The 288,358-nt window shown below is 42.0% G+C and overlaps 3 protein-coding genes across 3 annotated transcripts; 2 read left to right on the top strand and 1 right to left on the bottom strand.

Annotated features, from left to right (window-relative positions):
- Window positions 1-5,386: 5,386 nt before the first annotated feature.
- On the bottom strand, window positions 5,387-21,842 carry VTCN1 (V-set domain containing T cell activation inhibitor 1). The gene is made up of 6 exons (XM_045816975.1): window positions 21,832-21,842; window positions 21,408-21,472; window positions 14,628-14,975; window positions 11,531-11,809; window positions 5,865-6,028; window positions 5,387-5,563 (listed from the first exon to the last, which is right to left on the bottom strand). Exons 1-5 carry the CDS (start codon window positions 21,840-21,842, stop codon window positions 5,910-5,912), a joined length of 822 nt encoding a protein of 273 aa, XP_045672931.1. The 3' UTR covers window positions 5,387-5,563; window positions 5,865-5,909.
- A 12,372-nt stretch (window positions 21,843-34,214) lies between these two features.
- On the top strand, window positions 34,215-34,802 carry LOC123804851 (rRNA-processing protein FCF1 homolog). The gene has a single exon (XM_045817345.1). It carries the CDS (start codon window positions 34,215-34,217, stop codon window positions 34,800-34,802), a length of 588 nt encoding a protein of 195 aa, XP_045673301.1.
- Window positions 34,803-160,576: 125,774 nt separating this feature from the next.
- Window positions 160,577-284,746, top strand: MAN1A2 (mannosidase alpha class 1A member 2). The gene is made up of 13 exons (XM_045861689.1): window positions 160,577-160,894; window positions 184,221-184,476; window positions 193,364-193,460; window positions 204,526-204,644; window positions 210,844-210,924; window positions 228,496-228,590; window positions 237,926-238,049; window positions 239,670-239,763; window positions 253,763-253,878; window positions 256,655-256,871; window positions 262,584-262,756; window positions 266,213-266,328; window positions 278,999-284,746. The coding sequence occupies exons 1-13, from the start codon at window positions 160,593-160,595 to the stop codon at window positions 279,129-279,131; spliced, it is 1,923 nt and encodes a 640-aa protein (XP_045717645.1). The 5' UTR covers window positions 160,577-160,592; the 3' UTR covers window positions 279,132-284,746.
- The last annotated feature ends 3,612 nt before the right edge of the window (window positions 284,747-288,358 follow it).

Raw genomic sequence — 288,358 nt, 5'->3', positions numbered from 1 at the left:
GTGTGTCTGTTCCCTTCTGCATGACTTTGGTCAACTGCAGATGTGTGCTGTCTTCAAGAGCTGTGAAAAGGATTTTAGTGAGAAAGGAAAAAAAAAGAAAAGGAAAAAGTCATTTTCTATTCTGAGAGTCCCAGGACAGAAAAGACAGTAATCTTCCTCTAGCCCAGGGACGACCTCAGCACTCGGCCATCCAGCTTAGTCACACAGAGGCAGTCACAACTGTCCCTATCACTGATTCTCCTCCTTTGAAGACTGGACTCACACTGGTTTTGTTTTTCATCTTCCACTGTTCTATGGTATTTTGTAACATTGAAAATAGCAACCTCCCGTTTGGGAGGCCATTAGCCAATTCACTTCCCTTGACAGCATCAACCTGCTGAGCCACTGTGCTCTAGTTTTCAAGTGTCCTCTGATGGCCTGGCTTCAATGAGTGGCTCTCTGGACAAAGCTTTCACTGTATGCCAGCTATTGAAACCTTAAACACTCTGGGTCAAAGGGGGGGTGTAAAAAAGCAAAGTTGTTCCTCTTCTCTGTCTGGTGGCCTTGATGTTCATTTGCCCTGCCCAGCACATGTACTTAATAATAGCTCATTTTTATTAGTTTCTTCGTACATGCCAGTGTTGTCCTAACCTGCAGTATCCCTCAGAATGTGACTGCAGGGTCCTTAAAGAGCCAATGAAGGTGAAATGGAGTAATATGGGCGGACACCCTTTTAAGAAGGGGGATGCCAGAGATGCAGGCGCACAAAGAAACACAACAAGCAGGTGGCCGATGGGCGTGGCCTCAGAAGAAACCAAACTTACTGATGCTTTGATCTTGGGTTTCCATCCCAGAACTGTTCTGTTGTTTAAGCCAACCAGTCTACGGTATTTCATTATGGCAGTCCTAGCAGACTATTAAGCCAGGCAATGTGATAACTGCTTTTTATGAACGATCTCTTTAATCATCATAGTTATCAGATAAGGCAGGTGCTACTGGACAGGGACTGTGAATAACGTTTCGGCACACAGCAGGAGCTCTCTTCGGTGTGCTCGGACCTGTCCCTGAGAGTAGGCAAGCAGATGGCTCTGGCTCGTAAGTGGACGAGGTGGGGAGAGACTTAAATGGAGCCAAGTGTTTTCCTGACGTGCACACCTCTATCAGGACTGTGTTTGCACTACTCTTTGTTCATTAAGTTAAGAGAGAATAGTAATACCCCAATTTCCATCAGTATGAATTCTTATAAGCATTTATTGATTGAACTGATAAGCCCCTCCTGATCATTCGCTATTCATTTCTAATTTTTTCCTCTGTTTTGGTCTCTCTTGCTAGGAATCACTGGCCAGTACCTTGATACCCCAAGTAGCTCTCACTGGATTGATGTTTTTGTTTGATATTTTCACTTATAGCTCCTTTCAATGAGATAAGGATTTGCTTCTGTGGGAGAGCAATACCTTAAGCTATTGAAAAGGTAGTCAATAAACTACCTTCCCAGGTGGAGCTAGATGCCAGGGAGCACTTTTTACAGGGCAGAGCTTGTTGGAAAGGATGGTAGAAACACTGAGAATAATCGGGGCCCAGGGGAGGGTTGTACAGGCCACATGGGAGAAAACGGGTAAAAGGAAAGTTGAGAGGAACTGAAGACAGTAGTCACTTAGCAGGATGTGACGTGGCTTCTTCCGGGGGCACCTGCTGCCTCTCCCTAGAAACTACTCTCTGTTTGTTGTCACCCTGGGGCCCTTCCAGCCTCACCTACCCAGGTGTGAGACCTGGACCTGCCACTTGAGTCATGGGTGGCTACCTGAACCATCTCGTCAAAGTCACACCAAGTACCCTAGTCCTGGAATCTTATCCGTCAAAACCTAAATAGTTCCCCTACAATAATAACACATGAATGGTTGCAAATGAAGCTTGAGCACTGCACATGTGGAAGGCAAAGAGAAAGAAAGCGCTCTCAGTCTGCTATCGCTCACGTTCTGGGTTAACTGAGCATCACTTTTGTCTTGCTCTGAAGAAGGAATATGGGACCCAGTTATCCATAAAGTTCTTATCTGAAGTATTGTTTAGAGTTTCGGGTAAGGGACTTTACAGTTGAAAATGCTAAAAATACCTCTTAGGCCAGGCAGTTTGATTTGAACGGAAGAGATAACATAAGGCTGAGGGTCAAGTTATGACTTTGAGAAGACACAGGTACTCACTCTGTTGGGGAGCCGTGATTTTCAGTAGACCCAGGGGCTCCTGTGGTGCTAACTACAGACCCCTTTTCTAGGCTGTGACTTACCCGCTGTGGCCCGGCAGACAACATCAGTAAACAGGGCTTCCTTGGAATACCTGCCTGACCCTTTCTGAAGAACAAACTTCCAAGGACTGCCTCAGCTCCCATCCTTATTGTGTCATCATCTTCGAGGGAGTCCAAGTACACAGCGGTGAAGATCTGACTGTAAGGAAGTGTGTGATTCTGGGCTAAATGGCATGTGTAGATGAAAGAACAGTGAAATCATGGTGAACAGGACAGCTCAGGGACAGCTTCATGGGGAAAGATGGATTTTTGCTTAAGGATAGGTAGAAAAGAGAGGGTGCAGCTACGGTTCTGTTTTTGTGCCTGCTAATTTTCACTTCTGGCTGCCCTACTGAAACCCCCGAAGATAACTGATATGAAAGAGGGAAAAAACAAGGTTAAAAGGAGCAAGGAGCTCAGACACATAGAAGTCTGAATTAGCCCTGGCTGGTGTGGCTCAGTGAATGGGGCGTGGGCCTGCGAACCAAAGGGTCATGGCTCAATTCCCAGTCAGGTTGCAGGCCAGGTCCCCAGTAGAGGGTGTGTGAGAGGCAACCACACATTGAGCTTTCTCTCCCTCTCTTTCTCTTTCCCTTCCCCTCTCTCTAAAAAATAAATAAAATCCTTAAAAAAAAGTCTGAATTAGAGCAGCCAGTTGGATCTGTGGAGACTTCACCAGCTGGAAGGAGGTTGGGAATTATGTGTTTCAGCAATGGAACCAAAGCGCATCACATATGTCATTGGGCAGAAGCCTTATTATGCAATAATACCCCCTGTCCACTTCCTCCCCCAATTAACAATGCACAGACTGAGGTCACTGTGCCATTAAAATAAATGTTCATACACCCTGGGTATAGCTGGTAGTCGATTCTTCGATTCTTCACTTTGAAGTTTGAATTGTTTGTTCCTTCAAGTGTGTTAATACTTCTGAAATGTTTTAGCTTTTGGCATCTAAGTTTGAACTTCCCCAGATGTTCGTGGTGTACATGATATTCTGGTCCTGGCACTGTAGCTGATATGATGCATCTGCTCTGTGCTCATGGACAAGGCCAAAGAATGAACCTGGATTGGGAGTGTCGATGCTTTGTTTGCTTTCTTGATTGGGTTCTGCAATGTTTTCTTCTCGCAAAGGGCCAATTGGGAACAAGCTGAGAACACAGCAGGGAAGAGTTGTTCCAAAAGTCCTCTGGGAATTACAAAATTAAATTTTCTATAGATTGTATTCCTCTAGCAATTACCAGTATGATTTTGGGCAAGTTATATAGCCGGAAGATACCAATTACCCACACTTCACCTCTGGGTCTTCATCTGAAAAGTGAGAGGCCTAGGAATGATGATTTTGAAGTTCTTCTTCTGAGATTTGAGAATTTAATAATCCCTGAGTAGTGAAAGTTAGGCTTTTTGACACTGGAGCGATGGGTTTGTCCACCTGGATGTGTTGCCCCACATTTATCGGCCTCGAGTCCACTGTCACCACTTACGTCCCCAGATGGGGCCATGCCAAGTTGGTAAAGCCTAGCGGAGTTTCTCTAAGAAACCAGACCCAGCCACTTGGCCCACACTCAGTCTCCTCTCATGTCCTCCCATTCATTTATCCATTCATTCAACAGCCTACCAACAGTCAACGGCCTACCATATGCTGGGTACTAGTCTTTAGAACCCGACCTATGACTTTTTATCCATCTTCCCTCACACTCACTTTGTTTGACAAGCCAGGTAGACAACAGTGTAGGAAATGTGCATTTAATCATTCTCTTGAGTGATCAGAACTATAAAATCAAGTTTTCTATAACAAAATGTAATACAGTCGTGGTGGGTGCAGAGAGCCAGGGAAGCAGTGGTCAACACGTGAAAGGTGTGGGAGGGGGCTGGAGGGAAAACACTCTTTCCTATCACAGCTGCGTTCCTCGGGGCCTCGTTCCAAAGGTTTATTGTCCCTGCCGCCAGACTCCTCTGCGTGCTTCAAGGAAGGTGTTGCCTTAATTTGAATTTTGACTAGGCGAGGTTCTGAGGTCTAACTTCAGAGTGAGAGGACTTGAGGTGGAGCCCAAGCAGTTCTCTCACATATCCCTATTTGCAGAGAAAACTTAAGGGAAGGGAACTCAGAAGTGCAGCCACTGTGGATAACCCCGTCAGAAATTCCCGGTTGCCCCACACTGAGTTCTGGCTCTCAGGGCTGAGACAGCAGCCAAAGAGACAGAGGCTAAGGCCTGTGTTAAAGATCCTTTCTAGTCTGCCTCAGGGTCTCCTGGCCTCAGCATGGCTCACGTGTTAGGCTGGATAGTTCTTTGTCGTGGGTGGACGTCCTGTCCTGTCCATTGTGGGGTGTTGAGCCGCGTCCCTGGGTTCTATTCCCTAAAGGCCAATAGCACCCTTCCCCTACAAACTGGGGCAACTAAAATTGCCTTCAAATACTTCTAAACGTCTCTGCGGGTTTGCAGAGTTGCCCTCGCTGAGTGAGTCTCCCGGCTCCAGACGCTGTCGAAAGCTAAGGCCATCACAGTCCGTGAAGGCTAGAGAGGAGAGGCCTCAGCCCTCACGATGACTCAGCGAGTGCCACATGCAGTCAGGAGGAGGGGCCTTTCTGAGACCGCTCAAGGATAAACGTCATCTGACAAATAAAATGGCCTTTGTTTTTAAAAAGAAGGTACTCAGATCATTTAGGAAACGTGCCACCCCTCTACATGTTTTATGTTAAAATAACAATCATATCCCACATTTCTTTAGTATTCGTTAGGTGGGAGGAGATGCCGAGACACTTGGAAACAGCATGATGAAAAGTGAGTCATTGGACCTGTGGCTGAGGTGCAGCCACCTCTGAACTGTGAAGGGGCAGCTCATTAGCAGCTGCTTCCTGTTTCCACAGAAGTTTAGATGTGGGTATATTGCAGCAGAGACTTTCTGGGAACCTCCTCAGAGCAACGACACAGCAGGATGACTACAGATTCCCAGGCGAGGGGCTGCGCTCTCCCACACTCTCACTCCCCGCATGAGGATGGGTAAGGGGCGGTCCCTGAGGTATGGGTGGGGGGGGCGGCACTTGTCTCCACGTGCGTTTTATTAATACTCAGAAGTCTTAACACACTTCTCCAGTTCAGATGAACTGTTTTCCCAACTTTTAATATGTGTCTTTGAGGGTAGATTTATCTTGCTCATATTGAGTCTTCTGTGGTTTGCTTTTGGCTTCTTTTTGCTTCTTGATCTTTTATGTTCACTCCAGTCTTTTAGACATGAATTCATTTCCCCCAAGAAATATCAAACTAGGTCATATCTTGTGGTGAAACAGTTCTGCAGGTTCCTGGGATTCTGGAAATAAGAGCGATAAGACACAATTACAGCCACTCAGCAAACATTTACGGAGAGCTGAAAGTCTGCCTGCCACTGTGTGAGTGTATTTCTTATTCAGGAATGGCCTCGTTCTCTGTGCTTTGATGGTGTTTATCAAGGCCACATGGTACCCTGTGATGCTAAGGGAAAGGAGGCGGGACTTGAGTGTCCCCTTCAGGGCGGGGGTCATCCTCAGAGCAGATGCTGGGGTCTGCCTGGCGCTCGTGAGGAACACAGGCTCGCACAGAGCTGATCCCCCACCATCCATGATGCTCCTCACCTGTGGCACCAGTGCCGTCGCATGTCCCTGTGGGGCCAAGGCACGTTATTTTAGGTACAAGGAGAGAGACAGGAGTGCCCAGCTGACGGCAAAGGAAGAAGAGACACCCAGGGAAGCCTTTGAGTCCAGCAGCTCTAGGTGACTCCGCCTTTTAATCTCAGAGTCTGCAAAGGGAGAGAGAAGTTCAGGGTCGTAGGAGAGAGGCTAGATGGCTTCAACTGTACCCAATTTGGGGGCAGTTTTGTACCACAGTGTCTTCTTTTCTGTCACTGGCGTAAAAGCCAAGCTTCCCCCTTTTTCAAAGGCAGCTCTATTCTGCGGTCCAGTCCCGTTAGCACTCAGCCAAAGGAAAAACTATACCAATGAAGAGATCATTATTGGCTTCCAAACAAAGAATAGGCTGAACACACAGCCTCAGCCAGTCCTTGGTTTCAGACGCTTTTTTCCTCTAGGCAGTGACCTTTACAGGTTCTGTGTTATTGACTTTTTTGACATCACTACGCAGTGATGAGAAAGTATTGTTCTCATTTTGAAGTAGAGAAAAGAAGTGAAGAAATTAAATTACTCTTTACTCTATTTTCTCCCTAGACAGTCCAATCCCATTTAGCTCATTTTGTCTCTGACACTCCCTCGCTGTGTGACTTTAGTTGCTCAATCTATACATGTTTCAGCTTCTTTATCTTTAAAGTAGGACTAAAATAATAATCAGCCCTGGCTGGTAGGGCTCAGTGGATTGAGTGCTGGCCTGCAAACTGGAAGGTCACCGCCGATCAGGGCAAGTGCCTGGGTTGCTGGCCCAGTCCCCAGTTGGGGGCATGCAAGAGGCAACTGACCCAAGTATCTCTTACACATCGATGTTTCTCTCTCTCTTTTTCCCCCTCCCTTCCCCTCTCTCTAAAAATAAATAAATAAAATCTTATTTAAAAAGGAGTCTTTAAAAAATAATAATAACAATCTGCACTCCAGGATTCTTATGCGGATTAATGAGTTAATACAAGTTAAGCACTTAGAGTATGTCTGGCACATAGTAAGTGCTCAATAAGTGTTAGCTGTGAAAACAACAGTAACAGTGACCCTACTCAGGTCTAATAAGCATTGCTTCCATTAGGCTAATCATTTCCAAATCACCTCCTTATTGTGAACCCAGAGTTCCACATCTGGGTTTACAGTTGCTACAGTTGCCACTATATGCGTCAGTTAAAAAACATAATTATTCAGTAAATATTTTTGAACATCTATTATTGGGGTTCAAAGGAGTTTAATAAAACCCCATGTTCTGGCTGAGTTCTGAATCAATGAAAGAGTAGGACAAAAACAGTGAGGCAACTGGGAGACCAGAATATCACCTTTACTACCAATAAACCTGGTAAAGGGTGCAGCTTTGTGTGCAGGGACGTGAGCTGCAGCCCAGTGTCTCCAGGGACCAGCAGCACCAGACTGGTGCAGGCTGCCTCCTGCAGGGCCCATTCTGCCCCTGAAACATGGATGGCTTGGAGGAGCAGAGGGGAAATTATACTTCCTGAGGGTAGCCATAGAGACAAGAAAAATAGGGAGCTCAGCCTCTTATGTCTGGCTTCTTCTAATAAACTCACCAGTCAGACAAATTAGTAATTCCTCCTTCTCTGGTGAGGCTTAAAAGAGGGGAGACCAGAGAGGCTAGAAGGGTTGCACTGGTGGGAGTCTCTTCTCACAGAAGGGAGTAGGTGGAACAGGGACGGAGTGTTCTCCCCAAAGCCTGCCACATGCTGGGTGATGTCTAACCATTGCACAGCTCTACCTAGGTAAGCAGCAGCCACATTCAAACACCTCTAAAACCCTCATCTGTTCTCTAAACACGTTGCCCCTGATTTTGATTATTTGTTGGTAGCGTTACCAACCTCCTAAGCAACCTGGGTAGAAATATCACACCCATTTGACTTGCTCTTTCTCTTGTCCTTCCCCTTTGTGTCACTAAGTCCTGTAGATTCTTTTCTTTTTGATTTTATGTATTGATGTGAGAAAGAGAAGGTGAGAGGAAGGGGTGGGCAGGGGGAGAGAGAGAGAGAACTCTTGATTTGTTGTTCCATTCATTTATGCATTCATTGGTTGTTTCTTTGGTTCTTGTATGTGCCCCAACCAGGGATCAAACTTGCAAACTTGCCATAGTGAGGATGACAGCAACCAGCTGAGCTGCAAGGCCAGGGCTTGTAGATTATTTTCTCCATTAACTTTTGATTCTTCCCCCTTTCTTTCCCCTGGCCGCTGCCCCCACTAAGGCCCTCATAATTCCTCCCCTGGACATTGACATAGGCTCCTGACTACATGCCTTCCTATTCCATCAAAACCATTCTTCTGCTATGAACCCAGGCCTGAACGCTGCCTCATCTACTGAGCCACTGGAGTCATAATGAACAACACTTTGCCCCGGGCACCATAGCTACACTGTGATTAACTTCTCTTATGACAGCAGTGCTATTTATCTCAGTATTTATTGGGACTTAAATATTGCTTTTTACATATTTGGCACACAGATACTTGTTGAATGGATGACCTGAACTACCCACATAGTCAAAGAACACAGGATGTAAACCCTATGGCCGCATCTACTTGTTTAAAAACATGTTTGTTGATACCAACGATATGATTATACATTGGATATCACAGTAGAATATTAATTTCCTCATTTAAAAAAGAATTAAAAACATGTTTGGAGCCCTGGCCTGTGTGGCTAACTTGGTTGGAGCATTGTCCCTTGCACCAAAAAGGTGGAGGGTTCAATGCAGAGTCAGGGCACATGCCGGAGTTGAGGGTTCAGTCCCCAGTTGGGGTGTGTAGGAGAGGTCCCTGGTGAGGTTGCATATGAAAGGCAATCAGTCGATGTTTCTCTCTCACATCAATGTTTCTCTCCCTCTCTCTCTAAAATCAATAAGCATGCCCTCAGGTAAGGATGAAAAATAACAAATAAAAACATGTATGGAGTATGTACTTTGTGTGTGACAAGAAGGAATTATGTTATTTATTCTTAAACTTTGGCTATGTCATGCTACCAAAAGTTGTATTTAGTCTTAGTGCTGATACACGGAACACTTGTTCTGATGTATCCAGTAAACACGTATGGACAAATAATCTGCTCGCTGAGTAAAAGTTGTGCTCCATCTCTGTGGTTTATTCAGTTCTTGCCTTTTCTATCAGAAGGCATTAGTTATAGAGTGTGGAGCCTTTCATTGAGGTCTAAATTTAAATACTGTGGTTAACACTCATTATTTCAAATGCCCAGTGCTTCATTCCACCCTTCTCTACTGGGAAGGCCTTTCATCAGGTACCGAATGCCTCGTTGGCCTAGGTGTGGGCCGCTGACCCCAGGTGAGTCTTTCTGGAGATGTAGAATAGGACTGAGGGGCTGAGGTCCAGCCTGGTTACTCTCTTGAGGGAAAAAGACTTTTAAAGCTAGGAGCTGTTGGCAACTACAACAAGATAGAGTAAATTAGAGAGTAAAGAGAGAATAAAATCGAAACAAATAAAATGTACCTTGGTTCCATGAGACATCCTAATACCCTTTTAATAACTTACCCTTTTAGCTTAGGTTTGAGCTGGTTTTCTGTTATAGGCAGCTAACAGCATTCTAACCAGTACAGTCACCCATATGTTCCACAGGACAGTGGAAGAGCTCTCTAATTTTGTTTTAAAGATTTTATTTATTTACTTTTAGAGAGAGGAGGAGGGAGGGAGAAGGAAAAGGAGAGAAACATCAGTGTGTGAGAGATACATGGATCTGTTGCCTCTTCCACGCCCCCAACCAGGGAACTGGCCTACAACCCAGGCATGTGCCCTGATTAGGAATCAAACCGGCAACCTTTCAGTCTGTAGTCCAGTGCTCAGTCCACTGAGCCACCCCAGCCAGGGCTCCACTTTTTTAATTAAATATTTTTATTGCATTAAAAATAAACACCGTAAGACAAAATTTGCAATCTTAACTATTTTTAGGTCCACTGTTCAGTAGTGTTAAGTATACTCATATTGTGAAACTGATCTCCTAAACTTTTTCATCTTGCAAATCTGAGACTCTGTATCCATTAAGTGACAACCCCCCTTCCTTTTCTGTTTCCCTCAGCTCCCGGTAACCATCATTCCACTTTCTGTCTCTATGAATTTGACTACTCTAGGCACCTCACGTAAGTGGAATCACACAGTATTTGTTCTTCTGTGACTGGCTTTTAGCATAATGTCCTGAAAATGTATCCATGTTGTAGCATGTTGAACGGGCTTCCTTCCTTCCTAAGATTGAATAATATTCCATTTTATGCACACACCACATTTTGTGTAGTTGTCCACCTGCTGATGGACATCTCGGGCCGCTTCCTCCTCTCGGCTGTTGCGAATAATGCTGCTGTGAACGTGGGTGTGCGAGTATCCCTTGGAGACCCTACTTTCAGCCTTGTGAATATACACATAGAAGTGGGACTGTTAGGTCATGTGGCAACTCTATTTTTAATTTTTTGAGGAACCTTCATACTGTTTTCTAGTGGCCGCATCATTTTAGAATCTCATCTGACACGTACAACGGTTCTAATTTCTCCTCGCCCTCACCAACACCTGGGGCTTCCATTTGCATTTCTCTGATGATTAGTGGTGGTGAGCATCTTTTCATCTGCCTATTGGCCATTTGTATATCTTTTTTGGAGAAATGTCTATTCAAGTCCTTTGCTCATTTTTTAATCAAATTATTTGATTTTTGTTGTTGTTTAGTTGTAGGAGTTGTTATGTATTCTGCATATTAACCATTTATCAGATGTATGATTTGCAGATATTTTATCTCATTCCATAGGTTTTCATGTATATAATTTTAAATAAAATATAACCTGATGAAAATATGGTTTATTTAGTTAAACCCAGCAAACATTTATGGGGAACTTACGATGTGCAAGGTGTTCAGTATGGTACTGTGCTTGATACAAGACAGCAGTTCTCCTGACCTACTCCTTCCACTACAGTCTGAATTCAATGTAGCCCCAGACGGGTGGTTTTAAAAGTCATAATTCAGTCTATGCACTTCCTGGGTGCTAGCTCAGCCCTAGGTTTTGTATGCACTAGAGCACTGCAGGGACACTAGAGTGCTGGGCCTCCCCGGGTCCCGGTCTTCTCAGCCTGGGAGGCCAGTTCAAACTAGAGCGTTCAGGCGAACCCTGGGCTGATATCAGTGGGAGCATGAGCCAGTCCTAGGAGAGCTGAGAGGACTAAGGCAGACCCTAAGACCTTTAGTCTTCAGACTGAAAGCCTTCTCAAAGGCAGGCTAGAACCAAACCAGTGTCGGAGGACTTCTCATATAGATATTAACTGAATATATCAGAGATGTCAAATAATCATCGCTTACACACTGCTTCACCAAGCCAGTCCTACTAGGTGAGGCAGGCCTCAGAACCCTAAATAAACACTGCTCTCCAGGCAGTAAGGGGCGTATACAATGAAGCTTAATTGCCATCTTTGAACTATTATGCCAGAAATATTGTTTTGTATTAGTCTTCTTGTGTAGTGTAATCCCAACTGGAACTGTGATCAGGGTCTCTGTGAAGAAAACTCTAGAGCTTTCCGTGCCCTGGTACATAATATATCTGTTATAGAAATTAGATTTTAATTGGGGTTTGATTCTCACCCCAATACACCCATACAAAAAGCACGAAGGAACCCACCTGTCACCTTAATATCCCCCGTGGCTTTGGCAATGCTGTTCTCGATCATACAGGAGTATGTGTGGTTGACTGTGACATTGTAGAGAACAGATACAACCTTCATGGTCACGTTCTCAGAGTTCAGCTCGAAGCTGGTATTGGAGACTCCCGAGAAGTTGGTTCTCGGGTCAACCTGGGATGTCCAGACCACTGTGGGCTGCGGGAACCACCGGGGAGCCTCACACCGAAAGCTCTCAGAGCTGGCATTATAGTCCACGTTGATCTCTGGGATGCTGAAGGCTGCAGGGTTGAAGGTCAGAAAGAGCAGATGTTAAAGGTCAGAGAGATAAGGCAATATAGGCTTTGAAGTACTAGGTTTTAAAAACACAGCAATCTCTATCACTGAAGTTTCGCACTAGTTCACTTCCCCAGCGGATTCTCTGTGTATGGCCTATTGTACTCGAGGTGCAAATAATGATTTGCTCACCGTATTGCTGTGCATCACAACCCTTTGGCCAATATCACAAACTCCAGAGACTGAAGTTCTAGGTATAACTGTCACAACAGATAAATTTCTCTAAGCAAGAGGAGTTCCAGGGATTACAAAAAATAGGTTCATTCATTAGGGAAATTGGGTATTTTCCCAGGCACCTGTGAAGCTCCCTGGACTTTACGTATTGTTCTGCGTGGAGAAAATAGTTAGGGCGGGAGGGAGAGGGAGAAGGAAGAAACAAATAGCATTCGCCCGTCAGCCTGGGCAATCCCATACGCAGGCCGTGTCCTCACGGGAGTCTGGAGCTTGCCTGGGCCGAGCCTGTCCTGCTGTGGGATCCAGAGTGAGAGGCAGGTGTTTGTTTTCTCCCAAGATAAAGTGCTCCTCACTGGGGAGGTTACTGCATTTTGAAATTAAGACTAGCTTCCCCGTCTATCTGGGCAGACATACACTTGTAGAAAATGTTAAGGCCTGGACTTTTGGCTCCAAACTGGCAAGATACAGTTTATGGACTTCTTTAGCATCTTCCTTTGCCCAGGACTGTGCTGGTGCTGAGTATTGAAAGGAACGCCCTTGTGTTACCCTTAAAGAGCCTGCTGTCTGCGAAGGGGAGGAGACTCACAGGCAGGGAACACGCTTGTAGGAGGTGATACGGGAACCTGAATGTTCCAGGCAATGAATGAAATTTATTGAGGGTGTGCCCTGTGCTGGGTGCCAAATTCCAGACATTATTTCATTTGATCCTCATAACAGTCCTAGGGATATTTATTATTGTTCCCATTGAAAGAAAAACAAGTTTTTAACTTTGGAATAATTTTAGATTTATAGAAAAGTTGCAACGATGATGCAGTGTTAATATGACTTCTCATCCAGTTTCCCTAGTGCTAGCATCTGAAATAGCCATGGTGCATTTGTCAAAACTGAGACACCGTCGCTGGTACTTTACATTAATTAAGCTCCAGGCTTTATTTGGATTTTACCAGTTTTTCCACTAATGTCCTTTTTCTGTCCCAGGATCCCAGCCAGAATACCACACTGCATTTATTTGTCATTTGCTCTTAGGTTCCTCTGGCCTATGGTAGTTTCTCAGTCTTTCCATGTTCCCCGTGATCGTGACCGTTTTGAGCACTGCTCAGGTACTTTGTAGGATAACCCTCTATTGTAATTTGCCTGGTGTTTTCCTCGTGATCAGACTGAGGTCATGGGGTCTGGAAGGGAGACTGTAGGAGGTGAAGCGCCCTTCTCATCACTTCACCTCAGAGGGCACGTGCGGACAGCATGTCTTATCATTGGTGATGTTACCTTCCATTGCCTGGCTGAGACAGCGCTTGCCAGGTTTCTTTGGAAGCGGGACCTCACTAAGCCTCAGGGGGAGGGAGAGGGGGAGGGAAAAGTACTATAAGCTCCACTTTCTGAAAGGGGAGAGATCGAAACACATTGTTTGGAATTCATCTGTAGAGATTTGTTTCATCTGTCTTGTATTTATATGTAGGTATGGGCTCATCTGTATGTTATACTTATAGTTACAATTCAATACCATATTGTTTATTTTGTTGTTCAAGTTGTTCCAGTTTTGCCACTGAAAGTCCTTTCAGTCAGCTCCACTGTCCCTTTGACATGACCATGCTGGTCCCCAATTCAAAATAAAGACGCTGAGGCCCAGGGAGGTTGCCTTGCCCAGGCCACTGTATCTGCCCAACTCTGGCTCTAGATCGATGCTTCACACCATTACACGCACATGTCAGGAGGTGTCTGAAAAGGCCTGTGCAGGCTAGCTTAGGCAAGGAAGCCTCAGGATACTATCTACCTGTCCTTCAAGATGCCTCCCAAATTCTCTCCATGGGGGCTTTCCTATCCCTTCCATCCCTATGTGTTGGGTATGATTTCTTTCTTCTTCTGAATCTTCAAATCACTTCATTTATACTTCTCCTAAAGCATTTTATACATTCTACCAAACATTACAGGTATTTGCATATTTTCCTCATCTCTGCCCCAATGCTCAACTCTATAAGCTCCACACTATGAGCTCTGGAAGAGGAAGGACAAACCATCTTTTTACTCCTTATCTGAGTATCTGAGTCCCCTATACATACATACATTCAGAAAACATGTGTTAAATGCAGTTGGTGAGAAAGAGTGGATTTCATTGAGGGAAGGGCTCATGAGTTTAAAGGACAATGTCGTTTTGTTTAATCACTGTTGGACTTCTCAGTAATGAGTTCCACTGTCGTGTGTCCCTGGTGGCACTGATTCCAGCCTTGGGCTAGGGCCTACTCAGCACAGAAAAGTCCCAGCCCAGGCAAGAGGCTTCTCTTCCTCGTAATAGTGGAAGCTGCAATGAAAGAGACTCTATTTATTTTGGCAAAATATTTTAGGGAATATACGAGAAAATTCAGAAGAAGCTGGAGTCTGGAACAGAAGCTTTGAAGACCTAGCATTCTAGCAGGCTACTTCTGGAGTGGGTGTGGGTCCTGGACAGCAAACACAGCTGCTAACAGACTCGGAGGGTCTTGTCTGCCATCAGTCGCTCCTGAGCACAGGAGCATGATATTTCTCGGCTCACCGTGCTCTGTAGACTCAAATGCCTTTTGGCACTTTCTTTCCCTCTGTCTAAAAATAACTTACCTCCCGTTTTGTACTCAAGGTTAGCATTCCCCTTGCCTTTAGAAGTGATGATGTAACATTTATAGGTGCCAGCATCTGTGAGTTGCACATTTTTCAGCCTCAGAGAGGCATTGCCCACTCTCACTTGATCAGCAAACACTGCTGTCCGGCCTCTGAACACTTCGTTCTGCTCTGACAGGTCATCCTTGCCGTCTTTGAACTCGTGGACCAAGCCCATAACACCTTCCTTTAGCCACTGTATCACGATATCAGAAAGTTTGATGTCAGGTTCAAAAGTGCAGCTCAGGATTCCATCCTCCCCGATGTTCCCGGTTGAGGTGAAAGTCGTCACTGTGATGGAGTGTGTCCCTGCAATTCAGGAAGCAAGGGTCAATGCCAAGGGAAGCTCCAGAATGTCTATGACTGAACCCTTCATTACTAAAAGCCAAACAGAGACTCCTGTAATAAATTCAAAATATAGAAGAACAGGAGAGGCATAGCAAAGAAGACATAAGAAAAATGAAAAGGGCAGGAAGACAATGGTTTTGATAGGGACAGCGGATCTGCCACAACAGCTTTTTGAGATCAATCAACCCAATCCTTGAGAGGTAACAAGAGGGGAACGTGTTGGACTTGGGGTTTGAAGATGAGAATTTAAGTCCTGACTTTGCCACTTAGTATCTGTGTGACCTTGAATGAATCATGTAACCTCTCTGGATCTCAGAAAAATGGAGGCAGTATCTGTCTTACCTAACTCTACGGTTCCTGTGAGGATCAAATCAAATGATTATGAACTTGATTTGTAAACTGTAATTACACAGATAAGGTATTGTTCTTAGTTAACAAAACATGAAACCTAGTGTTAACTAAATATGACTAAGAATTCTAAAGAATGTTAAGTTCTAAAGTGCTGTTACTTTTTTTTAAAGACTTATTTATTTTTAGAGAGGGGAAGGGAAGGAGAAAGGGAAACATCAATGTGTGATTGCCTCTTGTGCACCCCCTACTGGGGACCTGGCCCACACCCAGGAATGTGCCTTGACTGCGAATCGAACCAGCAACACTTTGGTTCGCAGGCTGGCATTCAATCCACTGAGCCACACCAGCCAGGGCTAAAGTACTGTTACTTTTATCTCTATTTAAATGATGAAAACACTAAGGCATAGAGGAGATAAGTGACTCAGTCAAGGTTACAGTGCTAGCCACGGCATAATAAAGAACTTAACAGTACTTAATAGCACGGCATTTAATAGTACTTAAATTGTGTTTTTGGCCTAAGATAGAAGACATGCCCTCCTCTGCCAACATACCACCAGCAGAATATTATCACGGTGCCAGCCATGTCCACTGCCTCTGCCCCACTTGCCCAGCCAACAGCCCACTCAGTCTTTGAAGGACTGATCAGTTGTTTTTTCTGTAACTGAGGGCTGTTGACTGGGGACACCTCTAAGGCTGATTTAATTAGCTGAACCTTCTTGAGAGGCTCCTTTTGGGGCTTGGATGTGAAGCCAAGGAGAGGATGAGTCTTTGAGCTTGAGAGGAGAGTGGGCCAGACACAAAAAACTGTGTGTGTGTGCTGGGGGAGTCTGTGAAAGAAAGGTGAAGAGAGCCCCCGCATCCTCAGGGCTGTCTTAGATCCCGAGGGTTTTCAGGTCTAGGTCTCATCCAATCTCTGAGTATCCTTTAAGAAAATACCTTGTATTAAAAAGGTCTCCACTAACCTGTCTTCCTTACTACCAAACAAATGGGTGCTGAGCACTTCTTAGCTTCCTTATTGGCATTCCTTCCTCTCATCTTTGCCTCCATCCAGTATATTTCACATGCATTAAAATTACAGGTAGAGCTTAAAGAACAATCTGAACACTTTACTTTTCTAACCGTTAGTCTTCTATGGCTCCCAAGTGCTGTGGAGTAAAGTTCCCACTACCCCGCATGGCCTTCAGACCTAAATACTGCATGGCGCACAGGAAATGCCCATGAATTGCTCCCCTTACAGCCTCCTTTCCTACTATGTTCTTTCATAGTCTTACTGTCTATTCATATCAAGTGATTTATTGATTTTCTGCTTTCAGTGGAAAAGTACATACACAGAGCTACTTGGTGTTTTTCAAATATTAGAGGTACCACATTATGAACATGAGGATATTACCGCTCTCCTCTTGTAGCCCGTAGGGGGTCGGAATGGTCTAATTGGGTCCTAGGCCTTTATAAAGTAGACGAAGGTGATGGATGATGGACAGACCTACAGGAGCAAGCCAGGTGGGTTTATAGTGGGAAGAGCAGAGAGCTTCTAGTGGGAGAAGAATTGTAAGTGAAAAGGCAGAGGAAACACGTGTGCACAGGCGGGTTGGGAGGATGCCTGCAAGCTTTGGCGTGCGGAGCAGCTGCCACGCGCGGGCCTTCATGTGGGAGGTTGGGAGAGAGGCTATGTGAGGATGGTATGGAGTTTGGGGGTGTGATGTGAATGCCGTGCACCCCATACCCTGCCTCGGCATTTTCTTGAACACTGCATTAAAGGTCTAATTTGTTTTCAGTTGTTCTTTATTTGACAGACTGATACCCAAGACATCCCAGGCTACTACTGGGAATACAATCATACTATTATTTTCACAACCCTGTTTATCTTGCTCTTACAATTTGTAGTTCCCTTCTCTCCTTTATCACCAGCTATCCAAATTCTTCTTATGTTCAAGGCTATTTAGATGGCATCCCCTCCTGAAACCCCCATTTGATCTACCAAGACAAAATGAATAGATTCTCTCTTTACTCTCCCTGGCCACCTTCCTTTGCCTTTACTACGGCAGCTGCCTCCCTCTACCTTGTCTCCAGTCCTTCTCCGGCACTAAGCTTCTCAAGGGCAGAAACTGTTAAGATCATATTTGTAATTCCTACAATGCTGTGGTGGTTATTTTATGTGCGGATGACGCTGGGTGCTGAAATGTATTGGCAGATATTTTGGGTGTCTCTGTGAGGATGCTTCTGGATGAGATTATATTTGAATGGGCAAATGGACTCAAGCAGATTGATCACCCTCCTTCTGATGGAAGCCTTAGAGATGGGGCCGCCTGGGCCTGAGGGGCCTTCCCAGCCTCTAGAGCTGTGAGAGGACACATTTCTGTCGTTTAAACCACCAGGCCTAGGGGATTTAGTTATGACAGCCTGAGAGAACTCAGACAAGTGCCTAGTGCTGTGTTTCTACAGAGGAAAATAGTATTTGTTGAGTAAGTGAATAAATGAATGAATGAATGGAAGTCAGTAGAAATCAAAGGACTCTATATTAGTTCTATCCAGAAATGACCATAGGAGTGAGGAACACTTGGCAGGATTTCCACATCTAAATTTGGGGGAAATGTGAGCCAGTGAAAAAGAAGACAAAACACAAGGAGATTCTCAGTAAAATCATGGAGCAAATATAACTACATCACAATGATGGTATATTTGATTGTGGTTTATAAAGTGCCATTAAAGTTGACTTGAAAAATTACTTTTTAGGAAAAATGCATAATTAGCACAGTTTATGGAGAGAATGAAATAATAATGGCATATCTTAGTTTGGTAATTGTGCTACCGAATTAATTGTAATGTGTTGGCCTGGAGCCCACAGGTGGAGGATTTGTTGAAATACCTCTTAGGGAACTTAAAGAATGAAAGTCGGGAGCTGTGGAGTGCCCCAGGGACCCGCTGCAGGCTCTAGTCTAGACTGTTTCAGGTCACATTAAAGATGTGGCAGATGGAATGTACGTGACGTCGATTAAACCCCACCCTCCCTGTATCAAATCGAGAGGAAGAACAAAGGCCAGTGAGATCTAACAAAGCCCAAGGACCAAGCTGTTGCTTTGTACCCAGAAAGCAGTCAATAAGTACTTATTAGGTGAATAGATGATGATTAAAAGTGATAAGTTAAAATTTAATAGTGCAAGTAACAGCATATATGTAAATATTGCTTCTCTTGAAAAGAAATCTATATACAAACTTGCAAGCAAATAGTGGCTCAAGGAGCTATGTTCTAGGAAGCACAGACTGGTCTGAGGTGGCCCTCCAGGCCTCTTAACCATCAGGGGCTCTTGTGTGACTCGGGGAGCCAAAGGGCTCTAGGAGATGAGTCAAAGCGGCTATCTATTAATAGAGAATTCTGTTCCTTTAAATGAGCAGAGATGTTAAGGATGCCATTGGCCTCTAAGATTCCACCAAACACCTTTAAAGCTGGAAGACCCAATCACTTACTGAAAACTAATTTTCTAGCTTGTGAGAGCTGTTCCCATCACAGCTGTGGTCTGTGGGGGAAAGAGGAGCTGGCAAAGGAGAGCAGGTAAAATCGGAGCCGTTCTCTGTTTGCCCAGGGCCAGCCCATTCAGTTGCCCTCTGAAATGGGTCTCTTAAAAAGTGAGGTTACAGGTAACACAGGGCAAGGATTCTTTACAGAAACTATGATTCTGGGATGCCCAACACCATGGATAAACTGGAACAGTAACTTTTCTTTGAAACGACTCGATAAGACGAGTTCTATAGATTTCAGGAGCATAGAGAGCGTACTGGAAGCCTTCAGCTGACGGCCACTCAGCATCTGCTGGAAGCAGCTGTCCAGGTGGACACCAGAGCACATGGCTCAAAGGTGGAAACACACGGGCTTAAGCCTGCCCCAGTGCAGCCTGGGGTGGCCCCTGCCTCTGGCCTCTTGCCAGAGAAGAGGGCAGGGTTGGTGGTAGTAGCTGCGTCAGTGAGAAGAAATTAGAAAGGATGCTGGGCCAGGCTAGATAAAGGAACAAGGTCCGGGAAGGAGCAGCAGAGCACCGTGTTTGAGAACAAGGCACAGGTATCAGGCTGTCTGGGTTCAAGTCCCAGCTCTGCCACTAACTGGATATGTGACCTTGGGGAACTTTATCAACTTCTTCATTCCGTAGCCTTTTCGTCTACAAAATGGGGATATTTAATACTAGTAGTTCCCTCAGAGGGTCCCTGAATGGTCTGTAGGATGCAACACAGGTAAAGGGCTTAATATAGTACCTGACTTGCCACATGTCAAACCTTCAATCAATAGTATTGGTAACCATTACTAACTAGGATCATGTGGAAAGACTGCAGATCAGAGCACCGGGCGGAAAGAAACAATTTATAACTGCTTTACTTATAGTGACTCATTTTAAACCCGATAAGAACCGTGGGAGATAGGAATTATCGTCTTACCTTTTGTGAATGAGGATAAAGAGGCTCCACGGGATTAAATGGCTTTCCTAAAGCCCTTTATCTAGTAACTGGTGGAGCAGTAAACTCACTCCTATCGGGCACTAATCCTGTACTCTCTATCCTGTTTTGCTGATATCCAGGGCCACACTGAGATATGCAGAAAGCCTACCCACTAAAACAGTATCCCCACCTTTTATGAAAATGAAAGCAATTAAAAACTGTAAAGTAAGTGTAAGAAAGGCTAATAACTGTTTTTTCTCAGATGACTACATTTTTAAAAATATTATTTTTTTTCCAAACAATTTGCACAGTGCTCCTGTTTGGTGCCATAAACACATGCCTGTTTGGCTTTCTGAGGGGACTGTGACTTTTACCCAGTGTCCAGAGATGGAGAATTTCTTAGGAGGCTGTGTCCTGTGGTTTCCTGCTCTGGCCTCCGTAACTTCAGAGGAGGCCTGCCCTGGTGTGTCCAGGAACGTGTACAAGTTTTAGGAGGTGCTGTATGAATGCATTAATAACAGCAAATTATTAATAGCACTAATGGCATCGATATAAATGTCAGTGGTGGCCATTTAATACACACACATGTCAGGCACTTTACAAGCACTTTGTCATTTAATCCCCACAGCTCCTCTGGCCACTTTACACGTGAGGGCACTGTTTCTGGGAAGTTAAGTTATACCCCAGTGGGCACGTCCAGTTAGTATCAGACCGGAGAGGAGAACAGCTCTTTCTGATCCCTTCACTCTCCCACTGCACAGAACTGTTCAAAGCCATCCAGTGGGTGACTGACAGCACCGGGACCAGACAGGGTCGGGGCCTTCCCACTGTGTCTCCCTCCTCTTCAAGGGTCATCCAGGACGTCAGCACACCCGCACCGGAGGAGCGTGGCAGGGGAAAGGCAGCTGAAACTATAAAACTAAAGTTATGAAGTGACAGCTTTGGCCACAGACTAGGTTAAAATAAATGTGTCGGCCTGTGGCAGACAGCTCAAGGGAAGTGGAGCAAAACACTTGCCCCGCAGAAGACAGCGGCCGGCTCAGCTCACTCGGTGTCTTCATTAACGCGCCATCCATAACAGACGCTTTTGGGACAGAAGAGGAACCAGAAGACTGTTCCTCGCAACTGCCATCAGTTAGCTGGCACCTGCGCCGCAGTGGCCTCTGTTTCCTCCGTGGGACAACAGCCACAGCCAGTGTTCTCTGTGTCTAAGGCTCCTGCGCACAAAGACTCGCTCTTCTCTAGCGCTTCTGCTGAAGCTTCATCGCAGAGGGGTCGTCTGCCCAGGCCAACCACTGATGGAGCGGCTCGGCCACAGCACGTTACCTGTGACCCCAGAATTTCTGCAGCACTCGGGACACTCTGATCAGCATTCTGTTTGATTCTCTCAGCTACCTGGTGATACAGTGTTTCCTCCCCTCTGTGAATGAGGAAACTGAGGCCCGAAGAGTTGGGTGACTAGTGAGAGGAGAGCGCAGTCCATAAGCAGGAGAACCCGCGCTCTGCTCTGAGGCTTTCTGGATCCGCTGCCCGTGCGCCTTTGCTCCTGCCGCACCGAGGGACCAGGGGCTCATGGGTGAGAGGGGGTGGATTGGGGTAATGCAAGAAGTCACACACCTGAAATGCCAAAACCGATGATGAGTACAATTGCTCCAGCCAAAATAATGATGACGCTAATAATGCTGTGGAGAGACAGAGAAACAGGAGATTACTTCATTCCATCGGGCAGGGTGATTTCCAGCCCGGGCTCAGATGTGTCATTGGTAAGAGGTGCCGCATGAAGCACCTCAACTTTCTCTTCAATGTAGGCTGTTTCCTGGAAACAGCCTCCTCAGAAGGGAATCAACAGTTCCACCCCCACCCCCTGGGGCAGGAGTGGCCCTTTTATTTGACTGTGTGTTGTTTTCCTTTCCTGGTTCCAGACCAGGCAGGACCACACACAGAGGCTGCTGGGGCAAAACTAATGGGATTCCTGTACCTCCGGGTGCCCCTTGAGGGGCACTGGCTCCATACTCAGCCCACCCTGAGCGTTACTGCCCACCCCTCGTACATCATTAACCTACCTGTTCGGTCTCCTCGCACAGACTCCAAACTCCACGAAGGACAACGGTTGTGTTTGCCTTGTACCCACTCATCCCCAGTCCACTGCACCCCATAGGTCCTCAACAGGAGTTTATTTTTTCTTATTAGAAAGGTAATATGCATATGCATTTATTACATAAAGTTTAGACAATACAAATAAGCAAGTATTCCATCCACCAGACATAACCACTGTCAACATCTTAATGTGTATCCTGCTAGTTTTCAATGGACAGATTAACTAATGACATTAGGGAAATAAACAAGGAAGTGTCGCTTACATTTCCCGAGTGTTAGAATTATGTGGCAGATGTGTCCGAGGCACCATCTATGGACCATATCATTTGTCCAGGCGATGACCTTGTGAGGCAAACAAAGTTACCGTCCCCATTTCTCAGATGAGAAGATGACAGGGAGGTTAAGCTCCTTCCCTGAACTCACTCAGTCGGTAGGGGGCGCAGCTGGGGTTGGAATCTGTCTCTGGAATCTGCACTTGACTACTTCTGCTGCTGCCTCCCAAGGGAGGGGTGCTCACTAGTGGGGTGCGTCTCTCCCCTCTGTCCAGGGGAGCCCGGGGATGCCGGCTTGAGCTTGTGAGAGTGGCTAAGGCAGAGCAGAAGGGGCAGGTCCGAGCTGGTGTGCTGGCAGAGCAGCTCCCGGGAAGCTCGCCCCCTGCCGCCTGCCCCGGTGCACAAGTCATCGGGCCTGTGTCCTCGGCCACCCTGGACACCCTGTGTCCTCGTTGTTGGCAAGCCACACACTGCCCACACCCACACCGATGTTACTCAATAGGCAGGACAAAAGAAAGGCACAGGGAGCAAAGAACGATGCTATAGAGAGAAAGGGAAGCGCGAGCATGTTACTTTCTGCCCTGAATAGGTTCTTTGTGCCCGGCTCCCGTGGGACTCACAAGGAGCAGTTTGAGTCAACGGTTCCCCTGGAGGCCACGCCTCATGAGGTGCAGCCATAGGGGCAGCAGCTGAATAACAGAATGAACCTTTTAATAATAGGGCAGCCGCAGTTGATTCCAAGAGACCACATCTGACCACTTCTCTATTTACCCACCTCACTGCAGCCTCAGTTCTTACTGGCCCAAGTGTGTGGGAACAGCTAGACAAACTCCCAGCAAGAGGCACTGTGCGGCTCTCTCAGAGCACTGAGTCAGACTGCAGGTTTGCCTTTGTGACCCAGGGATTCGCTCACCTGGGGGAGATCGCTTCAACTCTCTGAGACTCAGTGTCTTTATCTTTGAAATGGGAGTGAGAATAATTCCTGCTTTACCTGCAATAAAGGGTTGAAGTTTGTCCCCTCAAAATTCATATTTTGATGTCCTAACCCCCAGTACCTCAAAAAGGGGCTTTAGGTTTGCTGCCAAAGATTGCCGGCAAGCACCCAGCAGGCAGGGGACAGGCATGGAACAGATTCTCCCTCATGACCCCGAGATGGAGCCACGCCTGCTGACCCCTGGACCAGCCTGTCGACCCCTGCAACGCTGGTCTCCAGACTTCTGTCACTCCAGCCACCCAGGCTGTGCTGCTTTGTTATGGCAGCCTCAGCAAATCTGATACAAAAGGGCTGTTTTAAGATCAAGTGAATTATTTCACAATGAATATTGCATAATCCATAAAGGGCTATTTATATATTGCTTTTTACTCTAAAAAAGCTTAGTTGCAGCTATGTGCTGTAAAATTTATTAGTAAAAGCTAATGACTTAGACCTGGAGAATAATCCAACTGGCAATAAAAATATCACAGTGTTTTGATCATTGGAATACCATGTACCAGCCTTGGTGCTAAGCGTTCCATGTGCATGTGCACATTTGTTGGAACTATCAAGTCCTGTTACCCGCTTAATTCTCTCGCATCCTTCCACTGCTCCTGGTTACCAGCATTACGACAACACTCTCCTCTCAGTCCCCTTGCTTCCAGTCTGGGCCTCCAACCCACTGCTAATCACACTGCTAGAATCAGTGGTGGCTTCAGAATTTCTATGTAACAGTGGCTTAGGGGAGACGACGTGGTCGGAAGTGGGGGATGAGGTGATCACCGAGGCAGTGCAATGCTGTGATCACGAGCATGCTGTCGGGACCCAGCCTGCATAGGTGCAAGTCCCAGCACCAGCGCTTACTAACTGTGCGACCTCAACTTCCTATGTTGTGAAGAATGAGTTAGCACATTTTTGCAAAAGTCACTTAGAATAGTGCATAACACGTAGGAAGCTTCTGTGATTATTAGCTCTTCTCACTCTTGTTTTTCTGCTATGCTTACATAACAAGCACATGCTTCCAACTTAGAGTGTGTGTTTCATTGGTGGTATTGATAGGTATTGTTGTGGCTACTGAGCTATTGGCAAGAATGGTTACAAAGCTGATCGTAGCCATCCTTATAGTAGCCCGAAAACTTCCAGTGCCTTTCTGTCGTCCTCGCAATAAGAATCCACTCTGTGATGTAGCATATAGGGCCTTTCAAAGGGGTTCTCATCCTCTCTCCAGCCTTGTCTGTCCCACAGTTCCCCTGGGTCCCTGCACTCCAGCCACACAGAATCATCATAGACCCCACCCCCACCACAGATATGCCGCCCCTGCCCCCTCTCAGTAGGGAGCTGGACAGCAAAGACTGGGAACAGATGCCCACACGCTCACCGACAGAACCTGGACTATGGACAGTGGGTGTTTCAGCCAGAGCAGCGAGCCCATCTCCCTCACCTCCCGGCCCACGTGTTCTCTTTCGCAGGCAAGGGCCCTGTCTAAGCCGGAGTCACCTTGAGGCTTGTTCTGAGCTGGTATTCCCTCGGGAAACAGCTCAACTTCCAGAGCCTTGGACAGCGAAGCAGGAACTTTCAGAGGAGCCAAATTAAATAATTCCTGTCTGCTGCATATTAATTATTTAAAAAGATGAATAAAATATTCCACATAAGATGTTCTTACGTTGCTTTTTGGTTTTTACTTCCCCAGCATAATTTCCAATAACTATGCTACAGCAAAATTTTAATGCAAAACTATGTCTTGTAACCACTGCATTGGAATTCACCGCGCACAGTTGTTACTTCTTACAGAAGGGCCTGGATACAAGCCAGTGCTTTTGGAGGATTTGTTCATTTAGCAAATGTTTATTAAGTACTTACTATGAGAAAGACACTGTGCTGGGCAAAATGGAGGAAACACAGAGAAGAAGTGAGCACAGTGCCTGCCCTCAAGCATGACAGTGTCATTGAGGTCACGCACACACATACGTGCACAGAGAGCACACGCAGACATGCATGCGCATGCACACACACACGCCACTCAAACACACAAGACGGAATGTGGTCAGGGCTTCAGTAAGGAGAGGAGCGAATTCTCACAGGAATTCTAGGTTGGCAGCAAGAATTTAGACCTGAGAGAATTAAGGAGACTCAAAGTGCATTTCCGTGAACAAGTTTCAAAGAAAGTAAAGCAAGAGGCTTTATTCAGGAATATATTTAGTTAATTCATGCTGCTACACACACTCTCTCCAGAGCCAAAACAGAGAAAAGTGGCTGTTTCTGCTGCACTGGATGGGGCCGGGACCCAAGCATCGCACGTTAGTGCTCTGGGCTGGGAAAGCTGCTCTCGGGGCCACAGGACTCCAAACCGTCCAGGGAGGGGCCGGCCTGCAGCCTGGGACTCGGCCAAACCCATCCAAACTACTCACACGCGGCCTTGCTTTCTTCCTTACATGTCTGCGCTTTTGCTGTGGCTGCTTTCTGCAGCACTTGACAGAAATCCGGCATTTCTGTTAGGAAATGATATGTTGTGCTCCTGAAAAACGTCAGGTAACGGGACTTATGAGGAAAAGGAAGGTTAAGAGCAGACCACTTTGTCATGAGTCTCTAACAGAAACAATGTTTGGCACCTCGGGAGATAATTGGACGGCCAAAGCAGGCAGCTCAGAGGGCCAGAAGCTGCTTCACGGGATGTCGCAAATGCGCAGGAATGGGGGAGCAGCACCTGCATCGTCAGGGCGCTGCGAGCTGGCGAGGCTGCCGGGAAGGTGGGTGCAGAAAGCAGCACAGCCTGGGATGTGCAAGGCCAGGATGCGCTGCTCTGCGGAGAGCTCTCCAAACGCAGGTGTTCACTTAAAATGTAAACGAAAAAAAGAACTGAAAGCCACAGTGAACCCTTCCCACTGAAGCTGTCGCCCTCCTCCGCTGTTTCAGCTCCGCTAGTCCTGGGAAAGTGCGTGTGAGTGAACATCACTTCCACGGCAGAACCGCCAGCGGTCCCCTCCTCCCCAGCCGCGCGCGCGCGCGCTGACCGGTGCTGCGGGAGCACACACTGCCGCAGACGGACTGCATTACCGAGGTCGAGGAAGTAAACTAGGGCAGAGACTCCCGTCTTTCACAGGCACACTTCAATGTGTCGGAGGGCCAGGAGGGTGATAAAATGAAAAACGCTAATGCTTATCAGGCACGTTCTGTGTGCCCACGCTATACACAGAGTGCCTCGTCCATTCCTTACAACAATGCTGAGAGGTAAGAAGTGTCGCTGTCGCTGTCTGTTTACAGGTGAGGAAACTGAGACTTTGCTTAAGGGACTGACCAGGCTCTCACAGGTGAAAAGTGGGGGAGCCAGTCTCAAACCCAGCAGTCTGATTCGCCAGCCTGTGCTCCTAAGATCCAACCTTCTAGAAAAAGTCCTGCATGGCAGGCAGGAGGCGACAAATTCAGAAGCTCCCCTCATGGCCACCCCTGCGTGTGTCCTGTGGCTGCACTTCAGAAAATGAGGGCTTTCCGGGCCTGCTCCAGGATGAAGCACCCTCATTCTGGAGGACCCAAGGCTCTCGTTTCACTCAAACATTAATGGTTTCTGTGTCCCCTAGTTTCTGCCTCCATCTCAAACACGCGCAGGACCGAGAGAGGCCACATTCCTTGTAGGTGGTCAGCTGACTTCCACTTGTGTGACTGGCAAGTGGGTAAAGCTCTGAAAACTGGATGGAGTTAGCGAACGTGCGATTAATCGGAATGAATTCTACTTTTAAAGTAAATATATATACCTTGTAGAATATTTGAGCAAATCAAGTCAATGTTTGAATAAATCAAACATGTTCCTTTGTTCATAAACTAACAAAGTGACCAGGTTTGTAAAGGAATGCTGAAACTGAAACCATTTACTTAAGCCTATCCAAAAAGTTTCTCTCTTTATATTTTTCCCCAAACAAGGAGAAAAAGAAGTATTTTGAAACACTATGTGGAAGAGAGCGTGTGTTCTGTAACCACTTTTTAAGATATTGGTTAGTATGGGTTGTAGGTTCGTGAGAAGCTTAGATTGTTGTCTACTCATTTTTTCCCCTGAAGAATCCACGGTGTAGCGGGTGTTTTGCCATCTCCACATTCCTCTCCTTTACATCTCTGTGTTGGAAAGATCAAGGCCAGCTTTGGCCGGGGGAACCGAGAGCATCAAAACTAGTGACTGGAGGGTCAGGAAGAAGCTGATAAGGCGCGGGGCTGCTGCAAGGAGCTGAGGCGTGTGTGTGGGAGACAGGGCCTCCTTCCTGGGTGGCCCCACTCTGCCCCCACTGCTTTAATGACAGTGGACCCCAAGGCTTTGTGTGCGGGAAAGGGAGTGCCTCTGAGTGCCGGGCTGAGGCATCCTCTCTTCTTTCAAGCTGCCACTGAGGACGGTGACCCAGTATTGTGGGGGTCCTTCCGGGAGACATGCCCAGCAAATAAAGTTTATCTCGCATCACAATTTCTTTTGAATGATTGAGGGTGGTGGTCCGGAGTACTGTGTTGGAAGAGTTGCAAGCCTGCCTCCGGCTCAACAGGAGAGAGTGCCAGCCCTGAGCAGTGATTTCTAAGTGAGTGTGCAGCCCTGTGCGTGCCATCCCTGGGCTGGCAGCAACACGTGAAAGGGGCTTTCACTGACCACCAGCTACGAACTGCTGTAGTTGTAGGCTAATTTAGTAGAAAAGTACTGACAGTGCGATGGTGGGTGAGCTGGCACTCCTCTATGGCCCATACCTTAAGAACAGCACTGGTTAACATGTGTATTTCCAAGAGGGTCTCTCAAGCTCAGCACTGCTGAGTATGTGGGTCAGATAATTCTTTGCTGTTGGGGGCAGTCCTGTGTGTTGTAGGATGTTTGGCAGCATCCCTGGCCTCTACCTTCTAGGTACCACTAGCACCTGTCCCTCTTGTGACAATCTGTAATGTCTCTAGATGTGTCACCCGGTTGAGCAGCATTGATGTAGGAGAAGTAGAACTAGGGCGGCAATGTGATGGAAAGATATGTCTTCTGAAGAACAGTTGAAGAAACTGGGGTAGTTTATGATTCAGAGAAGTCTAAATGTAGCAATGAGTATTTCAAAATCTGAAAGGTGACACAGAGGCCTCTTGTCCATCACTCCGGAAGAAAGGAGGCCAGTCGGCGTAAGTCCTTGGAGGTGCAGTGCACAGAGAAGCTTCCCAGCAGAGCTCCTGGCGCTTGCCTGAGACCACAGAGTGTCCTTCCCCGACGGGGTGTGTGTGTGCAAACAAGGGCTGAGGAACCACACAAGGAGAGATGTGGGCAGGGGAGAGGTTCTGGCACCAGCTATGGGTTGGGGTGATTTTGAGAGTCCCTTTCAAATACAGTTCATTATATGGTTCTGTAATCTGATTTTCCCTGGGACTCGCTCTGGCCTTGCCCTTGCCACAGTCAGGTATTCAGATTTGCCTCCTGAAACCTCGGTTAATAACCTAACGGCAGCTGACACTGACTGGCCGCATGACCTCGTTTACCTCACTGAATCCGCACAACAACCCCATGTGGTGGGTGCTGTTATCTCTGCTTTATGGATGGGGAACCGAGGCCTAATGTTCAGTCACTTATCCAGGGGCCCACCCCCAGAGAAAGTAGAGCAGGATGAGACTCAGGCCCAAGACTCCCTCGTCCATGGCTTTAATTATTATCCTGTATTTTCTACGAATCCAAAGTTCTGTAGCTCCAGGATTCAGATCAGTTTCCAGGCTCATGCCCTGTACAGGTGTAACCTATGGCAGGACAACCTGCCCAGTTTGACATTGATTGGAGAAGTCCACCTGTCAGGAGGTGTCCCTGTCTGAGACTGGGGGGAAAACTGGAAGGGGAATCTCAGCTGGGAAAAAACAGAATGTTAATAAATAGATACCTTTCCCTAAACAATATCTGAGTTTGTGGCAAAGCCATTCTACTTTGTTCTCGAGCCTGCTCTATTTATAACCGCCCCCGATTGCCCGTGAAGCACCCATGAGTGTTCATCAGCCTCGTGCACCCTGTTTTCCAGGGGCGCAAGCAAAGCGGGACAAATATCAATACAAGTTTGGTTACTAGTCCTTTTCTTAATTGTACCTGTATTTCCCCTTCCTCCGTATTCTCACTGAAGAGAAAAGGCATTTCCAGAAGATTCCTTCTGCCGTATAACATCGCACTGTATTTAACAACAAACACACGTTTAGACCCCTTAGGAACCTCCCACGAAGCGTCTGTACGGGTGGAAGGGCCCGGTATCCCCTAAGCTGTCTGTGTGGTCTGAACTGAAACAGCCTAATTGTCAATCTCTCGAACCGGAGCTTAGGAGAGATTTCCAGGGGTGCTCACAGCACCCGGAGGGAGGTTCGGCTGCTAATATGCACTTCCTTTTCATGACTGGCTGCTGTTGTTCGGGCTGCTGTCTCCCCGCCCCCTTCCACCTGTCCCAGCACCTTGCCCCTCACCCTTCACCCCCTCCTCCTCTGGCCAGCAGGAGCACTGCTCAGCGACAGCCTGGTCATTTCTGGAATGGATGGTACAAAGAGAAGGCACTGCTATCCCCACCCCCACCCGCCGACCTGACATTCTGTGAAGCCTCCTAATGAAGCCCCAGTGGGAGCAGGGGCCTGCAAGATTGAGGAAGGTGCAATTGGCCCTGTACCTGTTTCCAGATCAAACACTCCTGCCTCTACAGGGCTGTGGTGAGGGTCCAGAGAAACAAACTATGCTTTGTAAAGTGTACATATTAGCTATTATTTTGACTTATAAAGGTTTATCCTTATTTTTACCCCTTCTAGTTAATCCCAAATTTAAATGACTTCTTGCTGTGTATAGATTAAAATTCAAACTAAGCCTAGAATTTGAGACCATTCCCAGACATTGCAAGCTGTCTACCTAATGCTTCTGCGGCCCTGTGTTCTGGTCAAATTGGTCTGTGTTGTCCCCTCTTGCTCTCTGCCTAGAATATCCTTCCACCTCCTGTTTGGCCATCAAAAGGGGGCCCCATTCGAAGTCTGCCTCGGCTCCGACTTGCCCCCGATACTTTTCCTGAAGCTACATTCTAGATCATGCTCCCTTTGTCGTTCATTAGTGGATTCGAGGGAGGGGGGGAGGAAGGTGACTCTCCGGAGGCTGGGCTCCACTGAGGGAGGAGGAGAGCCAGGCGCTGGGGTCTGGGGTGGGAGCTGGGAGGCAGGAGCTGGAACTAGAAGCTCTGATGGGGAAAGACAGGCAGGCCCCCTCTGGGGAGAGTGCGCTTCCGCTAACTCTTCCTCCCCATCAGTCACCGTGATCTGGGCCTCCGGCAGACGAATGGCCCAGGGAGCTCCAGTGATCTATAATCTAGATTACCTGTGCAGCACCCTAAAGCCACAGCGACTGACTTTTCATCCTTTCCGTGCCTACGGAAGACAGGCGCTGTCACTGAAGACATTCACAGATGTGCTCAAGCTGCCTCCTCTCAGAAGGCCTAGCCCTGGGTTCAGTTCCTTGTTTATTCATTAATAAAGCTGGAAACAAGTACATCTGTCACCCTCAGAGCTTTTTCCGACCAAAGCACACGTAGCTGTCTCAGGCAGCCTGATGCCTGTGTGTTCTGAAACGGGATGCAGTGTCTGTCTGTATGCTCCCAGGCCCCTGCCGTTCACTCTCTTCACTTCAGTAACACCGGCAAATCGCTCTGGTGAAAAGCAGACCACTGCATCTCGAAACCAATGGGGACGTGTTTGCCGCCCTCCAAAGTCCTACCAGGAGTTCCATGGCACATGCTCCTCTGCTGGGACCCACATTCTCGTCTTTGAGAAGCGGGCACTGTTCTGCAGGTGTGGCCAAGTATAACTTGTGAGGACAGAGGGCTGGAAGTCAGGCTGGAAACAAGTCAGGCTGCCAGCCCGTCCCTCCAGGGCCCTCATCCACTGACCCTGGGGCCATCCCATGTACGTGACATGCCTTGGCTCCCCACACCAAGAAGGGTTCTGAAACCCAAGACAGGGGAGATAGCCCCTGGCCTAAGATCCACAGTCGTCCTAGAGTTGAACTCCTCTGTGGACCTGTCCATCTGTAACTGACACAGAGAGGTTCCCCTGGCCTTTCTAGAATCTGCAACCCGCTCTGCCCTGGAGTGAGCTTGGACCTGGGGCCTTCTTGTGATTTCACCCTCTGCTGCTTGGCCTTTTCCCTCTGGCCCCGCCTGAGTTCCAGAGCCCTGGTCTCAACTTTCTCCTGTAGACTCATGGTTCCCGCATTCTCCCTCAGAGGGACCCCCAGCCTGCCACCATATGCAAAAAGGCCCTGCTGTGATCTTCTGCACCGACCCCAACTCCTGGACGCCGGACCCTGTCCTGGACCCTGTGGGCCACCCTAACCCACTGTGGCCCGGAGCCGGGCAGTACCTAGGGACTGGTTATGGAGCTGCTGTAAAACATGGAAGCCCGTTGTCCTGATGAAGATTTCTGTACATTTCTGTTCTGATGAAGCCATGTGTTAGTAAAAGCTCAAGATTTAAATCTAAAGTCTTGAGCAAAAAAATTGAAGAATGCATACTAATTCTAAAAGTTTAAAGAGTTTGAACACAAATATAAGGAGTTTACATAAATTTATAATTGCTCTATCCCATTTCTGGCCCAATTTCTGCCCCCCCCCCCACGCTCCATCTATGTGAAACTACTTTGGGCCCCTGCAGGTGTCGGGCTGCTTCTTGCCTCTATGCTCTTTGTGCTGTTTTTCCAGTTTTCATAACATGGTAGGAACTTAATAAATGTTTGTTGAATAAATGTTCAACAAACCCTAGAGAATGCTTCCCTCAGAATGTCTAATAGATAGTATTTAAAACTTGTAAAATTAATGAATAAATTAAATATCCATATTGTGTCACTAAGGGAAACTAACACATTCTTAACTTTTGAGCAGCCATTTATGGAGAAACTCCCATTTATCTTTCTCCCTGAAGGAAAATCATCTTTTATGAAGTTGTGGCATGTAACATCTTGCTGACACTATGAATTATTACAAATGCCCCGAAGCGCCGGGAATGGGAGAGGACCCGGTTGGCCGGGGGTCAGGAAGGAAACCTGGAGGAGGAATGAATCGATAACAGCTGTGCTTGAGTTCTCGCTCAACTTTGGTCATTTCAGTCATTTCTCTCCACAAACGACTCTCTTAGAGGCATCCCTCTAAGTTAAGAAAAAAGGAGCTCTGCAGGGAACGAACATTTAAATTTTTAGCAATAGTGCCTAGAAATATCCTTAAAAGAAATAATAATCTTACTAACAATGCTTGAAATACTGAATAAAGAAAACAAAACCACACACACGTTTTTGAACACTTGATTTTGCTAGCAAGAACGTTAGGGAGATTGGCAGAGGCTCAAAAATTAAGCAAAAATGTGACTAGAGACAGGTAAGAGAGTGCTGAACACAGGGGCTTTCTGTGACTTCCAGTGACAAAAGCTTCTGTGTTAAGAGACATACAGATGATCAGAGATAAAGCTAAGGGGCCACACAAGGCGGAGAATCTGGTTGGAGACTCACAGAGGCTAGAGCCCCCTAGCCCCTGAAAGAAAGGGCAGCTTCATTTTGTCTCACTTCTGGGTGAAGAGAAAACCACTCCCTGAGGTTTGAGGTCTGAATGTACAATACCTCCAGTCCTGAACAACCCCAAGCCAAGAATTAAATTTAAAGGGTTCCTAGTTGGTAAAGTTCAAATACTTTCTGAGGAAATGCACTCTCCACCCAGGCCTCAAAGAATTTCACCGGATAAAACTCCCTCAAATAGCCCTGGCTGGTGTAGCACAGTGGACTGAGCATGGCCTGCAAACCCAAGGGCTGTTGGTTTGATTCCCAGTCTAGTGCACATGCCTGGGTTGTGGGCCAGGCCCCCAGTAGGGGGCGTGCAAGAGGCAACCACACAATGATGTTTCCTCTCCTTCCCTTTCCCTCTCTCTAAAAATAAATTAATAAAAATTTAAAAATTCCAATTAAAAAATAACTTCTCAAAATATAAGTTCATAATAAAGAAAATAACTAAGTACACAGGGAAAAATGCAATATGAACAGAAGAAACAAGCAATAAATTTGAAATGAAAGTTTTCAGATACTGAAGCCATCAGATACAGATTATAAATTAAGCCTTTTTAATGTGTTAAAGTAAACAAATAAGGGAATGGAAAGCTCAAGTAAGGAATAAAAGACTAAAAAAACTGACCAGATAAAGATCTGAAAAAGAACCAAACAGAACATCTAAGGAATGAAAAATAAATAATTGAAATGTAAAATGTACTAGACACATTAAGTACTAGATTGGACACAGCTGAAAGAAAGCATCAATTAAGCCAAAGAGTTGAAATATTAAAGAGGATAAGACACACAAAGACCAAAATGGGAACTGTTAATATTTATATCTAATCAGTAGTCCAGAAAGACAGAATACAGAGTGAGAGTGAGGCAACAAATGAAAAGAAAAAGACTGGGTATTTTTTTAGTATTAATGAAAGATCCCCAGTCTTCAGATTCAGGTATCTCAATGAATCATAAGTAGGGTAAATAAAAAGAAAACTACAAGACACTTCGCAGTGAAACTGAAGAAGAACAAAGCAAAAATCTTAAAAGCAGTGAGAGGAAAAGACAGATTACCTAGAAAGGACTGGCAATTAGACTAATAGCTTACTTTTCAAAGCAACACGGAAAGCCAGAAAAATGATGGAATTATATTTTCAAAGTGCTAAGAGAAAAGGAAACGGGGGAGAGAGAGTACACCTGCAGAACGCAGCAGGTGTCACAGACACTGATGTGTTGCGGAGAGAATACAGCCCCCACCGTGAAGGCTTGGTGCCCAGTGGACTACTGCCTGATGCTATAAAAACCTAGAAGTGATGCCTCGGCGGGTGTGGCTCAGCGGATTGAGCACTGGCCTGCAAACCAAAGGGCCACCAGTTCAGTTCCCTGTCAGGGCATGTGCCTGGTTTGCAGGCCAGGTCCTCAGCAGGGGGTGTGAGAGTGGCAACCACACATTGATGTTTCCCTCTCTTTCTCCCTCCCTTCCCCTCTCTCTAAAAATAAATAAATAAAATCTTAAAAAATATTATTTAAGAATTCTGGAAGAAACAAGAGTGCGGTGTGATCATGGGAAAGCAAAAGAAAACAAGGAAATATGTGACCATGAAGCGAATGCCTGGTCTGAGAGATCAGAGGCTTAAAGGAAAGGATAGATTAAAACCTAAAAAGAAAGAAAAGAAAGATCCTAGTGCACTCAAGGAAAGAGAAGTCCCCCAGTACTCTTCCTGCTTATTCTCCCAATATAGCACACTGCTGGGCCCACCTTACCACATCCTGGTTGATACCAGCTTTTCCATGCAGGCTGAACTGGACTTAGTGCAGTCAATGATGGACTGTCTCTATGCCAAGTGGATACCTTGTATAACCAACTGTGTAATGGCTGAAACTGAGAAATTGGGGCAGAAATATCGAGTGGCTCTAAGGATCACCAAGGATCCAAGATTTGAACGATTTCCATGCACACACAAAGGAACCTATGCAGATGACTGCTTAGCACAGAGAGAAACTCAGCACAAGTGTTACATTGTGGCCACAGGTGACCGGGACTTTAAACGAAGAGTCAGGAAGATCCCCAGAGTTCCCGTCATGTACATTTCTAACCACAGGTACAACACTGAGCGGATGCCAGATGACTATGGAGCCCCTCGGTTCTAATGCTTAAAGGATGAAGTTCCTCTGCTTTCCTTCAACTAACTTTCTCCGTTGTCAGTTGGTTCAACATGCTACAGAGTGAGTTGTCATTGCCGCACTCACCCACTTGCTCTGTTATGGGCTAAGCATGGTTAGATACACTCACTTTTTGATGTTGCTTTGAAAATGATATTTTCTATCATTTTAATATTTGTTACATCTTTTTATAAATCAGATGACTGCTCACAGCTTTAAAAAACAATATTACTTAAAAAAAGTTAAAAGTGAGATGTGTAATTCCACTGTAGGGGAGAATCATCCAGAGAATTTGTTTTGGGCTTATTAAACAACTTGGAGAAACAAGTCACAGATAAAGCTTTGCTGTCCATGGGTCCAAGCTCTCAGGAACTTTAAGAGATGAACCAAGGAAAGCTTCCCTGGGCCAACACAGGGTGACCTGAAGCCCAGGCAGCACTGGGCCATCCTATGTCCCTATGGCCTTAAAAAAGCAGGGGTTGCAACCTGTCATTCCCACCCCCAACCAATAGAGATCAAAGTTAAGGGTCAATGAACTTAATATGACATTTACAATCAGGATAACTAGAAAGGTTTTCTATTTTGACTTGTGTCTACCTTTTTGTTCTGTTTATGGTTTTGTATTCTTTCTACTTTGAATTACATGCTCACTGCCAGGGACATTGCTGGGCACCACTATCATCTTTTTACTGCTCAGGGCATTGTTTCTGAGCCCAAGGTCAGAAATATTTGAGGGCGGGGGACAGAACTGCCCTCTTCACTCTGATGTGCCTTTCTTCATGATGTATGTTTAATGTCTGTTAGATATGCCTGGCAAATGCACTAAAAATGTTAGTTCCTGTTCCTGTTACTACCAGGCAAAGGACCTCGTCAGGAGCCGGGGGAGTGGGGGTACAAAGTGGGATTCATGTCAAGGCCAAAGGGATGGAGGGTGGAGTGAGGGGAAGGTCTCCTCCAGAGACACCGAGAGGCGGGTTGTGGTAGAGACTGAGATCCTTAACTAGGCCTGGGAGCAGGGTCTCCCTGGTGTTCTGTTGTTGTGGAAACCGACCAGCTCCGCCTCTCCTTGTCAAGGCAGAGATGAAAAAAGGAACCAAAGCCGGTGCCCTCCCAGCTGCACCAGCCAAGTCAAATCCTGGCTTAGATGTAAGAAGTTGGGGTAAGAAACTTTGTTAGTCTGGTATACACAATGTTTCTTAGCATCCTCCCCCTTTCTAGGTGTATTTTACTCAAAACCAAGTCAGAAACAGTGTTTCACATTTCAGTCAAATACAATAGTTCCAGTGGCCACTGGGGCTGAGAGACCCAGGAAAGACGGGGAGGTTGTGGTGCACAGACAGGAGGCTGGAAGAAAGAGGCAAGAATGACAGGGGACGTTGTCCTTTTTCATCCGGGCCATTTTCCCGCTGCCCAGTGAAAGCAGCCACAGTATCCCAGATGAGGTTTCTGAGGGCTGCCATCGGAGCGGTCAGGAGAAACCCTGGGCAGGGCCGAAGCGGCATTTCCCACACGAAACGCTGCTGCATTGCTCTGGAATGGCCTCTGGTTATAGGGTGCTATCTCCAAACGTGGGAAGCGTGGCCTGACAGTGGCCACGTGTGTAACTCCCAGGCGTGAGAGGCCTGACAAGAATACTTTGGGTTCTAACTATTTGAACTCCTGGGATATTTCAATGGCTTGGTGGGAGAATTGGTAAAATTACTGAAATTACAATGGTCCTGTGGACTCTGAGGCATGCAGCCGTGGTATGGCTCTGTCAGTGTGTACAGTGGTTGCACCTCTTCAGCCGGCGGATGGGACATCTCTAGGGTTCTGGGGCTCAGCAGCATAAACTGGGGTCGAGGCCTTCACTGGCCACAGCTCCTTTCTTCTCTACCTGAGCAGCATTAGAGGAGCAAGTCCACTACCAGTCTTTGTCAGTGTTTCCCTTGCAATTTTATAATGCCATGTTTCATGCTGGCATTGGGGGTTGGGAGAGCACAAAGTATTTATTGCAAAGGAGAAGAAAGGCTTGGGTAGGAGACAGAATACAGAGAATGAGAAGGGCCCCTTCCTCTCCTCCACGTCTAGCATCCAGGTCTGTGTCTGTCCACACGTCCTCTCTACCTCACTGGTGCCGTCGTGGGCTGAGAGCACAGCAATGAGACAACAGGTCTGAGTGGCCCAGCCCCTGGACAGCCCTGTTTCGACGACACCTCACGGCAGGTTCAGGGAGGATGACCACTTTCCCATGTGGCTGCCAGGATTTCTGGGCCTCCTTTCAAACCCTTAAAAAAGGATTCTTTTCCTACTTACTTTAACCAGTTATATTGTATTACCAAGACTTATAATTTAGTTATCCCTCTAGGCATTTGAGTCACTGGGAGACAGTCACTAGCATTTGTTCCAAAGCACGAAGTTCCCAAGAAGCTATCGCATGCTTTCCGCTCCCTTTGTCACTTTGTAAGCCACGTGGATGCTTTGTTCTTTCAGGGACGGCCTTGCTCTAGGTAATTTTCGAGGGAGCACAGCGGCAGTCTGTGTCAGGAGCTGTCTCCCAGTCCTCGTCGTCCCCTGCGCATTTCTCTGTCACTGCTCTTGTCACATCGTATTGAAATGATCTGTTTACACATTTGCATCTCCTTTCATCTGCTCTAAATTTCTCAAGAACACGGTCCTGTATTTTTTTTATTTTTGTGTAATGGGATATTAAATTTAAAGTTTTAACTGAAGTTCTAGTCTACAATAGCTGCTGTCTACTAAAGCAAGATACCACAGTACTGGGTAGACTTTCGAAAGGGAATCTCTGACATCCAGTTCCATGACTCGTAGCCGCCTCCACCAGATGAAGGGTACAAAACAGGGCTCCAAGCAGGGAGAGAAGATTTGTGAGGCGATTTCTTCGGAGAAAAATATTTCTTTTCTGTGTTATCAGGACATATTCCTTCCCCTCCCCAATGCACAAATACAAAGCACAAAGTCAGGGTGCAGTGGGGACACCCTGGTGCAGTGCCTAAGTCATGCTTGAGAAATTCAGTGTGGTCTAGAACAGGTGAGGGAGGGGCGCACAGAACTGCACTTGGAGGTCACTCCTCTTGTAGCAGGGAAGGCATATGTGAGCTTGCCCAACAGGCCAGATATCCTAGACCTGTGGCGAGGCCTAACCACAGGGCTGCCTGGGAGAGGGGCCTGAGTGTTGGGAGTCGTGCCTGAAGTGCCCCTTCCAGGAACCAGGGGCTGAGGGGACATCCATCAGCTGAAGGAGAGGCCCAGTTTTCATCAGAGGCTTCAGAAGTGTCACCATGCATTTCCCTACTGGGTGCCCTTTAAAAGGTTAGAGGAAGATGAGAATAAAATTTCACTGTTGGTCATGCTGGATCAATATATCTGTCACAGTTACTCCCCTAGGTGTCAGACATAGTGCCTGGCTCATCCTAGACATTTGATATATGCTGAACCAGGTTCATCTGATTCTGGAACATCTTCTACTAAACCAAAATATATTCATGAGGCAGCCCATGTTTTTATTTCAGGGCTATGCCTCCTTAAATTACTCTTGGGGAAGATTTTGTGTGAACAATTAAAATAGCAACTAAATATAATGCATGTTTAGAAATTAGCTCTTAATTATTACACATAAGTCACATCTAGCTTCAGAGACATGATCTTATAACCTATATAAAGCCAAAACATCTTGTGGTCCAATTTTTGACATTGTCACGGTCAAAGAAATATCAATTCGACTTCTGGCCAAGATGGAGGCATAGGTAGATACACTTTGCCTCCTTGCACAACCAAAAGAAGGACAACAAAGAACAACAAAGAACAACCAGAAATGCCAGAAAATCAAACTGTATGGAAGTCCAACAACCAAGGAGTTAAAGAAGAAATATTCATCCAGACTGGTAGGAGGTACGGAGATGAGCAGCCAGGCCAGGGCAGAGAGGATGCACAGCATGGCAGCAGCTGGAGGACCAGACAGCCCCACATTTGCATACAGATAAACCAGGAGGAACAACTAGGGAGCAAGACTGACCACACAACCCAGGGTTCCAGCATGGGAAACTAAAGCCTCAAAATCTCTGGTTATAAAAATCTATGGGAGTTGCGGCAGTGGAAGAAACTTTTAGTCTCACAGGAGAGTCTGTTGGTGGGGCCCATGGGGTCCTAGAATGTACACAAACCCACCCACCCAGGAATCAGCACCGGCAGGGCCCAATTTGCTTGTGGTAGCAGGGGAAGTGACTGAAAGTGGGGTGAGAGCCGAGCAAGTGGCATTGTTCCCTCTCAGACTCCTCCCCGACATACAGTGCCACAACAACAATGTGGGTTGCCCTGCCCTGGAGAATACCTAAGGTTCAGCCCCTTACAATGTAACAGGTGCACTGAGACAAAGAAATATGGCCCAAATAAAAGAACAGATGGAAACTTCAGAAAAACAACTAAGTGACAAAGAGATAGCCAACCTATCAGATGCAGAGTTCAAACCACTGGTAATCAGGATGCTCACAGAAATGATTGAGTATGGTTGCAAAATAGAGGAAAAACTGAAGGCTATATAAAGTGAAATAAAGAAAAATATACAGGGAACCAACAGTGAAGGGAAGGAAGCCAGGACTTAAATCAATGATTTGGAGCAGAAGGAAGAAATAAACATTCAACTAAAACAGAATGAAGAAACAAGAATTCAACACGATCAGGAGAGTCTTAGGAACCTCCAGGACAACTTTAAACGTTTCAACATCCGAATCATAAGGGTGCCAGAAGGAGAAGAGGAAGAACAAGACATTGAAAACTTATTTGAAAAAATAATGGAGAACTTCCCTAACCTGACAAAGGAAATAGATTTCCAGGAAGTCCAGGAAGCTCCAAGAATCCCAAAGAAATTGGACCCAAGGAAGCACATACCAAGGCACATCATAATTATATTACCCAAGGTTAAAGATAAGAAGAGAATCTTAAAAACAGCAAAAGGAGTCAGTTACCTACAAAGGAATTTCCATAAGACTATCAGCTGATTTCTCAAAAGAAACCTTGCAGGCAAGAAGGGACTGGAAAGAAGTATTTAAAGTCATGAAAGAAGGACCTACATCCAAGATGACTCTATCCAGCAAAGCTATCATGTAGAATGGAAGGGCAGATAAAGTACTTCCCAGATAAGGTCAAGTTAAATGAGTTCCTCATCAGCAAGCCCTTATTATATGAAATGTTAAAGGGACTTATCTAAGAAAAAGATGATCAAAACTATGAACAGTAAAATGACAACAAACTCACAATGATCAACAACTGAATCTGAAAAACAACAAAAAAAAATCCTAAAACAAAAACAAACTAAGCAAACAACTAGAACAGGAACAGAATCACAGAAATGGAGATCACATGGAGGGTTATCAGCAGGGAGGGGGTTGGGGGAGAATGGGGTTAAAGGTACATGGAATAAAAAGCATAAATCATGGGTACAAAATAGACAGGGGGAGGTTAAGAATAGTACAGGAAATGGAGAGGCCAAAGAACTTATATGTACAACCCATGGACATGAACTAAGGTGGGGTTGGGAATGCAGGTGGGAGGGGGCGTGCAAGGTGGAGGGGAATAAAGAGGAGAAAAAAATGGGACAACTGTAATAGCATAATCAATAAAATATACTTAAAAAAATAACCCAACAGAAAATTTTAACTAAAACCAATGGATATCTAGGAAGGCTTCAAAAGACATTACATGGATAGTGTACAACAAAACCTTTTTTTCTAAATCCTCTTTCCCAACTTCCATACTTCTTATTAGCTCCCCAGACCTTTTCCTTCTTGCGATTTCCTCAAAACTCTCCCAGAAACCCGCTCCCTAGTCTCTTCTCCCCCAAACCCGGAAATCTGCTACCAAATCCAACGGCCCTCTCTTCTCTCTCTTCCATCCTTTCGGTCTTGTCTGCATGGCTTACTCCACTGAACTCGTAATTGTGAGTGGGGGTGGAGAGACTTAGCAGAAGCCACGAAGACTTTCCTGAGAAGCTGGGTGGAGGAAGAAGGAGGTGTGACTGTCTCACTGTTTTTCCCTGTCACTCCAGAAAGGGGAGCCTTGGCAAAAGGCAGCTCTAGGCGCAGGAGGAAAGACTGGCCTCTGTTTTACCACCTCTGAGGCTTCCTCCACTTCAGGTACCCTCACCTTTAGCTTGACAGTAAGCGAAACTCTGTAAATAATAACTGAATTCCTTTGATTTTGTTCCCACTTAAAATGTATAGTGTAATATTTTATGTTGTTAGTCATTGATACCTGGTATAAATGAGCCCATTAGTTACTTTACTGAGGGTAGTGTTGGACAGTAAAGTAATAAGAAGGAGGCTAAGACAGTAGAAAGAAAACCTCAAAAATGGGAAAAAGTGGGAGGATTAGGTACAAAATATGCCATCTCCCACCCACATCTTGGCAGGAGCTGGTGCGGGTCCTGGAAGCAGGCTTGCACAGACACGAGTACTGCGGGGAGCTTAGATGGCCGGTAGCAGAGGGAGCTGGTGCGGCTCCAGGGCGGGGAGAGGGGAACTGTCCTGAGGTGGCACCCTGCGTGCCGCGCTGTGCTCGTGTGTTCACTTGGCCGTCCCCCCTTCTAGTCCACACTGCAAGTGACCGTAGGCCCAGTGACTTGTGTGGGACTCTAACCCTAAGATCTGTGGTGTCAGGGGCACAGTAGGTGTTTGATAGATATTTGTCAAATGAACAGTAACTTGCAGAAGTATAATGGCACGTGGGAGGGACCCAGCACCAGGGACCACGGTTAGGTTATGCTGTTGAGGGACTGGTGAGGTGATCCCACAAGAGGCCAACCCCAGCACTGACGTAAGGTATTGGCTGAGAGAGCCAGAACGTCAGCCGACATCAATGCTGTATGAGACTCTGGAAGCGGCACCCAAGGGAAATGAGCAATGGGCACATAAGACCATGACTTTCAATACTTCTGTTTTAAAGTCCAGGGTGTATGGGGCTTGGTGCATTTTTAAAGCTGCCTTACTCCAGCGGGCAGGGCAGCTGCTCCGTGAGAGATGTAGGCACGGCAGCTAGTGCACGAGAGCTCTGGTGCCGTCAGTGTCCCCGGCATGATCATCTTTTGCACCTTGTCAGTCACCGTGGTCCTCGAGGCATGCTGGGAGGTCCCTTCATTGTCCTTGCTTAATGTGACTGGCATGGGGTCGTGCACAGATGTGGAGAGGAAAGCCAAGGGTGCTGCTGAAAAGAAGTAGCGGCCAGTGTCCAAGTCCCTTCCCTTTCCACTGCTCTCGGGGTGGGCAACGGCAGGTTTCCAGATGTGCATGTGCAAAATAGAGTTAATAAAGCTACCGTAATAATCACAACCTGCAGTCTTTTCCCACACGAACAACTGTACACCCACATCTGCCCACCCCTGTATTTCTAAGATAAATATTTGACTTTCATGGATAGAGGACAAATGAGACGGGAGGACCTGAGAGATGGCATGGCCTGTTCAAGGCTTATCAATGTTTACTCTCTCAGCAAGCCTGAGTGAAAGGCTTTATTTCCACTGATATCAAGAGAAATCTAAAAGGGCTTGTTCTTACCCTTCCTGGTAATTGCATGTGTGTAGTGATGCATCTGAGAGGTCAAGGGTGTCTTTTGTTGGCATGCTCACCCTGGACGCTGCCTTCTGCCGCAGGGTGCAAAACTGCCAGGGTCCCACTTAGGGTCATTTAAACTCCACCCAGTTTTAACGAACAACTTTAATTAAGTCAGCTCTGTGCTGTCCTGGGAAGCAACACTCTACCTTTCAACTCCAATCTTCTGCTTCCCCAGAGTATCGGATAATTCCTGCCTACACCTAAGACCTGCTAGAACGATGGGAGGTGCTGAGTGATGCTGAAATGCCTAGCTACTCCACAGGGAGTCAGTTACACTGGTGGCCGTTACGTGGCATGTGAGTGACACACACCCCTGTGCTAGGCTCTGACAGGGGAAGGATCCCAGAGAGTGGAGGGCAGTGTGTGTGTGGTGGGACAGGGTCGAGGAGGGGAAGCACCGAGGATGTAGTCCTGGTCCAGACACTGTCTCGCTGTACTCCACCCCAATCTACCCTGTCTGACAATTCCAGTGTCGGTCTTGGACGTTTGGCTGTGGTGCCTGGAGAACAACAGATTTGAACCTGGCTCTGTGTCCATGTTCCTTATGGAACACGTGAGACACTCCCTCAGGCACCAGCAGCCAGGGCGTGTCTCCTCCCTGCATCCAGACTCGCTTAACTTGCCTCGCAGTTATAAGCAAATTAGATGAACACCTATGAACTAGGATGATAATAATACCCTGAAAAGATGAACTAATTAATAATTATAATAGTGAGAGGGCAGGGGTAATACTACCCATGTTATTTAGTACCTGTCATTTGAGGAATATGGGGTTAGCTGTTGATGTCACCTTGTGAACCCTCCCGACACTTTCCTAAGAGAGAGAAGGGCAGAGGTCAGTTACAAAAGAGCCTGTTTGCAGGCAGGTTGATCGTGGAGGAATTACTGCAGAAGGGGAAACTGAAACATAGGACCCCTTTGGGTATCAAAGATGAGCGGGCATTGCTGCAAGGGAAAGGGCTAGCCTGCCTTTTCTCTGCTGGGCCTCCGCTCAGCCCCAGGTGCTGCCCTGGGCTCCCACATGGATGCGCCTTTTATCTGTTCACGACTTCTGTTCTTTCATTATTACTCCAGCCCCTAGTTTTCAAAAGCGTGTCCTGACATATATTAATAAATATTTTTTTAAGGAGTACATTTTCGTAACACCGGGGCAATCACAACCACATAAATCTCTTTAACTTTAGGACTTTACTCTGCTCGTTGCATAATGAACGTCCCATAGGAGTATAGACTAAGTTGAACTGTGTGAAACATTCATTTTTGTAGGTTAGAATCAACTGAATGTCGGAAGTTTCATATGGTCCCGTCTAGTACTATTCAGGACTGCCAGCCTTGCTGACGACAGAACTCTGCTGGAGGAAATGCTGTTGCAGTGGCAGTGTCTGCCAAGCTCACCATCTTAAATGCTTAAACACAAACTGTTAGGTGCTTGAAATGATTCAAGCACCATGTAGCTTGGAGCCCACGATATTCAGAGAAACGGGATAATGGGAGGCAGGCAGGTGGAGGAGCTCTGCCAGGTCACGGGGCTTAGATTCCAGGTGGCATGGCCCAATATGGAGTAAAAGTATGGAGAGGCACGTTATAGTATTAACTGTATTGCAGTATTAAGATACAAGGATTTTTTTTAGCTATAAAATTGCTTTCAAACATTTAGTTTAGTACACCTAAGTTCAATGACAAAAGCAAAATATGAAAGGATACACACTCTATTAGTACCTATATAAAAATCATTTGCAGTTGGCTTTGAAAAGGGCAAAAATAAAAAGAAAACAGTTATTTGCTTGTTTCAAAATTTCCTTAGATGTTCTTATATTGTCTCACAGTGAAAAAAAAATACCTGCTTCTCCTTAAGCTTTGAGTCCCTACCAGAATATCCTCTGGGAAAATCCAGCATACCCCTGCTAATTCTTCGCAGGTAGGATGATAGTGTCAAGGGGCAGATGACCTCCCAGCCAGGACTTTGGTAAATTGTGTTGCTCTGGCCACCTCGGTGAGCTGGGCGGGGTCAAATACCTAAATGATGCGTAAAGCATTACCTCTTGCGTGGTCCCTCTACCTGCCCTTTCAGATGAAGCACCAGTCACCCATTTAGATCCCCAAATCTACAGGCATTTCCAGTCCCTGGTGAATATTTTCTAAAGCCTGCATTTAAGTTGGTTATGTGAAGAGGATCCTACAGCAATGCTATTTATAAATGATGACTTGATTTTCAGCAAGGCTTCAAAAACCCCAATGTTGGAGAAATAGTGTACATTTATGATGGGAAAGGAAAGCAGCAGAAAACATTGCTATTATAAGCACGCCATACCTGCTGAGTATGAACTACATAGACTTTTGTGGGCTAACCTGGGAAGCTAGCTCTCACTTATACAGCTGTGTCCGTGGGAAAGTGTCTCGCTAGTCTCGCTGAAGATGTTGCCCCCATAGCCCCTCAGCAGCTAGAGGGAGAGGGTCAGGCTGTCATTTTCAGGGAGTTCTTCAGGTGGAACCTGGCCAGCAGGAGAGACTCCCAGGCCAGCAGATTTGTGGAGCTGCTACTGCTCCCCCCAGGGCTTGGTGGGGAGTCCCTCTGAAGTCCTGCTTCTTCCTTACCGAGGAGTAGGGAGGGGAAAATCGGGACAGTGTTGTGTCATGGAAACCAAGAGAAGACAGTGTTTCAAGAAGGAGGTAGTGGGACATCTGTGTTGAATGCTATTTTGAAAATAAGAACGGAGAATTTGACATTGACAGGAGCAATATCTCAGTATAGTGGGGACAACATCCAACTAGAGTAATTGGAGGAGAGAATCACAGCAGAAGAATACAGGGCTTACAATAAATGTTGGATCAAGTCCCTTATAGGTATTAACCCACATAATTCTTGTACTCTTATGATGGAGATGCTAAGGTCATCCCCACTGTACAGGTGAGAAACACTGGATAGAAAGTGGCAGAGCTGAGCCTGCACCCAGGCAGTGGGGCCCCAATTGGTGCTGGGAACCCCATCACCTTCCCTCTACCATGCCCCACAAGGTCAGGACTCCAGACAGCTGTCAACAAGTTTGCTGAGAAAGGAAAAGAGTGATGGAGAGGGGGCTGGAGAGGTTGTGGGGCTGAGAGAGGGTTTTCCTTTGAAGACAGAAAACATTGACATGTGGGCTGCGCGCTGACCAGCATCACAGGGCAGCAGAGAGAGACCGAGGACGCTGGCTGCTGGGGGAGGTGAGCTGGGGCGGACCCAGGGCGCAGAGGGGCTGCCCTGTGGTAGGAGCGAGGTGCGTCCTCTGGTGCCGGGGTGGGGGGCAAAGGGGGGGGGGCAGAGAAAAAGGGGGCTGATGACAGTAGCAGGTAGTTTTGGGAAAAGATGGGGGGCCCCGTCTGCAGGCTCCCATTTTCTCAGCAAAGGGTAAAGCAAGGTAGTCATCCGGGACCGAAGAGAAGAGAGGTGTGACACAGCCCACGGGAAGCCCAAAGGGACAATTCAAGTCCCCTGAGTTTTATGGATCCTGTCTCTGTTTCTGAAATATTTCATGCTTCTTTTCTCCGAAAGTTTTCACTCTAAATCTGCAGAAGAAGAAAGAGGGGGAGGGCCTGCCACTTCTCCTGTGCTGGGAGCAGAGGGAAGGCGTCTGGAAGGGATCTGAAAGGTCCCGTCAGGCAGATGGTGGGACTGGGGAAAGCTAATGTAGAGAGAAACACAACCTGCATTCCTTACCTGCAGGAACCCCATGTTTTTCCCTCTGTTTTCATCAAGGCCCATCTGTTCCCTCTTTAGCACGTTCCGTGAGAAATGCGGAATGATGAATGATCCGGGTGAAACTTTCCTCTGTGAGGATGAAATCCTCGTGATTCCCCTGAGGAGTCAAGGAGCCCGGAGAGATCGCTGATCGCTAACGCAGTTGACCCCGCGCCCCCAGTTTCCCGTTCAGTGGGTCTGGAGGGTGGGCCTGGGAATTTGCATTTCTAACAGGCTCAGATGGTGCTCCTGCTGCTGGTCAGGAGACTGCACTTTGAGCTTGTTTGTTTGTTTGTTTGTTTGTTTGTTTGTTTTTCCAGCTTCAACTCACTTTGGTTTGCAGGAACACAAAGCACTTGGAGTTTTGAGTGAGCATTGCCACCTCAGTCAGCCAAGGATCTTCCCATCTCTCACAGAACAAGGACTAGAAAAGTCCACTGAAACCCCTGAATTTGGACACCCAGGTCCCTTAAACCCAGCTGCCCCTGTTGGACTTGCCATTCCTCCCCCTCCCACCGAGTCACTTTGTTATTCTGTCAACACAGGGGAAGGGAACGACTGGATGAGAATAACTAACACGTAAAGGCAAACGATGTACGTGTGCGGCGCTGCTCTGAACTCTTTACGTGTATGAACTCCTTTAGCCTTCACGACAACTCTGTGAGGCGGGCACTGCCACTAGCCACAGCTGACCATGGAGGAAATGAGGACACAGAGAGGTTAAGTGACCTCTTCAAGGCTCGGCCGCTGGGAAGGGAGAGCTGGGATGTGAACACAGGTCACTCTAACTCCAGTGTCCACGTTATTCCCCTTCTTCCTATGTCAAAGGTGAATGTGGATGAAGCTTTGGTCGCTCAGATTTAGGGATCCTTCATGTTTGGATAATTCATGGCCAGCTGGGGCCCAACACAGTTTTTTGCTGGGATCATGGGCAACGTAAGATCATTGAAAGGGCTCTGTTCTACCCATTTTTAACGGATGGCCCTTGAGCAAGCTGTACAACTTATTATTTATTATCCCAGTGATGAGTAGGTGTACTGACTTTCTGAATTTTTAAGCTCTGAAAACATAAAATTTTCACTGAGTTTCAGTGACCTCTTACTCCTACACTCACTCATCCAGAGCAGCTGCCTGAAACAGCGGACAGGCTGGTAACTCAGGGGCTCAGCCCCTGCTTGGCCCTGGCAGCCAGTGGTCCCGGAGGAAGGGAGTTTTGCCAGTGATGAGATGGGTCCTACTTTAAGGGGCAGGAGGTGAAGCAGAGCTGATTGGAAAGATAATGTTCTCACGCAAGTCAGTTCGAGACCTAGGTAGGAACCTGTTGGTGCCTGCCTTTGGCTGGCTACTCAGCCTTTGCATCTGTGAAATGGGGATAATTAGGGGCATGAGGCAGTTGAGCTAATTAACTATTACGCAGTGGTTGGTCATAGCTGCACAGCTCTTGCTGCCCCTTGCTGCCTGACTGTGGCTCTTGATGTCGGCGAGGCCCCATCAGGAAGACGTGGACACTGAGCTCGTATATGCAAGGACCTGGCAGGCTCACTCGCCAGGCTTAATGCGCCAAGCTGGCAGAGCCAGACCTTTGTTCTGGCCCCAGCCATCGGCAGGTTTAGAGGACTGTCTGAGACGCATACACAACAAAAGGTAGGGTGGGCTTGATTTTGTTTCCAAACAAGAATCTGGAGAGCTCTATGAATATTCTCCAGGGAGCTGTTAAGGGTTCACTCCCTTGAAGGGACCCCAGTGGCACTTTATCCAGACCATATCCTTACTAAAACATCTGTCTCAGGGACTGCACAGTCCATGGAGTCATGGAGTTGAAGTTAACACATTCCTATGAAGAACCAGCCATGAATCAGGCCTTGTTGAGGGAGTTGCAAATAAAGACTCTAGCAATAGCTCTAAGGGCGTGCCAAGCACATAATCGCCACAGCTCGTTCACAAGACCCTAGGATCAGGTTCTGTTATGAGACTCATCTTATTGGCAGGGAAATTGAGGCTCATAGAGGTTGAGTGTTCGAGGTGACATGAGGATCTGAACCTCTGATGCAGTCTGGTTCCAGGTCCCAGATACACAGCCCTGGTGCTACACTGTCTCCCTACAACAAGGAACACGACAGAGGCCAGACCCTCCCCACCCCCCTGAGGGAAAAGGCACCAGGCACAGATCGATATCCATCAACCTGGCCAACTGCAAACACAAAAGGAGCAATTAATGGCAACTAGAAATATCCGGGAAGACTTCCAAGTGGAAGTGGCATTTGGGCGAATGATGAAAGAAATGAGTAGAATTGCAACAGGTGAAGGTGGGGAAAGGGAACCATGCTCGGAAGATAGTATACTCCTGATGGGACAGGGACACAGTGCCACCTGATTAAGTGTTGCTTCCAATGTGCAGTTTATCTCATTGCCCAGCTTTCTGTCCTATTCATGGGAATGGGCTCCAAAGGCCCCGAAGCCTCAGATTTTCTAAGTTTAGAGAGTAAACACTGAGCCCGACTTCTTATATCTCAATGGCGCTTCAAGTGTCAACATGGCCTGTGCTGAGATCTCCCTTTGGAGATAAGGTTTTCTCACCAAGTGAACTTTTACTGGGTTGCCAAGAACCCTTGTCTCTGGCCACCAAGGTCTGGTATGACTGGTCCAGGCACCAGCTTGAAAGCTTGGGGCAACGGGACACCAAGATTCCCAAGTGAACAAAGCTCCCTGAGCCTCCCTTGTTCCAGCCTTCCTCATTCTCTTCTATCCACCTTTCTCTGGTAGCAGGATTCCTGCTCACTCTCCACCCTGTGGCTTTCTTCCTTTGACATGTCTTCATCAATCCCATTGTCATGGGTCGTTTCCCCCAATTTTAAATGCTCCAAAGAGCTCTCTTCAGACAGAAGAGCCAGCATGGGACAGAGGAAGAATCCAGGGAAAAGGAAGGGAGGAAGGAAGTAAGGCAGGGGGAGATGGGAGGAAGGAAGGATGGCAGAATAGCAATTTGAAATCCATGCCAACTGGGCCTCACATCTGCTTTAACTTGTAGCTCTGCTTTCTGGAAGGAGACCTACCAGATGTTACAGCTACCTGGTATTTTCTGCAACTGTGTGTGCTCAATGTAACCATGAGCCCTCCGTCAGCCTAGACTTAGAGGATCTTTGCTCCTTCTAGGCCTCATTTGGGTGCAGGGACTTCTTGGTAGCATGTCTTTCTCCCTTTGTGGGCAAAGCCACATGAGTTCTGCTTAAATGCTGCCTAGGCCGTAGTTTTGTCTGGATTGGATCTCCCCATCCACGCCCGGATGGACTGGGCCTGTATTACACCCCCACCAGCTCTGTGAGCTCCATGAAACTCTGCTCTATTTATGTCCATGAGACTTTTCTTGATCTCTTCTTACCTCTCCCACCATTTACTCCCAGCTCTTTCTTTGGCCCTTCTTCGTCTGCCCACCATTAAATGTTAGTGTTCTTTAGTTTCCCATCCCATGCCCCTCTCCTTTCCTTAGAAGACACCCCAGGTCATCGACTCTCAGACTGGTGTCTCCAGGCCTGACCTCTCCTTGTTTCATCCTCAAACCTTCCCATGCCTACTGCGCACCTCCTCCAGGAAGTCCCGGGGGAACCTCAAAGTCAGCATGTGCCAAAGTTAACTCTCATCTCTCTTCTTCCCCAACTCACTCTGTCCGATCCAGAAACATGGGGGTCTTCCAGGTTCCACCCTCCACCTCATTCTCTGCTACCTGCCACTCCATTCATGTATCAGATATCACCAATATCTCTTCCATTCATTTTATCAAATATCAACATTTATCCTAAATGTTTCTTAAATAGGTTGTCTCCCCCTGGATCCCTGCTAGCATTCTCAACCTCGGGTCCTTCTCATTCCTTCTGTTTGTGACTGCAGCTGTTTTCCTGCTGTTCTCCGTGCTCCCTGGCTCCCTGTCCTCACAGCCGTCCTCCATGCCGCCCTGGGCTGGCCCACCAAAGAGGAGAACTGGAAGGATTCCCCTGCTTGAGAGCCTTCGGTCGTTCCTCGTCACCCATAAGTCTGGTCAGTAAGCACCAGCACCACCTGGCTCGGCTTCTTCAGCCTCGTTTCAGCGCCCCCCTCTCCCCCGCCAAACTTCATGCTCTGATGATGACAGAGTAGCTCGTAGCTGTCCAACCCCTGGTGGTAGTTCATGAATTTATTCTATTATCCCAGCCTACCCTATTCTATCCAGTGCTACCTTACTCTATCCAATTCCTTTGCCTAGAGTGTCCTTCCCACCCTTCTTTACCTGGATCATGCCAACTCAATCTTCAGGACTTAGTACTTCCTCCCCCCCGCCCCCCGCAAAGGCTTAGTCCAGCTCTTACCTGGCTCAGGAGACTTTCCCCAAAGCCTCCAGTTAGGGAAATGCATCCTGCCCTGATTGTCTCATGGTTTATGAATGGCTATGGAATTACTGTTCCATAGCCTACTGTTTGGTAGTCTTTCTCCCTGCTGGTCTGTAATCTTGTCAGTGTCTGAGTCATCTTTGCCACAGTACCTGGTGCAGTGCCCAGCACATAGTAAGTGCCCAGTTAGTGTTGTTGACCAGAACATAACCGTTACAGAGCAGGGATCCTGACTTTTCCATCCCTGGACTCCTAGCAGACACTCCACAAATGTTCCATGGGTGAGGGCTGTGCCCACTGACTGCCATGGTGGGAAAGGGAAGTGGAGTTTTGACCACACAGCTTGTAAATGTCCCACAAAGGTCAGGCACAGTGAACCTGCACTTCAGCCTTCTCTCCCTTTGGGGCATGCATTTGAGCATGAGATTTGAAGGTTGTAAGCTCTCTAGTACTTATTTAGGAGAGTAATCCACTGGGTCCACAGAGCACGGCAGGCCCTCCCACGAGCTCTCCTACTCCACTGATGGCCACGATTACTTCAACTACAGTATTGTTATTGAATTAAGGAACTATGGCAAAGACAGAGGTTTCCCCCAGGCTCCTCGAAGACACCAGGTTCCCCCAGGTGGCTCCACCTGCTTCCCTGGGGTGCACTCTTCAGACCCTGCTTCCCGGCAAGCCTGCCCATCAACCCTCTTCCTGGTGCCCCCTTAATCCACAGAGGATCTGCTGCCCCTGTGGATTATCACTGCGTTGGCAACTGTAGGGCATGAAGAGCTAATCTGAGGCCGAGAACAGGAGCCTCTGTGAACTCCAATGGGTCTCTGAAGCACAGGGGATCCACATTTTGAACACCCACCTGCTGCTAATCCTCCTGCAAAACCAGCCAGGCTGGTTGTAATGTATCGTCAGAAGCCCACATATCGGCCCTTGGGACAACAGAGCCACTTGTTACATGGGGTCTGTTTCACATCTGTGGGACCCAGGTATGGAGGAGTGGGCTGCAGGAGCTGGGGTGGGCAGGGAGCGGGGTGAGTCAGCGTGCCAGGGAGAGAGTCAGGCAGAGTGTTTGTGAATGCTGCCCTGCTTCTTTCAGGCTGCGTGGCCTTGAGCGCTTGACCTCACTTCTCCGAGGTGATAATGAACCCTCGCAGGCTGCTGGGAGGATTAAAGGAGGCCACTGTAAAGCACCTAGCCCCGGCAGGGAGGTGGAAGGTACTGGCAAAGCACCAGTCCCACTGACGTAGGTGTTTTGGGGGACATTCTTGCAGGGTGGAAGAGTCCAAATGAAAGCCACCACCACCCCCCTCACCCACACACACCTGCTGCCTTTCCAGTGGCAGAGCGTCGTGCGGGCACAGGAGGCAGAGCGCTGCCGGCCAGCCCTGCGCGTCCCACAGCACCGCACCCACCCCCATCCCCGGTGCCTGCTGCAGGCCGGGCCGTTGCAGGCGGACACGGGCGGGGGGGGCTGGTGTTTTGTTTTAGGAAGAGAATTTCCTAGGCTGTTGCTGGGAAGTAATGTTCCCTCAGTCTCTTCACAGACTATTCCCTGTTAAGCTGAGGTTTTCTCTCCTCTCTCTTTTCTTCTTCCTTTCACTGGAAGAGACACAAACCACTCAGTCTTCCTACATCCTGTCAGGAGTTGTGACGACATCAGATCACCAACCATTCCTTCACTTTCCATCTCTTTCCTTCCAGAAAGGTAAGTGATGTCCCGAAGGAAAAGAGGCGACTAGAGGAAGCTCAGTGAGAGGAGCAGTGGGCGGGGTGGGGCTTCCTTGTTCTCTGTCTCTGGGGAGTCTGGCTGGTCCCATCAACACTCCTCCTGTTGGCAGAGCTCCCCATCTCTCAGCTCTGCCGATTCGCCTGCTCAACAGCATTGCATGCAGCCCCTCCTGCTGTTTCTTCATCCGTCTCCCCCAACCCCATCCAGCCCCAGGGCAGGCTGCCTCTGGCCTCCTACAAAGGTCTGTTTTCTCAGCTGCAGAAGCAGCAGGAGTCTCCTCCCCAAGGAGCCCCAGGAAGACTAGACACCCCATCCTGGGGCTGGGGGGTGGGGCAGGGGTTACCCAGCAGTGCAGAGACATGGCACCCACAGAGAAGCGTCAGAGCAAACATAGCCTCCTCCTTCCTCCTGGGGCTATGTACAGTGCTCCCCTGCATCCTGCCCGTCCTCAGTCACTGGTGCCCTTCCCCCTACCAAGCATCCATGCCACCCTACACAGTGCCCCCACAGGAGCCTTGGTGGCTAAGTGCAGCCCCCAAGGAGTCAGGCACCTTCACTCCTTGGTCCAGAGCTGTCCCAGCGGGTGTCAGCCCTCCACAACAGGAAGCCAACCTAACCCTGAACAGGTGCCCCAAGCGGCTGGGGCATGATGTTAAGTGAAGTTCAGTTAGGTTCTTGTCCAGCCAGGCTCCTGCCAGCCCAATGCTGGATCAAATTAGAGTCCAGCTGGGGGGCGATGAGCCAGCCCAGCAGGCTCAGCACCCCCAAGACCCACCCTGTGCCCTTCACCTGCAAGGAGAGAGAAGTGTGCACTACCTCCAGAAGATGATCTGCCCCAGGGACGCCATGGCGAGGGGAGGGGTCCCTTCCCACGTGCGCGGGGAGCCGGGTGAGCGGCGCTGCCTCTGCCCTGCCAGTGCTGGTGCCGTGACTCACAGCCAGCTCCTCCGGTGCGCTGGTCTTAAGTAATGAGCCTGGCCGGGAGTGGTGCGTGCGGCTGTGGACGGCTCAGGTATGAGGAAACGCACGGCTGTGCAGACGTCCCTGCAGGCACAGGGGAGGCCTGCGCCCAGCCAGCCAGGGACCGGGGCACGCAGAGCCGCCTTTCCAAGCCTTGACCTGGTGAGAGAGTGACACCGAGAAGCTTCCCAGGCCCCTGCTTCAGGGCTGGTATTCAGTACCCCTCTGGCCCCCCTGATCCTGTGGCAGGGGCACCAGGGATGCAGATCTCATGTCCAAATAAGAAGGGACTGGGACAGCTCAAAGTGTCAGGGCTGTGCCAAGAAGCAGGAGGCTGGGAGTCCCCTTGCCTGCCGGCTGCTGATGCTCAGAGGCCGGCTCAGCACTAGTGGTGTCTCCCATGGGGGGGAGTCGTGCTGAGGGACCGCAGAAAGGCTGAGGGAGTCTCAGAAGTGAGCCTGTCACTCAAGATGGCCCTCGCCTCAGGCGCTGAGACTGCCCAGCTGGGTGGGCACACCTCTTCTGTTTCATTTCAGTGACGGGGAGAGGGCCTGCCCTGACCACCTCACAGTTATTTTGAGACTCCAAAAAGACACTGAATGTGCATTCCATAGGCTATTGCTGTCCGGTGAGTGGGTTAGAGAGAAAAGCTCATCTGTGACATTTCACCCAGGGCTCAGGTTCCCAACAGGACAGGGAGTTCTTAAGGCATAAAGCTCACTCTCTTCACAGTTTCTGGCATTCCCTCCATATCCTGGAGGAGAGGACCCCAGATAGTGAACCCCCGCTGTTGGGCTGACCGGTTCACGGGGTGCCGGCTGAATGACTACTTATTTCGGGGTAAAGGACTAAGGTAGGATGAGTCCAGGGTCAGTGCACGCACTGCTGGCATCAGCATGGCGCGCAGCTGGGGAAGGACGGGACGGGAGGATTGGGTGCTGGGAGAAGACAGCAGTAGAGAGGGTCACGCAACAGCGGCAGCATCTTGAGTCAGCCAGAGCCAGGTCCAGGGCCTTGGTTCTTCGTTCCTCACGTGACTCCGGGGAGAGGACCTTTCTTCATGGCATCTCTTCCTGAGTTGGACAGGAGTAGATGGCAGGGGTCCATGTGCCTTCCCTTTCCCCACAGTAAGTAAAGGGGTGGCACCTGGAACCCACAAAGCGCCCATGCTAACCGGATCCTCTCCAGTCTGGGTGGCTGGGGAAAGGAGAGCAAGTGATTTCAGTAACTTCTGTACAGGGCGGCACCTCCCTACAGACACAGGGTTTCTGCCCAGCTCCTCAATGCACCCTAACAGAGCAGCCTGTCCGTCCTCACACACCCCAGAGCCGAGTCACTGAGCCTCCTCCACTTACTCATGGTCATCAGGGATAGGCTAAGGGGAGCCCTGGGGGATAGACAAGACAACCCACCAAGATGCCCCTGAGTGAGTGCTAAAGGGACCCACTGGCAGCTTCTATCCAGAGGATGGCTGGAGGAGCCCACCCACCAGGAGGGCAGGCGCTATCAGGTGGGGACATGGAGCTACCTCTGGAGAAGGAAAGGGACATTGCTCTGGTCCTGACCCCAAAATCTGAAAATTAGTGAACATGAAGTAATGGGAAAATTCATTGCAAAGGACCAACCAACACTGCAAATGGTATAGTAACATAAATGTGTGTGTGTGTGTGTGTGTGAGAGAGAGAGAGAGAGACAGAGAGACAGAGACTTTGAAACATTGATCTCTCCAGGTTTTGAGAACATCTCTTTTTGTTCTTTTCTTTTTATTTTTTATGCAATTACAGTTGTTCCTGCTTTTTTCCCCTTTCCCCACCTCCACCCAGCCCCACCCTTTCCCCTCCCTAAATCAATCCCTGAAAACTTGTCTTGGTCCAGCGGTGGTGCACAAATGTTCTTTAGTTAATCCCTTCCCCATCTTTTGTCCAGTCCCCTTCCTCCCCAGCTAGACACGTTCTTCTCTGAAAAACTCCTAATGCTTCCCACTGCGCCCTGTGCTAGGCATCTTCTTTCGCCTCTCCCGCAGGTAATGGGGTCCTCAGGGGTTCAGCCCTCCACCTTCTCACAGCGCCGATGTCCTCAGTGACCGTGCCCACTCCTCTGCTTCAAATGCCCCTGTGTCTGGAGATCTCGATATCTCCGGGCCACGCCTCCTGACTGAGCCCCACCCGACGCGTCCAGCTGGTCAGTGGGCATCTCCACTTGTGGTCCTACAGGGACCCAGAACTGAACCTGTCCGAGCTACAGCACACCACCTTTCATCGGTGACTCCCCCCACCACCCCACCACCCACTCTCCCTGGGCCAACCCTCTCGGAAAACGGCTGCATCCCATGCCAGATTGCCCAAGTCAGAAACCTGAACGTCACCCTCTGCTCCCTCTTCCCCATGCTCCCCAAGCCTCCTGATTCGTCCTCCTTGTACTAGTTTGCTCTGGTTCCCATAGCAGAGTTCCGAAGATTCGGTGTCTTAAGTGACAGAAACTTATTTCCTCACAATTCTGGAAGCTGGAAGTCCAAGATCACAGCATCGGCAGGGTCAGTTTCTTCTGAGGCCCCTCTCCTTGGCTTGTAGATGGTCATCTTCTCCCTGTGTCGTCACATGGCCTTCCTCTGCCTGTCTCTGTGTCCAAGTCTTAGAAGCAAAGCAGTCCTATGGGATTAGAGCCCACCCTACTGACCTTTACCGTAATCACCTCTTTAAAGACTCTGTCTCCAAACACAGCTGCATTCCAAGGCATGGGGGGGGGGGCGTGGCTGAGGACTTCGACATAACATTTTTCCAGGGGAGGATACAAGGCACTCCTTTATGCCTTCCAAGGCCTTCTCCTCTCTATCCTCAATAATATCACCTGAATTTGACCCCTCATGATTTCCCATTTGAAGAGAACTATCACACAGTCTCCAATCTCACTGTCCTGCTTCCAGTGTGCCCCTATGTGTGCCAATTCACCCACTGCTGCTGGAATGATCTTTCTGAAATGCAGACCCGATCAGACCACCTCCCCAGTTAGAGCGACCCTGGTTCCCCAGCGCCTGCGGTCTGGCCTCTGCCTGCTGCTGCAGACTGTGCTTTCACTTGCCCCCTCACTTGTATACCAGGCATGCTGAGCTGCTTTGGGTTTCTCGAAGATGTCAGGCTCTCTCAAGCCACTGTGCCTTTGTACATGTTTCTCTGTCTGCCTGAAACCATCGCTCACCTTCCTCGTGTTTTATATACTTTCTGGGGGAAGCTTCCCACCACCACTTCAGTCTAACAGGAGCCATACTCTCGGCCCCCCTGTGAACCTCATGCCTACCTCTGTGTCCTAAATTGTGATTGCTAACCTATCCACCTCATTCTCTAGAGACTTCTTAAAAATAGAAAGACATCTGGTCCTGGCCAGGTGGCTCAGTTGGTTGGAGCACCGTCTCATACACCACCTAAAGGTTGCTGGTTCAACTCTCAGTCAGTGCACCAAGGTTGTGGGTTTGATCCCCAGTCAGGGCACGTGTATGGGAGGAGGATGACTGATGTTTCTCTCTCACATTGATGTCCCTCTCTCTCTCTCTCTCCCTTCCACTCTTTCTAAAAATTAGTAAACATATCCTTGGATGAGGATTAATTAAAAAAAATAGAAAGACATTTTATTCATTTTTGTATTTCACCAGCATAAGACATGCACAGAGTAAGGGATCATTAACATGTCTGTTGAATAGATGCACATTTTTCACAGCACCCAATAATAGTACCATTTCCTGTTTATGCATCTATCTCATCACTAGTTATGAGTTCTTAGAGGATAAAAACTATGCCTCATTCATCTTTGTGTCACCAGGCTCTAGCACCACACCAGATACATAAAAATGACTGGGTAACATTTGATGGATGGGGGAGCTGGGATCAACCCGGAGTGTAATCCATTAAATACTCGTAAGCTGAGACATCTTAAAGTGGTTGAGGCTATTAGAAGCAAGAGAGAACAGGTTGCATATGAGATAGAGAAACCATTTAGGGTTAGAACAAAACGTAAAGCAGATGTGTGAAACAAATACAAAATCTGTTTTTCTCTTTGCTGGTCTTGCGGAGAGAGAGAAACAGAGACCGAGGCTAACTTCAAGTTATCTGGAACCAAAAGATCGTCTCATGATTTTTTAAAAAAATGATTTAAACAGCACTAGCCAGATGGCTCAGCTGGTTGGAGAGTCGTCCCAAACACCAACGAGGTTGCAGGTTCAGTCTCCCGTCAGGGCACTTACCCAGGTGTGGGTTCGATCCCTGGTCGGGGCATGTACCGGAGGCAACCGACCAATGTTTCTCTCTGGCATCGATGTTTCTCTCTCTTCCTTCCTTCTTCTCAAAAACCAATAAAAATATATCCCTGTGTGAGGATTTTAAAAATAATAAATAATAAATAAATAATAAATAAACGAACTCCTGTATTTAGAAAAAGAGTTGAACAGCCTGCTCACCGGGAACTGTACTTTCCCATTGACTGTCTGTACATTTCCCTGGCCACCAGCGTGAGGTCTGCCCCGTGGCTTATCCCGGCCGACGGAAGAGCATCTGTTTCTGTGTGCAACTTGGTGCTTTCCACAAAAGGCTGGGGGGGCTCACGTGATCCTTACCATAACCCCCCGGGAAACTGAGTCTCAGAGTTCAAGGTTAATAATGTGAGTTTCCTCAGGCCGACTTGGCTGTATGTGCAGGTGGGATCAAGTAGTGAAAGTACCGAAGGCTTCGCTTGGCTCCTGAACCTACCTCCAAAGGAAGCACTTCAGCTGTTCGCCAGTTTCACCTGGGAGAGTCTCAGAGCAGGTTACAGAGGTTCTCAGAAGGGCGGACTGTGGGAGATTCTTACACTGAAGGCCCCCAAAGAATCATGCCTTTGTGTGTCTGAGCCTCTGTGCAGTCCCCTCCCACACTGACTCTGGGCTTGGCCTCGGGACGTTAGCAAGGGGGACGTAAACAGAGGCCTGAAAAGTGCTTGTGCATCTGGGCTAGCCTCCACCTCACCCCCAGCTGCTGAGGACTCTCCCACCACCTTGTGATAAAGCCTGTGGGACAGAGATGGGTCATCCCAGCCAAGGTTCCCTGCATCAGCCAGGCCCTCGGCCGCCTGACAGCTGTCTGCAACCACCTGGATGACCTCGGGTGGATGGAAGAATCACCCCGCTGAGCCCAGCCCAAATTACGGACCCACAGAATCATAGACAAATGAAATCATTGTTGTTTTGAGCCACTACTTTTGGGATGTTGGTTACATGGACAATAGATACACTGTCTTTTCATTTCACTCTGCTCTGAGGTTCCTGCTGAAGGTCACAGCCTCTGAAGTCACTTTGGATGGCATCTCACCATTGCTACTACTGCGGGGAGCCTGCTAAGTTAACCCCAATACCTACAGCAGAGGTAGCTATCCTGCTTCCAAATTGGAATGGTGTTCTATGGAGCACCCAGCATGCTAAAACATTTACACAAACACACATACACACACACTAGAGTTTATAATGAAAAAGTTTGTTGTTGAATCTGCCAGCAGGAAGGAAATAAAGAGAGGCCCTCACCTGCCAAAAGCAATGACCACACCCACACCTCTGCACCTTTTCATCACTATTTCAGGCTTTGTCTTATACACTAACGCACTCTGAGACCTGCTCTGGGAAATGCCTCGTGGTTAGCAAGGCTTTGGAATCTTATGATACTCTGCTACAGGTGAGGAAATCTCACAATACTCAGCCTAGCTGGGGAGAGCAGACCCGTGGTCTTAATGCAGCAAACCTCAAAAAGGCTAATTGAAAGGGAAGTTGACATCTAGTAAAATATTAAGGAGCTGCCATTCTGTTTGAGACTTGGGCATTCCTTTAGCAGTTGCTAGTGGTCTGTTCTTAGGGAGGGGCTGGCTGCTTTGTCACCAGCTCTCCATTCTGCCCTCCGTCCTTGTTCTCCATTCCCCTCCCCGCATCCTTCGGCACGTCCCTCAGGCATGGACTCCTGGCAGCCCCGACCATCAGTTCACCAGTTCACAAGTTTGTGTGACCCCTGCTCCCCTCGTGAAGCCACAATGTGCTGGAGCCTGGGTGCATGATCTGGTCGGCTGACTCTAAATTTAATGCTGTTCTGCACCCCACATTCATGGAAGACCTTATCAGCTGATCATGGGTCTCTTTCCTGCTGGCCTGGTATGGCTCTAGAGACCCTTTCAAAAGAGCATCCAAACAGTTCCTAGTAAGCAACTGGAGATGTCTGTTGTGCTAGTTTGCTAGGTAAGCACGGCAGTAACAAAGTGCCACAGACTGGGTGCCTTAGGCAAAGGCATTCACTGTCTCACAGTTCTGGAGGCTGGGAGTCGGCCATCAGAGTGTCGGCAGGGTTAGTTTCTTCTGAGGCTGTGAGGGAGGGTCTGTCTCACACCTCCCTCGCTGGCCTATAGATGGCTGTCTTTCCCTGTGTCTCCTTATCATCTTCCCTGTGAATGTGTCTGTGTTCAACTGTCCCCTTTTTATAAGAGTACCAGTCATATTGGATCAGAACTCATCCTAATGACCTCATTTTAACCTAATTACCTCTGTAAAGACCCTGTCTCCAAGCCAGGTAACTTTCTGAGGTACCAGGGGCCAGGGCTACAGTATGTCTTTTTGGGAAGACACGATTCAACCCATAACAGTGTGCAGATAAGGCCCATGTTCCTTCCTTTCTGTACTCTGCTTCTCCGCACTACACGCATGCCTCCTGCTCAGAGCAGCATGCACGCAAGGTCTGGGGAGAAAGGCCGGGTGTGGGCTGTTGGGCTCCGGGTATGGTGTCCCAGGCCTGCCTGGTGAGACGAGTCCCCAGCCTGCTTCGGGCTCCACGGGCGTCCTTTCCCAAAGCTGCACGTGAACAGAAAGGACAATGGCGGAATATTGAAATGTTGGTACCAAGTATTTGTTGTTCCTCCTCGGAGGAGGATTATACTTCTCTGTCCCACTGGAGGTGAGTACCCTCCACTACCTCCACTGACAGCCAGTCGACCACCTATGACTGAGGCCACCAACCACCCGCTGACTTTAACATTTATTGTCAGAGTCTCGGGCCTTCCTCTCTTACTTCCTCTGCCTGCTTTTGAGTGTGTTCAGACCTCTGATCAGACTCTGTACAGTTTCACACATGGGCTTGTTGTCTCTCTCTAATCACATCATTTCCCATAAAGTTTCTGACTGCAGGGGCTCAAACACTGCTGCGACCAGTGTTGGCGCCCAGTCCCAGCTTTGTCCCCGGTCTGGCCACAAGATATCCCACGCATTCCAACCTGAAGACTGAGATTGCCGTGGAACAGAGGGATCGAGTTACATGAGAAATAGTGGATCCATTTATAGTATTAGGAGGGCGAGGGAAGACTGTTTTAGAAGCATATAGAAGCATACGAGGAAGTTGCTATTCAGGTTGTGATTAGGTTATGCAAACAGAAATTGGTTAGCTGTCGGGAAAACACGAGGGCAAGTTGGAATCTCAAGCTGAAACCATGGTTTCAAGTGACTGTTTTTGGTCTCTGAAATCATGACCTTGTTTTCTTCACTCCATCAGAGCCAAGGCCAGTGATCCCTGCCGTGGCCTTGTGAAACATTCCCTCACCCAACAGTACAACCCCCAGTCTGGTTCTCAGCGTGCCATTCATGAACTGCAGGAACACAGACTCCAAGCTAGCTGAGCCGATGTCTGTCATTCTTCTTTGCAGTGGTCGCAGTTAGGTGAGAACTGCCACTTGACTAAGCAGATGGGTTGGCCAGTGGCTCCTATTGCTGTTAACTAAATAAGGGGGAAGCAGGCATCATGTGAGGGGCTCTGGCCAAAGATCTCAGTGGTCATTTAAGGGGCCCAGGACTGTGAGTTCACTGTTGGGATTTACCTCTGACGCTGGTCTGTTGTGTGACCGTGGGGAGGGCTCTTCATCCTTCTGAGCTCAGTTTCCTCATCCGTAAGGTTACACTAGTGAAGGTCTTTACACCTATTTATTTGATTCTAAACTTTTTGAAACCAGAGCCTCAGCTACCCGCCCCACTGGTTTCTCTTTGGAAGGGTGTGGTTTTTCCTTTCTATAGTCCACTCTGTTTCCCAAACACAATGGGCAGTGTAGTGGTTCGCATGATTGGTCTATTACAGTTCTAAAAATAGAACCAGTCACTTGGATCTCCTACTAATTGCCCCCCTAAGGCTGATAGACTCAGTGGGCAAGGAGGCAACACTTTCTCCTCTTTTAGAGTTAACTTGAAATGCACACATTGTGCGGCATCTGAGGGATCCCTGAGCAAGGAAGCTGGAGGATTTAGAGGCGAGAGGACTGTTGACCCTGCGGCTCAGGATTTCTTACATCCCAGCCCTTGAGCTATTCCTGTTAGCTTGCCAGCTGCCTTCCACCTGCTTGGCTCAGCAAAACCTCGTTGCTCTTTCAAGGCTTCTGAAGCCTCTCCCACGTGGCCTTCCTCTATCCTTCTCCTCATTCCCCTAGAGAAGGGGTCCCTTCCTCTTCTCTCTCTATAAGCACCACTTTGCTGTGACACACTGCTCTGCACCACGGGTGTTTGTGCCTGTGCTCTGTTACATGGTCTGAACATCATGTCCCATAGAGCGCCCACACATAGCAGGTGAATGGAGGATTCACTCAGCTGGGTCTCATTTCCTTCCTCTGTTGCATGTCACGAACCCTCACCCCATCTGTTCTGTTCTTTAGTCTCAGTAAGTCCATTTCTCAGCCATTTTCTTAAGTGCTGTGGTGGGCACTGTGAGGGGCCTCCCTGATCTCCCTTCAGAAATGGAGGAGTTGTTTCCCTGGCTCCCGGGAGTGCAGTGAGGGCTCGCTCAGTGATCAGCGCACTGCACAACTGCCTAGCTAAAGGGAACCCCTCCTTCAAGGTCATGCCCCTGTCCTACAGCTACCCCCTTAAATGACTGAACTATAGGAGTTTGTACGGGCTTCCCACCCCAATTTGATACAACTGCAAAAGGCCCTCCCAGCCTCAGAGATTCCTGTGGGATTGGCTGAGGCCTTCATTAAGACTGTATCACCACCCAAGTTCTCTGCTCTTCCCTGTTATTGCTATTGACCCCAAGGGCACCCCAATAGAGGTCATGCACACCAACTCCATCTCAGAGCCTGCTTCCCGAGTACCTGCTGTGCACCAGATACTATTCTAGGTTGTGGGGTTAGAGTGGTGAACAAGAGCAGGTCCCCGCCCCGGTAGAACATTGTTCTCTTGGGAGGAGATGGACAAAAAACAAATGCACATATCAGACAAATAAGTGAGTGAGAAAGTGACTCAGGAAGTAGAAGAGAAATGATATATACCGTATTTTGCATTGTATAATGTGCTTTTTTTTGCCCAAATTTTTGAGGGAAAAATAAGGATACATGGTATGTATACACAGATATAATAATGATTACATACCATGGGCATAATAATGAGCATAATAATTCCATGTATAATGCACACAGAAATGCACACATATACATGGCAAAGTCTGGTATATATTTTTTAACATTAGCCAGTTTGTGCTTTATTGACTGCGTACTTCTGCAGTGGGTATAGCTGCTCCTTCCATTGCTACTTCTTGGTCTTCAGGTTCCTCTTCGTGCTTGTTGAGTCAGTGGTACATAGCACGTGTTTTCTTGGACCTCATACCCAGGGGCATGTGCTTCTTGCCTTTGTGGATTTCCTGAGGTTCTCTTTCTGAGTCTGGTTAATGACGTCGAGAACATGGTCAATGAATGTGCAAACAGCGTGGATCTTGGAGAGCTGGGAGACACCACCTGTCACTTTGGTGACGCACAGCTGGGACACTTCACCTTCAGGTCATCCAGCTATTCCAGCAGCCACTCCTTGCCACAAAGGCCTCCAGCCTTACTGAGTGTTGGTCAATTGCTTGAGGGCAATGTTGAGTGGTCAGTGTAGGGAAAGAAAAACTTTTCCTCTATCCTCTTAGGTTTAGTTCCAGGATACTGTGAATTAAGCTGACAAAAGACAGTTTAACAGGAGCAAGTTTTATTTTGCATGCATGTGAGACTTCCCTGAAAATAAGTGAAAACTCAAAGAGGGGGTTAGACCCAGGGGACTATATACCACTTTAACAAAGAGTGATACAATTACAGAGAAGTGACTAGACAATGGAAATACAGGGGTGGTTTGAGCTTTTAGGGCCATTAAATTGTGGGAAAGTGACTGGGAAATGTATGGTAAACAAAGGATGCTCACTAAGGTTTATTGTGCAGACTCAAGTTAATGCTGTCTTCAGGGGTAAGAGTCATCTCCTTTGATTAAAAGCTTCTCTGCTTTCAGTACTGGAGAGGGAGATGCCTTTACAAATGGAAATTCATGCTACCTTTACAAGGGAAATGTATGCCCTGCTTTTAGGTGGTAAGAGGGAGGACAGACAGTTCTTCCTGTGCATATTTCTTAATTGCCTTCAGCTCAAAGTAATCCTTAAGCTCAAGTGGCATATTTTGGAGTAACCTATCCTGATCCCCTCTGTCAGCTAAGGAGGACCTGATTTCCAACAGAGTAGTGTCTAGAAAATATGAAGTAGAAATAGTAAATTAGAAAAACCACCCCTTTATAATGCTTGTCTAAAACGAAAGAAAACCCAACTTTATTTATGATTCTACCTCCTACCTCCTACCTGCCCTTTATAGACCCCGTTGCCACTGCTCCAGTTCAGGCTCTCAGTTCTCGGCTGGCCTGTCCCATTAGCCTCCGAGCTTAGTTCTCTTTTCCGTTATTTTTCTCTGTAAGCCAGTCTGTAAACCCGGTTAGATTATGTATTTGTAATGATGACAGTCAGTGTGTCACTGGCCCACTCAGAATCCCAGTTTTTCAGTCCCTGCAAGACAAAGTCTAAACCAATTTGTATTTTCAGCACTTTTCAGTCTGGCTCTAGTTTACCCATGCCACTCGTGTATCCCCATCTTCCCTTACCCGGATATCCTGCTCCACCTAGACTCATTCACATGACGGTCCTTAACCTTCACATGCCCTTGGACCACCGCATCCTGCTCTGTACTTGGAACCTGCAGCCTGCCTGCCTGCCTGAGGTACTTCACGTGGATCGCTCAGGGAGCACCTCTTCTTGCCCCGTCTCCACCCGCCAATACCACCAGTTGTTTATGTTACTCCTTTAGCTCTTACACATTCCTAAATTGATAACGATCTTTTATGTGTCTATTTCTTACCTCCCCAGCTAGATTTTAAGCTTTTCCCAAGCAAAAGTTATGCCTTTTACTTTGTCTGACCCTCAGCAGTTTTGCACTTGGAAAGTGAACCCTTTTTCAGCATTTAATGCTGTGTGCTGACTTAGAGACAAAAACCATTCCACTAGGGAGCCCTCATGCGACACTGACTGGTGGTTCCAATTACAGGAGGCACACATGGGAAGCCACCTCCCATTTGTTTTCACTCCATTAGGAAATTCTTTGTGTTAATTCAACATTTTGTCCTGTGACCCATTAAGTAAAGCTTCTTTGAAAGCAATTCAATTAAAACTCCGTGATTTTTTCAAAATTGCCAGCAATTCTAGACTCCTAAGTCAAAACTATGGCTTATAAAAAGCACATTTTAGACATCACCGTAGCAGTGGAGGGGCACTGCAGCCCAGGTGTGTTTGAGGGTGAAGTTCTGACAAGTTCCTCCCACACTGCTGAGGTCACTTGGCTGGTAAATAGATTTTGTAAATGTAGCTTACTGTCCAAAAGCTGCAGCGATGGCCAGTGGGAGCGGGGAGAGGTTGGGGTGGAGGGATTGGGCGAACAAGAAAAAGGACTCATGGACAACAGTGTGGTGATTGCTGGGGACAAGGGGGGCATAAGGGGACTAAAAGGTAATGTAAAAAAATACAACAATGATTTCAAAAAAAGCTGCAGCATAGGCCCTGGCCAGGTAGCACAGTTGGTTGGAGCGTTGTCCTGATACATCGAAGTCATGGGTTTGATCCCTGGTCAGGGCACGAAGAAGGACAATGAGTACAGTGAGTACGTGAGGACAGTTATGTGCAATGAGTACATAAGTAAGTGGAGCAACAAATCAATCTCTCTCTCTCTCTTTCTCCTGTCTTTGCTCTCTCTCAGATCATTTTTTTAAAACTGCAGGATAAGAAATACAAACTGTTCTAGTTCGGTTTGAACCCAAAACAAACACATATATACACACAAATATGTACATGTATATTCTTTCTTTGCCTAAATAAGTATACTAGCAACCTGGGTGTGCTGACACAGCCCCAGCCACCAAAGTTAAAAAACAGCAGTCACCACTTTATAGTATCTAAAGTTCTTCATTCCCCAAATGAAAAGTCACCCTCTTTGAAACAGTCTTTTCTACACCGAGAACTGTTATTTTCCCAGCAAAGATTTAGTGATAGCTTACAATCCACCAAATTGCAGTAAACAATACAAAGAAAAATAATGCCTGAGTTCTTTCCTCGAGTTAACAATCTACTAACAGGTGGCAGGTAATATAAGGTTGTTAAGTTCAAGTTCAGGTGCCAGGAGAGATGTATACATTGGAAAGGGTGATAATACATAGAAGGAGGGATACCTTGGGTGGAAGGGAAAGGACAGGTCAAATCAGACTTCAGAAAGGATGTCTTAAAAGATGCTCACTTGCTTGGCAGTTCCTCAATAAGCTAAACATAAAATAAACATATGACTCAGCAATTCCACTCCTGGGTATATACTCCCCAAAACTGAAACAGGTGCGAATAAGAACTTTGTCCACAAATATTCATAGCAGCACTATTTAGGATAGCAAAAAAGTTGAAACAACCCAAACATTTATCAATGGATAAACGGATAAGCAAAATAAAGTATATCCATACCATGGAATATTATTTATCCATAATATACTGGTAAAATGATGTGCTAATATGCTACAACATGGATGAATCTTGAAAATATTATGCTAAGTGAATGAAGCCAGACACAAAGGCCATAGATTGCATGATTCTGTCTATATAAAATATCTAGAATAAACAAATTCCTAAGACAGAAAGCAGATTAGTCATTGCCAGAAGATTAGGGGAGGTGGTGGACATGGGGAGTAACTGCTTAATGGTTACAGGGTTTCCTTTTGGGACGATGAAAATGTTCTGGAATGAGGTATGTTGACAGTGAAGACAGCACCAGGTGTTAGACCAGAGGAGTCAGACTGGACCTTGTTGGATCAGCAACCTCAGTACTTGAATTCTGGCTAAGAAAGAATTCAGATCCAAGTGCAAACTATAAGAGGAAGTTTATTTAGAAAGTCACAGAGGTAGCGGAAGTGACTTTTGGTCAGAGTTGTAGGAGAAGTGGGCTCAGGAAACGAGGTAAAGGGGCCAAAGAGCAGTGCTTGGAACTGAGGAGAAAGAGAGAGGTAAGGAGAATGTACCTTGGGGGAGGGGGTGGGGAAAGGCGCTGGCATGCTCCGTAGAGAGAGCCACGGCTCTGGGTCCCCTATCTTGAGGACTTTTATCTTGAAGTCTCTGAGGAGGATCCCAATAGAATAGTCATCAGCTTTCCAAGTGTGTCCTTTCAGAGTTGTGGTCTCTGCTGATTGGTCGGTGCCAGAGCAGGGGGTCATTCGTCAGTGCAGCTGGCCCTGAGGTCAGCCACAGCGTCCCTTGTCTGGTTTTGTTGCTTTTCTGGGCCTGGAGCTGAAACCCACCTGAGGCCTGGGTGTACTGGGTGCGAGTCAGAACCTCACTGTCCCGGGGGCTCCATGCTTCAGGGCTCTTCTCCAGCCCTCCCGCCCTTTCCCTGTCTGAGGGGTCTAACCCGCATGACTAGCGATGACCATGACTATGGAGGAAAGGTCAGGGGAGGGTCTGAGCTGCATGACCAGGGTATGAAAGGTAAGAGGGTCTACACTGCATGCACAGTGATATACTAGGGAAGGAAAGGAAAGGTCATCCTGGGTCTAGGTCACCCAGTTTTGCCCTTTGCCAGGCACTCACGGCTTTCTGCCCTGGTGACCTTCTGTGCCTGCTCCATCATCCTTGCTCTGATCCCGTCTGTCTAACCACCCACCACAGGTGGTGATAGTGTTGCACAGTCAGTGAATGTACTGTGTGTCACTGAATTGCTGAATTGTACCCTTTTAAAAAGTTAAAATGGTAAATTTTATGTTATGTGTATATTACAATAATAATAATAATAATAATAATAATATTAATAACTATAATAAAAACACATACACAATTGACATGGGGGACAGAATGTTGTGGGAAGAGGGAACAAATACATGTGGACCTGAAACTACCCAGTGGGTGGCTTTAAGAGATTTGATGTGATTGGTGCCAATAGCATCTCCTAGTCACTGTGGCAACTGAAAAGGCCCCCCTAACCCCACACATTTCCAAACACCCCCAAGAAGTAGTGTCCATAGCCAAGAACTGCTGACTTAGACATTGAGCACTTTCCACATTCAATGTAAACATGCCCTTCATGATTACCAGCATATTTAAATTAGAACTCATTTCCAAGGGAGGATGTTAGCTCATCAATTCGAGGTCATCGACACAGGTGAGGCACTACTCTGGCATGGCATTATTGTGATATTGTAAATCTCCATAGAATAGGCAGGTTGTTTGATTAATTATAAATTATTGCTCCATTAGGTATGACATGTACTGAAATTCAGGAAATTGTATTAAAATATGGGCAGGAAGATAGTTTTATGTCAAGACAAAAAGTCTTTATGATATTTTATTTAAAGGTGATTTTATGGCAACACAGACTTGGAATGTGGCCTTATTTTATGAGACACTTAAAACTAATGTGGTGGGCCACTCCAAAAAAGATCAAATGTTATAGATATTGAACTGCCTCTTTAGGATTCTGTCCATTAAGTGATATTGGATGCTATCGATTGGGTTGGGGAAAGCCTTTTGAGACCACATTTTCTCATCGAAATAGTTTAAAGGGGAACCAATGGAAGGGAAACCCAAGTTTACTTTCGCTTTGAAACACCCTTCCAAGAAGAGCAGTCTGCTAGCACGTCCATTGAGAAGTAGATTTATTACCAATTCAGCTTGAAAACAACACCCACCCCCATTGGCCCCGGGGCCTTAGTCAGGTATGGCCTTGGTCAGAAGTCCTTTGTTCCCTCCTTGATTGCCAGGATATCTAAATGGGAACCTTGTTACAGGGGGTATCTTAGCCTATGGAATCAAGGTCTCTAAAAATGGGTGGCAAAGAATGGAATGGAGGGAAGGAGAGAAGAAAGAACAGAGGCAAAAAGTTTAAGCGACTACAATTCACTCGCACAAATATATATCCCAGTAGATATAAACAGTATTTCTTTTTAACAGATTCTCCTCTCATGGACCCAAACCCCCACAGATGTGTAAGCACAAACACTTATGTACACATATACACTCACACACACGTCCCTGGAAGCGATCGAAAAAGAATAACGTAGCACATAGTTACGGTGCTTCGTTTAGGTGTCCGCCCTTATTCAGTTGTCTTAATGCCACCGGGACACCAGCCCCTCCCTTCCACCACCTGTGTCAGCGCAGCCACACCGCAGTCCATTCTCCTGACCTTCCCCATTGCCTCTGCACCCCGTTACCTTCTGACACAAACACAGAACGTCCTTTACGTCCCTGACCTGGGCGGTAACACCACCCTCCACCTCACCTCCCAGCAATCTCTTCATTGTACCGTTGAATGGCTCTTCCCGCTCCTCAACTTCTTAGATATTTGGCAGCACTGAGTCTTTCAATAATTCACCTGAGAAATGTTTGCTGTGAGCTTACTACGTGCCATCCCGGTTCCAGGCGGTAGGAATACAGATAAGACGGATAAGATCCTGAAACCCTCTTTTCCTTAGTCTCCAGTGTGGGGAGGGAAGAGTTTTCCCTCTTTCCACTCTTAGTTCTTCTGGCTGGCCTCAGAAATTAACAGGAGACAATAAGCAACCTTATTATGTATGCACATAATAAGGGTTCTGTAAGAATGTGGGACCCTGAGGACAAATTGGGCAGTTGATGCATATGTGCCATCAGAGAGAGGGGTGGTGGTCTGGACTTCAAAGGGGAGGAAGGCAATTCACAGGTAGCTGAAAAAGAGCAGACATGTAGTGAGCAAATTCTTGCTGGGCCACCAGAAACCATGGGATGCAGAGGGTAGTTTACCCAACAGGCTTTGCGGGCTATTTCCCTGCCTGCCACTTAATTCGTATAGCCAAGGTGATTATGCTAAGGGGAATTGCTAAGATGAATAGTTCCTTTCCTTAAGAAGGTGTTTCTATCTGAATTCCTTCAGGGAGGTAAAGGGGAGGGCCAAAGGTTCTGAGTCTTTTGTTTCTTAAAAGTAACCAGCTTAAAATAATCAATATCCCAAAAGGCATATTTTGGTGTAGCAAAACTCTGATCCCCCTCACGGTTTACAACAGTCTCATACGTTTCAAGCATCTCAATTTCATTTGAATCAATACAATTGTTATTGAGCTAGTATCTGTCTGCTGTCTAAATCACTCAGCTAACCCCTGTCACTTTTCCTAAAGTCATTGTTACTAGACTAAAGGTGTTCATTTGCCTGCATGCATCAAAGCAAAGTCAAACTCGAACAGGAGTTTGCAGCCAAGAATGTAAGGTTTTATTATTTCAGGAAATGATGCTAAACCTGGCGTTGCAGGTAAGCTAGTGTGCTTCAAGACCTGGCTTGCTGGAGCTCCTAGGGGATGGGTTTTATAGGGGGCAAGGGTGTTAGGGTCATGGTGAGGATCGTGGCCTCCACCGATTGGTCAGTGCAAGGGTAGGGGGTGGTTGATCTTTGCAGCTGGTCCTCATGTCAGCCATGGCATCACCTCATCCTGTTTTCTAAGGGTGGGGCTGTGGGGTCGTTCTGGAGCTGAAGCACAATTGAAGCCTCGATGTTGTTCTAGTTTGACTGAAACTCTGGCTCTGTGGTGAACAGACCCAAGCCTTTGTTCCTAAGATTATTTGATACCATCCAGAACCTCATTGTCCCGAGGGCTTCACAATGAACGGAGTGGACAGGAAAGGGAAGGGGGGGCAGGTAAGTCAGGGTGCTCTTAGTGTGGGCAAGGCCAGCTTGAATCAAAAGGAAAGAAGGAGGTCACATTAAAGAAAGGAAGTTTCTGCTTGGTTACACCATCAGTGGTTTTCCACCCCCTTCCATCACTTTAGATCTGCCTCTGGAACAGGGATCAGTGTAGGCACAAATTTCTCAGGAAACTTCTCTTGTCTCAACTAAAGGTCCTCTCTTCCTCTTTTGTTGCCCAAGGAACTCTCATCTCTCTCAGCACTTATTCATTTTACCTTGAGTAGAGTTATTTATTTGTATGTTTTATTTCCTGTAACCCATGACTTCCATGAGTGCAGGAAATGTGATTTATTCATCTTTGTGTACTCCATGGGACGCAGCCGAGTAGTTGGTACTCAATAAATGTTTGTTGAGTGAATGATTAAGCTCGTGTTTGGTTCAAAATGCACTTTATCATTCTGCATTTCTTTTTTCTCTCCCAGTAGTTCAAAACAAAACCCACAAGACATTAATTCAAAAAATGTGGACCATTTATTTCTGCTAAAAGGCAAAATACAGCCAAGTACTGACATCTATTTGTGATAATGATCGATTTAGAGATTATACTGAAATTTGAAAACAAATTAATTATAATCGAGAAACATAGAACCATTCACTAATTATAGCAAACAGTAAAATAACCTTTGAGTCCTCAATCATGGTCAAAAAACAGGATTCTAAATTAATGCAAAAGTAGGCAATCCTTTGTGAATGTTTGATTTATAGAACAACTTAAACAAGAACGGGAAAGTTGACGTTCAGAACTCCACTGTTCAAGGCAGCGCTTCCTTGCTCCCCAGCTGGGAGCAATTTTGCCTTCTCTTGGGCAGACACACAGCTGGTGTGGAGAGCAGGTAGCTGGGAACCTCTGCCCCAACTGTCCCCAGCACCACAGGTCTGTGTCTGTCACTGGGCTGAGGGAGGTATGTTCATGGCATCGCAGCAGGAAACTCGAAATGGATTTTTTATCCAAAAAAGAGATGCTATAAATTAGGCTAAATATATAAAAATAAAGCTCTTAATGGTCCTCTTATATTATATTTTGAGTTAAATGGCTCTTGGAATCAGGCCTGGTAGCCTAACCATAAAACCTTAATGGTTTGGGCAATTGCATTTTGAATTCCTACCAGCAAACCAGCTTTTGAAACCCCCTCTTTTGGCACCTTGTTTTAGCAGCTGGGAGAGTTCTCTTTTGTTCCTCTGTAGTCCTGTTGACCTTGTAACAGGACTCTAGGTCCCGTGGCCTCTGTCTGGGGTCTGGAAGGCTTCACACGCATTTGTTGAATCACAGTTGAAACCCCATGCCAGTGGCATCTCTTAGAAAGTAAGAAAAATAACACAAAAATGAAACTGTACAAGAAATGAGGCATTGAAGGTGATTCTTGAAATGCTCTTTCTGAGATTTATTGCCATTAGATTTTATTCATTTGTGCAAAGAACAATTTATTTTCTCATATAATTCACCTGAAACCTATGATATGTTCTCATCTGCTCTGAAATCATAAACTCACGAGGTCGGAGAAGCCCTTGGAGATCATTTGGTCCAGTGCCCTCATTTTTTCTGCAAATACAGTGAAATCGCTTCCGTTTTATCTTTATCATAAATTCTACGTGCCACAAACGGTGTGAATACTTCCTCTGGGTTCCCAGCGTAGCCGACTGGGTTTTATATTTATAAAACTGTGGAGAGAATGAATGCAAGATGGAAGAAAACAATATCAGAATCAAGTCTATAAAGTGAAACTCTGGAAAAAGATCACAGAGTCAAAATTTTAAACGCAGACTCTGCACACAGGAAGAAGAAAAGGAAGAAGCACCCACCAGCAGTGGTTTATGTAACTCCCTGACTCCTCAGCACCTAGGAGATGCGCTTATTCTTTCATCTGACCTTTGGGAAACCAGCTTGGTCATTTGAGCAAATAGCCGGAGGCCCCTTTATAAGGATGGCCTTCATGGGCGGGGATGTCTTTGTCCAAAAACTTTTTTCTGTCACAATTGGGTCTTTCTTAGGACACAGGAAAGCCATGAGCAGGGATGCCTGGTAAAACAGGGGCGTTGTCTTTTTGGGTCTTTTGTGATCCAGGAGGATTACGGATACTTGTAGAGAGAGTGAGTGGCGTCTTTGTCAGGTGGTGGAGAAGACCAGGAAATGGAGGAAGGTGGCATAAAAGCACATCCCTTAAACCCAGGTGCAGGTGGAAAGAAAACTGTTGCAAACCAGAATAAAATAGTCTCTGGATCAAACTCTTTTACTCTTCAGCTGGATCAGTTCCACCTTCATCTGCATTATATACTGAGATTTCTTGTGACATTTTCTTTTATTAAGGGGTGTTCAAAAAAGACTTAACAACTATTGATCGATTTTGATTCCCCTCGATTTAAATCAATGAAAAGACATTAATTAAGTGCCTGCTACGTTTTATGAGTTATGGTGTTTCTGGGTTTATAAAATTGAATTAAGACACATTTCCTGCTATTCAGAAGTTTATCATCTTATGGGAAAGACAGACTCATCTATCACCACAACAGAGATGATAAGAGCTATGGGAACACAGATGAAGGAGCAATTAATTCAGCCTGAGACAGCCAAATAAAGCTATAAAAAGGTAACATGTGAGTTAGATTTAAATGTGTTAGAAGTGTGTCAGGCGGACAAATAGGACAGGTTTACTGAGGAGCAAGCAAGCCTGGTGTGGGCGGAGTTAGGTGCATACCAGGGTCGTGGGGGATGTTGGAGGGCTCTGCAGAGGGGTGCTGGGGCCAGGCTGCGAGGTGCAATGAGGGGCGTGGGGAGCGGTCACTGGTTGTTGGTATTACTGTTTTGAGAAAGGGGATGGAAGGATCAGATCTATACTTGAAGTAGGTAACCTTGGAAACAATGTGGAGGGCGGAAGAGGGAGGAGAGCCCGCGTGGGAGGCCTGAAAAGAGTCTAGCTGGAGGAGGATGAGCAGCTGGACTGCCAGCAGGTCTGGCTGGGGGGGAACACATGCTAGATATGTTTGCGGGTGGGATTGGTTTATTTGTGGATAAACTGCATGTGAAAGGCAAACAAGAGAAGGAGCCAAATGGAGTCCTAGGGCTATATCTTGGGAAGAGGGTGGATATGGTTCTATTACTGTCTCCAGAAGATAGACTCTCAGCTTGGGCAAAGTGGTAAATATATCATCACGAGAATCCAAGTTTGGGTTAAGAAAGCAAACTGGAGAGTCAGCTGAGCATCTAGACACTATCTAAAATCATTCTTTTTCTAGATAGTGTCTAGAACAAGAGATCTAGACACTCTGTAAAATCATTCTTCTTCTTGTTCCCCCCTCCTAAACATACACTTCTCATTTCAGCTTCTTTCTGTGTTAATTTTCCCCCTCACATTTGCTTTTTAAAAAAAAAACAGCTTCATTGAGGTATTGATGACATAAAATGAACTTTACCTATTTAAAGTGTACATTTTGTTGGGTTTTGAAATGGAACTGTCATTACAGTCAGGATAGTGGACGTATCTGTCACACCCAGATTCTCCCTGTGCCTGTTCGTAATTCGTCTCTCCTGGCCCGCGCTGCCTCTCCTGGTCCTTCTCTTCCGAGCGTTGCCGATTTGCTTCCTGTCACTGTTGAGTAGTTTGCGTTTTCAAGAGTTCTGTGTAAATGGAATCACATAATAAGTATTTATTTTGGTCTAGATTCTTTCACTCAGCTTGATTCATGTCGCTGTGTGTATCAGTCCTTCATTCCTGTTGACTGCCGAGTAGTTCCATCACTCTGCCTTTTTCTGGGTTAGTTTCCTCCTTTCTTTGCTGCCCAGCTGCTTCCTGTGGAGGGAAGTCTGGCCCCTGGATGTCCCACAATTTACTTTTTATGGCTGCCTGCACCAAGAACTGATTCTCAACCTGATCCAAAGGTCAAAAATTCCTGAGACGGGATCTGAGTGACCTGCTGTGGGTCAGACACCCATGCCTGGGCCACAGGACTGCGGTTGGGTGGGCAGCGACTCGAGAGCGTGGCAGAGCCATGAGAATCTTACACCGAGTTTGACTCCGCCATCAGCCCGCACGGAACGTCCCTCTGACCTTGCCCCGCTCTTCAGCTTCACCCCAAAGTGGTGAAGTGCATCATTCTAGGGTGCATTCCAAACGTATCACATGTTAGATGTAAAAAGTAAATCCTAAAAGGCAAGTTTCTCTATAAATTCAGAGTAGAGAAGACCTTTCTAACTATGATACAAAATCTAGAAGTCATAAAGTAAAAGATTTAAAATTAAATTCCATAAAAATAAAAATCTTTGCTTGGCAAAAAAGCTCCTTGAGCAAAGTGAGAAGACAAATGGCAAATTCGGAGCAAATTGTTGGTAACTCATTTCACACTCAAAGTTTAATGTCCTTAATGTTTTAAGAGCTCCTAGAGATCAATAAGAAAAAGTTCCATTACCCAGAAGAAAATTGGGCAAAAGTGTAAAGAGACAGTTGACAGAAAAAAAAATACAAGCAGTTCTTAAATACATGAAGAGGCAACCTCCCTTATAGTAAGAGAAACACAAATTCAAACTATAATGAGATACCGTTTTCCTATCAAATTCGTAAAAACCTACGTGTATGAATGCACACAGTGTTGGTAAGGAAGGGAGAAATGGGCGTTGTCCTACACTGCTGTTACCAGTGTCAACTGGTGCCTCTTTCGGAGAAAAATTTAGCAATGACCATGAGAACAGGTTATCCCGTGCAGCAGTGTTCGCTGTGGCAGGAAACGGCAACGACTCAAGCGTCCACCGTCAGGGAACTGTGGAATGCCATCCGGGGCATCCACGCCGCAGGACACTGGAAGCTGCACAGGGAGAACCAGGGCACTTCAGCGAATCAGTGTTGAAGATTCCTGAGATGGAGCATGAAGTGAAGATAAAAGCAAGATGCAGAATGACAGGCAAAGAGTGCTCTCCTTTGTGTAGAGAGGAAGAGACTGCATTTTAAATTTGTATCTGTTGGTCTGTGTGGAAGGATTGACAGGAAATATCAACACGGTTACCAGATTGGGACGGTGAAGTGAAAAGTGAACACAGTGGAGGACAGGGGTAGAAAACAGACATTTATGTCTGCTTAATTAATTAATTAATTAAATTTTCAATCATGTAAATGTATCTACTTAAAAATCTAATGACTTTTTTAAAGATTTTATTTTATTTATTTTTAGAGAAGGAAGAGAGGGAGAGAGAGAGAGAAACATCAAAGTGTGGTTGCTGGGGGCTGTGGCCTGCAACCCAGGTATGTACCCTGACTGGGAATTAAACCTGCGACACTTTGGTTTGCAGCCCGAGCTCAATCCACTGAGCTACACCAGCCAAGGCTAAAATCTAATGACTTTTAAAAATGTATATCACTTGCCTTAGATCCAACCAAGCCATTTTCTTGTAAGCGCTGATTCAGATTTTCAGGTTTGCCTTAGCCAGGCCAGCATGCTTCCTCTCAGTGTGGCTTCATGATTTGGTTTCAGCGTCTGACGCCTACGAATCCAGATCACACAACACACATATTCACACCCACACTGGGGAAAGCACACAGACGTGTGCGGACACTCACCTAAGTCAGCACGAGCTGTACATCAAGGGCTAGGTGTGCACACAACCCAGAAGTAGAGTGGAGTGAGTGGGCATCTCTCTGGAGGAGGAGTGTGGGGTGTGAGGAAGTGTGATTTGGGACTGTGACTGGAGGGGAAAAGAGAAAGTGAATGAGGGGAATGGAGGTGGGGTCAACAGGAAGAGAAAGTTCTTTTGCTGCAAGTGCTACAGGTCCCCGCAAGGAGACAACCATCTCTGACTCAGCAGATCTCAGAGCTGAGTCACCGTATCCTGCAGCACCACGTGGGCTGGCCCCGTGCCTCTGATTCCGTCTTCCGCATCCCTTCAGTTTTAGGTAACCCCAAAAGTTTGAGGGCAACCAAGAGCCCTCTGGGCACATCAAGAAGCTATCGTGATCTTTCTTCCCAATAACCGGAGATAAGACCAGAAGACAATGTCCACTTTTAATGGCCCCATTTAGGGAGGTGAAGGAAATTGCTGTGTCACTGTGCCAGATTCAAATGCAATTCTCCCTCGAGAGCAGGGGGGTCAAACTCATTTTCACCAGGGGCCACATTAGCCTTGCGGTTGCCTTCAAAGAGCCGAAATAATTTTGTGACTATATAAATGTAACTACTCCTTAACTGTTAAGGAGTTGAAATTACATTCAGTCCTTTGAAGGCAACTGTGAGGCTGATGCGGCCCCCGGGGAAATGAGTTTGACCCCCCTGCTCTAGAGGGAAGGGTTTGCTGGCCTGAAGGCCTTTCAGGATAGGATTCTCTTTCCTGGCTCAGGTACAGGGTGTATCTCCTTGACCAACTCATGTTCTGAAACAGCTCCCTGATGTCACTGCTGGGAAGTGTCCTCAGCCAGCTGTTCTGTTTGCCCGGGAGTGTAATCTGGAATGCCTACAGCTGACATGAAAATCTCTAACGTGCAGGCCTCTGAGTCTTCGGTTCCTCATAACAGAGCTCTTAGGTGAAGTAGGGTATTAATCATTGCGAGCATTTATTCAGCACTTAGTGTTTGCTAAAAAGGTCACATACATTACTTATTTCTCACAACTACCTTATACACTTAACTGTTATCAGTCCATTTTACAGGTGAAGAAACTGAGCTTTGAGGTTAACTGCCTCCTCGTGTTTGCAAAGTTGGTGAGAAGCAAGCCAGTATTTGAACTAGGATTTGAATGAGCCTGGAAATCTGACTCTTAAGGACAGGACTTCTCTCCCGGAATGTGCTTGTAAAAGCCCTTTGTGAAGTAAGGTTCTGCACACATCACTTGTTGTTACTGTAGAACATGGGAATAGCTAGCAGTTACTGAGCAATTATGATGTGCCACAGATGGCATGTGTATCATCTCATTTAATCTTAACAATAACCTTTTGAGTATGTTGCTGTCCACGTAAGAGTCCTTGTCCAGGGCAGCATGGCTGATGAATTGGGAACACTGGCAGTCTGACCCCAGTGCTTCCCCCATGCTGTGCTGTCTTCCCAAAGACTCAAAGGTTCACGACAGGCATTCAATGAGGTGTTAATGTTTCTGATTGGAAACAACTGAGAATTCCGATGTCTCTGGTATATGGCAGCGTGGAATTCTACTCAGATCCACTTTGAGAAAGACAGAGTGTGAGTGGTCCAAATTCCATCCAAGTACCTTTCTAACTCCACCACAGTTTCATGTCTCTGTGACTGAGTGCTCCGTGCCCTTTCTGTTAAGATCATTAAGGATCAAGTAGCCAGCACAGTTGTTAATTTAAGCTCTCCTCTCCTTTCTCCCTCTTTCAAATAGATCATTTGTCTTGTCAAATAGGCTATATCTTTTTCTTGGGGGATTTTTATCTGATTTCCCATGAAAGAGTGCTTATCTGCAAACCTACCCTTAACTCTGCACAGATAAACTGAACCACTCTCTGCTAGGAAACCACATTTAGTTGTCCCCGGGGAGCGATTCTCTTTGTTTTCCAAGTACTGCTAAAATTCAGTTTAGGCAGGCATGTATGAGGTCTGTCCAGAAAGTATCCAGCCATGTCCTTTTTCATTTTTCAATAAATGAAAAATAGAGACATTTATTGAAGAAAATACAATGTACATAGGACACTGACACCTCAGTCTCCTTCCTAGTGGGTACCTTGGAACCTCACACAGTTCTCCCTAACACCATCAGCTGTCCCATCATATTTTCCTGAATCTCATCAATTGTCTGAAATCTCCTCCCTTTCAAAGGTGATTTTAGCTTTAGGAAAAGCCAGAAGTCATAGGGTGCCAAATCTGAGCTGTAGGGGAGCTGATTCACCTGGGTGGTTTGATGTTTCACCAGAGAACTCTGCACAAGACGTGATGCATGAGTGGGGGTGTTGTGATGAAGCTGCCAATCACCAGTTGCCGTAGCTGCATCTGTTTTCATTGTATTGCATCTCTCAACCAACAAAGAACATTGAGGTGGTATCCTTATTAATTGTTTGGCCTGGAGGGGCATACTCATGATGCACAACACCTTCCCAATCAAAAAACACAGTTAACATGGTCTTGATCTTGCTGCAACTTTGCAGCACCTTCTTTGGGCATGGAGAACCAGGTAACTTCCATTGGGACGACTGGGCCTTCATTTCCAGATCATGCCCATAGACCCACCATTCATCCTTGGTTACAACCTTCTTGGGGAAATCTGGTTCGTTGGTAGCAGTTTGAATCAAGTCATTAGCAGCTGCAGCACAATGTTCCTTGTGCTCTGATAGCACAAGCCACTGAACAAATTTCGCAATGACACATTTGATGCCAAGATCCTGCGTCAAAATCTCAGACACAGTAGTTTTTGGAATCCCCAGATCAGCTTCTAGTTCTCACACTGTGAGTCGCCAGTCTTTGTTGATCTCAGCCCGTATACATTGAGCATTCTCAGTTGTTCTGGTTGCAGGCCTTCCAGAACATGGATCATTTTCAGCAGATTCTTGACCGTCTTTGAAGCCTTTGTGCCACACTTTTATTTGCGCTGCACTCATTGTATCATCCTTGAAAGCCTTCTGAGTCATCCAAATAGTTTCCTCAGAGAAATGTTCAACCTTAATACAAAGTTTGATGTGCTCTACTTGCTCAGTCATTTTGAATGGGACAGACACACAGTGCACATGCTCACTCAATGGCGTCTACCACCCCCACTGACTGGTACAGTGAAGTCATCGTTGTTCACACATGTGCATTCCAGCCCACTCTCCTTGGCTGCCAGGTTACATTAATGTTATGCAAACCATTCTCATGATATTAAAGATGGCTGAACTTTTTCTGGACAGAACTTGTGTATTTCATAAACCCCCAAAATCACTCCTAAGCAATCTTTAAGATTACAAAAAAGAGAAAGATGCTGCTTTTTCTTGACTTCAAATTTATAAAATTCTTTTCCTCCTTCTAAAGACACAGTGCCAACATAGTGTGTATGTGTCTCAGATTCCACTGTAAGCTTCTTTTTTTTTAAAGATTTTATTTATTATTTTTATAGAGGGAAGGGAGGGAGAAAGAGAGAGAGAGAGAAACATCAATGTGTGGTTGCTGGGGGCTGTGGCCTGCAACCTAGGCATGTGCCCTGACTGGGAATCGAACCTGTGACACTTTGGTTCGCAGCCCGCGCTCAATCCACTGAGCTACGCCAGCCAGGCCACTGTAAGCTTCTTGAAGGCTGGAACTATTTTGTACTAACCTGTATCTCTCAGTGCCTCATACATAGTATGCACTTAGTGTCTATTTGCTGAGTGTTATTTGTAGATTCAGAAAGCGCTATTTCAATCAAGGAGTATTTATTATTTATTCTTATTTATTATTTTTCTTAGCCTCTTTACCATCACGATTTCTATTGATCTGACTGTGCTGATGCACAGTTCTATGTAAAGCTCCTACTATGTGCCAGGCAGTCTGCCAGATCCTGAGGATACAAAGAGGATGAAATCTACTTTCTCCACTTCAGGAACTCATGTCTACACTTCAGCCTTTTTTCCTGAGAGGAGAGTGCCATCAGTCCCTTAAGGGATAGAGATGTTTCTAGAATACAGAAATTTTCCTACATCCCCAGATGTAAGCACAAGCTGCAAAACGAGGCAGCTTGGAGAGGAAAAGACAGCCCGTCACGCTTGTGCTCACGGCGCCCTTGTTATTGTTCCAGGTGGAAGGCAGAAGACAGAGGAGCAGAGAAATGGCAGATGAAGCCTTTTAATTTGCTGGCAATTAATTCTTTCACTTATTTTAAATTAAAATGTTCAGCCCTTTCCCCGTCACTCATCGACAACTGTTAACATCAGTGTCTTTTCAGCATTTGGAAGGCTCTGAGTATAAATAGCCCATTACCTTGCAATGAAAGATAAATTGTGGAATCTTGATTAAACAGAATCCTCTGGGAACTAGCTTTATCGGTCCATTGATTCTTCTACTTATTGGAGATTTAGCAAGAAAAGTTTATTAGCATTTGTTCATTCCATCAATTAATCAACACAACATGGTGTGGTGGTTAAGAGCGGTCTCTGGAGCCAAGCCGCCTGGATTCAATCACAGTTCCATCACTCTGTTACCTTGGGCAGCTTACCTCTCTATGCCTCTGTCTCCTCTTCTGTGAAATGGAGCTGACAGTGGTCTTTATTTTATAGCATATTTATGAAAAATTATATAGATTAACACACATAAAATCCAAAGGACAGTCCTAGAATGTGGTAGGTGCTACATAACTTACTGTTATTATTGTTGCTCCCTCTTATAGTCTATCCATGAAAAGACAATGAGCAGGATGAGCATGATCCCTCCTCCCAGTGAATTCCTACTGTTATAAAAATGCTCAAACAACACAGAATCATATAGAGTAAAATATGAAAACATACTCCATCTCTGAATTCTACTCCTCAGAGGTAACCATTAATAATAATTTTTTGTGTGTTCTTCCAAACTGTTTTTTTCTAGGCATATGAAAATATATACATAGATATCAGTTGTTCATTTTTAGAAGAAATATAATAATGCTGCTACAAATGTATCAGCACATTCTTGCAGGTTGGTCCATACACATCTATCTCCTTTGATGTGGCTGCCTTTGCCTTCTATGATAAACCAAATTTTTAAATTTAATCTTCTTATTTTTTAAAAAATCCTCACCCAGAGATATGTTTTTTGATCTGAGGGGCGGGGGGAGAGACATCGATGTATCCTCTGTACGCAGCCCAACTAGGGATTGAACCTGCAACCTTTCAGTGTAGGCGCAGTGCTCCAACTAACTGAGCCACCCGGCCGGGGCTAATCTTCCTTTTGATGCATGTTAGTTTGTTTCAGATTTTTAAATAGTGCAAACAATGCCAAAATGAACATCCTGTACAGTTACCTTTGCACAGTTGTAGACTGCTTTTTAGCAGAGGTTCCCTAAAATGGACACTGTTTTTCACAATGGACAGTCCATAGCATTTTAGCATTGTCTCTTAAAGTGGACATTCTGTTTATATGTTTATATGAACATGCTCGGTTGACAAAGCAGGACTGAGACAGCATTGGAAAGACAGCCTCACGGCCGTTATGACAACCCCCGTCCCATCACAGCAGGCTGTGGAGAGGAGTCAACTGGGTTGAAACAGCTCGTTTTGTTGCAGTTTTCTTCCTTTTAAAGATGTGGTAGGAACATTCTCATTATGAGCTGTGATTAACCGAGTTCCAGGTAATTAAGGCTTTCATCTCCGTCTCAGAATCTCATTTATATCCCCTTTCTCTTCTAGTCCACTCTCCCCAAGACATTGTGACCTGGCAAAAAAAACAAACACACACATGAATCCATGACTTTTGTTCTTCTCCAAATTTTTAAAGCATCTGGACAGTGAAAGAAGGAGCAAGTGAGCAGAGAAAGAGAGAGGAAGAGGTAAAAGAAATGACAGCCAGATGGGGACCATGATGTGTTTATACTGGAAAATCGCTCAAGAGCATCCTCATGCTGTAACTACACACAGGTTATGACAAATTGGGTCAATGCTTCTGTGATCCTGAACTAAGCCAAAGACAGGCCAAAAAGTGGCCCCTGTATGCATGAATTAGGGTACAGGCTCAACAGTCCTGCAAAGAGGCCAGAAGGTTCAGTGGCTCAAGACAAAAGCTTATTTCTCCCTTTTGGAAGGTTAGGCTGCAGGTCCAGAGCAGACATGCAGGCTGTTCCCTAAGGTTGTCTGAGAGTCAGGCACGGGGGCAGCTCTTCCTCCCTCAGTGGGGGCGCCCCCCTCGGTCTAAGGCGGCTGCGCGGTTGCTGCCATTTCCCACACAGCAGGAAACAGAAGACAGAGCACAAGCCCCTTCCTCTGTCAATAACGAGGTACTGATGTTCACATCACTTCTGCTCACGTTCCGATGGCGGGAACTTAGCCACATGTCCCTCCTAGTTGCCATAACAAAGTACCACAAACTGAGCAGCTTAAAATAACAAAAATTTATTGACGCACAGTTCTGGAGGCCAGAAGTTCAAAATCAAGGTGTTGGCAGTGCCGTGCTCCCTGTAAACCATGTAGAAAACAATCCTGCTTTGCCTCTTATAGCTTTTGTTTTTTTCTGGCCATCTTGGCATTCCTTGGCTTATCCATGCATCCAATCTCTGCCACCGTCGTCACATGCCATCTTCTCCCTGTGTATCTTGTTGTCTTCACAAGGTCGTCATTTGATAAAGACTTTTGTCATATTGGACTAGGGCCCACCCTAATGATTTCATTTTTTTTTATGATTTCATCTTAATGTGATTAAATCCACAGAGACTATTTCCAAATAAGGTCACATTCACAGGTATGTGACTAGGACTTCAGTGTATCTTTTTTTGGGGGGACACAATTCAATCAATAATAACGATGTATGTTAACTATGGCTTTCCGACTCTAGCGTGTACCAGAATCATCTAGCAGATTTGTTAGTATACAGATTGCTGGGCCACATTTCCAGATTTTGTGATTCAGTAGGTCTAGGGTGGGGCCTAAGAGTTGCATTTCTCTTTTTTCTTTTTCTTTTTTAAAAATCCTCATTCAAGGATATAGTTATTGATTTTAGCGAGAGAGGAAGGGAGGGACAGAAAGAAAGAGGCATTGATGTGAGAGAAAAACATTGATCAGTTGCCTCCCCTTTGCATCCCAACCGGGGATGGAACCTGTAACCTAGGTATGTTTCCTGACTGAGGATTGAACCTGCAGCCTTTTGGTGTACAGGACAATGCTCCAATCAACTAACCCACCCAGCCAGGGCAGATTTGCATTTCTAATAAGTCCCCAGGGGATGCTGTAGCTGCTGTCACTGATGGAATACTTTAAGAACCACTAGCATAGGGCCTTGCAACTCATAGTGCAATCCCCAGACCAGCAGCACCGGCATCATCATCCCTGTTAGAAACGCAGACTATCTTTTGGCCTATGTCCCAGACCTACTGAATCAAAATCTTCATTTAGTAGGTGATGTGTATGCATATTAAAGTTTGAGAAGCCTATTCTAGGAGACCCACTCTTCCAGCACAAGCTGGGAAGTCAGCTACCTCCAGATACAGATGCAAGGTTTTATAAGATCAATCCAGTAGGCTCAGGCCAGGTCACGCTGGCCTCCTCATAGAGGCCTCTAAGAGCCTCAGGTGGTGTCTGGCTCTCAGAAGCCACATCTCTCCCAGAGGTCCCCATACCCACCTTCACACCTGCGCATGCTTGGGGGATCCTGGGAAATAATACCTGAGATCAAGTTTTCAGACAAGTGACTGAACCTCATATGCAAATATCACATTTGCCAAAGAGAAAAAAGGGCTGCTCTAAGAAGTCAGTGAAACTTAGAGTCACCGATGGTGCTAGGCCACAGGGAAGTGGGAGACCCACACAGGGATGAAAGAGCATGTAAGGAAAACAGTTATGAGGGTTTTTTCACGGACCTGTGCTTGATCTCTTGACTTACCTTGATTCTTTCAGTGCAGTCTTGGGTATAACTATTTACCAGTACGATACAGTTTGCGCTGTAAAGGGAGCACAGGAGACAGCACGGCCCCTGTGAGTTCCTCTGAATGCACTGAGAGTTGTGCAATTCTCTCTGATATGGTTCCTGGTGATATTGTTTGCAGTGAGGTGTTTGCTCTGGCAAGACATGTTTCCAGTGGTCATTATTATGGTTTTCTAAATAAGGAACCTGGCCAGACCTGACCTTGCACTAAAGCAAAGAAAAGCTTTGGCATCCGAGACTGCTGCAGTGACTCAGGCCACACCTCTGCTCGCTGGGCTGGGTCTGGGGCCTCTCTGCTTCTCTGAACTTGAGACAGCCAAAGTCATTTGCTCCTTGCCTGTTCATTTGTACCCACTGAAGGCAATTTACAGAATTGCCCACCTCTGGAAGATATGGTCCCAAAGGTGGTCCCCCTCCTGTGAAAATCTGACTCAGAAGCAGTAGCATAGAAGAGTTTGAGCTGATAATCTGCCTCAATCTCTTCACCAACTTCAACCTCTGCCTTCTGTAGGTGCCGAGAGGAAAAATGACTCAATGTGGCTCCCACAACTAGCCCAAGGCAGAGCCTGGAGTAAATTCCCAGTGCTTGCCATGTCGCCCCTTCACCATGCTGTTCCCCTGGGAAGTGAACTGACTCCGGTGTCAACCATAAACTTATTATCTGCCCTGTTGCTCCAAACCGTCACCAGTTCACACTTGCATTCTCAGCTCCTAACCAGCCAGATATATGAGTGTTAGTCCAGAATTCTGTTTCCGGGGCAGTACAGGTCAGGGATATACCTACCACCCAAAAGCCGTGGGATGGTAGGCTGTGTAGTAGGACGGGCCGTTCAGGAGCACATGGGAGTCACGCAGGCAGTGAGCAGAACCAGCCTGCTCCACTAGGTTCTGTGGAAACCGGGATGACAGGCCTGTCTAATGAGGCATCTAACACCCACCTCCAGTAGACAGAAGTCTCTGGGATTGGAGATCAGATGATGGCAGACACATCCATTTTTTGAGAGATCCTAGAATTTTGTATGTGTTCATAAGGGAAATCTCTTGCATTTTAAACATTGGCTCACATTTTTAAATGTCTTTTAAAACACTGGCAGGCTAAGCACAATCCAGCCCATGGGCTGCCAATACAGCGTCTGCAGCACAGCGCTGGGTCTAGAAAAAAAAGGGACGCCAGGCATTGCATAAATATTAAACCCTTCTTCATCTGTTGGCTTCCATGCCCATGAGAAGAACTGGAAATAGACCAAGAAACATTTCTCAATATTCGAATACGCCTGGAATTTACAAAATATTCAGGACAGTAGGGTCCGCAGAAAATAGGCCTTATCTATTGCTCAGAAGGGAGGGGTCTGTTTGTAATTTCAATACCCTCTTTGTTTTATACAGACAGTGTTAAGCAAAAAAACCTTGAGTGTATCATTTTTTTTAAAACCTGTTAAAAAAGAAGTAATTCTCTCAAGGCCATTTTCGATGTTTCAGTCCCTTCTGCGCAACCCCACTTGCTTCCACAGCTATTCAATCTGCTGAAGAAATCCACTTCTGACCCTTCAGTAAGTGAAGCAAATTCGCCTGCATTTCAACAAGAGCACAGGGACCCCTTACCCCTTGGGTAAGCACCATGGTCAGGTTCGCACCTCTCATTCTCAATTCCTTTCCATCCTCGCTGGGAATTTAAGACCCAAAGCACCAGTTGGGCAGCATTCCAAAGAGTTTCAACCACATGTTAACACTCACGTCCCCCTATCAGGCACTGCAGGCCAGATCCCAATCTCAGCCACTCATTCATCTATGCCTGACTTAGCTCAGACAGAACAGAGCAAAACTCTTGGGTCACAGGCCACATTCTTTTATCAGATCATCTGAGCTGTTGCTGAAGGGTGTTCATTGCCTAGACCAGACACCCTGGGCCTCGTGACGGAAGCCATGCCTTCTTCTGCGTATGCTCACAGCTCCCCACCAGGCCCTGGCACTCCGAGACTCTCCAGAGTGGTTTGCACAGCCTGCCGTGTTTGCTCCCTCCATCTGTCCAGCCCCACAGAGAGAGACCACGGGGAATGACCTGCCAGGGTGCTGTGCTGACACAGAATGCTCAGCAGGGACTGGGGGCCACGGGACAATGTTCCAGAAGGTGGCTGCAAGGACTGATGAGAGCTGGCTCTTCTTTAGAGAGCTTTTTGGGGGTGGGGCGTGAGGGCAGGCTCTAGGACCTTCAGGTCTTCATGATGCGGTGTTGTAATCACAGCAGGGCTAACTTTTATTGGGTATTGATTATGTGCCTGGCAGCATTCTAAATGCTTCACCTGCATAATGTCACTTAATCTTCCCAAGAATGTTCTGAGAAGACCAATATTATCTTCATTTTGTGGGTGAGGAAACTGAAGGTTAGAGAGTTTCCTTGTTCAAGGTCGCAGAGAGGGGCTCAGCCAGGATTCACACCGGTCTGTCTGGGTTAGTGCGCACTCATGTTTTGGGAGAATCCAGATCTCTTCTCAGTGCTCACGTGAATCAGTTGTTTACCGGAATCGCAGGGAAGCACGCTGCAGCACGGTTTTCAGAGGTGGCGTGGTGTTGTTGTTCATGTGTTGGAGTCAGACGGAATTGAATTTCAGATTTTACTGCCCCACCCCGCTCGCCACTTCCTAGATGTGAACTTGGGCAAATTACTTAACCTTCCTAACCTTAGTTTCCCACAGCTACAGAGTGAAACGAAATTAGTACCTATCTACCTCAGAAGAGAATTCTCAGAAACAAATGAGCTAATGGATATAAAGCACTCACTAGGATCTGACACATATTAAGTGCTAAATTGATTGTAGCTGTTGTTAAAATGTCCCTTCAATTTTAGCTCTTTAAGAAATCCATATTTTCAAGAACGGTGGTTCCCTTAAGTGAGGTCTATGTATTACTAAGATGCTCCTGAGATGGAGAATGAACGTTGAAGAAATACGTAATCCCCTCTCTGCCCCCAGCTCGTGGCGCAGGCAGGCTCCCCCGGGGCAGTCTGGGCTGTCTCCGCGAAGGCCCCAGCAGGCTCTGCCAGGAGCTCTGGGCCTAGCTGGCCTTCAGGGCACCCTGAACTGGAACAGAATGACAAGACCTCTAGACCTTCTACTGATCAGTCACTGGGCGTGAGCCTCGCCAGCCCAGGCGGGAGGCTCCCTGCGGCTGAGGGCCATCAGCCAACAGCTCTCCGCAGCCGGGACAGCCAACCCTTGACAGACAGGGAAGGGGCATCTGGTGGCAGATCACAGTTTTCACTGCAGTTCAGTTGAACTGTTTTGTCTTTTTTCATTTTTAACTGCATTTTTCTTCCTAATACTCCCAACACTTCATGAGTGAGCACGTTTTTCTCATGCGCTTGCAGAAGGCCGTTAGGCGGTGAGGTGCTCCCCTGAGTGTCTGCTCCTGCCCATTTTTCACACAATGAAAAGTGACAAACGGCAAGTCAGTGACAGTGACAGGGGATCACACCAGGTCTTCTGCCATCCAGGCCGGGCTCTGCCTCTACAATATTGCTTACTTCTTCTTTTGCCGCCATCTCCAGGTTCCTTGAAGCCAGACCTGAACATTGTGTTTGGTTTTGTTTCATGGAGAATGCTGACTTCTCAGGGCCCTGCCCCGTCACGAGAGCATCGTGAGCTCTCTCAGTTGTATTCAGCTCCACACCTCAGGACCAGGACCAGGGCTGGGTAGGAGTGGCTGAGGACGTCCCAGTCCACTGCTAGCCACACCAAGCAGAGGAGCCTGGGGAGACAGCACCCTCGTTGTATAGCACTCAGGCCTTCCTGCTCCTTGCGCCGCATTCCGGCTCGCTTCCTAAGCACAGCTCTCTAAAAGCAAGGAAGCCTGCCTTAAATCATGGTCGGCGCCAGGGACTTCTCCAAAGAAGAGCCAGTTACATAGTCCAGGGTGAACCCCAACTGCGGCCACTCTGGTGACAGTCTTGATGGGCATCGTAGGACATTTCAAAGCTTGTTGCCAGGTATGCAATTTCTGGCTCCAGTAAAGTTGTAATTTCAGCACTCCTGAAGGATTCACCAATAAATTCTCTTTTATTTCCTGTAAGAGAAGCATTTGAAATATACAGTGTATTAAATCCCCCTTTGTATTCACCTGGCCCTCCGGGTATCGTTTTAACCGTTTGCTGTCCATCTGGACAGGGGCTCCCGGACCCATCGGAGCTCTAGGCCAGAGGGCCCCAGATTCTCTCTTCAGACAAACACGCATGCGCACACATGCCGGAGAGCTGCGGGGTGGCCCATTTCAGACACATAGAATTCATGTTAAGAAGGTTAAATGGATCAAAGAAAAACATTTTATACCGAACAAAGGCATACTCCACAATACAGACCTAACAGCTGGAACTTTCTGTGACAATAACAGCTATGTTAGAAATGTAAGAAAAAGAATGCTTGAAATACAATATTTGTAAGAGACTCAAACACACATTCCAAACTTTGACAGCTAAAATAAACAAAAATTGTCAAAAATACAGAAAGTCTGAATCATAAATAGAATTCTTCTTTTACAAAGAGAACAAATGCCATCTTTTTCAGCTTCAGTGGAACATTTACAAAAGGTGATCTTATGATAAGATACAAAGATGAACTCTAAGTTTTAAAACATAAAATTTATATGAGCCATTTTATCATATCACAGAGTAATAAAACTGGAAATTAAACAAACAAATAGACCATCCACTTGAGGTGAAGGGCAAACTTCCGGCTAGTTATTATGACAAAATGAAATAAAAATTGTATAGTTTATTTTTATGTTATCCTCACCCGAGGACATCTTTGTCCTTGCTTTAGAGAGAGACGAGGGGAGAGAAAGAAACATCGATGCTAGACAAGAGCCTCGACTGGTTGCCTCCCATACGCACCTGGACCAGGGGATCATATGGGCAGGACCAGGGATTCAACCCTCAGCTTTTCAATTATGGGATGCCGCTCCAAGCAACTGAGCCACACCCGCCAGGACAGGCTGTTTTTAAAACAAGGAAATTGAATACACTTCTCATGTATTTGTGTAATAAACACTTACTGATGACTGCCAGGTGACAGCCATTGTTCTAAAAGCAAGACATACAGCACTGAAAAGATCAAGTCCATTCTCGTGGGCTTATGTTCCTACTAGATTGGGAGGAGATAGCTAGTAAAGAAGGATAGGAGTAAAACAAGAAAATATCAGGAGTGATACTCATTTTAATAAAAATAAAACAGGCCCTGACTGGTGTAACTCTTGGCTGGGCATTGCCCCACAAACCAAAAGGTAGTTGATTTGACACCTGGTCAGAGCACATGCCTGGGTTGTGGGCCAGGTCCCCAGTAGGGGGCACATGAGAGACAACCCATCGATGTTTCTCTCCCCTCTTTCTCCCTCCCTTCCCCTCTGTGTAAAAATAAATAAATACAATATTTAACAAAATAAAATAAAACACAATGATGTGACTGAGAGTTACTGGCGTGGGGGCGGTACTACTCTTGGTGGGAAGGCCTCTCCGAGGGCACGTGAGCTGAGCTCTGCACGGAAGGAAGAGCCCGCCGTCGGAGGACCTGGGAATGCACACTGCAGCAAGAGGACGTGCGGCACGTGTCGGAGTCAGAGGCTGCGCACGGCACGTGGGGAACTTAGGGGCTCACGTTTCCTCATTACTGAAGAAAGCGTGAAAATAATTGAATTGTTCATTTAATTCAACAACCTATAATAAGGATTAAAAAGTCTTTAAAAAGAAGAAAGGAACAGTAAAGTAAACAACCAAAATAAACTGATGCAAAAACAAAAACAAAAAGAGAACAGGATTGATTTGAAAATCCAGGTTTAGTTGTTTGGGAGGAAAGGTATATAGAATAAGCATTTAATCAAACATTTAAAAAAAACATATAAAAATAAATGTGGAAGGCAACTGAATTTTTTTTAACAGAACGTAGATAATTCTAGCACCAAATCTGACACACACACAAAGAAAGAGAGAAAAAGCATGTCAAACTTTAAATCAATCTTATTTACGCCTCTGGACTCATAAACTTACTAAATTGAACCCATAGTACATGAAATGACTCGTGGTTCACACCCAAGAAAGATTCATTCCAGAAATGCCAGGATAACTTAAAATTCAAGAAAAAAAATTACATGATTTTTTCCAGTAAGATCTATTTTATAATCACAATGGATGAATAAACACTTTTGATAAAATTCAGCCCTTTTTTCAATTCAGAGTTACTCTGGCAACTTGGAAGACTAAGCTAAGTTGGACCCTTTGCTTCATGCGACACAGAGAAATGGTAGATAACATACGATACACACAATTTAAATAATAGCTGGGCTCCTAAGAAAGAAAGAAAAAACTAGTTATATAAACAATGAAGAAATTTAAAGCCAGAATTAAAAGCTGATGTAATGATGACTTAGGGAATGAGGGTGGGGGTATCAAACCCCAGTACTGGCTCTAATAGCCAAAAATCAGCTTGATTTTTTTGGGGGGGTGGCTCATTAAAGGGTAGGATATTTGGTTTGGGGCCTGTATAGAGTGGGAGGCTGTGACTAAGATTGTTTTATAAAATGGGGATGCCAGGAACTGAACTGGGAACAAGAAACATGCCATTCCCTGGAACAGCAGAGAGATGAGGAAACTTGAATCTTAGAGTTTTCTCTAGTTAGAGAAAAAACTCTTCCTGTAGAAACCAAAACCTCGAGCTTGCGCTCTGCATGAGTGTGGAGGCCGAATGTCCACTACATAGGTGGTGAAGGCGTCTCCAAGTAAAAAAATCCAAGTAGAACTGGTTCGGCACTAGCCACTCCCACCGTCTGTTTTGCACAACCTGTGTTCAGAATGGTTTTTTCGTTTTCGGAGGGTGGTAGGAGAGGCAGCAGAGAAGAATAAGAAGGGACAGAGGCTGGTTGACTGGGTGTGGCCTGAAAAGACTGAAATACTTATCACGTGGCTTTGTGGAGACAGAGAAGCTTGCTGACGCTGAGTAAGAGCACAGCAAAGCCCAGAGGATGAGAAGATCGCCTGTCAGGGAGCACCTCACAAGCAGAAATTACTGTGTGATGGAATAATCCACTGGTTAGGATTCACGATCTGAAGAAACTGTAAAAATAAGTATTTTTTAAATGACTATGTGATAAAAGGAGGTAGATGATAAAAAGACTGAAATTAAAATTCAAAGGGAAAATTAAATGGCAGATTTAAACACCATTTAAGAAGGTATATCTGAGAAAACTAGAATATAACAACAAAGTGTAAAGGGGTAAAAAGTATGACAAAGAAACTAAGAGTCAGAAAGATGGACTGAGAAGGAACAAGAAGTTTTAGTTCCAGCAGAAAAGATGAAAGAAAATAACAGATAGAATATTTTTAAATTATTATATTTTCAGAATTGATAAAAACATAAATCCTTAGGTTCAAGAAACACACTAAGTCTTCAGTAGGATCAAAAATGAACTCTACCCTGGCTGGCGTAGCTCAGTGGATTGAGCTCGGGCTGAGAACCAAAGCATCGCAGGTTGGATTCCCAGTCAGGGCACATGCCTGGGTTGCAGGCCATGGCCCCCAGCAACCGCACATTGATGTTCCTCTCTCTCTCTCTATCTCTCCCTCCCTTCCCTCTCTAAAAATAAATTAATTAATTAAAAAAATTAACTGTACAGCTAGATAGATTTTGGTAAGTTAAAACACACTCAGACAGAAGAAAGAAAATTAAAAGTAGAGAGAAAACACAAATTCCATTGCTGCAAAGGTTGTTATATGTCCCCCTAATATAGTCTAAATCTTCTGGAGAAATACAGTTTTAATTGGGCATATGGATGCTAATCATAGAATTCTATAAATAAAGCATGACTTCCAGATTTGACTTTAGAATCCTGTAATATTTTACATAATTATGAAAAATTAAAATTTTAAAAAGCAACTCCTAAAACTAAAAAGTAAAAGGAAACAACCCTAACTTGTATTTAAATGGTGGCATAACCACGTGGAAAGAAACTAGTCAAAGTGACTTCAACACACAGTAATTTGACTATATATCTGTTAGTATATACTCTTAAGAACAAAATTAATTACAGAATTTTAAAAAAACTATTCATAGTAATCATATCATTAGTGGGTAGCAGTGGTATTACCGTGTGTGCATTTGGAACAAAGCAAATGCGTAGCTATGGCACGACATTAGTCTGCTGGGGCTGCCATGACAAACTACCGCAGACTGGGTGACGGAACAGCAGAAATTTATTTTCCCACAGTTCCGAGGCTACAAAGTCCAAGATCAAGGTGCCATGAGGGTTGGATTCTGGTGAGGCGCCTATTCCTCGCTCACAGACAGCTGCCGGGCCCTCCACGGCCTTTCCTCTGTGTGTCTCACACACACACACACACACACACACACACACACACACACACATCTCTCGTGTCTCTCATTCTTAAGCACACCAGTCCTATCAGATTAGGGTGCCACCTTATGACCTCTTCTAACTGTAACTATCTCCCTGAAGGTCCTATCTTCCAGTACAGTCCCACTGGGTGAGAGCTTCTTACATAAATTTGGGCAGACACGTTTCAGTGAGAATTGTCAGGTGTCGGCTCAGCTATTGAGTCTCATTTGCTGCTGCCCCTTGCCTTGCACAGAACCCCCTTGGGAAGCTAATGGCAAGAAAGTGCACTTGACAGAGCAGAGCTCAGGTATTCCTGGGTTCCCTGGGTGGAGGGAGAAGAGAGACACACCATCTAGTAACACTCAAACCCCCCATTCTTATAGAAACACCAAGAGGTAACAGGCAGAAAGTACAAGAGAACACAGTGTGGGAGCTGAGGTTTCAACACAGTGACCCTCAAGCTTATTACTAGGGGCTCTGACAGGTGAGAAATAGGATAGAAAGGAGAGGAGGGGGCAGGTGGGAGGGGAAAGATGGAGGAGGAAGAAAATGGCCTCCTCTATGTTCTCCACTACATTTTCCTTAACTCACCCCCCTTTAGTCCCCACCTACACATCTAAGAAAGAGAGAGATAAAAAGGGCAATGAGGATGAGTCAAGTTCAAAGGGATTTGATTTGCCACAGCGTTCTCGTGGATGTACTTGTCTGGGGAATGTCTCTTTCATACCTCCGGCATGCTAAGCAGGGTTGCAGTCAGTGGCTTACACCATCTCTGTTCCGGAGAAGTTCATTCTCTCTCCTTTCCTTAGCATGCTTGGATCATCTCTTCTTGCCATCAGAAAGTTAAAATATAGAAGCCCAAGAAAGAGGTATAACTTATGGGAGAAGGTGTCAAGGAGGTTACTTGGTCTACATATAATGTTGAGTTTTGCCTTCAAGTGTGAGGAAAAAACTCCTTCGTTGGTTACTCCAGCCTCTCAATGACCTAGAGTAGTGTCTGGGGCCAAAGTACCATAATAGAATACATGCATTTGTTTGGCCCTGTGCTCTGAGCGTGGTGTCTCTCTTGTGGTCCTCACGGGCAAAGGCATAGCTCTGGCAAGAAGGGCTCTGGTGTCCAGAACCCTGGGCCCAAGCCCAGCGTCACCCCAAAAGGATAACATCTCACCCCAAACGAGCAACATAGATGATCAGATCTTCTGTGCTAATACCTCTGTGGCTAATGCCTTGGCAAGGAACCGCTCTGCTCTGAGCCTAGCTGAGCAGTGGCTGCCCATAGGGACCAGAGGGACAAAACGCACAACTGTGAGGAAGACCCAGTTCTTGAGAAACGGTTGCTGTGCCTTCCGTGTCTGCTCCTTTGCTGGCCGTGCCTCACGGTTTTCTGCTGTCTCCCTCAGCTCTTCCTGATGGATCTCACGATGCTCCCCAACCACAGGGAAACCCATTTCTCATAGTAGCTCTAGGAAATACATAATGGTGTGAGGTGATGGTCTCCAGCAATGGGGCCTCACTTCTTGCAGATGATGTGGTTGATTTGTGAATGGCTCACTCTGAGTGGGAGATGAACAGCAGTCAAGGCAAGTTCAGAGACTGTTGCTACCTTATTTTAGGTTTATTCCCAAGTTGCGACAGGGGCCTCAGATGCCATCCCAGATCCTCTGCTTCCCTCTTCTGGTCAGTGAGGAGACTCTTCATAACCACCAGTGTTCAGGGAAAGGAGTAATACGATGCTACCTAGTCATAAAACAAAAGCATAATCTCCACACGATCGCCATTCAGTTCACACACAGCTACACTCAGGAAGCAGGACGATGAAAGCTAATACCATCACATTTCAGATGCACTCACACTAAGGTCGTCGTGGTATCTACTCTACTGGAGAGACCCAGTGGGAAGAGGGTAAACCAGCAGTCCCAGCACAGGTTGTCAACGTGTGTTTTTGCAAAAAGGGAGTTCTGTGACCAAATAAATTTGGGAAATCTTAGGGTGAGGTAAGTTACACAGGTTTCTTTACAAACATTTCTCATAGCCTTTATATTGTCAATGTGCACTGTGAATCCCTGAGGGGGTTAGAACATACAGTTTTTGATCAATGATTCCTTCATTGAGGAGCATTCTAAGGGCTAGAGTTTCATCCTACAGAACACCAGGGGGATGGGGGTGGTGGCAATGAGACCCTAGGCATTGGAGAGGTGAACTGAGAAAGAGAAATCTCCACACTATGAAATGACAGGTGTTGTCTCATGCAAGCCAGAACAAAGACCAAGGAAGCAATGACCACCAATACCTCTTGAGTTAATATTAGACTAAATTTGAGTGACCAACTAGGAGTTGGAGAGGATACTAAAGGTTTAAACATCCTTTTCATTTTTTAGAGAAGATGACCGAGACTCAGAGAGCTATAAAGAATAGTCTTGAAACCCAATGAAGAAATATAACCATAGTATCTACTGGTGGGAGTCCAGAACTCACGACCATTTTGCCCAGAGGAGCTATGCAAAAAGTCCTCATTTTGACATATTGGGTCAGCGGGTAGAAAAATAAAAACCTTAGTATAGGAGAGTATATATCAGGCCAACCCATTCACTGGGAAGAAGTGTACAAGACGTTGCAGCATCTGACCAAACAAGATCAGACTTACTATTGATTTATAAACCCACAGCGGGCACTTTCGTAAAAGTCATCATCTTCATTCATACACTAAATGGAAAGTCAGGAAACGCAGTTTGTGTTAAACTCCAAAGAGCTTCGATGCATTGGGAGAGCACCACAGCCTCCTGCATTCGCTGAGACTATTCTGGTTGCTAGCGACAAGAACCCAGATTGAACTAGCTCAGGCAGAATGCAAAGGAGGGCAGGGAGCAAATTATTGGAAAGTTCTTATAACAAAAGGAAGAAGAGAGAGAGAGAGTGACAGAGCCACCAGGATTCTTCCTCTTTCTGTCTTGTGTGCTTTTCCCTCTGCCCACCAGCTTCACTCTCTTCTCCTGCAGGTGGGATCTACCACCCCATGGGATTATGGCCGCACGGAGCTCATAGCCTTGCAGTGTCTCCTACCAGAAAGGAATAGTCTCAAGTTCAAAAATTCCAGAGAAGGGCTCTAACTGGCTTTGCTTATTGAGGCATTTTTTCCTGAGACAAGGGATAGAGGGTCTTAGGAGAGGCAGACAGCATGATGGGTAAGAGGTTCAAGCACTGACTCCCCTGCCTGCTAGCTCTATGACCTCAGGCAAGTTACTTACCTGCTTTTAACACAGTTTCTTATCTGTAAAAAGGGGATTATAATGGTATCTGCTTTATAGGTTTTATATGATGGTTAAGTGTGATAAAACACATAAAGAATTTTATGTGGTACCTGCAACAAGGTAAGCAGTCAAAATCACTAGCTATTATCATTACTGGTTCAGCCGGGAGCCTTGAAAACATTGTAAGGTGGTTTTAAGGAATAAATGATATGATAAATGTCAAGCATTTAGCATCTTGTCTGCCACATAGTAGGTATGCAATAGAAGTTATCATTGTTATTATCATTAAGGCCATGTAGGTGGGCTGTGGAAAAATGATAGCTCTGATGTGAGAGGGGATTTCATTCATTCATTCATTCATTCATTCATGCCACAAGTACGTATTGAGTGTTTGTGCTGTGCCAGGCACTATGCCAAATGTGAAGAACACAGAGCAATGAACAAGACCAACAAGGCGTTGACCTCACGAAGCAAACATTCTATTGAGGCTTTTAGAGGGGGCCTCTTGTTCTGTCCAGGAAACACAATAGGTGCCCACTGCGCCTACCAAATGTCAGACCCCTGCCTTCCCTGTCACTAACCAGTCCTGCAGATTTCTTGTCTTCTGCCTTTTCCTAAAACACTGTCAACTGTGGCCACCATATCTTTCTATCTCCTTGTAAAAGGATATGTTTTTCTATTCTTCTTTTTAAAAGACTTTATTTATTTATTTTTTAGAGCGAGGGGAAGGGAAGGAGAAAGAGAGAGAAACATCATTGTGTGGTTGCTTCTTGAGCGCCCCCTACTGGGCATGTGGCCCACAACCCAGGCATGTGCCCTGACTGGGAATCAAACTGGCAATGCTTTGATTCACAGGCTGGCTCTCAATCCACTGAGCCACACCAGCCAGGGCCCTTTTTCTATTCTTGATAAATGATAATCACTGTCATTTTTTTCTGCATGTGTGTATTACATGTACAAACTGTATTATATGTATGAATTCTTTTGGCACTTTATATATGTTTTAAAATGGTAAATTTTATGTTATGTAAATTTTGTCACAGTTAGAAATTGAAATGCAGAATCTCAGGTCCAACCCAGACACGCTGCATTTCAGCATCAGCACTTTAACAAGATGCTAGGTGATTTGTTTAAATTTTGAGAAACCCTGTATTTGACATATACTCTTAAGATGTAAATTCCCATCATTCATCACTATTCCTAACTGAGACATATATTTTACTTTTCTCCCTTTTTATCTTTTTTCTCTTGGAGCCCTTCATTTGTAGGAAGAAGGGAGAAATCACCGTGGCAGCTGGCAGGCTCCAAGGACAGTATGATGCCATGGCAACTGCTTCCTTCAGTAACTTAATTTCATGTCAGCTTTTACATCTTTCTCTCCTTAATTCCGAAGTTGGGAATTTCTAAAAAATTATATTTTATTGATTATGCTATTACAGTTGTCCTGGTTTTTCCCCCATAGCCCCCCTGCACCAAGCACCCCTACTCCCTCAGGCAATCCACCCACAATTGTTCATGTCCATGGGTCATTTGTGTCAGTTCTTTGGCTCCTCCATTTCCTATACTGGACTTTATATCCCCATGGCTATTTGTAACTACCTATTTGTACTTCTTAATCTCCTCACATCTACACCCATTCCCCCACATCCACTCCCACCTGGCAACCATCAAAACACTCTCTGTATCCATGAGCCTGTCTCTGTTCTTCTTGTTTGCTTAGGTTGTTTTTTAGATTCTACTGTTGATATATTTGTATTTTTGACATTTTATTGGTCATAGTTCTGATTTTCTTTTTCTTAAATAAGTCCCTTTAACATTTCGTATAAGAATGGTTTCATGATGATAAGCTCCTTTAGGTTTTTTTTCTTGTCTTTATCTGTCCTTCAATTTTAAATGATAGCTTCACTGGGTGGAGCAATCTTGGCTGTAGATCCCTGCTTTTCATGACTTTGAATGTTTCCTGTTAATCCCTTCTAGCCTGCAAAGTTTCTTTTGAGAAATCAGCTGACAGTCTTATGGGAACTCCTTTGTAGGTAACTAACTTCTTTTCTCTTGCTCGTTTTAAGATTCCCTCTTTATCTTTAACCTTTGGCATTTTAATTATGATGTGTCTTGGAGTGGGCCTCTTTGCATCTATCCTGTTTGGGTTTCTCTGTGCTTCCTGGACTTGCATGTCTATTTCCTTCACCAAATTAGGGAAGTTTTCTTTCATTTTTTTTTTCACATAGATTTCCAATTTCTTGTTCTTTCTCTTCTTCTGGCATCCCTGTGGTGTAAATGTTGGGCCTCTTGAAATTGTCCCACAGGCTGTTCAGACTATCCTCATTTTTGTGGATCCTGTTTTCTTCTTCTTGTTCTGACTGGTTGTTTTTTGCTTCCTTATGCTCCATTTTATTCATTTGATTCTCAGCTTTATTCATTCTACTATTGTTTCCCTGTAAATTGTTCTTTATTTCAATTAGTGTATCCTTAGTTTCTGACTGGGTCTTTTTTATGCTGTTGAGGTCCTCACTAAGTTCTTTGGGCATCCTTGTAACCAGTGCTTTGACTTCTGCATCTGATAGATTGCTTATCTCCATTTTGTTTAGCTCTTTTTCTGGAGTTTTGATCTGTTCTTTCATTTGGGCCATGTTTCTTTGCTCATTTTGGTGGCCTCTCAGTGTTTGTTTCTATGTATTAGGTAGAGCTGCTTTGACTCTGTGTCTTGGTAGTGTGACCTAATGTATGTAATAGGTTCCCTATGGGGTTTAGTAGCACAGCCTCCTCTATCACCAAAGCTGGGTAATCAAGGTGTCCTTTGTGTGGGTTGAGTATACCTTCCTGTTATAGTTGAGCCTTGGTTGCTCTTGGCAGATCAATGGGAGAGATTTACCCAGGCCAGTCAGCTGCAGGGATTGGCTGTGACCACTTACCACCAACTTCTGCCCTCCTCTGTGGAGGATCAGCTGTGCAGGGGCAGGGTGGTGATGCTCCAACGTGGTCTGTAGCTATCCACTGGGTGCGCTGACCCTGGGGTTTCCAAGGTGGTGCATGCCAAGGTGAGTCCCCACCTGTGTTCTGCCCAGGGCCACCCTGCATGAGCTATAAAGCAATCTGAGATGGCTGCTACTTGTGCTGGGCTTGAAGATTCCCAGGAGAAGCCAAGCTGTCAACCTAGGCTGGCTGTTGTTGCTAGTGCTGGGCCTGCGGGTCACTGAGGCAAGCTGTTGCTTGTTTCATAGGATTTAGGAGGTTGTGAAGCAGAAGCCAAGACCAGCCATTCATATGGAAGAACAGCTTGGGTGGGTCCATAAATTGGGTGGGGTGGAGTCTCTGAAGATCTCCAAGGCAGGGTCAAACAGTGTTAGCCACGTTGATGGAGTCTCAGGTATGGCACCAGCTTGTAAGCTCTGTGGGGGGAAGGTTTAGCAAAGGGACAATGGCCTCTGCTCATCTTGATACCAGTCACTTCAGTTTCTCCCTGTATACTGCTGGTGTCTTTACTGCTGCTACCCCAATGCTGGAGTTCAGAGGGAGTGAGTCTGAGTGAATTCATGTATGGGTTCTTTAAGAGGAACTATTTGGGACTCCAGAATTTTCTTCCCTAGACTCAATCCTCACTGGTTTTTGCAGCCAGAAATTGTGGGGCCTTATCTTCCTAGCAACAGAACCCTGGGCTGGGAGGCCTGGTGTGGGGCAGGGATTCCTTGCTCCCAAGATATCCCTCCCAAATTTTTATCCTCCCCACGTGGGTGAGGGACCAGCCCATTCTGAGTCTGCACTTCTCCTATCAGTGTGGATGGATGTGGCTTCTTTAATTCTGTAGTTGTCAGACTTCCATTCAACTCGATTTCTGACAGTTCTGAGTGATGGTTGTTCTATATTCTAGCTGTAATTTTGATGTGGTTGTGTGAAGAGGCAAGCCATATTTGCCTATGCTGCCATCTTGACTGGCAGTCTCTCTGTTGGTATTTTAACAAACTATAGAAATGATCCCTGAAAGTATAGTCTTTCTTTTGGTACTTTAAAGACCTGGTAGATCACTGCCTTGTCTAGGTACTTGGTAGACTTGCCATCTTGATTAATTTCAAATCTAGGGCATATAGAACCAAGGATGCAGAAGCTCAACTTCATCAAAAATAGAAGAATCCTTTAAAAATTAATCAATAAAATCTTACAGTGCACTATGTACAGAAATCATTTTCAGGTGATCAAATGGGAAAAGCAAGTCAATAAAGCTTCTAGCAGACAATGTAGGAAACTAGCTTTATGAATTCTGGATCAGGAAAGATTTCTCAAACAAGATACCAAAGCACTGCCATTAAAAAAGTTTCAAAAAGTGACTCTTTCCAAACTTGGGACATATTTTCATTAAAGTTTACCACTAAAAGAGAGAAGAGACAAGATTCAAAGTGGGAACAACATTTCACAATGAGTCTAAACAATAAGGGTTATCTATCAAGACTACATAAAGAAGTCCCAGAAACCTATAAATCAAAAAGAAAACAAAAACAAACATCCCAATAAAAAATGGACAGCAAAGCCGGACAGGTGTCTCATGAAAAGGAAACCCAAGCAGACAATAAGAAATGTGCTCAGCCTCAGTAGTTAGCAGGGAAAGGTACGCTAAAATCGCACTGACAAGCTCTCACCAGAGAGCCAACACCAAGCATTGCAAGGATGTTGAACACCCAGATCTCTGATACTCTGCTGGAGGGAGTGTAAACTGGCACAATTACTATGGAAGGCAGATTGACATCGTCTAGTAAGCTACAAGAAGTACATAATTTACGACCCAGCCATTCCCCTTCAAAGTATATGTCCCCATAAAACATATGCTTATGGGCACCAAGATACATATTCAAGAATGTTCCTAGCAGTATTGAATAGTAGCTGCAAACCAGAAACAACCTAAATCTCTATCAAGAGTGATGTAAGTAACAAATGATGGCATTTTCAGACTATGAAATGCTGTACTGTGAGAAATAGGAGGGGAAAAGTACAGCTCTATGACATAGAGAAGATGAATCTTAAACACGTAATATTGCGTGAAAAGAGCCAAACAGAACAGTATACATTACTATATGATGTAATTTACACTAAAAATTTTTAAAGGCAAAATTAAACGATTTTTAGAACTTAAACTGTAAAGAAAAGTAAGGAAGTCAATACTATAAAAATCAAGAGAGTATTAACCTGTAGGGGAGGGAAAGCTTATAAATCAGAAAAGGTTTTCAGGGCGTTAGTGAAGTTCTGTGTCTTTACACTGGTAGGTTATACATGGGCTTGTTTTACAAATTGTTACATCATATCTTTATTTTAAAAACCTTTCAGTATGTTTGTTATATTATACACACAGCACTGATTATACTGCATGCCTACTGGATAGAAATAGAAATTAATACAGTGGGATAAAGAATAGCATTCAAGTTCAAAGTCACAGCTTTCTAAGAGGGTGCTGAAGGTCACCAGTTTAAGGCTGATCACCAGAGCAAGCACTGAAGCGATTTGCTGCTAAATGGGTCAAGTGGTGCCTTGCCCAACCATGTTGTACATTCCATTAGAATAACTCGTAGGAAGAGGTTGTTCTAGAGAAAACATACAGTAGACATTAAATCCATATTTTACAACTCATCAAGGCTAAGCGCCTCCCAGAACCCTTATCTCTGAGTGAACGTGTAGCTCCACAGATTTACACTTGGTAGAGCGGAAACTCACGGGATGGATGGAGAGTGCCAGCTGTCAGACCTTGTGCTGCTGGGACACCCGCTATTCCTAGCACACCCCCAGTGTCCTGGTCCCTGAGCACCTGACTAGCTCCTCAGCTGCAATAGATGCACCAGCAGGAGCCGCAATCGTTTCTGCGCTGCACCAGCACCTCCCACACCCTGTGATGCTGCCATTGCGCATCCTCCCCATCTTCCCCACAACTGTCTTACTTAGATTCTTTGTTACCTTCTAAAGCCAAAGCAGATTTTCTCTGTTGGGAGAGACCAAGGTATGTTCTATTGACTTAGGAACATAGGAACATATCAACCACACAGCTACTTCTTCAGAAGCTGTCCCGGACTCACAGGAGAATTGAGAGGACACCTGGCCTGATTCCGACTTGCATTGTGTGCCCATGACCATTGGAGAGGTCCTGGGTCCATGGGACTCATCCCTTCATGTGACTAGGACTTGATAGGTGGGTGTACAGAAGGACTGTGCATCAGTGTTCTAGTTCTGGCTTTGATTTCGACCTCCACCTTCTGAGCAAAAAAGAACCACAAACCACCTTCCCACTTCCTCTTTTACTTGGTTACCTCAGTCTCCTTTCCGTTCATTCTTTTGGAGATCATTCCAGTAAGTGGCACCAGCTCGAGTGAGAATTCAGTGAGTCAGAGCCTGGGGAAGCCTGGGGAAGTTTCTAACTTGCAACACATGTTGGTTTTCCTCCTCCCGAAGTGGAACATCTGGTATGAGGTCTGTCTAATGAGTTCACGCAGGCTCATCTTTTGGATTTCTGGGGCTCACGTCAATAGAGGTTTGATTCGATTAAAGAAGCATTTATAAAGCACCCATTGTGTGTATGCAACAACATGGGACACATACAGAAGCATGTGTGCAAGGCTGAATAATGTCTCCTAAAGACAGCAGGTCCTAATCCCTAGAACCTGTAATATTACCTTATTTGAAAAAAGCATCTTTGCAGATGTGGGTAAATAGAGGCTCTGGAAAGGAAGAGAGTATCTTGGGTTAGCTGGGCAGGCCCTAAATGCAATCTCATGCATCCTTATACATGGACATCCTCATACAGGCAGGATGAGGAGACTCAGACACACATATGCAGAGGAGAAGGCGTTGTGAAGACAGCACAGAGAGATCCGAAGGTGCTGGCTGTGAAAACGGAAGAGATGCGGCCATGAGCCAAGGAATGCCGGAAGCCACCAGAAGCTGGAGGAGGTGAGGAGCAGACTCTCCCCTAGAGCCCCGAGAGAGAGCGGAGCCCTGCTAATTCCTTGATTTCGGCCCAGGGTACTGATTGCAGACTTCCGGCTCCAGAACTGCAGGAGAACAAGCTGCTGTTGCTTTAAGTCACCAAACTTGTAGTAACTTGTTACAGCAGCCCCCAGAGAACTAATACAGTTTTGAAACAGCCCCGCTCTCCAGTAAGGGGGTGAGGACAGGGCTGTGCTTACTTACACACACACACACCCCCAAAATAAAACAAACAACACAGGGTGACGGGGTGACATTTAGCGTTGAAGAGCATGCCATCCAGCAGCAGCACCGTATCATGTGAACGGCCTAGTTCATGTAGAGTCACTGGTGCTCATTTGACGCTGCGCACTCGGCACTTGCTTACAGGCTCACCTCACACACGCCACCCCTTGTGGTGACCAGGCCTGGCACGAGGACCGGCAGACTTAAGCTCAACGAAGACAAGAGTTGTGTTGGAGCTCTGGGAAGGAAGCCACTCTCAGACTGTTGGGGCTGGAGACCTGGCTGGGAGTGAGGAGAAAAGGAGTAGAACTGACTTCTTGTTTGAAAAACCCACTGGACAATGTGCAGATCCAGCGTCCAGGGTCTCATTGACAGGCTGTCCTTGGAAGGAGCCAGAGCTTACCCCGCAGTAGAGAGGCAAGTGGGCTCCCCGGGACTGCCCTGGGGACAGAGGAGTCCTGCGGAGTGCTGACAGGTTGTAGACTCTGGGACAGTTCCCATCAGAGCCCCAAGGACAGAGATGATTTATTTCATCTTTAAGTGGTCCGTGTTATTTCACCTCAGAAAGGAAAGACCTCATTTAATTTTGGTGATGCCATTGATAAGCGCATGAGAAGTGCTATGCTGGGTTGTGAGAATGGATGAGCCCTCTCAGCATCACAGACTGCGGTGGCCGGTGGAGGAACAGGTGGGGGCCCTGTGGGCGGACCCTCTCCAAAGGCTGCAAATGCCTCTGCACCCCCCAAACACCGCTAGCTCCCCTCAAGTGGAATCCATTAACACCATCATAGCCATCAGTCTCGTGGTCCTTTGATCTGAGGAGTCAGGGCAAGGACCCTGGCCATAGTACTTTCTGCTCAGATGTTGGAAAAGGCAAGACTTGGATTCATAATCGACAGCTCATCCCCCGTTGCCTCTGCGGCTGAGAACAGTGTGTGCTCCCCACTGACCAGCATGTTGTGCCGCCACTGACTGTAGCGGTGCAGCCTGAGTTCACCTCCCTGTGGTTTAGAAGCTGGGGGGCCTGAGTTTCATCATAGATATGATTTCCACGCTCCTCTGCTCCGCTGGGCGCAGGGATTCACTTGGAGGGCTGTTGTCATTACTATGCAGATTGCTTCCCTATCACTTGATTGAACACTTAGGAAGAAGAGGTTATTAATGCACCTTCTCCCTCAATTTCTCAGTGTGGGAAATCTGGCCACAGAGCCAGGCACCGTTTGGCTCCCAGAGCCACTCTCTGCAGAAAGTGTCTGCAGAGGTTCTGAGATGGGTGGTAGCCCCAGTGTGAGAGGAACTCTCAGAATAAGCTCCCCGAGTAGGGCTGGGTCCGCCGCTGCTCCTCAGGGCCTGCGTTCCTCCCGTGTGGCCCCGCAGCTTTGCCTGCTCCGGGGCCCGGCCAGTGGTGTGAGGGAGAGGGAGGGCTGTCCCCATCCCACGACTGGGGGGAGGGTGGGCACTGCACGGGAGCTCAGGAGCCACCCTGTGGGTCTCTTTAGAAAAGGCCCTGCCTATGGTTTGAGGCGGACGCACGAGAAACAGGACACACGTATTTCCAATGCCCTGCCCATTAGTCTGTCCCCACAGCCCGCCAATCAGCATCAGCCACTGTCAGTAAGTCCGGTTTGTGGAAGGCAGGGGACTTGTCAGGCCAGCCTCCCCACCGTGACTGTTAGGCCACAGTGTCCCGAAGTGGACACAGCACCGTGCGTCTCTTCACCCAATCAGTGTACCAGGAGAGACAGGACAGGCATTTTCCGGAGTACCAAAATAGTGAGAGATCAGAATCTAAAGACCCAGTAACGAAAGACTGCTTAAAAACACTGGAGTAAATCTATGTAATGGGATACCCTGTAGCCAGTAAAAAAGAGAAGAGTTGGTTAACATACATATGAAATTAGTTTAGAATATATTAAGTGGAAAAAAAGGTGCAGGAAATATGTATAATAGGACACTTTTTGTAAATTCAAAATATGTGAATATATGTATATCTTTCCGTACATTACACTCATAAATTTTTTCTAGAATGTTCAAGAAAGTATTAAAAGTGGTTGCTTTGGGGATAGAGGTTGTTATTTTCTTTCTTTCTATATATTTTTAATGCTACATGTATATTGCTCTTAATTTTATTTTTATAACATTTTCCCAGAGTTTCCAAGGCCACCCCTCAGAGGGCCTTTCCAAGCCCTTCCTCTTGACTCCAGAGCACCCTTCTCTGGCCATGCGGGCAGTACCCTGAACAACACGGGCGGGGCTGAGATCCAGGCTGCAGTGCATGCGCCTGGCTGTGACCTGGGCGCAGGTTGCATACACTGAGAGGCACGTCTTTCTCTAATTCCCAACATGCTGTGCTGCGCCCGCCCTTCATTTTAGCTGTCACTGCTGGCAGCCCTTTATTTCCAGCACAGTCTGATTGGGGTCTCGCTCCTTAGCACCCCCACCCCCACCCAGCCTGCCTCTCAGGTCGTCCTTCCCACCCTGGCCCCCACCCCTAGTCTAGGGCTCAGTCAAACTCCAGACCCACCCACCACCACAGCCAGCCCAGGTCTGCTCTCGCGCGGCCCGCCTGCCTGGCCGGACGTGAAGTCAGGCAGATGTTTCTGCGTCCCCCGCTTCCGCATGTGTGCGTGCCAGTGTTTGTCAGGCGCAGTTTGTGGACAGTCGGCTCTCGATTAGTCACAGGAATGGCAGTGCATGTTGGCACGCGTCACTGAAAGTCGCAGATGATCATGACGGAGGGCTTTGGACGGTTGTTCTTGGAATGTAATTGGTGGTTTTTGAAATACAGACTTTTTCCACCACAGATTTGCTTGAATTAAAGTAACCTGTGTTCTTCGTCTACTCAAACTAGGAGACTGCAGGAAGGCAGAGCAAATCCACCAGAGACTAAGTCGGCCAGAGATTAAAGATTTGCTCTGGACAGTCTGCACAGAGGGGCCGAGTTCACTGGGGTCCCTGGGGAGTCTGCAGAGAGGGGCCGAGTTCACTGGGTTAAGCCTGTCCATTGGTTTCTCCCTCTGTTTTAACATAGCGACCCTCTTGCAAACTACAAACCAATGCCAAACTGGCCTTTGTTCACAATGTTTTCTTACCTTCAGTAAAGTGTGTGTGTGTGTGATTAGTGAATTTGATTTTACAAAGCATCCAGAATCTTCTTACTTTAGTAGTAACCACTTGAAGCTTAAAGTCAGCCTCAACCCACTTTCTCTGGCCTTGTCTTCAGAGGGAAGCATCATTAGTCTATGAATTTCTAGAGGTTGGCCCTACGTGCCCTTTACAAAGGCTTGCTGCATTGCCATTGCTACAGACATAATGGAATTTCACATTCTGACTATTCACTTTCATGATTAGGGTACCAGGAGAATGGTGTGTGTGTGTGTGTGTTGACTCATCTTCTGTGATGGTTGGGCCTGACCTAGACTGGTGGCAGTTCTAGCAAAGGAACATATAAGCACAGAGCAACACGGTGGCAGAATCAGGCTCACAGATTCGGGGATGGGGCCATCCACATGACCCTCTAAGAAGTATAAAGCACACAGAGCGTTGTTTCCTACCAAGGGAGCGATGAGAAGCAGCGTGTCTTCCTTCTGTCTCCTTCCTCCCCACTGCCCCGCACCTGGCAGTCCGCCTACAAGCGGCCCCAGAGACTTTATCTGAGGAAGGGGCAGGAAAAATTGCCCTCGCTCACCAGATAAGCTAGTCAGGGTAGAAATGTCCATTTGAGCAGATGTGTTTTCTGTTTTAACAATACAATCGAGGAGGACAATGGTTGCCTTAGTGTAGGAGTGTCAGTGACAGTTTTAAATTCAGTAGGGAAGGGACCAGGAGGCACGCACGCAGGCACGGAATGAGAAAGGCATTTCATAATTTTGCAAGAAACTGATGCTGCCCCTCATCCTTTGCTGTGAAGATTTGGAAAAAGCACTCGCGGTACCTGGACGTGCAGACAGCGACGCCAGGCAGAGGCCACCAGAGTGGTTGGTTCTGGGATTAGCCGAGCCTGCAGGTCACCCACTTACTGCCTCACACTCCAGAGCAAGAGAGGCCGAGGCAGGTTCAGCAGGGTTTGGCGCCAGGATCTGCCTCTTCCCAACTATGTGACCTTGGACAAGGAGCCCACGTCCTTCCCTGTGAAATGGGGCTGGTGACAGTGCCTCTAACAAGGTGACCAAGAGGATTATAACCAATAATTCCTGCGAAGTGTTTGGCACGGTGCCTGGCACAGAGTAAGCGCTCGAGAAAAATTTCCTTCTCGTTATGCTCATATACTTGAAAACAGTATGTCCCTCCTAAGTAGGCTAATAATCCACCTGGACTATTTTTCAACAAATGCCTTCTTCATAGACTGGATTCACGTAAACTCCAATCACGCCTAGGTGAGATGATCATGAATTCCAAATTGGTGGTGGCTGACATAAATGCACTGTCGCTGTTTCTGTTGCCCGTGTTAATACTCCCCTCCATTTGTACAGATAACTAAGAGCTGAAGGAAGTCAAAATAAAATGTGAGAGCTGTAATGCCCAAGTGGAACTTATTTAAGGAGTGATTATGGCTAGAAAATGGTCCATAAAAATAGCTCTCATCCTTACATCACCTCACTTGCTCCCAGCGGTGCTTTCAAGACTTCCTGAAAGCAGGCCTGCCCCCCGCGGACCCGGGACTCTGTTCTGCCTCACACGTCCCCAGCACACTGCCAGCTGAGTTCTAATTGCAGAAGCTTCATTACCAGGGATGATTGAAACTATAAAAAGAGCCCAGCTGAATTTTTCACATCCTGCTGGGTGAGCACAAGGACCGGCTCCTGTTCCCGTCCCCTCCGCCCCTTGGCAATTATACAAAAAGTATACCTGCGTGGTCCGGCTTCTGCAGGAAGCTCCGAGCAGTTGATAGATGTTACCTCCCTTCTCCTCTGCACCCCCCTCCTCGCCCACGAGGGATAGGCCTGGCCTTCCTTGACAGCTGCAGAGACAAGAGCTTCATTTCTTAACCTCCCCAGCTAAATATCTGCCTCAAGTCACCTAGAAATGTGTGACTGGAGAGAGGTAACCGACATTTCTTCTGGCCCCATGGGCTTTTGTGACAACCTGTTGGTAACTATACATGCAACGTGGCCTGTCTCAGCTACACCCTTTGTATTTTGGGCCATCCAGAGCACATGCTTGGTGCTCAGTACTGCGTTAATTGCAGTGGAGGGAGATGTCCAGAAGCGAGAGGCCACCAAGGAGTTTAAAATCGAATTGGGAGGCAAACTAGACAGGACTGCTCCTGCTTCGACAGCTAATAGCTTTCAGGGTCAAGGGAGTGATTTATGCAAATTTTATATAAAATTTAAGCAAAACGTTTTTTACCTTTTTCTATGAGAGAGAGAGCAAGAGAGCGAGAGAGTGAGGGAACATGTATTTTTATATCTAAAAAGAGAGAAATGTCTGGAAGGATGTTCACCAAAAACGTTGACGGTTGCCATCTCTCGGACCCATGTAGCCAAATGCTTGAGAATGTAGCCTGAAGCCACAGCGTAGACTTAAACCCCAATTCTGCTACCAAGTTACCTTGTCTTTGTCATATTGAGCCTCTCCAAATTTCGGTTTTCTTAAAATGGGATAGTGATTGCAGGATGTCATAGGGTTCTTGGCAGGATTAGCTAGGAGACTGTATGCGGAGCATTTTGCTGCGCCTGGCGTTTAAATATGAGTGCTCAATAGATGTAACTGTTCACCGTGATGAGGTGTGGGAAGCAGAGAGGGTGGGAAGGGAAGCCTTGGGAAAGGCAGGACTTGAACTGGTCCCTGGAGAATGGTGAAGATGTGGAAAGCTAGAGGGGAGGGCTGGGATGGGCTAGGGAAGTATTCTCAGCAGAGACGGAAGCAGGGAGGAGCCTCGTCTTCTCCCCAAGGGAGGGAGGCTGTGAGTGAGGTGAGAAACGAGGCTGCATCAGCAGGGGCCCCAAATCGGTGGGCGTTCTCAGGGATTTCGGTTGTTGTCCAGTGGGGAAAAGAACGCTCTGGACTGCATGAGAGCGAGGAAGAATCTCATCAGCTGAGTGCATTAGAAAATTGCTCTGTAGATAAAATTTTTTTTTAATGGAGCTAGAAGAATAATAGAGGCAAGATGGTGGCTACGATTGTGTGGGTTTTAGTGTCCCTGATGCCCCCAAGTAACAATGAACATAGCAAAACCCGCTGACAAGAAGCAAGCCACCGGACTAGAAGGTTACGGAGGGAGGACTGAGGGCATTCTGACAGTCCTGAGAGCCAGAGGACTCAATGACTGACGAGTATTTGCCTCCAAAGGAGGGCGTCTCTCAGACGTGTTGAAGCTGAGTGTGTGAGGCATCTACGCAGGCTCCGGATGGTTGATGGTGGCATCCGGCCTACTGCCCCTCAGAGGGAGAGTCAAAGGTGAAGGAAACTTTTTAAAAGATTTTAAAAGGAAAATGCTCTGGTTGGGTCATTGCCCGCCCCGACGTTGTTGAGAGACAGGGAGGCAGACCGCAGGCCAGCGGGGCTGGTGTGTTGATGTTGTGTGAGTCCAGATGCCCGTGAGCAGGGCCAGACGGCTAGATGGACAGCTGTGAAAGCAAAGGTTGGAGTGTCTCTTCTCACTGATTCTTGTCAAGGAAGTAAAACCCCTAAAAATTAAAAAAAATAAATAAAAGGGTGCTGAGGACCGAAGCTGGGATGACTAGGCTTCTGTCTCCATGAGGGCTTTCATCCTCAAGAAGCTGGACTAGGTTTCCCCACGTGGTCATGGAAATATGCCCAGGTGCTTAAGTCTCTGCTTGCTTCAAATTCAACTTTACTGATGTAACATGAGTCCAAGTGAGTCACATGATCACAGGTGTCCCGCCCCCAAGGCACAGGAACTTACTCCATCTCTGACGTGCCATTGGGCGAAGTAAGGCGTGGGGGCTGACTACACGCTGTGCAAGGTGAGCTGCTGGGTGGGGGTGGAGGGCGTGCCTCGGTGTCGCAGCCCACACTGCCCTTCCGGAACTCCTGTGTACGGGTGTTGACGTTCCTGTGTCTGCCTTTCATTGCTTTTACCTTTTCCAATGCATTTTTCTCCCTTTATTTCGTCCTGATGCCTTGTGAGATAGTCCTCAACCTAATCGTTTGTTCACTAATTCAAATTTGTATGTATCTATTCTGTGATCTCTTCAACTGAGTTCCTTAATTAAACTGTTATATTTTTCGTAGCTGGGATTTTTAGTTGATGTTTTTTAAAAATTATTTTATTCACTTCAGTTACCAATATCCTCTGGTAGTATTACACTTATTTCAAGTTTTTTTTAATCTCTCTATCCCATGTAGTATGATAATTGAGTTTATTGCCATTCTGTTATTATCAGTGACATTCCTCAGCTTTCTGGGTACTTTCATCTCTGACTTTTTTTCTTTTTGCCTTATAGTTGTCCACTATTTGTTTATGTGCCTTTACTGGGGAGAATTCAAAACTCAGCCTCTTATCTGTGTCATTCCTGCTGCTTCAAAGGGACATGGGGGGTCACCCCCGGGAAGGGAATCAGCAGCTCAGGGTCTGGGTGTGGCCATCCGTGGTTGCTGCCGTCTCATAAGGCGATCTTGTCCCCATAGCCCAAGCAATTAGAAATGTAGGTCTGAAACTTCAGAGAGAGGTGAGGGTGGAGGACGTAGACCCACCAGAGTTTGGGGAAGTGACGGAAGCCATGGATATGCCTAAGATTTCACAGAAAATGAGTACAGAAGGTAAATGTGAGGCGGTCGAGTTCCGCAGGAGTCTGTGGTCCAAAGGGAGAATCCGGTTCTGCCTTCGGGAGGCACAGGGAATGCTGGGAAAAGTGAGAGCCATGTTTTGGTACCTGTCAGACCACATTTGTTTTCTGTGCTGTGGTTTCTTCCCTGACTGACAATCAAAATGCATAAATATATGTGACACTTCAAACAGACAAATCCGCTCTGTACAGATCTGCCTAAATATTTAGACATAACCAAGCAGTGACAGAAATTATGGAGAAGTTGGAATTCCAGTCACTAAAGGCGATCCGTCAAAGAGAACGGCTCTCGTTGCACCCTGGCTGTCAGCGTCAGCGTCAAACTGGGGCTGGTTGCATCTTCTGGAATGGGGTAAGGGCAGCTCAGCAAACGTGGGGGTGCCCTCTCTAGTCAACTGCCTGTGCCCCTTACCCCTGGATTGTCCTTTGGGGAATTTTCTTCTCATGGCATTCCACTGTGAGACGGCAGAGTGGGGACATGAGCGAAGGTCAGAGTTTACACAGAGTTAAAAGAATATTCTGTCTAGCGTCAGAAAATCGAGTTCAAGTCCCAGCCCCACTGGTTATGGCCTGTGTGACGCAGCCTCCCGGAACCTGCTCTTATCTGTACAGTGAGGATGTAGATCCCCGACCCCTCTCCCTCACGGGGCACGTGAGAGTCAGAGCTCACGGATGGCAGTGGTTTTTGAATTGTGTTCTCTGGGCTCCAGACTTTCATAGTGGTTCCTCAGGAGCCACAGCTACAAGGGGGAGGGAGGGTGGGAGCACCCCGGGGGGCTCTGCTCGCCCTGCACTGCACCAGGGAAGCTCTTTTATCTGCGTTATGCACTGAGGTTCCAAAGGACATTTTGTCTGAAACCATGTGTCTGCTGTTGAAAACCACTGACGTGTATGAAAGGGCCGTGCTTAAACATTACAAAGTACAATTGACATATTTAGCATTACAGCAGTTTTAGGTGTGCAGCATGATGATCTGACATTTGTATACACTGTGAAGGAGTCACCACAATAGGTCTAGTTACCACCTGCCACCATGCATAGTTACCCACATTTTTGTTCTTGTGATAACAAGCAAGAATTAGTATTACCACCAGAGAATAAGTTCACTGCCCTGGGTAAATGTTGGATGAAAAAGAATACACATCTGAAATGAGCTTTTTGGATTATCTGTGCTCTGCTCTTTCTGGTGTCCTCTCTTGAACTTCGTTATCAGCTAATTAAGAATTCATTGTATGCGAATTTCTATGATGATAATTATAACTCAGCTCCGAGTACTGTGCTGAATTATAATCTCCTCCTGTAAGGCCACGGACTTACTTGAGTACGCCCATGGACCGGGGGCGGAGCGGCCCGTGACCAGCCCACTTTTTAAGCCCGATTCCCCACCCTGGGCCCAGGGGAGCTGTTGGGCAGGGGCGGGGCCCAGGCGGTACCCACCGCAGAGACTCCATCGGGGGAGTGAAGAGCCCCTCAGCCCAGAGAGCCCGTGGGAGGACTCGCCTTCCTTCCCGGCTTCCGCACGTGGTTTCACGGTTAGACAAGGCCCTGTCGCCAAGGAGCATCCTGGGGCTGAGAGGCAGGACTCCGAATTCTGCTGGCAGGTCCTGAACGACCTGGCTCTGGTCAAAACAGGATTCCCTGGAGCTCGGGGTATGACTGGTCTGTGGGGCTAGTGTTCTGAGTGAAGGGAGATGGGTGAACAAAGGCAGCGTTTCAGACCCGCGCTAGTTGGGATAAATCCTATCAGGTGTAGTAACCATGGAAGCGGGAGGTAGTTAATTATCATTCATGTAGAAGAACACCATGTGTTGGCCATAAGTTCCTCCTTTTCAGCAACAGCACCCAAGAAACGCCAGTCAGAAATAAAGCGAACATTTAATTGAACAAAGCTCTCACATTCTTAATTATCCTCGCCTCTCACAACCACAGGCCTTTCAATCAACGTCTCTCCAGGCAGCAGCTTCTGGAGTCAACTTGCTTTTCCTGAAGTCTGCTTCCACCGTCTCCGCGACACACAGCAGCCTGTCTCTCTTCAAACACTGTCGTCTCTAATGCCGCCTGGCCACCCACCCAGGACACTGGGGGGAAACGTTGCTGATTTGTTTCATTTCAGCTCAATCAGGGAAAAGGGAGGACTGGAATGGTGTTTCTTAAAGTCATGGTTAAGGCCTAGGTGACCTCTGTCATGGTAGGAAAATGAGAACAGTCTGGGGGTCTCTAAATGGAAAGCAGCAAGATCTTATGTAGAGGCTAAAGGAAAATTCCAGAATCCTTCGTTTGTCCCAAGCAGAAGGAGCACAGAGCCCGTCGGTTCCGAGGAGAGCCGTGGGGTCCAGGCTCCCATCAGCTCACACCACAGAGGTCCGGACGAAGAACACTGCCCACCAAAGGGCAGACCCAAAGAACGTGGTTCATACTGTCGGCCCTCATTTTGGAAACTTCCAGAACCTCACCAGGAGCTCCTAGTTGCTTCCACAGAAAGCTTAAGAACATAAGAATTGCCACATGACCCCCAAACATAATCTGCCCAGCCCCGAAGTTGCTTTATCACGAAAACTCTGGAGATGTCTTATGGGAGGGCACGCTGGCCCCCAAACCCAAATGTCCTTAGTGTCCAGCAGGAGTATCTCCAACAGCGAAGTCTCCGTAATTCAGAAGAGCACGTGGGCGGTAGGGCCGCTTTCATTACTCCCCCGCTTAGAAGCCTCTCCTGACTCTGACGTTCACAGGACAAAGACCAAACTCCTCCCTGTGACTGAGGCCCTCCGTGGCCTGGGTCCGCCAGCCTCTCCGGTCCCTTCATTGGCCACATCGATGCTAATACGCATGCTACGCTCTCTCGCAGATCTCCAACCTGCCGTGCTGTTTCATGCCTTGGTGCAGAGGGTTCCCTGGATGGTGATGCCCCTACTGCCCACTCTGGACCGTCCTGGTGACGCCGTCACTCCCTTGTATGTCCCGACTCAGAACAGCACCTTCCCTGTGGAGCCTGCCCTGGGACTCGCAGGCTTAGAAGCTCCACGCCCAGGGCAGTGCCCGGTGAACGGGTCCTGTAAACCAGTGGTCCCCAACATTTTTGGCACCACTAACCTGTTCTGTGGCAGAGGGGGTGGGGGAGACGGGTGGGGGAGCAACAGGAGGTGGAGCTCAGGCGAGCTTGGCTTGCAGCCCCGTTCCTAACAGGCTGCAGACCACCACCAGTCCGACCCGGGAGTTGGGGACCCTGCCGTAGAGCAGTGAGGACTTTACGTCAGGTTGCTCTTTAAGGGCGTGTGCGTAGCCTCACCAGACTCAGCTTTCTCTGGACGGGGACCGCGTCTCCTTTACCCCTTTACCCCTCGGACATAGCACACTGTGTTGCTCGCAGTAGGGGCTCAATAAGAATTTGCTAAAAATCAATGAATTAATTGAGTGAAATTTTTAAAAACTCATTGAATGAAATGAATAAGTGAAATTTTAAAAAAGGTATCTGACTCAAGCTACGCTAATAAAAGAATCTTGAATCATTGCTAGAATGTTAAGATTTCTGTTATAAACATAAAAGGAACAAGAAAAGTAATTATAGAATAAACTTGATATGTGAAATTTGAATTTAAAACAGAAGGTAATGTTACTCATTTCAGTTTTCAAAAAGTACACACAGAACTGAGATAAATTATATTTACATAGTATGTCATAGTTTCCAAAGCATAGTTATATACTCTATTTCATTTGAACTTAGCAGCAGTCCAGTGGGGTAAGGCAGAGGAGATATTTATTATTCCCATTTTTCAGATGAGGCAGCTAAGGGTCACAGAGGTTAAAGAGCCGCACCGGAAGTCACGCAGAGGCAGAGGTGGACCCCCAGCATCCTGGGGGTAAGTTCAGCATTCTTTCCCCTCCACCAGGTGACCTCTGGTAGGAGGTTTTGATCATTTCACTGACGGTGAGAAGCTACTCCACGCTGCGATGTCCTAGTTTAACACTCTGCACAGACTTCTCAACTGCCTTTCTGACAACAGGCAACAGGGTCCCAGGCAGCTCCAGGCCCAGGCATCTCAGCAGGGTCCCAGGCTGCTTGAGACCTAAGACAGGTGAACTTCAGAGTCGTACCTCCACTCCCTCAATCTTCCTACCCACAGCTGACACTCCGATGGATGTGGCTGCTCCATTGTCTGGAGTTTCAGATTCATTTTTCTGAAGACTGCAGCCAGAGAGGGAAGCTAGGGCAAGGACAAGGCAAGGGTGGGAACAGAGAGGTAATGGAGGGACGCAGGAAGAAGCAGATAAACGTGGGGTCAAATCTAGTCCTGCCTGCTCACTTTTCCATCTAGATAGCCAGTTCTTCCAGCACCGTATGTGGGAAACACTTCTCTTTCCCCATTGGATTACTTTAGTGTCTTTGTGGAGAATCAGTTGCCTGCACGTGTTAATGGTCTATTCTTGGGCACTCTATTCAGTCTCATCGACTTTGTCTCTCCTAACACCACGCTGACTTGATTAGTGGAACTTCATAGGGAGTCTGGAAGCCAGTTTAAGTCCTCCAACCCTGATCTTTTTCAGCATTTCTTTGTGCAATCTAGGTTCTCTGCGTATAAATGTGATATTCACCTTGAGAATTTCTACGAAAACCCTGGTGGGATTATGATTAGAATTGCTTTAACTCTATAGGTCAATGTGAGGATACTTTACTTCTTAAGGATGTTGAGTCTTCCAATTTATAAACAGTATCTATCCATTTACACATTTTAAATTTTCCCTTAGGAATGTTTTCCAGTGTTGAGGTCTTGCACATATTCTGTTAAATTTACTCCTGACTATCGCATGTTTTGCTGTTGTTGAAAATGGAGTTAAAATTTTAAAAATTAATGTTATTTTCCAATTCTATCTACTAACAGCAAATGGAGTTAGTAAGGCCTAAGCTTCAGAGTTCTCCTTTGCAAGGACCCTTTCAAAGACCTTTGGAGGTACCTTAGCAGTTTTAGCTATCATAATTTTATATTGTTTTTCTTAAACTGGGTTCCCTGAATTGTAAAAAATTCAGACTACACAAAATTTAGATCCATCCATCTGAAAGTAATGTTCTTGATTTCTCCTAGAGCCTCAGTCTTTTTCTTTGTAAAGTTGGGATCATAATCCCTATCTCCTGAGATTATATTTTTATTGTGACAAAATACACATGGCAAAAAAATGACCATTTTAATCATTTGAAAGTGCACAGTTCAGTGTGCTATTAGTACACAACATTGTGCGACCATCACCTCTGTCTAGTTCCAGGACTTTATTACTCCAGAAGGAAACCCTGTACCCACTAAGCAAATGCTCCTTGTTCTCCCCTCCCCCAGCCTCTGACAACCACAAATCAGCTTTCTGTCTCAACAGATTTGCCTATTCTGGATATTTTATATCAATAGAATCTTGCAATCCATGGCCTTTTGTGTCTGGCTCCTTTCACTTAGCGCAATGCTTTCGAGATTTATCCATGTTGTGGCATGTGCCAGTACTTCTTTCTTCCCACTGGCTGAGTGAAATTGAATTGTAACACACCACATTTTGTTTACCTGTTCATTTGTTGGTGTACATTTGGGTTGCTTCCATCATTTAGCTATTGTAAACAGTGTTGCTATGAACGTCAATGTACAAGTTCTTGTTTCAACACCTGTTTCCAGGTCTTTGGGGCATACACCCGGGAGTGGAATGGCTGAGTAATTCCAAGTTTAACATATTGAGGAAATGCCTAACTATTTTCCTTCTTTGGGTTATTTCAGGATCAAATGAGCTAACACGTGTAAAGCTTTTAATATAGTGCCTGGCACAAAAGACTTAATAAATCACTGCTAAAAGATAAAATTTAAATTACTTACAAGGCACTGGCAATAGATAACATCTATCATAAAATATGTCATACACTGAAGGGAACAATTAGTCTCCACTCCCCATTGTTGTGTGCAGAGGGAGCACCCTCAGAAGAACATTCCGAGACCCTTTCCTTCCCACTTCCGGGAAACGAGGCGTGACTTTCTACGTGAAAGACCCAGCTGGCTGTGCTTGTGTCAGCCCCTTCACTGTGCCCTCGAGATCTCCGTGCCTGCAGGGAGCACACACTCGGCCTCCTCCACTCTGCCCGGTCAGGCCTGAGCCTGCTCAGCTCTGACTCGGGCTGCGAGACCAGGACGGCGGGTACACGGAATCTGGGCCAGGCTGCCAGCAAGCACACTTGCCCGCAGATCTAAACCACCTTCTCCAAACACCTTCCTCGTGAGCAATAAAGACTGTATTTTTGCCTTACATCTGCCTGACCTCTGTGTGCCTCCCGTAATTGGTTCTGCCCGTGGGAAGGACAAGGATATGATATACTGCCTGCCCCCCAGTCTCTGCCCCTACAAAACCCTGAACAGATCCAGAAAATTTAAGAAGCCTGCTTTTAATCCCCAAGTTCTTCTACATCAACTATAGGTACTTTAAGTTGAAATCAAATATCATGAGTGATTATTTGTGTTTTTCAGAGAGTTTTTTTATTCTTTGATCTTGGAAAAGTTGGAATTCAAACAAAAAGGTTTTGGACTATTCTGTGGTATTGTTATAGTAAACCTTGATACAGAAAACACTTTGTAAGCAATTCTCCAGCGTGGAGAGAATTCATTCCAGTGTTCCCATGTTCTTTGTTGTTGTCGTTGACACTATTACAGATGTCCCCATATTCTTAAATTGCCAACCTAGAGATGGCATTTGTTTTCATCTTTGCACTTAATAGAGCGTGGCATGACATTCATGCTTTCCTCTCCTGGGATGAGGGTAGAATTGATGAGTAGTGAATGTTTCTTTTTAGTTTAATTCACTAAGCATTTATCGAGCATTTCCTATGTGCCAGGCACTGTGCCAGGCATTCTGAAGGAGACCAAGACGAGTAACCTTCTATTTCCTATAAAGGAACTTTTAGTTTGGTAGCAAATGAAGGAAGATATTACATAAGCAAGTACACAGCAAAATTTAGCTGATCTGGTTTCAAATAGGTTTCAGCCATTTGGCTCAGATAATTAAAATCTAATATATCTCACCAAAGGAAATTGGATTCAGAATTTTTATTTCATTACTATTCCCACGTTGGTTATCCTCCCTTCTGTGAAGCTCAATTCCTCTTTCCCTTCGGAAAACAACATGTTTCCTATAGTTGCCAACATATCACGGCCCATTCAATAAACAGTTTATTTTATCATTATGGACCAATCCTTTAAGTAACTTCCTCATTTAAGGTTGTTTTTTTTTCCCCTGCTACTTCTTAAACATATAGCAGGAAACATCAGGCTAATGAATGAACAAACTAATGAATAATGGAATCCTAGACTGAGACTCAGAAAACCTGAATTTTAATTTTATCAGTAATTAGGGGTGTTCAACCTTTTGGTGTCTCTGGGCCACACTGGAAGAAGAGTTGTCTTGGGCCACACATTAAATACACAAACACTAACGAAAACTGATGAGCAAAAAAGAGATTTTAAGTAAATTTACAATTTTGTGTTGGGTCACATTCATAGCCATCCTGGGCCACACATGGCCTACAGGCCACAGGTTGGACAGCCCCCAAAGCCACTTCCCAGGGTCCCAGCTCACACTGTTTTACATGACATGTAGATTCAAAGGATTAGAACACAGTGAGATCCAGGGCGTCTTTGTCCACGCAAACCTAAATTTGAATGTATCCTGAAGGACACATATAGGTACATTCAAGGCCCAAATGACAGGCAGCTGTCACTAAATGATTTAGAGTGGGACTTTGAAGTCACCGCTCAGCTCTTTACCCTATTAGCTGTGTGACCTTGAGCAAGTCACTTAACCCCTCTGGGACTTAGTTTCAAATGTTCCAAGGGGTTACTAATATCCCCCTAGAAGGTACTATGAGGTCAGGGAGTACGTGTTTTAATCAAGGGGTCTCAGGATATCAGTTTGCATGTGAAAGCATTTTATAAACTTCAAAAGAACTCACCCCCATAAATATTGGGGATTATTCTATGGCATGCCAAGTTTATTTAGTGTTTTTCATTTAGGGAGAGATATGGCCTAAACACTTTTTCTCCCCATCCAACTGGCTTTAAAACTGAGAATCTCGGTCAGTGGAGAGATTTCGTAGCTTCTCTGTCTCCTCTCTGTGGGCTGCCTTCCTAGCTAGTTCTCTCCCTCTGGATAGCTGTAAAAGCAAGAACGACTGCCAGGACAGCTCTTATCAAAATATTTTAGCACTTCCGCATCTGGTCCTGGCCATAAAATAGATGTGAAGAAACACTTATGTAAAGCTTTCGGAGCTGTGAAGAAAAAAGAGAGCTCTTATTTTATTGGCTCCCATTCATATATCTCCAGGACAGGAAGGGGAAAAAAAATCACTAAAAGATTTAAACCAAAAAGGCATTCAGTGAAAGAGACTTCAAGATATGACATAAGTCATAGCAACTAAGGTAAACAAGAGAAAGGAAAAAGAAGTGAATGTTGTAGAGTGAATTATCTTTCCCCTGGGCTCTGTTTAGCTCTGAGTACCAAGCACACTAATGAGCTGAGCCAGTGGGAGAACTCAATGATCCATATGCTAACAGATCTGCTTTCCACGCGGTCCTTCCCACCCCTGCCCAACTGCTGCGCTGATGGCCCACATCCTTCCCAGCTGGTCTCCCCCGGCCCCAAACCCCTTCCTACCATTTTTTCCTGTGGCCCAGTTCTTTCTGTCCCAGCCCTCCTCACGGTCAAACAGAAAGTGGGTAAGAAAGACGGCATTCATTTAATATGTATTGGGCATTTACCAGGTTCCAACGACTACGCTGGGACCTGGGTGGGAAGAGAAGACAAAAGCCCTGCCCTGGAGGAGTGCCGGGAAAGCTGTGCTGTAGAACTCACTTGGGGGTGCTCTGGGGCCACAGATGAGGGCCAGTCACTCTCTCCCAGGGCCAACAGAAAGACAAGAGCTTTAACTTGGCATTTCTCATATCCATTGTATCCACTGTCTCGTATTGACTCCATGATATCCCTTAGGAGGGAGGCATCATTTTCATCACTTAATAGATTAGGAAACCAGGGCTCAACATAATTAAGTAAATGACTCAAGGTCACAAGTGACCAAATCTAGCTGACTGCAGAGCCTCTATTTTATCCAGTAACCTTGTGCTGTTGGCATTGGACAGGAAGATAAGGCTGGTGAGTGTCAGAGGAAAAGAGAAAGGGTCATAGGTCAGAAACCCTAGGTGGATTGCGGGTGCTACGTGGCAGAGCGGCAGAGAGACAGCCCTCAAGTGGCAGTGAGAGAAACAGGGAGGAGTGAGGAGAGAGGTCCTATGGAGAAAGAGAGAGGGAAACCATGGTGGGCTAAAAACTGCCCTTATCACCCCCCAGATTTGGGAATTTTCTAGCTGGTTGTCAGACCGTTGGTAGCTCAACCTGCCATGGTGAAAGCATTTATAGAACAGAAACTGCTAAATGTTACAGATCAGCAGCCCACCCTCTAGAAAAAAAAGCCAGGTCACCAGCACACCACTGGAGGGGAGGCGTGGGAGAGTGTGGCTGGTCAGTGAAGCATTTATGAATAGTAAATTTCTCCGTGGTGGTTGTTGGGGGGTGGGGGTCTGAAGTCTCAGCGATGCGCACCCCATCCATTCCCATGCCTCTGTTTCTCGTGGTAAAGGGGAATTCTGCGTGTGTCAGCATTAACTGACTTTTCTTTCCCTTTTTTTCACATGCTGTCATAGTCAGACTTCTTTGGATGTCGGATTGCAAGTGACAGAAACCAAACTCAAACGCCCTTGAGTGAAAAGGGGCATTTGTTTGATCAGGCACTCTACCCAGGAAGTTGTAGGAAGGAGTTGGCCTCAGGGATCCCTGGGAGTCGGAAAGTGCTGTCAGCTGCCAGCTCCGGATCTCTTCTCCCTCTTTGTTCTGCAACTTGATTCTAGGTGTTTGCCCGTTCTTTCCAAAGGCACAGAGGGTTTCTATGCAGCGGAGGTGGGCGTAGCGAACCTACAGTGGGAGAGGGAGGAAATGGCCACAGATACTGTCAAGATGTATCTTCATAGCGCCTCCTGAAGAAAGAGATAGCTTCTCCCTTCCTGTATCCAACTCTGTCCCAGGGAACAACTGTGACAGTTCTGGCTTTAGTCGTATGCCCATGTCTTGGCCCATCGCTATGGCCAGAAGAATGACAATCTGCCTTCCTAAACCCTGAGGCCAGGGAGAGCAAGGTTCTGTTTGGTTGACCTGTGTGGTTTGGAGTAGGACAAGTGGGTACCAGAAGAAAGGGGAAAGGTAAGTTAAGTGAACCAACCCAAAAGGTGCCCCCTGTATCTGCAAATCTTATTTCCAGAAGCATTAACATCCTTAATCTTTAGATTATTTAAAGGAGGCACCTGGGACAAGGACACAGTCATTTGACTTCAGGATTATTTCCCTACCAAGCTGATTTTTCACTGCACTTAGAATAAAATTTAAAATCCTTGTAAAGCCCTATGAGATCTGGCCCCCCGCCTACATCCAATTCTCTAATTTCTTTCCCTGTCACTCCCTGGCTACCCAGTGTCCCCTTCATTCACTCCACTCTAGTCACACTGGCTTCCTTTCTGTGTCTCGAGGAGGTCAAGTTCATTCCCATCTCCTGGAGCTCCAATTGCTGTTCTCTCTGCCAGCCAGAAACGCTCATCCCTGGGGTATCCCCATGGCTGACTCCTTCTCATAACTCATCTCACACATCACCTTTCAGGAGGACTTCCCTTAGCTACGACCAACTAGCTTTTCTCCCAACTCTAAACAACTTTTGTCTCACCATTGGCATGTTTTACTTGCATCTACCATCATCTCGTATTTGCTTTTTCCTTGATGATTTTTAAACATTGTTATTAACCTGGCTGACCCTACAATGGAGTCGTGGGTTCATTTCTCTTTTTTTCCTTTGCAAAAAGCAATGCATCAAGTATCAATGCCCCTCCTCACAGGGCATTTTAATTTGGAAGTTTAAAAAAAATTTTAAGGACTTAACACAGTGTCATGCATGTTGTAAGTGCTCAATAATGTGTCTTAAATGAATGGGTGAATTTCTGAAAATCCTCTCAAGTCTTCTTAGCTCATTTTTAACCTCTATCCACATGACGACACATCTCTCTTTCCCAACAGGCACTGACCTCCTCAGGGAAAAGGACATTCACTCACATTCACCTTTTTATTCAGTTACTTTTTTATTCCTATCCCCCTCCACCCCTGATCTTTGGCAAACCATCAGCTTGTTCTCTATATCTATATTTGTTTGTTTATTCATTTCTTTTGTATCTGTAGATTCTGAATATAAGTGAAATGATACAGTATTTGTCTTTCTGTCTGATTTATTTCACTTAACATCATGCCCTTTAGGTCCATGCATGTTTTTGCAAATGGCAAGATTTTGTTCTTTCATATTGCTCAGTAATATTGCAATATCAATCATATGATATCACATCTTTTTTATCCATTCATCTGTTGATGGACATCTAGGTTGCTTCCATATCTTGGCTGTTACTAGGAATACTGCAATAAACATAGGGTGCATATATCTTTTTGAAGTAGTGTTTTTGTTTTGTTTGAATAAACACCCAGTGGACTTGCTGGATTGTAGAGCAGCTTTACTTTTAATTTTTTGAGGAATCTTCATACTACTTTTCACAGTGACTGCACTAATTCACAATCTCATCAATAGTGTATGAAGTTTCCTTTCTATATTCATTTCTTCTGGATTGTTGAATTTGTTGGCACATATTTGTCACGGTATTCTGTCAAGTGATTCCTTGTGTTTCTGTGGTGTTTCATTATACCTTCTCTTTCATTTATGATTTTATTTTTAAGGGGCTTTCTCTTTTTTTTCCTTGATGAATTTGGCTAATGTTGTAGCAATTTTGTTTGTCTTTTCAGAGAACCAGGTCTTAGTTTTATTGATCTTTCCTATTGTTTTTGAAATTTGTATTTTGTTTTTCTTCTCTGATCTTACCTATTTCCTTCCTTCTGTTTACTTTGGGTTCTGTTTGTTCTTCTTTTTCTAGTTCCTTTGGGTGTAGAGTTAGATGTTTGATTTGGGATTTTTCTTGTTTCTTGAAGGAAGCCTGTAAAGCTATCAACTTTCCTTCTTAGAATTGCTTTTGCTGCATTCCACAAATTTTGAAAAGTTGTATTTTCATATGTATGTGTTTTAAGATAGTTTTTGATTTCTTGTTTGTTTTCCTCTTTGATCCATTGGTTGTTTAGTAGTGATTGTTTAGTTTCCATGTTTTTTTTTTTTTCTGTTTTCTTCCTGTAGCTTTCAGGTTTTATGCCACTGTGGTTGGAAAAGATGCTGTATGTGACTTTAATCTTCTTGACTTTACTGAGGCTTGTTTTGTGGCCTAATATGTGATCTATCCTGGAGAATAGACACTTGAAAAAAAATGTGCATTTCGCAGTTTGGGGATGAAATGTCCTATAAATGTCTATTAAGTTGATCTGATCTAATGTGACATTTAAGGCCATTATTTCCTTATTAGTTTTTAGCTGGATGATCTATCCATTCATATGAGTGGGATATTAAACTCCCCTACTGTTACTGGATTACTGTGGATTTCTCCCTTTGTCAGGTGTGTAGATATTTGCAACTGTTATATCTTCGTCTTAAACTGAACCCTTTGTAATTATGCAATGTCCTTCTTTGTCTTTTTTTTTTTTACATTTTTTTTGTTTTAGAGTCTATTTTGTCTGATGTGAGAATTGCTTCCCCACCTTTTTTTTTTCCTATCTGCATGGAATATCTTGTTTCTTCCATTCACTTTCAGTCTGTATGTGTCTTCCAATTTGAAGTGAATCTCTCCTAAGCAGTGTATAGATGGATCATGTTTTTGGTCTATTCTGCCTGCTGTGCCTTCCAATTGGAACATTTAGTCCATTTACATGAAAAGAAATTATGGAAAAGTTTGTACTTATTGCCATTTTTGTTCATTGATTCTTGGTGGTTTTTATAGTTCTCTATTCATTTCCTTTTGTCTTGATTTCTTTGCTTGTGGTTTGCTCTTTTTATTTAGTGTTTTGTTTAAGTTCCTTCCTCTTTGTTTTTTGTATCTTTTGTAGGGTTTTGGTTTGTGATTACTGTGAGGTTTATCTATCTCATTCTACATCTATAGCAGTCTATTTCAAGCTAATCGGTCTTTAACGTTAAATATATTCTATAAGGACTGCATTTTTACTCTCCCCTCAGTGCTTTATGTTATTGATGTCATATTTTAGATCTTTTTGTGTTGTGTTCCTCCTAACTACTTATTGCAGTTTGAGTTGAGTTTGATACTTTTGCTTTTGGCTTTCATAGTAGCTCTTTCCGTTGTGTCTGATCAGCTGTATTTATTAGATATTTGCCTTTACCCGTGACAGTTTTTCTTTCCCATATTTTCTTATTTCTGGCTATGGGATTTCCTTTTCTGCTTAAAAAAAGACTTTAACATTTCTTGTAAAGCTAGTTTAATAGTGATGAATTCCTTTAGATTTTGTTTGTCCAGGAAACTCTTCCTCCTGCAATTCTGAATAGTAAACTTGCTGGGTAAACTCTTCCAGGTTGTGGATTCCTTCCTCTCAGCACTTCAGAGGTGTCCTGCCACTCCCTCTGGCCCTTCAAGTTGCTGGTAAGTCAGCTGATAGGCTTATGGGATTTTTTTGTGTGCAATTCATTGTTTTCCTCTTGCTTTCTTCAAAATGGTCTCTAACTTTTTGTCACTTTAATTACAACATATCTTGGTGTGGGTTTCTTTGGGCTCATCTTGTCTGAAACTCTCTGTGCTTCCTGGACCTGGATATCTGTTTCCCTTCCCAGGTTAGGAAAGTTTTTGGCCATTATTTCTTTAAATAAAGTTTCTGTCCTTTTCTCTCTTCCTTCTCCTTCTGGGATCTCTATGTGAACATTTGAGTACTTGCTGTTATCCCACAAATACCTTAAGCGATCCTTGTGTTTTAAAGTTTTTTTTTTTCCTTTTGCTCTTCTGATTGGTTCATTTCTACTAGTCTGTCTTCAGGTCACTGATTCATTCTATTTCTATTGTCTTGCTAATCTGTTGTTGATTCCTCCTAATGTATTTCCATTTCAGTTAGCGTGTTTTTCAGGTCTGCCTGGTTCTTAATTATACTTTCTCTTTGTTAAAGTTCTCCCTAAGTTCCTCTATTACTCTCAAAAGTTCGGTGAGCATTCTTATGACCGTTTCTTTGAATTCTTTGTAAGGCAAATTAGTTATCTCTATTTCCTTAGGATTTTTTTTTCTGGGGATTTTTCTTGTTCTTTCATTTGAGAGATATTTTTCTGTCTTCTTATTCTGTTTGACTTTCTATGTTTGTTTACATGAATTAGGCAAAACAGCTCTCTCTCCTAGTCTTGAAAAAGTGGCCTTATGTAGAAGAGTCTCTGTGCGGCCTGTGCACCTGGTGGTTTTGGCCGGCCCGCAGGAGTTGAGCAGTTGCCCAAGGCACCCGGTGCACTGGCCTCCCCACTTGGAATTGCTCCAGGGAGGGAGGCCAGGTGTGTGTCCTGTTGATCCTGTTTGCCCTCCTTGTTTAGAGCCAGGCTCAGGTGATGCTTCTGGGAATGCACTGCAAAGACCTTACAGGTAAGCCGGAGGGTCTGGACTGAGCTCCCACCTACCACATGGAGGTGGAGGGGGATGTGAACAGTGTTGCTCACTGGTTCCCTAGACCCCCGAGAATTCCCATTGCCCCCCCCTCCCCGAGAGCTCCTGTGGCTCCCGGATTTCTCTATACAGTCTTTCTCTCGTTTGTTGTTTAAAAAGTGATCTTGCATGAAAGCAACCTCTGAGTTGGCTTTATGTGCCAGGTAGTTTTGGGAAGCCAGTTGGAGCCAGGCAGGTGCTTGTGGCACCTGGGGCACTGGCGTGGCTGGAGTGACTCTGGCAGGGCAGTCAGGTGCAGGTGGTAATGGCCTGTTGTTCCTGCTCCCTCCCTTTGTTCAGAGACAGAAGGCTCAGGCAATGTGGCTGTGAATGCGCTGCTGTGATCTTGCAGGGAGGCCAAAGCACCAGAATAGAGCTCCCACTGCCCTATTGAAATGGAGGGGGATGCAAACAATGGCAACCGCTGGCTTCTCTGGCCCAGAGTATTCCCACAGCTCCCAGAGGGCTCCCTGGCTTCCCAGCCTTCTCTACTTGGTCGCTTTTTCTTTTTCGTTGTTCGGAAACCATTCATTCCGCCCTCAGTAGTCTGGCAGGAGTAACTGTTCTCTATATACATGTATGTTTGAGTTTGCTCAAAGAGAGGACAAGTTCAGCATCCTCCAATACCACTGCCATCTTGGACCTCCCAATGATTTGTTTCTTGTTAACTGGCTGTATCTTTCTTCTAGAGTATAAGCGTGAGCAGAGCTGGAACCCTGTCTCTCACTCACTGCTGTGTTCCCCTGCCCTGGCACAGTGCTCGTAATAAACAGTGCTAAATGAATACCTGTGGAACGAAAAAACGCACACAATTGAATTTATTGTTCTACTCTAATCAGTAGAATAAACTTGGGGCAAAAGAGGAGGTTCAGGCTTTATGTGAGGTTAACTTAATTCCATTGGTGCAATCCATCTGTCTTCTGTCCTCATTTCTGCTCCACTTAAACTGCTCAAAAGTAAATGATGTTCACTTTCTGGCCAAATCTAATAATGTCTCCTTGACTCACTTTATCTTGACCTTTCTGCTGCCTTTGGCTCCCTCAACCAACTACTCACTCGATTTTTCTCTCTCTGATGTCAAGTTCCACAGCTGTGTTACTTTTCTTCCCCTTTTTGCCTCTTCTTCCCTTCCTCATCTCTCCTTTGCTGGCTCCAAGTTTTCCCATTAACCCTGATGTCCATCAAATCTCAGTTTGTTTTGTTTGCATATTTATGAGCATGTGAACATAGCCAAAAAGAAACTTCCAGAAGCCATAAGATTTATGGAAACCAAAGCTAATTAACCAACCAAGAGTAGAAGTCAGAATTCACTAGCGTTATTGGCATAGCCTATCAAGGTTTTTTCCAGGAACTTTAACCTCTAACTAATTTATATACTGACTAGAATAGAGGTCGGAGTATTTCTAAGGAGGTATCAATCTAGTCACAAAATCTGATGTCAGACATATCACCTTAACACAAAGAAAGAGTCAGAGACAAGGGCAAGTACTTGCGTCTAAAGTTCTTTATCAGGGTTTTATTCACAGTAAGAAAGTGCTTGTGAGAAAGCCAGTGCTCAATAAAAGGAGAAGAAATAAATACACCTTTAAAAATCATGATTGTTGCCTTGGCCAGTGTGGGTCAGTTGGTTGGAGTGTTGTCCTGTAAACCAAAAGGCTGCAGGTTCGATTCCCAGTCTGGGCACATACCTAGGTTGTGGGTTTGGTCCCCAGTCAGGGTGCTTAGGGAGATTGATGTTTCTCTCTCACATTGATGTTTCTCTCACCCTCTCTTCCCATCTCTCTAGAATCAATAAACATGTCCTTGCTGAGGATAAAAAAATAAAAATCCTTATTCTTTAAAATAATTGTGCTATATTATTAAGTGAATAATGAGGGACAAAAATTTAAATATATATAATATATATAATATACATATGCAGAGATAGAGAACAAACAAGAGTAGGTTTATTTATGAATGATTGTCAATTATGTTATTAGATGTTTTTATACTTTTAAAATATTTTCTAAACCATCTACAATGCATATGATTTTATGATACCTTTAATTTTTAAAAGAACATATGACTTTGCTTTACTATAAGTACCTTATATACATTTTTGCATATATGATATATTTCAGAATGTCATTTTTTGGAAACAGGACTTTGGATTATTTGCAAAGACAGCTTTTTTGTAGCATTTAGAAAGATACAGTACACACAGAGCTCTGCATACAGGAGGTCAGGGGGTGTCAGTCCCGTTGCAAACAGAGTGGAATAACTGGACCTGCATCACGGCGTGTCGCATGCCCAGGGTGTAGGAGGCAGTGGCAGGCAGGGTGAAGCATGGAGTCAGCTTTTTCCGTTCCTGCCGGTGAAGTTTGGCTTTGTTTAATTAAAGAAGGAGATTGTTTGTCGATAGTGGTTTCCTGAGTTTTACAGGCAAGCCTCCCAGTGGAAAAACAACTGAAATCAGACGTGATGGGATGAATATTTAGTAGACAAGAAGGGCCAGTATGTAAAGAAATGGGATGCTGAATCATAAATTGAAATACATAATTTAATTTATTAGCGGTAATCGGTAAATCTTTATACACACTAATGGAATAAAATACAAATTACGTAGCCAGCAGAATTCAGAGCAAACCAGCTATAAGGATAATATAAAACAATAAAGAACAACAGCTAAGTTAATTGACCATTGCTAGTTTTATTAATTGGAGAACTATATGGCAATCACTTAAATGAGGAAGAACTGTATTTTGTGGATGATACATTGAACCAGACCAGATATCTTTTTGGGTAACATATATTTTCCTCCTGTTACTATATTATTTTCATTATTGAGACTTTTAATATTAGAAGCCTAGACAGCACGCAACCCTCCTGGGCCTTCATTCCCCCATCGGTACAGTGAGGGTGTTGGCGTGCTGGTTCTGATGCCTCCTTTTACGGTAGTGGAGCTGCAGGCTTCCACCAGTGTTCTGTCCTGTGTCGTGGAAGCGGATATTGATGTAAGAGTGTGATTACCACCCGTGTCCTTGGAGTTCAATGTGTCCTAATCAATCAGCCTTAATCATCATGTTGATAATTAGTTTTGTAGCATGCAAATATTATACATTTGATCTTATAAAATAAATTTACCCTGATGTTTTACTCATTGGGTAGAGCTCCAGTTAAGATTTTGTTGGGATGGGGCTGGACACGATTTTACTGCTCAAGCAAGGACAACCATAAAGAGTTTGAGAACTGATGAGCTGAAGGAGCTTCAAGGTTGTGCTCAGTCGCAGACTCTGAGAGTATGTCCAAGGGGCATCACCAAGCTTCTCAGTCCCAGAACGATTAGATCCAGGCCTTGCCCTAACCTAGCTCATCACCTTGAACTGATACCCTCAAAGGGCCAAGACCCGTTCCCTACACTACTTTTCACCCTTGAAAAATCACTTAAAGGATCTAATGGTCCCTTCACACTTTTCAGACTGTCACATAAGGGAAGCAGTTCATGCTCTATTAATAAATTTTAAAAACCAGGCTACAAAGAAATATGAATACTTCCTCCCACTGTATATATATATATAGCTGGGTAATAGAGTAATGCTAGATAGTTATAGATAATATTACTTTTACAGATCTAACTATGTACCATTACTATTTGATGGAATTTGTGTATATTAACTTACATTTTGCCCCAATCCCTCTATGAGGTAGATGCTATTATTTATTATCTTCATTGTACAGATGAGGAAGATGATGCACAACAGTTAATTTCATAACTTACCTGAGGTTATACAAATGCATAGAAAGAAATTTCTGGCAGTGTTTGCTTCAAAAGTTTTTGTTCTAAAAGACTATGGGGTGATTTTTGCCTGTGTGTAATTTCTAAAAAAAAAGTGGTTTTTTTTTAACTTAGGTAACACAATGAAAGGAGAGGCTCGTCAGAGTCTCCACACTCATTTTTCCTGAGAAGGGTCTAATTTGGAGTTCGGGTGGTGGAGACCCCAGGATCAGAGACCCTGCTCCATTTCGGAATGGGGCAATGATCTACCAGGATTCAGAGATGAATTTGTTACATAACGCAGGACAGTAGCCATTCAGCTGGAGGGAAGAAATGGTTATGACAAAATGTCCTTGGAAAGAACCCTTGCCCTTACAGGGTGCCTCCCTTTCACTAAGGGTGAGTCTTCAACCTGTCCTGCCAGGCTATCAGCGCCCCGCCCCACATAGCCAGGACTGCAGAAACCATTCACTTGGCTCCACCCGAATCCAAGATCTGGCACCAGGTCATGCCAGTGTTTTGTTGAACTGCTTACTTTCGATTTGTGTTACTTCTCTGCCTAAAGTCTCTCTCTTTAATTATCCCAGTGAGACTGTAAACTCCTGGATGGCACTGACACTCTGCGAAGTACTTTCTTTTATTTCCCAGCATGCATTGAGCACAAAAAGTGTTTGATGACTGGTAGCTGAATAGAATGGAATCAAGTCTGTATGTAATGGTAGATTTCAGCAATTTGGAGTATGTATTTCCTGTTTTAGACCAATGTGCAGCACATGGATAATTAAGTCCATCATTCAAGGTAGTGTCCCATTGAAAACAGATCACTTAGATATATATTCTAAAAAAAAAAAAAAAGACGACATCTAATGGCCCAGCTGGACTGCCTGGGTTATGCTAGGTCATACTACAGTGAGAACCCACACTACAAAGGTGGACCCCACTGATGCACGCTAAATAAACCAAGAACAGAGGGGTTTCTCCTTCCCTTCCCTTCCATTCCCTTCTCTTCCTCTTTCCTTCTGCTTTCTGAACAGTTCAGCCCTAAAGCCATTATGTGGGTGAGAGCAAGGTACAGCTCTCCTCAGAGAGGCAGGCTGGTATGCAGTGTCAGAGCCCAAGTAGGATGAGGATGGCCATGGCTCTCTTCAGGGAAAGGGGCAGTGGCAATGCTAGAAAATGGGCTACACACAGGGGACGTGGTGGAATAAATAAATGTATTAAAAATAATGAGGTCCAAGTTTCTCACTGTTGTATAAAAGTTAAAAATACGGAAAGGGGGAAATGAGAATGAATACTGTGGTGTTAAATTGATATTGGAGGTATCAGTGTAAGTTTACAGGTGTGTGTGTATATATATATAAATTTAGATGTAAATATGTTTATGTATATATCTGTCTACATAGATATCTACATGTGTGTGTGTGTGTACTTACATACATGCATATGCTTTCCCTAAATATTTCTCTGACTTTCTGATATTTTCAATTCCACATTTACCTCATCTGGCACTTACTTTTGTGTTCAGCATGAGAAGAGACACCACATATTTTTTTGACCAAATAGCCAGCCAATTACCCCAACACTATTTATTGAATAATTTATCTCTCCCCATTGATCTGAGATGCTTCCATTTCCATATATTATGTTGACTACAAACATCTTAAAAAAGCAACCTTGGTTGTCCGATTGTCTCATTAATGACGAGGAAATGCTGACATATCTCTGCTGCTTCTCCTCTGACATCTTGCTGGGCATCAGTGGCCTGTTTCCAGCTGCATCCCATAAAGCTTCCTTCAGCTCAACTCTTCCCAAACGGACCTGACCCCGTGCGTCCTCATGTATTCCTGACCTCAGGGAACACCAGCACCAGCCTAACAGCCCAGCAGCAGGCTCCACTGTGCCCGCCCCTGCACTTCACTCTCACTGTGAAGTCTCTTCTCCTCTCCCTTCCCTCTGCCGCTCTTCAGTGCAGACTGTCATGACTTTTCCCCTGAGCTGCTACAGCAGCGTTTTTATGCTCTCTCCTTCTAATTCATCCTTCCTACTGATTTCTGAATAATACATACAACTAATAAATAAATAATACATGGTATTAATAATAATCTGAGCCTGTTCCTTTGACTGCAATTCAAAAACTTGCCAGTTTGTGCAGTGTCTTAAACACCATAGCAGAACACTCAAGGCCACTGTAACTGACCTTGCAGCTGCTCTTTTTCCACCTTTCCTCTTCCTCGTACTCAGCTCCAGACCTGGAATATGCCAAATACTCTCCAGTTTTGTACTTTTTTTGTCTGGCCTGGAAAATCTATTCTTTATTTTAAGAACGTCTATTCTTCTGAGGTCCAGCTTCAACACAGCCCCTTCCATGAAATGTTTCCCTAATCCTTCAGTTAGAACGCATTGCTTCCCACTTGTCCCCACAGCGCTTTGTGTCTTATACTACCCCACAGGTGGCAAACACAAGGCCCATGGGCCGAATCCAGCCCTCTACCCTGTTTTATCCAGCCCGGCACCTTCTTTCTGCACGGCGGCAGTGTCAAGCTCCTGGCCCCTAGTGAAGGAGTAGTTGCACTTATACAGTCCTAAATTACATTTGGCCTTTTGTCATTGGCAGCCGTGAGGCTGATGCGGCCCCGGTGAAAATGAATTCGACACCCCTGTACTACACATTTCATTATGCCTTGTGTGTGCGTGCTGTACCCCTGAGCTTCCAGGTCTGGATTCTGACCCCTGAAGGCAGGACCGCGTCTTGGTTACTGCTGACCTCTGCCTGTGGCTAACAGTTTTAGCCGACTTACTTGAGCAGCTCACTAAGTGGTTTCCTCCCTCCCACCCTTCCTTCCTTCCTTCCTTCCTTCCTTCCTTCCTTCCTTCCTTCCTTCCTTCCTTCCTTCCTTCCTTCCTTCCTTCCGCATTGATCTAGTAAACGGCACCCGTACACCAGGCACTATTCTAACAGTGGGGACATTGTGATGAACAAGACAAGCTTCTTGTCCTCTTGGAGCTTGCGTTCCTTGAGCAGTCCTATTTCATCTCACTAAGACTCTATGACATAGAGGCTGTTCCCCTCTCCCTTTAAGTTATCCCTCAAGAAGGGCCGTATATTTGATGGGCGGCGGCCCTGGAATTCAGATCTGCGTGAGACCGGCAACACTGCACCTTGAAGAAAGATCTGTGAAACTGAAAAGGTGAGAGAAAAACAATTACGTGTCACCATTTTAAAAGCCACGCCCACTTTGCTATCTCCGTAGGCCCAGGAACTAACTAGAGAAACGGAGTCTCACACCCAAGTTGGATCTTTACTCTGTGGGCCCACATTGCTTTATTACAGAAAACTGAACAGAAAGAAACTCACGTTTATCAAGGTAGACATATCTACATACCTTACTTTTTCAAAACTTCAGAAGAACACTGAAAGGAAAAAAATACAATGGAAATAATAAATAGTAAACTATGCAGAGAAGAAGAAGAACACTGGGAGGTCGACAGCGCTGACTCCATCTCTACAGGTGGGGAAACAGCCTCGGGAGGGGCTCGTCTGAACACTGTCCATGACCACACGGCCATCTGCCCCATTATGTTTTAAATAGAACTTTTACCAACACGTATACAGAACTTACATGCGTTAAATTACATTTAAAATGTACATGGGGAAGTTGCTATTGAAAAGGACTCCTATAAAAGGCAGATTATTTAATAAGTGGTAATTGGATTTACTGATTTGCTATTTTGGAGGAAAAAAACAAATGAACTAGATTCAGATCTCACTTCTTATTCCAAAATAAGTTCCAGGTGCATCGAAGATTTACATATAAAACCTGAAATCACAGACATCCTTGAGGAACACATGGATGTATATATTTATAATCTTAGAATGGGCAAGACTGTAAAAAATATTTTTACCAGATGGGGACTGAGCCCAGAGCGGGTCTGCCTCAGGCTGGCCAGTAGTGTGTGGGTTCTATTTTTTTTTAAAGATTTTATTTAGTTTTAGAGAGAGTGAAAGGGGGAGAGAAAGAGGGGGAGAGAAACTTTAATGTGTGAGAGAAGCATCTATCCGTTGCCTTTCACATGCCCCCAAATGGGGACCTGGTCTACAATGCAGGCATGTGCCCTGACTGGGAATTGAACCAGCAACCTTTTGGTTCATAGGCCGGCACTCAATCCATTGAGCCACACCAGCCAGGGCAGTGTGTGGGTTCTTAATTTTGTTCAGGAATGATTTTACAACATGAGTCCAGGGTATGTTAACAATATGCTTAGCCCTGGCTGGCGTAGCTCAGTGGATTGAGCACAGGCTGCGAACCAAAGTGTCGCAGGTTCGATTCCCAGCCAGGGCACATGCCTGGGTTGCAGGCCACAGCCCCCAGCAACCGCACATTGATGTTTCTCTCTCTCTCTCTCTTTCTCCCTCCCTTCCCTCTCTAAAAATAAATAAATAAATCTTAAAAAAAACAATATGTTTATTAAATCTGGCAACAGTGAAACAAAGGAAGGGCTTAAGATAAAAGAAGTACCAGGAGACAGCCTAGGTGGGGTGCTTTGGCTCCCTGAGAAACAAAAGTCACAGTGACAGAAGTGAGCCACAGCAGGGCTGCTCTTAGTTCACTGGAAAATCAGAGACGAAGGGTGTCTTGGAGCCCTGGCTAGGGTAGCTCAGTCCGTTGGAGTGTCATTCTGCAGATGGGAGGGTTGTGGGATCGATTCCTGGTCAAGGAACTTTTCTGGGTTGCAGGTTCGGCCCCAGTGGGGGCATGTGTCAGAGACAACCCATCAATGTTTCTGTCTCACATCGATGTGTCTCTCCCTCTATCTCTCCCTCCCTTCCCCTTTATCTAAAATCAATGAGCATGTTCTTAGGGGAGGTAAAAAATAAAAAATAAAAAGGGGGCCTTGGAGACAGATTCAAGGAGGATGAGCTGCCACTGCCCTCTGCTCCCCTAGTTGCCAGTCTCGTGGGGACCCTTGGAGTTTAGGAGGAAGAGAGCTGAGATACAACGTGAGAGCTCACTGTGGGTCCTTTGTCTCAAGGCTTTTTATCTTTCTTTCGCTGCTGAGAATCCTAGGGGAGGTCTGGGGGGAGAGCCTTAACAGAATATTCATTAGCTTTCCAGGTGTGTCCTTCAATATGTTGACTCATCAAGCTGTGTGTATAGAGGGGTCAGGGCTCTTTTCTGGTTAGTTTTATTTTTAAAGAACATTATTGACGAGGGACCAGGATGAAGGCTGGTCTCTCCCGCGGCATCCTGGAATGTGTAAACCATTTGCTCCTAAGTGTCCTTGGTTAGTGAAAATAAAGCCCTGTGATTCATTAGCTGGCTGTAAATTGCTCGAATTGTTTGGTGTTGTTTAATTATTTTGTTTCAGCTTCCCTTATTCCACTTGTCAAGGAATTTCCCTAGCTTCCTACTATCCTGCTCCAATGTAACACAAAATCCAGAAGTCATAAAGGAAAGACTGGTAAATTTGATCACATAAAATTTAGAGTTTTATATGGCAAACTTCAATCTCTTAAAAATAAAAGATAGCCCTGACTGGTGTGGCTCAAGTGGGCTGAGCACAGGCCTGTGGACTGAAAGGTTGCTGGTTTGATTCCCAGTCAGGGAACACGCCTGGGTTACAGGCCAGATCCCCAGTTTGGCGTGTGAGAGAAGCAACCAATCATTCTCTCTCACATTGATGTTTCTCTCCTTCTCTTTCTCCCTCCCTTCCCCCTCTCTAAAAAATAAAAAATAAAGTCTAAAAAAAATAAAGATAAAATGTAGACCTCACCAAACGACTGCCCTGGGGTTTGGAGTTGAATCCCTGCGTGTAATGTAGGACTGCATGGCCTGTGTGCAGATTTTGCTTGACAACTGTGTGTTAGTAGACAGCCAATCAAAACCAGGGGTAGGGTCTGCAATCTATATCCTGGACTATTTGCTTTCTCCAAGTCTCAAATTACAACCACAGTTGATCCTTGAACAACATAGGTCTGAACAGCACAGGTCAATTGAAAAACTCTGAATTACACTCAACTATAATTCACAAATCACTAGTTGGGGACCTTAATGTAGGAAAATACGTGATGTGCTTTTTGAAGTTTCAGAATGGAAGGAATCAGTGTGAAATGGACCCATGTGGTCTGTTTGGCAGTCAGGGCTCATTTGATAGATGTGAGCGACCAGATCCCCAGAATCCCTGTCACTCCTTGAAGCTGGGTCTCAGTTGTAGAAGAAGAGAGAAAAGCAAGCATGAAAAGGCCCTGGCCCTTCTGGCTCAGTTGGCTGGGTGTCCTTCTGCAAAGCAAAAGGCCACCAGTTCAATTCCCAGTCAGGGCACATGCCTGGGTTGTGGGCTCATCCCCAGTCCGGGTGCACGCAACCCCGGGTCCAGTCCAGATGTGTGTGATCCGGGTCCCAGCATGGATCCCTGGTCTGGGTGCACACAAATGCAACCAATCAATGTTTCTTTCATACGGATGTTTCTCTCTCTCCCTAAAACAAACAAACAAATGAAAATGTCCTCGGGTGAGGATAAAAAAAAGAGAGAGGGAGAAGAGAAATTTAGTTAAAGGGAAGCCGTGATTGAGTTTATGTGACTTCCCTTAGAAAAATTATGGAATGGACTAATTTGGAAAACATGAGGAGCTGGGTTTGTGTTACATTTAAATTTGCTAAGTGCATATCTTCTATGAAGCTATTTGTTAGACATGACAAACCCGAGCTTCTTGGGGATGAGTAATAGACCTTTTTTTCCTGTATAGCTCTGTTTTTATTTTCCAGTCCTTTCAGTTATTTTCTAATGACTTCGAAAAGTGCTGAAGCTTTACAATAGGAAGACAGGTGTTTAGGAAGGTGATTGACCCTCCCAGGCTAGTCATTCTGCTTTGTAATGGAACCTCAGTGTTTGCGGGGGTGGTGTTTGTACGACAATTGAAGGAGCAGCACAATCAGAGCTGTAGCACTTCGGGGCCCAGACAGCTTTGTTGTGACCCTGGAAATCTGGGGCAATCTTCCTGGTTCAGAAAAGATTATTGAGCTGTCACAGAGCCTCCCAGAGCCTCACAGAGCCCCGAGAATGAGACAGGAGACAAGGAGGAATGGTGAGATCAAGGTGGGGAGAGAGAGTCCCAAGGTGGGCAGTTCCAGAGGGCCAGCTTCATTAGCAAGCTGGAGCGCTTGTGCACAGACAGTCGTGGCAACAGTTGAAGAGTGAAACCCAGACGAGAGGGGACTCTACGGCATGTCAGTCAGTCAGGAGGGAGGGGGCGAGGGCAGCGAGTGTGCTCAGAGACCCTGCAATTAGGGTACAAATGCCCACGAGGCCTTGCAGGCTAGTGAAGTCTGAATATTGTTACATGTTAGGGTTCCTTCCAGGATGTTTGTGAATCCTAGTCATATAGATGTACTCGTATGTAGCAAGGACTAGTATTCCACAAGTTAGAGTCAATGGGATTTGGAAATGGCCGTGGCATCATAGGAGGCCTAAAGCATTTACAAATGGGTGTGGATCCTCGTTCGTTGGTGAGTGCCAGTGAACAGTGAAGAGCCTGAAGTTAGAAACACCCGAAAGGCCTCTTCAAAGACTTGGAAAGGGATAACGTGCTTGGCAAGTTTTTCTGAAAGGAAGATGAAGCAACTATCGCCTCACTGGAGCTTAATTACTTTGCATCCTCTGGTGAAATGAAGGTCTGGAAAGGAGTTTTTCATCCCTGCCCCAGCCCCTCAAACACCGAACTTCTGGAGAGATTGAAGCTTCTTTGCAGATCAAGACAGGCAATGACCGCCAGACAGGACAGCACCCCTGGGTCAGCGACCGGTGGGTTCACCCCTCTGCAGGCCGCCCGCCACGTGCACAGGAGCTCACGTTCTGGGACAGCGCGGTGGGAACCTTGGGGACTGGGGACAAAAGCTGGTGTGTTCACGAGAATATGACCATAGCACTGGGGCAAACGCACTGAAACTCCGGCTGAGGAAAACCGCTTCGACGCTGCAAAGATGGCAGGTACCGGCGGTAAAGTCGTAACAGCACCGCACACAGCGATGACAGCAGCTCACGTTTACTGACTGCTGCCCAGGAGTCGGGCAGTATGCAGAGCACTTTACAAACACCATCTCATCTAGGAAGTTGAAGGAGATGAAGGGAGAGCCTTAGGGGCTTGACATTTGAGGTCATCCGTGCCCTCCGTCAAGGGGACTTCAGTGAGAGAGGCCAACTGAGGACTCTTGAGCAGGTATTTCGGAGTGTTATCAACCGGAGCACACACAGGCAAAACTGCTAAATCATCAGCGGGCTGAAAAGTAAATCAAGAAGCTTACTTATTAAAACTGCAGACCCCAGGATGGTAGAGAGGAAAATATAGGTCAGGCTCGCTGACAACAGGCTGCCTTGAGCAGAACACTTCAATTAAAACTCCAGCTGCCAGTCTAAGAACAGGCTCCTAATTCCTTCCAGCTGCTGAGACGAGGGCCGGGAAGCTGGAGTCGCTCAAACCACGGGGACAGCCACTGACCTGCTAGGAAAGCAAGGGCCCCACCTCAGACTCAGGGCGTCTGAGAAGACCTACAGGTGGCCTCCTTCCAGTCCCAAGGCCGTCTTCCAAGAAACAGTGTGCAGACCAGTGCCCAGGAAACTGTGAAACAAAACTGCCCTTTAATGGGTTATCAAGGCTGCATGCAAAAAGTCGGTGATGAGGAAGAAAGCCCTTGCTTAGCATTCCCAAGGCACATCGCAGAAAGGCAGGCACGGGCAAGTGGCCCACGACATAAATTGGCTCTGTCTCTCACAATAGCCGTCACGAGGCGTGCGAAGATTTGAGAATATCGGAGCGGCGCAGGCCAGCGGGTCACATGCAATTACTACTTCCCAATCTCTCCACGACCTGCCCCTGACCCACCGCCTCCTCTTACAAGGCTGGAGAGGATTATGTGGTTTTAGCACAAAGGCTTTACCCCTCCCCACTGTGGAACCGCGAGTGCCAGGCTGGAGTTTTTCTGAAGGGAAGGAGGAGGTGGATGTGGATGGCCGTGGCTGTGTGCCTGAACCAGAAAGGCTGGCATGAAGAGATGCTGCATGGGTAGGAACCTGCTCCCGTTTATTCAAAGTGCTTGGTTCATACTGTGGGCTGCCGGCTGGGGCAGAGATCTAGGATTTTCCCGCAGCCTCACCTTGTGCAGACTGAAGCCTAGAAGATAGATGTGGGAGGGAGCCAGAGGCTTCTTACTCCTGAGGATGTCCCACCTGGACCCCCCAGAGTAAACTCAACAATCTTAGGGAGTGCCAGGTGAAAAGAGAGGCTGAGAACGTACTTCCCTAGGACCAAGTTTCCCCTTTCCTGTGCATGGGGCTGGGTGGTCTTCAGGGAAAACAGTGTGGAAAAGAGACGCACACCCCTATTCCCTTTAGGGGGAAGTCTGCAAGATTGCCTTGCTTGGAATTCATGAGATGATCTTGAAGAAAGCCTAATTAATAAATGTCAAAGTCTTGGGGTCCCATGGCTTGTACGCATCCTCATGGCGGAGGCAGGGAAAATGGGTCTAACAAAAGGTGTAGATTTTAGCTCTCTGAATAGATTAATTACACCAGAACACGGTCCACAGTACTTGCCCCACCCCGCCTGCTGGAACACTCGGGACTTTCGGTGTCTGTCTGAGGTACCTGAGGAGAGCACTGTCAAAACACTGTGATTGAAAGGAAGGAAATGAGACCATGAAATAATGTGTGAAATTTCGGAGAAATTTGGAAGCAGAATGACTTGTGTCTAGGCTCAGAAGATATTAACAAATATACTTTCAAAACCAGCACATGATGTTGTAAAGCATAAGAGAATGACCGAGGGAATGGCTGTGGGGAGCCCTCAGAAGACGCTTGACTGCAGCTGCCCTCTCTCACGGACAGTGGCAAGTTGGGAGGGGGCACCCACTCACGCTCCCCTCCTCCTCCAAGTGTGCCTGCTTGCGGGGCGCCTTTTTCCAAGTTCGGGTGTCTCGTGGGCCCACTGCAAACTCTCCTTGCGGCCTGGGTGCCAGAGCAGCGTACAAGCTGCAACGGCCAGGATCATGGCAGGGCAGGCATTTAGAAAGTTTTTTTCCTCTCTTTGACCAACCGTCAGTTCAAAGGAGTGATGAGAAACCGTAACCGTAGCAGGCATTAGGCTTCCAGAAAAATCTCAAGGAAAAGTATTGCAAGCAACAGTGTAGCTGTTGGATCCGGCTCCCAAGGCAAGGGTGGAAAGATTCAACAAGTTGACATGTAAGGTGGAGATAAAGCTTTTCTTCCAGAATGTGGAGACACCAAAGTGGTTCTAGACGACAAGGATTCTTTCTTACTTAGAGACGGGACACTCTCGGAAAGTACGTAGACTGAAGTATATCTCTACTGACATGGCATCTCGTGAAACTGCCTGTTCTACTGAAGTTCTGAAATCTTTCATTGTGTGAATAATTCCCATGCCTCTTTTATAACAAACTAATGATATTTAAAAAAAAGGAAAGAAAGAAAAGAGAAGAGAAACAAGAAAAAGAAAATAACGAATCTGACGCTGTGACTCCAGGCCGGCATTTCCCTAACTTCCGTCATTCCCAGGCCATCGCCATCGGCATTTGGGCCCTTTCTTTGCTCGTAATGTTTTTATTTAAATTGATATGCACTTTGTACTTAGCACACACCCTTTTAAAGAAGAAAACTTTGTATCATAACTCTAAAAATAAAAATCATATTACTTGGCGTTAATAGGAGGTAATAATCAAAACAAGTATTTGTGTAATAAAACCCAAAATAATGTTGTGAAGCATGAGCTAGATACTACTACACACCAAAGTCCTTCAGCCTGAGGCCAGCTCTCTCTTTTAAAAAGGGGGGTTAGCAAGGGATAGACCGAGAGGGAACTGGAAAGCAGACGGCTCCCTCACTGCGTGACTCAGTGCCGTGTAAAGTCAGGGTCTCGGCACCCGTGACAATAACCATCTCCAGTTGCACTGACGGTCCGTTGTGGTTTGTGCACCGTAGACTTTGGGGAAGCACAGTTGCTGACCCTCCTAAGGTGACGCCAACCTCATCCACCCTGAATGGAGTAGCAATGAGATGGGGAAAGGGGGCATTCAAAAACGTCTAAAAAGCAGACTGGAAAGATTATGAAACAGAAACAAAGCAGGAGCAAAACGTAGAAGGAGCTGAGAGGAGGAGCGGATGTCTGCATGTAAATGGAGAGCACTAATAGAAGGGAGAAGCAAAGCTCTTTAAAGAGTGAAGTGGCTACGACGTGATGTCACCGCCAGTGAGGATCGGCATGAGCAGAAATATGGAAAGTTATCCAAATAAGCAGGTGGACAAACTGCAGGCCGTGGCAAGTGTTACGTATAGAGGGGACATGGAGGAGAGAGGTGGCTGGGTGGGGCCAGCAGACACCTGTGGTGGCCCACTGCTAGGTCACCGCGTGGTCGAACCAGCTGGCTGAAGCAACAGGGTCTGTTGCTGAGTCAGGAGTTTCAGCTACTTGAACACAGACACACTCTTCCTCCTTCTCCCTCTTTCCCCACCCACCCAGGAAAAAATGGGAATTTGTCCGGGTGAGTTTTACTTCTCAGACAGCTGTTTTGCATGTAGGGTGTGGATTGCCCATCACTTACTTTGTTTTTCTAGAAGGAAATAAAAGGTGATTTATGTGGGTTCAGTGGCCAGTGAGAGTGATAAAATTCCCAACCCAAAGCATTGCTATTCAGCAACTAGCTGTTCTGCTCTCTAATCTAGTTTACAGCAAAGCAAATAAAGGTCGCTTGGGGCTCCTATTGTTACCATTTATACCTCTAAAAATAATTTCTAATGATGGGGGCGGGGGAGATACCTGGCTCAAGGTAAAAGCTATGCGTGGATCACGTCAGAAGCTACACATATGTTAACAAACAAAACTGTGTTTAGTTGCTTTAAAAGTTCCACTGTCTGGGTTATGACAGTGACTCGACACAATGAACATAAACATAATGCTATCCTTCATTTATACACAATATACAAATATGTAAATATATACAGGGTCTGCCAGAAGTAACGCCTGCTTGAGTGTGGTTGGTAGGGTGATAATATGGGTGCAATAATTTGTAGTTTTAATTTGAACATTTCCCCTAAAATGTCATATGGTGTGCTTGAGTGTGCTATTGTTATGTCACAGAATTAGATGCTTATGATTTTATAATAAAAGGTTTCATTATTTGTGCCAGACCCTGTATATTGAAGCTTCAAAATGGTGTTTCTCAAGTACTGTTTCAAATGTGATTTTTCTGAATTTTCAAAGACCCTTCCAATTTTGGGGTGTCTTCACATTGACCGAATGAAGCAGAATGATAAACTTCCCAGGTTTTAATGTAAGGTTTTAAAAAGTAACAGATTACATGTACATAGTGCATTGCAGTCTGTGGAGCATTTCTGATACACAGCTTCCCCCACCCATCTTCAACATGACCCCGTGAAGCGGGGGATGTCTACAGAGGAGCTAACCAGCTCGGCAAGGTTAAGTGACTTCCCCAGGCCCGCACAGTCAGGAGAGGAAGCTGGCATCTCACGGGAGCACGGGTCGAAGCCGGTGTGCCTCCAGGGGAGGGGAGGCTGGCTGTCTCCTCGGAGACCTCACAGGTGGTCTTCACGGAGTCTCCAGGTTGTAAGATCTGTGCTTAGCTTACAAATGTCCCCGAATTTTCCTCTCAAAGTCACCTGAAGCACCCTCACCAGGTCCATAAGGGACCATAGTCGATGCTGGAAGGCTGGCTTCTTTCCAGTGAGAAATATCACTACCGTGTGCACCAGATAGAATGCAGTTGCCGGCACACCACCGCCCTCTCCCCTGCGGGCAGAAGCGCACAGGGATGGCTGGTGACAGTGGCCGTGGGAGAAGGGCCTGGGGAGGCAGACGCCGTTATCACCATCTGGCCCATCCCAGGAAGGAGGATGTTTAGTCGTGAAGAGATTGGTCAACCTGCCGAAAGTCACATGACTCGTGTGGGACACAGCCTTCAAACCCAGGTCTCGTTGCTTTCAAGGCTCTTGGAACTTCTGGGAGGAAATGAGTAGCGATTATCTGGGATGGTGCTGATGGCCGGGCGGGGGGACGAGGCAGGAGAGGACTGGAGATGGAGGAACCGAGGAAGGAGAAGGTGAGGGGGAGGGAGAGGTGGAACTGGAGAAGCAGGACTAAGAGCAGGGAGAGAGACAGGGAGGGGATCAATCTGGAAAGAAAGGGATGAGGGAGGGGAAGAGACAGAGGGGGGGCAGGATGTAGCCTCTAATGGAAACAAATCTCCACACACTTTCTAGGGCTCTTCACAGTAACTCGAATGTGAGCAGATGGCAGGGCAGGGTGGGGGCCACACCGCCCTGCCCGGTCTGTGCTGCCCTGGGGGGCAGGGCTATTTATCCCTCTGGGGGTAGTGGTGGGGGCAGGGGAGGGGGAGACCCAGGCAGGCACTGCTGCCCAGCTAGAGCCTGCCTGCTGACCTTCTTCCCTCTTGCGATGGGCTAATCTACCACGTGGGGATTCGTACAGCAACCCATTACAGGAGGCAAATTCTAGCCCATGCCGCTCCGAAGTGACTGTACTGCATCACTAGACCACTAATGTGGGGTCCTGGCCCCACTGTTTCTTTTCTAACTTAAACATATCATCAGTTAAACTCTCTGAGCCTCAATTTCCCCATTTGTAAAATGGAACGAAACCTACTTGCTCTACTTTCCTTAAAATAGCTAATAGTTTTGAAGCATTTACCAGGTACCTGCACTAAGCACAGCACTCTCTCCACAGGCACCATTGCTTTCCTTTTTATTTTTTGTTTACTTACAGATTTTTAGAGAGAGGGGGAGGGAGGAAGAAAGAGAGGGAGAGAAACGTCCGTGTGCAAGAGATATATTGATCAGTTGCCCTCAACTGGGGACCTGGCCCTCAACCCAGGCGTGTGCCCTAACTGGGAATCGAACTAGAGACCTTTCAGTTTGAAGGCCAGCACTCAGCCCACTGAGCCACATCAGCCGGAGTGACACCATTGTTTTTAATACTTAGAACAATCTTGTGATTCATAAAATAAATTATGATTATACTTATTTTATAAATGATTAAAACGAGGGCCAGCAAGACTAAGCATCTTGCCCAAGGTGGTCTTAGGGTACTTTTGTTATAAAAATCTCAAAAGATTTAAAAACTTCTAAAAACTCCCTTTTTAAAAAGGTTTTTTGTCTCAAAGGGTAACTTAATCCTAGTCCTGGGACCAGGGGAAGCTCCTGAGGAGGAAAGCACGTGTTTGATCTCATTTCCAGGCAGCGAGCGCCTCCTGAGAGCGTGTTCTCACTCTGGAGCCGCAAAAGAAGGGGGTGGGGAGAACTCCTCCATGTAGGTCAGGGCACCGAGCGGGAAAGGAGCGGATCTGTGCGCGGATGGAAAGCCCCATGACCGGCTGGGCTGAGGGCCGTGGAGCCCCAGCCCCTGGGCCGGCAGCAACAGTGGGTGTGTTTATTTACAACAGCAGAGCGCTTCGCACAACGCCGAAGACGTGTCAGCGCTTTCCCACGGAAGGTCGTGCTCTCTGGAGGGGCCTTTCCCGGTGGAGACGCCTGCCAGACAAACTGTGATGCGGGACTGGGATTGAAAGTTTCCAGAAACCTTCTCGAAATTCTTTCTTTAAGAGTGACATAAATACCTTGTTCCTGACATGTAATTCGATGAGCAGTAATAGGGGACCCTAAAGCCCTCTCCTTCTCTAATTTTATGCTTCCCCATGATTTTTTAGAGGTTTAGAGGTATCATCTCTTTAGGATCCTGTAGATTTTAATTACCAAAGCAGCCACTTGAGTTATCACCAAACTCGGAGTGACCTTATTTTATGACTGAAACAAAACTGGGAGCTTGGGCCCAGCGGCAGGCAGTTAATAGGTCATTCCATGAAGATTTATGTATACTTTGTGGACAGAGAAGAATTTCAAATAGGGTGAGTTGAACTATGAACTCACTTATCTTTAATCACTTTAGGCAAGTTAGGCTTTACTTCAGTTAGAGGCTGCGTCTTGACTAAATGAGGTTGGTTTTTAGGAAGGTTCCAAAAAACACCACCCTTAAACAACTCCGAGAATAGTAAATTCAGCAACTCATTTTAATCTACCTGCAGGGGAAACAAACACAACCACCAGGTTTTCTTTTGTTTCGGCGCGAAGGTAGCTCCCCGGTGGGACCTGAGAAGCAGGCAGCGTTTCATAATTGCCTTTATGCACCTGACATATGGAAATACTACACCGAAAATGAAAGCAAAAATCTGGGACAGAAATAGCTGCGTGTTGGAAGGAGGGGGGATGTGTGTGGGAGAGGGTGTGGGTCCCTCTTCTCTTGCCTCTTAGATTCAGTGACAGTATCAACCCAGCTTCTAGCCCACTCTGCTGCTGTGAAATTCTTGAGAAAAAAAAATCTGCAATTAAAATTCTCAGTCTCTACATCCCTAGTCCACACCCACTATCCTCTTCCCCCCCCAAAAATCTGTTGCCACTGCCTTTGTTACGATCTTTTCTTGTTGGGGGTTTTCTCTCCGGAATAACAGCGACATCAGGAAAATGTCGTGACCGCAGCTCACTGCTCCCGGGACCACCGTGAGGCCGGCTGGAGACCCACGGGCTCAGACTCCGGCCGAGGGCCGAGGAGGCGACTGCTTTGAGAAGCCACCGTTAACTTCATGCAGAAACATGAAAACGGGAAATGCAGTGATATTTTATTCCATTTGCTGCTCCTCATTCTAAAAAATAGAACCAAGGCAACAAATGATTAGAATGAAACAAGGTTATTCTTAGCAAATAAACATTCTACACACAGAATCAGTACAAAATGTGGTTTGGAGATTATTCCGAAGAAAACATTCAGTGGCCATTCTTCATCTTCCTATCAGTGAGGGCGGGCTGGGGTTGTTGGGGGGGGGTGGTTGAAAACGATTGCCGTTTAGAGAATAGGCCTCATTATTCTTGTCTTTGAAAGTGGCCTTCAAATGTACGTAAGCTTTACAAATAAGTTTGTCATCACGGAGAGAAGTGTCCTTTCAGCATGCCTTGGCTGAGACGGGAGCAAACGTGGTTGTGAGGAGGCGCTGAGATATCTAAATGAAGGCCACTAGGGTTTTCGGCACTGTACGGGGTCCTTCGCTGCAATATGAGGCCCAGAGCACCTCGCTGTTAGGGAGGGAGGTCAGGAGGGGCCAGGTCTCAAAGTGAGGAAGACACCAGGCGCAATGGAGTAGAAGCGACAGCGTACCACCAAATGTGACTCGTATGTCTTGGCCCTGACACAGTAAATACATGTCTCTAATCACCTGCGTTATTCCCGGCTCTCTTTTCCCCCAAAGCTCTGCTCTCTGTTAATCGTCCCTTGCATCTGTCTAGTGGCCGTGTGCCCTCCGTGGGGGAGCTCGCTGGGGCTGGCGTGCCTAGAGGAGCAGAGAGGCGTCCCCTGGTGTGCTCCTGCCATTAAGTCAGATGGTTCTCTTCACTGTGGGAGAGGCAAGGGCCAGGCTCCCCACAGTTCAGATGTCACGTGCACGAACACTATCACCCAGCTTCATCACACTAAGACAGACGCTGCTGAGCTCAGGGACTGGAAGAGCTCAGCCTCAGAGGACCAGACTTCAGAATGAGATGGAAGTCAGGATGGGGAGCAGGCCCACCCGGCCACCGGGAGGGAGGCTGGCTGGCATCTTTGGAGGCAGCTCAGTGCCATGCGTGTGAGTCCAGGCTGTGGGGTCAGACAGTCTGGGTCCTACTAACCAATCAGGCACATTTCTAAATCTCTACAGTTTCAAAGGCAGCATTGAGTTTCCTATTTTCAACAATGGAAAAACTCTGTTCTGATAATTGCAAGAGATAATGTGTAAATTGCCTGGCATGTAGCGAGCACTCGACAAATGTTAGATTTTTATCACCAAAAACAAAACAGACTCACAATATATGCAAGTCACACCATTATGCTGTATACCTTAAGCTTACATAGCGATGCATATCAATTTATCTCAATAAAACTGGAAACACTGAATAAAATAATACAAAAATAATAACAATACAGTAATTATTTTAAAAAGAGTACACAGACACAGATTTTTCCAGTGGCGTCTGATGTGTGACTGATGGTTCTTTTGTCCCCGAGCCTGGGTCCTCCGATGGACAAGCCGAGGGGCGCGTGCAGCTGGCCTTCAAATTGGGCCTTTCGCTTCGGTTGCACAGATGTTGGTTTTGTGTGGGATTGATTTCTGTGCAGAGGAGCTGGCGGGAACGTAGGCTGAGCTCTCAGTTGGCCATTTTCCCTTTCTGCTCTACCTGGTCTCTACAAGCCGTCTAATGAATATTAATGAAGCAGTATTAATGAATGTCTACCTGAGAGAATTGCAGAGTGGTAACAACCTCTGACCTTTCATCCTGTCTCCCCAGTTTGCTGGGGTTTCGAGAGTGACGATTATGCTTGTAACATCAATTTTTATTAAATAAGGGAAGAGATGAAATTATGAAAATGAAAGGCTTGGGTGCAGTTGGCTGTGGTGCTTTTTAAAAAATGTGCATTAACTATTAACATTAACTTTGTTCCGGGCGCTGCGCCAGCAGCTTCTCTTGTGCTCTGCCCTTCAGTCATTGCGAGACCCACGTGGAAGTCATTTCAACTCTGCTTTCCCGAGGATCAGAGAAGTCAAGTGACCTGCTCCGGGTTGCACAGCTGCAGCGGCGGAGTTCTAACCCATCGGTAGCTGCATCTAACTACCCATCTGCTCCTTAAATATTTTTGGAGTGCCTGCTACGTGTTATTCACTGTTCTAGGTGCGGGGGACATGATGGGGAGCCAGAGAGGCCCCGTCTTGGTCCTCCTGGCCTCCTGAGGACAGCGGACAAATAAAGAAGCAGTTGTAATGTGTTACAACGCAAAAAGTGTGGGGTGGTAAAGGCATTCCGGGCAGGACAAACGGCCTCTGCTAAGGCCCAGGGGCCAAACGAACAAGGTGCTTTGGGGGAACTGCGAGGAATGCGCCAAGGTGTTCTGTGTCATATAAATAAAGGCACAGGCTGTGGGCTCCCAGGAAAGGGGCTGCCTCTCTGCTCGAGGAGAGGCCGGCTGGCTTTGAGTTTATCTGACAGGACACATTGTGCTGTCTGACTCTGTGATGTTTCCCAAAGCAGTAACACGGTCTCTGAGGATGACTATTTCTCTGACCATCACCATCCAAAAGATCGGGACCCAAGGTCTATCCAGGGCTCTTCTGCATTCCTGCGCCTCCATCGGGGAGAGGGGCAGCCGTGACCAGGTCACAGCACCTCAGGGTCACCAGGAAGTCACCAAAACAAGACACAGCATGTGCACGCAGGCCTCATGCGAGGTTCTCCTGTCCCAGAGGGGCAAACATCGCTCCGCATAACATCACTTGACCTTGACCACCTAAGATCACGGTGTGCCAGGCTGTGTTCTCTCGCCGCACAGGCACCGACTCATGAAGTCTTCATCACAGCCTTCTGAGGCGGAGCAGTTACTCCTAATGCTTCAGATGGGGAAACTGAGGTGCAGAGAGCTTAAATAAGACACCCATACTTTCACACAAATAGGTGCCAGAACCAGTATTTAAGCCCAGAGAAGCACGTCAGAAATATATTCAAATTGCTAAACCTTCATGAAATCATCTATGTAAATGGCGAGAGATGAGCCAGAGTTCCACTCTCTGGCAGTACATGAATTAAAGCCATTTATGGGCAATCTCATGGATAAATCTACCACCTCCCACACTCGCCCCAGTGCTTTTGACTCACCACCTCCACCCCGCCGAACAACCAGATGTTGCCAGCCTCGCTACTTTTAGTGCAGCAGCGGGCGATGGCATCGCGCGCAGACCTCGGCTCCACGGAAGTGGAGTCACCGCCTGTAGGTGGGTGTTTTCTTCTGAACTCTGGCTCCTCCTCAGATGGTTCCAGAAAGGCTCTGCCTAAGGTAGGCGGCAGTGACATGGGGGCAGTCCTTTGTCCCTAGAGAAACACCGTAGGGCTCGTGCCATGATCACGTCCCACTCCAGGAGAGTCTGGTTTAGTGGCTCAGGGGCGGGGCTGTGGTATGCAGGTTAAAAAAAAAACCTCCATGGGTCATTGTGATATACGGAGGAAACTAACTGAGAACCACCGGAACTGGTCAATCAGAGGGGGTCATTAATATGTCTGGTTAAGAATGGCTGACACCAATGATGATGATGATGATGATGATGATTGAATTAACGAAGTAATGCTTCCATGAAACCTTGGGACTTTAATGCTCCCAGACTGTTTGGCTATTTCCTTAGAAATAAACAGAGATCCCTGCCTTTGCTGTGCCACGGTCTTACCAAAAGGCCCATCTCTTTTTTATGGAAAGCTGCAACCTGGGACCTCTGGGCTCCTTTCTCGTCACCAACGTGCAGCTCTGTGCTCTGGGTCCGTCCTCCCTCCAGGTTTTATTCAGGTTGCTCCCCGGCATTCCTTTTCCCGTGTTCATGCAGTGGTTAGTTTGTGCGCTTGCCTTGAGGTCCGTGGTCACCCCCCAGCTCTGCTTTTATCTGTATAGGAATTTCTGCTTCTCCTGTTACATTAGCATACATGGACCCGATGCTCAGGAGATGCTGTGACTGTCCTTTTGCTCGAGGCCTATTAGAATTGCTGGTAGAGAGGGAAAGAAGTCCAGTTTAGATGCAGAGACCAGCTCTGTTCATTTTTCCCAAAATCATAAAAACAATATAGTCAGCATCTCGTGGGGACACTTTTCTGAAAAATAAAACACAGTACTAAAGACCTTTCCAGGTTCCTTGTTATTATATTACATAATGATTAACACTGTTACTGTGGAAATGATACAATTAACTTTTTTCCCCCAATGGGTGCTGATTCTATCTCCAAACTGTGATGAATCTGTCTGTGCAGTGCGTATAAATCTTGAGCATTGTTCACATCTGCTGGTGTATCAGTTCCTTTCCTTCCTCCCTCCCTTCCTTCCTTCCATGCATACATATTTTCAGGAAGTACAAAGATTTGAAGAAAAAAGTTACCACCAAACACAAAAAACTGTCAAGTTTAATATATATATGGTTCAATTGGAAATATAAGGAACTATAATTTTATTGCCATGGCCTAATTGTGTTCATGCTGTTTAAAACTAACAAAGTATAATTTTGAAAAATACCAGAAAAGCAAAGTGCATCGGCTCTCTCGTCTTACACTGTAGGGAGGACGCACCCTACAATATCTCGATAGCAAGGCCTGTGATTTGAGCATCTTTCCATCAATGGAGCGACGTCTGTAGAGCACGGCGGCATCTAGAGCATGCATCCGGTTGAGTGATGTAGCAGCTGGCCCGAAAGGAAAAGGCCACTCACTATTTTGCTTGTACTGCCCCGGCCTGAATGCAGAGGGCTGCAATTGAAGAAGCAAGATGGTCTGAGGTGAAATTATGCAATAAGGGCTTGTAATAAACAATGGCGTCCATGTGTGAAATTTACTGCAATATTAACTCTCAAATGAGTGTTAACTTGAAGAATCAGACAGAAGAAAAATGACTTTGTCTTTCCAAAACACATCCTTGCCATCCTTTAAGAGGCAATGCTGGAGTCACACATCTCATTGTGATTCTTTTCCTGTCGAGAAGCTTTCCGCCTGCAGACTCCCAGTCGGATGCGCTCTGGGGTTCCCAGTGGTTTCTGGGCCGTCAGGCCTGTTCTGGGTTCCAGGCTCGAACTCTTCCAGATGGGACAGAATGTTCGGCTGAAATTGCCCAGCCCACCTGAACTTTAGAACTAAATCTCATCTGTGTTTTGGAATGGCTGTAAAATAAATATGAAAACTTAAAATTCATAATTGGAAATCTGTAAGCCCTTTCCACCTTCTTCATGCTTGAAGCTACTAAATAAAGTGCTCTTGGAAAAATAGCTTCTTAATTTTCAGCACTTATAAGTGACTTCAGTTTGGCTGCACAATATATACACACACTGTTGGTGTCGTCAGTCAATGCAAAAGTCATTGTTGAAGGATAAACACATACTGGATATTCAAACAATAGTTGAAGGTAATTAATAACAAGCAGGAAAAGAAAAGAAGTTACGTGCTACAAAGTCTATGACTCTGTAAGAATTCACAGGTCATCACATTGGATCTACTTGTTCTTGATATGAGCTGTGCCCTCAGAAAGCCATGACCATGGCATTGCTCCAGCAGTTAGGCATATTGGTGTGTTTGAGATGCATTCTGTGTGGAAAAGTATAAAATATGCCATCAAATATAAATAATCTGAAAGGACTATTATTATTAAGTGGAAATGATTATTTAAAATAGATAGACATTTTGGGGGTATTTTTAAAGTATAATATTCCCTCAGATTATTGAAACATCCGCTAAGCACTAAAAGTTTAAAATAGAATTTTTTTAAAGAGATTTTATTGATTTATTTTCAGAGAGAGAGGAAAGGAGGGAGAAAGAGGGGGAGAGAAACATGACGTGTGAGAGAAACAGCAATCGGTTGCCTCTCTCATGCTCCCAGCTGGGGACCTGGCCTGCGAACCAGGCATGTGCCCTGACTGGGAACCAAACCGGCAACTGTTCAGTCTGCAGGCTAGTGTTCAATCCACTGAGCCACACCAGCCAGGGCTAAAATAGAATTTTTGAGTGTTCGTTTTGTTGAACTTTGGGGAGACATCTTTTCAAATTGATTTATATTGTATATTGAATATAATTTAACTTTTTAAAAAGATTTTATTTATTTATTTTTAGAGAGGGAAGGGAGGGAGAAAGAGAGAGAGAGAGAGAGAGAGAGAGAGAGAGAGAGAAACACCAGTGTGCAGTTGCTGGGGGCCGTGGCCTGCAACCCAGGCATGTGCTCTGACTAGGAATCGAACCTGTGATGCTTTGGTTCGCAGCCCGCGCTCAATCCACTGAACTACGCCAGCCAGGGCTGAATATAATTTAACTTTTTAATGAACAGCTTGAACGTCAAAATGGAGGGACTAAGAGAGAAGTAAAATCAGAAACAAGGAAACAATATCACCCTTTCCCCTAAGGCGTGCTCTTCCTCTTCATTGCCATGCATCGAGTTTTCTAGGGCAGGAATACGGATACCATCTTTGATCCTGTCCCCTGCCACGCAATCAACTGTTCTATCTGGATGACTCTTGAAATGCCTACTCTTCTTCACCAGTGACATGGTTCATGTCATTCGTATCTCTTGGCTAGATGGTAGAAAGAGTTTTTTAAACTGGTGTCCTGCCTCTATGTGGTCTGACCACCCTGAAGTCCATTCTCCAGTTTATAGCCAGAGTGATCCTTCTAAAAATGCACATCTGATCCAATCATTCCTCTGCTTAAAACCCTTTAATGGCTTCCTATTGCTCTCAGAATAAAACCCAGCTCCTTCATGTGGCCTCCTTAGAGGCCCTTCATGATCTGATCTCTATTAGCTCTGTTTTTGGTCTGCTTGATCTAGCTGTGTCTGATAAATTGTTAAATTCTCCCACTCGGATGGTGGGCTTGTCAATTTCTCTTTGTAATTCTGGTGGTTTCTGTAATTGAAAGCAATGTTGTTAGGAACATTTAATTTCTTGGCAATAACCCTCTTTATTTCTATTAATAAATTTGCTTTAAAAGACTTTTTTTTTTGCCTGATAACAATGCTTCATCAGTTTTCTTTCCGGTAATATTTTGATAATTTTTGATCCCTTTATGTCTACTTTTTCCGTGGTTCAGTTTTGTGTGTCTCGTGCTAGTATTATATACCTGAATATTATTTTACACCAACCTGATGGTTTTTTATAAATAAATACTTTAAATCTGTTCAGTTTTGTGTTTGCTGGTATATTTGGACTCAATTCTGCTATTCTCTTGTGTATATATTGTGTTTGACATGCTTTTCTTTTTTTCTTTTCTACTTTTCTGCCTTCTGTTGAATCATCAGTTTTTTTTAATATCAAATCTTCCTAACCATTGGCCACATTTTTCTCGCTTCACTTTAGAAGCTCTAGATCAGCTTTTTATTAACATAAAATTTTGTATAAGGTATTAAGACAAAGTCATTGTTTTGCTTTCACTACCCGTTGTGTATTTTCTTTCTTCTTGTTATTTTTTAACACGTTATTTTTAATTCTGCCATCATATTTTATTAACTTCTCCCCTCATCAGTGTCTCTTGTACCCTATGCTTTCCCTCTGGGCTCATTTTTTTTTAGGGGAAGTACATTCTTCAGTTGTTCCTTTGGTGTAGGATTGGGAGTGTGAAACTCTCTTAGTCTTTCATGATTGAAGTGTCTTTGTTTCACCTTCTCCCTTAAATGACCGGTTAATCTGGAAATCAAATTCTTGGTTGAAAGTGTTCCGTTCAATACTTCCAAGATACTTAATTGTCTTGCTGTTGTTGCTTTTTAGCACTGTAGTCATAGTCCTTTTGTAGATAATCAATGTTTTCCCCTTTGGTAACTTGAGATTTTATCTTTTTCCTTATTCCTCTGTGGTTTCCCTATAATGTGACAAAAGCGTCAGTTTACTTTTATTTGTCTTGCTCATTACAAATGGTGTTCTGATGCTTTGATTAGAAAACCTTCATCATTTCTTCCTGTTTTAAAAGTATCACTTCTCCGCTCTTCCCTTCAGTTTTTCCTTCTGGAACTCCTGTGAGACGTGTGGCGGTCCCACTCAACAGAACCCTGTGAATCTTAACCTTTTCCACATTTTTACATCTCTATTATTCTCTACGGTGTTCCGAGTGAGTTCTTCAGCATATCTCTTTAATTCATTACTTTTTCTCTTCAACTTTGTCCGGCTCCCTAGTTAACTCCAGCTATGGACTTTTTCATTCCAATGATCATATCCTTATTTTCAAGATTTCTATTAGTTCTTTTTCAAATTTACCTGCTCTCAGTTCAGCTTGTATCTGTTTCTCAATTTCTTGTCCTTTTAAAATCAGTGCTATGCCTTCATTTGTGACTTTGAAAATGTAAAAATATTAATTTAAAAAATCTTTTGTTAGCCCTGACTGATGTGACTTGGTTGGTTGAGTGTCATGCCACAGAGCAAAAGGTCGCTGGTTCAATTCCCTGTCAGGGCACAGGCCTGGGTTGCAGGCCCCACCCACTGGTTTGTGGGGTGGTTTGTGGGGTATGTGTCAGAGGCAACCTATCTATGTTTCTCTCCCTCTCTTTCTCCTCCTATCTCTAAAAATAAATATATATTTTTAAAAGATCTTTGTCAAAGATTCCACAGAGTTAATTTTATCCGGAGTAAATTCATGTTCTGATTGTTCGTTCTGTTGGCCCTCTCTCTCAGCATCAGATATTTCTGTGTTTGGAACTTGGAATGGGGAGTTTTTATTTGCTTTTTTCCTGTTTTGGTTAGTTTAGTGTTGTTCTTTTCCTCTTGCCCTCTCTGTGCTCACCCCTCCATGTTCAGAGATTTTTGCCTCCCCCTGCCTCCCTGAACCTCCGTTCTAGAATAGGATGGAATGTCGGCATTCTGATGCTCCTGCCCTGGAGCGATGTGAGGATGTTGCAGAACCAATCACGTGGCCAGCTGCTTGGCTGGGTTCCTGACTCCGAGGCTGTGTCTTTGTCCTTGAGCTTCCCCAGGCAGTGGGTTGGCAACTTTATTTGCAGCCTCCTTTCATGAGCTCCTGACTTCAAGACCTAAGTGTGGCTCCTGTCCTTCAACTCCTTGGGAGAGCACCTTTAGTTCCTGTCCCACTGCAGGAGACAAAAATCTTGGCTTTCAAAATAGGCCCACTGGAGTCCTGTGGCTTCAGACTTGCCAAGCACTGCTTCAGTTCCATTTCTGATCTATAAAAAGATTTGTTTTTGAGCCTGGCTATATCTCTTTGGTTTTCTCTTTCTACATTTTAGCTATCATTATTTGTGTGCAGTAAAGGGAGCAGATCAAAACATGACCTTATTGCACCAACTCGAGCAGAAATCTTTTGGTGTTTACCTTTCCAGCTTTATCTCCCACCATCCCTTAGTCTACAATCTATGTTCTAACTATAGTTAATTTCTTGAGAAGACCAGTAAGTTCTACGTCATTCCCACTCCTCCTGCAAAAAGTTTGGATGAAATAAGACAAAGAGGATAGTCACGATTTTTAAAATGTCAGCTTTATTATAGATAAATTAATAAAGAACAAAGTTCTAGACGTGTAATCCAACAGAGCTTGCTAACACCCTGCAACTCTCAGCCATCCCAGAATGCAGCTTCAGAAGAGCCGACCAAAGGGGGTGGTTGCATCTGCAGACACATTTACCCAAGATCGTTATCTGCACCGGTCTGGGGCAGAAAGGGAACAAGAAAATGAATCCTCAGTAATTGGGGGGCTTTTTATTTTTACTACTATTTTAATTTTTTATGTGCCTCAATGGCTAAAAAAGTTGGCAATGGTGACAGTTTGGGGGGTTCTTTTTAATAGGTTAGCTCCACCCAGTCAAAAACTACGAGCCAATTAATGTAACGATGCTTACCAATCAAGTAACTCTCTTCTGAATGTGAGGCATTTATTTACATAGTCATATGGTATGGGAGCCAGAAGTTACATTCTTTCTAACGGAATACCCTTCCAACACACCCCCTACCCCTTCCCCTGGAAAAATCGGGCCGGGGAAAGGAGGTTCCCCGCACACATGCCACGCTCTTTCTCCTTCATCCGAGTCTCTCTACCGGTTCTTCCCACCTCTTTCTCTGCCAACTCCTTACTCACCCTCATGGCGGTCATAAAAATAATAGTTACTATTTACTGACTCTCAACTATGGGGAAGCACTATCACATACGTTACCTCATTTTGAAGTCTCATAGCAACCCTATGAGGTATGTACAGGTTTTCATTCTAGTCTCAGGGGCGGAGAAACTAAGCATAAGGAAGGTTTCCAATGTTTCCACCGTCACACAGGTAAATGGCGGAGGTAGGATTAGGCCCATGGTTCTCTAGTTTCAGAGCTTCTATTCTCTTCATTATATCCAGCTGCCTCCCATAGTTTATTCATCTTTGGAAAAGCTCAATAATATTTAATGAGTGAATATGTAAATCACTGAAACATCTTCTCAAGCTCACTGCCTTGAGTGGATGAAAAATAACTTTCGTGAGGATTTATAAAGAATGCTGAACTTCCTTCGGCAGCAGATTGCTCTTTATAAGGGTGGACGTGAGCATCCAGTTTGGAAGTTTTGTGTAAGGGCTGCCTCCGTGGTCACCTCTGTCCAGCCCTTTCAATGTTAGGTCTTCTCCTCTGGGCTGCCCAGGAAGACGGTTGCTCTCCCTTTGTTCTCCCTCACTTTGGTGCCTGGCCCAAGCCTGCTGGCCACCTTAAAGAGGGGATTCCTCCGGTCTCCGGTCCTTTCCCCTTGTAGAACCACTGGTGCTTCACAGTCACGTCCCACTGGCAGTCACTGCACCTGTGTGCAAAGACACACTGTGTATTGGCCAGGCCTCTTTGCATGGCAAACCACAGAAACTAATTTACCGAAAAAGGAATTTATAGGTTCATGCAAATGAGAAGTTCACAGGATGAAGTAGCCTTAAATATATCTGGATTCAGAGTAGAAATAGATTTACCATGAGCCCAGTGGAGCCACCTTCTGGGTTCCTCATTGCTTGGCTGTCTTAGGCACCACGAGAGGCCCTAGCAATATATTGACATAGTCTACACAGTTCTACGTTTTTTCTAAAAGTTGTAAATTTCACTTCCCCAATCCAAGAATGTTGGGGGATTAGGGCCAGGAAAGCGGTATACAGGAAGAGTAAAGGAGAGGAGGGTTCTGAATAAGAGGCAGGAAAAAGCAGCCATGGGTGCCCTAGGCTGGAACACCACCTTTCTCTCCTTCTGATGAATTAAAGACGCAGCTCAGGTGGCACTTGATCTAGGAACCTTCCCTGACGCACTCTAACCCTCCTCCCCTCACTCTGGTGCTCTTGCAGTGTTCCCAGGAGCCCCTGGGGCTCTACTCTATCAGTAAGCGCTGTTCTCCCTGTCTTGTAATTGTCAGTGCTTGCTGTTCTCCCTGTCTTGTAATTGTCAGTGCTCATCTGTGTCTCCACACCCAACCGTGAGCTCATTGAAATAGGAAATCTGACTTGGTTCTCCAGTCCCTAGCACCTAGTACAGGGTTTGTCACACAATAGTCCTTCAGCAAAGAACTTTTATAAGCAATAAGCAAATGAGCCTCACTTTGGTTCAGAGAGACAGCGGAAGCTTTTTGGGCCTTGCTAACTTTCATGGAGCTAAACTGAGTGTTTAATAACATTGAACTTCACCTTACTCCTCTGAGGGAAAAAGCTTCATAGAAGAGTGATTTTTGAACTTTTTTTTTTATCTCATAGCACATATCAACTAATTACTAAAATTCTGCAGCACACCAAAAATATATATTTTTTCTCTCTGACAAAAATAGGTATGATTTTGATTCATTTACACTGGACGGCTATCATTGTGTTGGCTGTTGTTATTTTTCTAGTTTGACAATGTGAGGGAAAAGAGGTCAGTGCCCCTGACTAAGTAGTCAGGGATGGCATGCTTTAAAAATCCTCACAGCACACGGTTAAACACTGCTGCAGAGAAGAATGCAAGAGCAGAAAGAGCAGGGCTAACGCCTGGTTGTTTTTGCCCCTATGTATTTTTTATATTCCTGCATTTCTCCACACATGGTCACATCTGGTCATTGCTTCTCCAACATCTTTCTTGGATACTTTAGAAACTAGTTTAAAGTAAAAAGGAACAGGTTACATAAGTAAATAAAAAGCCTAGTTTTGTATGTCAGTTGTATTTTTCCCACCTCCAGCATATGACTCCAGTTTCACTAACAGAGCTAGAAGTGTGTGTGTAATGGGTGTTAAAATTGTTTCAATAATTGAAAAGTAAACATATGATTGAACAAACATAAGTAACTTTTATGTTGCAATACATAAATGGATCTCAGGAATGGTCCTATAAATCTGAAATATGTAAGAGCCGATTTTTTTGTCAAGAATTTAATAATTTTAATTTCCTAAGATACTATTTAACTTATATAGATTTATAAAAGGGAAATCACCACTCTGTGGCCACTTTGGAATCTTGTCTACACCTTTGATCAAAGCATAACTCCTCTTGGAAGATGACATTTTTTTTTAGACCCTCTAGAATGAGATCTTTCCCTGTTGAATATACAGGGTCAAGCACCAATAATGTCCCTTTTTGTTATAAAATCATAAGCATGCAATTCTGTGACATAACAATATCACATTAAGCACACTATGTGACATTTTAGGTGAAATGTTCAAATTGAAACTATAAATTATTACACCTCTATTATCACCCTACCAACCACAGTCAAGCAGGTCTTCCTTCTGCAGGAGTATGTTGACTTATTTCATGTAGACTCTGCTTTCTGTTGACACCCCTTGGGTAGATCCATCGTGTGTTCAGCTTGATAAAACTGAGCCCACCTATTGGAAATCTGACCCTAACTTTCTCAAGTATCAGTTTCTTTAAAATTATCCATTTAATTATAAAAATAACAAACAGAACCCATGGGGAAAATAATATGCGATTATCTTAACATAAGTTATAATATTTTTTCAAATGTTCCCTTTTGATCTTTTTACATGTACATTTTTTATATACTTGTATATCATAATTTATGAACAAGTTTGCAATTTCCTTAAAAAAAAACACCTAGTACTGATTCCTTTAAAACATTTGACACAGACTGAGTCTCTAGAAGAAAACACCCCCACCCCACACTTTTTGATGCTGGTGTGGGACTATATATAATACAGTAACTAAGAGTATCACCAATGGCCTTCTATTGTAGACTGCACTTGGACAGCTTGCAGTCACCCCAAATTTAAATAGTGATGTTTTTACTCTCCTGAAGGGAAAATTAATTTTGCAAAACAGGCAGGGATGAGGAAATGGAAGGGGCCCATATAAACCCTCCCCACCGTCTAAGAGGCTGAGCCTTTGCCTGTGTAAGTCACACTTAACTAGGTGATGGCAGCTTGCATGTATCCTTGTGGTTAGGTGTTAACCTAGATAATATTTACTTTTCAAGACTCATATAACTTGCCATTTCATTCAGAGGTCAATATTTATTTTCTGAAGTGTCTTCCTTTCAGAGAGGCTCAGCATTAGACACCTGCTGATAAAACTGACAGTTTATTAAAGACACAATGGGAAGGCAGTGAGTTATTACACGCACTCTTCGCACTCTTCGCAAGCGCCAACATAAGTCTCACTTTGGATTGGGCGCTCTACTGCTGGCCGAGTGGGTGGACTCCAGTGCTGGCTCTTAACATTTGCATGTCTTTGATTTGGTAAAGCAGGGCCCATGACAATGACTTCTTTTGTCACATGGTAGGTAGTTAGATATGCAGAGCTTCTGGAAATAGTGCAGACTGGAATGTATTTTGGATTGTGCCCATCAACAAGAGGATAATTTGCTTGTTTTTAACTTATGGCTGACCAACCTCCCCTCCCCCTCCTCCCAGCCACTTAAGGGCCCCCTCTCCAATTCCCAACCATCAGTAAGGGTATGTCGAGGGGATGACAATTTATCATAATATCAGAACAAAACACGGTCTGGAAGAAAAAAATGTATATTACACAGAAATGTTCTTTCACTTAATCGCCGCGTGGTTCTTCTCAATACTATGGATAACAAAAATCCACCCAGACTGCTTTTAGCCTGATTTCAGACAATACTGTTGTGTTTTCGGGTTTCAGCTCCTCCTCATGAATACTTAATATGTTTTTCATGGGAGGGGTGGTGGTGAGGAGTGTGAAGATGACAGGAAGACGTCTTCCAGACACAGCACCAGAAGGCTGCTGTCAGATGCCCCAGAAAGGAAATCCAATGAAAAGGGCAAGGTTGCCATTTTATTTTTATTTATTTTAAAAATGTTATTTAGTTATTGATTTTAGAGAGAGAGAGGAAGGGGGGAGAGGGAGGAAGAGACATATCAGATTTGTTATGCGTTCACTAGTTACATGTGCCCTGACAGGAGTTGGAACCCGCAACCTAGGTGGTGGGGACCACGCTCCAACCCACTGAGGAACCCGGCCATGGCACCATTTTATTTTTAACACGGAGCCTGGCTCGTGGTTGGGGCTCAATATTGATGGCTCGAGAGCTTCTGGTGCCCAACTATGCGCACATGGGCCGCGTGGAAGAAGTTTGACACCATGTCATTGGGCCCTAGGGAACACTGGTCTGTAATTAAGACAAGACTTCCACACAGCAAGATTAAAGGTAAACCTTAGCCGTCAGACCCCCTAATTCCAGTTACCCTTAATTGCAGGGGAAGCTCGGCCACCCGAGCCTCCACCCTCTAGCCCAAACGCCGGGTCCACCCCCAGCTGGCGAGAGCGGAGCGCTTGGCTCGGTGAAGTTACCAGCGTAGCGCAGACGCGCGACGGTCTCTCCCCCGGCGAGCCCAGACGGCGGCGGCCCGGCGCTTCCTGGGGCGCGCGGGCGCCGGAGCTCGCAGCGGCGCGAGGCCGGAGCGCGGCCCGGCGGGGCGGGGGAGGGGCGGCGGCGGCGGCGGCGGCGGGGCCGGGAGCGTGCGCGCGCACCTCACACTCCACCGCCCGGGGACGCCCACTCGCGAGTCCCGGCCGTCAGGCCAGCCCGCGCCCTGGCGCCCCCTTCCCCCGCCCCCAGGCTCCCTCTCCGGCGTGTGCCTAACGGGTGTCGGTCCCCGGGCGGGCGGCGCTCTCCGGGCGTAAAGCGGCAGGGGCGAGGACCGGGTCGCAGCCCCGCACCGCGCGGACGCGCCGCCTCACCCGCAGCTGCCGTCAGAGCGATCCGCCGCGAGGGACCCGAGGCTGCACGGAGGAGGGCCTGACGGCGGTCGGCTGCCGGCCGACCTCAGCCAGCCGAGGCGCGGCTGCTCCCGCGCGCCCGGGGCCACCTCCTCCCCAGAGCCGAGCGAGGAATGAGCAGGCGCCGGCCCCGGGCTCTAGGACCGAGGGGCCGCGGCTCGGCTTCTCCCCACGCCGCGGAGCCGCGGGGGCTCGGTCGCCGCGACCGGGCGCGGCGCGGGCAGCGGCGGCCTCGCTCGGGGGACAGGCGCCGGGGTTAACTTCACCGGCCGCGAGGAGGAGGAGGAGCAGGAGCCGGCGGGGGCGGCCCCGCGCGCCCTCCCCCTCACACGCCGGGGCTTCTCAGTGGCCGCCCGAGGAGGAAGTTCCGCTCCCTGACAGAGCCGTGCGGTAGCAACAGCGGCCGCGGCGGCCGCGGCCGGGAGGGCGCTGGTACTTGGGACGCGGATGCCCTTCGCGCCAGCCGTCCCTGGGGCAGCGCCGGAGCTCTGGCCGGAGCCGGGAGCCGGGGGGCTGCGTCCGGAGGCGCGGGCGTCGGGGGACCTTCCGCCACTTCGCCCAGCGCCGCTGCTTGGGCTTCCTGAGGAGGTGGGAGACCGCCCTCCTTGTTGGCCGGCTTCCGAGGAGCCCCTGATTTTTCCATCACTGCGGTTGAGCGGTTCTGGAATCGAGGCAGAAGAGGAGGTGAAGTGGACCTTCTACAACTCCTCGGATCTGGCCAGGCCCCCTTCGGGGGCGGGAGACCACGCTGGAGCATCCACTGGGGTGCAGGAATGGAAGAACCCACCTTGCATCTTCTCTGCGGTGTTGCTTGCCTGATCCACCCTTAGGAATGAGAAGGACACTTTTAAGAACCTCGATGAGGTCCTGAAAGCCAAATGGCAAAGAAGATTCCACAGGACAGAAACTAGTGATCGTCTGGGGGGCCACACACGTTTCTGAATGTAATTGGACAAGCGTGGAAGAGGTGCCCTATTAAAAAGCACAGCGATCCTTGACGAGGAGAAAAATTGAATTTCCCCACTTTTTGCCAAGATTTTCAAGACTGTCCAATGTATTGTACATTTAATGTAAGATAACAGCTTTATAAAATATTCTGTCCAAGAGCGTAAACGATGACTACCCCAGCCCTGCTGCCCCTGTCTGGACGAAGGATACCACCCCTGAACTTGGGGCCGCCTTCCTTCCCACATCACAGGGCTACCCTGAGACTTTCTGAGAAGTTTATCCTCCTCCTTATTCTAAGTGCCTTCATCACCCTGTGTTTTGGGGCATTCTTCTTCCTTCCAGACTCTTCAAAACACAAACGCTTTGATCTGGGTTTGGAAGATGTGTTAATTCCTCATGTAGATGCCAACAAAGGGGCTAAGAACCCTGGAGCCTTCCTGATTCATGGACCCGATGAACATAGACACAGGTTTGTTTATTTCAGAAGTTCTGGTATTAACATTTGGCAGAGCAAGGTATGGTTTATTGCATCAGATATCTCTTTTGCCTCCCCCACCCCCACCCCCCGCAGTAAAATGTAATTTTCCTAGTCCTGAGACTTACTTCAAAACTGGTTGAGTAGAACCATAGAGTGAAAGGGCCCCTAGAGCCCCATCTAAAGTGCAGCTCCTTTGTTTTATATGGGAGAAACATTTGTGTCCGGAGGTAACCTAAAGAAAGAGTGACATATGTTGTGCCTTCATTTATTAAGAAGGTGTTGCGTTCAGTCGTTGTGCCACCCAGTGAAATAGGTGTATTGAATCCTGACAGCTTCTATGGGTTTGGCGAGTAAGTATTAGAGGATAGTCTGTTAAAGGGTTCACATTCTTCCAAATCACCAAATCTGAAGTGCGCTGGCTCTAGGGAGAGTTTGGCCAAATTAGGATAAACTGGGAGCTCTGGTTACAATATTTTTAAGTCATTTGTGTAATTTGTATCAAAAGAGTTTGGGAAAGTAGTTTACTTTCCTTAAACCTGCACTTTTTTAAATCTGCTAAATCTTTCCCCTCTTTTCTCTGTTTCTTACCAAATAATTTTGAGTATGTGATAAATGTCATATGCTTGAATTGTTTTCAATTGACATTAGTTTTAACTTCTTATCAAGCAGGAAGTTTTGGAGAAAGCTTCGGTTCAAATGTGAGCCTAAGTTAAATACTTGGGAAAATGCACTGTTGTAGCAAGAGCTGTTTTTTTTCCTTTTTCCTTGATCTTGTTAATTTATTATTTCCTTTCCGGTTCTTTTACTTTTGGCTAAACCTTATGGAATAATTCTAACATTGTTTCATGACATTCTTTTGTAACTAAATTATTTTGGATTTTTGCCATAATTTTCAACTTCTGCACTCTTTTGTGTTTGTTTCCTTTATTTTGCCTTTTGCTCTTTGTGACTTGAAGAAAAATATGTTGTGGTCTGTGAAATATGTTGCTGAAAATTAACACTGAAAAAACTTGTTTTCCTTGAAAATCTTATTTCCCAAGGTATTTATATAAGCTATGATAAGTAGTTGAAAAAAATTTTTTGAGCTCTTTGATGGCCGTGTATTAACATTATTTAACTCTGCCCAATGCTAAGCAGTTTCCCTTATATTTTAAGTGTGGTCTAAAGGTTAAAAATATATATGGCTTATATATATTTAACCTTCTAGTTTAAAAACAGTCAAATAGAAAAATTCTCAGTTAAGTGGAATTAAGATTTAAAATTTGAATGAAAATACAGATATTTTCAAAATATCACATTTTTAAAATGCACGTTTTTAAAAGCCTACTCAAATCTCTTAAGAGTTCTGAAATTTATATAGCCTGTGAGCACCTGTGTTAGTGTATTGCTATCCAGAACTATTGGGTTCCTGAGTTTTCAGTGAGAGATTGATTATTGAATTCAGATAGCAAGGGGTAATAAGTGAGCCAAATCCTGAGTTTTGGGTAGTGAGAGTCTGAGTAGCAAGTGATACATATGAGAATTTATTGAAATCTCTCTGGTTCCTGAGTTCTGGAAAGCGAGAATTCAAATAGAGTTCAGGTAGCAAGGGATCTCTGTGCATAAATTTCTGGGTTTTATCAGTTATTTTTATATTTGCTTAGTGTGTTATCAGTTGTTGCTTAGCCATATCTGAAAACACAGGCTATAGTGATAAGAATTCTTGTAATTTGAGCAATGAAGTGCATTTCAAATTATAGATTATTCAGACAGTAAGCTCAAACGTAAGACATAAAACATCAAATCCAGTTAAAAATTAACTTATTTAAAAATAATTCAGAAAATAGCATTTTAACAGAATTAGTTGGTACTAAGATCATACATAATTTGGGTGTGGGTCAAAAAAACTTAATTTGGAACATATAAATTGATAATTTAATTTTGTATGTATGGAGAAAAGTACAGGATAGAGGGATGAGGGTAAGTTAAATCATGGCCATTATTTTTAAAAAATATTTTATTTATTTATTTTTAGAGAGAGGAAAGGAGGGAGAAAAGGAGAGAAAAACCACGATACGTGAGAGAAATGGTAATCAGTTGCCTTTCGCATGCCCCCAACCAAGGAGCTGGCCCACAACTCAGGCATGTGCCCTGACTGGGTATTGAACTGGGAACCCTTTGGTTCACAGGCTGGCACTCAGTCCACTGAGTCCACAAGCCAGTACCCATTATTTCTTATTCAAGGTAATTAAGGGATACTTTTTGAATTGGCTTTTCTTTATTAATGAATTTGTTTATTACATTAGTTAAGTGCTTAAGCTCTGGAGTTAGGCTATATGGATTCATACCCAACTTTGTTACTGATTAGAATTGTGCTCTTGAGTAGATTTTTAAACTTTATACCTATGTTGCTTCCTCTGGATGACAATGGCATCCATTGATACTTTACAGATTATTATACTGAATGAGATAGTTCATGCAAAGTTCTTAATTCTTAGCATTTAGTAAGTGCTCAATAAATATTAGCTATTATTATTATGAATGATTATAGTTTTAATTGAATATTTTAATTCTGAGTCTTATCTTTAAATACTGTACATGTTTCTGAAAAGTTGGGTGCAGATTAATATTTTAAAAGCACGTCAGAACCTTATTGTGTAAAGGAACATTGTATAACCAAACTAGTTAGCAACAAGTGTGTATTGTGTGTCTACCGTGGTCAGACCCTCCCTTTATGGACCATCAAGGGGGGTGATGTGCATTAAATGAATAAATTTAATTTTGAGGTGTGATGAGTGTTAGCAAGTTGTTCTCGGTGCTATCAGAGCACACATTGTGTGATTTAGCCTGTGGAGGCCCCCGTATGGGGGTGGTGGGTTGGGGGTGGCATTGGAATAGGGAAGGCCTCCTTGAGGAAGCAATGGCTCAGACACTGAGAACAAGTAGGAGATCTCTGAGTGAAGTAGAGATGTGGGGGAAAAGTCAGAACAGAGGACACTGACGTGTGTGAGCCTTTAGGTTAAAAAAAACTTGGCATCATGGAGGATTTGAGAAATATTCAATATGGCTGATGTAGAGATTTCAGTAGGGTGCTAGGTGAAGAGATTAGAAGGGAGATCAGATTCGGCCTCTTTATTGTTTGAAAAGTTTGAGTTAGCTGACAGCATTCACATATCAGGAGATTTCATGTAAAAGTCTGGACTTCTGATTTCTCCTGGAAAATCAGAGGTTATGGTGACACCCAAGTTCGTGTTTTTAGAGGGCAGCACTTAGCTGAATCTGGGCAGCAGCTACTGTCTCTGGAGGGACATGTGCTTCTCACTTCATACCACTCAATTAAGTTGCCAGAGAAGTAAATCTAATGAATCAATATGTTTTTAAAATATTTTATTTATTTATTTTTAGGGAGGGGGAAGACAGGGAGAAAGAGTGAGAGAGGCGTGGATCCGGTTGCCTCTCTCTCATGCCCCTGACCTTTGGCCCAACCAGCAACCCAGGCAGGTACCCTGACCAGGTATCCATGGGCAACCTTTCACTTTGCGGGATCGATGCCCAACCAGCTGAGCCACACTGGCCAGGGCTAATGAATCAATATTTACCCTGGGTGTTGTTGAGTTTGGAATCTCTAGGCAGTATCCTGGAGAATTTGTACTTGTGTTTCTATGGGAAGTCATTGAAGAGTTTTCATTAAAGCAAGGGAATAACTAGTTAATTATTGAGAAATTTTAAAAAATGAATTACTTGGGTTGCAGTGTAAACACTGGATTGGAGAGGAGCCAGGAGATGTAGTGAAATTAGTTAGGAGGTTCTAGGTCACAGGATATGATTGACTTAGACCACAGTGGTGTTAGTGAAGGGAAAAAATTAGTGGATGAAAGTGGTTGATTCAAGAGTTGTTCAACTGTTGTTTCACAGAGTTGAAAATATGAATATGGTTGATTGAATATGGGGGCTATGGTAGAAGGAGTCCAAGATAACTAGTTTCTGGGTGTCATGGCTGTGGGTTACTAAGAAGTATATACTATTTAATTCTATTTAGATTTATGTACTTGTGATTGCTCGGGGGAGGGGTATAAGGGGACTAAATGGTAGTGGAAAAATACACTAAAGATTAGATTTATGTAATTGATGTTACAGGAATTTAAGATAAAGTATTTTCGTCAGAAAACCTGTATGTTCCCTTCTATTTAGTGGTTCATAAATAATTCAGTTCATACCTTCTAGATGATAATCATGAAGTATGTAGTTTGGTGTTGATGATAGTTTTTAGCATCTGTGATTTTAAAGTAACCAAAACAGGTTATAATATACATGAATGTTGTTAAAAATATATATTGATACACATCAATTATCACATTTATAATTTCTGTATATAATAGACCTAATTAAAATTTAACTTAATTGATTTATTTCATTTTTTAAATTAACACTTTTATGTAATGGCATTAATATAAATGGGCTTTGTAGTTTTGTTTTGTTTTTTAAATACTTATTTGAATTGTCAGCAAGTTTCATCCATCAGTCAGGATTTTGTTAGTGTGAATTGAATATTTGAGGGTTAGGTGTGTGTTAATTTCTGACTATTTACTCATACAGAAAGAACATAGGCTTAGGAGTTAGAAGGGCCTAAAGTTGCCCCTTGCTTCTACTAAGCATCTGTGTGACATTGAACTAGACATGATCACACTGACTTGTGTTGGTCAATATGGTGGTCGTTAGTGATATGTGACTGTTAAAATTGGAATGTGGCTAGTTCAAATTGCAGTGTGCTTTAGTGAGCATTACTCGAGGTTTTCATGTCATGATTTGTATTTTTTGCTTGATTTAGTTTTGCTTTTTCTTGCAAAATTAGAGATATAAAATTTCATCGTTGTGATTTTAATTTTCTTTTTTTTCTCATCTCATTCCTCTTCCATTTTTTTTCCCCCTATCCTGTGTTTATACTTAGTGCTTTCTGCTCCTGTTTTGGGGAAGTTACATCATTTTATCCTGTGAGTCTGCTGAACTTTGCCTTGTAGTATATTTCTCCTCATTGGTTTGTGGCTATTTTCCTAGTTCTCTTTACTGAGATGTGACTAAGGTAGGTCTGAGATATAGATGCCTTTATTACATTTTTTTTGTCTACTTATATGTTGAGTGAATACCTTTTTCAGCTGTGGATTTGGTCAGCTGATCTGTACAGCTCTCAGTCTGTTTTCTATTCTACTATGATGGTAGAGTCTTTCGTCCTCTCAGTTGTTTTGGTGATGGAGTAGGTTTCATGTCATTCCCGAATTCAGAATACAATTAATTGGCAGCATGGACAGCTACTGGGATTTTTTTGTCTTGTCCCTTAGCACCTGGAATGCAATTTTTCATTCCCATGCCCTTTATTTCCCCTGTGATCCAGGAGCTGCTCTCCCACGAGCCTAGCTGGTTACATAGTAAGTCAAGAACTGGGAAGAGACTGGGGAAAGGCAGGTTGAACAGTGCTCTGACTGCATGGAGGTCTCTGTCTCATTTTCTCATCGCAAGAGACCCTTGGTCTCTGAGATAAATTACAGTTGGGGTAGGGTAGTAGTTTGGGGGCATTTTTTATTTGGCGAGGTATGGCTTGGTGTTCTGTGTATTCCAGGTATGCTTGTAAGTTAGTAAACAGTTCTTTCAGATTCTGACATGATGGCTCTTACTTCTTTGATAGTCTGAGTTTATATTATTTTCATCATCTTTCCAGAGTATTAATAGTTATTTGGAAGAGGCTGTATTTTGGGACTGCTCACCAGATGATGTTTTGTATACTCTTCTTTAAAACCTAATTTTGATCCTAAGCAAAATGACAGTGGCTTTGCTCCTTTTTTTAGTTTAGCATTATAAAATCACTGATCATCAGAATGTTTTCCATTCTTCTCAGAAATGAATAGAGCATTAGTATGGTATGGTCAAAATGCAGAATGCCAAGGTAAAAGTCTTGACTTTTATGTTGATCAGTAAGTGTTGGAAGTTCTAGGAAATGACATACGGTAAAATGCCCCACAAGTTGAATGTTAATAGATGAACAGTATTTATTGGATGAAGGTAAATGTTTTAAGGAAATAAAATTTATTTAAGCATTAATTTACTTGCTTTAAAAGCTCTATTAGCCTTTTCAGAATTTCTCTGGGGCCTAATAAGAAGTGTTCTAGGGCTATGAAATGTTTATTTACTCATATTTATTAATACTTCTTTTGGACTTTTCTTATTAAAGGATCAAACACACAGTCTCAGAATATTCCTTTCAAATTATTGACATAGACTTATGTTAATTATATAAGCTTCTATAACATGTAGTTTAAAGTTAGATGTTATTTTTATCATAATTATTTATTGTAAAACTATGCTTGAAATTACTTTGATCGATATGCATTTAATCTTATTTCCAAATAGTGTTCTCTGATCTACATGGTTCTTGTTAATATTAATTTATCCACTAACAGCTGAGATTGCCCAAATTCACAAATAGATTTATTCTTTTACCTCTCCTGCCTCTAGGTAGCCTTTTTCCTATGTACTTTTATCTTTCTCATGTATTGTCTATGATTACAGATTTATGGTCATTTGCATACTTACTTGTTTCTCCCAGTAGAACACGATGAGCTCCTTGAGGACAAATGACTGTCTTATTTATTTTATATCTCCAGTGCTTGAAATGTCCTTAGTAAAAGTGAATACTTATGGAATAAATGATGTCCATGGCATGGTGACAGTTTCCATAAGAGAAGGTATTAGCAGAATAGAATGCAAGGAAGAATTGAGAGAAGAGTGCTAGAGTAGGAGGAATGATGTTTGAAGGTGAGAAGGATACAGTTGTAATAAAGGCCCTTTATAACAATTTTAAAAATTAGGGAATAAGTTGTTTTGATCCTATGTAGAGCATACTTATTCCTGTAAATGTATCTAAGGTATTTTGCATACTCTCACATTGAATTTCTCCTTGTTTAGGAAAAAAGGAAGAAAACAAAGAGTATGTGATAAGTGTTTTTCACATATTTAACTGTTAGTCTTCACATCAGATCTGAAAGTTTGGTATTACTAATCTCCTTTTTACAATATGGGTACCTAAAATGTCGACCATATAAAAGTTGGAAAGTTGGCACCACAGAAGCCAAACATCTTTTTCAGTAGTGCATGGTAAACATTAATGTAATTGATCAACTGGGCAAACGTTATGTTTACTATTGTCTGAAGATTATAAAAATGTTTGGACTGACCCTATGTATTTATTAGCTAGGACAATCATTTTGCTACTTTCATTTTCCATAATTGTCATAATTCAGTCATAAAACTTTATCTCGATTGCCATAGATTTTTTTACTGGAACTTTTTTCTTTTAGAACATGGCTATCGTGAAGAATGTACTGGAGATTTATTTGAACGTTGGGTTCTAGAATTTATGATAAAGAAAAATCTTCAAAGGGCATTCATCCAGTGATCTACCTTGGAATTTTATGTAGTCCAGAAGGAAAGCACCATTGTATATTTAAAAGTACATTGGGCTCAGTGTTAAGAAATAGAGGCTCTAGTTTCAGCATTGTCCTTACTTGTCGGAATCCATTTACATAAGCTATTAACCTCCCTGTGCCTTATTTCTAAAATGAGGAAATTGAATGAATCTTTAAAGATTACTTCCGTTCATACATACGAACTGCAAGTAATTTTATGAAATAGGGAACTGAAGAATGCACAGTAATTTAGTTCAAGACATCATAAATACTATGAAAATAAAATGTATTCTAAATAGAATTAGCAGTGCCTTAAAAAAAAATCCCCAAGCAAGGATATGTTAATTGATTTTAAAGAGAAAGGGAGAAGAGGAGGGAGAGGGAGAGAGAAAGAGAAACACTGACCAGTTGGTTGTCTCCCAGTAGGACCCCCGCCATTGGGATCAAACCCAAAACCTAGCATGTGTTCTGACTGGGTATTGAACCTGCAACCTCTCGGTTGCAGGCTGACACACCAGCCGAGCAACCCAGCCAGGGTTATTTTTATATGTAAAAATTAAGATTTAAAAAATAATTTTATAAATGACTATAATTCACTTATAGATATTACAGTAAACCCTTTCCCCACTTGTCCATGGTTTTGCCATTTGTGGTTTCAGTTACCTGTGGATAACCATAGTCAGAAAATATTAAATGAGAGATTTCAGAAATAAAAATTCATAAGTTTTAAATTGTTCGTCATTCTGAGTAGTGTGATGAAATCCCATTCCATCCCACTCTGTGCCTTCTGGGAAGTGAATCATCCCTTTGTACTGTGTGTCCACGCTTTATATACACTACCTGTATGTTAGTCACTTAGTAGCTGCTACAGTTACCAAATGGTCCTGGTATTGGGATGTTTATGTTCAAGTCACCCTTATTTTACATAATAATAACCCCAAATCGAAAGAGTAGTGATGCTGACAATTCAGTTATGCCAAATTGAAGCCACTGCATGCTTTCTCTAAGTGAAAAGGTGTGTGCGTATAGGAAAAATCGTAATATATGTAGAGTTTGGTACTCTCCACAGTTTCAGGCATCCACTGGGGGTCTTGAAATATATCTCCTGTGGATAAGGGGAGACTACCATATATGGTTATTTATATAATGAAATCTGTCCCAGCTTAAAAAGTAAATGAATGAAATGCTGCCCTGTACATTTTTGTTTTTCATAAGTTTAAAAGTAAAATTTGTTGAACATTTTTAATACCAAACTGAAGGTAATAGGTGTATTTTCAGAAGTATTTCCAAGTGTCATTTTTGTGCCCCATTAACAATTACAGCTCTTGTATAAGACTTTAGGATAGAGTTTGTGGAAAACAAGAGTCCTTTAGTAATTCAGGCCTCAGACCTTGTGAAATTTTATTTCATTTAAGACTGTAATTTCCTAACCTTAATATTGAAAAGTGCCTTTGAAAATGTCTTCTTTTGTTTTCCATATCTTAACAAGCACTTTAGGGACAAGTTATATAGTTTAAAAAAAAAGAATATGAAGTAATCTGGAGACTATAAAGACCAATATGTATTGTTTTCTTTTTATATTTTTGATATTTACATATTTATAAAATCCACCTCTGTTATGCAGATATCTTGACAGCTCCTTAGTGATACTGCTGTTACCATTTTAAAAATATTGGTCATCTTTATTCAGCAAATGTTTTTGAGTAGTTATATGTACTAAGCATTACAGTAGTATTGGGAATTATTGTAGAATAGTATAGATGATTAATTTTGACTCAGACACTACTAGAAATTTAAATCTTAGGTTCAAATCTTACCATTTTAAATTATATATTATCATCTTTGGAGTCAGATTCTAGGGGTTCTTAAAGATATTTTTTTCACCTGGGTGAGGCTCTGCTGCATGCATTTAGGCTATTGGTATTTTTTGAGAGTTCAGATAAATTATTACTTTATCTTTCATCCTTTTTGTTTTTTTCTCTATAGGCATTTATGTCATTAACTTCGGCATTTCTGGCAAATGGACTAGGTTATCTGGATGTAAAGTGCAATGTTCCTGTAGCTTTTTTCAATAAGGAAATAGGCCCTAGCATCTGGAAAAAATGTGCTAATTGTTGTGCTAAATTGAGATCTGGCATGATTGTATATATTTATGTGTCTAAAACTATTTATATATAGCTATATGGTTGTTTGGTTAGTTTATAAGGTTATATGTGCATACATGGCTCAATTGCGTGGTAGTAAGGTGGCATCTGATATGAAATTTATGTCTCTGGTGTATATTTGTTATGTGTATAATAATAAATGTGAATTATTTTTCTGTCAATTTGTGATGTCATTATAAAACATTTCTTTTTTTCATGACCTAGATTTTTTTCCCTGTCCTTAAAAAGATTGTTAATACTGAGGGTGTGCAGAACATTGAACAGCTGGTTCATCTTGTGTTTATACTGTCCGTGTGAGTCTAAATTAATACAGTTTTTTGTGAAGAACAATTTAGTAATATCAACTAATTGAAAGTACATATTCGTTGATCCAGCAGTTCTTCTAAAAACGTATTCTCGGTAAATCTTCACATCAGTGCACAAAGTAATGTTCAAGAATGTCCCCTGAAGCCAAAACATGACATATTGTAAATGATCCAAATGTCTGTCAACAGGGGATTAGTTAAATAAATGACAGCGTATCACTATATGTATTCCTTTTTAACCCCTCTATGGATTTGCCTGATTATTCTCAAAAGCACCATACTGTTTTACTTTCATAGTTTTATAGTAGTATGTTTTGATATCTGGTATATATTCTCTGTATCATTTTTGTTTTTTAAGAAGTTATAAGCACATATAAAAGTCTTAACAGATAATATTAATGTCACTGTACCTATATTTCAAATCTTAACATTTTAACTAAATATTATCCTTGTTGAGTTAAACCTCTGAGCTTGACATTATCTTTCTCAGTACATGGTTTTATACTTCTACAACATATACATTGAATAGATTATATATTAATAAACATAAATATATTTTTGTATGTTCTTAAACATATATACATACTATTCTGCAAGTTTTCCTTTTTGCTCAACATTTTTTTAATGACTTATGTATGTTGTATAAATTGGGCTTTGGTTCAGTTATTTTATGCACTCAGATATGATTAAACCTCAAATTATTTATACATTCTCTTATTGATAGATTTTTTTTGTTAATTCCAAATACATTCTTGCACTTGTGTTCTTGGCCACCTGTGTTTTTTTTCTCCAAGGTAAAGGCATAGTAATAGAACTGTTAAGTTATAAAGTATGTGTGTTATGGACTCTAAGTTTTGCTGCTTAATTAGCCTCTACAGTGGTTGTATCAAGATATACTCACAGTTGCATCTTTGGGAAGCATGGTATTGTGTATTTAAAAAATCTTTACCAGTGCAATGCCAGTTTCAGTTTTTATTTCTCTCATTACTAGTGAGGTGGAATGTTTTAAAAACATATTTATTGGTTGTTTGGGTTTCCTGGTCTTTGAATTACTCACTTTTTTTTTTTTGCCTTTTTCTTATGTTCTCCCTTTTCTTATTCATTTGTTGCAATTATTTATATATCCTGATGAATTCTTAGGTAGATGCTTTACATGTATCTTGTAATGGATGTTTTATTTTTATACTTTGTTTATAGTGTCTTTAGTTTTACAGAAGTATTAAATTTTAATGTAACTGAAATTGTCAATATTTTCTTTTTATGGTATTGGTTTTTGGATTTTGCTTTTCTACCCTGGAGTTACATTCTCTTTATTTTCAAGTTTGGTAGTTTATAAGTTTTGTTTTTCACATCTAGGGATTTAATCAGCTTGGTTTTGAGTTTTGTCCATGATGAGGTTAGGATTGAATTTATATTTTTCCAATGGGTGTCCATTTGTCCCCATGCTACTCATTGAAGAGTCTGTCTTTTCCCATTACTTTGTAATGCTGTTTCTGCCATACAACAATTTTTCTTATTTTCATAGGTTTGGTCATGGCTTCTTTGTGTCCTTTTGTAGATTTCTGTTAGGCTTAGCATAGCATGCTGTTTTAATAAGTGTAGTGATAAGTACAGCTTTAGGTAATGCTGTGGACTGAATGTTTATGTCCTTCCAAGTGTGTGAAAATACTGGTCCCCAAAGTCATGGTATTAAGACATGGGGCCTTTGGGAGGTAATATTTCTATAATTAGGAATGGGATTAATGCCCTTATAAAAAGACATGAGAGACTTTGCTCTCTCTCTGCTCTTTCCTCCACGTGAGACGTTGACAATCTGCAACCCAGGAGAGGGTTCTCACCAGAACCTAACCACACTGGCATCCTTATCTCAGATATCCAGCCTCCAGAACTCTGGGAAATAAATTTTTATTATTTATAAGCCACTTGGTCTGTATGATACTGTTGTTATAGTAGTACAAAGTGACTAAGACAGGTAGAAGGGATTCTTCTACTTTGTTTTTAAAATTGTGTTTGTCCTTCTTGATTCTAAGCTCTTCCATAAGTATTTTTTTTAATTGAGGTAAACTTTGTCTAACATAAAATTAACCATTTTTTTGACTTGCATTCCTTTTCTTTCTTTTTTTTTTTAAGATTTCATTTATTTTTTTATTTTTTTTAGAGAGGGAGGGGAGGGAGATAGAGAGAGAGAAACATCAATATGCGGGTTGCTGGGGGTTATGGCCTGCAACCCAGGCATGTACCCTGGCTGGGAATTGAACCTGCGACACTTTGGTTCACAGCCCTCGCTCAATCCACTGAGTTATGCCAGCCAGGAAAATTAACCATTTTAAAGTGAAGAGTTTAGTAGCATTTAATACAATACAATGTTGTGCAACCACCACGTCTATCAAATAGTTCATATCATTTTCATATCCCAAAAGGAAACTCCATACCCACTCCCTATTCCCTGTCAGCCCCTAGCAAACTGCCAATCTGTTTTTGGTCTCTTAAGGATTTACATTTTCTGGTAAATATTATTGCCTGCATGGTAAATATTTTACATGAAGGGAATTGTGCTATGTAAGACCTTTTGTCTTTGGCTCTTTCACTTAGCATAATTTTTTTGAGGCTCATATGTACATTATTCTTTTTTATGACTGAGTAATTTTGTTTGTACATATACAATTTGTTCATGCTTTCATCTGGTGGTGGTCATTTGGGTTGTTCCCATTTTTTGGCTATTATTAATAGGGTAGCTTGAGCATGTATGTGAATGTATTTGTTTGAATACCTGTTATCAGTTCTCTTAGATTGCTGAATCATTTTACATTTTTTATCAGCAGTGTCTAAAGGTTCCACTTTCTCTACATCCTTGTCAACAGCTTAAAAAAATTATATCCATTCTAGTGTATGTGAAGTGTAGTATCTTACGATTTTGATTTGCATTTCCCTAATGACTAATGATGTTGAAAATCTTTTCATGTGCTTATTGGCTATTTGTGTATCTGTTTTGGATAAATGGCCATCCAAGTTCTTTGTCCAATTTTGAAATTGAGTGGTTGTATTTCTGTTGTTGAGTTGTAGGAGTTCTTTATATCTTCTGAATACTAGACCCTTATCAGGTACATGGTTTGCAAATATTTTCTTCTTTCCTGTAGGTTATCTTTCACTTTTATGATAATGTCCTTTGATACAATTTTTTTTTAAATTTTGATGAAGCCCAATTTATTTTCTTTTGTTGCTTATGCTTTTGATATCATATTTAAGAATTCATTGCCAAACCAAGGTCATGAAGATTTACTCTTGTTTTTTTAAAGACTTCTATGATTTTAACTTTATATTTATGTTGTAGAGTCATTTTGAGTTTTTGTGTAGGAGAAAGGAGTCTAACTCCATTATTCTGTGTGTGGCTCTCTGGCTGTCCCAGTACCATTTGTTAAGGAGACTTACGTTTTCCCCATTGAATAATACTGACATCTTTGTTGAAAATTTATTGACTGTCCTTGTATGAGTTTATTTCTGGATTCTTAGTTCTGTTTCATTCATTTATATATGTTTATCTTTATGTCAGTACACATTGTTTTGATTACTATAGCTTTGTAGCAAGTGTAGAAATTGGGAAATGTGAGAGCTCCAGCATTGTTCTTTTAAGGTACTGTTTGGACTATTTGAAGCCACTTACTATTTCCTAGGAATTTAAGGATCAGCTTTTCAATTTCTGCAAAAACAGCTGTTTGAGTTTTGATAGGGATTGCATTGAGCCTGTAAATTTCTTTGGGTAGTATTGTCATCTTAACAATAAGAAATCTTACAATCCATAACCACATTATCTTTCCATTATTTAAGCCTTCTGTAATTCATTTCAGCAATGTTTATAGTTTCGAGTGTATAGTGTTTCATCTCCTTGGTTAAAGTTATCCTAGGAATTGTTCCTTAATTTTCTTTCTTTCTTTTTTTTTACTTACCATTTTTCATTTACAGAAACACATGTGATTTTTGCATGTTGATCTTGTGACCTCAACTTAACTGAATTCATTTATTAGTTCTAGTAGTCATTTTTGTGGATTATTTGGGATTTTGTGTATATTTAGGATGATGTCACCTGTAAATAGAGATATTTCCACTTTTCTCGTTTCAATTTGGATGCCTTTTATTTTCTTTTCATGCCCAATTGCACTGGCTAGAATTCAACAGTGCAATGTTGAATAGCAGTGCTAAAAGTGGCATCTTTGCCTTATTCTTTTTTTTTTAATACCCACCTGAGGATATGTGTACTGATTTTAGAGAGATGAGGGGGAAAGAGAGACAGACAGGCAGACAGACAGACACCAATGTGTGAGAGAGACACTGACTGGTTGCCTTCTGAATGTGCTCTGACTAGGGATCGAATCTGTAATCTAAGTATGTGCCCTGACTGGAAATTGAACCCGCACCCTTTGGTGTACAGGATGATGCTCCAACCAACTGAACTACCTACCCATCCACGGCTGCCTTATTCTTGACCTTAGGGGGGAAACTTTCAGTCTCTTACCTTTGAGTATGATATTAGCTCTGGGTTTTTCAAAAACGCTCTTTATCATATTGAGGAAATTCCCTTTCTATTTATAGTTTGCTAAATATGTTTATCATGAAAGTGTTGGATTTTGTCAAATGCTTTTTTCTGCATTGGGTGAAATTTATATATTTTATTTCCTTTGTTCTTTTAATGTGGTGTGCTATATTGATTGGTTTTCTTATGCTGGACCACCTTGTGTATGGTGTATAATCATTTTAATAGTGCTATTGGAATCAGTTTGCTAGTATTTTTGAGGATTTTTGCAGCTATATTTGTAAAGGATATTAATCTGTAGTTTTATTTTCTTGTAATGTTTTAGTCTGACTTTGATATGAGGGCAATACTGGCTCCTTAGAATGAGTTAAGAAGTGTTACCTCCTCTTCTGTACTTTGGAAGCATTTGAGTAGGATTGGTGTTAATCCTTTAAATGTGGTAGAATTTACCTGGGAAACCATCAGGTCCTGGGCTTTTCTTTGTTGGGAGGCTCTTGATTCCTTATTCAGGTTCCTTACCTGTTATAGGTCTTTTCAGATTTCTATTTCTTCTTGATTCAGTTTTCATAGTTTGTTTCTAGGAATGTGTTGAATTTATCTAGGTTATCTAATGTGTTGTTGTACAGTTATTCACAGTATACTATTCGCTTTTAATCTTTTTTTATTTCTGTAATGTCATTGGTACTGTCCTCATTCTTATTTCTGTTATTTGCATCACCTCTGTTTTGTTTTTCATCATTTATCTAAAGGTTTGTCAAATTTGTTGCTTTTTTTCAAAGATCAAATTTTTGGTTTGGTTGATTTTTCTCTATTGTTTTCTGTTTTCAATTTTGTTTATCTTTAGTCTAATCTACCACTAGCTTTGGGATTTTTTTCTTTTTCTAGTTCCTTAAGTTTTAAAGTTACATTAATTTGAGATCTTTTTAAAATGTAGGCAATTGCTGCTATGAATTTCCCTCTGAGCCCTGCTTTTGTTGCATCCCATAACTTTTGATATATTGTATTTTTGTTCTTAGTGGTCTTGTATTTTCTAATTTGCTATATGATTTTTTAAAAATATGTTTTGTGGATTATGCTATTACAGTTGTCCCAATTTTTCCCCCTCCACCCGGTACCTCATATTCCCTCTGGCAATCCCCCTACTTAGTTGATGTCCATGATTCTTACATATATCATGCATATAAGTTCTTTGGCTACTCCATTTTCTATACTCTTCCTATCTTCCCCCCGTCTATTCGGTACCTACCAATTTGTACTTCTTAACCCCCTGCACCTTTTCCCCCATTCTCCCCCTTCTCCCACCCAACTGATAACCTTCCAAATGATCTCCATATCTATGATTCTGTTTCTGTTGTGTTTGTTTGCTTAGTTTGTTTTTTTGGAATCAATTGTTGATAGTTGTGAATTTATTGCCATTTTAATGTTCATAGTTTTGATCTTCTTCTTTTTCTTAAATAAGTCCCTTTAACATTTCATATAATAATGGCTTGGTGATGGTGAATTCCTTTAGCTTTACTTTGTATGGGAAGCACTTTATCTGCCCTTCAATTCTAAATGATAACTTGGCTGGGTAAAGTAATCTTAAATTATAAGTCCTTGCTTTTCATTACTTTGAATATTTCTTGCCAGTCCCTTCTTGCCCTAAGGTTTATTTTCAGGAATCAGCTGATAGTTTCAGGAACTCCTTTGTAGGCAACTAACGATCTGTTTTTTTCTTGCTACTTTTAAGATTCTCTTTATCTTTAACCTTTGGCAATTTAATTATTATGTGTCTTGGTGTGGTTCTCTGAGTCCCATCTTGTTTGAGACTCTTGCACCTCCTGAACTTGTATGTCTTCCTTCACCAAATTAGGAAGGTTTTCTTTCATTATTTTTTCAAATAAGTTTTCAATTTCTTGCTCTTCCTCTTCCCCTTGTGGCACCCCTATGATTCAAATGTTGGTATGTTTGAAGTTGTTTCAGAGGTTTCTTCACCTATTCTTGTTTTTTTTGGATTCTTTTTTCTTCTTGCTGTTCCGAATGAATGCTTTTTTCTTCCTTATGTTCCAAATCATTGATTTGATTCTCAGCTTCCTTCACTCCACTTTGTTTCTCTGTAAATTTTTCTTTATCTCACTTAGTGTAGTCTGTTGCCTGGTTCTTCTTTTATGCTGCTGAAGTGCCCAATGAGTTCCTTGAACATCCTAATAACCAGTGTTTTGAACTGTGCATCTAATAGGTTACTTGTCTCCATTTGGTTTAGTTCTTTTTACGGAGTTTTGTTCTGTTCTTTAATTTGGTCCATATTTCTTTGTCTCCTCATTTTGGCAGCCTCCCTGTGTTTGTTTCTGTGTATTAGGTAGAGCTGCTTTGCCTCCCTGTCTTAGTAGCATGGCCTGTTGTAGAAAAGTGCACCCGTAAGTTGGATGGGGCAGAGCCTTAGGTAATCACCAGGGTTGGGCAACTCATGTGAACAAGGGCAATGGAGGAGTCTTTGATGTGGTGTCATTGCTCTGTGGCTTTGTGTGGGGGAGGACTCAGAAAGGGGACAGTGCTGCTGCCTGGCCTCTGAAGTTTTGTGTTAGAGGAAGCTGTTTCCCAGCACTTACCCTGATGCCAGCCACTTCATTTTCTCCCTGTATGCCATTGGTGCCCTTCCAGCTGCTGCCCTGGTGCTGGAGCTCAGATAGAGTGAGTCTGTGTAAGTTCTAAGTCCATTGCAGGCCCTTTAAGTGGAGACACGTGAGAACCCCGCAGTTTCTTCTGCTGACTCAGCCTCCACTGGGTTTTAACCACTGGGTTAGAAGTTGTGGGGATTTATCTTCTTGGCAGTGCAACTCTGGGCTGGGTGGTCTGATGTGGAGCTGGGATCCCTTGCTCTACAGGTATCCCTTGCTCCAGAGGTGTCCCTCCTCATTTTTATCTACGACACATGGGTTTGGGACCACCTGTTCTGAGTCTCTATGTCTCTGCCCTTCCCACCTTTCTGGTTGAACATGACTTCTTCAATTCCTTGGTTGTCAGACCTCATATAGCTCGTTTTTCTGACAATTCTGGGTGATAGTTGTTTTATAATTTAGTTGTAACTTTTGTTATGGTTGTGTGAGGAGGTGATCTGTATTTACTTACACCTCCATCTTGACCAGAAGTACACCATGTGATTTCTTTTTTGACCTCTTGGTGCTTAAATGAATGTGTTGTTTAATACACACATATTTTTGAATTTTTATTTTTCTTTTGTTATTTTTAAAATTTTATTTATTATTTTTAGAGAGAGGGTGAGGGAGGGAGAAAGAGAGGGAGAAAAACACCAGTGTGAGAGAGAAACATCGATTGGTTGCCTCCTGTACACACCCATATTGGCAATCTGCATCTGAGGCAAGGGCCTTGACCTAGAATCTAAACAGTGACCTGTGGCTTTGTAGAATGATGCCCTACCAGCTTAGCCATGCTGGTTAGGACTCAGTTATTGATTTTTATCTTTATTTCATTGTGGTCAGTGAAGGTATTTTGTATGACTGATATTTTTACATTTATTAAGGATTATTTTGTGACCTAACATGCTTTCTATTTTAGAGAATGTTCCATGTGTGCTTGAGAAGAATGTGGGTTCTGTTATTGGGTAGAATGTTCTGTATGTTTGTTAGGTTTAGTGGGTTTATACTGTTGTTCATATCTTCTCTTTCCATACTGGTCCTTTGTTTAGAGAGTCTAGCCATTATTGAAGGTGGGGTATAGAAGTTTGCAACTACCATTGTGAAATTGTGTTTTGTCTTTCAGTCCTCTCAATGCTTGCTCATATATTTTGTGTTTTTTTTGTTTGATGTATATATATTTATAATTGTTATTTCTTTTTGATAAATTGACTTTTCTAACTATTTTAGAACTATATTATCAAGATCTCATCCTTCTGCTTTCTAGTCTCCTCTTAGTACTCCCTGTTGGTTGAACCTAATAGGAAACCAACTGACAAAAAAGACATGGAGGTAATTTGGAGAGTCTGAGCCCCAACACCGTGAAGTAGAGTATCTAAGAGTGGATTTGGAGTTGAGAATTTTGGTTTACTCACTGGTGCTGTATGGCTTTCTTGTTTTTAGTGTATGGGCTTTAATTAGGTCTAGATGAGCAGTGAGTGGGGCAGTCTCTGAGGGCCCTCTTAGTTGGAGTTGAATAGCTAACAGCTCACCTCAGGCAAAATGCCTGTCTGTTGGGATGGGCCTTTTCTCTGGAGAGCCTGTAAGTTGTAGGTGATGGCTTTGACCTGGGTAGATGATCAGGAGGATTTCTTCCCAGGAGGGACTGAGACAGACCCTCTCAGCAGTTCTCAGCTTAGGCATGCGAATAGCCTTACAGGAAAGCTGTCTGGATAGGTTAGTGCTTTGGGAGGTCCCAGGTCTCTTTCTAGATTTCTGAAAGTACCTTCTTTATGAATGAGTAATAGTAAATAGTAATTATGGGCTGGTTGACTGCCTTCCTATATTCCATCTTGTTCTCATTTATGCCATAGTCAGAATAACTTGGAGTTTTAAGCATGTAGGTGAGACTCTTATTTTTCAGTAGTGTTAGTGGGTCAGAATTTTTCATTCTACATTAGCTGAACTGCCTTAGCAAGAATTGAGAGGGAGTGAGTCAAGGCAAGAGCTTAGGTCATAGTCCTAGAATATCTCCTCCATCTGCCCTAAAAAGACTTAGAGAGGAATCTTGGATACAAGTGTTAGAAACCAACTATAATGCATGTAAAATAGGTATTTTTTGGAAGGATATTGGTTGGCTGTCAAAATTAATATTTGGTCTGTGGAACTAGGTTTAGAGGACAGGCATTTAAGGAAGACAGGTATGCAGAACCATACCGAGGGTCAAGAAGTAGTTAAAGCATCATTGCCAGTACTACTGGTCAGTAAGAGCTGGATATCATTATGCTACCTCTCAACAGTGGGTTTCCCTGCTTTTTCAGTGATTTCTGAAATTGAATTTTTGTTTCTTTATGTCACTTACTCCAGATCTGCAGTTTCAGGCAGAGCATCTGATCACCTAAATGTAGGTCATCGGGCCTTGCCTTGCTGTTTTACAGTAGAAAGATAAAGTACCTAGAACCATTTGGCTTCTATAGAAAGAGGAGGGAGTCTGCTACCAATATGCTGGCGAATTTCTGAATTTAGATGGAGGATTACATATTAACATCTTAAGAAATATAAACTGAAAAGGACCCTAAGTTTTAGTATAGTGACTTATATTATAGTTAGGAATAAAGTCCTTACTTGTGCTGTGCTACTTAGAAATGTAGGTATAAGCCCTGGCTGGCGTAGCTCAGTGGATTGAGTGGGGTCTGTGAACCAAAGTGTCGCGGGTTCGATTCCCAGTCAGGGTACATGCCTGGGTTGCAGGCCATGACCCCCAGCAACCGCACATTGATGTTTCTCTCTTTCTCTCTATCTCCCTCCCTTCCCTCTCTAAAAATAAATAAATAAAATCTTTAAAAAAAAAGAAATGTAGATATAAACAGTCTTCCTGGACTCTACCATTCTAGAACTTTCTGTGCAGTGGTTTAAAATGGGCCAGTACTGTTCTCCCAGGAGAGAGGTCTTGGAAACATGGGAGCATTTTTTGTTTGTTACAGTGAAGAAAAGAGTGACACTATTGGCATTTAGTAGATGAGGGCCAGGAATGCTAACCAGTCCACCACAGCGCCCTGGTGTCCTGCACAACAGAGAATTGAATTGTCTTGCCTAACATGCCCAGAGTATATCTGAGAAACACTAGGTTATAAGGATCATTTAAATGAAGGGCCAGAAATTATTACTGGCCTCCATCTTTCACTGTCTGCACTGTATAGCTCGAGCATTATTTCTCACTTTCTTGTTTTGCTTCTGGTCCCTTTTCTTATTTCAAGAGACTTAGTTCCTTTTCAAGCCTTCTGCTCCAATTTAAAATGTGTCTCCAGGACCATTTATAAAAATTAGCTTGAAATGGATCTTGCTTGAGCTGCCATAACAAAACACCATAGACTGATGGCCTAAATCTCACAGTTTTAGAGGCTGAAAAGTCCAAGATCAAGGTCTAGCAGGGTCAGCTTTTGGTGAAGGCTCTCTTCCTGGCTTGTCCTGGCTTGCAGGTAGCTGCCTTCTTGCTGTGTCCTTACATGGCCATTCATTTGTGCTTGGGGCCGGTCAGGAGGAGAGGGTAGGGTGGGGTGGGGTGGGGTGAGGGGAGAGTTATATAAAAAGAAAGATATATTTGTTTCTCTTTGTCTTCTTTTCTTTATAATAGTTTTGCTTTTATTTATTTATTTTTTTATTCCTCACTTGAGGGCATGCTTTTTGATTTTAGAGAGAGGGGAAGGGAAGGAGAGAGAGGGGGAGAGAAACAATGATAGGCTGGCTCTTGCACATGCTGGGACTGGGACTGAACCCACAACCCAGGCACATGTCCCGATTGGGAATTGAGTCTGCCACCTTTTGGTTTACGGGTGGTTACTCCAACCAACTGAGCCCCACTGGCAGGGCTCTCTTGTCTTCTTATAAAACCACTAATTCCATCATGAGTGCCTCACCCTTATGTCCTGATTTAACACTAACTAGTTTCCAAAAGCCTCATCTTCAGATACTATCATGTTTGGGGTTAAAGTTTCAACATATGAATTTTTGGGGACACAAATATTCAGCATCAGGGATAGTGTCTTAGGGAGAAACCAAATAAACCTAGGCAGCCACAGAAACAAATTACCAGTGTTAGAAATTTGGGTCCCGAGTACTTAGTAACCTGGTAAAGGCTGACCATATGTATTTTGTTGTAACAGTTGAGAAAATACAGTTAGATGATGTTGAATAGGAAGAGTATATAGAATAAGAACAGGAGTGAGGATGGAATACAATGTATTTGAGGTGCACTGATGATAGAGCCAATGATCAGCAACTTGTAAAGGCAGGCCTGAGGAAGAGGGACTTGCAAAGGAAGGATAAACTCAGGTATCAGTTTTTAACTGTGGTGCGTGTAAGACTGGTGAGAGGTTGAGGAAAGTGGAAACAGCAGGTGTAGTACTCAAGGGAGGAAGGGAGCACCACTGAAGTAGAGGTGGAGGCAGTTTTTAAGGAAGTTTTTAGCTATTTATGTATTTTTTAATAAGTGGATGAGGCTTTGTGTTTGTAGGTGAAGAGTAGAGTAAAGATCTACTAGACAAGGAGAGAGCGAAGAGAAAGGGAAAATACTCGTATCTTTGCCTGAATATTTGCAAAACAAGATTTCAGTGTAATTTTTTGTATACATATGTAATCGAGGATTGTGTTTGTCCTTTACGATGTTCCCAAACATTTAAATACACTAATTGGAGAAGGAAATCTATCCCTTGGTTAATATATTTCTGGCAAATCAACCCTCAGATACTAATGAGAGCCCTAGGGAAAGAGAACATCTAAGATGGAGTGTGGCTCACTTACAATTAGGTTATTTACCAGCTATAAAAATCACAAAATACCAGTGGCTTACTCAATGTAGAAGTTCATTTCTGATCACATGAATTCCGTGGGAGCAGTTTCAATAAGGTAGGCTGAGAAATAGACTTTTTATTTAGCAGGATCATGTGCTTATCTAAAAATTGAGGGCTCTGGGACTAAGAGGGAGAAAAGATGTTGAGAGATAGGTGTTAGTATTTATACAGTAAAAGTCAAATTCTTAAATAACATTTATCCCTTATGTGAAAGACATAGTGTTTAAGAAGTCAAAATGCCTGTGTTTGTAACTAGGTTCTCTACTTACTAGCTCTATGACCCTAAACAAATTACTTAGTTTTTCTCTTTGTGCCTTGCTGTTTCATAATAAGGTGAGAACAGTGTTTAATAGAGGGTACTTCATTAATGGTGTGAGAATTTAATAAGATAATCTATGTAATTCACTAAGCCAGTGCTTAGATGTAATACATCTAAGCCACAACAGTGATTATTTTTGTTGTTATTTGTCTAAGTTTTTCAGGAACCAAGGGGTTTGCAAGGTGACTGTGGTGACGGTTGAGTTAGATGTTTAGAGTAGCTATCATTGTTGGCTGGTTTGGAAAGTAGTACGCACAATTCCTGCATTCAGTCACGTAGATTGGGTGGAGGCTGAGAGAAGACTGAGCTGTTACAGAATAGGTCTGAGTAGAAAACCCAGTGTCCACACTAAGGTAGTGGTTTCCAAACGTTTGTGTTCACCAAAATCATCAGGGGAGCTCCTAACAATGTAGATTCATGGGTGTCACACAGACCTGCTGAATTGGAATGTGTGTTTGTAACAAGGGCTCATGAGAATTTTAAGTAGTCATACCCGCATCACTCAGGAATGATTGCGCTATAAGCTCTATGTATGGTATTTCCAAAATGCAAAAGTTTTGGAAGAGCATGATGTACTATTACAATAATGCAAAATTTCCCATCCTTTTATTTTTCCGCTTATCTCTTTCCTTGACACTATATTTTTGTTTATCTTGATACTTAATTCTTAATTCTATTTTTGATTTTCTCTCTCCCACCTAGTTTTTCACTGGTATGTCTTCCTTCCTTTCTTTCTTCCTCCTCCCCTGCCTCCTTTTTTTTTCCTTTTTGTTTTTAATGTGTCTACTGATAAGTTACAGATTGCTGTTTTCTCTGTTCTCATTGGCTCTGAAATTGTAACTTACTTTCTAGGTTCCCTCTTCTTCCATTATGTAACATGTTAGTGTGTTAGCTCCTGTCATATGGGGCTCATACCAAGTTGTATTTATCCTCTTCTTCAGGCAGGTGGGCTTGAGCCTCTCACAGGTCATTCCTACCTTTTAACGCAGGAGCAGGAAACAGCTACCAGAGTTTGGTGGAGGAAACTTTAAGTTTTACGTTTAAAGCTTGAAGTTCTTAAGGGTCATTCAAACCAGTCTTTTTTTCTCTCTTTTTCTTACAGGGAAGAAGAGGAACATTTGAGAAACAAAATTCGAGCTGATCACGAGAAGGCCTTGGAAGAAGCAAAAGAAAAATTAAAAAAGTCGAGAGAGGAAATCCAAGCAGAAATTCAGACAGAGAAAAATAAGGTAGTCCAAGAAATGAAGACAAAAGAGAAAAAGCCACTGCCACCAGTCCCTATACCAAACCTTTTAGGAATAAGTGGTGGAGACCCCGAAGATAATGACATAAAAAAGAAAAGGGAAAAAATTAAAGAGGTAATAATAAGCTGATATTTAAGATACAGAGTGGTTGTGGATATATATTTGATTGGAGAGACAGACACACTGTTTATGTTGTCATACTTTGGCCTTGTTTGTTTTGGGGTCATAGTTGTAGTTCAGTTTCTAAGTTGGCAGTAAGGGCTAGAACTCTCTTTCTTAATATTGGTTATAATTATTGAACACTTAAAATTTTGACACAATGTTTGGATGGTTACATCACTCACCCATTTGTGTTCAGAGATCTTTTGATATTCAGCATTTTATAAATAATGTAGAATAGATTTATAAATAATTTATCACTGAACAAGAAATTTCTTAAGTGTTAAGAAGTTATAAGGGACTCTGTTAAATGCTCTGTATATCTCCTTAGAAACATGCTTCTGAAGAGTTAGCAGTAAATCTTCCATCTTTTAAGGAACATGTCATGAAACCCCATAACTTCACAGCAGATTAAGAATACATATTTTTTCCAAAGAATCTCAGTGGATTGAAGAATGAGGAGGGATTGATCTGAGAGTTTTTTGTATTTGTTTAGTCACAGAAGTCTTTCAATTTGTTACTTTAGGAATGACTTGGAGATACAGAGACTACTGGGGTGAGGGGGGGGATGGGAATCTAGTGACTATTTCAGGTGAACTTTGTTAATTAGAACCTCAGCTAATTCCAGGTGGAGTTTGCAGTTGTACTACCTCTGTAGAAGAAGATTCTGTCTGGGTGTAATAGCATCAATAATATTTCAAAGGCATTGTTTGTCATAAGATAATAAACTTAGTTCAAACAGTCAAATATTTATATGGACATGTTCTAGTGATGAATATGAAAGATTTAGTAGGTAGTTTAAGCTTGGCCTTATGAATTATTATAAGACCCTGGCCTTGATGGAATCAAAATAGCAGTGTGCTCTGACTTTACCTCACTCCTGGCATCTTGTTTTATGTACAGACTGCTTAAGGCACTTTCTTTGGATACCATTGGAGAGACATTGATTGGTTTGTTTTTTTTTTCCAGATGCCTGACCTGCTTTTTTTTTTAGATGTCATTAGAATTTATTGAAGTACTTTCTCATGTACACAATAATTTAGGTAGATAACTGTGTGCTTAGGGAACCCTGAGACCACCCAAAGGTCATTGAGACCACTCAATGATTTACAAGAAGTAGTCACAGGAAGGACTCAGTAAAGCTGTTGTATTCGTGGTTTCAGTTTATTACAGCAAAATTAAAATTAGTAATAGAAAAGGCGCATAGGAGAGAGTCCAGGAGAGACCTGGTGCAGGCCTCTCGTTGTCCTCTCCCAGCGGAGTGACATGGACAGTGCTTGGTTCTCCCAGCAGTGGTGTGTGGCAGTGCGCATGAAGTGTTGCCTACCAGGGAAGTTCCCCTGAGTCTTGGTGTCCGGGGTTTTTACTGGAGGCTCTTTATGTATGCTTGGCTGAACTTAGTTCTTCAACTCCTCCAGAGTCAGGCTGATATCATGTGGCCAAAGGCCCCTACAGTAAATCACATTGTTATCATAAACTGACACAGCCCAAGGCTTCAGGTAGACAAAGATACTCATAACATGCAGGATAATAAAGGGTTTGAGGTTATTTTCCAGGAGCCCAGTGTGGGCCAAACCTTCCTTTGGGATCTGCAGGGTTTGGACAACCTAGATCTGCTGAATCAATCCTTTAGAGCATGCCATATTATCCAGTTTTCTTATAAATCAGCATAAAACATAATGACCTCTTTGTAGGTTCCTGTTAAACCTTATGGTACTGACTTAGGAAGCAGAGAGAGTTGAAACCTAAGCTTGCAGGGGAATGAGCTAACTAGAGGAAAGGTGATGTGAACTGCAGAATACCTGAAAGTGTCAAGAATTAGACACCATTTACTTAAGGTTGTATTAAGAAAATAGAGCTGGAAAAGGATTATTTGAAAGTTTTAAAAGGAGCTCTTAACCCCTAGATCCCTAATTCTATACCCTGTGCATCCCAGCCACTACCCTCCCTTTCCAAACAGAAGACAAAAGTTAACCTTTTGGAAGGATAAATTAGAGAATATCTGGATTTTGGGAATACCAGGTGTGGCTGAGTGAAAGCACAGAGATCATTCTAAAAAATAAAGAAAGTGGTGGGGGTGCAGGGATTAGGTAAAAAAATGCATTCTGAATATTGAGATTACTTTCTCCTGCCCACTTCTCAGAAATCTGGAAGCCAGGTTTATATTCAGCACAGTGGAGAATGGAGGACTTCTTTCTGGGGAGACTGGTCCAAGAGAAAAGTCCTACACTGTTCCTCAAGCACCCATGGGTTTCACCTGATCTCTCTAAGATGAGGCTCAGTCAGCTGCAATAGTTGGCTCATTCACTGACAGCCTTTGTCTTATAAGTGCCTCACTGCTACGTGGAGAGCAAACCAAAGGCCACCAGACATTTAAGGAAAGTTTCTCACATGACAGATCAAAACAGATGGAACAAATAAATTCAGAGGATACAGAAATAATAAAGGGAGCAGAAAAAATATATTAAATAGGTAACATCATTGGAGTGACAAAAAATGAATTCATGAAATGAGAATAGTAAGTTATAAAAAGGAACATTTATAAAGTAACAGAGCTTTTGGAAATTAAAAATATTATAGAATTAAAAATTTCAAAAGAAGAGTTTGAAGATAAAATTGAGCAAATCTCTCAGGACAAAAAATGGAGAAAATTAAAAAAATTATAAGATCAATCTAGAACATCTGACAAGTTATTAGATAGATACGGTTAGAAGAGAGCAGGGATAATGGAGGGTAAGAAGTCAAAGAGACAACTCAAGAAAATTAGCAAGTCTAAAGCAAGTGAGTTGCTGGATTGAAAGGACCTGTCAGGCATCCATCACAAGGAGCAAAGAAGAAAAAAAAAACAAACAACGGACTCTTGAAATGTTAGAAAAGTAGCATAAAAAAGATCCTAAAAGTTTACAAGGGAAAGAAAAAGGTTCCACTCAAAAGATTGGATTGTACATAATGGTTCATCAGATTCCTCAACAATAATATTGGAAACTAGAAAGAATTATGTCTAATCAAATTATGAATCAGATCTGACAGTAAAGATATTTTTAGGCATTTTCTCAGATTGCTACTGTAAAATATGCTTCAGCACAAAAATAGGAAGAGAAGGGATTTTGGAAACAGGGTACCTGTCACTATAGAGAATAAAGAAGGGCATTCCTAGGATTGCGACTGAGGGAATCAGCAGTTGATGGCTGTGCTTCGTGTGGCGAGAACAGCACTCCAGAGTAGAGTAGGATAGAGAGCTTCAGGAAGGGTATATTACAGAATAAAATAGAACTGACAGTTTGTCTGATTTGGAAGTAAATTCATAACTGTTATGTTACAAACTAAGGAAACAAACAAAAAATCCCACTAAACCCTCAGACCAGCAGTTAATAGCTGGGAAAACAAAGGTTGAACGAAGTAATGTAATTATTATAAGAAAACATGTTAACTACATTGGGAGTATGTGGGCCAGGGAAATACATATATGTGGGGAAGTATATGTAGAGGTGAGTGGATAGAGGCATTAGAGAGCTCAGTTATCTTAACTATAGGAGAACATAGTAAATATCTAAAGCTTAAAAACAAGAAATAGCATTATTACCTATATTTAGAAATATAGTGGTAAATAGGGAAAAATAGGTGAAAGTTTAAGTAATTGTCTCAGAAGAGTAGAAATTATGAGTGGGGAAGATATGATAGGTTATTAGATTTTTTAAAAAATTTAACTTTAAAAAATTTAACTAAAAAATTAGATTTTTTAAAAAATTCAATATATTGAAACAATATATATACAACAAAATGTACCTGTTTTAAGAGTACTGCTTGATGGGCTTTGGCATCTGTGTAACAGCAATTATAGTCAAGCTATGACTATGTCCCTAATGTCAAAATGGTTTTCTTGTGCCCCCTCTCTGGTCAGTCCCCCTGGTTCCTTGGTCCCAGGCAACCACACATCTGCTTTTGATCATTATAGATTAGATTTGTCTTTCCTAGAGTTTCAGTCAAATGGAATAGAGTAATAAAGCATGTGACATTTTGTTGCTAGGCTTTTGCTCAGCATAATGTTTTTGAGATTTATCTGTGTAGATGCACATAAACTTAACTTTTTTCTTAGTAGTAGTCTATTTTGTGGCTATACCATGATTTGGTCTATTCATTCGCCTGTTGAACATTTGCTGTACATTTGTCCCAGTTTTTGGCTGTTAGGAACAAAGTTGTTATGAACATTTGTGTTCAAGTCTTTGGGCACATGTTTTAGTTTTAGTTTTGACATTTTACTCTGTGGTCTCTTGTGAGTCAGTTTTTTTAATTGTGAGAAGTAAAGGTCTTGCTTTATTTTTTTTACATAGGGCTTTCTAGTTGTTCATTTGTTGAAAGGACTGTCTCTTCCTGATTGAATTATCTTGGTAGTTTTGTACAGAATCAGTTGACAAAATCAGCAGGTATTGAGTCTCTTTCTGGACTCACATTTATTCTGTTAATCTCCATGATTATCCTTAATGCCAGTATGACACTGTGTTGATGACTTTAACTTACAGTAAGTTTTTAAATTAGGTAAGTCCTCCAGTTTTGTTCTTTGTATAAATTGTTTTGGCTCTTCTGGGTCCTCTGCCTTTCTAGAATTAACTTTTCTACGAAAATAAATGGTTGCTGGGTTTTGACTGAGATTTTACTGAATCTGTAGATGAATTTGGAAAAATTATCTTAACAGTAGTCTTCCATTCCATGAGCATGTTACGTCTTCCTGCTTTTTTAGGTTTTCTTTAATTTCTTTCAGTGGTGTTTGTAGTTCCCAGTATATAGTTCTTACACATATTCTATTACATTTTTCCCAAGTGTGTCATCCATCTTGATGCTATTATAAATGAATTGTTTTAAAATTTTCATTTCTGTTGTTTATTACCAGATACGGAAATATATTTGATTTTAGTCTGTTAAATTTGTATCCTGTTATTTTACTGAAGTCACTTATTATGTAGTTGTAGTGACTTTTTTTAGATTGCTTAGAATTTTTCTTGTACAGAATTATGCCCTCTGTGACTAGAAATTTTTACCTTTTTCCTTTTTGATTTTTATGTCTTTAATTCTTTTTCTTCTCTTATTGTACTCTCTAGGAGTTCTAGTACACTGTTGAAAAAAAGTGATGAGAATGGACATACTTAAATTTTTTTCAATTGTAGGGGTTCAGCATTTACTCTTATACCATTAAATGTGTAGTTAGAAGTAGGTTTTTGGAGAGATTCTATTCACTGACAGTTTTTATCATGAGTGCGTGTTAAGTTTTTGTCAGATGCTTTGTTTACATCTATAAAGATTATTGGATGATGTTTTTTCTTTTATTCTGTTAACATGATGAATTATATTGATTGGTTTTTTGAATGTTATGTTAGTTTTAAATTCCTGGGTTAAACTGCATTTGGTCATTGTGTCCTTTTTATATATTGCTAATTTTTGTTCAGCAGTCTTGCATTTGTGTTTTTATTGGTTTTTAGTTACCTTGTTATATATTTGCCTGGTTTTGGTATCTGGGTAAGCCTGGCTGCAAAAAAAAACAAATTGGAAAGTGTTTCAATGTGTACTGTTAAATGAATAGATTTTTGCTACATTACAGTCTACTATTAAATAATTCAACTGATATATAATTAAATACTTTGCTTATATATAATTGTGTTACTTAGACTCCTTGGGTTATAAGAAACTCAATACAAACTGATTGATATAAAAGTATATATTAGCATAATGGCTCTGAGGGCTTCAAGCTTGGCTGAATCCGAGTCTATAGATGGTATTGTCAGTAATATGTATCTGTCTCCCTTTCTTTTGTTAGTTAGTTTCTTCAAATTGGGAGAGATTTAGCCCCCATCAACTCCAAGATTATATATTACTTAGACCTTGAGGTTGCAAACTGAGAGAGTCCTTCTGTCTACTACTGTCTATACTGACATGTGTGTGTAAAAGGACTTGATTGTCCCTATGTGAATCACATGTACACAGTCACTTTGTCCAGGTCAGGGGTTGGCAAACTACAACCTGTGTGCCAAATTCTGACTTGTAAAAAAAATTATTACTTTTTTTAATACTCACTTGAGGACCTGTTTATTGACTTTTTGAAGAGAGAGGAAGAATGGGGGAGGGTAACGAGGGGGGAAGAGAGAAAGAAAAGAAAGGAAGGAAAAGGGAAAGGAAATGGAAAAGGAAGGAAAAGGGAAAGGAAATGGATAAGGAAGGAAAAGGAAAGAAAGAAAAAAACAAACATCAATGTGAGAGAAACATTGATTAGTTAACTCCCTTATGTGTCCTGACTGGGGATCAAACCTACAACTTTTTGGTGTACAGGATGACACTCCAACCAAGTACACCATCTGGCAAGGGCTCTGCCTTTATTTTTTAAAAATAAAGTTTAATTGGGACTTCCAGCCAAGATGGAGGTATAGGTAGACACACTGTGCCTCCTCGCACAACCAAGATAGGGACATCAACAATTTAGAAACAGAATAACAACCAGAACTGACAAAATTGAACTGTATGGAAGTCGGACAACCAAGAAGTTAAGATAGACACGTTCATCCAGAATGGTAGGAGGGGCAGAGTTGGGCAGCCAGATGGAGGGGGTCCTAGAACAAAGAGCATGAGGACCAGCATAGGTCAACCTGGGCGCGCAAGCGGCAGACCCAGTGAGGCAGCAATTGTGAAGCAAGGCACTGCATGCAATGCGGCTGGCTGACCAGGTGGTCCCAGGGTCCCAGCGCCGGGAAATAGAGACTCAGGGCACTGATGGAAAACACCTGTGTGGGTTGAGGCGCAGGGAGAGACTCCCAGCCCCACAGGAGAGGTCGTTGGAAAGACCCATGGGGTGTACAAGCCCACCCACATGGGAATTAGCACCAGAAAGGCCCAGTTTGCTTGGGGGAAGTGGTGGAAGGGACTGAAGTCTGATGGAGAGCGGAGCAGGTGTCATTGTTCTTCTCGGACCCCACCCCCACATACAGTGTCACAACCCAGCAACTGGGTTGCCCTGCCCTGATGAACACCTAAGGCTCCGTCCCTCATATGTATCAGGCATGACAAGACAAAAAAAAAAAACAAAACCGATGTCTCAAACAGAAGAACAAATGAAAGCCCCAGAACCAATACTTTTAAGTGACCGAGAGATAGCCAACCTATTAGGTGCACAGTTCAAAACACAGGTGATCAGGATGCTCACAGAATTGGTTGATTTTGGTGGCAAATTAGATGAAAAAATGAAGGCTACAATAAGTGAAATGAAGAAAAACACACAGGGAACCAATAATGATGGAAAGAAAGCTGGGTCTCACATCAATGGAGTGTACCAGAAGGAAGAAAACAACATACAGTCAGAAAAGAATGAAAAAATAAGAATTCAGAAAAATGAGGAGAGGCCTAGGAACCTCCAGGACATCTTTAAACGATCCAACATCCGAATTATAGAGGTACCATAAGGAGAAGAGAAAGAGCAACAAGTGGAAAACTTATTTGAACAAATAATAAAGGAGAACTTCCCCAATCTGGCAAAGGAAATAGACTTCCAGGAAGTCCAGGAAGCTCAGAGAGTCCCAAAGAAGTTGGACCCAGGAGGAACACACCAAGGCACATCATAATTACATTGGCCGAGGTAAAAATGAAGGAGAGAATCCTAGAAGCAGCAAGAGATAAGGAGACAGTAACCTACAAAGGAGATCCCATCAGACTGTCAGCTGATTTCTCTAAAGAAATCTTACAGGCAAGAAGGGGCTGGAAAGAAGTATTCCAAGTCATGAAAGGCAAGGACCTATATCCCAGATTGCTCTATCCAGCAAAGCTTTCATTTAGAATGGAAGGGCAGATCAAGTGCTTCCCAGATAAGGTCAAGTTAAAGGAGTTCATCATCACCAAGCCCTTATTTTATGAAATGTTAAAGGGACTTATCTAAGAAAGAAGATAAGAAAAAGAAGACAAAAAACATGTATAGTAAAATGACAGCAAACTCACAGTTATTAACAACCACACCTAAAACAAAACCAAAACCAAAATAAGCAAACAACTAGAACAGGAACAGAACCAGAGAAATGGAGATCACATGGAGGGTTAGCAACAGGGGAGTAGGAGGAGGAGAGAGGGGGAAAAGGTACAGAGAGTAAATAGCATAGATGGTAGGTAGAAAACAGGGGAAGGGTAAGAATAGTATGGGAAATGTAGAAGCTAAAGAACTTATGACACATGGACATGAACTAAAGGGGGGGAATGTGGGTGGGAGAGGGTGTGCAGGGTAGAGGGGAATGAAGGGGGGTAATGGGACAACTGTAATAGCATAATCAATAAAATATATATTTAAAGAAGTTTAATTGGAACAGGCATGCCCACTTGCTTATGTATTGCCTAGGGCTGCTTTTGTGCTACAGTAGCAGAATTAAGTAGTTGGTATAGAAGCTGTATCGACTGCAAAGCCTAAATAGTTAAAGAAGGAGTTTTCTGATCTTTGGTCTGAGGTTAAGAGGTTCTCTAACCAGGTTGTGTTGTTTGGTTGTGCAGTCAGGACGTCTTGATTGACAGTTCAGTCATAATCACAGTGGGGAAATGGGAACAGTTACCCAAAAGATTGGCAGTTCCTAAAAGAAAAGCATGCCAAACAGACACCTTCCTTCTTAATAGAAAGAACTTATCTATTACATTCAATTTGTGTCAACCCTGAGAATAAACATTGTATGTGTTTCATACTGGTACAGATGTTAATAGTATAACATATTAATGTGGGAGATATAGGAGACTGTGAGGATTTGGTAATACAATCTCTAAATTACACGAGATACAGATAACAGTGTGAATAATGTAACTGTTTGGATTATAATTTCTCTTTTCTCAGATGATGAAACATGCCTGGGATAATTATAGAATATATGGATGGGGGCATAATGAACTCAGACCTATTGCAAAGAAAGGCCACTCCACTAATATATTTGGTAAGTTTACTTTTTCTAATTCTGTTTCCATTTTCTATATCCATTTTAAAAACATGATCTAATTTTTAAATACTTTGTAAAACCTGAGTATGTCTATGGAATGGAATTATTATTTGAAGCAACATGTATTTTTTTCTCAAAGTTCAGTCAGGATTGGTTATGGTTGCTTTGGAATACACAGATAGGTGGTAGATTTTCAGTTTGCATACAGATATTTTTGGTCCTTTATCTGAGTGTTTTGAACCTTTTTCTGCATTTTTAAAAAATCCTTGCCCAAGGATGTGTTTATTGATGTTAGAGAGAGAGGAAGGGAGAGACAGACAGACAGACTGGCGGACATAGACATCAGTTGGTTGCCTCCCACAACACACTCCACCTGGAGATCAAACCTGCAACTTAGGTATGCTCTTGGATGGGGAATCAACCCCACAGCCTTTTGGTGTATGATGCTCCAACAAACTGAGCCACCTGGCCAGGGCTGCATTTTTTTTTAATACTGAGAAATTAGTTACCTATTTGTAAATCTTTTTCTTCAACACAGTACTAGTTCTAATACTCACATATTATAGAGCTCTGGAGGGAAGGAAAGGAAATTTCAGTTGTGCTGTGCATGTGCATAACTTGGAGATACTGCAGGTTTGGCTGCAGACCGACCATCACAATAAGGTGAATCCTGCAATAAGGATGCAATAAGGCAAGACACATGAACTTTTTGGTTTCCCAGTGCACATAAGGGTCAAGTATACACTATACTGTAGTCTTTTAAGTGTGTAATAGTATGTCTGAAAAACGATATAATACCTTAATTAAAAGATGCTTTATTGCTAAAATTACTAATCATCATCCAAGCCTTCAGCGAGCCCTAATCATTTTTCTGGTGGAGGGTCTGGCCTCCATGTTGATGGCTGCAGGCTGATCAGGGTGAGGTTTGCTGAAGGCTGGAGTGCCTATGGCAGTTTCTTAAAATGAGACAGCAGTGAAGTTTGCTTCATCAGTTGATCAGTGATTTTTCTGTAGAATGCAATGCTGTTTGATAGAATTTACCCACAGGGCAATTTCTTTCAGAATTAGGGTTGGTCCTTCAAACCCTGCTGCTGCTTTCTTAGCTTAAGTTTATGTAATATTCTGAATCCATTGTTGTCATTTCAGTAGTCTTCACAGCATATTCATCAGGAATAGATTCCATCTCAGGAAACCACTTTCTTTGCTCTTTTAGAAAGAAGCAACTCCTTACCTATTTAAGTTCTATCATGAGATTGCAGCCATTCAGTCACATCTTCAGGCTCTACCTCCACCTCTGGTTCTCTTGCCACTTCCAACACACCTGTAGTTATTTCCTCCACTGAAATCCTGAACACCTTAAAGCTGCCTGTGAGGGTTGGAGTCAACTTCTTCTAAACTCCTGTTAATGTTGATATTTTGACCACTTCCTATAAATCATGAATGTTCTTAAAGGCATCTAGAATGGTGAATCCTTTTCATAAGTTTTCAGTTTACTTTGTCCAGATCCATCAGAGGAATCATTATCTATGGCAGCTATAGCTTTATGAAGTGTATTTCTTAAATAAGAATTGGAAGTCTAAATTACTCCTACAGGTTTGATGTTGTGTTAGCAGGCATGAAAACAACATTAATCTCATAGTACGTTTCCATTAAAGCTCCTGGGTGACCAGGTGCATATTCAACAAGCAATATTTTGAAAGGAATCTTTTTACTTGAGCAGTAGGTCTCAAATATTAAAATATTCAGTAAACCATGCTGGCAGCAGATGTGCTGTCATCAAGCTTTGTTTTTCCACTTACAGGGTGCAGGCAGAGGAGAGTTAGGATAATTCTTAAGGGCCCTGGGATTTTCAGAATGAGAAGTGAGCATAGGCTTCAACTTAAGGTCACCAGCTATGTTAGCCCCTTATAAGAGAGTCAGCCTGTCCTTTGAAGCTTTGAAGTCAGGGCTGACTTCTGCTCTCCAGCTGTGAAAGTCCTAGATGGCATTTTCCAATATAAGGCTCTTTTGTATACATAGAAAATCTGTGGTTTAGTGTAGCCACCTTTATGAATTATCTTAGCTAGATCTTCTGGAGGATAACTTGCTGCAGCCTCTTCATCAGCTGTTGCTGTGTCACCTGGCATTTTTATTTTATGGATATGGTTTCTCTCCTTGAACCTCATGAACCAACCTTGGTTAGCTTCAAACTTTTCTTCTTTAACTTCCTCTCCCCTCAGTCTTCACAGAATTGGAGAGAGTTAGGGTTTTGTTGAGGATTAGTCTTTGGCTGAAGGGGATGTTGTGGTTGGTTTGGTTTTCTGTCTAGGCCACTAAAGCTTTCTCCATATCACCAGTAAGGCTGTTTCACTTTCTTACCATTCACGTGTTCACTGGAGTAGCACTTTGAATTTCTTTCAGGAACTCTTCCTTTGCATTCACATCTATCTTGGCTAACTGGTGCAGAAGACCTCGGTTTTGGCCTACATTGGCTTTTGACATGCCTTCCTCACCAAGCTTTATCATTTTTAGCTTTTGATTTAGAGTGAGACATGTGATTTGTCACTTGAATAGTTAGAGGCTGTTACAGGGTTACTAATTAGCCTCATTTTAATTTGTTGCATCTCAGGGGATAGGGAGGCCTCAGGAGAGGGGAACAACTGGTTGATCGAACAGTCAAAATATATATAATATAATTTTTTTCATTCTATGTGAGCACCCCCCTCAAATTACATAGTAACATCTGAGATCACTGATCACAGATCACTGTCACAATAATGAAAAAGTTTAAAATATTGTGAGAATTACCAGAATGTGACACAGAGACATGAAGTGAGCGAGTGCTGTTGGAAAAATTGGCGCTGAGACTTGCTTGAAGTAAGGTGGCCACAAGCCTTCCACTTGAGAAGAGCACAGTATCAGTGAGGCAAAGTGACATGAAACGCAATAGAAGGAAATATGCCTGCATATAAAAAATGAACATGTCCAAGGTGACTTACTGGGTAGATCGAGTGGGTTGTGTTATACATTTCACAGTCACAAAGGAAAAACTAACAGTAGAATGTGGATGGAGGTCTGGGGAAGGGCTGTGTTCTACTAGAGTTCTCTTTAACTTTCTACCTCTCAAGTTCAGTCCACTTGTTAAAGTTCTGTTTAAAAAAGTTAACTTACTTAACTACCATCTTTTACTCAACCCAATGATAAGTTTTGAGAATTATCAAGTTGTTTTTATGGTCTTCACTTCTTTCCACTATTTTAAGTCCTTCTGGTTGCAATGGTTGTCTTTTAAGTATTAACAGAGGTAAATACTAATGAGATAACAAGGCACATAAACTAGTCGTATGTAATGTAATTGTGTCTACTAATTGTAACTTACCAGCTTAGTAATTCAAATGGCAGTATTTTTCTTTATGAAAACTATGGGAGAATTTTGTAAATGCTGTGTTTCTCTTTTAATTTGCTTTCGCTTGAGTGTTTTCTATAAAAAAGAAAATTACTGAAAAAATATTTTTTTCTGGGTTTGAAAGATGTTAGGATGTAAGAATAATGGTAAAAATTTTTTTAAGTATTATTTTAAAATTTAAATTAAAATGAGATGCCAGAGATCTCATTATATGACATTTAATTTAACAGAGATCACACTGACATAAAATATATTTCCTGAGCAGAGGTCATAGATGGAACAGTTCCATTGCTTTGTGAATACCACGGTGTCAGACATTAGTACAGTAAAATACATTATATTTAATGGTTAATTAAAATTAAATCCTCTCTTCAAGTAAGTATCTCCTTATATTAAACTCAATGGTAAACAGTGAGCCCTTGCAAATGATTGGAGTATAAAAGTGTACTGAATATAAGCGTTGATATTAATTTTCTTTTTTAAAAAAATTTATCAATTTTAGAGATAGAGGAAGGGGTTGAGGGGACAGTGGAGAGGTAGAGAGAGAGAGAGAGAGTCATCAATTTGTTTTTCCACGTATTTATGCATTCATTGGTTACCTAACTGGGGATCAAACCCACAACCTTGGCATATCGGGATGACACTCTAACCAACTAAAGCTACCTGACCAGGGTTTCTACTTGTTTGTTTTTTTTTTTAAACTTATTTCTCAGAACACTTAATGTATTAACATTTATCAAATAGATACTGGTCCTAGGCAAGGTAGTAAGTAAATAACATACATTATTTCATTTAATCATTGCAATAACTGTGTAAGGAAAGATTATTTGCTGAAATTAAACTCAGAAGATAAATGAGCTTTCATGTAACTTAAAAAGTCCATTCTTTAGAGTTCAGTACAAATCTTTTAGTGAGCAAAAGGGATGTTTCTTTCTTAACTGAATGTAATTTTGTTAAAATCCTAATGGAGAAGTTTTCCCTTAATGTTTTTTCTTTTAAAAATAATGGAATTTAAAAAAAATGAAGGGCAGTTTTAGTTTTTGGCAGTCTTGTCAGACTTCTTCAAATGCAGGCTTTGCAGATCGCCGTCTGGTTAGGCTGGGGAATGATGGGTGGGGCCTAGCGGGTTCAAGTTATTGTCACGTGGGTTCTTGCTAGTTGGTCGTTAGCACGCTTAAGTTGATTTACTGGGTACACTGAGAGTTATTGGTGAGATCATAAAAGTTGGGAAAGTTAGAGTTGGAAAGAGAGACTTTGCAAAATATGCCTTTTCATTCTGGGTTAGCTGGTTATAGAAGCACGGTTTTCCCAGTGGTCCTTCATTTCTGAGGGATCGTTATGTACATGAAGAGTAATTAAGTATATATTGCAATAAAAAGTTGTACTTTCTTTTACCAATCTGCCATGAGGTCAGTTATTTGGTTTAGATTGTGTAGTTTGGTCTGTGAATAAGACAGTTCTTTCCTTCAGAGCAGTAGTCACATATACATTAATAGTCAGAACATCAGCAGTGTTTGTCTAGTTCATACTGTTGTACACTGTATTGTCTTCCCAAATTCACATGCTGAAGCTCTAACCCCCAATGTGTCTTTGAAGAGAGAGCCTTTAGGAAGTAATTAAGGATAAGTGAGACAGTAAGTGTGGGGCCTCTTAAATGAAGCGTGGAGAGACACCAGAACTCTCTCTCTGGGCACATGCTCCGAGGAAAGGCCACGAGAGGACATAGTGAGGAGGAGGACAGCTACAAGCCAAGAAGAAAGCCTTCACTGAAACCTGGAGCTTTGCCCTTAGACTTCTAGTCTCCAGAACCGTGAGGAGATAAATTTCCATTCCTAGTCTATGATATTTTGTTACAGCAGCCTAATAAGCATACTATATTCCAAGGACTTAATTCAGAGATTTATGTGAACTGAACTTAATTAGTACTAATAGCAATTTTATGAGACAGGTACTATTATTGTCCCCATTTTACAGATGAGAAAGCCAAAGCACAGTTAGGGTCAGCTCACTTTCTTAAGGTCACACAATTAGGAAATAATGGAGCAGGATTTGAATCCACACATTCTAATGCCAAGATCCACGCCTATAACCACTATTGTATACTGTTTCAGGAATCCTTCAAGACAGAAAAAGTTACTGTCAGCACACAGGAAAACTCCATAGTGAGGAGAAAAATATAGTGAAATGGTAGAAAAAGTGAAAAGACAGTCTGCAGCATTTTCAGTAGTTAAAATTAGGTGCTTATATCTTTTATTATTATTTTTAAGTTGAGTACAATTACCCAATTTAAAGGATAATAATGGAATTTAAGGGTTAATAAATGAAATTTAAGACTTGTTTCTTATGTACTTTGTTCCTTTTCATCTCATATTCTTGCTAGCGAGTATGATTTGGGAGTTTTTAAACCTGTTCTTTTATCTTTGTGTAAATAGAAATCTGAGAGAGGGGTAGTAGTTCTTAGTGTCTCATTTGACATTCCATATTCAGTATGCCTTTACAAAATTGGAATCAGAGTCAAAAGGAATGTTAAAAGCCTAGCCTCTCTATTACTATAGGAACATACAGGCGAGTATTGAACCTTTACTTGCTTTGTTCCAAGTTATACAGAAAACAACTTAATGCATTTAATGAAGTCCTTGAGTAGATCGGATTCCAGCTAAGCTTTTTTCTTTCTTTTTTCTTCTTCCTCTGTATGTTGATATGTTTAGGCTGGCTTCTTAGCAGCAGCTTGAAGTTTCATATTTTCATGCTACCACGGCTGTAGAAAAGAGAACACTCTAGAGAAAAGAGCACTTGGCATTTTTAGAAACTTCATCGAAAGATTCATGGTTTCTTGTTGTCACTAATTGAGTTTTGTGCCCACCCTTGAACCAAATGCCATACCCAGAAGGATGGGACATATTTGTTTGGTTTTGCCCAGTTAGGGCTTACCCCTGAAGTCCGTGAGTGGGGAGAGGGGAACGTTGCTGGACATAGTTGGCACTGATACTAATTTTCCCAGCAGTGACTAGAGTCTGTGTATGCTGCCTGCCCATTAGTCACTTACTAGCTAGCTATTTTGGTTATCAGATCGACTGTTGCAGTGCTTGTATTCAAGTAACCCTTATTTTACTTAATGGTGACCCCAAAGCCATTCATACAACTTTCAAGACAGCATATTATAATTTTCTGTTTCATTATCAGTTATTATTGTTAATCTCTTACTCTGCCTAATTTATAAATTAAACTTTATTATAATTATGGATGTATGGGAAAAAACATAGTATATATAGGGTTCAATACTATCCACAGTTTCAAGCATCCACTGGGGGTCTTGGACTGTATCCCCTGTGGATAAGGGAGAGCAACTGTCCTCAGTGTTGTAATGTCAGTTCCCTCAAAATTCAGACTCAGATTTAAAGCAATCCCAATAAAAATGACTTTAATGTATAAATGATAGACTGACTCTAAAAGAAAGGATGTGAAATGGCACATTTTATAAAAAAACAAAGTTGAAAGGTTTACATGACCTGATTTTAAGATTTACTGTGGAGCTGCAGTAACGAGGACAGTATGATTTTAGCATAAGGACAGACGTAGAGATGAGTGGAAGTGAATAGCAGTGGTACTGCACATGCTTGGTTAATTGATTTTCAAGAATTGTGGTGAGGTAATTCAGTGGATAAAGGATATTCTTTCCAATAGATTGTGCTGGATTCACTATACAATTGTATAGAAAAATAACGAACCTTGGCTCTTCAACATTGTGCACAAAAATTAACTTGAGCCCTGGCTGGTGTGGCCCAGTGGATTGAGTGCTGGCCTGGGAACCAAAATGTCACCAGTCGATTCCCAGTCAGGACACATGCCTGGGTTGTGGACCAGGTCTTCAGTTGGGGGTGTGTAAGAGGCAAGCAGTCAATATATCTCTCATACATCGATGTTTCTTTCTCTTTCTTTCTCCTTCCCTTCCCCTCTCTCTAAAAATAAATAAAATCTTTTAAAAATGCTTTAAAAATGAACTTGAAATGGGTCATAAATATAAACATAAAAGCTAAAAGTATAGAAGTTCTAATGGAAAGCGTTTAAGAAAATCTTTGTAACTTTGAGGTAAGCAAAGAGTTTTTAGAATACAAAAATATAAACCATAAAAGAAAAAATTGCTAAATTAGACTTTATTAGACATTTCTGCTTCCTAAAAGACAAAGAAAATGGTCCTGACTAGTGTGGCTCAGTGGATTGAGCACTGGCCTGTGAACTGAAAGGCTGCCAGTTTGATTCCTAGTCAGGACACACGCCTGGGTTATGGGCCAGGTGCCCCCAGTTGAGGGTATGTGAGAAGCAACTGAATGATTTGATGTTTCTCTCCCTCTCTTCCTCACTCCCCCTCTCTCTAAAAATAAATAAAGTCTTAAAAATAAAAAAAGACAAAATGAAAAGGCAAGCCATAAGATTTGGAGGATATATGTGATATATGTGTATATGGATGTATTCAGAATATGTAAATAATTCATATAGTCAGTAAAGCAAATTAGTCATCAGGGAAATTAAAATTCAAGCTACTGTCCAACATCCTACATACCCATCAAAATGACTAAAATTAAAAGACAGACAATATCAAATGTTGACAAAGATGCTAGAGCAACTAGAACTCATATATAAGCTGCCAGAAGTATGAGGTAGTATACTCTGGAGATTGGATAGTAGTTTAATTTTTCTTATTATGTTAGATTGTTGCATCAATAATATGCAGACTTCATAAATTGAATTTTAAGTTCTTATATTCTATAAAAGTTTTCGTAGAAGTTATCATACTTAAAATTAAAGTAGAATTTATTTTATGAAACTTACAATGGTAGCCCTTTGAGAACTGAATGTTTTCTTTTTCTTAGTCTTTTTGTTAGGAATTTTCTGTTTTTTTCTTTCATAAGTCAAAATATTATATATATTCATATATTAGAAAGTCATCACTTCCATTCATTTTTAAAAAATTTATTGAGCCAATATGACTAAAGCTGGCTTTTTATAGTTTTCTTAATTTCCTCTGTATCTGTTTGTTGATGCATTCTTATTTCTTATTTTGTGTTTTTTGTATTCTTGTGACTACTTTTTAAAAATTGGTTAATGGTAGATTCATTGTATAGGTCTTTTCATAGAAATAATCTTGAATTTATTACTTGGACAGTTTTCTTCATTTCTAATTCATTAATTTCTGCCTTTAGCTTTTCCAATTCATCTGCTTTGTTGTTGAAGTTATTCTTTTTCTTTCTTCTTAGGAGAATGTTGTGAATTCAATTATTTTCATTTGTTCTTGTTAGGTAGTATATAAAGTTTTTAAGTTATGAGTTTTTCTCTTAGAATTGCTCTAGTTGATTTCTGTGTTCTCACAATAAATTTTATTAGTGCCTTATATATTCTGCAGTGTCATGTTTTATTTCTTCTTTGACCCAAGGGTAGTTGGGTCAAAGCCCTTTTAATCTTTCCACTTGAAATCTTGGGTTGTCTAGGAGAACAATCCTAGTGATAGCCAGTATGTCAACTTCGTCTGTCTCTGCCTTGGGCTTTTAGCTGATGGCACAAGCCTATAACTATCTATAAACTTTGCAATAAGAACAAAAGATGGTACTCTTAAGGATTTATAATAAGCATGATAAATATTTTGGACAAAATACTAAAATAGAAAAATGTATATTTATGTGATTATGCAAGAGATAGGGTTATATGGGTGATTAAATGGCTTGATAAAGTTTTTGTTGTCTGAATAAAAGCTGAAGACAAGAAAAGTAAAAGGAGAATGTGTCTGTAATAACCCAGAACAAACATTCTAGTTAATGTCAACATGAAGAGAACTGAGTTGGGAGAAGACCAAGGAATTTATCAGAATGTGGTAGAGTATCTGTCTTGTTAGTGGGAAGATATACTTCTTGATAAGTTGAAGACATTGTTAGGAGCACATGGACAAGAAAATGTGATGTAAGTGAAAGACATCTATTATAAGAACAGATTTGTATAGCTTTATTTTTTTTACTAGATCAAACATTAATGTTTTTTCAAATGTAAGCCTATCACATTTTTGAGATATTCATAATACATCAATTTATTAAATTTTTTTTGTTCTATTACACTTGTATAGCTTTAAAACTTCAAATGAGAAAATACTATTTACCCAGTAGGGAAAAGACTAGAAGGAAAAAGGAAAGAATAGTAACTTAAGTACTTACTGTCAAATGCTAACTCCTAAAGTATCACCAAGATAACTTGTTGATAAGACAAAACTATATCTTTGTTTAATGCTTACTTTGGGAAGGTAGATCACTACCTCACCAGAGCAGAAACCCATCAGATGGGGAAGGAAAAGGTTGAGGTATTTATTGAGATTTAAAATCCTGTTTAAGATGGGCCTTTCAATTGGAGGATGCTTGCTTATGATCAGTTAAGGATTATGACACAATAATTTAGCATTTGTAAATGGAGAATTTAGAGGCAGAGTTCAGAGTTTTGGGATGTAAGCCATCATTTGATACTTTCTTTTGATGCTTTCATGAGTCTTTCAGGAAGCTTCTGGAATGAACAGTAAAAGTATTTTGCAGCTTTTGTCTTTCTGAGCAAGAGACTCCTGAAATAGTAAACTCTTGATGAAGGTAGTATAATAATAAAGTCATTTTAATGTAGATAGTAAGCTGTGTGAACGATTTTCATTCTCAGAAGATAGAAATAATAATTCCATTCCCGAGGTTGGGGAGGACGCATCTGCTCCCCACTATTTATCTTTTTACTATGCTACTAGGTGTGTTCGCTAATATTTTATTCAGAAGTTGTGCGCTTACATTCATTGGTAAGATGGGCCTATTTTCTTGTCATGTGTTTACATGTATCTAGCTTACAGTATCCAGTTTTGATACTAGCAAGCTTTTTTTTTAAAAAATTTATTTATTTTTAGAGAGGGAAGGGAGGGAGATAGAGAGAGAAACATCAATGTGTGGTTGCTGGGGGTCATGGCCTGCAACCCAGGTATGTACCCTGACTGGGAATCGAACCTGTAACCTTTCTGTCTATAGAACTATGCTCCAACCAACTGTGCCACACTAGTGGGGCAGCTAGCTTTTTTAATTAGTCCCTCCCTTGTGGAAACATTTCCATTAAGATCAGGATTATTTCTTTCTTGAAGATGGGCAGATCTAATTATTTTGATTTTCTCTACTCACATTTTATTTTATGGTTTCCTTTTTCACTATGATGAACCTGCTTTTTGATTGCTAAGGATTATTTCTGTTCCACGGTTATCTAGCCTTGTCATATGTATGTTGTTATTTTTAAGTGTGTATTTTGTCTTTTCTACAAATATGTACCAGAAGAACATCATTGTCTTATGTCTTAGCTTATCATCTTGAACTACCCTTCCCATTTCTTGAATTAATCCTCCTCTTTTTAAAAAAATCTTAGTTAAGTAGATTATGGCCAGGAAGAAAAGGACAATTATAATTTTAGTTTTGCTTTATCCTATTAGTTGTTAGTGTGCCATCTTTAAGTAAATATATTAAACAATGTATATTATCTGTTTTTATGGAAAAGTGAACCATGTTGGATATTCTTTTTGCTCCTTATATTCCTATTATGATTTGCTTTTTATATATAAAATATTATAATAGATCTTATGTGAAGGGCATCATTTTAATGACAGTTTTTCGTCTCCAAATACAGGAAATTCACAATTGGGTGCTACCATAGTAGATGCTTTGGATACCCTTTATATCATGGGACTCCACGATGAATTCCGCGACGGGCAAAAGTGGATTGAAGACAACCTTGATTTCAGTGTGGTGAGTGTGTGATTGATAATTTCTATGATTGACTATGAAAGGATACAGTGTCCAACCATAAGAATTTTGAGCATTATGCTAGCAGTTTAAGGATATTCTAAGTCCCTCTTTTTCTTTTGGGATTATCAGTTATTTAATTTTTGCATAAAGTAAACTCTCTCACCATCTTCCTTCTACTTTTCTTGCCCTTATTTGAGGCAGTGTGTTAGGGCAGTAGTTAGGGGGAGAGCACAGTGGACTAGAAACTTGAGGAAAGCATAAGCTGTGAATAATAAATGTTTTGTTATTATTTTTAAAGATTTAATTATTTGGTAAGGCTTTGATGAACCTTCCTGCTTAGCTCTAGACCCATGTTAGTATTTCAGCACAGGTGTTAAGTGCTACTGCTTAGGTTTGCCCAGCACAGCTACATTCTACCTGTGTGACTTCGGAAAGTTTCTTGTTCTTTCTAAACCTATCATAAAATTTTACTATCCTAGTGCAATATTGTGAGGGTCATTTGAGATAATCTGGTACATATAAAGTGTTCATTAAATGGTAGCAATTATTTTCATTATTACCAGTCTTCATCTAAAGATGTGTGGACTATTTCACGTCTTCATTACCACCTCTCACGATACTTGTGCTTGCTGATCCTCCCACTGCAGTCAGAGGTCACTCCTTTTCTATGTGTGTTTCTCTCTGGCAGATTCTGCATTGTTTCGGTTGTGATTTAAATCCACAATTATTTCTTCTCTGATGTTTTTCCTGATGCTAACTAGGTAAAACTGATTGCTTTCTTTTATATTGTTCAAGCATTTTGGATTTATCTCAATTAGAACAATTTTTATTATCAGGTAGGTTTAGGTTTGGTTGTGAGTGGCAGAAACCCCAATATAAAATAGCTTAAACAAGATAGATGTTTATTTCTCTTTCATTCAAATTAAGCACCGAGATAAACTGTTTAGGGCTGATTTGGGTAGCTCCTTGATCACCAAGGGCCTAGGTCTGGCTGCTCTGTCAACTTCAGTGTACCACTCCAAACTCCTGGGTCAAGGTGATTCCTCCAATAAGGTAGGTAAACCTTCCAGTTGCAGAAAAGAGGAAAGGATAGAGAAATATATGCGACTGTTCTTTAAGAACACTTCTGGAGAGTTGATCACCTACTTTTGGTTGTATACTGTTGAGTAGCTCTTACTCATGTGGCCCAGCCTTACTGTAAAGAGGGGCCAAGAAATGTAGTCTTTTTTTTTTTTCCTATTTGGCTATGTAGTCCTTATTAGGTTGTACTTTTTATATCTTATTTAAGAAAGCCCTACTCCAGGGTCATGAAGATGTATTACTCTATTTAATTCTAAATATTTAATATTTGCTTTTGCATTTAGGTCTTTAATTTATGTGGATTTGATTTTTTATGTAGGGCGAGATAGGCCCTAGATAATTGATCCTAGTACCATTTATTTCCCCAGTATTTATACATGCCACGTTAGTCATATTAATCTGTTATTCTCTGTTGGCTTTTTCCTTTATCCCTACATCATTATTAAACTGTCTTAACTACAATATTTTTGTGAGAAGCTTGGTATCTATATTTGAATCTTGATGTCTGGTTTTGTTTCTCTGGGAAATTATCTTAATTCTCAGTTTTTTGTTATTTTGAGCTCTGGAATACTGTTGAAATTTTGATAAGGGTTGCATTCAATTTATAGATTAATTTGGAGAGAATTGCCATCTGTGCAATTTCAAATACTCCTGTTCATTAATGTGGTTCATTATTATGCCTAATAATTTGCTGGTATATCATTTTTATCAACTGGCTCTATCAGGAACCAGTATTATACCATTTATTTTAATTAGAGGACTTACTGTTTGAAATTGTTAACCAAATAATGGGGAACTGTAAAAGCAGAAAGAGGACATTGTGGTATCACAAGAGGTACTAACTACAATAAATAACTACCACCCCTGGGACTTTGAGAACAATGTGAAGGGATTGGGATAATTAAAATTTAGTAGCTAGGGATCTGTTTCTGGTTCCCTAGGAGTTCTTAGAAGGCTTTCTTAGGGCTGGATCTCCGACTTCTCAGGAGGGTTATCCTAGTGCTCATATCACCAAGGGCCACAGTGAAGCTGCTTTGGAGATTGTGTGCATGTGGCAGGGAACCTGGAACCAATGCCACTCCCAGGGTGAAGACACTGTCAGAAACTAGAGGTGAATTGGACGGAATAAGTCCCTTCTCCTTCTTCTAGCCTTGTATGATCTTAGTAAACCTCCTGTTGGCACAGCCTATAAGACAGCCAGCTGGCAAATGAGAGCTGCATTTGCAGAGCTCCAGTTCCAGTATTAAGAAAGCAGAGTACAGATAATGGATTTGAACCGAGAAAAGAAAGCTTAATAGTCAGCACTGTCAGTCATTCACCATCCCTTTACTTTTAACCTTGTGTATCATATGTTTAGCTGTCCATTATACATGTAGTGGTATTTTGATTGTTACTTTTATCCAGTCTTGGGCTTTAACTGTTAAATTTGAAATAATTACATTTATTATATCATATTTGGAGTTGGAGCCTTCCATCTTTGTTTGGCTACCTATAATACTTTTGATTTGCTTTTATTTTCTGTCTTTATTTTGGATTAAATTACTTCATATTTCTTTTCCCCTTTACTAGTTTGACATTTATATTTTTCATTTTCATTAATTTGGGGGTTGTTCTAAAATTTTACATGTATTCTTATTAACGTTTAAAGGTGTTTTTGAATTTATTGATTTGAGAGAGAGAGAGGAAAGAAGAGAGAGAGAAACAACAATTTGTTTTTCTACTTATTTATGCATTCATTGGTTGCTTCTAGTATGTGCCCTGACCAGAGACTGTATGTGCCCTGACCAAAGATTGAACCCACCACCTCAGCACATCAGGAGAGTACTCTCCAACTGAACTACCTGGCTACAGCCTCAAAGTTTAAAATCAGTCAGGCTCTCTGTCCTCTTTCTGAAGAGCATAAGGATCTTAGATTGCTTTAACTTAGCTCATCTCCCTCTTGTCTTACATGCAATTCTTATCTTGTTGGTCCCAACTTGTATTTGAAACTTCCAAATAAAGTAATGAATAAATACATGTATTTATTGAATTCTTCCTCTGTAAAAGGCATTGTTCTAGATTTTGTGAAAAAAGTAGTGAATGAAACAGAGTCTTGCCTTGACTGGTGTGGCTTAGTGGGATGAGTGCCAGCCTGTGAACCAGTCGCTGGTTTGATTCCAGTCAGGGCACATTTCTGGGCTGTGGGCCATGTCCCTGGTTGGGGCATACAAGAAGCAACTGATCCATGTTTCTCTCTTGCATTAATGTTTCTGTCCCTCTCTTTCTCTGCCTCCCCCTTCTCTCTAAAAATAAATAAAATCTTTTAAAAAACCAGTTTTATCTCTTTCTTTATATTCTAATTTTGGGAGAAAAACAGTTGTTAGCCTAAAAATAAAAAGCTAAAGTGAGAGGCAACAAGCATTTATTTGGGATTAAAAAGAATTGCTCTCTGGGGACATAGATTTAGGCAGAAACCTAAGTTATATTCCAATTAGGAGGGAAGGCAGGGGGTTTTTATGAGAAAGGAAAGGAGAATAAGTATGTGATTAGAAGCAAGGCACTTCTATTGGTGCTAGTAAGCTGAGTCATTCTCCAGCTATACGCATGGTAGTGCTAGTTCTAAAGAATGTTCTTAATTTTCAGTCTGTGTAGTTAGGATTTCTGCTTTTCTGTTAGCTTAAAAACAGCTGTTTGGAATATGATGTTGGTCTTCCCAGTTCATAGGTTATTTTTGCGCAGTTTAAATGTGTATTCCAAAGGTTTGAGGAGTAAGGCATGGCAGGTAGTGTCTCTAGGGATGGTGGCTCTGTCCGTTTTGAAATGGCTCTGTTTATAACATTTCTCACACAGTGAACAAAGATTCTAAGTTATAGATATTATCGTATATTAGTTGGTGATAAGTGCTGTGAAGAACAATAAAGAGTAAATAGGACTAGAGTAAGTAGTGCTGGGGATTGCTATTTTACTGGAGATGGCATTGAAGGACCCTGTTGTGGTGACATTTCTGAGAGGAGACCCAAGGAAACCATGTGCATATAAGGTTCTCTCCTAATAGATATTATAGCTGGGTATGGAATTAGAGGTTGATGATTATTTTCTCTTAAACTTCTAAAGATACATTTCCATTGTCTTTCAGTTTCTGTTAAGCTGTTGAAAAGTATCTAATTTTTCAAAGACAATGTCTTTTTCCCGCTGTTTTAATATTTTATTTTTTGCTCTGGTGTAGTGTAATTCCATTGCTGTGTGTCTGTTATTTTTTAAAAGATTCATACTGTTTTATCAGGCTAAGGATTTATGTTTTCATCAACCTTAGAAGATTCTCAATCATTACTCCTTTAAATAATGCCCTCCTCCCGTTCTCTCCCTACTTTCCATCTAGAACTTCTCTTATCTTCTGTCTCTCTTGAGAGGAAAGGTGTGAATTTTACAAATAAAGAATTATACAGTAATCAGACAATAACTGTTAATTAGGGAAGTAATGCAGTGTCAAGGATATTTGTGATGAGGGATTATTTTACTATTTTATATTGTGTTGTCAGAAAGATCTTCAGTGTAAAGATTGTCACAGGAGTTTGGCAATTCTGGAACAGCAAGTAGACCCATTTGGTAATAAAAAGTTGAGGCAAAGGAATATTGGTGGGAGATAGCATCAGAGATGCTGTGGGGAATCTGATTATGTTGGGTCTTACCAGTCAATTTACTCTGAGCACAGAGTAACTCATCTGAGTTAAGATTGAAAAGGCTCACTCAGCTCCAGGATGCTGTATAAATAGAGTGTAAGGAGAAGGGTAAGGATGGAATCAGGGAAACTATGTAGAAGATTATTAAGGTGATAGAGGCCCTCCTTCCCTCTTTCCCTTCCTCTCTGTATTTGTGAATGTCTGTTGCTGTGTGCTGTGTATTGGGAATATGTGGAGTAATATAAAGCACTTTGCTTTTGAGGATGCGGTGTGATGACAGTTATGTTATTAAAATTACATTGTGTTGTGAAAATTCTATACTGGAAAAATATATTTGTGTTATTAGATGATGTGTTCTGTCCATGAATGTTGGAAGGACTTCAAGGTAATATATATTTCCTTTTAATTTTTATTTAAAAATTAATGATGTTATCTTTATATTGGTCAATTGTGTATATTCTGTGAAATCTTTGGTCATGTCCTTTGCCACTTCTATTTTTCTTTCTATGTATTAGGATTTTTCTCAGCATTGTCTATTTTATATCTAAATACAAACAGACTCTATGTAGTAAGGTTATTAACACTGCTGTACTGTATTTATACCAGATTTCCTGTTTGCTTTTTAATTTTATTCATAATTTTTTTCTCACAGGTAATTTGCATTTGGGGAAATTCAAATCTTTCTATCATCATTTGTTATCAATGCTATTGATTTTATGCTTACAAAGAACCTTCTTTCTCAAGGAAGTTTACATATTGTCATATTATCCAAATTAATTTTTTAAAAAAGATTTTATTTATTTATTTTTAGAGAGAGGGGAAGGGAAAGAGAAAGAGAGGGAGAGAAAGGAAACATCAGTGTGTGGTTGCCCCTCATGCGCACCCTACCAGGGACATGGCCTGCAACCCAGGCATGTGCCCTGACTGGGAATCAAACCAGTGACCCTTTGCTTCACAGTCTGGCTCTTAATCCACTGAGCCACACCAGCCAGGGCTCTTTTTTTTGTTGTTTAAAGATTTTATTTATTTATTTTCAGAGAGAGTGGAAGAAAGAAGGAGAGGGAGGGAAATATCAATGTGCAAGAAATATATATATTCAGTGAGTTGCGTTTCACATGACCCCAACTGAAGACCTGGCCTGCAACCCAGGCATTGTGTGCAAGTACAGTTGTTCCAGTACTGTTGTATCAAATATCTTGATAGTTTCACAATAATATGTAAGGGACATGAAAATGGCCCATTGTTTTTGGCAATTAGGAAGCAGCAGGGACAGTAAGGGAGGAGTGTGATGCATCAACAAATAGGAGGGGAGATTACAGTCAGTTGCATGAGAAATGAAGATGTAAAGAATAGAAGAATATTTTCCACAGGATGTTTGCAGGAAACATATGAAGTATTGAAAACATTAAAAAACTATAAAGTTTTCAGTATATGTGAATATTTTCAATATGTTTTCACAGAATTCAGAGGTGTCTGTGTTTGAAGTCAACATTCGATTTATTGGAGGCCTGCTCACAGCGTATTATCTTTCAGGAGAGGAGGTAAGCAAAATCAAGCAACACACTGTTTCGGGGAAGGGGCTGTGAGTGGAATTTAATAAAATGAAAGGTTCCCCCAGCAGCATATCGCTTTCTTAATTGTGGAATATTGACCTAATGTTAAGGTTTGTTGAAAGAATTGGAGGCCATTGGTGGGACCCTTTCCTGGGAATAGTGAGTTTTTCATTTTGAGAATCTCAGTAATACGTAAATCCATCACAGATCTTAGTTTCCATACACCATGTCTCCTTTGCAGGAGTGGTCCTTCTCCAGGATGTTGCCACTGCAATTAATTACATGGTTGGAACAAAGGGGGGAAAGTAAATAAGACCATAATTAAGGAGTGAATCAGGAAGATTGAATACAGATCCTCCTAAGTCCAAAAATTAATTATTAAAACTGTCTGTTTGGAAATTGAATACAGTTGTTTTTTTTGTTGTTGTTGTTTTCTATATATTAAAAAAAAACAACAAAATACAGCTCTGAATTGTCCTTTCTAGAAGTCTTGGTGTAACACACATGGACAAGATATTTCTATTTTGTTTTCTGAGAAACTGCTTTGCCCATGTATTTAATTGGTTAAATACATGGTTCAATTGGTTTAATTGATTTATTTATCTTAGTTGAGGTTCTCTGAACTTCTTAGATGTATGGTTTGATATTTTTTGGAAAAATTCTCAGTCATTATTTTTTAAAATATTTTCCTCTGCCTCCTTTCTATCCTGGTATTTCACTTACACGTAATTATTCTGTTTGAAATTGTCTCATACAGTTGGTCCAAAGGTTGTGGGTTATTGTTAAGCTGAAATTGTCTCATAGCCCTTGAATTTGCTGTTCTTTTTAATCCCACTAACTGCTTTTTTATTCCTTGTGTTTCAGTTTGGCTAATTTTTATAGCCCTACCTTTAAGTTCACTGACTCTTATTCTCAGCTCTAGTCAGTGTACTTTTGAGCCTGTTGAAGGCATTTGGCATCTGTTACTTTGATTTTTAAAAAAATTAGTTGTAATATTTCATTTGACTTTTATAGTTTCAGTTTCTCTATTATAATTTCTAGTTGTCTTCATTCATGTTTTCCACCTTATCCACTGTCTTTTAACATAAGTCATAGTTATTTTAAATTCTGTTTCAACCTCAGAGTCTGGTAGGTTGCTTGTTTTTTCTTGCTTTCTTAGGTATTCCATAGTTTTTGATTGAATGCCAGATACTGTGTATGGGGCAGTAAATAAAGACTGCGGTTAATGATGTTTATGCCTGGATCGGCATGCCTGTGCTGTCTGGAGTTGAACCATGCGTGGGTTTCTTATTGCTAAGATTACTTGCAGTATACCACTAGGTTTAAAGTCCCCTAGCAGTGCCTTGTAATTAGAGTGGGCCTGGTTTGCAGACACGTTTTTCTAAATGTTCCTGCTCTACCACAGACAGGTATGCCTGTGCCTCAGAGGGGGGTCTCTTTCTAGCCGTACCTTGCCACGCCCGCAGCTGTCACTCCATGCTGCCTATCCTCTATGTTCCTACTCTTTTCTGCCTTGTCTATCTGTATCAATATCAGTATGCCTGTATCTGTCTGTCTAGCCATGAGTTTGCACCAAGCACAATAAAGTTCATTCTCGTCTTCTGCTTTTTCATATTTCTACTTTTCTGATGGGAAGAAACCTGCCTTCCCATATCCCTTATTTATTTATGTATTGGTTTAGTCTTGCTGTATGAAACCACTTTCCTGACCTTGCCAGGCTGCTGCTTTGTTAGTGCACCTTCTTCACCTGGTGCTCTATGTGAAAGGGCTTGACTCCCTTTGCCTGGTTGGTCTTACTTTCCTCTCTTTGGTCCCAGCGCCTCCACAGGACATTGCTGCCCACTCCAGTCACCCTTTCTGGGCTCAGAGCCTTGACCTCAGGAGATTCTGGAGTGAATATTAAACAACATAGGGAGGAAGAAAATGGAACTATTTTGATGCCTTCAATTTTAGATTTTCGCAGATGTTCTTGGGAAAGGATAGCATTTTTTCCTTACTTTCATGCTTATCTAATTATGCAGAAGTTCTAAATATTTTGTATGTAATTGGCGTACCTGATTAATTTTCCTACCGAAAGGCATATGATTCAAAAATTAATCGTGAACAGCTCATTAAAGAGAAGTGTCAGCCGTGGCTGTTTCATACTGGGCTCCCTACCTGAAGGTTGAAGCAAAACGTTGAAGTTTTGGTTGCTCTTGTCATAGGAAAACACTAAATGCTGAAAAATGTATGATGTTACCAGTATTGCTATTTTTGCCATTTTTATGCTTCCGAAGAAGAAACATTTTATGCTTGTGTTAAGAAGAAACATTTTGAGGTAGGGGAAAGTATTGATACACATGCTTTGTTGTTAGATGTTTGAGTTCCTACTCTGCCTCTCTTTCATAATGGTTTTTGGTAAGGCATTTACCTTCTACAACGTGAATTCATCTGTGAAAGTGTGAGAGCGTTCACTTGAGAGTTGGGCGGTTAAGTTACGTGTCAGTGCTAACATAACACTGACTCAGTATTACGTTACTTTTCTTCCTCCTCGACTTTTTCCTATGTGGTGACTATTCTTTGTTTCTAATGGGTGGGGAATCCTTTAATTTATTTAAAATAGGTATATTAATTTTTTAGGATAGAATCTACTAAAAAATAAAGAGAACGTGTTTTACTTTTTTGACTTTCTCATATGGTAGAATATTACTGACTATTTTACTTTTCTCCTTGATCATTTTACATTGAAAGCTCAAATCTATATGTTCTAGGAAACCAACAATGAGTCCCTGAGGTCTGCTGAAAAGAAATAAAACATAAAAAAATAAATTGAATGACGTTATTGTAATACTGACAGACAATAAATTCCTATGTCTTACATAAGCCAGAAAATTACCTATAATTTATAACATGGCAAAGAGCCTCTCTTACAGAATATTATACATGTGTTCTGCGTTCTGGTGTAGGGAACCTAATGAGGGTTATATGTCATCCTAATGAAGTGTTCCTCCTCTTCTGTTGCTTTATAAATATCACAAATGGGAAACTTTATCATTGTGTTTTCTTAGAACAAGGCTATTTATATTAAATATTCACAAGTTTAAAAATCTTGATGATTTATTATGTTTACTTGCTGCTAGCCTCAGACATATGGTGTATCTTTTACAGGACTGTCTCATCTCATTTTTTAATGGTTATCAAAGTGGCATCCCTTCCTGAGTAAGATAATAACAATTTATGTGGATAACTTCATCTGAAATCTGTCAGAAAGAGTAGAAAAATGGTTACATGGAGTTTAATACATATTTCACAGATAATAAAAACAAAATAAAAGAAACAGTACCATCAAAATCTTTCTTTACCAAAACACAAATGGTACTGTATTGCCTATAGGGAAAGATCATTTCTGAATAAGTTCATGGGTATTTTCTAAGACAAATAGAATATCACTTTTTTACCTGAAGTCCTTTAAGAAAAGTTCTGAAGTTAAAAAAAGAAATGTAAAATATTATTTTTTTTCTGGTTTAAATATTAGTCATTATTATCCTACAGCACTAATTCTTATTTTTGGGGAAACCTGATTTTGCTCCAAAAATTGCTACTATTTTCTTTCTTTCTTTTTTAAAGATTTTTATTTATGTATGTATTTCTTTTTGGAAAGGGGAAGGGAGGGAGAAAGAGAGGGAGACAAACATCAATGCATGGTTGCCTCTTGCAGGCACCTAACTGGGGACATGGCTTGCATTGCAGGCATGTGCCCCAGACTGGGAATCAAACTGGTGACTCTTTGGTTCGAAGTCCGGCACTCAGTAGTACACTGAGCCACGTCAGCCAGGGCCAAAAATTGTTACAATTTTTTTGATAATTTTGACATCTTCATTTTCTACAGGAGTGCTGGTAATCAGACAAAACATTCCACTATTCTTTGCCAACTCAGATAACATTTTAGAATAGTCTCTCCAACATTTTCCTCTTAAAGCAAGAGTTCATCTGTGTTTTTGTATGCATTCATACATGTTCAAAGTCACAGTACTAGTAACAGTTCATAGTTGATTATTAGGGTTATGATTACTGGTTTGACAAATCAGAAGACAGAGTTTGGAATCACGTGCTACAGGAGCTAGAAATTTAGGGGTGACATATGGAAGGAGTGCACGACAGGCGAAGCCCCAAATGCTGCATGTAGGAGACTATGTATTTAGACCACAGTGTTCCCTTTATTTTTATACCACAACTTTCTGTCTGAAATAAACTCTCATCCTTCTACTTTCTGCCTGATAAAGAATTTCAAGGCCCAACTTAAGGCCCAGTTTATTTATTTTAAACAACTTTATTGAGGTTACCTTGCATGCAATAAAATGCACATACTTTAAATGTATGGTATGTAATTAAATGTGTAGGTTGAATTATAACAAGTGTATGATAAGTTGTTGGAGGGAATACAAATGGTAACAATTTTTGGAAAGTAGTTTGGCAGTGTCAACTAAACATTTAAAATTTAAAATTCTCTTTGACCCAGTAATTCACTTTTAGGAATATATTCTCTAAATGTAACAGTGTGGATATATAAGGTATACTTAGAAGGATATTTCATTGCAGTAGTGTTTGTAGTAGCCAGTATTTGAAAAGAACCTGAATATTCATCTAGGGGGGAATAAATTAATAATCTCTTTGAATCTCTTTGAATAAATTAATACATCTCTTACTACAGAATGCTGTACAACTATGAACATACTGCAAGTTTAACAAATGACAAGGTCTGTCTGGAAAAAGTCCAGACATTGCTAATATAATGAGAACAGTTTGCATAACATTGATGTAACCCGGCAGCCAAGGAGTGTGGACTGGAGTGCACATGCATGAACAATGATGACTTTACTATACTAGTCAGTGGGGATGGTAGATGCCATTGAGTGAGCATGTGTACTTTGTAGTCGTAGCATTCAAAATGACTGAGCGAGTAGAGCAACAAAGCTGTATCAAACTGTGTTAAGCTTGAACATTTCTCTGCGGAAACTATTGGGATGATTCAGAAGGCCACAGCTTTGGGCAACTGGTGGTAGGCAGCTTCGTCATGACAACGTGCTTGCTCATGCATCACATTTCAGGCAGAATATTTTTGGCAAAACATCAAATCAGCCAGTTGGCTTAGCCCCTCTACAGCCCAGATTGGAGTGCTGTGGCTTCTGGCTTTTCCCAAAATTAAAATCACCTTTGAAAGGGAAGCGATTTCAGACCATTGATGCGATTCAAGAAAATATGATGGGATGGCTGATGGTGATTGGGAAACTGTGTGAAGTCCCAAGGTGCCTACTTTGAAGGGGACTGAGGCATCATTGTCCTATGTACAGTGTTCCTTTTATCTTCTCCAATAATGTCTCTTTTTCATGTTACATAGCTGGATACTTTCTGGACAGATTTCACATTTTAATTAGGAAAGATAGGCTTGCTCTGCATGTGTGTGTGTTTTCTGTTCACTAGTTAGCCATTGCATTATTTTGGGTAAGACATGTGGCAGAGTGGGCTAAAACGGTTTGTAGAGATGAGAGACATAAATGATTTCAAGGGATTTGGGAGATAACATTTAAAAGGATTGGTGATATTTTGGAGGGAGAATGAAGCAGAAGGAATAGTTTGTTGTCTCCAGATTCCTGGGTTTTGGCACTAGGCTGATGGCCTGAAATTTATTAGATATTGAATGCTTTAAGAATATTAGATTGGGAGAGGAAGATCATCAGTTCATTTTATGTATTTTGAGTTTGAGGGGGTTTGTTACATTTAAATGGAAACAGATAGTTGACAGATGCAGTAGATCTGGTGCTTATTGGAGAAGTCTTGACTCAGGATACAAATTTGGGAGTCAGTTGCTGTGTAGATGATAATTGAAAACAAGCACATGTGAAATTGCTCATGGAGGCAATTTAGGGGATAGGGAGAGAAACAACATTAAAGGTCAGATATGAGGAGGATGAATCAGTGAGGGAGTCAGGGAGACTGTAGGATTATTGAACACAAAGGAGGAAAGTATTTTAAGGAGGAACAGCTCACTAGTGTCTGAAAATGCTGTTTGCTCAAATGTGTGCCTAATTCTTTGCAAATCCATTTCAATGAAATGATGAGGCAGAAGCCATGTTGAGATAGGTTGAAGAGTGAATGGGAGGAGAGGAAATGGATACAGAAAAGTATACAATTTTATAAAAGTATACAATTTTATAAAAGTTGGACACTCCAGTACTTGTGTGGTTATGTTAGCAGGAAAAGATTGAATAAAAATCCAACTACTGAATTGTATGTATGTACAGAAAAAAGAGGATGTAAATATATCAAAATATTAGTTGTATTTGGTTTAGAATGAAGGAACTGTGATTTAAACATATTTTTCTTTTTACATTTTTTATTTTCCTGGTTTTAAAAATAAGCATATATTTAATAATAGATAATAACAATATGGGTTACTTATTTATCATCCAGGGTCCAGTTAGGAGGCAAAAACTATGACAGTTATTTGAACAGGTTTTAAAACAATTATTTACTAGATATAAAATTAACTTGGTAATTACTAGATTAAAAAGAATATCTAGAGGGTATTATCCCAAGTGAAATAAGTCAGAAAAAGACAAATACCATATGATGGTATCTAGACTTCTCACAGTGATTACACTGTAATGTATATAAAATGTAGAATCACCATATTATACACCTGAAACAAATACAATATTGTATGTCAACTATATTTTTACTTAAAAAAGAATAATGTGTAGCCTTGGCCCATGTGGCTCAGTTGGTTGGATTGTCGTCCTATAACTGAAGGGCTGAGGGTTTGATTCCTGGGCCAGGTGCATACGGGAGGCAACTGATCAATGTTTCTCTCTCACATGGATGTTTCTCTCCCTCCCTCCCTCTCTAAAAGCAATGGAAAAATGTCTTTGGGTGAAGATTAAAAACAGAAAAAGAAAAAGAAAAAAAATAAGGTATCATTGAGGTGGCTCTAACAGGAAAACCAAGGCCAAGGGACTATGGAGAAAGGGTTTCATTACTGAATCTTAGAAACTTGGAGAGGACGGGCTGAAACAGACCTGTAATGACAATGTGCTAGCAGGTTGGTGCTCCTGCTGCTGTCCTTGTAGTGAGGGTTGGGGATGATGAAGCTGGTTCTGCAAATGTTGGAAAAACTGCAAAGTGGATTCAGCTGCTGCTACAGAAAGGAAGTGTTGCTGCTGATGATCTGAAGGGTTAGGAAAGCAATCAACCATAGTGCTTGAGTGTCCTTGCACACTTTTGCTGGGAATAACAAGAATACAAGGCCCTGAGTGCTCCTTACTCAGGTCATTAGGGTCATGCTTGCAAGGATGAGTTAATGCTAACAAGGCTCGCTTCAATTATAGAGGAGATTTGCCAAGCTCAGTGTCCTTCTCCTATAACCCACTGTGTGTGCAGGAATCCATAATGGGTCCTTTGGATCATCCCTGTGGGATTTAGGTGGTGGGGTGAGGGTGGGCATTTACAGCCAATGTAAATGAACTTGAAACTCTGCTACTTGGCCATGAATATTATAGGGTGTTTTTTTTTTAATCTCTGATCCAGTGGTCTTCTGTCTTCTGCCAACATTCACGACACTATAGGCAGGCTAACCTGTTAGCTTGCAAGTTGAATAAAGTTGTAGATTTCATCATGAGTTTTTAAATACTGCTTGCAGGCTAATTTTGAATGGGAGGTGTGTTTGAATGTGTTCCTATCTCTGTGTTAACCTGTTTGCAGTCACCTTTATTTTGGGCCTAGGAACAGCTGTTAAGGATATTTCTGTTTATGGTGATAATAAAAATTCATCCAAAATACAGTATAAAGAGCAAAGAGAGAAATTAAGAAAGAGTTGAGAGATATAAAACAGAGTTCAAAGTTCAAAGTATGTTTAGTAGGAGTCTCAGATGAGTTTAATGGAACAGATGATAGAAAGGTAGAGGATAGCCCTATTTGACAAGATATCAAAAATAAGGAAGAAATATTAAAAGCTGCCAGAGTGGGTTGATTACTTAAAAAAGAATGACACCTAACAGCAGAGTTCTTGGTAGTAATAGATGCTAGAAGACATTTGAATACTATCTTTAAGCTGCTGAGATAAAATAACTGCCTTGTCATTCAGGAGGGAAGATATAAACCCTGACCGGTGTGGCTCAGTGGGTTGAGTGTCGTCCTGCAAACCAAAAGGTTGCAGATTTGATTCCTGGTCAGAGCACATGCCTGGTTTGTGGGCTAGGTCCCTGGTTGTGGGCGTGCAGGAGGCAACCAATCAATGTTTCTCTCTCATTTCAGTATTTCTCTCCTTCTCCTTCCTCCCTCATTTTTCCTCTCTCTAAAAATACATAAAATCTTTTTAAAAAGAGGGGGAGGATATAACATATAGGACAAAGCAATATGCAATAAATTAATAAAATAGTTTGAGGAATTTAATTGTTAACTATAAAAATTAAGATTAAATAATGCAAGGTATGGGAATACATCTATGTCTATATGTTTATATCTAGACATAAGTGTATTCCTACACCTTGCATTATTTATTCTTAACACGTCTATGTCTGTGTCAGCCCAAAGGGTGTTTACATGTCATAGGCATTTGGCGATTGCGACATCATGGACTCGAGCATAGGTAGTTTGGACCCACACAAAAATACAAGGCCCTGACTGCTCCTTGCCCAGGTCATCAGGGTTATGCTTGCAAAGATGAGTTAATGTTAAATAGTCTTGCTTTAATTATAAACCACTGCTGCATTTTCTTTTATTTCTCTTATTTTTTAAATCTTTGGCTTTACCTCGAAAGCCCTATGATGAGACAGTCCAGAATGAAACATGAGATAGTGTCGAAAGATGAGACTCCCATGTCATAAAGCGCTCAAACAATTTTACTGGGAAAGAGCAGAAACTAGCTTAGTTGCTAATGATGCAGCTGGGCCAAAGCTGAAGGGTGTGTAGTGGCTGCTGTGCACAAAGGTGAAAGGAAAGTATGATGCTTGCCCAACATACACAATCAGAACACAGAACATAAGGAGCATGAACCAAGGTAAACTGGAAACCGTGACGCGAGAAAAGGGAAATCTAAACGTTGCGGTGCTCAGTGTTAGTGAACTAAAGTGGGCTGGAAGGGGATAGTCCAGCCAGGCAACTATAAAGTGTCCCATTCTGGAATGACAAACACAAAGAAGAAATAGAATGGCTTTGATACTGAGGGAAAAGGTAGCATGGGTCAGTCAGAGTAGGAAAACCTATTTTCACAGCCATCATTCAAGTCTGTGCTCCAACTACAGAGGCTGAAGAAGAGGAAAGGGGAAGCTTTTATACAAATATCCAAGAAAATACTGATCACACACCCAAACAAGACATGCTGTTAATTTTTGAGGATTGGAACACAAAAGTAGGAAATATAGCAAAATCAGATGTCATCAGAACATTTGGGCTAGGGGTCAGAAATGAAGAAGGAGATTGACTTGTGGATTTCTGCAAAGCCAACACCTTGTTTACTGCAGACATATGCTTCAAATAGTCATGTAACTGTGTACATGAACATCACTAGATGGCCAATGCAGAAATCAAATACACTGTGTAATTGGAAGCAGGAGATGGGGAAGCTGTATTTTCTCTGCCAAAACAAGACAAGGAACAGATTGTGGTACTAACTATGAACTGTTAACATCAAACATTAGAGTAAAACTGAAGATCATTAAAAGAATCATAGTGCCAAAATACAGTATAAATAACATTCCTGGTGAATTTAAAGCCTACATAAAAAATATATTCGCACTGTTAAACTTGATTGAGAACAAGAAGAACTGTGGACTAAAACTAGAAATATTATTAGGAAAGTATGAGAAAAGACAATGCCGGATGACAGAAGAAACACTAAAAATTGTTAGAGACAGGCAAGATGAAAAAGCTAAAGGGGACAAAAGCTGTGTTAGAATCCTGAAGCAGTTTTTCAGTGACTGTCAGGTAGAGATAAAGAGAACTATCACAAATTGTCAATGTAAGAAGATAGAAAACAACAACAACAACAAAAGAAAACAAGAGATCTCTACCACAAAATTGAAGAAATAAAAGGGAAATTCAAAACTAGATTAGGAATTAATCTGACCAGGATACAATAAAGGGAAGGTGGAAACAGTATAGTGAACATCTATTTAGAAGAGACAAAAGAATGACAGATACTTTTGAAGAAGATTTCTATGAGGAAGAGCAAAGTGAAGGCTGCCCTGAAAGTATTGGGAGGAAATAACTCACCACGGGTAGATGAGGTAACCACAGAATTATTTCAAGCCACAGAGACCAAGTCTGTCAAAACTCTAAAAAGAATATGTCAACTATTGTGAGAAAACAATGGTCTACAGACTGGAAACGTTCAATATATGTTCTAATCTTCAAAAAAGGAGATGCCAAGGAGTGCAGAAACTATACAACCATTGCTCTGATTTCTAGGGAAAGTGATGCTCTGGTGGCACACTACCTTATGGCATCTGCCTCATGTGGAACAAGAAATGCCGAATGTTCAATCTGGGTTCAGAAAAAGAAGTGGCACTTGAGATCTAATGCAAGCATTTGTTGGATACTGGAGCACCCCAGAGAATTTCAGAAGAAGGTGAGCCAGTGTTTTATAGACTACAGTAAAGCTTTTGACTAAGTTGACCATGAAAAGCAGTGGGTTGCTCTGAAAGAAATGGGCATGTCTCAGCACTTGGTTGTCCTGATGTATAACTTGTTCTGTGGGCAGGAAGCCACTTTCAGGACATAATATGGAAAGACAGAATGGTTTCCTAAAGGCACAGATATCAAAAAAAGAGTGCATTTTATTTCCCTATTTGTTTAATCTGTAAACAGAACGTATCATATGAAAAACTGGGCTAGACTTAGAGGAAGGAAGAGTGAAAATTGTTGGGAGAAATATCAGTAACTGAAGATATGTAGATGCCACCATTTTATTGCGAGAAAGTAGGAATGATTTGAAATGACTTTGGATAAAAGTGAAAGAAGAAAGTGCCAAAGTAGGATCATTTGAACAACAAGAGGACAAAAAGTTATGATTACAGAAGAGATGCATAACTTTAACTTATATGATGAAGACATTGAAATTGTAGTTTAGCTTTCCTTGGTTCAGTCATCAGTTCAGATGGGCACCATAGTCAGTCCATCAAGAGAAGGCTGAGACTTAAAAAGGCAGGAGTGGTAACTTTAGGAAAAGTTACCAAGAGCTAAGATACGTCACTAGAGACCATGGTAAAGATCATCCACACCCTTGTATTCCTAAGTACTGTGTATGGATGGAAGACTTGGACAGTGAAGAAGGCTGATAGGGAACAAGTTAATTCACAGTCAAACCTTGGTTCTCGAATGTCTCCCATCTCAGACAGTTCAGTTCTCAACCAAGTCGTTTATAGAAAAAATGTCTTGGTTGTTGAACAAAACTTTGGTTCTTGACCCAACAACCCTTTCATGCTGATGCATTATTTCTAATGGGAAAAAATGATTTAGTTTTCATACAAATTGCTACTTGAACAGCTTTCCAGAATAAATGACGTTTGAGAACTGAAGTTCCATTGCATTTGAAATACAGTGTTGGAGAAGAGCTCTGCAGATACCCTGGATCACCAGAAAGAGGAACAAGTGGGCTCTGGGCAAGCCTGAAACATCACTGGAGGCAAAAATGACAAATGAAAGCTTACTTTGGGCACATCATGAGAAGGCAGGGTACTTTCGAAAAGACAGTAATGCTGGGAAAAACAGAAGGCAGAAGGAAAAGAGGAAGACCAAATATGAAATGGATAGATTCCGTCTAAGAAGCCATGGACCTGAGTCTACAGGAGCTGAGCAGGGCTGCTGAGGACAGGACACTGTGGACATCACTCATTCATAGAGTTGTCAAGAGTTGGAGCCTAGTCAATGGCATGTAATATACCAAATCTATGTCTCTATCTAGATACTGATATTTAATGTCTGTATCTGTATGTAATATACTTGACTCTTGAACAACATGAATGTAAACTTTGTGAGTCTACCATGTAAGTGTTGTTCAGGGGTTAGCTGTATAGTGAAATAGTCATGCAGGAACATGGACTTTATAGCTGGACTACCAGGGTTTAAAATTAGGCTTACTGCTTACTAGTGGTATGACCTTGGACAAGTTCACTTATCTGTTTTATACGTCAGTTTGCTATTTTTGAAATGAGAGTAACAGCCATACATCTCATTGGGTTGTTGTGAGGATTAAATGGGTTAATGTATCTGTTTGACATTATTGTCATATTCATCATCCCAACATTTTTGTAGAATATCTTAAAAAGTGCTTAAAACCTTTGTATACGACCATGGATATCTCAGGGAGGTAGGGGTTGGTATGTAAGAAAGAAGATGATTTATACAACAGTGAATAAAACAAAAAGATTGCTGCCCATCTACTGTAGGGGTAACAGGCAATAAACAAGATAGATACATGGCAGAGTGTGTGTTTACACACCTATATGTACACTTACATGCACTGAAAATGATAAATGCTAAGGAGAAAGATAAAGCATGGAAGGGGATAAATGGCTTTTAACTTCAAATATAATGGTCAGAGGAGTGTGTGCAAAGGTAGAATTTATGTGAAGATCTAAAGGAGATGAGAGAGCCCTGTGGATACCTTTCTGTAAGAGCATTTAGTTGAAAGGAGCAGCAGATGAAAAGACAGTGAAGCAAAAGCATAACTGGCATTGTTAGAGGTCAGCAGAAGAGATCAGTTAGTGGGGCAGAAGTAGGTTGCTGGAGGGGGCGCCGAGGAGAGGAAGTGAGGCTGTAGAAATCCATTACTTACAAAGATTTATATCCTTTTAAAGGACCGTGATTTTTACTCTGAATGAGATGAGGTGTCGTCTCAGCATTCTAAACTTGACTTCTATTTAACATTCTCACTTTGACTGCTAGGTTGAAAATGGGTGTAAGACTATTACCTTAGTACAGTAATTTAAATAATTCAATAAAGAAAACAAAAGCACACATGGATTCTAATATTACTTTCCTTTTCTAGAATCTACCATGGTTCTTGCTATCTACTATGTTGCTTTGTTTTATTGCTTATATTTTCAAACTCTTTGTAATCTTGCCACATTGTTTCTATTTAGTCCCATTTCTTGTGGTTCTTTCAGACCTAGGAATAATTGTTTTTGTCCTAATTCTTCTGAACCTAGGACAAATTTGAGCATAATTCCATTACCTATAATTTGTTCCAGTAAAAATAACTGGGAGATTTTACATAATGGACACTGAATACACAAAAGGTCTTGTTCTATAAATAAATGAAATGTTTTAGAATTCTTCATTTAAATACTGTTGAGGCTCTTAAACATGCAAGTAATTGATCTATTTTCATCATCTTACTGGTCAAGTGTCCTAGTTGCAGAAAACAGAATCCATTCTACCTAGTGACTTACTAAAGGGTAATGACTAGGTAACAGAATCTTTGGGAGTGACATGATATTAGGTATTTTTGTTAACGTAGCTTGGAACCAGGCAGGCAGGAAAAATATCCAAGCATGCCATATAACTGATCAAGCAGCATCTCCATGGCCTTCATTGTCCACAAGGTATTATGAAGGTCCAGTTACTAGAACTTCTTTATTAGAGCTACCACAGAAGAAACAAACACCTTCACCACTGTACTTGCAAGACCACTGCCTCAGATCGTTTACTTCTTCCTTCCAAATATTGCACACTTACGTATACTTGGTTCATTGTCTAGAACCTTAGCTGGTGTGGAGTCTGGAAACTTGTGTATACTGTTCTGTCCTCTGCAGTATGTGGAGGTATGCCTGAAAGATTTGAATGATTTGAAAGATTTTATTATTTTTGAATATCTATCATTATAATAAAATAAATAAAAATGACAGTGGGTTATTCTTTTTCATATTAGATTGGCAGTATATATTTCAATAACTTTCATGTTAAAAATTACAGGGAAACAATCACTCAAAATTTGGTAGAAATATAAATTAGTGAAACATGTGGAGGACAAGTTGGCATTAACTGCCCAGATTACAAATGAGTACACCCATTGATTGAACAGTTTGGGAATTTATCTTACATAGTCACATAGTTTGGAAACAAATGTCCATTAATAGAGGACTGGCTAAATACAATTCAGTGAATTCACAAAAGGGGAAATTCTGCAGCCACTGAAGAGAAGGAGATGGTAGACCTTTGTGGGCTGATTTGGGACGATCTCCAGGGTATAGTAAGTGAAAGAAGCAATTTCAGAATGGAGTGTACATGTGTGATATTATGTGTGTAAGAGAGAGAAACAAAGGCTCTGTGTGTGCATAAACCATAAGAAAATTTGTTTCTGGGAGAGCCAGAAAATGAGAAATTGATGTGACATGGCTGGGACTCATGCATACCATGCAACTGATTTAACTTTATCTGCTCTTCCATTCTAAACGATAGCTCTGCTGGATAGAGTAATCTTGGATGTAGGTCCTTGCCTTCATGACTTCTTTCTGGCCTCTTCTTGCCTGTAAAGTTTCTTTTGAGAAATCAGCTGATAGTCTTATGGGAACTCCTTTGAGGGTAACTCCTTTCCTCTTGCTGCTTTTAAGATTCTCTCCTTATCTTTAATCTTGAGTAATTTAATTATTGTGTCTTGGTGTGTTCCTCATTGGGTCCAACTTCTCTGGGACTCTCTTAGGTTCCTGGACTTCCTGGAAATCTATTTCCTTTGCCAGATGGGGGAAGTTCTCTTTCATTATTTTTTCAAGTAAGTTTTCCATTTCTTGCTCTTCCTCTTCTCCTTCTGGCACCCCTATGATTTGGATGTTGGAAAGTTTCAAGTTGTCCCAGAGGTTCTAATCCTCTCCTCATTTTTTGGAATTCTTATTCCTTTATTCTGTTCCAGTTGAATGTTTATTTCTTTCTATTCCAAATCATTGATTTGAGTTCCCTTTTCCTTCCCTTCACTGTTGGTTCCCTGTATATTTTTCTTTATTTCACTTTGCATAACCTTCACTTCTTCCTCTGTTTTACGTCAGTACCCAATCATTTCTGTGAGCATCGTGATTACCAGTATTTTGAACTCTGCATCTGATAGCTTGGCTCTCCTCGTCATTGCTTAATTCTTTTTCTGGAGTTTTCATCTGTTCTTTTATTTAGGCCATACTTCTTTGTTTTGGCACACCTGTTATGTTCTAAGAAGCAGAGCCTTAGGTATTCACCAGGGCAAGGCAACCCTCTTCACTGCATTGTGGTGCTGTCTGTGGGGGAAGGGTCAGAGAGGGAACACTGCCGCTTGCTCTGCTCTTGCCCCACTTTTCATCACTTCCCCTGCTACCCACTAGTGAATTGCGCCTTTCTGGTGCTGGTTCCCCAGGTGGGTGGGTTTGTGTATATTCTAGGACCCCATGGGTCCCTCCAATGGACACTCCTATGAGAGTGGGAGATTGTCTCACCACCACAACCCCCACAGGTTTTTACTGCCTGGGGTTTGAGGCTTTACTTCTCTGCACTGGAACCTTGGGTTGCATGGCCTGTCTTGCTCCTCAGTTGTTCCTCCTGGTTTATTCCCAAGCAAATGCGGGACTGCCCCATCTGCCAGACACTTCCTTGCCACGTGTCCTATCTGCCCCAGCTGCTGGTCTTTGCCCCTCCTATAGTCAGGGCAAATGTTTCTTCTTTAACTCTTTGGTTGTCAGACTTCCATATAGTTTGATTTTCTGGCAGTTCTGGTGGTTGTTTTCTTTCGTTTGTGTTTTCAAATTGGTGGTTGTCCTTGTTTTGGTTGTGCAAGGAAGCAAAGTGTATCTACCTATGCCTCCATCTTGGCCAGAAGTCTTAAAAACTGTTTTGAGCAGTGGAAAAAATGTCAATAGGTGTATTGCATCAAATGGAGAGTACTTTGAAGGTGACTGAAGTTTAAACATGTAAGAATAAATACACAATTTTTTATAAATAAATTGTGTTTTTTTATCCTACCTGGTATTCATGAGTAAGTTAGGATAAAATACTATATAAGGAAATTTTTCTTAATGATATTAGGGTGTTGCTTTTTGGTGGGCTATATGCTATAACTGATATTAATGACACAGGTAGTTGGAAAATAGAAAATGTCATTGATTACTTCTGGAAGTGAAGTGGGAATGCTTTCTATTTAAAAAGAGTTTATGTTTTTTAAGACATTTTACCATTTTGAACATTAGTTTTATATGTAAAAAAAGATGTGATACAAAAATGTGATTAACAAATGCGTGACATTAGTATTAGTTCTTAAATAAGAACTTAGTCCCTTCTTCCTCATGGTAAACAGAAGCAATACTGTTTTTAATATAGTGTAATGTGTCTTTACTAACACATATGTTAATGCAAAGAGAACAGAATTTACATTCACTTTTGTGAATTAGTGCAGTGAATATGAGAAAATTATTAAAACTTCTACCTTAAATTGTTCTATTTTTCATTGAGATTTTTGTGTTAAAGTACATATTCAAGAAAATGGTAAATTGTTGATACAGGAAACTATCTAATTAAAAGTTCTGATAATATGTGTTTTGTCTTATTTAAGGAGACTTGCAAAGCATCTTAACATAATATTTCTTTGACTACCTGCACATACTTCTCCCTCATGTTTTCTACCTCCAATAATATTGGTGTGCTTTCTTTAATACAATCTTGGTTTAGAATTTTGATCTGTTCCAGATCCTCAACTACTTCCTTATCTGAAGAGGCCTGATAATATTTTATGAAAAACAGTGAAAAGATGGAACCTTAAATAACTGACCAATTTGAAGTCAGTTTGAGAGGGGATAGGCTTGAGGCAAAAAGGAGATCATGTCACTTGCCCTACAAGATGCTATGATCCAGTCTCAGTTTGGAGCCTGTAAGTCAGTAGTCTCCAAAGTAGGGTGCACAAACCTATGTGTTTTGAAATGCTAAGAATATTAGAAATTTTACAATGTGTATTTTGGTAATAGTACATGATTTTAAGTTTGGAAACACTGATATTTAGGTATTTGATTGTTTCAGGTCCACCTCCCAAAAAAGTATCAATTGGAATCAAGGGGTGAAACATTTATAATTCTGAAATTAAACTTGGAATGTGAACTCAAATGTTTTATTTCCCTTTAATAATTTGGATAAACCTTGATGGAAAATGTTGAGGCATAGACGTACTTATAGTAGTACTTCAAGGGCATTTATCCACATTGGGTTGCATCTCTTTTGTCTTAATGTTTGTACTAAACTTGTATACCATGGAGGAACATTTCATAGGCTAATGTTCTCTCTTAGATCTTTTGCCAGCTGAGAATACAGATACTATCAACAGCAAAACTATGTCCTTCACTTTCAGTTACATGTAATTTCTTCCCATTATACATTGGGTAGCTTTCCTAAGCATCCAGTTTACATTTTGTGATTGTTGTATGCCACATGATACCAAGAGATGCCATATTTCGCCTTATTCCTTCTTTTGTGTATCCAGTACATTGTGGTACGCAACATATGAGAGACCAGCAAATGGTGATGGCTATAATTTATGAATTGATGACTAATTTATAAATATTCATGTTTTTATCTCAGGTATTCAAGATTAAAGCAGTCCAATTGGCTGAGAAACTCCTTCCTGCCTTTAACACACCTACTGGGATTCCATGGGCAATGGTGAATCTGAAAAGGTAAATTCTGTTTTTATGTGATATTCCTGTTTTAGAATTCTGTGTTAACTTATCTATTACGGTTTTTATTTAATTTATTTTTTAGTGGTAGCTATAGGAATCACACTATACATAATTGATTTTTCAGTTAACAGAGTCAGTATTTTAACTCTTCATGTAACAGATAGAAACATTTCAACCACACTGTTCATTTACACTATCCTTCCCATCCTTATTGTGCTAAGTTGTCAGGTGAATTACATCTTAACACACTATTAATCTCAGAATACATTGTTAAAATATTAAACAGACCTATTTATTTTATAGAATTGAGGGGAATAATAATCTAATATTTACCCACGTGTTTACTGAATAATAGTCTAATGTTTACAAGGCAGTGTATCTAGTGTTCTTTTTTTCTCTTTGAAGATCTGAGTTTTAATGTGATATTACTTCAGCCTAAAGAATTTTATTTAGCATTTCTTGTAGTGCTAATCTGTAGGGATGAATTCCTGTTGTGGTTTTTTTCTTTGTTTGTTTGAAAAGCCTTTACTTTGCTCTCACCCTTAAAGGATATTTTCAGTGTGTGTAAAATGTTTGATTGATGGTTTTTCTTACTATACTTTGAAGATGGTTGTTTCTCTCTCATCTAGTTTTCATTGTTTCTGATAAGTCAGAACTTGAATGATCATTATCCTGTTTTATTCTTTCTGTATCCTGCTTAGCCTTTGCTGATGAGCTTGTTGAATCTGAATATGTCTTTCACTAAGTACAATGGTAAAATCTTGGTTATTATTTCTTCAAATGTCTTTTCTGCCTCATTTTTTACTTCCTTTTGCAATTTCAATTCGTGTATTTTAGATGTTTCACTACTGTCCCACAGGACCCTGAAGGTCTTATTTTTTTTTTTCTCTTATCTCTTCTCGCTGTTTTCAGCAATTCAAGGATTTCCTTTGATTGTGTTCACGGACTCTTTCCTAGGTTGCTCTAATCTGCTCGTAAGCCTATTCATGAATTTTTTTTTTAGATTTTTGATTTGCTGCTCTTTCATTCTCATTCTCTGCTGAGATTTTCTGACTTTTCTTTCACTGTGAATGTATTTCCCTGTATTTCATCAAACATGGTTAGAATAGCTGTTCTAAAACGTTTGCGTTCCTAATGTCTAGGTCATCTTGGAGTTGGTTTCAGTGGATTATTTTTCACTGCGTTTGGGTAACACTTTGAATGTATCCTGGACATTGTGAAAGTTTTCTCATGGAGACTCTTGAATCTCATATTTTTCTAAGGGGTGTGTGCATGGGAGTCTGTTGTCTGTGTGTTATTAAGTAGCTATTTAACTTAGTTGGATTCAAACTTGAAACTTTCTAGGATTCCTCTTCCCTCTTTTTTCAGCAGCTCTAATTTCTGCAGATCACTGGCTTCCAGTTCTTCAAGACAGAAAGACTACAAGTTTTCTGTCAGATGTTAGCTCTTTTGCCTAGAATGGACTTTGTCTTTGGGCTAAAAGCTATTAAAAAATGGAAAACATATCCCATGCTCACCTGTTTTTCAAAGTCCCCATTATTTTCAGGATTGCCTGACTTTGTTCATGCTTCAGTGACTTTAGTTCATTGCCATTTTGTACTTTATCCAGAGTTTATAGTTTTTTTTCCCCCATGGAGAAACTGGTTCAGTCACTAGAAGATATCAGCATCATAATGCAAGCATAAATTAGAAAACTTTTGTTAGATTTATTCACAGTGTCTTGATTTTAAAAAATGTTCTGATAAATGCTATTTAAAATTTTTAAGTTTCTACTTCTGGAACATAGAATACAGTTGTTTTTGTAATCATAGTTTGAGTTCAGTCTTGCTGAATTTGCATTTTCTTGATAATATCAATAATTTATCTGAAATCCCACCCCCCCTTTACTGTACTGGCTACAATATGGAGTAGAAATGGTGATCACAGACATTCTTGTCTTAGTAGAAAGTGAGTTTTTTACCAGTAAGTATGATGTTAGCCATAGATCCATAGATTGTTTTGTAGATAATTGTTATTAGTTTAAGGCAGTTCTATTTATTCTAATATTTTAAAAGGTTTAAAATTATGTATTTTTGAAACTTTTTCTAGCAACTTTTCTATAGTTTATTTCTAAATCGTTTTATTACAGTCATTTGGCTTGATTTATTTTCCAATGGGGAACCATTATTACATTCAAGGAATAAACCCAATTTGATCATGATGTAGTATTCTTTTTATATATTGCTGGATTTTTGCTAATATTTTGTTTATGGTCTTTGCATTTTTTGTGTGTGTGATGTTGGTCTATACTTTTTCTCTTGATGTTCTTGTCTAGTTTTCATATCAAGGTTGTGCTTCTCTTATAAAACATGTTGGGTAGTGTTCTTTCTTCTCTTCTCTGGAAGAGTTTGTATCAGAATTATTTTTTTATCCTTATGCTTGATAGAAGCTTCCAGTAAAGCCATTTGGGTCTGGAATTTTGAGAAAGTTTTAATACTGCTGATTTTATATCTTTTATCACTTAAATAAATTACATTAGATAACTTGTTTTCTATTTATTTTAAATAAACTTTAGTAAGTTATACTTTCCTAGGACTTTGGTCATCTAGCATAATATAGTAATTACATCCTTGTATTGATTTACTGTCTGTATTATATGTTACATATTTTCAGTAAAGAGTGGCATTCAGCTTTTTTTTCTGCATACCCCTAAGCAAGATACTGTAGATATTTTCAGTGAATAAAATACACTTTTCACTTTCAAAGGACCAACCAGGACTGCATGATATTCAGTGGAGGAACACATGGCAGATACCCAACTAATCTGTTACAGAGGACATCAGTTTATAGTCAACATGATATGAGATCATCAGAGAAAAGGAAGTTTACTTTTATTTAAGAAGGTTAGGGAGTTTTCAGGAGCATTTTAACTTGTTTTTGTAAAGGAGTGAGAGATATGAATAGGTGATAGATGGTATAAGGCATCCTGAGTGGAGGAAATAATTTAACAAAAAGAGATATGGAAATGGGAAGATACAGGTAAGAGACTGACTTTTAAAGAAATGGCTGGTGATGAAATATGGGGGTCCAGTATGTATGAACCACCAAATGCCTCAGCTAGTCCTCTGAGTAAAGAGATTTATAAAAGGGCAAAAGTGCCATTTTTGTGGAGAGCCTTAACCTTTATGCTCGCCTTGGAGTTACTGAGATATATTTCAGTACCAGGAGATTAAAGGAAGATCTGAAGAGGGCATTTGAAATATTTTCCTCTGAAAAAGTAACAAGGCATGTATAGGGCGTAAATGAAGAGGGTCCTGGTCATCACTGATGCCCCTAATGTGGTGAGTTAACTCATGGAACAAACTGGGAGCACTTTTCTGGAAGTCCTTTGCCCTTCTGAAGGCCGCAACATTCTCAACAGCAATGATGTTTAACCTCTTCACTAGATTCAGTCCTCTTGCTTTGTACATGCATCCAACAGAACCATTCCTGTTTTGTTGACCACCATATTCTAAACACTTAAACATGCGGCTGCACGCAAGTAACTTATCCCACATAACAGTCTGATAAGGAGTGATTCTGACATAGTTGGCAAAAGCACAAGGAATGAAGCTTAACTAAATATGCAGAATAGAAGCTGAATGGACCAGGAAACCATTTACATGAAAGGCTTTATTAAAAACAGCAGAAGAAACCACACCGAGATGACATTACCCAGCCAACAGCCTTGGCATCCTCCACATAACCCTTTAACTGCTATATCACTGAATTTCTCCAGCTTGACCACTGAAGGAAGTTCTGTTATTCAGGGTTCAGTGAAGGATTCTGAGAGGAAATTGTCTACTATGATTTTGGATAAGTACTTAGTTTGGATTGATCTGTTCAAGAAGGAGTAAATAGATAAAAATTAAGACCTTAAAAGGATTTTACACCTTAAAATTTGGAAAACTCAATCAAAGAGGCAGAGGAAGCAGGCATTTGATGAACTTTTACTTTAGGAAATATTTAAATTTTAAACATAAGCTTGCCTGTCTTAAAGTTTTCAATCATGTTGAACTTAAAGATATTATAAGCCGAATAAAATTTAAGGGGAATAACAAACTAGGAAAAATGTTAGTAGCAGTAATGATATTGATGGCATGTGAGTATCGTAATATATAAATAGCTTTTACAGACTGCTATGAAAAATGCCCACCAATTATTTTAAAGCTGCCAAATACGTGACTGGGTAATTAAAAAAAGAAATACTATTAAAAAATAAACATTAAAACCTTTAGCCACTTTAGTCATCATTTTTTTTTTACCAAGAAAATTGACAAAAAGAGAATGATGTTATTTAGGATTGGCAGAATGAAGAAATGAAAACCACGTATAATTGTTGGAATTGGAAATCTGAGTAATGTGGAAGGTACATTAGCAGTAGGTTCCAGAAGCCTTGAAATATCCCTGCCCTTTGACCTTTCACTTCTGGAAATTTATCTTGGTGAAGTGAAAGTATACACAAAGATTTGGTTGTAAGAGGTTTATGGCAGTGATGTTTATATTAGTGAAAGAATCATTACATGCAAAGGGGTGGCATGTCCATGCCATGGAATGTAACAGCCATTTGAAATGATGTTCTGGAAGTGAACTTTTGGAGAAGCATAATACTTGTGATGTATTAAGTGAAAAAGCAACATATGTAAGAATATGACCCTATTTTTAATTAAATAAAATATACTCTATCATGCTGGCTACTTGCTTCTAAGTAGGAAACAGAATTCACTTTCTTACTGTATCTTCCTTCTCCTTAGGCTTCTCCCTCTCCTTCCCTCTTCTTATCTCTTTACTTTTCTCCCTTACTTTCTTTTCTCTTTTTACATAGCTAGATATTTAATTGGAAAAAAGAAATACATGTTTTGGATGAATATACATGTATTGAAATGGCCTATACTCACTATAAAGTAAGCTTTTGATTCCAACCCCCTAGTCTTTCAGGAATACCACTGTTAAAAATTCCTTGACAGTCCTGTCGATATGTGCATAAATGCCCTTGTGTGTATGTATTATTTACTTGTCATTTTCATTTAACAGCAGAGCTTTATTAAACAAAAGATTTAATGAAACATTAGAGTCAGCACATTAAAATCAAGAACAAGACAGTATTTAACATTTTTTGTAGGTTTTAACCTACAAAAGTGAAACCAAATAGGAAAAAGGAATAAAATAAAGATAATGAACTGGAAACAAAATTATAAATAATTGTGGATCATATGATTCCTTGCTTAGGGAAAAAAAGATGACCAGCTAAAAACTGTGAGATTAATAAAGGGGTTGGCCAAATTGGACAGTTAAATATTAAAACATCCTTTTGAACCCCAAATATATTGGATAGAAACTATAGGAGGCTTATATCTTATTATAAGTAAAGGCAAAGCCTTTTACTGTCTTAGCAAAGCCTAAAAACAATCCTTGAAAGAACCTAGCTACTGACAAGTTATTTAACTGTCAAAAGGAAATTGAAAGTGCTTTAAAGGAAGTAAAAAAATTCAAATATTCAGTAATATTTTCATACTGTCCAGAATCCAACAAAAAATTACTGCTTATGCAAAGAAGCAGGAAAATATAACCCATAATTAAGAGAAAAAAACCAAACTGTCGATAGAAGCGTGCACAGAAATAACTGAGATGATGGAGATAGCAAGAAAGGACTTTAAAATATCTGTTATAAGTGCTCCGGGATTTAAAGGGAAATGTGAACATAATGAGAAGAGAGATTTTTAAAAGGATCAAATGGAACTTCTAGTGCTGAGAAATACCTGAAATGAATTCACTTGGCAGGCTTACCAGCAGATTTGACACTGCATCAGAAAAGATCAGTGAGCTTGAAGACGTGGCAGTAGAGACCATCCAAAGTGAAGCAGAAAGAGAAAAATAAAAATAATGTAGCCAGTGACCTGTGGGACAATAATCAGATGTCTGACAAACATATAATGGAGTGGTTTGGGGGGAACAGCAGGAGTGGCAGAAAAACTATTTGAAGAAATGATGGCCAAAAAATTTCTCAAATTTGACAAACAACTATAAACCCACAGGTCCCAGACACTGAATGTAACCCAAACAAGATAAACATAGAGAAACATAATGAAGGGCTGAAAGTCAGTGAAAAAGGAAAAAAGTCTTAAAAACTGCCTGAATAGTAAAGACATTATGCGCAGGGAACAAGGTTAGCACTACGGCTTACTCTGTGTCTGCATCGGTGCAAGCCAGGAGACAATGGAGTGCGTCTTGAAAGTGCTGAAAGAAAAAAAACCACTCTCAAATTCTATAACCACTGAAACTGTTTTTCAAAACTGAAGGTGGAATTGACATTTTTAGACAAAGAGCTTAGAGAATTTATTGTGAGCACACCTCTATTACCAGAAATATTAAACTTTTTAATAACACTGGTGGAAAGGCAGATCTGCATAAAGGAATGAAGAGCAGTTGAAAGAGTAAATACATGAGTGAATATAAAAGGTGAAGTTGCAAATCAGAGCATTTACTTGAAATTGTGATCTGATTGGTTTTTGGCAGCTTGTCACCTTTTTTATATTGGGAGCCTTTCTGTTCTCATCAGTATTATATTTTGTTTTGGGGATTTTTTTTATTTTTCTGAGTTGTTAGACTTTATGTAGGTTATAATTTAACATTTTAGATTGTTCCTGTGAAGCTGTGTATAAGATACATGAAAAGCTTTGTTTAAAATTTAGTGTTCTGAGAAGTGTTTAAGTGCGCTATGAATGAAACTCCATTTGGGACTTCTGGCCAGAGAGAGTGTTTGTAGGGAAGAGGGAGCTGTTGGACTTCCTGGGGACTTGGTGTTCATGTACTTGGCCACACCGCTATCCATTTGCCATGCTGCGGCCTAGGTAGTCTTTTTAGATGGTGTGCTTCGTCCCTTAAATCTCATGTTACATTTCTTAAAATCCTTCATGACTTTTTATCACACTTAGAATAAAAATTTCACTGTAACCTTCCTGAATTCTTACATAATTTGGATCACACTCTCTAATGTTCATTTCCCCTTCCTGAGCTCTAGCCACCCCGGCCACCTTCTTTTCCTTCAGGGTCCTCACGTTTGCGGTTTCTCTGCTGGGAACTCTCTCCTTCGAGATCTAGGCATCACTTGCTCCTTCTCACATCGCCCAGGTCTCAGTTCAAATCGTGTCTTTTCAGAAACACTTTCTGAACATTATGCATAAAGAGCCTGTCTCCTAACTCACCTTTGCTAGTAGCCACTATTCTACTCCTCTACTTAATTTTCTTTATAACAATTATGATGATTTAAAATATTCCTATTTACTATGGGAGCAGGAATGCTGTATGTCAGGTTCACTACTGTATCTACCAGAGCATAGTAGGCACTTACTGTTTGGAAATGAATGACTGTCCTATGTAGTTACTTACTAATACATACCCATATTTCATCCCCGATTCTCACTTCTAGCTTCAAAAAAAAATCTGCTAGTGGTACCATATTTTCAATAACAGTGTAAAAACTGCTCCGAATGATTTAAAAACTTTAAGTGAGGTAGGGATACCTTGATATCTATTTTAATGTTTTCACAACACATAAATAAAATATGACATACTGAATTGGCAGTGTACAGGTGTATATAAAAAGAGAAAAAGACTTATAGTTTTACCCTGTCCTCAAAGTAAAAAAGACCCTGGAGAATGGAGAGTTCTAGTAGGAATAACTCTGCTACTTGAATAGTTAGTTAATCTAGACTTCCAGTTCCAATCATGGAATAGCTTCTATCAGGCTGACCCTACCTCCAAAAGCAATCATAAAGTTTTGACGAAATGGTTTGGACACACTGGAGAGCAACTAACTCAGGTAGGATTTCCTAAGAGAAGGTCATCTCCATATAAACATTGACTTTTTACCTCTGGAGCATTTTCCAAGTCATGCTACAGACTGGTAAAGGCCAAACCTCATTTGGTGGTGGACTAGGGCCAGGAGGCTGTGGTCAGGTCTTAGAGCTGCCAAACTGACTGAGACATGAGGCACAAAATCTCAAGACAGGGAGGATTGTGGAAGAAAAGCCCACAATTTTATGCACGGAATTTTCCCAAGTTGTCGGTTGATTCTGTGATTACACGTGCAAGGGGAAGGACTCAAGGAAATCCAGCAGAAAACAGCATTTGGGGGCTAAAGGGCAAAGGAGAAAAGTTAAGTCACATGGTTTGGGGAGGCAGAGGTTAGTGTTTAAGGCTGCCAAAGAGGCAGTCCTTTGGTAAGTGCCCCAGGCTTTCAGCTGAGTCTCAGAGGGCCACTCTCTAGAAGCAGAGGTAAAACTGAGATAGATACCCTTTAAAAAGCCTAAAACTGAGGTAATCTGCCTGTACTCAGCCTGTGTTTCAGAAAAAACGTGACCTTTCCAGAAAGAAGATAATGTCCAAAGCCTTGACATTTTTTCATTTATATTGTCTGGCTTTCAATAACAAGTTAAAAGCAGGCTAAAAAGGGGGCAGGAAGGTATAGCAATATCTATAATCAAAAAGGTCAGGAAGGTATAGATGTAGCAATGCATCTGCACAAAAGAAGTGTACGTGAGATTACCCACTGGAAAGGTTTTCATAGTAGCTAAATATTAGAAATATGCTAACAGACCACCAGTAGGGGCTGATTAAATTATATCTATCTATATAATGTAGTGGTTTTCATACTGGCACTATTCGCATTTGGTGCTGGACAGTTCTTTACTGTTTGATGTCCTGGCCATGACAAGACGTGTGACATCTTTGGCCCCAGCACAGTAAATGCAGATTGTATTTTCAAGGTTTGAGACAACTCAGGATGTTCTCACACATTTTCTTGGCCTCTGGGATGGGGCATGCCAACCGAAAATCATTATTATCACGTGCAGCCGTAAAAAAAAATGAGAAAGCTGTTGATAAACTAATTTGGGAAAACCACTGAGATACATCTTAAGAGTAAAATACAAGGTACAGAGCAGTAAGTATACTTTGCTATGTTTTGTTTAAGATAGGAGGAAAATAAGAATATGTATTTGGATTGCTTGTATATGCGTAAAAATTCTGTACTAACACATAATGTGATTATCTGTGGGGCTTGGTGGTGTGAGGAGAGATGAGATTTCTAGGGTGATATATGTTTACTATGTACTTTCTTATGCTGTTTTAATTTTTTAAATATGTGGGTATAGTACCTATTCAAAAAATTTAAATAATAAAATTTTACATATAAATAGGTATTATGTTAGATATAATAATTCCTAAGCAATTTATTTAAGGCTTGTGTACTCATTGAGGAAATGTTCTGGTCTTTTTCCAACCTTGTTTCCTTTCCCTTTGTTTTCCCTCAGTGGAGTCGGCCGGAACTGGGGCTGGGCGTCTGCAGGCAGCAGCATTCTCGCTGAATTTGGGACACTGCACATGGAGTTTGTCCACCTCAGTTACTTGACAGGGGACCCGGTTTATTACAAAAAGGTTAGTTTTCCTGCCTTCTTTTCTTTGTTATTAAAGAATCCTTTAAGCCCTGGCTGGTGTGGCTCAGTGGATTGAGCACCAGCCTGTGAACCAAAGGGTTGCAGGTTCGATTTCCAGTCTGGGTTGCAGACCAGGTAGGTCCCCAGGAGGGGGCACATGAGAAGCAGCCACACATTGATGATTCTCTCCCTCTCTCCTTCCCTTCCCCTCTCTCTAGAAATAAATAAATAAAATCTTAAAAAAAAATCCTTTAAGATTTACCCAAAGACTTGACTAATGCTTAGAAAATGATGGCCTTGCCCTGTCAGATGTGACTCAGTTGGTCAGGCATCATTCCAGAAAGCACAGTTGCCAAGTTGGGTTTCTGGTCAGGGCACATGCCTGGGTTGCAGGTTCGGTCCCTAGTCGGGGCATGTACTAGAGGCAACCAATAGATGTTTCTCTCTCACATCGATGTTTCTCTCCTTTTTTTCCCTCTTTTCCCGAACTCTCTTTAAAAGTAAATAAAATATTTAAAAAAAAAGAAGAAGAAAGAAAACAATCACTTTTCCAGAAATATGTTTATCAGGACTCTGGGCTTCCTTTTTCTTTTTAAATTATCTAAAAAAAGTCCTTTCTATTTAGGACATATTTTAAATATTTACTGTTATTTGAGAAGTTTTAACCACTAGAAGGCTTTAAAAAAAATTTGATTGCCTTCTCTATTCAGCATTGTGCTGAAATTTCTAGCCAGCATGGTAAGGCAAGAAAAACAAAATGAACAAAAGTTCAAGAATTGAATTGACTTAAAAAGGAAGAAAGAGCCCTGGCTGGTATGGCTCAGTGGATTTATTGCTGGCCTGTGGACCAAAGGTTGCTGGTTCGATTCCCAGTTTAGGGCACATGCCGAGATTGCAGGCCAGGTCCCCAGTGGGGGGCACGCAAGAGGCAAACCACATATTGATGTTTCTCTCCTTCTCTTTCTCCCTCCCTTTCACCCTCCCTTAAGCTCTCTAAAAATAAAGAAATAAAATCTGTTAAAAAAAGATGAAGAAGAAAATAATCACAAATTACATGATTACCTAAAATATTGAGACAATCTACATTTAAATTATTACAAATAAGAGCTTTAATATATTTTTTGACTATAGATACTAAAAATCAGTAGCATTTCTCTGCATCAGCTAACCAGGCAAGAAAGTATCACTTTACAAAAACATACATTACGTGGTAAGAACAAAAATGTAAGTTTTCTACAGATAAATTGATCAAAAGATAAACAAACTTCAAAACTATTGAATGCTATTGAAGAGGACCTTAATGGAGAGATGTGTCATGTTCCTGTATAGTTAAACAAGATAAGAATTTCAGTTATCTCCAAATTGATTTTTAGCATCAGTTCATTGCCAATCAAAATGTTTTGCTTTATATTTTTATTGTTGCTTAATTTTTAAATAATTATCATATGTCATCATACAAAATGAGACATTTTAAAAATAGGAGCTATTCTCGACCACCACACACACACAAAGATGGCAGAGGAAGTAGTGAAGGTTCTGAGTGAGGAAAAAACACAAAGTTAGTTTAATATAAGTCCTGATGACATTTATTTTTGTTAATTGCAGTATTTATTTTGTTTAGGTCATGCACATTCGGAAACTACTTCAGAAAATGGAACGTCCAAATGGTCTTTACCCAAATTATTTGAACCCAAGAACAGGTCGCTGGGGTCAGTGTAAGTATTTCTGGTATAACTGATGCTTCGTTAAAAGATTATTTGTGTGAAACTTTTGCTTGATGTCATGAAAAGCACATTGCCTGTGGAGTGAGAAGCCCCGGTTAGTGTCTAACCCGTGTTTTACTGGTACAGTTATCTTTGGCAAGTTTCCAATCTCTTGTAGCTTCAGTTTTCTACTTGTAAAATGAAACATTAACAACCTATCTAATAAGAGTATTTTATTTCTTATATATGCAAGCGCTTTGTTAAAATGTGGTGGAGCATTTGCCAAGGGTTGTACCTGAATCCCCTGTTTATGAAGCATATCTTCATGTGAATAAGGGATAGGTGTTTACTGAAGGAATGCGAGAAACAAGAGAGGATCGGGAACGACTTCTGAACAAGCTGTGTCCAGTCGTTCATCTTCAAGGACGGCATCATCAGTGTCTGTTACTTACTAGGCTCTGCGCCAGGTTCTTGGATGAAACTGGAGATGGGGAAAATATGCAGGCCTTCGTCTGAATTCAGGGAGCTCCCGGGGTAGGCAGGCAGATACACTTAGAAGTAGCTGGAATACGATGTGGTAAATGTTATAGCTGCGCAACGTTCCAGCTGTTATGTGAGACTGTGGTGGAAGTGATTCCCTCTGTCTGACGAGAGAGCGTTTGGTCTGGCGAGGGGGTGATTTTCTTATTACATCTTTAGAATTGCTCTTTGAAGGAATTGACTTTTTACAAATAGTAAGTATTTATATGGAACTTACAGAATTTTAATAAATGATGGGCTTATCAGTAGTATTCTCTCTTAAAAGTCTGGAAAACTAAACTAGTAAAGTTGTGACTTTGCCTCCGGTGTAACATGTTTGGATTATTTTTGAGGCCAATAATAAAACAAAGTAGTAAAGAAGAGATAGAAGTAACAATCACCTAATTTTACGTGTGGGGATCGCTGTCGAATCTCCCAGTGAGAAGTTATGCAGGCACGTGCTACCGAGAGCAGGAAAACGTTCGCCGTGGAATTGTCCTTCGGGCTCCCCTCAAGGAAATCGTCCTCTGCTTTGTGAAAGGAAAACAGATTGGTCAATGCAAGTCTGTCTTTCAAGGATCTGGGAGTAAACCTCAGTCTTTTGGCTCCTCCTGTGTACTTCTCTTTCCCTTTCCCGAAATTCTTCACATGTAATTCATTTTCTGTGTCTAATTCCTAGACTGAGTAAAATGATACTTTATTAAAGAAAACAAAACCCTGAGAGCAGCATTTCTAAAATATAAAAATGTACTTTTCTTATTTTAGGTAAGGATGACTGGTTTGGATGTCTACTCAGTAATTAGGGTGAATTTTTTCCCCCTTAAGTGTTTTGTTAAGATTTGGGAACATTCTAACATTGGCAGGGGGAATTATGTTCATTTTCTTTCTTGTGCCAGTATATGTTTTATATGGTATAACTATTTAACTGTAAAAAATGAAATCATAAAAGTACCAAAAAATGGTTAGTTTTATAATCAGGAAAGCCTTTCCTAAACATGGCACATAAAGCAGAGATCATAAAGAAGGGGTCAGAGTTCGCTATATTTAAATGTTAATCTCCTGCAATTTATAACAGCAGTCAAGTAATGAGCCAAGCAGATATATTTGAACATATTTGGAAAACAAAGTTTTTATATCCTCTCTATATCAAGAACTTTTGTAAGAACATAAGGAAAAGATGATCGGCTCCAATAGAAAAATAGATTGGGAACAGTTCACAAATGACTAGTGGACACATGCTCACATTTAACTTTGGAAGTGGTGTTACTGGTGTTAGTGGGACCTGGAGCCAACGTAATGTGGCAGCATGCTCTGTCTCTGTAGTGGAATGTACAAAGACTGCCGTCTCTGTGCCACGCTTGTGCCGTCTCCACAGACCAGACCTTGTGGCTCTCTTTTCCCACTTCACCAGCTCCTTGATCAAATCAATGAGGCTTTTAAACAGAACACCCTTTTTTTCCCCTCGATATCATTGGCAGTCTTTTTAAATTTATTATTTTTAATTTAAATTTTATTTTTCAGTTACAGTTTCCATTCAGTATTACTTTGTATTGTTTTGTGTTTGTGTGTATTAGGTATGTAGCATAGTGGTTAGACAGGCACACACTTTACAAAGTTTCCCCCCAATATATCCAGCACCCACCTGGCGCCATACATAGTTTTACAATATTATTGACTATAATTCTCTGTTCCGTACTTTACATCCCCATCACTACTACTCTTACAGCCAGCAATTTTAGCTTTTTTACTCAGTCCCCCAACACACCTCCTCTCTGGTGACCTCCAGTTCGCTCTCTGTATTTATGAGCTTTTTAATTTTGTTTGCTCATTTATTTTGTTGTTTAGATCCCACATATAAATGAAATCATATGGTATTTGTCTTTCACTGACTAGTTTCACTGAGCATAATACCCTCTAGGTCCATCCATGCTGTCGCCAATGGTAAGATTTTGTTCTTTTTATGACAGAGTAGTATTCCTTTGTGTAAATATGCTACAGCTTTTCTACCCACTCAGCTAATGATGGGCACTTGGGTTGTTTCCACATCTTGGTTATTGTAAATAACACTACAGTGGACTTAGGGGTGCATATATTCTTTCAAGTTAGTGTTTCAGGTTTTAGAAGATGCTGTTTTTTACATATTAAATTGTTAAAGGAAACGAACATGTCCCTGTATGCAGTGGTTCAAAAAGTGTGGAAATTTGTATGCCCTTTGAACCAGCAACTCCTTTCTAGGCATTATTCCAAAGAAATTTGCAGAGCTATAAATATGAAAAGTTTATTTACAGTACCTTCAATGTTTTTCATAATAGGGATATTTTGGAAACATTCTAAAGTAGTACTGTTTAGTAGAATTTTTTAAGAGAGAGAAGGGAGGAAGAGAAATACATGTGAGCAAGAAACAGCAATCAGCTACCTCTCATAGGTGCCCCCACTGGGGACTAAACCTGCAGCCTAGGCATGTGCCCTGACCTGGAATCGAACTGTGACCTTTCAGTTCACAGGAGGATGCTCCAACCGAGTGAGCCACACGGCCAGGACAGTAGAACTTTCTATGACTAGGAAAATGTTCCATATAGGTGTTAATACAGTAGTCAGTAGTTACATATGGTTATTCAGCATTGGAAATGTTGCTAGTAGAGTTGTGGAACTGATTTTAAATTTTATGTGCTTTTAATTAAATTTCAATAACTACTGTGACTATTGCCCACTGCACTGGACAGTGCAATTTTACAGCATCCTGCTAAAGAGATTTGGTTAAATAAATTAGAGTCCCTGCAGATGTGATATATTGAGTTGACCAAAAAGTTCATTTAGTTTTATCTGTAAAATAAAAGACATTTTTCATTTTCACTAAAAATTTTATTGATTTGGATATTTTGAGTATGTTGGCTATCTCCTTTGTGGTATAATGTTGACTGTTCTCAGTTGATGTCTCAATTTGATTGCTAGCAACTTCAACTGGTCTATCACACTGTGGAGCATTGTCCAGCGAGAAATCTTCAGCACAAAACTTTGCAAACCACTTTTGACATGTTTGATCAGTCACAGCACCTTCTGTATACACTGCACAAATCCTTTTTTGCATTTCAGTTGCATTTTTACCTTTCTTGAAATAATAAAGCACAGTATACCAAAAATTGCTTGTTTTCTTCCATCTTCAATATTAAAAGGGCTGCACAAAAATTCACCAATTTTGATAAGTTTTTTTTAATGCAAGTTGCTATGACAGCTGTCACCATACAATCTAACAAAATTGTTTCATACTTAGAGACAACTAAGCACTGCTAGAGCCATTTTACAGAATAAAAACAAACTTTTTGGCCAACCCAATACTATGCAGTCATTAAAAGTTATGTTGTACGATACTTAACATAGATTAATTAATATGGCATACCTAGAAAGATATTTAGAGAAAAAACAAATACTACAAGACTAGAAATCACAGTGTTGTCTGTTTTTTTCTGAAATTTTTTTTGTTTACGTACAGTAACCTAAGTTTGATAATGCACATCTGTTACTTTTGAAATAATATAAAAACACTTTTAAATAAAAAAGAGGATGCCATCTTCTACCCCCAAATCTTAGAACACTGAAAAATATGTCACTGTTTGAGAATTGTCAGCCTTGGAAATAGCCAATGGTATAGCATTGATAGCATTTTACTTATTAAAAATAGAACACTTCTTTAGTAAGTGGTGGTGTGAAAAATGGAGAGCTGCATATAAAAGAATGGAGTTGGGCCCTTATACTGTATGTAAAGATTAACAAAATGCATTAGAAGCCCTAAATTTAAGATCCAAAACTAAACCTTTTGAAAGAAGCCAGGGACATATCTTCAGGACCTTGGATTTATCAATGGTTTATTCAAAAGCAGAGGCAATAATAGAACTGGATTTCATGAAAATAAAACATTTTGTACATAAAGGACTCAGGAGAATGAAAGTCAACCCATAGAGTGAGAGAAAATGTTTGCAAATCTAATAAGGACTTAATTATCAGTATATAAAAAGAACTTTTACAACTCAACAACAGGACAGGCACCCAATTTAAAAAATGGGCAAAGGACTTGAGACATTTTTTCAAAGAAGATACACAAATGGAAAAACACACAAAAAAGATGCTCTGTGTCATCAGTCACTAGGTAAATGCAAATCAAAAGCACTTCACACTTGCTAGGATGGCTGTGTTCAAAAAGACAGAAAATAAGTCTTGGCAAGGATGTGGAGAATTTGGAAACTTCTACATTGCTAGTGAGAATATAAAATGGTGCCACAGTGGAAACAGTTTGATGCTCACTCAGAAAGTTAAACAAACATTGAACTCTAATGGACTCAGCAATTCAGCTCCTAGATGTGTACCCAAAAGATCTGAAAACAGGGACTCAGATGGATCCTTGTATGCTGATGTTCACAGCAACATTATTTACAATAGCCAAAAGGTAGAAAGACTCAAAGTGTCCAACAGACGTGTAAACAAAACCAGTACATCCATGTAATGGGACATTATTCAGCCATAAAAAGGAATGAAGTTCTAGTATGTGCTACAACATAGATGAACTTTGAAAACATGATGAGAAATGAAAAAAGCCAGTCACAAAAAGGACAAATAATGTATGACTTCACTTATATGAAATATCTAGAGTAGTCAGATTCATGGGGACACAAAGTGGATTAAGGGGTTACCTGGGGCTTGGGTGAAGGGAATGGAGAGTTATTGCTATTTTAATAGGTACAGAGTTTCCATTTGAGGCGATGAACAGTTTGGGAATAGAGGTGATGGTGGTACGACATTTGTGTAGTAATTCGTGCCACTAAATGGTACACTTAAAAAATGGTTAAAATGGCCACTTAACATGTTATGCAGTATATATTGCATCACAATAAAGGGTTGGAATAAAAATAACCCTGTCATTCTTCCTTGTTTTTCCTCACAAAATAAATTGGAATTACTTCTTCAGAAAACATTCACTCTCAGCGGTATGAACTTGAGAATGCCATGTGGAAAGCTGCCCAATGGCTGTGTGGGCCTGGGGGGTGGGGGCCTTTCAGCTCCCAGGGGAGTTGCCCTGGCATCCTTCAGCAGCTGCAGCCCTGACTGAATTGTTCAGTGTGCTCTCTTTAATGTTTTCGTATATTTTATATCAGCTTCTGAAAAGTATATCAAATTCCATTATTATCTTTGAGCAGTGTACATCTGTCATATCCATAAATAGTCTGCAAAACAAACAGCGAATGGAACTGAAATTTAACAATTCAGCTCTGGCTAGCTGTATTGTAATTAGAGTAAATGGTAATGTTTGTGACATGCACGTAGCAATCACAGAGAATAATCACTGGTAATTATTTTCAGGAAAAAGTTCTTGGCAATAGATATAAAAGAATGTAGTAAGAAACCTAGATTTAAAGGCACATCATTAGTATTTTTCTTTACTTAATTTTTTTTACTTGTTTCCTAAGTACATTGCGTAGCCTATGCCATTTAATGACTGAAGTGAGGAAAATATAGGGAATTGGTCATTAGTGATTTATTAAATTTTATACTACTAAATTAAAAATTGTGGAAAAAACAGGAATGGGTATAATATTTGTAGCTTCCCCACTTAATAATTTAGATAAGTTATTTAACTTCTCTATGCCTTTGTTTCTTCATCTGTTCTAATTGTACTCATTTAACGGGATGATCATTTGGGTCATATTTTTGATATAATATATTTCAAAATGTTTCATAAACCTTAACACATGATACATATATTTTTATTCTAGAATTTTCTATAAAACACTTCAATACATACCTTCTGTTAGAAACCTGCCATTAACTTTGTGACATGCTGACATAGATTATATGAATCAATGATATTTAGTAGTACTTTATAATGTGTTATCAGTTTCTGATTATCAGAAGGATATTGGAGTGGTGTGGGTCATTGAATTTGACACCTGGCAGGCATGGTTCATTCCATGCTTACAGTAAGAAATCAGTCAGACTACTAGGTGATAAATTCCATAGTTATCATGGATCTCAGGCTTCTGCTGTGTATTCATTTATTAAGCATAGAATCTTCCACTGGAGCGACAGCCTAGAAAAGCTGGAGAGAACCTCTCAGCAGGACTGTGACTGCCTCCTGTAACCTAAATAACGTACAACTAAGTCTGTAAACTCTGGTAATAATTCACAGACCAAAAAAACATTCCTCCTAAACCAGGATGCCAAAGACTTTTGCCTTTCCCTTCTTTTCCCCCTATTTTACCTCCTTTAATTCTGTTATATTTTTAAATCTTGTTTTCTTTCCTGCTCACTTGTTCTTTCCTTAAATCTGCAACATATCAAGATATATATGTATGAAGCCAAAGTACAAAATTTTTAAAAGCCTTGTATGTTATTTTAATGGCTGTTATATAAGAGTGCTGTGCTCCAGAGTACCACTTATGTCCTTTAATCGCTCCATGCATTCTCTCTAAGCTCCTGTGGCTCAGACCCGTTTTTGTACAGATAGCTCCCTAATGCATGCCGTCAGTCTAGCTGTCTCTCTGGATTTCTCATATCTGATTGCCTGTTTATCATATTCATTTAGATATCCAGCTGGGAACCCAAATTTAATATGCCCACAATTCAAACTCCTTTGGGAGTCTGGTCTTCATTTCTTCTTCCCTTAGGTTAATTAGGCCTTCAGTTCTCTCCCACAGTTCAGTATCACCTCTTACCGATTCATCCTCTACAATGCCCTTCACATGATGTCATCATCTTACCCCACTTTAAAATTTATTTGATGTCTTGGGACTGAGACATAATTATTAAATTGTAGAACATCATTTGCTTTGGCTTTGTGGTGTGAGCTAAAGCCACAATGTAGGGGGTTAAGGAGCAAGCAGATATGAGAAGGAAGTAGCTGTAAATTCCAACTCTTTTAAGAGAGAGCAGAGGAATGGAATTGGGTATTCTTACAAAGCACATTTCTGTATAGTCACCTGAGTAGTCTGAAATACTTAATCTGAACAGTGAGCTATGAAATGGTTAAAAAGTTATAGGTGCAAAGATCTGTTTACAGAAGATTATAAAACTCCAAAAGGAAAAGCTTACTATCAAGACTTTTGTGCATTTATCTAATAATCTACATCATTGAGGTATTAAAAGTCTTTTTTTAAAAAAACTATCTTTTTAATGGATAGTTCATGTAAACAATTTAATGTATTACAATTATGAGTATCTTAGTACAAGGGGAATTAGGAAAGTGTTTAAAATATATACATGGAAATTTTATTAAAACTTGAAATAGTACTTCAGATATTTAATGCATTTATTCTGCAGATATTTTTTGTTGAACTTGTTTAGGTATTGTGCTAGGTATTACTGCTTATAATGATATTTTTCCTAAACTGAGAATGACTGTGAAAGTGGAGTCATTTTTTAAAAACATGGTCCAGTTTATTAAAAAAAGAAAAAAATATAATTGTAAATACTTGAAAATGGAAGTTCAGCCATTCACTTAATAATTGCTTATTGAGCACATATTGCTATAAGTAAGAATTGTGTAGGTCTGTAAAAAGCATAAGGCAGGGGTATTTCTTCCCTACTATAATTTTTATTTTGTTTTCAAGTATGGTTATGCCTTTTAAATACTTATTGCATCTTTTATCTTTGGTATGTGTTTCAGGGATGGAATAAGATTTTGCATGAAGTTAAAAGATCATCTTGATAAGATTAATTAATAAAACTATTAATAATATTTTTAAAATGTTTTCTATGTACAACCAAAAATCATCTTGAATAACACAGTGGTTACAAGTGTGAAAGTTCAACACCAGAAAGAACTACCCGAGTAAACCAAGATTCCCTAGGCTTCTACATGCTTGGTTTTTATTCATGATTCTGTAATGGGAGCAGATTAGGAGACAGGGAATGAGAAATTAAACATAGGTAACTACTAATTGCAGAGTTATCCAGAAAGAAGTGAAGTTAAGAAAGGTTTATTAGGACTTCTGCCTCATGGTAGAGAAGACTGAACTGTAACTTTACCATGGTGGCCTACCTTCATCCTTCCCGAGACTGCAATGAAAGGAAAGTACAGAAATGTAGAAAGGAATAAACCCATAATAGTAAAGGAATTTGGAGCCAAGTGGGAGATCATAATGGACAAGATATTTCAACAGATTTTCAGAACATGTTGTGGCTGGGAGTGGGTGAATAGATCTGAGAATGCCATAACCTAGAATACACCACAAGAGGACTGCAGAAAAGGTAACTGATGTAATTCCAGAGAGAGTTGGGTTCACAAACAGTAGGTACAAGCAATTGAATACATGAGAGCTTGATTCAGGGTCATTATAGGGAACATGGGCTTTACTTGAAGTTCTTTTCCACTGCCTTATTCTTGGCATCTACTAGTAGGCAGTATTACATAGCTCTTTTTTAAAAAAAATTGAATGATTTTCTTGAAGAACAGTAATACTTTTTCATATGGATGTTGGTACCCCAGAATAACGCCTCCTTTCATTCTAAACTTCAAGCAGATCCACAGTTTCACAATACACACCTTGTTCCTGACTCTAAAGCAAAGCCTGCCAGTTAGCCCACCTTTCCTCAACTTAGCCTATGCAGAAAGCATCCAGTCAGCATTCCCACTCATGAGAGAGACCTAGTGGTGATTCGGTCTCCTCAGTGAGGAAACCCACACTAGCTGCCCAGAACATCAGTGATACACAGCTGTATGTAACAGCATGGTCGAACCTCACAGTGTTGAGGTGTAGAAGCTGGACACAAGAGAATCAGTGATACCATTTATTAAATATACCGATAGGAAAAGCAACAACAGTGGTTGGGAGAGAGTATTAGGTGATAACCATATAAAAAATCAAAGTGATTACACAAAAAGTCAAGATACTGGTTACCGTTAGGAGGTGGGAATTGTGATTGAAAAAGGATACGTGAGAGGTTTTTAGGGCACTGGCATTATTCTGAGCAGAGAATAAGCAGATATTCTCTGTAATGAGCATAACACGTATTATATATTTTTCTGTATGAATATTAAATATCACAGCAAAAACATGTAAATTCAGAAAGGGGATCCCAGAGGAAATTGAGGCAGTTTTATAACTAAACATTTTTAATCCTCTCTTTCATTCTAAGAACTCTAAAAAGATAATATGTTCCTAAAATAGGAATAGGATACTGTGAAAAAGAAGCAATTAGAGAACAGAAAAGAGCCCAGAGATTAAAGTATGATTGCTGACATTAAAGCTTCAGTGAAAGGACTAAAAGGTAGAATCGATTTTTTTTAAAAGCTCTAGAATATAGAGAAAGATGACTAAGAGGCTAAATTTGAGAGAAAAGAATAATAGAATCAGTCCAGGAGGTACGATTTGCAACTAGTATGGCAGAACTAGTATGAGTTTCAGAAGGGAGAACCGAGCAAGTGCAGTGGAGAAAATAAAGCAGTGATGTAAGAGCTTTACCCCAGACCTGAAGGATACTAATTTTACCTTTGAAAAGTGCTCAGCACAGTGAATGTAGAAAAAAAAATTAACCAATGCCAAAATGAAGGTTTAACTCAGAAAGGCCAGTTGAGTGTGAGGAGGGGAGATTGAGAATACCTCAAGCCTATAAAATCACATCAGATTTCTCACCAGTGGTATACTTGGTGTTACAATGTAGGAGAGCACCTTCAAGAAGCTCTGAGAGGGATGATTTCCAACCTTGAGTATGATACCTGTGTAAAATAAAAGTGAGAGGGGAGCATAGTAAAGACATTTTCAGACAGCGTGGTTACATTCCACATACTTTTTTGGGGGAAATTATGTGAAAAAAAAAGAATCAGTAAAACAGGTGTAAACCAAGCATAGGCTTAAGGAAATAATGGATCTAACTCAGGAAAGCAAGAAAAGTCTCAAGATGATAGCTTGTGCAGTGTGCTTAGGAAATAAGATTGGGAGGAAGGCCTTTAGGGGAATGAGGAGGTCAGGGGTGACTCAGTGTAAGTCTAAGTAACATGATTGAGAGGCTAGGAAACAATACGAATGATTTAAAAAAATAAAAAAAGGGATGGGAGACAATAGGAAGGCAACTGAAAAATCCAGGGGAAAAACTAAAAAGTATGCAAGAAAGTCATGGTTACCATATGAGGACAACTAAAATACAACAGGATTTTAAACAGTTGATGAGGTCTAAGAAAAGACCAGGCAGCTGGTCAAGTAGTGATAGCATCATTCCCTGACTGAGTCAAGACATTTCGCCATAACCACAAAACTGAGGTAGCAGTATTGATGGGGGTATTTGGGTACAGTTGTTTTGATACAGCAGTTTTAAAGTGGTTGTTCTCTAAATATGAAACCACTGCCCTTTTTTCATTACCAAGTAATGTGCCCAGTGGGCGCCCCTAATCCTTACTCTGTCCCAAATGCCTGTTAAGTATGAGGACTTTCCCTGTCTATTCCATACTGTTTTCATATTTTATAAGTATGTTATCTTTTATGATTTTTTAATAATTATAAAATGTTTAACTCTGTTAGAATTAATTTAGCATCTAAATGTAATTTATCCTGTAAACCCATCATTGTATATTACCATCATTATAAAATTCTTAAATGTAAGTATGGTGAGTATTGAACACTATGAGAAATCTAATTGTGGTTTGTGTGTGTGTGTGTGTGTGTGTGTGTGTGTGTGCAGTTTGAGGCTTAGAATGAGGGATCACATTGTGACTCTGTCTTCTCTTCCTCTAAGTGTATTGTCTGATACCCAATCACTTAATGTTAGGAAATGCAGGATGTCAAAATAATCAGAGGTACCATCTTCAGAATAGGTAGATGGAAACCAGTGGAGAAGTGTTAAGCTAACAAATCACAATTGAAAGTAAATTGACATTTTATGTGATGGCCCTTTATGTAAGTTTATATATGAACTTGGCAAAACTAATCTGTGGTGATAGAGGTCAGAAAAATGGTTATTTTAGGAAGTTAGGTATTGATTGTGAGGGCCAAATATGGAAAACTTTTGAGATGATGGAAATGCTATATATTTTTTATCTTGTTTTGGTGTATATACATATATAAAAATATGTATTCTGATAAAAGATAAGTATATACAATAAAAATGCAAGGGCTCCTTTCTTAGAGGTAATCACTGTTGACAGTTGTCTTTCAAACCATTTCTGTGTGTACAATAGTGTTCTTTAAACATACAAATTTTGAATGGTATTAAACTGTGTTGTTCTGAAACTTGCTTTTTTCTACCCACTCAACAGCATTAATAAATATCCTCTAATATCAGGTTATAGACCCACCTGATTCTCTTTAATGATTTCATAGTCCGCTAGAGTATGTTGATACATGATTTATTTGGCCACTCCCTAGACATATGAGGTATCTTATTATTTTACTAATGCAAATAGTGCCATGATGCATTTAGATCTGTGTTTGTATATTTATGCAAGTAGTATTATAGGATAATTGAAGAACTAGAAAACCTAGGTTAAATTTTGATAGCTGCTACAAAATTGCACTCCAATTCCAGCAACTGTAAACCATAACCATATCAACATTGTTACCAATCTTTTTTCTTTAGGGATTTAAAAATAAAGTTAACATGTTTATTTTATTAAAGGCATGGAAATATGTGATTTATTTTTTTAATTTAAATCACTTTTTATTTTTCAATTGTAGTCAATGTATTAGTTTCAGGTGTACACCTCAGTGATTAGATATTATATAACCCACTAAGTGATCATCTGATGTTATCAATCTTTTAAAATGTTTGCCAATTAGCCCTGGCCAGTATGACTCAGTAGGTTGGGTATTGTTGGTTGGGTTTGATTCCCAGCAGGACACATGCCTAGGTTGTGAGTTTGGTCCCTGGTCAGGGCATGCATGTAAGGCAACTAATCGATGTTTCTCACATCAATGTTTCTCTCCCTCTCTCCCTCCCATTCCTCTCTCTAAAAGCAATGAGAAAAAATGTCCTTGGGTGAGGATAAAAAAAAAAGCTTGCCCACTATATAGACAAAAATGGAATATCATTGTTTTAATTTGCTTTTCTCAGATCATTAGTGTAGTTGAGCTTCCTTTCTTAGGTTAATTATCAATTTTTATTTCTTTTTTTATTAATTGTATGTGCCCTGTGTCAGTTTTTCTTAGTTTTTAGAGTTCTTTGTGTAGGACATGAACCCTTATTTCTCTTATGCATGTTCCAGGTATCTTCTCCCAGTCTTTTTCTTGTCTTACATATTCATTTATGGCAGCTTGTATCTACCATGTGACACAGTCTTTCTCTTTATGGAGTCTTCATTTTGTGTTTTGTTTAAGAAGTTCATCTGCTTAGGAAAAACAGATATTTTCTTATATTTTCTTCCGGTATACTTAAGTTGTTTTTTTTTAAGATTTTATTTATTTAGTTTTAGAGAGGGAAAGAGAGGGAGAAAGAGCGTGAGAGAAACATCAGTGTGTGGTTGCTTCTTGTGAGCCCCCTATTGGGGACCTGGCCCGCAACCCAGGCATGTGCCCTGACTGGGAATCAAACCAGCAACCCTGTGGTTCACAGGCTGGCACTCAGTCTGCTGAGCCACACCAGCCAGGGCTGGTATACTTAAGTCTTGTGTTTACTTTTAAATCACTAATCTACCACAAATTAATTTTTGTAAGCTAAAGATATAAATATCAGTAGGTATTTTCCCCAGAACAGATACACTGTTGTTCCCATAAACCACTGAATAGTCCATTCCTCGCTCACTAATTTGTAAGACCAGTGATTGCAGGGTTATCAGATATGTGATATTTTTCTCTTCATGTGGGGATGACATGAGTTTTGAAATAAAGTTCGAGGATGTAGGGCAGGGTTTATGGAAAGTCAAGGATAAAAATGTTGCCTTGGGAGTTAATGTTGTTCAGTTGGATACGATTAAAGGTGTAGATGGTGTCTCATCTTTAAGAATATACCTAGGACTAACAAGTATGTACTAAGCTGTATAAATAGTAGTCAAGAGTTTTAATTCAACAACTTACCATATTATGGAAGTAATAGTACAAAGGAGTTCTTGGGCTTTTTTTATTTGTAGATTTATTTTACAGCACAGAAATCACTATCATTCTATAGAAAAATTAGCTATTTTGGTTAACAAAAGATTTATGGATATCTCATACTTAATCCTATAGCTTATATAGTTAAAGCCATTAATATATGAAAGGTAATTATTTTTGATTCTGGAAATGTTTGGATGTGTGACAATATGCAAACTAGTGATGGAAGAAAAAGACAACTAAATATGTGAAATATTGTACCATGTCCAGCGGGAAAAGATTTCTAGAAAATTGGGTACACATGTAGGAGAGAGTGCTTATTGTGTGCTCTTACTGGACTGAAGTTGAAGTATGTTGGAACTAGAGCTGTCAGTGTAATTTTTCATTTTAACCTGTATTATTGTCATTATAATTGAAAAACATTGCTTACTTGTGCTCTGTCTTCTCTTTTCTCCACCTCCCTCCTTCTCTTTTTTTGTTAACAGATCATACATCAGTTGGAGGGCTGGGAGACAGTTTTTATGAGTACTTGCTGAAAGCATGGTTGATGTCAGATAAAACAGACCATGAGGCGAGAAAAATGTATGATGATGCTATTGAGGTAATACGATCAAGAACATTTACCTGTTTAACATAATGAATATCCAATGTATTTGATAGTGACAGTTGAACATCTTATATGCATTTTATTATATGCATTTGTTGTAGAGTTTCTTAGTATTTTAATGTAAAATTCAGATTGTTTTCCTTTATTGTGGCATTTTAAAGAAATTGTTGAAGAAAGAATATAGTGTAGCATATTTATGTATGAAAATTTATTTTAATTAATTTTAGTTATTGTCTATAGGAAAAATTTCTAGACAGGAAAAATTTCTGACTTTACATGCATTTCCATTAACATTTTTTCTTTCAAATGACTCATTGAAGCTGCATATGTAAATCATAAGGGTGAAACATGTATATAGTACTTTCCAAGTGCCAGACACTGTTCTCACTCCTTTAGCGTAGGTGACGTAGTTTAATCTCCTTGACCACTTGGCACACAGGGACCTTGGGGCACCAAGAGCTTAAGCAACCTTATGAATCTCTCAGAGCTAGGAAGTGATGAAGCCTGGAGCCGAACACTCTAGAGATGGCGCTCTTAACCACTGTACCATGTCTGTATGACCTCATGCCACAGTGTTCAGACACTCTAAAATAGGGACACGTTTCTTAGAAACACTTACATGTGGTATTTCCACGCAAAAACTGTGAAAGAGAAAAGTATGTTAAACATTTAATAAGTTAGTTGCTTTCTGATCTAGTAAAAACATATCTTTTTAATTTTAATTACTTTTGTAAAGTCATATATTTTGTATATACTACAAAGTATATACCATTCTGACTATAGTATTGATCAGTATCAGTTATACTGATTAATATGATCATCGAGTTCCAGTATGATCAGTATTGAGTTATAGTAGTTGTTTGTCTTTAAATTAAACCAAGGATCTTATTACCTATTTTATATCTTTACCTTTTAGGTAACCAATTTTCTATAGTTATTTACAAAAATGCACAGGAGTTGAACTAATATGTGGTATGTAGTGCTTGGCCCATTGAGGCATTAGGTAAATATTTCTTGAGAGACTGTGTTAACTAAAAAATTGAACTAAATTAATGTGTATTAAGAAATCTCCATTTTGGTATGTGACTTCCAAAATTCTTTATGAAGTCTTACATTTTGAAAAATTGGAAAGTTTTATTCTGTTATTCAACTTTAAGCCTAGAAACTTTTATGATCTAAGAAAAGTCATTACCTAGGAAGAACATAATATTCTTAGAATCATAGTGTTAAATATAGCCCTTAGTCATTCCCACTAGGCTAAGGATGGGTTCCTTGAAGGCAGACTAATTGTCAGTGTCTTAGCACCTTGTACAATACCTGAAACAAAAGGTGATTCAATAGTATTTGATAAATGAACAAGCATATTTAAATATATTCATTAATATTGTAAATATATTTAAAATATTTTTATTTTAATTATATCTATATTTTATATTTAAAGTACATGTGTGCTTTTACATATGTGCCGTAGAGCACTGTGGTTAAAAGAAAATAACAACAGTAGACATTCACAATGCAGTGGTTCCTTAGTTTGCTTATTAACCTCTCCTCATTCCCCTAATAGGTAAAGTACAGTTTTTTACTATTTATTTATAAAATGGTATTAACTAAACATTTATTGAGTTCATATTACACTTATAAGCCTTGTGGCATATAAAATGATGGCAAAGGCACAGTCTTTATAGTTCTGTAAAACATTATTATAAAGAATATAGAATAAATTTTTCCAAAGCTGATTGTTACTGAGCTTGTCAGAGAACAACCCATCATAAAAATGTGGGTTAACTCTATTTCCTTTTTATTGTCAGAAAAGTATAGTCTCTAATCATATAATTTCCATCAAAGAGAACTGAATTCGTGTAATTTCTTAAACTTTTCTGTAGAACCTGAACTATCTCTAGCGGTAGAGAATCCATAGACCCTGGCAGCAAAGTGTGAGAACATAGTCCAAAATAACAAAGCTCTTAAAAGTCTCATTTTTAAAATTAAATGTAATTGTTGGATTCTACTTTGTGTAATATTCATGTTAAAAACCTAGTCAACAAAACAAACAAACAAGCAAAATATAACCAAAGACACTGAAATTGAGAACAGGCTGACAGTGACTAAAATGAAATACTTTTCTTGCCATCCTCATGTCTCTTGAGTAAAATTGACATCGCAGGAGGGTGCACCGTGTTTTTTGCATGGCCTGTCTTAACCACAGCACATCTAGAGGCTTCAGCTGTGAAGTAAGGGACTGAGGGGTTCAATTTTACTTTTCAGCTAGTTTCATAAGCTTTAATAACATACCGGGTATATTACCTAATGGTGCCCTTTTAAAGTACGTTGAGAGAAGGTATAGTTACACAGAAAAAGGAGAAGCCATTTTAACTAATCAGAATTAAAATTTTCTGATTAGCTTAGGTATTCTTTCTATTCAGTTTCTGTTGTATGAAATAGAAAATAAATCGTCAGTCTTCAGGTTCTACCTTGTCATCATGATCTCAGTTGACTGATTATTATGAATGTTTTTAGCTCGAGAAGAAAAGTAATCTTTAAGCTAGTTTCCCCTTGTCCACCTTGTTTTGTTATAGTAGTGATTTGTTCAAATTTATGCAACTTGATTAGTCATTCAAAACTTAGTTATTGCAAATTAAGCCTTCCAGTTTGGGAAAGTTACTGCTTTGTGGAATATCATATTACCAAGGTTTTATCATCAGGAAGATGCAATAACTTTGAACACTCACATTTCACTTCTGAAATTTCGAATATCTACTCTTTCTTGTAGGCTATAGAAAAACATCTTATTAAGAAGTCCCGTGGAGGCCTCACCTTTATTGGAGAATGGAAGAATGGGCACCTGGAAAAGAAGATGGGGCATTTGGCCTGCTTTGCGGGGGGAATGTTTGCACTTGGAGCAGATGGTTCCAGAGACAAAGCTGGTCATTACTTAGAGCTAGGGGCGGAGATTGCACGTACATGCCATGAGTCATATGACAGAACTGGTAAGCATATTAATAATGCTAATCACTTAGCCCAAAATAACCTACTACTTAGAAATATGTTCAGGAATCAGAAGGAAAATATATAGGCATTTTTATTTCAAAATAGTTTCCTCTAATACAGTAAATTATTTTCTTAAGAACTTGAATTTTAATTCTGGAAATGTGTTCCTGCATTATTTTCATTTTATTATTTCTGAATTCTGCTACTGTTTAGTTAATAAAGTTTTTGAAGAACTTAAAAATGAAGAGGTAGGGCATTTGGGGATGTATGGGATAACAGTATTTATTTTAATATAGTAAGAATCCATTTAGCCATTCATTTCAGTTTTTACAAAACAGTTCCTTAAAAGGACACAAAATAGATTTAGGTTAATGCCTGGCTTATCCTCTTGTGAAAATAAGAAAATATTAGTAGTTATACTGGATGTATAATTGGTATCTAGGTAACTAGTAGTATCTAGATAACTACTAGTTACTAGTAGTTTTTCTCTTAGTCATTTCACCAATAATTTTTGAGCTGTTGGTGCCTTTATTTTTTTTAAGATTTTGTTTATTTAGAGGGGAAAGTAGAGAAAAAGAGAGGAAGAGAAACATCAATGTATGAAAGAAACATCAATCATTTGCCTCTCGCACATGACCCATACAGGGACTAGGCCCGCAATACAGGCATGTGCCCCAACCAGGAACTGAACCAGCAGCCTTTGGCTTTGTGGGCAGTGCTCAACCAACCTAGCCATGCTGGTCAGGGCTGTTGGTGCCTTTAACTATAAAGATCCTGTGGCGTTGCACTAGGCAAATATGTAATATTTCTTGGCTTCAGTGACCTTACTTGGAAAATGAGATGATTCTTAATGGTGACAATAATTGGTTCTTGGGGGTGAAAAATACATTTTTATGTATAAAGCATATATATATACAGTTATAGGTATGTATTATTAAAATCTTATGGAGAGAAGGTGATTAGGTTTTTAAAAAGCCTGAAAATAGGGTTGAGAAAAACTTGACTAGACTAAGGTTTCTGTGGCTTTAAAAATATATGTTTCTATGTGAAATAATGGAGAATAAGTTGCTTGAAAGACTAAAAACCAGTGAATTCTCTTTGTGATTTCAGGAGTTGAATTGTTGCATATATTAAATAACTGAACTTCCGTTTTAGGGTTAATTTATCATTAGGTACCATGACACAAATATGATTGGCATAAAATTTATTCTGGTTCAAAAATCTGTCAAGTTCTTTTTATATAATAAAGAATTGAACTTGTGGTGAAATTGACCCTTCAATTCCCTCAGTAAATAATCAGTGATTCCATTCCTTAACAAAATATAACTAAGTCAAAAGGACATTGAAACAGCTCTTATTTTAGAGTAGTTTAAGTGTTGGTGTGTATTACATGTAAAATCAGTGATCTGAGTTATAAATACAAGCTAAATTATGTTATGTTAATGATACAGAGTATTAAATATTTACTTAAAAATAGAGCTCAAATTAGTTAAGACATTGACAACAGAATGAGTATTTAGTGTTTGTATTAAGACCCATAATAAGACTTGTTGCTATGCAGATTTTGAACACACATCAAATAATAGCTGTAAAATAGTAAGAGTGCATAATACAACAGACATGTTAAAAATAGTGGAATAATATATTGCAAATAATGTAATTATTGTAATTAATCCTTCACTCCATTAAACATGGAGCACCATGTTTATATGGTGCACTATTATATGGAAAGCATTATGCTGGATGCTGATAGGTTAGAGTATGAACCAGATATATTTCTGCCTTTGAAAAATTCATAGAATGCCAGAGTAATGGAAGAATTCTCTGTATTTCTCATTTTCACATTTCATAAGGACATTGCGGAGGCTGATAGGAAACATTGTGAATATGGAAAGAACATGTGCACTGGGATTCAAAATCCCCTTGCTGCACTGTTTACTATCTGTGAGCCTTAGGCAAATCATTTGAACTTCCTAAGCCTCAGTTGCTCCATCTGCAAAAAATTGGAATAATAGTACCTACCCTGACTTCTTCATAACGTGAATACAAATAACATTTTTTAAACATGCCGTCTGTGGTTGTTGCTGGCATGCCTGTTCTGATGATCATCCTCACATTGCAAGGGTGCTGCAAAAGATTACTGTTTGATTGTGTGCTGTATTTCACGTCTTTCACTGTTTGGTGCTTATCTTTAATCTCAACTGAGATGCTTTAATTAAAAAGTACGGTCCTAGTTTTGCTTATTTCCTACCAGGTCATTATATCTTCTGCTGTGTTTTTCTTAATAGCTGTGCTATAATTTTTGGCCACCTCATTTACAAATATCCATCTACTTCTTACCAGTTATTCCAGCTAAATTCATAGGACAATTGTTGCCCTTGAGGTTCACTTTCATTTGTTGTTGGTTAGAGTTAACATTAACTCAAAATTTGGTAATCTTCATATTTTCTACCTTATCAATGAACATGGCCTGCTGCTTAATATTTAGCTGCGTTTGTAGAAAATACTGCTGAATCTGTTCATGAAACTGAACAGTAACTTAGTGGTAGTTTCATACTATTACAGCTCCAGGGGAAGCTAGATTGGTATGTTGTTTCAGTTTATTCTGAGGTATAATGTGAAACTGGTGCCCAGACTTCCAAAATATAGTCATTAAAATTGACTATTAAAATTAGATTAAAATTTTCTGGATTAAAATTTTCTAAGCATCATTAATATAGTGACTATCATATAGTTTGATTTATTTCATATTGAAACTGGACAAAGCCTTCCCTAGACCATGTGCTACCGCATTTGGCGGTAGGGAGATTTAATCTGTTTAGGGGCATATAATGAATCCAATGGACAAAAGATCCATTGAACATGGAATACTGAATGTATTTTGAGAGTTTCCAGCCCTGACCAGTGTGGCTCAGTTGGTGGGAGCTTTGTTGCATAGCTAGAAGGTCGTGAGTTCAATTTCTTTCTGGTTAGGGCACATGACCTAGACTGTGGGTTTGATCCCTGGTCTGGGTGCTTCTCTCTGTCATTGATATTTCTCTCTCTCCCTTCCTCTCTCTCTGAAAAAAATGTCCTTGGGTAAGGATAAAAAAAAAGTTAAAGGCGTTTCCACAACTGTTTTTTCCTTAGAGGGAAGGATACAGGAAAATAGTTTAAGTTCTTCCCTTCATATGAGCCCTTTCAAACTATAGTCAGATTGCCTGTCCCAGAATATCCTTGTGCTTTTTTTTCTGTTGTTGAATTTCTTTTGTTGACTGGAGTATACTTATTTTTCTATCTATATCGGTCCTACGTATCTTGGAGTTCTCATATGAATTGTATTCCCTATGACTTTATAAACTAATCTGTGCCTTCTTTAAACTTTCATTATCTTACCACTGACCTTTATCACATTTGATATTTTACTTAAGTTTTTTTATTTGTTCATGTCTCTTTACCTCTATCATATGATTTTTGCGTCTTCTGGAGTTCTTTTTATCCAGCCACTAAATTATTTATGGCTTTGCCTTAATTTTTAATTGTTGGATTAGTAATTTTCCTTTTAGAATTGAAATATCAAATGTAAATGGAAAATTTAAGATAGGAAATAGAAACTAAGTGAAATTATTTTTTACATTTCTTAAACAAAAGAGCACCTAAGAATAGTGCCTTCCGAAACACGAGACCAGTGGTTTGGCCAGAATAATGGGTGTGGTAGCTTATACGGTTTTACTCACCGACCCTTCCCAGGACACATGCTGCGCTCTCCGTCTTGTATGCGTTATTTGTGAAGTTTGATGGCCGATACATAAAACAGTTTTTAGTGAGAAGTTTAAAATATTAGTTCCATGCTGTCAGTTTCTGCTTCAGTTTAGATGATACTATCTAAATTATATATATTGTTATTATATATATTGTATATATTATTTTATATATATACTATATATATATTGTAATTATAGAAGTTATCTAATTTAAAGTTAGTCTTAATATTAACATTTGAAAATTCCATGTAATCACTTCTTAGCACACTTAGTCTAAGGAAAACGTGTAGGAAATCCAGACAAAATAACTTACCTTACTTTTTTAAATTGGATTACCATCATATTAGTACTTACAATGTTTGACTTTTATCATCATTTTAAAAGCATTTATTAAATGCCAAATAATATTGATTGTCAGACCTTTCAGTAGCTGGATAGAAGTTTTCTTACAAAACATTGATAATTTGTTGGTTATTCCTAATTTCAAATCCCATTGAGGAACTGGTCAGTACTTTTTGTACACACACAAAGTTTTGCATAAAATTTCAGAGGCTTTTTGGATGCAAATCTGTTTCCCTCTTCCAAAGCCTACGGTAGAGTTTGTGGCCCTCTGGTTAAAAACCCCTCCTTTAGTTCTGCTTTAGCTCTCCAAGACTTGTGGAAGACAAACTGGTTATTAACTTTTGTGGATCACGTGTTTTGCTTTTAATCAAACTGTACCATCTCCACAATGTTTTTGTTTTATATTTGGTGGGGGCGGGGGGTGGTAAGAAAGGCCTTGTTTTCACCTCCTTTAATTGTGATTATTTGGAGCTTATGGCGTCACCCCTGTAATGCTGAAATTTGGCCACAGCAACACATGCCATGCCAACAACTTGGCCGTGATCTTGTTTATGACCCACCAGCATTATAGTTCTTCTAGTACCTTTTCATTTCTAAGAAAATATAAAAATGTATAACATTGTCATGAAAGAGGTGAGGAACCTTGACACTATTTGCCACCAGTGCAGCCTAGTAAAGAGAAAGAAAGATGGCTGCTGGGAGTGGTGATGGCGTGCACCTTCAGCCTCCCGGTGAAAGATGGCTTTATCGCCCAGGTTTAGGTGCTGGGCATGATTAGAAAGAACGTCTTAAAAAGCTCTTCCTGTAGCTCTATATTCCAGCCTGACTGGAAATCATATCATTTAAGGAATACTATGCATTGTGGAAACATACGTGTATGGCTATGTTTTATTCAAACTGGAGAGAAGTTTTCTAACAAAATGTTGATAATTTGTTGGTTATTCCTAACTTCAGGAATAAATGGGCAAATTACTGGTGAAGTTTCTTAATGATTGGCAATTTCAACTCTACGGTGCTGCATACTTAGAGTTTATTTTTAAAACTGATTTGAGTTTTAAAATATTTTTATATACTATATAACATGCTTTTTAAAAAAGGTTTATACTCTACAACTAAATCTAATTCAAGGTCTAAGCTCTGAGCTCTAAAATGTTATCACAGGGAAAAAAAAAAGACCTGAGCTCCAAAATGTTTTCCTATGTGTATGTTTTATTAAAAGGATTTAAAATTGTCTTGACTTTTTAAAAAATAATTCTGCACAGGACATTTATGTGCCTCATTTTATTTTGGACCAAAACAGAATATGTAATGTGCTTCTGTCTTACCTTTGCATTTGTTTCCAGAAGACTACGAGACTCTTGCCGGTACTTGGGTTTAGCAGTATGTTGATGTACATTATTTATGAGAGAGATTTTATGTCAGAATAATAGGAATACTTATGTCTATCATAAGAAAGCCAAATGTGGATTTTTAAAAATCACTGATTTTGCAAAACAGCAACAGTAAAAATAAAACAAAAAACAAAAATAACTTACATCATCCCCATTCCTTCAGGGGAGAAGAAAGCTCTGACAAACAAACCCAAGTGGTTGATTGTGCTCATTTATTTCTTTTGTCATGTTACAGCTTTAAAGTTAGGTCCCGAATCCTTCAAGTTTGACGGTGCAGTAGAGGCAGTGGCAGTCCGGCAGGCTGAGAAGTATTACATCCTCCGTCCCGAAGTCATCGAAACCTATTGGTACCTGTGGCGATTCACCCATGATCCGAGATACAGGCAGTGGGGCTGGGAAGCAGCTCTGGTAAATAAACCAGTGTTTGATTTCCTGGGCAAACGTGCAGCATCAAGTCCTTCTCCAGAGTCGTGTCTCCTCCTCCGTGTTACCTCGTCATGTTCAGTAACTGTGGGGCTATCTCCGTTTATCTGATGGAAGACTCTCTTACTCCATTTAAGTTTCTTAAGCAGCAAAAGTAAACCTTAGACTTCAGTTTAGTTCTCTATTAGAAGTATTTTCCTACTCTTATTGAGTAACTATAAAGAGTCATTTAAAAGGAAGTTTTTTCCCTGTCATTATAGACATTCTGTGCTTTCCTGTTAATGCTCCAACTCAAAAAAAAATTGTAAAATTGCCCAGATTCACAGTCTGGGTAGGTTACCTGTTCATTTCAACCTATGTTCTAAGTAATTTCTTAGTGGATCACCACACCATGAGAAGGATCAGTGAATTGTTTTACACACACACGCACACACACACACACATGTATATGATTAATATCATATAATACATATAAATATGAATATATATCTTATATAAATATAAATATATATATGAAATGAGGAATTTTTAATGGTTAGTAAGTAAAGAAAACAAGTGGTTTACTCTTACCATACTTGGCTTTGAGAGAATGAATGGTTCTCAGTACCTGGGGAGAACAAAAATCATTAATTTTTTTGTGAAAGTATAGCTTATTCCTGAGAGTGAGGGAGTGTTTTATTCACTGAGATATACTAATTATGATAAATAGTAGTAATAATGATGAATATTCATATTAAATTATTTAATTTAAGCCTAGAGTATGGATAGAATGAGGTAATTCTAGGTGAGATAAGTGATGTCAGGAACTTGCTCAGACAGGAACATAAAAGGTATGTTCTAGGTCAGAATGTAGGCCAGTTTATATAAAAAGGAGGTTTCACAGCGGCAACCAGAGAGAGGAGTTTCAAGTCATTGTGTTGATGGCCTCATGTGCCAGATGAAGGGATGTATACCTTACTCAGTGATTGAGGAATAGCACACACACAGACAAACACTTCTCTCAGTTACTGTGTAGGTGTTTCTCATGGATATGGAAAGATCTTGACCTGTCTAAAAAGCCCATCAGATTTTTCTCCTCACCGCCTCCTCCTACCCACCAAACCTCTCCAACTTTAAGAATCTGCTATAGGGCTACTAAAGATTTCTGAAAGGGGGAGGAATTACTAAAGGCTTTTTAGTCGGGGGGGCGGGGTAAGAAAACAAAAGGACGTGGTTGTAATCTGCAAATGGGTGGGGTTTGGAGACCCCTGCATTAATCTGGGCATACTGTAATAAAGACTTGAACTAAGGTGAGGACACGTCATTTGTCATTCAGACCTGGATAGTCCTTATGGAGTTGAACAGTAGTAAGAAAATGGTAATGGAAGGTGGTTACATGAACAGAAGCTGAGGCAGCATTTGCACATGCTGCTTTTCCACCTGGTTCCAGAATCGGCAACATAGCTGCGAGGGAAACTGTGTATTGCCGTGGGGAGATAGCCCAGCTGTCGCCACAGTGGCTCGGGAGCAGGACATGCACACTCGTGGGAGCAGTGGCTTACTGATGCTATTTTCAAACAATATTTTCTCTAGGGGCAATAGATAGGTAAGGTAATCTTGCAGTGAATCTACTTGACTATCCCCTAATATTTAATGATTCTTTTTTAAAGGAATAAGGGAGATAGATCTGAATTAGGGGTGAGGGGTAGTGGCAGAAACTTCCTCTCATTGAGAAATACTAGGATAATTTCTCCTGTTCCTAAGGTCCTTTTTTTCCTGTGCCCTTTCTTAATGTATGGCCCAACTCATCTGTCCAAATCTGAATTAACAGGAGTTCAAATTTTGCTTTTAATAGCTCATATGGACACACATGAATTCTCACGTGTAAAGAAAGGACTGAAATAGTGATGCTTTAAATTCAAGTTTCAAAAGTACATGTGATGAGAAAGCGGGTAGAGGTGGAGACAAAGGAGGAGGAATTCATATCTTAAATAGAATTTGCTTGCTTGCCCAACCACTGGCCTCCCCAGTCGGGTGCAAAGAAAGAAAAGGGAAGATGGGCTGAGACGGGATAATGGTATCTCAGGTCTTCTGTAGCTTTAGCTATTCCATCTACATACTTGAACTTCCAAACACCTGAGTATATTATGCATGAAAATCAGCCTTCAAGAAGTGACTGTAAGTGGCTTAAAGATTAGTCATGCCTCCCTGCTCATATCTCAGTGTTCTTCAATTGCTCTGATAGTTCTGTGTGGGTAGAGACACACATTCATTGCACAAAACATGGTATTTAAAAACTGTATATTTAAAATATGTTTAAAATAGATAAAGTACCAAACCCTTTGGTAAGAAGACTTGAAAACCCAGTTGTAATCAAAATGGAACGATAATAAAAGCGAACAGTTTGATTACGAAAACACTTTCATTGTTAATTAACGTTTCATTAGAAAGGAGGAGGACCAGAAGAGTAAGAATAGTAGGGAGAACAGTGACCACACTTTCATTCCGCAGTATCGTGGGGTCAGGCAGAGAAAGGAGTCCACCTGTGCTTTCAACTTTTCATAAAAGGCCTAATTCTGGCTGGAATGGATTATACCTGCACAAGCAGGATTTTTGGTTGCTTTGAATTAAAAACAAGGTTTGAATAGATTTCATTTGATTCAGTATGTTTTATTTAGACATGTTCAAAGATGCAAAAAGAGGTATAAACTAAGAATTTTTACTTCTAGTCAGTAGTTAATAAAGTGGAGCAAATTACTTGGCCTCAGTTTTCCCATCCAAAAGTAAAGCTAACACAACCTCATAGGGTTGTTGGAAATTTAAATGACAATGTATTAAAGCTCTTAGGAGAGCCTTCAGCACAGTCAGCACTTCATAATTGTTAGCCCTTAATATTGTAATTATTGCAGTAGGTTTGTGGACGGGCACTTCCTGCCAGTTGGTGCCACCTATGATGCCTAACTCATAGAATTACAATAATACAATCTCTGTCATAGTGTATGTTTGCAGCAAATAATATCTCATTGCTGTTGCTATGCAGAGCTCCTAAGTAATGCTTTCTTTTAGCATGTTTGGATTATTGTTTATCCCTGGAAGTCATGAAATTGTATTTAAAAATTTTAATTTAAATTGACCTCCCTTGAATTGTCAGAATTAATGAGACTTTATTGTGCCATACAGGTCTCGAATTCAGTGTGAACAGCCTAAATTTGACTCCTAAGTTAGAAAAATGTAAGGTGTCTTAAAAAGATTAAAGAGTTTTGAGGAGGGAGAAATTCCACAGGAAACAGAATACTTTAGTCAATTTTTTTTGAGGGAACTATTTCCATTTGATAATAAATTTTACTCTTAAACTGTTAAATTCTCATAGAGAACTCTGTGAACTTTTGACTGTTGTCCCTTAACTTGACCATAAAACTTGAAATTTGTGGAATTGATTCTGTTGTCTGATCTCGCTCACAGGCTATTGAGAAGTATTGCCGCGTCAGCGGCGGGTTTTCCGGGGTGAAGGATGTCTACTCCTCCACGCCTGCCTATGACGACGTGCAGCAGAGCTTCTTTCTGGCTGAGACGTTAAAGTAAGTAGAAGCCTTTTCAAAATGTGGTGCTGTAGGCTGGTTTTGCTGTGTGCTCACTACATGATGAATTACTACTAATGTGTTACACTGGGTTGTATTACAAATATCTTTTTATTTATTTGGGTCTTAGATTTTTAGCTGCATCTCAAGAAGAATGACTTAGACTATGAGGTAGCTACTTTGTCACATAAGAGTTTAATACCTTTATTTTGTCCTTAGTTCTTTAGTCTGCATTAGAAGCATCTGGAAGACTTTTTAAAACACAGATAACTGGGCCATCCCTGCAGTTTCTGATTCAGTAGTTCTTGGGTGGAACTTAGGGATTTGCATTTCTGACCAGCTCCAGGCCTCTGCAGATGATGCTCGTCTGGGAACCACATATGAACTCCCTGCTCTAGCCAATGAAATCTGTTAGGAGTAATCATGGTGTTTTGATGGCACCAGAGGATATATGACCATAGCCACCCATCCTTCCAGTGGAGCTTCCTGTGAGGATACACATAAAGGGAATGATGGGAAAGAAAAAAGACAACTGAGTTATTGGGCTTATACTCACCCCGCTGGCACAGCTCCCTGTGTATGGGCAGGAGGACGGAAGAGGCCTTGATTGTGTCCACTTCCTAAAGACTACAAAGTAAATATCTCTAGATATTTTCTCTTAAGCTTCATATTTCTATTTCCTGTCTCTCTGTACCTGAACGCCTCATAAACTGTCAGTTTGTTCAGAAAAATGTTTTTTTTCTAGTCATTGTTCAGGTTACTTGAGGATAAACCCGTAGACAAAAAGTACAAACATTTCTACTTTCCTGAAGTTTACATGCTAGTATACTTACAGCTTACATTTTGGTATATAACATTGAAATTGTCTCAAACTAAGTTTCTTTTCCTAATGGTCATTTCAATTCAGTTTTTCTTTTATTATCCCTAGTACTCTGATTTTCCCATCTTTTCAGTTTGTGCATTATAATTTTCCTTTTCTCCTTCTAATATATCACTGTCTTTATGATTCTTGTTACATTTCTTTCCGTACCTGCAATTAGTCCTAAGCCGCACTCTCATCTGCTGAGATGGTTTAGAACGCCTGCTCTGTAGTCCGTCCCCGACCTCTGGCAGGCGTTCCTGCTGTGATGCACCCTGCGTGGTCGGGCTGCAGTGCGATGGTTGAAAGAGCCTGGACTGGCAGATACCGCCACAGGAGCTTTAGTTGTGCACTTGTTACAGCCTAGCCAAATGAACACGTCAGAATAAAATTCCTTGGCTTTCAGTTATCACATCTGTAAACTGTAGAAATTGTCTAAGAGCTGTTTTATTTTTTAAGGCCAGAAAAATTGTAAGAATGAAATAAATGAGTATGTCTATGTCTTTCACCTAGACTTACCTATTGTTAATTTTTGCCACCCCTGTATATTTATATGTATACACACACATACAGTTTTACTATTTATTTGTTGAAAATATTTTTGCTCTGTAATTTGAGTTACAAGATTTCTGATACTTATACAAGCATTTTCTTTCTTTTTTTAAAGTATTGTGCTATTTTTATTTTTATTTATTTTTTTAGATTTTATTTATTTTTAGAGAGGGAAGGGAGGGAGAAAGAGAGAGAGAGAGAGAAACATTAATGTGCGGTTGCTGGGGGCCATGGCCTGCAACCCAGGCATGTACCCTGACTGGGAATCGAACCTGCAACACTTTGGTTCGCAGCACGAGCTCAATCCACTGAACTACGCCAGCCAGGGCCAGGATTTTCAAAAAGGCATAAATCTGTGTAATCACAGTACAGTTATCACACTTGGGAAACTTAACATTCATTATAATACTATTGTTTAATTGTTTAATATGTAGTCCATTTTCAAGTTTCTCAATTGTCCTAATAGTGTACTTTAAAACTACTTTTTTAACCCCCAGAGGATCTTTGGTGCATTTGGTTGCCGTGTCTCTGTTGCGTTCTTTAAAAACCCAGAACAAAGTTTCCGTGCTTGCATGACGTTAACATAGTCCTTAGGCCACTTGCGTTGAAGAGTGTCCCTCAGTCATGTATTTGTGAGTGTCTCCTTCTGATCAGATGGAGTTTAAAGATTTTTGACACAAACACTATCTAAATGATGGATTCTCACCGCACTCTTTGAAGAGGCACATGATAACAGTTTAGCACCTAGTCAGGGATTTTAACTTCGGTCATAAAGTTAGATTTGATTATAACGTCATGTAAAGAGTCTTTTTTTATGATTAGTAAGTGATCTGTGGAGTGAGAACTCTGAGACTGTGACTGTCCTCCTTCCAGCAGTCTCTCAGCCAGTGTTATTAGCATCCTGCCTGGATCAGATGCTGCGATAGTTGTGGGAAAGTGCTCATCCTGAGGCCCCTTTTAGTCTTAAAAAGAAATTACTGTGATTTTCCAAATTTATATACCATTTTCTTCATAACACTTTCCTCCTTCTCAAAAGCTACAATGATTCATTCCTTTCTAGCTTCATTTCTCATTTCTTGTACTTACAGATTCTATCCTTAAACCAAGCTAATCTATATTCAGATATTCATGTATATAAACATACATGAAATTTATTCCTCTGCATGTCATTGTTTGTTTTGTATTTTATTGGTTCTGGCAGGAATACCTTTACCTTTTCTGTCAATTAATGCCCCTCTCATTTTAAATTTAGTTCAGATCTCACCTTGTGCAGATTGGCTTTCATAATTCATTTTTAAGTGCCTCATCAGTGCAGAACTGGAGCACTTCAGCACATGGGATAGGGCTGCAAACATGGGGCATTGCCGGCTTTCCCCTTGCAGTATGTACATGGAATAGCCCCAGCTGACCTCAGTGATTTTCCCTGCCAAGTTCAGGAAGGATCCTTCTTGACACAGTGCTCTTAAATAGCCAGTTATATATATGTATATAAAATACTTTCAGAAAAACATATATGTGAGTACATTTGGATTAATAAAAGTAGAAAAGGTCAAACAAGAGGAATCATGCAGATAATTGTAATGAAACCTAGGCTAAGAAAACTAACAGCTGAGTGCTGCATTCACCACTGTGCTGCCTGGCAGCTCAAGCAAAAAGGGAGCATCCTGCTCAGTGTCATTTTTATCTTTTTGAGTTGAGAGAATATATTACTTTGACTTATGAAACAAAAATTTTCCCTACTGCTGATTATAAGATGACTTAATTTGCTAGTTCATTATTTTAAAAAAATACTGAACTATTAGGTGAACCATATGAAATTGCTTTTTTGAAAATCAAAAAACCAGCTGAATACTGACAATTTTGTATGGTTCAACCTAGTACATAATGATAAATATCTTCAAACATTGATGTTATAGAAGATACAAAAACAATCCTAATGTACTTACTCTTTATAAAAACTGATGACATATTAAAATGCAATTGAATCAAGACGTTCTGTGAAGACTAATGTAGTTGTGGGCTTATATTTTTCTTTATTATTAAGATAGAGCTTAAAACTCTGCAGAGGAATGAAGATTAGGCTGACTCTACAGAATTTTCTCAAAAATCAATGAATTCAAATAGGCTTTTGTCAGAAGCTGAGTAACTGTTAATTGAAGTTGTATATTCTATCAAGTAGTTGAAATGCATTGTGAATTCATTAAAGAGTAACAGTCCACGTGTTTTAGCTACCCGAGAAAGACGAAGGGACACTGTGCAGGATGCTTTCTTCTTGCTTTAGCTTACTACTAATTACATGATGAAAATGATACGTGGGTATGGCAAAGTGATTTAATAGTGTGGAACAGAAAAAACGAAAAGTAAGTTTCTCTGTACCCCACATCCAGCCTCACTTCCCAAAGATAACTGTTATGAAACAGTTCTTGATATATCTTTTGAGAAATTTCTGGGGATGTGCCAACATATAAAAACATATATTTATAAGGTATATATCCTTTATTTCCCCCCACAGATATGTTTTTGTATACCTACTGTTCTGAAACTTGAATTTTTCATCTTACTCCAGAAGACATTTCCATATGGACACATAAGTCCACAGAGGAGTAACGAACCATAATGTGTTGACTCAGTGGTGCCTGGTCATTAGGTATCCGAGCTGGTCTAGACCTTTGCCGTTATGAGAGTGTTGCAGTGAATGCCCTTGCACATGTGTCTCGCTTCCTGTGTGAATACAAATATTGGTTTGATTCATAGAAGTAAAATGGCTGGGTCAAAGGGCATATGCATTTGAATTATGATAACTTTAATTAAACAGAATAAGTCTAGAGAGCCTAACTCTTCTCAGAATTTCTCATAGATAGAAAGCTCTTGAAGTTCAGGGGGAAAATATGTTTCATAAAGTTACCGTATTTTCCTGTGTATAACATGCTCCTGTGTATAATGTGCACCCGTGTTTTACTGCTATCTGTGTATAATGTGCATCCTTATTTTTCCCTCAAAAATTTGGGCAAAAAAGTATACACCATACATGGCAAAATACGGTAACCACTTAGAAATGTTGGAATTGAGGGTATTCTGAGAAGTAAAGAAATATTTAGATAGTACTTGATAGCTAAAAGGAGGTTTGAATGAGCAAGCTTTTTAAAAGGTCCATCTTTAATTATGTTGAATTTTAAGTGATTAAGAATAAACTCAGACAAGAGAATATGACACTTAAAAAATTTTTATATAAGTTAAGAATACTGTAAGTCAAACAGTCAGAGGTTCTTTGGAAGTTTAACGGGGATAAGAATTTCAGCATTTGCCCACCTTTTTAAACTGTTATTTCCTGGATCCTTAATTCCACCTCTTTGTTCATTATATAGATTTGAGCTCTTTTTTAACCTACTAAGTAAATGGTAATTAAAACTCAGGGGTGATATAATGTACTATATGAGATAATTCATCAAATAAATACTTAAGTGCCTCATATATGCCATTGCTGCTTTAGGGATACATCCTGATATCAAGGAACTTACAAGTCACGTTCACACCCTAACTTGTAACTGCTATATTCTTTGTGTACCTGCCTGTGAAAATATGCCCTATCTGTGTGTGTGTGTATCATCTGTACTCCCCATTTTTCTTTCCCCTTGTCCTGCTTTATTTTTCTTTATATCACTCCAACTACCCGACATATGTATATGTTTGTCATTCTCTGTCAGTAGAATGTAAGCTTCAAAACTGTAGGGACTTTTCCTTTTAACTGCTCTCATGTCCCTGGCACTCAGCACACAGTACAAGAGGGACTCAATAAATACGTGTTGAATTTGTTGGATACCTCTTTAGTCTGTTAAGAAAAAAGTTGTCTCTTTGTATCTGTACTCTGATCACTCTTAAGTAGTGGGTTTTTTGGTTTTTGTTTTTGGCTAGAAATAAATGATACAGATTTATATAAGGAAAAACAGAAACATGGCTAGGTGAAAACCCAGAAATGTTCTGAAGAAGAAAAGTTGAGTTCTTATAACAACAACTGAGTTCTTGAAAGCAGTTCGTCCCGAGTTCTTAGCCCTAGGACTGGTTATCAGTAAGACGTCAGGTGGTCTGGATAGGTGAACATTCTTTTCTCCGTCCTTCAGAGGGTAATCAGATGGTTACCCGGAGGTTTGATGTATATCTAGGCATTGCTGCAGAACTGGAAAGTTCAAAAGTTTAAGTTCCTAGGCTTGTTAAAGCAAGAATAGAACAGTTTCCTCATACTTCAATCTACTTGATTTTAGTAATTTAACAGTTTGACTATAGTGACTCCAATTTATATATTCACTGAATGCCTCTCATTATGTAAGTTTAAGGTGTACAATGTGCTGATACGGGATATATTTATATATTGCCGTGGTTACCTCTGGAGTGTTAGCTAACATCACTTAATTACAATTTCTTTTTTGTTGTGAGAACATTTAAGATCTGTTCTTAGCAACTTTCAAGAATACAATACACATTGTTAACCATAATCACAATGTTGTGCCTTAGATCTCCTGAACGTAACTCCTAACTGGAAGTTGGTACCTCTGACCAACATCTTTCTAAACCCCTTACCCCATGCCCCAGCTCATGGAAATCACCATTCTATTCTGTTTAAATGTAAGTCAGGCTTTTTTAGATTCCACTTATGGGTAGTGTGCAGTGTTTGTCTGTCTGTCTGCTTTATTTCACTTAATGCCCATAAGGCCCATCCATGTTTTCCCAAATGGCAAGATTTCTTTCTTTTTTTTATGGCTGACTAATAATTCAGTGTGTGTGTGTGTGTGTGTGTGTGTGTGTGACATTTTCTTTATCCATTCGTCTGTTGGTGGACACTTAGGTTGTTTCCATACCTTGGCTATTGTGAATGATGCTGCCAAAAACGCGGGGGTGCAGCTATCTGATACCTTGTTTTCATTTCCTTTGGATATAAACCCATGAATGGAATTGCTGGATCATATGGAATTCTATTTAAATTTTTTTTAATTTTTATTTATTTATTTTTAGAGAGAGGGGAAGGGAGGGAGAAGGAGAGGGAGAGAAACACCAATGTGTGATTGCCTCTTGCTCACCCCCTTAACGGGGACCTGGCCCACAACCCAGGCATGTGCCCTGACTGGGAATCCAACCAGCGACTCTTTGGTTCTCAGGCTGGTGCTCAATCCACTGAGCCACACCAGCCAGGGCTATTTTTAATTTTTTGAGGAACCTTCATACTGTTTTTTATAGCAGCTGTATCAATTTATATTCCTACCAACAGTGCACAAGGGTTCCCGTTTCTCCCCATCTTCTGTAATACTTACCTCTTAGCGTTTTGATAATAGCCATTCTGATAGGTGTGAGGTGACATCTCATTGTGGTTTTGATTTGCATTTCCCTGAAGGTTAGTGATGTTGAGCATCTTTGCATGTACCTGTTGCCATCTGTATGTCTTCTTTGGAAACTTGTTTATTCAGTTCCTCTGATCATTTTTTAAAATGAATTGTTTTTGTTGTTATCGAGTTTTATGAGTTCTTGATATATTTTGGATATTAACCTCTTATCAGATATATGACTTGCAAATATTTTCTTCTATAGGTTGCCTTTTTGTTTTTCTTATTATTTCTTTGACTGTACTCAAGCTTTTAGTTTGATGTTGTCTCATTTATTTTTGCCTCGTTGCTTATGTTTTTAGTGTTAAATCCAAAATATTGTTGTCAAGACACACGTTAAGGAACTTTTCTTCTATGTCCTCTTCTATAAGTTTTACAGTTCTAGGTTTTTAAGTAGCATCTTTTAATTTCCCTTTTTTTTTAATTTCTTAATTGGATTTTAAGGCATTCTGCAATCCTCTTATATAAAATTTTAAATTGCTCCCTTGTTCCTTATCATTCCACCTTTTTACTTTACCTTTTTGCCTACACCAATCTCCTAACATGCCACATAATTTCCTTAGGTGTTCCCCAGCTAGAATGTAAACTCCATGAGGGCAGTGATTTGTGTATGTTTTAATGGCTATTGTTTCCCCAGCATGTATGGTGAGGCCACATATTCATGTGTCTATGTTAAATATTTGTTAAATAAAGGAGTGAATCATTTGATTCCGAGAGAGACAGCTGAAAAACAGTGATTTTATAAGATTTTTGCCAAAAATGGGAAAGGAGAAAAGAATAATAGACCTACTTCATTTCCAGGTTGGGGCTCAGGGTTTGAACTGAGAATTCAGTTAGTGTTGGGAGATAACTCATAATGAATGCATCAGAGAATTTATAAAGCAAGCAAAAGAGGCACCAGGCAAGATGGGGCAAGTTAGGGTGTGAGGGCAGTGGATCTGTTTTCAGTAGAGTCAAAGGTTCAGGTGCCCGTGTGAAGGGGAAAAGCAGAAACGGTACACACTATTGTTGGAAGTTACACAGAGTTGGTAAACCTAGGCGCAGTGGTTCTCAAAACTGGAGCCTGCACCAGAATCACCTGGAAAGCTTCTTAAAACAGATCGCTGGGCTCCATCACCAAAGGTTTTGATCAGTAGGTCTGGACTGGGGTCTGAGAATTTGTATTTGAAACAAGTTCCCAGGTGATGCTGATGGTCTGGAGGATCACCCTTTGAGAACCACTGAGACTAGTGACTTAATATTAAGCAATTAGAGATGAAGGAATTACTCACACTCTATGACAAAGAATAGCTAGTACACCATGAGGTCAGGTGAGGAAATCATTGTTCAGCTATTTTATGTGGTCCAATCTCCTCAGATGGCATACTGAGGGCCAGAACCATGGTCTCCACGTTTTTAAATCCCTCTTAGTACCTATCACAGATCACAGTGCCATCCAAATAGCAGACTGTAGGGATCGCAGACGCACACAGTGAATTTCACTTGCATGACTTAATATAAGTATTTTTTCCAATTTCAGAACTATGTACTTAGAAATATTTTCGCCAGGTTTTTCCTACAGTAGAGGCTGCTACAACACAAATTATTCTTATGTAGCAATAACAAATAATGTTATTCTTCCCCATCCTTTACCATTAGTCTTCATTTTTCAACTTTAGAAGTCAACTTTATTGAATTATTATAAGTGTACAGCTTATTGTGTTTTGGCAAATATATAAGCCTGGGCAACTACCACCTAATTAATGTTTCCATCCTAGTCTTGCAGTGAATTCCACCCCACCCACAAACACATAGTTTTCTGTAACTATAGGTTGCCTCTTCTAGAGTTTCATGTCATTGGAATCATGCAGTATGCTGAAGTAATTGAGTTTCTATATACATATACAAAAATAAAAATGGATCATAGATCTAAATTGAAAACCTAAAAAAAAACCCACAATGACTTCTAGTAGAAAACGTAGAAGAAAATTGGGGGACCTTATGGTGGGAAAAGGTTTTTTCAGACATTGCACCAAAGGCATAATCCATAAAAGAATGAATTAATCAGTTGGTCTAAAATGTAAAACCACCTGCTCTTTGAAAGATGTTTGTAAAAGAATGAAAGAAAATGAAATGAAGCGATGAAAAGTGGCTAGAATATATACAGACAATAAGATAACATGCAGCCCCAGTTAACACCAGGGAAAAGAGTTGAGTGTCACACTCAAGATTGTAAGGATGACAGACGAGCTCAGTGCCATCAGCACAAATCAGAACCGCAGTGCGCTACCGCGCCACACCTGTTAGACCGTCGGAGTGGGCCCACGCCTGAGAGATGCCTGCTTTTACTTTCTCACTTTGGGCTTTTTGTGAAGATGTAAGGCATGAACATCTTGTAATTTTGAGGAAAAAGTCAAGAGTTGTACAAAGATCCTGATTACCAGAGGAAAAATTTTTTAAAATTTTTTTGTTTTTTAATTTTTTTGACAGGGAGAGTGGCTGCTCTCTTCCTTGATGTTTATATTTCAAAGACAGAGCACCCTGGTCTTTAAGGAAAACATTGCTGGATTGTAAAACTGACAAGAGGTTGATTTTGCTTTTGAAAAGATTTACATACGTATCAAAGGGATAATTACAAGTGTTCTCAAGGCACCAGGAAAATTTTAGTATTTTTTCACTAACTTTGCAAAACTGGGAGCTCTGACCATGTTTTACTGCCGACTTAACCAGCCTTTGTCACCATCTCCCTCTGGGCTGCTGTGTGAGATAACCCAGCTGCGTGTGTAGTTTAGGTGTCCTGCCTCCTGGAAGCAGAACCACCCTGACTTATTTGACCCCTGAAGTCAGAGGAGAGTGAATTCCACCTTACATCCAGGAGAAGGCCTAACCCATCACAGCACACCAGAAGTGTCTGCCGCTTTCAGTTCATCTTTGAGGACTGCACGTGTGTCTTCCATTTGAATCTGTGGCATGCCCATGCTGCTTCCATGGTTTTCTTCCCACCACTGCAGCGGGTTTAGGGTTTGACAGCAGATGTGGAGGAGGGCACAGAGAGGACAGCCTTTTGGAGAGATTAATAACTGTACGTTTTAATGCATCATCTTTTAGAATATCATTTTCACTGATTATCTTTAATTTAACTTGATTTCCAACCAGTTCCAAAAACATTATTTAAACAGTAGAAGTATAAATAAATGGAAGTTTTAAATAAATTATTTTTTAAACAATCCTTTTTTTTTAATGAGGCCCTTGTAGTCCTTATGCAGAGCTTTGTGTCGTTGTAACATCATCTGTCTACCCATAATACACCTGCCATTGCCTTTGGTCATTGAGAAAAAGAATAAACGAGTCATCAAGGCCCATTGGACAAATGAGTGTAAAGGACTAAGTAAGAATACATTCACCTGGTTATACATTCACTTCTGTTAGCCTGACCTTCTCTCTGGAGACACGTTCATGTTTCTCCTCAGATCTGGTGGCTTCTTTCTGAAAAGTTCCCTGTTCGGTCATTGTGCTGATGATTTCCGGCTCCACCAAGTCCTCTGAGTGTGTTGTCTTTACGTAAGAGGAAGAGAAAAGAGATGTATGTGAACAGCATTTAAAAATAGCTCTAGAAGGTACCCAAGACATCCAGCGAAACTGAAGTACTTAACAGCACCTTTTTACATACCTACAGGCTTCAGTCTGTCATTTGTAATGTGTTATCTCTAGCCTTGAAGTGTAGTTTTAAAAAAACCTTTACTAGAAATAAAAAACTATCTAGCAGTCTGATAACTAATTTAGATTGTAGACTTTTCTCAACTTTCACAGCAAAGATCATGCTTCTCTAATTGTTCTATTTTTAGACTCCAGGTTTAAATTTAAATCAGTAATAGTATACCATGCCCTTGACGTCCTCTTGTGAATTTATAATCCAAAGTCAAAAAGAGCTATGTAGCCATATTACTTTAATTTTAAACATTGACTTTGTAATACATTTTCAAGTGTGCGCTATCGTTTAAGCCTTGGGGCAGCCCCTGCTCTCCAGCATTGCTTGACGCTGCCAGAGGGGTCAGTCTTGCTCCAAACCCCTGTGACCAAGCAGTAGTGCTTCAGGTCCAGAGGCATGGAGAGGTAGGGGTGGAAGTTGTATTGTGTTCCTGGGGCTGCTGAAACAGCTAACCTCGAGCTTGGTGCCTCGACAGAAAGTTACTCTCTCACAGTCCCGGAGGCCAGAAGTCTGAAATCAGTTTCCTCTAAAGGTGTCCCTTGGCTCGTGGCAGCATAAATTCAGTCTTTGCCTCTGTCTTCACCTGGCTGTCTTCCCTGTGGGTGTCTGGGTCCAAACCTCCCCTCCTTTCTCTTGTAAAGACACAAGTGCTTGGGTTCAGGGCCCACCCTAAGTCCAGAATGACTTCACTTCAAGATCCTGGGGACCCTGTTTCCAAATAAGATTGCATTTGGAGGCTCTAGATGGAAATGAAGGTGGGGGCGCACTAGTCAACCCTCTACAGTAGTATTTAATTAAGATCCTTTAAAAAATAGCATTTTTTCTTATCTAAAATTTTCACATTTGTTATCTTACTAAATTTTTTTAACACCTATGTTTACATGAAATACTTCCATAGCATCTCCCATGGAAAGGGGTCATTCTTCAGGAAACTATTGTATTTTCTCTCTTTATTCTTTCACATACTCTTCTTCTGAGAAGTGATGGCCCACTAGCCCACGGTTAACCGAGAGAGAGGAAGAGACGTGGACTCGCACAGAACATAACTTTCCTGGGCATGTTTGTGCCCAGAACACCAAGGGCTGGTGCTTCTGGTCTCCGTGTAGTAAGCAGACCCACCCAAGTCTGACTTTTCAGTTCTAACATCTCTGCCTGCAGCCGGGTAAATAAATCAGTCAAGTGGGTCTCAGGTCAGGGGTCAAGGAGAGAGACCGGGAGCTCTGCCGCCCTCCCTTCCAGCGGGATCGCAGCTGATACGCAGTCTCCGCGTGCCGCAGTGCTGAGTGTTTGTACTGTGTCATCCCGATCTATGGCAGTGGTCAGAAAAGACAGTAAAGTACCTGTGTTGAAAACAAATAAATTTTAGCTAAAACACTGTAATGGAATTCTTCAGTGAAGCCTAGTAAGGCCCAGCTAGTTGTTGCCAAGGTCAAGAGTTAGAACCCAGATTTCCTGACTGTGTAGCTAGTTTTTTATGCTCACTGTCACGACCTGCGCCTCCAGAATTCAGGTCAGGATCTGCCCACCATGGCGGCTCACAACCACTGTGTGAGTTAAGTCTCTGGTCCTTGACTTCTGTGTAACCACTCTGGCTTGCATTTCCCCTGGGGGGAGAGGGCGGTCAGGAACCCTTGCCTTTCTATTATAAACAATGAAGAGAAATGAACAATTATCAAACTTCCTGTAAGTCCATGTTTCTGAAATCTTTAATACTTTGCAGCACCTGTGAAACCACTCATATGTTAGGATTGTGCAAAAGTTCTTGCTGTGTCCAAATAATGTACTTTACTTCTTTCTTCCAATGTTTATTTACACATATCAATTAATTTCTAGTTATACTACATAAGTTTCCAAAACATATGACTGGTATGCTACCTTTAAAAGAATGTCTGAAAAATTATGAAGGTGTTTGTCTTACGCCACTTTACAGCTTGTTCTGTGTGTGTCAGACCGGGATGTGGAGCGTGTCCCCACTCTCTCGTCTCGGGGAGACGAGATAGCTCGCCGGGCTCGCTTCCCCGCCGCTCTGGAGCACGCTGTTGCAGTGTTTCAGGCCGTTGGAGCGCCTGGGGCCCCTGCTGTGTGTTTTCCGTCAGAGCTGCTCCGAGCGGTGGTCCGTGTCCTCTGCCACTCTGACTGGGTCCCTGGATCTCCTTGTTGAATTCTAACCGAGCTCCTTTTTCTTCCTTTTCTTTTCAGGTATTTGTATCTGCTGTTCTCCGGGGATGACCTTTTACCTTTAGACCACTGGGTGTTCAATACGGAGGCTCACCCTCTGCCCGTTTTGCGCTTAGCCAACACCACACTTTCAGGAAACCCGGCTGTTCGATGAAAGCAGCTTCAGAAAGACCATTCTCACCTGTGTGTTGTTTACATGGACCGCTTAGAAGTTAATCCGAGAGGGGACTTCGGAAAACCTGAACCTCTTACGTCAGCCGGCAGGGTGAAACACGACTCATTCCCCACGGACTTGTCAACTTGTAGATATCTCAACTTTGAAATGATTCCATTTTGTACCTGACCAAAACACGTTCCGGTGTGCGCAGGACAGAGGTGGCCGCGTGAGAAACGGCTCCACTTTGGCCGGGACTGTGTCTGAGTCCCGGGGTCTGAGGCTGGACTCCCTGGGAATGAGCCCAGAGTGTGGGTGTCACAGCAGGAGTTACAGATGGCCTTTGTCACCAGTTTGTACGTCTCCCCCAAAGGGGAGCAGCTTTCAAATCAAACGTGTACACATTGTTTAGCCCTTTTTCTCCATTTTCAATAATGGAGTGAACTAAAATAAACAAGGACAAAAGGACGGTGTCACTGCATCAGCAGCAAGAAGACTCGGAAAAGAAACAGAAGTACCTACCCCTGTCTGAAGTTTCAAGTTCCTATTGGATGACCAGACTGGCAACCGTTTCAAATCCCAATCTATTCCATTGCAATTTCTTAGTTAAATCTAGTTTTCTCTGGGGGCATGATCTGACAAAGAATATTCGTCAAGTCTGTCTCCGTATGGAGTCATCGAAACTAGTCGTCACAGCCACGGCGTACGAGCCTGGGTTCGGGGTTCTGTGCATGGCATTCAGTCTCGTGTTGGCAGCATGACAAAAAGTGGGGAAATGCGCAGTTTTTGCCTTGAAACCTGTTCTAAGGGAAAGTGTTGGTTTTGTTGGTAGGAGATTCTTTTTCCAAACCAGCAAATCTACCAAGTAAATTTTAACCATTTTAACCTCATTGTAACCTAGTAGAATCCCTCAACTTACAACTTTATTTACATGGCTTGACAGAATCCGCTGGCAGCTCTGAGTTTGCCACGGAAAGCCCCACAGCTTGCGCATCTCACTGAGTCAAAAGCAGGACACCTAGAGTGGAACTTCCTTCAATAGCCTCATCTGAAATGGGGACATGGGTCCTTGATTATCTCATCAGATGAGTGAGCTTTTCAAAAATATTTTTATGTAAAAATAAATTTAACTTTTATTTTCTCCAAGAATATTTATAGAAATCCAAAGAGTTCATCAAAATAGCTGCAAAATAATTTTTAGTGATAAAAGTGTGGTGCAATTAATCATATTACACTGAATTTGGGGTATAATAGCTAAAGGATTTCCTCACACCATCAATAGGTTTTGCAGTGATAATTCTTTTTAAGTAAATTAATGTTTCTTTATATTTGGGGGGAAGAATTTGAATTTTATCAAGAATTATATTGTAAGATAAATATCTAATGCTTATAAATTTTCTGTCCCTTGAATTTATGTCACAGTACAAGACACTTCTTTATATTTAATACCAACAGCTTCCATTGACAATAAAAGTTGGGAACAGTATAATTAGTTCAGTATTTACCCTGAATCTGAAGATTTCATGAAACAATGTCTGCGAGAAACCCACCTCGGCATTCTGCAGGCATATTTCCTTATTTTGATTGCTTTTCTTTTTGACCTTTCATGGACATGTAGATTAAATTGGAAAAAGATTTATAAATTAACTAAATATTTTCTAAGGGTGATCATCTTACCTCACGAATAGTCAAAAACTCTTCACAGTCAGCAAATGATCAGTAACGAGGACCACCCACGACTTTTTAGTGTGTGTAAGACAACAAGGGTGTGGATCCCGTTGCGTCACTTCAGTCTTAAAGAGCTCTCAGTTTTAGCTCCTATTTTGAAATTGTAATATCTTTTACTACTTGAAAATTGAAATTTTAAATGAGAAGGGTAGGTGACTGTAACTTCAGAAGAGAAAGGGGAAAAAAAGTACTTGATTCTCAAAAATAAAGTGAAAACCTTGAGTTGGCAAGGGCCCAGACAGCTGTGTAGGCGGCAATGAACCCGCCCTTACTTCGTTTAGAAGAATTCAGAGTAAAGGGCCCTTCTGGGTTCCCCAGGAACTTCTCAAGGAATAAGACAGAACCCTCACTCCCAAGTGCTCTGTCGTATTTCTCCAGTGGCTGGAGTTTGGCAGAAGGCAGACACGGGTACAAGCCTGGCCAGTGCTGGAGCGAGCACACAACTTGAGAGGGAGGTTCAGTGGGAGGGTCTTCCTCAGCACCCCCTCCCTTCCTTGTGAGGACGAGAAGACCAGAGCCTCGAATAATGCTTCCATTTTTTCCCTTCTGAATACCAAAGGCAATTAAATTAAAGTCAGCTACAAATGACTTTCCAGGGTCATGTTTTATTTTTGTTACGGATTTTTAAAATTATTTCTTTCAAGATCAATCCTTATGCCATATTCTGCTTAGTTTCCAAGAGTGTTCTTTACTTTGTCCTGTTCTTGACAGTCCTTTGCATTTCGTAGATCTATTACTCAGGCTAAATAACTTGTTACATGCATAAAGCCTTCTGCAAAGGGCCTAGAAATGCTCCTTTCCAGGTGTCTCTTCAGAGTAGACGCCATACTTTGTGCCTTTGGCACAAATATGCAAAATAGGTCAGTTGGTACATTAAAAAAAAATAGAGATGGGTGAATACCCCTCTAACTTCTACATTTAGTTCTTTCACAATTTTAGAATCACCTTTTTGTTCAAACCAGTATGAAGTTGTTAAGACCAAGAGAATGTGGCCCTGACCAAAAAGCAGCCTTGGTGCAGAAAAATGAGTCCCCCGTCAGAGGGCGCTTCCTTTCCGGCGGGTGTGTGCTGTGGCGTGTCTCTCCGACGCCAGCTTGTCCCTGTCCTGGAGCAAATGTTTCTGTGTAACTGAGGGTGGGGGGAATGTATTCCTCTTGTGGAATATCGACCCTGCTTTTCTACGGTGTCACCTAGGGCTCCACTGGATAGGTTTCAACCGTGCCGTTGGAACTTCTGATCCTCTCATCTCCACTCTCCGTTGCCGGAGTCTCTGTCAGAACTACAGGTGTGTTGATAAGAGCTTGTGCATGCCGTTCTCATTATGCAATTTCTCCTGAAGCCTGGATTTCTCAGAATGAATGTGGGAGCGAGTGAGCAGCACACAGTGCCCGCCCTGTGCCAGGCTGTGCGCTGGGCACTGGCGGGCGTCAGGACATCTGTGATTCCACTGGCATTTTCTGTATGAGAGTAGTTCATGCCATTTTAAATGGTTCCCAGTATCAGTCATGTTTCAAAACTCTTTATAGTTCCTTGAAATTAAAGAGTAAAATAAATTATTTATAATATATTTTAAACAGTGTGTTACTGCATAATCCCAACAGCTGTAATTGTAGTTAATAACTGAACTTTCAGAAAATGTCAAAAAATACTTGATTTCTGATGCAACTTGGGCTAAAATACTTAGAAATAAATGCAAACATTCTTATTTTGCTACATTTAATTACATAATTAAAAATAATGTTTTCTAGAAATGCTGGTTATTTTATATTCAAAGTTTTTTGTCACATAATTCTTGGGTAAAACTTTCAGTTGTATACTGGTTTTGCTCTGTGTCCTAATAGTGGTTCCATGATGTTAATACAAAGAAAAATACACTAAAATATTTCTAAGTTCCAGATAGTAGTTCTCAGTAATAGTACTTTGAATAGTCATTTTTTCTTTAGGTTTTCTTACCCTTAAACTGGCTAGCTCATGTCTTATCCATTCTTCACCTAGATGTATACATAAATACAGTTTTACACAGAGAGAGGTTTTCACACCATGGGTTTTTTTCACTGACAAAGGCTGGTTAACTGGTTTTGGCTGCACAGCTTCTGAGCAGAATATTTGAGTAACCAAATATGGTCTTGAGATATTTTAATGGACTTATTCGGTTCAAGAACATTGGTGCTGATGATTCTCTGTTACTGTAGCTCATTCAGATCATGGTGGAGGTGTTCTTTTTGCTCTTTCGTGGCTCAGCAAGCTTTTCTCTGAAGGTCCAGATAAATGTCTTAAGCTTTGTGAGCTGCCCTATCTCTACGACTTGACTACTCCGTGCTGCCACTGAGACTTGAGAGCAGATGCAGGCAGTGTGCATAAATGAAGTGTTCCAGTGCAGCTTCATTTACAAAAACATGGAGGGCTGGGTTTTGTCCATGGGTCACAGCTGTTCACCTTGATCCCAAAGTTTAATTTGTGTGTAAGACTAATCTTTGATCTGCACCTTTTCTCTGTGTTTGAGTTATGCAATTCATTTAAAGCAAAACGACATGTGTATGTATGAGTGTGTGTATTTGTGTAACCTGAAGCTGTACATTTTGTTGTCTTGAAAATAGATATACTCCTGGATCTGTCCAGCTTTCAGTATGGTGTAACTATCATGAAAGAGGCATATTTTTTGTTCTTGGGGTGTACTGTCAGCCAATATCCTTGCCTTGTCATTCAGTGCCACAATGCCAGAGTCCCCACGTAAAACAAAGTGTTTCTGTGGTGTCAGAATCGTAATTCTGTTGAAGTTCCGCCTGCTTGTTGACCTTTGGACCAGGACTCTGGGTTGCTGGGGCTGCAGAATTCCTCCACTCGAGTGCTCTTAGAACCCTCTGTTAGGAATACGATGGAGTTTCCGAACCTTTGTGCTGCAGAAACCAACCTCCTGAAAAGTTTCAAGCAACAGAAAATGGGTTATGTGCCATTTGGCAGCCACTGTTACTTTCGTAGGCTGCAGAGGGCACGGCCCCTGTTACCTCCAGAACTGCCTACAGCTGAGGAGTGCAGAGAAAGACCCATCCACAAGGACAGTCTCCCCTCCTCTTCCCTCGCATAACTGGCCCGAAACCCTTCTACAAGTCTCTGGCATTGTTTCACAATGTCAATATGCATCATATTGGAATTAAAATCTCACTCCATCTCAACCTTACACTTCCACTGTTTAACAAGTAATCCATTTTAAACTTTGTTTAAGCTCAGCAGAACTCATGAAATGACTCAACCCCGTATTACTAGTATTGCAATGCACCAATCAACCTTAGAGATAATGTTTTGCTAAAAAGTTCATCAAATATTTCACGATTTTTGGAAATTCTAGAGGGGAAGCTTGTATTCCGAGTGACAGGGAGCGCACATCACGGGCTGCCTTTCTAAGTCCAGCATACTCTGCGGATCACTGCAGCTCAGTGTGAAAGTGAGCATGCGTGCAAGCACACAGACCCACATGCATTTATCATGTAGAGGATTTAAACAATCGCAGATGTCGTACAGCTATTCAAACATTACAGGATTCACTGCAGATTGCATACCAGAAACTCCATGGAGATAAGCTGAGTTCTCTTGGGGAAGGTTATTTTTTAGGAAACCTAGAACTTAGATTTTGTTGGATTAATTAAATAACTTATCCCCAGTTTTAATGACTGGCTTTGGAAGTTGAAATGCCGTTGCTCAATCAGACTGGTCTCAAATTCACCAATACAGTTTCCTTAAACCGGAAGTGGGGTAAGTGTAACCTCCTAAATTGGTACCCACTGGCCGCTCCTGAATGGTTTCCAGTCATGTCCTCCATATGTAATTTTTATAAAGCAAAGGTAATATTGTATATTAAAGGTCAAATAAAGATGTTCTTTAAGTGAAAAGTCTTTGTGTACCCTTCATCTGTTCCCGCCGACGGCAGCACAGCCCAGGCTTCCTGTTACGGAACAGGTCTGTCTGTCACAGCACCTGACGGTCTTCAGTCCCCCACACTCAGGGAGTGCTTCCTCTGGTTCAGCGAATGGGCACGTTCCTGGATGTTACAGAAAGATGAAGAGTGGGCTTAAGGGTAATTTTTATTTCGTCTGATGTAAAGAAAATGACAGTGTTACTGTCCCTGTTATCTCTGAGACCCAGTCTACTCCAGCCTCAGAGATTATCGAGCTTTAAAATACCAGGATCACTGGGTCTCATTCATGTTAAAATCTCACTGTGCTTTAAGTGATTCTTGGACAAAAAATAGGCCTAAGAGGCCTGTGAAATAGAAGCCCACCGTGGTTTAATCGATCGATGCTGCAAATGCAGAGGATACTTTAAACCCGGCGTTCTCGGGGCTCCAAGTACGGCAATGAGGGGTAAAGCCTGCCACAACAGCCAGTTCGCTCTTTGAGGCCTCATTCTTCCTGGTACAGTGCATTGCAACTTCGTCAAAATTTCAAACTAGGAAACACATTGTGGGCGTGTCAAGATTAACTGTGGATTTACCTTTCCAGAAGCAACTAAAACAGGACCAGATGAAAGAATAAGGATCTCTGAATGACGATAGTTTGATAAACCTGGGCCTCTATCTGCCAGGTACTGAAATTGTCATCATTTTCTCATTGAGTTACAAAAGACTGTCCTCAACATGGCAGATGGCATTCGGATTAAGGATATGGGTTCCCCTAGGAAATGAGAGTGGGCTGGTGATTGCCAAGGGCTGGGGGGTGGGACCAACAGGGAGAGGTCAGTCAAATATAACACGGGATGGCAGTTAACACTCTTGGGATTCTTGAAAGTTGCTGAGAGAGAGTAGGTCAGTTCTTACCACACACACACAAAAGTAACTATCTGAGGTGATGGGTGTGTTAACTAACCATTTTGTGGTGGTCTTCACACAATATGTAAATATGTCAAATCATACCTTACTTAAATTTATACCACGTGTTGCCAATTACATCTCAGCAAAACTTTTCTTAAAAGTGGGGGTTCAGGTGGTGAGAGGCTGCATGCACCTTCTTGATTAACCTAGCACAGATGTCTTTAAAAAAATTGTAATAAAATGTAACAAAATGCTATTTTAACCATTTTCAGTGTACAGTCAGTGGCATGAATAATTACATCAGCAACGTTGTGCCGCCATTTCCACTATGTCCAAAACATCACCCCAAACAGTCTCTATAACCATGAAGCAATAATTCACATTCTCTTACTCCCCCAGGAGAAATCTCCATTTTTTAACCTAAGAAAATTTTAATTTTTTGCCTCTATAAAGGATCTGGAGGAGACTTAAATACGAAAAATGCATTTACCCTGGTCTGAAATAAACTCACAATTTTAGTTACTCTTTTAAATTATTTTTGTTAGCAGCAGGTCAGAGTAATCATCCTTTTAGGAACAGAGAATTTGAGAGGGACACGCAGTCAGCAGGGAAGTCAAGAGCAAAGAAAACCATTTAGTTCTCCCTCATTTTATACATAAGGAAATTGAAACCAAAGGAGGCCAATGGAGCTTAGATGATCTTAAAGATGGTTTTCCAATTTTATCATTCTTGATTCTATGAAATAAAACTCATGCAGTTTTATTGTTAAAAAAGTTTAATGACGTGTAAATGTATTCTTAACCAAGCAGTTCAAAAACTAGATAGAAATCACTTTTTATTAAAACACAAACACAGCAAAAATATATATGCTGAAAATTAGCAGTTATCTTTGGTAAGGATATAAGAGAATATTTGCTTGTTTAACTTTATAAAAAATTAACCACATTATCGAGGTACAATTCACAAACTAAGACCTTCCTGTTTTAGTGGGAGGTCTAGTGGGAGGTCACAAACTAAGACCTTCCTGTTGTAAGTGGGAACTTCCGTGGTGTTAGCTGCCTTGCAGCCCTCGCATGGACCCGCCCACCTGCAGTCCCAGGCCACTCCCACCCCAGCCCCTGGCCACCACTGATCTGCTTTGGATCCTCACAGATTGGCCTTTTCTGGACATTTCATATCAATGGCATCAGACACATGTGGTCTTCTGCATCTGGCTTTAACCTAGCATAATGTTTTGAAGCTTTATGCTGTAGCTAGTATCAAGAGTTTGTTCCTTTTTATTGCTAAAAGCATTTCACTGTCTGGATACACCCTATTTTGTTTCTCCATTCACCAATAATAGATAATTGGATCATTTCCATTTCAGGGCTGTTCCCAGTAATGCTGTTAAGAACGTTTGCATACAAGTCTTTGTGTAGACATGTGTGTTCACTTCTGTTGGGTAGGTACTTAGGAGTGGAATTGCTGGGTCATATGATAAAAGTTGTGTATGACTTTTTAAGCAATTACTACCCTGTTGTTGGCAGAGGCGAGAACAGCACCAGATGTTAGACTGGTGGGGTCAGCAACCTCAGTACCTGAGGTCTGGCTAGGAAAGAATTCAGAACCAAGGCTCAAACCTTAAGAGACTGTTTATTTAGAAAGTCACAGAGGTAGAAGTGAGCTGTGCAAGGAACAGGCTCAGGAAACAAGACACAGAAGCAGAAGAAGGGGCCTTGGAGCTTAGGGGAGAGAAAGGTAAGGGGGGGGAGGGGAATGTCACGGGTGTGCTCCTGGGAGGAGAGAGTGCTTGGCCCTCAGTCCTACGAGGTTTTTTTTTTTTTTAAGATTTTATTTATTTATTTTGAGAGCAAGCGGAAGTGGGGGGAGAAAGAGAGGGAGAGAAGCATCAATGTGTGGTTGCCTCTCACACACCCTCAACTGGGGACCTGGCCTGCAACCCAGGCAGTTTCCCTGACTGGAATGGAACCGGCAGCCCCTTAGTTCGCAGGCCAGCACTCAGCCCACTGAACCACGCCAGCCAGGGCCAAGAGCTTTTAAGGGTGGAGATATTAGGGAAGGATCCAGGCAGGGATCTCAACAGACTATTCAGCTTTACAGTTGTGTCCTTTCAGGGGAGTGGTCTCTTCTGATTGGTTGGTGCCAGGACAGAGGTTCCTGAGTCGTTGCAGCTGGTCCTAGCATCACCTGCCACGTTTTGCAGCTTTTCTGGGCCTGCAGCTGAAACACAGCTGAGGCCTAGATGTTATCTCCAGGAAGGAAAGGTCAGGGGTTCCAAGCTGCTGACCAGCCACATGATCGGGAACAAAGGTTACCCTGGGGGGCTTTCATCCCTGGTGACCTTCTGTACCTGGCCTCACTTCCTTACTCTGCTCGTGCCTCATCGCCCACTACACTGTGGGTATTTGCATTCCCATCAGCAACATATGAAGGAGGGAGTACCAGTTTCTCCACTGACGCGTGCCCACCTGCCTGCAGTGAGCATGGAATGCTGTGGATGGTTTGTCAACACACGAGAAAAACATACACAGAGACAACCAGGTCCTGTGGGAGAATCGGGACAGCAGGGCCACTCCTCACGTGGGGAGTGCCTTGGCCACCCTCTCTCCTGGAGGGTGCCATGGCCACTCCCTCTCATGGGGAGCACCTGGTCCCCCTGCACAAGCAGGGTTTTATTCTTGAATACCAATACAGT

Source organism: Phyllostomus hastatus, unplaced genomic scaffold, assembly GCF_019186645.2.
Source record: "Phyllostomus hastatus isolate PE091 unplaced genomic scaffold, TTU_PhHast_1.1 phas_scaffold_216, whole genome shotgun sequence".
Classification (NCBI taxonomy): Eukaryota; Metazoa; Chordata; class Mammalia; order Chiroptera; family Phyllostomidae; genus Phyllostomus; species Phyllostomus hastatus.
Note: the sequence above shows the minus strand (reverse complement) of the source record. Positions and strands in the feature narration are given on the sequence as shown.

What these genes read in the sequence shown, in the direction of transcription:
- VTCN1 (XM_045816975.1), bottom strand. An exon ending in CATCGGTTTTGGCATTTCAG is followed by an intron (nt 14,976 to 21,407) that starts GTGTGTGACTTC and finishes CCTGAATTGCAG; the next exon opens with GGACACACTCCATCACAGTG. An exon ending in GGGGGATATTAAGGTGACAG is followed by an intron (nt 6,029 to 11,530) that starts GTGGGTTCCTTC and finishes CTCCCTTTGCAG; the next exon opens with ACTCTGAGATTAAAAGGCGG.
- MAN1A2 (XM_045861689.1), top strand. Translation starts at nt 160,593, where the DNA reads ATGACTACCCCAGCCCTGCTGCCCCTGTCTGGACGAAGGATACCACCC. An exon ending in GCAATGGTGAATCTGAAAAG is followed by an intron (nt 228,591 to 237,925) that starts GTAAATTCTGTT and finishes GTTTTCCCTCAG; the next exon opens with TGGAGTCGGCCGGAACTGGG. An exon ending in AACAGGTCGCTGGGGTCAGT is followed by an intron (nt 239,764 to 253,762) that starts GTAAGTATTTCT and finishes TTTTGTTAACAG; the next exon opens with ATCATACATCAGTTGGAGGG.
- LOC123804851 (XM_045817345.1), top strand. Translation starts at nt 34,215, where the DNA reads ATGGGAAAGCAAAAGAAAACAAGGAAATATGTGACCATGAAGCGAATG.